At 40.5% G+C, this 243,793-nt stretch overlaps 1 protein-coding gene across 4 annotated transcripts; it reads right to left on the bottom strand.

Moving 5' to 3' along the window:
- Positions 1-3,399: 3,399 nt before the first annotated feature.
- On the bottom strand, positions 3,400-207,279 carry eps8l2 (EPS8 signaling adaptor L2). 4 transcript variants are annotated; one of them, XM_072272430.1, is made up of 20 exons: positions 206,961-207,279; positions 119,799-119,845; positions 84,071-84,135; positions 83,671-83,832; positions 81,992-82,141; positions 80,745-80,824; positions 79,634-79,764; positions 79,319-79,401; positions 53,093-53,219; positions 52,521-52,609; positions 49,291-49,365; positions 48,276-48,424; positions 40,712-40,889; positions 39,117-39,250; positions 28,061-28,172; positions 21,564-21,695; positions 18,635-18,782; positions 10,708-10,894; positions 8,258-8,390; positions 3,400-3,825 (listed from the first exon to the last, which is right to left on the bottom strand). In XM_072272430.1, exons 2-20 carry the CDS (start codon positions 119,839-119,841, stop codon positions 3,754-3,756), a joined length of 2,250 nt encoding a protein of 749 aa, XP_072128531.1. In that variant the 5' UTR covers positions 119,842-119,845; positions 206,961-207,279; the 3' UTR covers positions 3,400-3,753. The 4 variants fall into 4 exon arrangements, with proteins under 4 accessions (XP_072128531.1, XP_072128530.1, XP_072128533.1 ...); XM_072272429.1 differs by having other exon boundaries at positions 79,319-79,404; positions 206,961-207,278; XM_072272432.1 differs by having other exon boundaries at positions 39,216-39,250; positions 79,319-79,404; positions 206,961-207,278.
- Positions 207,280-243,793: the final 36,514 nt, after the last annotated feature.

The raw sequence follows: 243,793 nt of genomic DNA, 5'->3' as shown, positions 1-243,793 counted from the left end.
GAATGAAAGTAATGCCTGTGACAGATGGAGACCAAGAGAAAATGAATGATGTAAATAGACATCTAATAATGGCAGCTATTTTGTCCACAGGAGGTATTCCTAGACTTAAAAAAAAGCCAGAGAGGGAAACGTATGTTCAAAATGTGAGATATAGAACAATTAGTTCCTAGAAATCTCAAAGAAAGCAAATTACTAGGAAAATAACTTGTGAAAACTAATGAAATTTGTATACTTTTAAGAATGCTTGTTGTTTGCCGTAATGGTTGAAGTAATGCATAAACCAAAATTACAAAGACACCTATGTCCATTTGTTTATATCACCACAGCCAAGGTATTCATTCAGAAGAAAATGACATGATTTTAAAATTTTTACACCTTTATTCATGTTACAATAAAGAGATATTCTCATAAAATGACTAGAATGTTCTATAAATCAGCACTACTTAAAAAACATACCCAGATTCAAAAATATGCTTCTCTAACCACGCTGTAATTCTTCTGACTTCCATTATTTATCAGAAAAAATTCAACAGTTCATCTTTTACAAAGCTTCCTTTTTAAACTTTCCCTGACACAGAGTTTTTATACAATGCACAATACGTTTTCATACAGCTTGCATGTCAAGTGATGCACTTTGTTACAACACATAAAATGCCAGAAAATTAAGCAATGTAATTTTGACATGGATATGAGCTAGTCTTGATACTGTAATACATAAAGGATCCTACACACAACAGACTCGAAAATCACATAGAAATGTATTTTTGCATAAAAATAAACATTTATAGGCCAGTTTAAAATAGATTTCTTGAGCTATTTCTCTTGGGGGCTACTGCAAGTTGTCTGTTTTACGGGGACTGACAGACAGCTCATGCAGAAATATTGTTCTGGCAACATAACAATCTCTCTTTGATATGCAGCCTCTGTTTAGAGTCCTGCGTGAATCTGAGATCTTGTATGCAGTGATAATTAGAGGAGATAAGTTTCCATTATTCAAAAACTGAAACGTCATTACCTTAGGGAACGTTCTGTGCAGGATTCTGACAAAGCTCATTGCATGCAACATGCGGATATTTAGAGGATTAATTATGAGATGTCACACTGTTGCAATAAATTAATGTTCTCATTAAAATCTGTTGATATTATTGATCATTATTGACTATTACTGATCATTGTGACATCACTACATTTCTCATATTTGGAAGTAGAAAATTTAGCCACATAAGCACACAATAGGAAGGTAGCCTTTGGGGAGTTGCATTCATAGAATTGCGGGTCAGAGAATATTTCTTAACATCTGGCTCTGATTAGATTAAAAATAAACAACATGGGCCACTGGGCAGGAGGTTGGATAGAATATACATCATTTGATAATAGGGCAGACGTCCAAATTTCTGTTATTTGGCAGGGTAAACTTCATTAATGTCAGTTTATCCAACAAATCTACAGCTGTAGACTACTCAGTATTGAACAAGGACAATATTAGAAACCAAGCTTTCTTCCAGGGCATGATGAACAAATCAGGTGTGCTTTGTTCCACAGGCAGAGAGCTAGAATTAGCCATTATTTAACATTCTCATCTTGGATGACTCCCGATGTGACTTTGCCAGTGAGCCACCTGCAGTTCTTGCTCAGGACCAAATTCCCTTTGTAATTTCACCAATGACTCACTCTGGCAAAAAAAAATCAACTGAGTGCAGAAGCCCTAAGATGAAACCACCTTGGTCTCAAGGACGTCGTGGTAGATAACACAGTGTTACATGATGTTACACTACTGATGTCTGTAGTCCACAGTAGCACTTGGTTGCAGTGACAGGGTGACTTTGATAAGTGTAACAATGTGAGTAGGGGTTAGCATGGCAGTAAATCAAAGCAGGTATCAATACATACCATCATCAGCAAGTTTTCCCAGCACAGCTCCAGAAGATTGAAACAATGAACACCAACAGATCCTTGCATATTATAGAGGATGTCTGTCATGTGCATTGTGTATTGATGAGCCTCATTACAGGACCACCAAATAATATCCTCGCATGACCTCTGTAAGACCATGTTTCCCCATTCTCCACAGTCAGCCATCCCAGATCATTCCTTCTTTTGGGTCTGGGCAGGCCTCTGAAGCTGGCTGAACTTGGGCAAGAGCTTCTGATGGTTATGTGTCAAGGTTATGGGGGTGGACTCAAAGAGAATGAGAGGAGCCTTCCAGAAGCCAGACCAAAGCCATTCGGGAAACCATGAAACTGAGCACCAAACTTTCAAAATCCATTTAAGATTGGGAAACAGGAAAACCACAAAGCTTTTAAAGTTGTAACTGAAAGGATGAGTGATGCCAATTTCATGATGGTTGAATTTGGATCTTGAATTGCAAGTTTGGGTATCTTTCCATTATCAGTCCTGCATAATTGTAAATAGCACCTGTTGGTTGTGGATCCACTATTAATGCTTTTGTTGTTGCCTCTTGGATATGTTGGCTTTACATCTTCAGCAAGTACCAGAAGGATATTGGCTGGATTTTGGACTAATGTCAATAAATAATGCCTGTTCAATATCAGCCTTGAATTCGTATTTTGTGGGTATATGAGCAAATGAGTTTGTGTCATGACTGCATGGGTACCTGTTGTTTCTAGACACACAGACAGCCTTGCAAGTAAGTTACGTGTAGAGGTCTCATGGTTATGAGAAGACTTACAATTATCAACAATAGTTTTTAAATCCTGAAAAAAACAACTAAACAATATGCTTATTGTTGTTTACATAAATGAAAAAAAAGCTTACTTTAACCTATTCATTTTAGTGTTATCTTCAAATGGAGAAAATCTTGTGCATTAGTTGAGGAAAATCACATTAATAACATAATAACTAGAAATAAATGTTAGTGTTATAACAGACAGAATTGTAATCATTATATGATATTCCATCTCTATGTTATCTGGGTTGTTTGCACAATTAAATCATTCTGTCCAAAACTATACCATTATTTTTTTTTGAAGAGGACATTTTGCTCCTTGAGTCCATGTAGGCCTCAGAAGATTTCCATCAATCCCAGTCCCTCATATTATTTCTATGTAAGTTATTCCCCCTAACATTCCCGTCGACTCCCTTCTGATTCTCCTGCTGCACCCATTATAGGGTCAGTTACAACAGACGATTAATCTGCCAGCCAGCATGTGTTTGGGATATAGGAGAAAGCTGGAGTAGTCGGGGGAGATCTCAGGCAGTTACAGGGAGAAATCACATACAGACAGTATCCAAGAAGTGGAATGACCCAGGGTTGCAGGAGCTGTGTGGCAGCAATGCTTTCAGTCACCCTATCACAAGATAAATGTAGCAAGAACACAGTCAGCATCAATGCTGCCCAGTAAAGATCTCAGGTGTATCTGTAAGTACAGGAGCCATCTGTAGGGTTACCATTTTATTGTTTCACAATTACTCTGCAAATTACATCTATTCTGTGTTCTCTTGGCTTCAGGTTTTGGCAACATTGGTCCATAAATATTACAATAGCTACATATGCACATACATAGGGAGAGAGGAAGAAATTTTGATATTCATATAGAATGCGTATTAATACTTTATGCCAACTATATAACTGCCTGAAAGCCATGCAAATTCTGAATATTAATTTACTTTAGAAATAACAGGAGTAAGACACAAAATGATTAGTGCTTATTATTAATTCTGTAGAAGAGACTAACCCTTCTCTAGTCATACATTGTTTTACTGTCCAATTGTTAAACAAATGGCTGTAAAATTCTAGCTATTGGAATCAATCCGTTCTTGTCTTCGTTTCATAATTTCTTCCAGCTCTGTATCACCGCGATGCTTCTGTGAATTAGAATGTAAGATGATATCAGCTTTATGACTTCTCTTACAATAAAATGTTTATGTGAAATTTTTCTAATGATTATGTACTGCTACATAACAAGTCATTGGAAACCTTTCAGGTGTTGTTTGGACCTTTGTCACCTTTAGGACAGCAGTGGAATAAACGGAAACAGTTTAGAAAAACATACCTCTCTTCATAACAATTGTGGAATAAAAAGAAAGTTGAAAATAAATACAAACAACAGGAATTCTGCAGATGCTGGAAATTCAAGCAACACACATAAAAGTTGCTGGTGAACGCAGCAGGCCAGGCAGCATCTCTAGGAAGAGGTGCAGTCGACGTTTCAGTCTGAAATCCTTCGTCAGGACTAACTGAAGGAAGAGTGAGTAAGGGATTTGAAAGTTGGAGGGGGAGGGGGAGATCCAAAATGATAGGAGAAGACAGGAGGGGTAGGGATGGAGCCAAGAGCTGGACAGGTGATAGGCAAAAGGGATACGAGGGGATCATGGGACAGGAGGTCTGGGAAGAAAGACCAGGCCGGGGGGGGGGGGGACCCAGAGGATGGGCAAGGGGTATATTCAGAGGGACAGAAGGAGAAAAAGGAGAATGAGAGAAAGAATGTGTGTATAAAAATAAGTAACAGATGGGGTACGAGGGGGAGGTGGGGCATTAGCGGAAGTTAGAGAAGTCGATGTTCATGCCATCAGGTTGGAGGCTACCCAGACGGAATATAAGGTGTTGTTCCTCCAACCTGAGTGTGGCTTCATCTTTACAGTAGAGGAGGCCACGCCATCAGGTTGGAGGCTACCCAGATGGAATATAAGGTGTTGTTCCTCCAACCTGAGTGTGTAGAGGAGGCCTCCTCTACTGTAAAGATGAAGCCACACTCAGGTTGGAGGAACAACACCTTATATTCCGTCTGGGTAGCCTCCAACCTGATGGCATGAACATCGACTTCTCTAACTTCCGCTAATGCCCCACCTCCCCCTCGTACCCCATCTGTTACTTATTTTTATACACACATTCTTTCTCTCTCTCCTTTTTCTCCCTCTGTCCCTCTGAATATACCCCTTGCCCATCCTCTGGGTCCCCCCCCCTTGTCTTTCTTCCCAGACCTCCTGTCCCATGATCTTCTTGTATCCCTTTTGCCTACCACCTGTTCAGCTCTTGGCTACATCCCTCCCCCTCCTGTCTTCTCCTATCATTTTGGATCTCCCCCTCCCCCTCCAACTTTCAAATCCCTTACTCAGTCTTCCTTCAGTTAGTCCTGACGAAGGGTCTCGGCCTGAAACGTCGACTGCACCTCTTCCTAGAGATGCTGCCTGGCCTGCTGCGTTCACCAGCAACTTTTATGTGTGTTGCTTGAAAATAAATATATCTTTTTGATAGGCACAAATACCTTGTCTACTTATGGGATTAAGTATTTCTTTCAATTAGGAAACAGAACAGGGTAAAGTTGTGGTGGGAAATTGATGGTTTTACACTAAAAGGCTAATTGGCCACTGAAACTTGCTCCCAGTGTGTAAGAAAATGGTAGAATCTGGACAGATGGTTAGATGCAAGGAGAATGAGGTTAACGTGTGATGAGTATAAATGAGTGGTTGAAAGCCAACGTGGACTCAATGGGTCAAAGGGCCTGCTTTTGAACTGTACCTCTCTAACATTAATTAATTGCACAATATCGATTATTTAGAGTGAAAAATGTAAACTTCACTTTTATTTTCTCATGAGACGTTGCCAGCTATTATTACCCATATTCTCCATGCCAGATTGCAGATACTGGAACCTGGAGTAATAAGCAAACTGCAGGAGGAATTCAGATGCTCGTGCAGCATCTGTGGGAGGAAACAAATGGCTGCCATTTCAGGTCATGACCTTGCATCAGGGCTCAGTTCTCAAATCAGGGTCTCAATAGGAAACGTCAACAATACCACGGCTGTTTGACCCACTCAGTGGCTCTGGAGTCTCTCTCTGCGCTATATACATTATGTATAGGTATGTAAGAACTTTCAAGACTTAAAGATTGTTTCCAATCCTTAAGAAGCTTGTTATGATTAAAAAGATATCAGATTCAGATTTATTATCACTCACTGAGACAATGTGAAATTTGTTGAATTGTGGCAGCAGTACAGTGCAAAGATATAGTTACTATAAATTACAAGTAATAGAATTAATGCATAAATAGCAAAGTAGTATTCACATATAACACAGATGCCATAAAGTTTTGCCATATAACAATAAAGAAAAATTAATGACTTGAAGTATATGACAGAAAATTACAGAACTTTGCGCAGTTTAATAACAGGGATCTGCAATAAACGAGTTCCAGTAACTGCTGGAACAGGATAATCAAGTAATATAACAACATCATCAAGTATTACAGGTTGAACATCCCTCATCTGAAATGCTTCATGCCAGAAGTGTTTCAGATCTGAGATTTTTTCAGATTTTGGAATATTTGCATCTATATAATGAGATGCCTTGGGGATGGAACCCAAGTTTAAACATGAAATCTATTTACATTACATTTACAGCTTAGGTACAGCTAGTGTAAAGCTCACAGAGAGAACAGTCTGCAGTTGGAGCACAGTCTGACTTAATGGAGCTGGGTCCTCCACAGACAGTCGAGGTTGAATGACCGTCCCTGACCACGTCTATTATAGGGTTCCAGTGCTGCAGTTGGTTTCATACCCACCATCGATTTCAAGCAACCACCCGTTCCACAGCAACTACAATGGGAGGGGGTTGGTTGCATATAATATTTTTTTTTATCATTTTTGTGTATGAAACGATTACCTTAAATTTTCAGTTCATCGAGATAGATGTTTGCTTGTTTCATGATAAGCATACCATTAAGCAGCATATTTTCACTCTGACTCTGATGAATCCACTCTTTCAATACATGATTGAGATCTTAGTTTTTCACTTTATGCGGTGTTTTTGTATTTTCATTAACTTTTGCTCAGTATATGTAAGGTCACTTCTCAGAACTGTCTCAGGTGTACAGAGACCAGTGTATTGCCTGGGATCCTTCCCAGTGCCTTGTGGAATTTTTCATTTATGACATCATGGCAGCGTTCAAAAAAATTTGGATTTCAGAAGCTTTGTGGATTTTGGAATTTCAGGTAAGGGGTACTCAACCTGCTTCAACGTTCTTAACCTGCTTCAACGTTCTTAACATTAGACCATCAATTAGACCGTAATATATTTAGTTGTTATTTAATGTGCGATTACAAAATAATTGAGGTAATTATAGTTTTCATTGCATCAGTATACATTAACATACTGTATGAATTCTAATATTTATGTAAATAGTGCAACAAATTAAAGATGCTGTCTTTGAGAATGTTGGGAATGATTGACTAATAAGGGGATAGACAGTTGAGAAAGGGGAAGTGAGAGGTAGAAGAAGGGGCTTGAGGAGAGAAAAAAGATGAGAAACAAAGGTGAGGGGTGTGGAGGAGAGGGATGGAGAGCAGAAACAAAGAAACAAGCAGAAGCAAAGCAACAGAGAGATTAAGTACTGCTCCAAGTCAATATCTGGATATTTGAAATGAATCAAACTAAGCTCATTTAAAGGACTGACTCTGTTTCAGAGTGCTGTGGCCTAGTTGGGGCCTTCCATCTGCATCTTTATCTGTTTATTTACTTGTTTCTAATCTCTCTCCCTCTCACTCCACTTCTCAACCATCCACCTTCTCTCTTTCTTCTTCCATTTTCTACATTCTCTGCCCTTTACATACTCTTCCACTTCTTTACATCTTCAACTCATCTTTCTCTTTAATTTCCCCTTCTTTTTCTTATCTTATCTCTCTCCTGTTCCTATTCTTTCCTTTCTTTCACCCCACTTCTCTTCCCTTCACTCTTTTTTCCTTCCCCTGCCCTCTCCCCTGCCTTTCTTTCCCAACAGTCCCCCTTCCTCTTCCTTCTTGCCATTGCTTTCCCTCTCTTCCTCCTTGCCTCTTACTCTCCCCTTTCCAGAGCAAGGGTTAGAGCTGAGACTTGTTACCTCCAGTCTTGGCTGTTAACTACTCAATCTTAGACAATTCTGGGTGCACTTCCACACCGCATTTCAATACAGGATGTCAGGGTAGTGGGACTTGGGCCTTACAGAGGACCTTACAGAGTCTGGCCTCAGGATAGAGATTCTCAGCAGCATCCAATTTCAAGGAGGTAGGAAGTGCATGGCAGTGAAATTCAGAATGGTATACTAACATACAAAGTTTGTAAAATCAATAAAGTTTTATCTGAAATCCCCAAGATTACAAATTTAAGTAAAGGTTGTGAGAAATATCGGCAGGTCTAAATCCTGCCTTCTAAGTACTGAGCAGGTATAGAGACAGAAGAAAATTCAGTGTTGTGCACCTTCTGCTGAGTTAAAAAATAATATAAGCAAATTAAATTAGTGGAAAGTGTTGTATAGTTTCTTACATCAAGTTCAGCCTTTTGTACTTGGATTAGACTGTACACACGAGCACCTTCCTCTCCACACACCGACTTCAGTTCTTCTTTATTAAGGGAAAATATTTGGGCTCCTGTCAGTATACCCAAACTAGTTATTGTCCTGTGGGAAAAAAAAATGTTAAACATTTATTGATCAGCACACTTTTCTTCAGCTGTGAAACCCATATCTGTAAGTAGTACACACCAAGGCGAAGAAAGAGCAGGGGAGAAAAAGATTGGCTTTATTTGTCACATGTACATTTTGCATCAATGACCAACACAGACAGAGGATAGTGCTGGGGGCAGCCCACAAATGTGTCACATTTCCGGCACCAACATAGCACGCGCACTCACGGACCCTAACCCTAATTGTATGCCTTTGGAATGTGGGAGGAAACCGGAGCACTTGGTACAAATCTTCGCGATCACGGAGATAATGTACAAACTCCTTAAAGACTGACAGGAATTGAACTGTGATGAGTAATCGCTGGCACTGTAAAGTGATTGCATTAACTGCAGCTCACGAATGATGACTCACATTCTATCACAATACATAAACAAGTCATACGAGTTTCATTCTGTTGCTCTGCATTATACAAGGGCTGAAGATGCTGAAATTGTTATCTGAAACAACATGGGAAGGCGGGCCCTTCTTCTCCTAAATTGGTTTTATTTTTGACAATTTATTTGCTGCTTTTTTTTTGCAATCTGGTAATCTAAACTGTATTTCTGGCCTTAGAGACAAATTGTATTTTCCTCAAATGTTACAAACTATTTAAATAAAAGTAAGTTTTCTTACCAGGTCAATTTATTTAATTGGGAATCAAGCTCTTGAATATTTCAAGAACTTGTAAACTCAAATGTTTTACAAATATATTGAGTTTGTGTTGATTTCATGATTTTAATTCTTTATGTGGTTTATGGTGAAATAACAATTAGTGAAAAAAAACTTTTTCAACAGACTTCTGATTAAATGCCAAGCCAAAATATTCACAAGTATGCTTAACAATTATGATTCAGGAATCTGAAAATAACTATTGCTGCCTACCATTTACATAAAGCATCTATTGTAACCCTCAGATAAACAAAAGCCTCTGTTAAATAATAGGTATCAACTTCCTGGTGCTTCAGGAAGGTAGCCAACATAACTAATGACCCCCCCCCCCCACCTTGGTCATTCTCTCTTCTCACCCCTCCCATTGAACAAAAGTAAAAAACTTGAGAGCACATAGCACCAGGCTGAAAGATTGCTTCTAGCCCACTGTTAGACTATCAAATGGACCTTTCAAACTCTAAAACATGAACTCTTAATTTCCCTATCTACCTTGTAAAGGACCTTGAACTTTTTTGTCTACTTGCACTGTACTTTATTTGTAACTGTGACACTATATACTGCATTCTGTTTTGACTTTTCCTACCTCAATTACTTAGTTCGGAAAGATCTGTCTGTGTGACGCATGAGCAAAAGCATTTCCTTGTATCTCTGTACATGTGACAACAATAAACCTATTTAATTAAAGTCACGGAACAAAACTTCTTGTAAAAAGCTGTGGGGTCACTTGCTTTTCAGCCACTGGGGGCGAGGTCTCTGAGCCGTCGGGCTCTGCCGGAGACAGCGCACTGTAGTTGTGGTCATCTGAAGATTTCAATTGGACTGTGGAGCCTGGACTATATAGATATATATTTATCTGGTTGTGTTTTTACTAATATTCAATATGTGCCTGTATATGCAAATACTAGTCCTCTAAGCCGCGGTATCACAGTGGGTATCGGGCGTCCGAACAAGGACTGGGTCTCAAAGCCGCGGTATTGCCTGGCGGGTATCAGGCATCGGGGCTGGTTGAGAGGTGATCTTGGTGGGCTGGGAACTCTGGACTATATACATGCATATTCTGTGTCACTATATTTTACTGATATTCCATATGGGTTTGCTGACTTCTAAATGTGAAGACTAGGCATCAAGCCGTGGTATTGCGGTGGGGGGGGGGGGTGCTGGGACTCTTTTATTCTGTAAATGTGTTCTTGAGTGTGACTGTTGGTAATGTGTTTTAGCACCTTGACCCAGCAGTAATGCTGTCTCGTTTGGCAGTACTCATGAGTATTCCTGTATAGTTGAATGACAATTTATCTTGATTTGAATTGAAAACCATTTGTAGCAGAACCACCCAGTGCAGAAAGCTGTAAAATGTCCGGTGGCATGATGTTCAGGAACAAAATTGGATCTTACTTTTTAGGTGAACATATCTAACCATTTTCAATTTTATGCGACTATCTCTCATCCACTTACAGATGCTGAATATTAGCATGACGTGGACATTTTCTCTGCAACAAAGCTGGTGATGCGTGGAGGAAAGTTCAAACTCAATGAACCAAAAATAAGTATCCCTGTCAATTTTGTTCATTCGTTTAGGATATACAACTCTGTGGATATTACTCACGGTTTACTGAAGCCTTTCACTTCCAACCAGGATTTAACATCTTCATTGCTGGATTCATAACCGAGAGGTATCTGAATCGCCGACTGCTTTGGGACCTGGAAATTCCGTGTGCCTGGCTTTGTCTTGCTGTGTGCGGTTATTAGATGTCGGAGTTCATCATTCACTTCATCCATCTGAGTCATTATTTCTGTTTAAGAAAAAAAAAGTCAACACATTAGTTGATAAATATCTTTTTTAATAGGAATAGGTTTTAAGATGCCACTGCTTCAGCCTTAAAATTGCCTGTAATACGGTAACTTGCCCTCATCTGTGGTACTTGAAAATTTTGACATTGTGTGCCCCTGGACAGTTTTAGGTTGCGCAAAATCAGAGGTTTCTCTGCTGATCAAACAGTTGAAGTGCATCTCCATTGGTTTTACTGTTCAGGAGTTTTATTTTGTTCAGTACCTTGTACAAATAATAAATGTTGGTGTCAGTTCAATGCAGGTTGCAGGAATATATGAGACAGAATTAGTCAGGCTTAGAAACAAAGGATGAGGGTTATATAATGTGTTTGACTTACAGATATGTTCCAAAGCATTTCGCAGATGCATATTCAAAATGAATAAACTCAGCCAAAAGAGGCAAGTTGTTGAAAGCTTGACCAAGAGGTGTCTTTTAAAAGAAGAAAGTTAATATGAATAGAAAGAGAATTCCAGATAGTGTGGAAGAGATGAATAAGTGCAAGGCCACGGATAGTGAGTGAAGGAAGTGAGGAATTCAAATGAGATCAGAACAAAGCCATGCAGAAAGATTGGGATATTGTAATAGAAAGGCAAAAGAATTGTTGATGATCAGAGAAGCAGGATCATATCTTCCAGCATAGAAGATAATTTACTATCAGATCATAAGACATAGGAGCAGAATTAGGCCGTTAAATCTGCTCTGCCATTCCATTATGGCTGATCCCAGGTCCCACTCCACCCCACACACCTGCCTTCTCGCCATATCCTTTGATGCCCTGACTGATCAAGAAATGATCAACTTCCGCCTTAAATATACCCACGGACTTGGCATCCACTGCAGTCTGTGGCAGAGCATTCCACAGATTCACTACTCTGGCAAAAAAATATTTTTCCTTACCTCTGTTCTAAAAGGCCATTTAAAGATCGGTTGTTCAAGGGATAGAATCAGAATCAGAATCAGGTTTAATATCACAGGCATATGTTGTGAAATTTGTTGCTTTTTGGTAGCAGTACATTGCAATACATAATTTAAAAAACTATAAATTGCAATAAGAATATAAATTACAATAAGGACTCTGCAGAGAGTGGTGCGGACAGCCCAGCGCATCTGTAGATGTGAACTTCCCACTATTCAGGACATTACAAAGACAGGTGTGTAAAAAGGGCCCGAAGGATCACTGAGGACCCAAGTCACCCCAATCACAAACTGTTCCAGCTGCTACCATCTGGGAAACGGTACCGCAGTATAAAAGCCAGGATCAACAGGCTCTGGGACAGCTTCTTCCACCAGGCCATCAGACTAATTAATTCATGCTGACACAACTATATTTCTATGTTATACTGACTGTCCTGTTGTACATACTATTTATTATAAATTACTATAAATTGCACATTTAGACGGAGACGTAACAAAGATTTTTACCCCTCATGTATATGAAAGATGTAAGTATTTCAATTCAATTCAAGAATTAGATATATTAAAAATTAGATTAAATAAGTATTACAAAAAGGGAGGAAAACATAGTGTTCATGGGTTCATTGTCTATTCAGAAATCCATTGGTGGAGGGGAAGAAGCTGTCGCTGAAAAGTTGAGTGTGTGTCTTCAGGCTCCAGTACCTCCTGCTTGATGGTGACACAAAGAGGGCAAGACCTGGCTGATGGTTTTCCTTAATGATGGATGCTGCCTTTTTGAGGCATCACCTTTTGAAGCTACCCATGATGGGGCTGGCTGAACTTGCAACTATCTGCAGCTTTTTCCAATCCAGTAGCCACTCCATACCAGAAGGTGATGCGACCACTTAGAATGCTCTCCATGGTACATCTGAGGAAATTTGCAAATGTCTTTTGTGACATACCAAGTCTCCTCAAACTCCAAATGAAATACAGCCACCGTCATGCCTTCTTTGTAATTGCATCAATATGTTGGGCTCAGGATAGATCCTCGGAGATTTAGACACACAGGAACTTGAAACTGCTGATCCCTCAATGAGGACTGTTGTATGTTTTCTCGACTTCGCTTTCCTGAAGATCACAATCAATTCCTTGGTCCTACTGATGTTGAGTGCAGGGCTGTTGTTGCTACACCACTCAACCAGCTGATCTACCTTGCTCCAGTATGTTACCATCTTTACCATCTGGAATTCTGGCAACAATAGTTGTGTCATTGCCAAATTTATAGATAGGTTGGGGTAGTGTTACAGTAAATATTGATGTTTGATAGCATAGACTCAGTGTTCCAAAGGGCCTCTTTCCATCCTATGCTTCTCTACAACTCGATGACTTCTAAATGTTGAATTCCCGCCCAATCAACCTGCACACAAACTTTGCAGCTCCCTGCCGTCATCTCATTCCTCACAACTTAATTGGAAAATCTGCCAACTCCATAGCTATTCAGGATGCTGTTTATTGACTATAGCTCAGTGTTTAATACCAGCATTCCTACAATTCTGATAAAAACGCTCCAGAACCTGGGCCTCTGTACCTCTCTCTGCAACTGGACCCTCGACTTCCTAACTGGAAGACCATAACTGGTGTGGATTGGAAATAGCATCTCTGCTTCGCTGACACTCAACACTGGCACACCTCAGGGGTGTGTGCTTAGCCTATTACTCTACTCACTCTACACCCATGACTGTGTGCCAAGGCACAGGGCAAACACCATCTATAAATTTGCTGAAAATACAAACTATGTTAGCAGAATCTCAGTTGGTGATGAGAGGGTGTACAGGAGCAAGATATACCAGCTAGCTGAGTGGTGTTGCCGCAACAACCGTGAACTAAATGTCAGTAGGACCAAAGAACTGAATGTAGACTTCAGAAAGGGTAAGATGAGGGACACACATCAATCTTCAAAGAGAGATCAGAATTGGATAGAATGAGCAATTTCCAGAGTGTCAGTATCTGAGGACCTAACCTGGAGCTAACACATCAATGCTGCTAGAAAAAAGGCAAGACAGCAGCTATATTTCACTTAGAGTTTGAGGAGGTTTTGTACGTCAACAACAACGTTCGCAAATTTCTACTGATGTACCATGATGAGCATTCTAACTGGCTGCATCACCATTCGGTATGGGGGTGGGGTGGGGGAGGAGGGCCAGGGAACTTAAAATCATTGGAAAAATTCAGAGCGTGAGAAGTGAAACAAATATAGGTGGGAAGGGATTGAACGGGGGGGGGGATAAAACAGTGTCAAGGTATGCAGAAATGAGTTCGGTGGGGCAGGAGCAAGCTGAGACAATGGGTCTACCTAGACAGGCAGGTTTGTGGATCTTTAAAGTTCCCTGGCCCCCACCACCTTATTTTCACCATGATTGTCCACTCACTATGCACCTCCATCCCCCACCAGGAAGGTCTCAAAGCTCTCCGCTTCTTTTTGGATTCCAGACCTAACTAGTTCCCCTCTACCACCACTCTCTTCCGTCTAGCGGAATTAGTCTTTACTCTGAATAATTTCTCCTTTGGCTCCTCCCAATTCCTCCAAACCAAAGGTGTAGCCATGGGCACCTGTATGGGTCCCAGCTATGCCTGCCTTTTTGTTGGCTTTGTGGAACAATCCATGTTCCAAGCCTATACTGGTATCCGTCCTCCACTTTTCCTTCGCTACATCGACGACTGCATTGGCGCTGCTTCCTGCATGCATGCTGAGCTCGTTGACTTCATTAACTTTGCCTCCAACTTTCACCCTGCCCTCAAATTAACCTGGTCCATTTCTGACACCTCCCTCCCCTTTCTTGATCTTTCTGTCTCTATCTCTGGAGACAGCTTATCTACTGATGTCTACTATAAGCCTACTGACTCTCACAGCTATCTGGACTATTCCTCTTCTCACCCTATCTCTTGCAAAAATGCCATCCCCTTCTCGCAATTCCTCCGTCTCCACCGCAACTGCTCTCAGGATGAGGCTTTCCATCGCAGGATGAAGGAGATGTCCTCCTTTTTTAAAGAAAGGGGCTTCCCTTCCTCTACCATCAACTCTGCTCTCAAATGTACTGTCCCATTTCACATACATCTGCTCTCACCCCATCCTCCCGCCACTCTACTAGGGATAGGGTTCTCCTTGTCCTCACCTACCACCCCACCAGCCTCCAGGTCCCACATATAATTCTCCGTAACTTCCGCCACCTCCAATGGGATCCCACCACCAAGCACATCTCCCCCTCACCCCATGCGACTCCTTTGTCCATTCGCCCCCACTGATCTCCCTCCCGGCACTTACCCTTGTAAGCAGAACGAGTGCTACACATGCCCTTACACTTCCTCCCTCACCACCATTCAGGGCCCCAGACAGTCCTTCCAGGTGAGGCGATACTTCACCTGTAAGTCCGCTGGGGTGATATACTGCATCCGGTGCTCCCGGTGTGGCCTTCTATATATTGGTGAGACCCAACGCAGAGTGGGAGAGCGTTTTGCTGAACACCTACACTCTGTCCATCAGAGGAAGCAGGATCTCCCAGTGGCCACACATTTTAATTCCACATCCCATTCCCATTCTGACATGTCTATCCACGGCCTCCTCTACTGTAAAGATGAAGCCACACTCAGGTTGGAGGAACAACATCTTATATTCCATCTGGGTAGCCTCCAAACTGATGGCATGAACATTGATTACTCTAACTTCTGTTAATGCCCCGCCTTCCCTTCTTACCCCATCCCTTATTTATTTTTTTATTATTTCCCTCCCCTTTTTTCTCTCCCTCTGTCCCTCTCACTTTCACTCCTTGCCTGCTCTTCATCTTCCTCTGGGCTCCCCTCCCCCATTCTTTCTCCCTAGGCCTCCCGTCCCATGATCCTCCTCCTACTCCAGCTCTGTATCCCTTTTGCCAATCAACTTTCCAGTTCTTAGCTTCATCCCTCCCCCTCCTGTCTTCTCCTATCATTTCGGATCTCCCCCTCCCCCTTTCAAATCTCTTACTATCTCTTTTTACAGTTAGTCCTGACGAAGGGTATCGGCCCGAAACGTCGACTGTACTTCTTCCTGTTGATGCTGCCTGGCCTGCTGTGTTCCACCAGCATTTTGTGTGTGTTGCAGGACAGACAAAGGTGTGTCAGTTTATATTATTTACTTGGATTTACTGAAGGCCTTTGACAGGATAGTACATACAAGGCTACTAAACAAGATAAGAACCCATGGTATTAAGGGAAAGATACTAGCATGGACAGAAAATTGGCTGTCTGGCAGGAGCCAAAAAGTGGGAATAAATGGGGCCTTTTCTAGTGGGCTGCTGGTGACTAGTGGTGCTCCAAAGGGGTCAGTGTTGGGATAGCTTCTTTTCACGTCATATGTCAATAATTTGGACGATGAAATTGATGGCCTCATAACAAACATTGCAGACAAATCTCAAACAATAACAAGGTGGCCTACAGAGAAGAAGTCATCTCTCTGACACAGTGGTGTCAAGAAAACAACCTCTCCCTCAATGTTGCAAAAACAAAGGAGCTGGTTGTGGATTACAGGAGGAATGGAAACAGGCTAACCCCTATTGACATCAATGGATCTGGGGTTGAGAGGGCAAACAGCTTTAAGTTCCTCAGCATCCACATCACCGAGGACCTCACATGGTCTGTACACACCATCTGTATGGTGAAAAAGGCACAACGGCGCCTCTTTCACCTCGGATGGTTGAGAAAATTTGATATGGACCCCCAAATCCCAAGAACTTTCTACAGGGGCACAATTGAGAGCATTCTGACTGGCTGCATCACTGCCTGGTATTGGAACTGTACCTCCCTTAATCGCAGGACTCTGCAGAGAGTGTTGTGGGCAGCCCAGCGCATCTGTAGTTGTGAACTTCCCATGATTCAGGACATTTACAAGGGCCGGTGTGAAAAGAGGGCCCCAAGGATCATTGGGGACCCGAGTCACCCCAACCACTATCTATTCCAGCTGCTACCATCTGGGAAACGGTACCGGAGCATAAAAGCCAGGACCAACAGGCTCCGGGACAGCTTCTTCCACAAGGCCATCAGACTGATTAACTCATGCTGATTTGAGTGTACTCTGTATTAAATTTACTGTTCTATTTATTATAAATTATTATAAATTACTATGATTACACTTTGCACATTTAGGCAGAGACGTAATGTAAAGATTTTTACTCCACATGTACGTTTGTATGTGAAGGATGTCAATTCAACACGAAAATAGGTGGAGGAGCAAGTAGTGTTGAGGAAGAAGTGAGTTTGCAGAAGGGCTTAGACAGATTAGGAGAATGGGCAAAAAAGTGACATATGGAATATATTGTAGGGAATGGTATGGTCATGCATTATGGTATTTTCAAAACCGGGAGAAAATTCAAAAATCAGATGTGTGAAGGGACTTTGGGGTTCTCATGCAGGAATTCCTAAAGGTTAACTTGCAGGTTGAGCTGGTGTTAAGGAAGGCAAATGCAATGTTAGCATTCATATGAACATAAGAAATAAGATCAGGAGTCGGCCATCTGGCCCGTGGAACCTGCTCCGCCATTCAATAAGATCATGGCTGATCTGGCCATGGACTCACCTCCACCTACCTGCCTTTTCCCCACAGCCCTTAATTCCCCTACTATGCAAAAATCTATCTAACCTTGTCTTGAATATATTTATTAAGGTAGCCTCCACTGCTTAATTTTGAGAGGATTAGAATATACTTATCTATTGAATGGTGAAAGACCTTGATAGAGTGGATATAGAGAGGATGTTTCATGTGGTGGGAGAGTAAACCAGAGGACACAGCCTCAGAATAGTGAGGCGTCCTTTTAGAATGGAGATGAGGAGGAATTTCTTTTGCCAGAGGGTGGTGAATCTGGAATTCTTTGCCACAGGTAACTGCGGAGGTCACGTCTTTATGTATATTTAAGGCAGAGATTGATATATTTTTGATTAGTCAGAGCATGAAGGGATACGGGGAGAAGGCAGGAGATTGGAGTTGAGAGGAAAATTGGATTAGCCATGATAAAATGGTGGAGCAGACTCAATGGGCCAAATGGCCTAATTCTGCTCATGTAAAAACGGAAATATGATGCTGAGGCTTTATAACGCATTGGTCAGACCACACAGTGTACTGTGAGCAATTTTGGGCCCTTTATCTAAGAAACAATGTTATGGCATTGGAAAGGGTCAGAGGAGGTTCAAGAGAATAAAAGGGTTAATGTATGAGGAGTACTTGAAAGCTCTGGGCATGTATGTACTGGAGTTTAGAAGTATGAGGGAGAATGTCATTGAAATCTATTGAATATTGAAAGGCCTAGATAGAGTGGATGTAGAGAGGATTCTCCTATAGCGGGGGTATCTGGGACCGGAGGGCAGAGCCTTGGAATACAAAGATGTTACTTTAGAACCCAGATGAGGAGGAATTTCTTTAGCCAGAGGGTGGTGACTCTATGGAATTCATTCCCACATACAGCTATGGAGGCCAATCTTTGGGTATACTTAAAGCGGAGGCTGATAAATTCTTGCTTTTTAAGGACGTTGCGGGTTTTGCAGAAATGAAAGAGAATGGAGTTAAGAGGGATAATAGATCAGCCATGATTGAATGATGGAGCAGACTCAATGGACTGAATGGCCTAATTCTGCTCATGAGTCTTGTGGTCATATTATAAGACTCAAGAAAGTGACTTCCCTTTATGAAAGAATAATTTATAATAAAACGTTCTTTCACACTGTTTCCCACTAGACAACAGTTTTAAACAGAGTTTAAGTGGAGTTTGATTTTGACCTCACTTACGTTCCTTATCCCTTCCAAAAGGCCTGCTGGCCATTCCTGGTAGCTCATGACTTCCATGCCTCATGTGACCAGGGGTGACATAATGTCCAGTTGAAGCACCAGGCCCTATTCCTCGGGCATTCATCTCTCCTTTGTACCGATGACCTCCCTAAAGTAAGTAATTTGATGAAGTATTAGTTAGTTTCATTAAGTTATACAGTAGCATTACAACGAGGCAGTGCTCTTATTAAGTACAGGATGTTCAACTTCCTCTGCAAAGCAATGGTTAAAGAAAAAAAACAAAAGGATATCTGCTCCTCCACAATGGGGAGCCAATTACTTCTAAATTGAATCAAAAGACACACAATGTGTAGCAAAGCAGCCAGGATGGAAAATGTGGGCTGCACAGTAAAGAACAGTAAACATTTTATTGCAGCCTCAAGTTGAAAGCAATAAATAAAAACTCTAAAATTGTATGCAAGTAACCACCATGGATAGGATTGAAGTGCATGCAGGCAATGGTTTATAACCAATAAAAAGACCACATGAGCTTCCAACATCTTCATTTAGGAGCATTGCACAATGATGAATGTTGAGAGGGGTTTGAGAACTACACCTGGATGCATTAACCTGTCCTTTCTCCTCCACCTGAAATCTCTTCTCCACCCCATTCTTACCCTGTCTTGTTCTTCCATGCAGTTCCAAAAACTTTCTGCCCCAGTCTGATTTTAGTTCCTTCCTCTGACCTCTTGTCCTCTTCCACATTTGTCACTAAGAAAGACACTGATAAAAAAATCAGTGTTTTGGGACACAGGTGAAGCAACAACAATGGATGTACTGTGTTGTATTAAATTTTGTAAAATATTGGATGAAAACCTGAATCAGTTCTAGGTGATAATTTAACTCTTTGTGAGCTCATAGAATGTAGTATCTGTGCAAGTTAAACACTGTCAGTATGTTAATGTCTATTGTTTGCTGATAGCAGCTGGATTGTTTCTTAGTCTCAAGCACCATTAACATGAGGATGTTTATTAATGACTAAATGTCTGTTGGTCCCTTTGAGAGCTAGGTTGAGGGATACTTTTAGTGTCTGTCAAATTAGCTTGATAGATTATTTTTTGGATTTGAGCTTATCACTTATACATAATATTAATGTTCTTTTGTAAAGGAATGTTAAATCCAAAACATCGGTGGACTGATGGACAAAGAGTGACCATTAAAGTGTCTAATTGATTTATAAGGACATGCTGAACACTATTAATGAACACATGTGCTGTTTAAATGAAAGAAACCAGGCTGAGTTAATGGCATGAGAACAAAGCCTCCAGTCCCATGATCCTCTCATATCCCTTTTGCCAATCAACTTTCCAGCTCTTAGCTCCATCCCCCTCCCCCTCCTGTCTTCTCCTATCATTTCTGATCTCCCCCTCCCCCTCCCACTTTCAAATCTCTTGCTATCTCTTCTTTCAGTTAGTCCTGATGAAGGGTCTCGGCCCAAAACGGCGGCTGTACCTCTTCCTATAGATGCTGCCTGGCCTGCTGCATTCACCAGCAATTTTTACGTGTGTTCTTAATCAAAGAGTTTGTCTGTCTCTTTGTGTCTGTTTACACTTGTGGAACTCCTATTTATTGGGGTATCTTTCTCTTGGTTCTTTGGGACTTCACTCCCTAGACCAAGGACTCACGATTGGTGCGAGGATCCTGGGTGATTTCACAAGTGAGCTGGAATTTGGAGTTCCCCCGACAACAGCAACGATCAAGTGATGACTAAGAATCACAAGCCCTGAAATCCTTGTGGAAATCTTTGTGATTTACTATATTTTTTAATGTGGTTTATTTGTGTTTTCTATTTTTATGATAACAAATTAGACTTAAGTTACTTTGCTGTGCATGTGCGCTTATCCTGGACACTCAAATAGTTTGGGTATGATCAGCCCAGCCGATTACAGTACTTTGGCAGGTTTGGTGGTTTGGTGGTGGTGATGATGTTGGTTGGTGTTGAGACTGTGGTCAGATGTGGTGTGTTTTCAGCTTGGCTTGTGTTTCTCTCCCACCATCCTAAGCTTTCCAGCTGATCTTCTCAACTGTCAGCAATAATTTCCTGTTGTAAGGTTCATAATGAGGGTCAAAGTACTCAGCAGTGGACCTTGAGGTGAATGGTCCCAGGTTCGAATCCGGCCAGCCCCTCACACACATTCCATTCATGCTGGGTTGAGCGTTGAGCTAGTAAATTGCCCTTGTAAAAAAACTGACAAATGTTTAAGAAATGGCAAAAATGCCACCCAATGCACCACAAGGCACAAAAAAGGAACAACAAAGTACTTACTAGGGGAATCATCCTGAAAAACGGATTCATTCCCACTCTATATCAACTCGAATTCTGCCAAATTCCTTTTCCTATCTATCTCACCATACAATGTCCAAAAAGAAACCTTATAAGTATTAACTAAACAAAGATTGACATGGTAAGTTGAACCCTGCTTAAATGCATCATCCTCAATTATCTGGGCCACAGTCTAACTTAACAGACAAATATTCACTAACCAACTCTACCATTTCCCTTCGGATTGAAGTGAATTGTCTCACCAGAAATATTCAGTATTCGAGGAAATTTGAAGAAATATTATATAAACATAATATGAACACAGTAGCACTGGCTACAAGGAACAGCTCAAACATTATTTCCCTCCACTGCCTGTAAGGAGTTTGTACGTTCTCCCCGTGACCACATGGGTTTCCCCCGGCTGCTCTGGTTTCCTCCCTCAGTCCTACTGGTTGGTAGGTTAATTGGTCATTGTAAATTGTCCGGTGATTAGGGTAGGATTAAATTGGTGGATTGGTGGATTGGTGCGGCTCGAAGGTCCGGAAGGGACTATTCCGCGCTGTATCTCAATCAATAAATAAACTAACATTTGGCATTTAGACTTTACTTTTGTACAACGTCACTCACCGCATTGTAAGAATTTTCAGAATGGCTTGGAATATCTTCCAAATTCACAGGATTGAGCATATTAAAGGGCACATATCCAACCTCATCAAGTTTGCTCTTCAGCTTCCACCATTGCTTGTTTTCCTCGACCACCTTCAGAGAGAGAGAGAATGGAGATCAATTTTAGATTAGTTTAGATTTTTCCAATTTCTGGAATTTCTTTTCTAATTGCTTTCCCTGCCTGTTCAGAGTGGTTCGGTTTGCTACAAGCCACATTAGTGGGGAACCTAGAATGGGAACCATGATCCTGACTGAATGGGAGTGTAGTGAAGGGAGAGTGAGACTGAAGTCTATGAACTAGTCATAAAATCCAAGGAAACCTTGAACAAAGCAATGGTCAGAAATGCAATAAGAGCAGATCAAATAAAGGGGTTTTGCATGGATATTTGTTTTATCAGAGGTCCAAGGAGAGAAAATGGAGAGTAAAGTCTCATGGTGGTCAAAACTGTTGTCCCATTTCTTCAACATTGGACCAATGAGGACAATGTCTGCTGGGAATGTTAATTCAAAAGGGATGTGTATCCACTCTTAGAGGTGTTAATAATCATATTTAGGAGAATTGAAAAATGAAACAAAACAGATGGGGAGAACTTTTCTGATGCATGACTTATAGCTGGAATGAATAGTTTGAAAAGAGGAAGCAGATGTAATCACAATAGTCAGAAGGAAACTGGAAATATGTTTGAAAATAGAATCTTCTAGGGTTCCAAGGATAGAAAGTGGAGTAAAATTAAAATAGAAAGTGCCTCAAAGAGTTGGAACAATCAAATAGTGATAGATCTTCATATTCCAAGTCCATAAATACACGTGGGTAGTGGCCCCATATGTCACTACTACAGGGCATGACGACCCTGCCTTACACGAGTCCCGGGCTCAGCTGGCTCTGGCTGACAATACCCGGTATAGGCCCCTACCCAGGGTTATGGATCCCACTGCCTTGTGGGTATGTTCGGGAGAAGAGAAGGCTAAGGAGTAAACCCTACACAAATCCGGAGTGGAGCCCCTAAGGCGGTTGGATGACGTATCACGTCACCGCCCGGCAGCTCCCACAGCCAAGCTGATGCCAAATGCACTGCTTCGCATTCCTTTGGACCACATCTGCGAGGCCGAGAGGGCGATCTTGATGTCTGGGCAGCTCAAGATCTCCATATTCATCGCCTAGGTCTGTCCCCTGGAACTGGGTGCATCCATTGTCTACTTAGACAGACGGAGCCATGAAATACATAAATGGACTACAAATTAGAAACTATATTTTGAAAATTTATCATAATATCTAGAGGTTGGAGGTGGAATATTGATTTCAAAACTTGATTTTAAATTTAAACCTTTCCAGCAATGTTTTAAGTTAAAACAATTGCTTTCAGCCCTGCAATTGGAATAAAATCAGGACAGTGACACCTAGTGGTCAGAGGACTTGGTGGCAGTAGACTAAAGTAACACCCACTTAACATTGCAATATCATCAACGGTGCAGTAAAAGAAAATCCTTTTTTACAGCAGTATCTTTGGGGTGTAGCAATTATTATTTGGAAATAATGACATTTGATCTTGAACGTATATAGTTTTGCAGGTCACTCTTTCAACGCACTTTTAAAAGAAATCTTGTGTTCTACCTATCCTTATTATTGCAGAATAGGTATACATTCTTTGACAGTCTGTCATGGGTTGGAACACATCACCAATTTAAAAAAAAATTGTACTAAAGTAGATTTTTTTGTACATCGTTAAAAAAGGGGTAAAATTGGTCTGCCTGTGATTAAAAGCACATGGACAGCAAAAGGGCAGCACATTTTCTAAAACACCTCTTCAGCGAGGGAGGAGAAGATGATGGCGCGACACAGCTTGCAGCGGCCACTCCAGTGGTGATGTCTGTTATCTGTCAAGTAGGGTGCTGTGCACAATCCTGATTTGATGGAGACAGACGTGAGAGCAAGGAGGAACATCTGGTGAAACTTCTGAAATGCCTGTTTCGCGGCTGCTGCTACTGTGTGATCCAGGATCTCCGGAGGGGAAGGCCCCGGGTCTTCGGCTTTGCTTGTTGCTCGGTGGTTGGGGCGGGGTTGAAGCATTGGCAGAGATGGTGCTTGGTGCTCAGTGCCGGAGGGCTGGTCAGAGGCTTGAAGTTTTCAGAGGGACTCAGAGTCAGCTGCGGTGGGGTGCTTCCAGGGTGCTGCATTGGCAAGTTTCTGGTGCTTCTGTCTGCGTGAGATGATGGGGCTAGCGGGACTTGAAACTTTTTTTTACCGTGCCCATGGTCTGCTCTTTATCAAATTACGGCATTGTTTTGCACTGTTGTAACTATGTTATAATTATGTGGTTTTGTCAGTTTTAGTCTTGGTTTGCCCTGTGTTTCTGTGATAACTTTCTGGAGGAACATTGTATCATTTTTCAGTGCATGCACTTCTAAATGACAATAAACGAGGACTGAGTGTCCTCATAATCTAATCTGTAGAGTTGACTGTCAAGTTGATGAGCCTCCTCTGAAGCTGATTTTACTAACATTGAGAGACTAATTTTGCCCCTTTAATGAGGTACAAAAATCTACTGGGATACAAGGTTGATTTTTCTAATAATGAATCTATGTAGGGATTTCCTCCATCACCAAAGCACTTCGGAACACCAAGACCACTAAGTTTGTCTGAAAGGAACTAACCAGCAAAAACTGTCTATGAGATTTCATGGTCTCTTTATCAGTTAAATGTTTTCACTGTATAGGAATAAGCCTTCTATTAAAAAATACAGTTTTGTGTTTGTCTCAGCTGGAACTTTTGCCACCATCATAGAGCCACATCCACGACCCAGACAGCATACTTTATACTTATACTTTATTGTCGCCAGACAATTGATACTAGAACGTACAATCATCATAGTGATATTTGATTCTGCGCTTCCTGCTCCCTGGATTACAAATCAATAGTAAATATTAAAAATTTAAATTATAAATCTTAAATAGAAAATAGAAAAATGGAAAGTAAAGTAGTGCAAAAAAAACCAAGATACAGGTCCGGATATTTGGAGGGTACGGCCCAGATCCGGGTCAGGATCCGTTCAGCAGTCTTATCACAGTTGGAAAGAAGCTGTTCCCAAATCTGGCCGTATGAGTCTTCAAGCTCCAATATGCCAATTTCTAAGCTTCTAAATTCTGAACTTACAAGTTTTTGAACATTGAGTAAAGGAGATGACTCATAAAGGAACAAACAACCCCATAAACAGAAGAGATAAACAGCAAACTGGGTAAGGGTGGAAATGGAGGAAGAAACAATAGAGGGTTGCATCTGAAAAAACATCATACAGGGAAGGGAAGAGGGAGGAGAGGAAGTGAAAGAAATGGATAGAAGATGGGAAAGTGAAATGATTGGAACCTGGCATGGGATAGGTAAGGGAATGGTAGATGAAATGAAGGAGTAATAGAAGGAATCAGGGAAAGGTAGGAGAGCTGTGAACCGTACTAGGGAGTGGTGAACTAGTTAGAATGCAGGCTGTAACAGAAAAATGATAATATTTGCATTTCTCTGCAGATCAATTTTCAAACTTTAGTATTTGCTGAGCCATGTTAGGATTAATTGAACGGTTCCCAGTTTCTATCTGGGAACCATTTTGAGAAAGCACACATGGTTGATTCTGGACCAGAGCACACTCTGATCTTTTGGTGACAGATGAGAAATCTTGGTGCTGTTGTGACCAAAGGAGACATGCCTAACCTTGTCTGTGTAGGCCAATAACAATCTGATCAACACCATTTACTGGCAGCACTCCCAGAAAGAACAGAGGCTCCTTCTCAGTAATCTTATGATTATAACCTTGTAATTGTTACCTCTTTTCAAGAATGTAAACACAGATTAAAGATAAGGCAGCAGACTAGCAGCTTTGATAAATGTAAAAACAAGGCCTGAATGAAATAATTAACAGTTCTACACAACACCAAATTAAAATGGAATATTTAGTAAACTGGCTTGATTTCCTGATTATAGGAAACTCAAGGAGAGGTGAGGTGAAGTATCAAAGATTATGGAGTAGGTAAACAGAGCTCCAACAATTGAATAAACACACCATATATTCTAGTAGTGCGTGTCTCAAAGACCAGATTTTTTACATTGAGTTGGCTGAACTTTCAAAGAGATTTTTCACGGTGCTCAACAGAAGTATATTCTAGTTAAAAGCAAGGACAGTAAGGGTGGGGAGCCAGAATAACTAAGGAAATAAAGGAAGGCATCAAACTAAAAGCTTGCATACAAAGTCGCCAAGAGTAGCGAGAAACTAGAAGATTGGGAAAACTTTAAAAAGCAACAAAGAACCACTAAGTGAGCAATAAAGAAAGGGAAGCTAGATTATGAAAATAAACTAGCACAAACTATAAAAATAGATAGTAAAAGTTATAATTATATAAAGCAGAAAAGGGTGGCTAAGGTGAACATGGGTCACTTGGAGGTTGAGAAGGGGGAATTGATATTGGTAATGAAGAAATGGCAGAGGCTTTGAATGACTATTTTGTGACGGTCTTCATGGTGGAGGACACTTCTAACATGCCAAAGAGAGATGCTATGGATGCGATGGGAGGTGAGGACCTCGATGTAATAGCTATCACTAAAGAGGTAGTGTGAGCAAACATGGGGCTGAAGATAGATAAGTCTCCGGGCCCTGCTGGAATGCATCCCATGGTACTAAAAGAAATGGCAGAAGTTATTTTGTAGGCTTTGGTGATAATTTACCAAAATTCACTGGACTCTGGGCATGTCCTAGTGGATTAGAAGATGGCGAATATCATGCCACTGTTCAAAAAAGGATGTAGGCAAAAGGCAGGTAACTATAGGCCAGTTAGTTTAACATCTGTAGTTGGGAAAATGCTTGAATCTATCATTAAAGAAGAAATAGTGAGGCATCTGGAAAGAAATGGATCCATCAGGCAGACACAGCATGGATTCAGCAAAGACAGGTCCTGTTTGATAAGCTTACTGGAATCTTTGAGAATATAACAAGTGCAGTGGATAGAGGGGAACAGATGAACGTTATTTACTTGGATTTCCAGAAGGCATTCAATAAGTTGCAGCATAAAAGGCTTATCAATAAGATAAAGATGCATAGAGTTGAGGGTGACATATTAGCATGGATAGAGGATTGGTTAACTAATAGAAAGCAGAGTGAATGGATATTTGGATGTTGCACTGGTTGGCAATCAGTGGTGAGTGGTGTGCCACAGCAGTCCGTGTTGGGCCTGCGACTGTTCACCATATATATTAATGATCTGGAAGAGGGGACGGAATGTAGTGTATCTAAGGTTGCCGATGATACTAAATTGAGTGGAAAAGCAAATTGTGCAGAAGATATGGAGAGTCTGCAGAGAGATATAGATAGGTTAAGTGAATGGGCAAGGGTCTGGCAGATGGAGTACAATGTTGGTAAATGTGAGGTCATCGACTTTGGAAGGAAGAATGAAAGAGTAGATAATTATTAAACTGGTAAAAAATTGCAGCATGCTGCTGTGCAGAGGGACTTGGGAGTGTTTGTGCATGAATCACAAAAGGTTGGTTTGCGGGTGCAGCAGGCTATCAAGATGGCAAAAGGAATGTTGGCCTTCATTGCTAGAGGGATTGTATTTAAGAGCAGGGAGGTTATGCTGCAACTATACAGGGTACTGGTGAGGCCGCATCTGGAGTACTGCATGCAGTTCTGGTCTCCTTACTTGAGGAAGGATATACTGGCTTTGAAGGTGGTGCAGAGGAGGTTCACCAAGTTAATTCGGATTGGTAAGGGTGTTAGACTACAAGGAGAGATAGGACTGGGACTTTACTCACTGGAATTCAGAAGAATGAGAGGAGATCTTATGGAAACATATCAAATTATGAAAGGGATAGATAAGATAGAGACAGGAAAGTTGTTTCCACTGGTAGGTGAGACTAGAACTAGGGGACATAGCCTCAGGATTCAAGGAGTAGATTTAGGGTGGAGATGAGGAAGAACTGCTTTTCACCAAGAGTGGTTAATCTATGGAATCCTCTGCCAGATGAAGTAGTGGAGGCTACCTCAGTAAATATATTTAAGACAAGGTTGGATAGATTTTTGCATAGTGGGGGAATTAAGGGTTATGGGTAAAAGGCAGATAGGTGGAGATGAGACCATGGCTAGGTCAGCCATGATCTTATTGAATGGCAGAGCAGGCTCGACGGGCCAGATGGCCTACTCCTGCTCCTATTTTTTATGCTCTTATGTTCTTAACTCAGCAGATGGGATGAACAATTGGTCCCAGTAGCTGTAAACCAGGAAAATTACTCCTAGGTGCTTTCTCCTGATGACTTTCACATATTAAATGGCCAAGTGGATAAGGTACAAGATAGTTTTCAGTTGGAATGCAACACAACAAGAGTCATAAATGTTTCCCTTGATTAGACGCAAAAAATAATTTAAGTTTTGTTAAAATACATGCATACATCTGAAAATAACATATAGGGAATACTTTCTCACCTCCAATATTTCATCCTTTAGGACAGAGAGTTCACTGGCATTCCTTGCGACAAAGTCATACATTATCTGAACATATTTCTTCAGTTGTGGAACTCCTTGTGCCTCATAATTTCTAGAGGGGAAAAAGTAACAAACAATTCTGGTCATTGCACAAGAAATTCAATTGTAGCCATGCAGTCATTATAGCAAAAGGGAATTGCAATGTAGACGACCTGGAGGTATCTTTCTGACTGTGCTGGAAACACCTGTTGACTTTATAGAACATAATGGCCCACAATGTTGTGCCGACCCTCAAACCCTGCCTCCCATATAAGCCCCCACCTTAGATTCCTCCATATACCTGTCCAGTAGTCTCTTAAACTTCACTAGTGTATCTGCCTCCACCACTGACTCAGGCAGTGCATTCCAAACACAAACCACTCTCTGAGTAAAAAAACCTTCCTCTAATATCCTCCTTGAACTTCTCACCCCTTACCTTAAAGCCATGTCCTCTTGTATTGAGCAGTGGCGCCCTGGGGAAGAGGCGCTGGCCGTCGACTCTATCTATTCCTCTTATTATCTTGTACACCTCTATCATGTCTCCTCTCATCCTCCTTCTCTCCAAAGAGTAAAGCCCTAGCTCCTTTAATCTCTGATCATAATGCATACTTTCTAAACCAGGCAGCATCCTGGTAAATCTCCTCTGTACCCTTTCCAATGCTTCCACATCCTTCCTATAGTGAGGCGACCAGAACTGGACACAGTACTCCAAGTGTGGCCTAACCAGAGTTTTATAGAGCTGCATCATTACATCACGACTCTTAAACTCTATCCCTCGACTTATGAAAGCTAACACTCCATAAGCTTTCTTAACTACCCGATCCACCTGTGAGGCAACTTTCAGGGATCTGTGGACATGTACCCCGAGATCCCTCTGCTCCTCCACACTACCAGGTATCCTGCCATTTACTTTGTACTCTGCCTTGGAGTTTGTCCTTCCAAAGTGTACCACCTCACACTTCTCTGGGTTGAACTCCATCTGCCACTTCTCAGCCCACTTCTGCATCCTGTCAATGTCTCTCTGCAATCTTTGACAATCCTCTACACTATCTACAACACCACCAACCTTTGTGTCATCTGCAAACTTGCCAACTCACCCTTCTACCCCCACATCCAGGTCGTTAATAAAAATCACAAAAAGTAGAGGTCCCAGAACAGATCCTTGTGGGACACCACTAGTCACAATCCTCCAATCTGAATGTACTCCCTCCACCACCACCCTCTGCCTTCTGCAGGCAAGCCAATTCTGAATCCACCTGGCCAAACTTCCCTGGATCCCATGCCTTCTAACTTTCTGAATAAACCTACCATGTGGAACCTTGTCAAATGCCTTACTAAAATCCATATAGATCACATCCACTATACTACCCTCATCTATATGCCTGGTCACCTCCTCAAAGAACTCTATCAGGCTTGTTAGACATGATCTGCCCTTCACAAAGCCATGCTGACTGTCCCTGATCAGACCATGATTCTCTAAATGCCTATAGATCCTATCTCTAAGAATCCTTTCCAACAGCTTTCCCACCACAGACGTAAGACTCACTGGTCTATAATTACCCGGACTATTCCTACTACCTTTTTTGAACAAGGGAACAACATTCACCTCCCTCCAATCCTCCGGTACCATTCCCGTGGACAACGAGGACATAAAGATCCTAGCCAGAGGCTCAGCAATCTCTTCTCTCGCCTCGGGGAGCAGCCTGGGGAATATTCCATCAGGCCCCGGGGACTTATCTATCCTAATGTATTTTAACAACTCCAACACAACACCTCCTCTCCCTTAATATCAATGTGCTGCAGAACATCAACCTCACTCATATTGTCCTCACCATCATCAAGTTCCCTCTCATTGGTGAATACTGAAGAGAAGTATACATTGAGGACCTCGCTCACTTCCACAGCCTCCAGGCACATCTTCCCAACCTTTATCTCTAATCAGTCCTACCTTCACTCCTGTCATCCTTTTGTTCTTCACATAATTGAAGAATGCCTTGGGGTTTTCCTTTACCCTACTCGCCAAGGCCTTCTCATGCCCCCTTCATGCTCTTCTCAGCCCCTTCTTAAGCTCCTTTCTTGCTTCCCTATATTCCTCAATAGACCCATCTGATCCTTGCTTCCTAAACCTCATGTATGCTGCCTTCTTCCACCTGACTAGATTTTCCACCTCACTTGTCACCCATGGTTCCTTCACCCTACCATTCTTTATCTTCCTCACCGAGACAAATTTATCCCTTACATCCTGCAAGAGATCTCTAAACATCAACCACATGTCCATAGTACATTTCCCTGCAAAAACATCATCCCAATTCACACCCGCAAGTTCTAACCTTTGAGCCTCATAATTTGCCTTTCCCCAATTAAAAATTTTCCTGTCCTCTTTGATTCTATCCTTTTCCATGATAATTATAAAGGCCAGGGAGCAGTGGTCACTGTCCCCCAGATGCTCACCCACTGAGAGATCTGTGACCTGACCCAGTTCATTACCTAGTACTAGATCTAGTATGGCATTCCCCCTGGTCGGCCTGTCCACATACTGTGACAGGAATCCATCCTGGACACACTTAACAAACTCTGCCCCATCTAAACCCTTGGAACTAATCAGGTGCCAATCAATATTAGGGAAGTTAAAGTCACCCATAATAACAACCCTGTTATTTTTGCATCTTTCCAAAATCTGCCTCCCAATCTGCTCCTCTGTATCTCTGCTGCTACCAGGGGACCTATAGAATACCCCCAGTAGAGTAACTGCTCCCTTTCTGTTCCTGACTTCCACCCATATTGACTCAAAAGAGGATCCTGCTACATTACCCACCCTTTCTGTAGCTGTAATAGTATCCCTGACCAGTAATGCCACCCCTCCTCCCCTTTTTCCGCCCTCTCTATCCCTTTTAAAGCACTGAAATCCAGGAATATTGAGAATCCATTCCTGCCCTGGTGCCAGCCAAGTCTCTGTAATGGCCACTACATCATAATTCCATGTATGTATCCAAGCTCTCAGTTCATCACCTTTGTTCCTGATGCTTCCTGCATTGAGATACACACATTTCAGCCCTTCTACATTACTGTCTTTACACCATTTATTCTGCTTCTCTTTCCTCAAAGCCTCTCTGTATGTTAGATCTGGCTTTACTCCATGCACTTCTTTCACTGCTCTATCGCTCTGGGTCCCATCCCCCTCGCAAATTAGTTTAAACCTTCCCGAACCATGCTAGCAAACCTACCTGCAAGGATATTTCTCCCCCTTGAGTTCAGGTGCAACCCATCCAATCTGTACAGGTCCCACCTTCCCCAGAAGAGATCCCAATGATCTAAAAATCTAAAACCTTGCTCCCTGCACCAACTCCTCAGCCACGCATTCAACTGCCATCTCCTCCAATTCTTACCGTCACTGTCACGTAGCACTGGCGGCAATCCTGAGAACGTTACCCTTGAGGTCCTGTTCTTCAGCCTTCTGCCTAATTCCCAAAACTCACACTTCAGGACCTCATCCCTCTTCCTGCCTATGTCGTTGGTCCCAACATGTATCACGACTTCTGGTTGCTTTCCCTCTCGTACCAGGATGTCGTGCACTCGGTCAGAGACATCCCGGACCCTGGCACCCGGGAGGCAACAAACCATGCGGGTGTCCTTCTCACGTCCTCAAAATCTCCTGTCTGCTCCCCTGACTATAGAGTCTCCAATGACAACAGCTCTCCTCTTCTCCGTCCCATCCTTCTGCACCACAGTGCCGGAGGCCCTGCCACCGTGGCTCACACCTGCTTGGTCGTCCCCGCCAACAGTATCCAGGACTGTAAACTTATTATTCAGGTAAATGGCTACAGGGGTGCTCTGCACTACCTGTCTGCTCACCTTCGCTTTCCCCCCTCTGACTGTCACCCAACGACCTGCTTCCGACAGCCTAGGTGTGACTACCTCTCTGTAGCTCTCATCAATGACTGCCTCATTCTCCCTTATGAGTTGAAGGTCATCCAGCTCCTGCTCCAGATTCCTTACACAGTCTTCCAGATCGCCCAGCCATATGCACTTCTGGCAGATGTGACTCTGCGGGAGAGGGGCGTTCCCCCAAGACTGCCACATCTCACATAAGAGGCACATCACCGTCTCAGGAGACATTGTAAAAACTAACTGCAAGCTAGCTTGTCCTCCACCTCTTCTCGTCAAAGCCTCAAAGCTCCACTCCTTCACTGGCCCACTCACGCTCTGGCCACTTTCCACTGGCCGCTTTGCTTGAGCTATCCCTCTGTTTATCTGTTTGAGCTTTTCAAAATGTTTGGTCACCTGACCTCGACTGCCCAATCAGCTGCTTTCTGCTGAGTCTGAGCTATTCAAATCTTGATTGTCTAATCAACGGCTTTCTGCTGATCTATTCAAATCTTGATTGACTTGATTGCATAGACCAACTGCCAAAGCTGCCAGAATCTTTCGAGTCAAAGCCTCAAAGCTCCACTCCTTCACTGGCCCACTCACGCTCTGGCCGCTTTCCTATTATCTATTATTCTGCCTGATATTATTTTCAACAACAGTGATAGACAACAAATTATGTAAAAATTTAGTTGCAATATTCAGACATTTCCTCATATGTGCCCTGTGATTTCTTTCTGTTTCTTCCCTGCTGCTGCGTTTTGAGGCAAGCCTCCATCAGGGTACATGAACTGCAGATTATTGCAAGGAGACGAAATAAGTAATGTCCAGAGAAAGAAATATTCTCATGAGTGTAGATTTTTGCCAATCAAAATATCTTAGGAAGCAACCAGTAATGGAAACATTCCAAATAACCATGGTGAAAGAAACGTCCTCCCACTCTTGAATTCAAACATACTTTTACCATGCTTATGCTTAACCTTTGTGTAATTTTGAATAAATTTGCTTAATTTAAATATATGCTTTTCAGGGATTCCGGTGACATATTTTCAAATTAATGTTGTTATGTGAGTTCTTTAATCTAATAACATCTTACATGAATCACCTTTCTGTTTGACTTATGAACTCTTATCTCAGACTTCTACATGTGATACTTTGCTACAATTGTAATTATTGAAAAAAAGAGTTAAATAAACAAGCAAGCATCAAATTAGCAAGTAATTTTTTTTTATCTGATAAGCTACCTGAGTCAAATTTCTAGTTATGTGTACTATTTTATACCATCCTGTATTGACTAAAATGAGGATTGACACATAGTCAAATGCAATAGAATTTTCCTGCTGTGATCTTCAGATGTGTCATTCATCAGTAATACTACTCACAGATTAATGTTCCTTATAAGAACATATCACCTGTGTGTAAGGTCATTATCCTGATAATGCACCAATGAAGCTTTATAATTTCAAAACAAAAAAAACCAGAGAACTTCAATGCACTTTTCCATAAAGTAGTCTTGTAATTTTATCTATTACCAAAAGAATGAAATGTGACTGCTGCACTTTGCTCCAGATTTCTATTTCTTAATTATAGTGTAAATACAAATATTATTATGAGTACAATTATCATATATTTGATCCATTGCACTCCTTTCCCTTCCCCTCATAGTAAATCACCAAACTCAGGTCCTTGTGGGTCACAACTCCTTTTGCAACTGGATCCCTGACTTCCAGGCCAACAAACCACAATCAATAAGAATAGGAAGCAACACCTCCACAACAATTATTCTGAACACTGGTGCACCACAAGATTATGCCCTCAATTCCCTACTCCCTGTACACTCATGACTGGATGGCAGATTCTGCTCTAATGCCATCTGCAAATTTGCAGATGATACCACTGTAGTGAGCCTGTCATGGTCCGGATCGGGTTCCCTTTAAATTTACTTTGTTTGTGTTACGATCCGGACCGTTGTCTCCCTGTTTCCCTTTGGTTCCCTGTTTTCCCGTGTCCCTCGGGCTTGGTGATTAGAGGCAATTTACTCTCGGCTGAACTGGCAGTTTATAAGTCTCCGGCTTTCAGCCATTCGGCAGAGAGAGATACAAAGTCACCGAAGGTAGTGCGAGCCAATATCATCTGGCCGCAGCTAACTCAGTTTCTTGCCGGAGCAAGCCTAGTCTCCTCCTGAAGCAAGTGCCAGCAAGCCGCCTTCCCTTGCCAGAGCGTGTCGGTCAAAGTTAACCTGCCGGGGTGAGTCAAGAGCTCGCCGCAGCTCGGAGCATACTTGTGCCCAGTTATAGTACTGTCCATCGTTGTGTGGTCTCCGTATCCATGTCCTGCATCTAAAAGGGCCGGCCCTGTACCCTGGAAGGGTCCTGACCCTGTGTCAAGAAGAGTCCCGACTCCGTCCTGTGTCTGTGGAGGATTCCCGGCTCGATGTTCTAAGTCCTGTGTCTGAGTCTGTCCAATGAATAAGAAGAGACCCTGGCTCCAGAGGTGTCAAGTACTGAGTCCTGGCTCTGGAGGTTTCAAGTACCGAGTCCTGGCTCAGACCTTTAGTCCCAGCCTAGTCCAGGGCCTGAGTTCTTGTCCATTATGCTATTCCCGCTTCTGCCTTGCTCTCCTCGTAACGAGCAATAAACTCAATTTAGTTAACCTCACAAGACGTGTTTGTGTCTTGCATTTGGGTCCACCCCCGCTCCCAGCGCCCCCTTGTGACAGAGCCATTTCCCAAACACTGATGATTCTGAGGGCAGGAAGGAAATACAGAGGTCAGTAAAATAGTGTCATGTTTACAGGTCTTGTCTGCATCAATGGTGCTGAGACTGAGAGTGTTGAGAGATTCAAGTTCCGAGGAAAGAACATCACCAATAACCGATCCTGTTCTAAACCATGTCAACGTCACGGCCAAGCAAGTTCACCAAAGCCTTTACTTCCTCAGGAGACTAAAGAAATTTGACAAGTTCCCTGATAATCTTACCAAGTTTTATTAATACATTATAGAAAGAATCTTATCTGGATGCATCATGGCTTGGTAAGACAACTGGTCTGCACATGGCCACAACAAACTGCAGAGAGCTGTAGACACAGCTGTGCACATCACAGAAACCAGCCTCCCCTCCATGAACTTCTTCCTGCCTCAGTAAAGTATCTAGCATAATCCAAGAGCCACCCACCCTGCACATTCTCTCTTCTCCCCTCTTCCATTGGGCAGGAGATACAACATCCTGAGAGCACGTACTATCAGGCTCGAGGACAGCTTGATCCTGCTGTTCTAATACTATTAGATGGTTCCCTAATGTGATAAGATGAATTATTGACCTCACAATCTACCCCATTATGATCTTGCATCTTATATTTTCCCTGCACTGCACTTTCTCTGTAGCTGTTACACTTCACTCTGCATTGTTATTGTTTTACCTTGTTCTATCTCAGTGCACAGTGTAATGATTTAATCTGTATGAACAGTCTGCAAGAGACAAGTTTTTCACTGTCTCTTACATGTGACAATAATAAACTGATACCAGTAATTCATAACTTTTTAACATAACTGTTGACAAACAATTTGATTTAGATGAAATAACTAAGTGTCGGTGCTGACCACCGTGTGATTAGATGAAATGAGCATATGCGCTTTACAAATCAACCCAAAAATGATGGCAGTCTCTTGCTGAGAGCGGTTCTCAGTTGCTTGTGATTTAGTGAGATATCCCATGCTGAGCCAAAATCCTGTTTGTTCTTGACATACAATTTAGCAATTGTGATCAAGGATCCTGTGCGATTTTCGATTCTGATGCTCACACTAACTTAATTCAACATAGATCTGATCTACACAGCTTACTGCTAGTCAGGAACAGCCCAGTTATCACATTAAAAATATTTTGACTGAATCAATAACAACCAAATTAATGTTTCATTTCAATCAGCATATTACTTAAGTTCATTATCTGATCATTGCACAGGTATTTCAGAGCTGTGGACAATTGTTTTTTAGCTGCAGGAAAGCAGTAACATGCAAAGCACCAACAATAAATGCTGCTGAATTATCCAAGCCCAGCCACCATTAAATATACAGCAAATTATAATCTTACTGTAAAAAAACAGACATCATTTTTTTGGGCAAACTGACAAAGCAAAAATTACATTTGCCAATATGAGAGTAGCATATTTCCAATGGGATCCATCCAGACTGGTAGATTGTTTTTGTGTGAGATATGGTGACTTCCTCACTTCGTCTCCTTTTGATTATGCATGGTGTAATGGCAGTTTGTATGAACTGTCACCAAGAGGGTGTCTCACTAACTGCTATAAGTTTCTGCCATTTCTGTTCAGTCACAAATGACTTGATTGCCTTTGACACAACTATATTGTATATTGATGTTAAAGAGTCATCGAACAACGGTTCACAGAAAAGGGCCACCAAATCAGTGCTGACCATCAAGCACTCACTTTTAAATTAATCCTATCCTGAACCTTTTTATTTTTCTCCATATTTCCATCAAAACCTTCAGATTCCACCAATCACTTGAACACTAGGTGCAACTTATGTTGGGCAATAAATCCATCAGCTTGCATGCTTTTGGGGCATGGGAGAAAACTAGAGCACCCAGACAAAACCATATGGTCACAGACAGAATGTGTGGACTCCACGCTGACAGTACCAGAGGTCAAGACTGAACTGCATTGTTGGCCTGTGATGCAGAGCTCTGCTAGCTACATCACTGAACTGAGCTTCAGTACTTTGTGCAGGGATCTACAGATCTGAGGAGAAGCAGACCAGCAATAACACATTCTTTTTCAGGCAGTTCCTTGGAATTGAGTATGACCTGGGGGGCCCACACCTGATTTCTGGGTGCTGAAGTGGTTGATGAAGCCAATGTAGGATCTACTGATTACCACAATAGAAACGAAAGGGTGGACAGATGGATCATTTGGGAACCTCACACTTCTCTCACCATTTACTCTGGGCTTTTGGCACAGGTTCTCATGAATCATTTGGGGATGACATATGTTTTCTAGAAGGCTTCGAGAAGATCCTTGAATCATTTCTGTCCCTTTATTATCTTGTGCTGTGTTAAAGTGTCTATTATGGGAGGCTGATGTCAGGCATTTTCACAATGTGGCCTCATCAATAGTGCTTGGTGGGTTTCATTAGCGTGTATTTGCTGTAGATATTTGTCCAGACACTAGAGGGGATGCTGATGTTGGCTTGTTAATCCTGTCAGTGGATTTGGAGTTTTCTGTGGAGACAGTATTATTGATATCTCTGCAGTGTCTGAAATGCCTGTTGTACCTTGTCAAACATCCAGAAGTAAACAGAAAAACAACACTTCCTGCTGTCAGGTAGACTATGAGCAATGTGTTGGTCATGATATTCATGCACCATTTTCCTTGGAAGGCCAAAGGCTATGCTGGCTTAATTAAATGAAGATACAGAAAAAAGTCAAAATAGAAAATATGGATAAATGTCTGCTTATGAAAGTCCAGATCACTCCCTGGATAGGTTTGACTAGCTGCAGGTTTAAAATGGCAGCTGAACTTGACTTTATCTTTGGTTTCTCAGTGATCAACCATATTCCAGAGCAAGTAAACCATTTATAACCTAATAAACTTCAGGAAACTGAGAACAGGATTCAATAAATGTTGACTGATTCTTTCTTTCTTTGTTTATTCCAAATAGTTCAGAATTCACATGTAATTCGATTCAGAAGTGAAAATAATTGCAAACATGCAATCTCCAAGCAGAGCTCTCTACCTTTTGCGTTTACTGGTACAAGGCCAGTAATTATAGGCCAATAGGTGGCAGTAAAAGATCTCTACGCTTCTAGTTCCTGCTACTGCCATCCTTGGAAAAGCAAGTCATTGCTGGCAGGGAACTCTCACCATTCATCTTACCACAAAGGCCATAAGCTACTGCCACCAGCAAGATTTCAATGAAAGAGTATATGAAGAAAAACACAATGTCCTATTTCCAATTGATATAGATGCTCAACAAAGGACTGCTGTCTGCTTCAGTAATATTTTATATTTTGATTCCCAAAGGACATTGTGACTCTGTCCAAATCATGGCCAGTTAACGTCTAGGTGTCATGAATGGGGCAGGGTCAGGTCCCTTTCTGGAATGGAATGATATAAACTGATAAATTTTATTCTGTTGCATATCAATGATGCTATGAAAGATGTTACAGAATATCACCTGCGCTTTACCATTGGTTCCTCAGTGCATGGTGCATGTTAACACTCAGGCAGTCACTACGGAACTCAGTACCACCCAATGGATGTCGGACCATGACCGATCTCTACAAATCACAGACCACTCATACAGACACAGACTCTCACCATAAATCTGACGTCCAATTCACTAAAATTAACAGGGAATCTTTCTGAATTGGTTTCTGCCTTTGTACTTTGGTTAAGGTAGTAAAACCTTTCATCTCTTGATGGGTCTCCCTTGGGATCTCTACCGTTATCATCCCACCCGTCAGCTGATGCCAGCTGGTGGTGTAGGGGCATCCGCACCGGACTTCAAGGTGCGTGGTCTCCAGTTCAAATCCGGCCAGGTCCTTGTACACTTTCCATCCGTGCTGGGTTGAGCATCGAGCTGGCCATTTGGCCTCATAAAAATACAAACAAAAATGCGAGAGGAATGGCAAGGTTGCCACCCGATGTGCATGGAAAGGATCAACAACGACAGCCTTAGCTGCTGTTGATTCACCCTCCCTGATGCAAGAACTCAATGTTGAGGTGCTGATTCCTTTCCTTACTAATATGTCAACTTAAAATAAAAACAGAAATTTAATGCACCATCCCAGAACCCTTGCCGTGTTTTAGTCCCCAGTCACTTCAGGATTACAAATATTCCCTTCTTATTTAGAACTGAACTCTGTAGGACCAAGACCCTCTACCCTACATTAATGAGTGAGAGTGCAGCAGATATTTAAATTCAATTATGTCAATATATTCATAATTTAAAATAAGCAGAATTCAACTGGAAATAGAAGATTTGAGACTGGAAAGCTGTAATACAGGACAATGGATCACAGAGTTTTCACTTACAGCTTTGCTGTGAAATTTTAATGCAATTAATACTATACCCAGCAGAAGGAAGGGGAATAAGCATTGTACCATTTCTCCACAGCATGTTAATACCAGTTACCTATCTACTGGCTGACTAGCACTCTGCTTATAAGCTTCTGATGCGATATTCTGGTCACCAATCAGGCCTCTTTTGAAGGACGTGTTACCATATTCGTACCCATTCCGTGGAGGGAAGCAGGGCGCCACTGCTTGCTGGAAGACAAAAGTAGCAGAACAATGTTAAGAATACTGTATTTGCCTGCATAAATACTGTATTTGCCTGTTTCCATGCTGTAATTGTTATATGTTATATTTATGTTATATGTTATAAAAGTGACAGTAACTCAAATAACCACACATTACAACAGAGATGTGCAGAAGAACACCTTTGAATGCACAGGTCGATTCTTAAAGTGGATGGACTACAGCAGCAGAAGGCCGTGAACATACACTCAATGGCCACTTTATTAAGTACAGAATGTACCTTAAGGAAGGATGGAGAGCAAGGTGTCTCCCAGTGGAGGTTGGTTGTAGGGGATTCATAGCCCGTTCTTTAGTTAGAGCCTTCAGCATTTTGGACATCGAGGGAGAGAGGAAGAGGCGAGCCATCTGCAGTACCACCGATGCAGCAGAGAGGGCCTCAAGATGGCTGTGGCTCAAAAGAGGGGAGCCATGGAGTCATAAGTAGCTAGCCATCTGGACACAAGCTGGGGTCTGATCAGCCCCGGCTGGGTCACCTGGAGGAGGTTGTATGATGTTGAAAGACCCGAAACACCCAATGATTCCAGGAACATCACTGAAGATGTGTCCAGAAGCATCAATAGATGTATGTACACAGGCAGCATGGTGTTACTTTTGTGTTGCTTGTGCAAAAATCCTAAAACTAAAATTACATATCAGAAATATTTCTTTTGGGTTCTTTTTCTTTGTTGCCTCAAGCTATGGAAAAAGTAAGTAAAGGCTCTGAAGTGTTGGAAACATTAAGTAAATATCCATATGAAAAAGACAAAATCTTGAACTCAAATCAAAATTCAACTCAACGATGCTGTCTTGGTTTTGACAAAGAATGACAAGTTCATGCAAAAAGATGAACAAACAGATATTTTATCACCTATAAGGTGCTCAACTATTAGAAACAACTAGACTCAGTCAATAGAGGCTTAAGAGACTGCAGATGCGGAAAATCTGGAGTAATGCACAAAGAGCTGAAGGAACTCAATGGATCAGGCAAAAAAGGTCAGCTAACATTTCAGATCAAGAGGGGAGGTAGCCATATAAAAAAGTGGACAGAATGTGTGGAGCAAGACCTGTAAGGTGATAGGTGGACCGAAGTGAGGGAAGGGGAAGATGGGGAAGATTGGGAATGATGTAAGAAGCTGGGTGGGGCCACCAAATGCACTTTGAGTAAAATGAATAATAAGTTAGTATTAAGTTTTCTTGCAGATTCATTCTGGGAAGTTTATTCAATTCTTTCTGAAAATTGATGAATCCAAATTTGGATTTCCACAGTCATTGTTGTAAATATACAGAACCTGGAGGCTGAACAATAACATTTAATACATGCAAATAAGAAACTAGTTTCGTATTAAACAAATTTATCTGGTATTGTTGTAAGTAAGTACACTGTAAAACACTGCAATACACACAAAGAGTTAACTAGGAATATTACCCCACCTCCATTGAAGCTCGCCTTACTTCCTCCTGTCTGCGTGGTGTATCTGTTGTGGCCTCTGTTCCCTGATGTGCATCTAGTTCCCAAGGTACTCCACGGAAATTTTCTAGAGGTGGCTCCCAGCCATTTCTAAACTTTGGCACATATGGGGGAACATGGTGGTCCCTTGGCCAATCAGCTCTGAATGAAAGGGAACATGACCTTTGATTATTAGATCCTGAACAGGCAGTATACTTGTCTTTAAATGACACACTTGTCTTTAAATTCACCACAGAAATATTTCAACCATTTTCATTCTTACATCTGCATCAAAATAAGTAATACTAGTATTAATGGCAGATACATTGTAAACCGTCAAGATACAAAAGAAACAACACTCAAGGTACTCTTGGTTACTCTGTCACTATACCTCGAAAAATAATTTTGAAATTTTTACTTTCACACCGCAGAAGGTTTCAAAGTACTTCACTGTCAATAAATTACTTTTGAAGTGTCAGTAATATTATTTGACAATAGGTGGCTGCAAGTTTGTATCCAGCACAGTATCACCAAGATTCACAGTGTAGAATTTTTACCTTCAAACTGTTTTCACACAGCTAATCTCACACTTACTGAGCTGATTTGCATTGTGGGTTTCTATCCACAGATAGCACAGGTTATATCAAACTTAGGAGAGGAGGCAGGCTCATATTTGTGAGGCAGCTGCTTTGCTATCAGTACCAATACCTCCTTCAGTTTCTCTAATCCACATATTCAGACATACAATATATTTCTATTGTCTATATCTTTATTTGTCCTGTACATTATACTTGACACTTCTCGTCATATTTTCATAAATTGCTTCTAGAATCAATTTCTTCTCTATTTAGTGCACTTTACAAGTTTTATCTCTGCATTTTTATATATATAATACAAATGAAGCAAATGCAATTTAGTGATTCACAGGAGTTCTGGGTGAAATACTGAAACCAACAACAGGTGAGAAATGATATCGGCAGCCACGGGTGAACTATGCCCTTTTTCTCACAATAAACCTATTTTGATGTTTCAGCCTGAGAACAAAGTGCTGTATTACAGGCATTGCTCTGCAGAGGGTACTACTGCACTGATTTTTATGAACATATAAGTGCCAAGGTGAAGCATATATGATGGAAATCTAAAACAGAGTAGCAAATATTGAATATATTACAGAAATCAATCTCAGTGAGAGGAACAGATAATGTTTCTGTTGTGATGTAGTTGTTTATCTGGTGTAATTTTACCATTTTGCTATTAAAGAACTTTAACACTCCAGCATCAGATGTACAGATGTGAGTATACCCTCAGGTTTGCTTGTCTTAAGGCATTAAGTAATATAATATCACTTTAGGTTTACATAACATTTCATATATTATTTATTCTGGTTATGTAAAATTTGAGAACAACTCTGATTACTGAAGTACTAGTATACGATTTCCTGCAAGCATCTAACTGACAACATGGCTGGTATACTTTATGCATAAATGCACAAGCTTTTGCAGGAAATAGTTCACGAGTACTTCAATAACTAAAGTGTCTGAAGATTAAAACTGCAGATGCTGGAAATCTGGAAATGCTGGCCATGCACGTCTGTAGGGAAAGAAACATGGGCTTCAAATCAAAAACCCTTCATAAAAAGTGGAGAAAGATCTGGGGGAAGTGACTTCAACCTGAATTATTAACTCACTTTCTCTTTCTGCATGTCCTACTGAGCATTTCCAGCAGTTTCCTGGTCTTTTTAGTTTTGTTGAATTGACTGTCCTATTTTGAACTGAATTATTTTACGCCCTGTATGTCACTACTACAGGGCGTGACGACCCTGCCTTACACGAGTCCCAGGCTCAGCTGGCTCCGGCTGACAGTGTCCGGTATGGGCCTCTATCCACTGCCTTGTGAGTATCTTCGGGAGAAGAGAAGGCTAAGGAGTAAACCCTACACAAATCCGGAGTGGAGCGCCTAAGGTGGTTGGATGATGTATCACGTCACATCCCGGCAGCTCCTGCAGCCAAGCTGATGCCAAATGTACAGCTTCACATTCCTTTGGGCCACACCCGCGAGGCCGAGCGAGGGATCTTGATGTCTGGGCAGCCCAGGATCTCCATATTCATCGCCCAGGTCTGCGCCCCGGAACGGGCTCATCCATCGTCTACTTAGACAGATGGAGCCATGAAGTGAATTTTGAACGGAACCACTCGGGTCATATGCTGAGTTGGTTATGCCCTTCTGGCCAACAACAGATGAGCTGCAGTTGATTATTGATACAAGCGGAGATGAGACAAAAGTTTACGGTTCTTACGTCTAATTAGTAACATTGTTCGAGGTATAGTGATGAGGTGGAGACAGGGGTAGGGTGAAACATAGACTTTGCTCAAGCAGAAAGCTGCAATTTCCATTACTGATATAATGGAAACATTCCTTAAATGGAGGAAATACCAGCCACAGTCATGGAATGGATAACCTGGTGAGTCACAGAATTTCATACCTTATCAGATCACTGGTGGATTGACCCTGGAATGGTTGTGAGTTTTTATAGGGTTCAGTTGGTGGCACAGAGCAAAAAGAGAAATGGGATGTTATCCCAGTGGAAAAGGTATCAGAGGCCATATTACAGATGGTTTCAATAGGTCCGGGGTCATTAAGCATCCTCCTGTTTGTAGGTTCTGCTAAAATTGTGGCTTTGACACCAGACATCTGGCCGAAAGTATTTCCCCACTGATATATAATCATTTGTTTAGATTCATTTAGATGGGACCTGCTCCATCTACAGCTGATTATCCATCAACTCCAATCCTGGAGTCCTTCCTACACTTTGTAGGACCAGAAGTTTGAAGATTCCATGATTAGCTAACGCTACATTGCCTATCAACATATACTTCTAATTCTCCATCCCAGACTCTCTATAAAGCATATTGTCTGGATCTAAAGTTCAGAATCTAAAGCATTGACAGATTCATAAACACAAGAGACACAAGAGACTCTACACATGTTGGAAATCTGAAGCAACACACATAAAATGCTGGAGGAACTAAGCAAATCAGGCAGCATCTATGGAAGGAAATAAGCACTCAACATTTTGGGTCAAGACTCCTTATCAAGACTGGACAGAAATAGGGCTAAAACTGGAGAGAGAGGGGAAGAAGTATAGAGGGACAGGGGAGAAATAACCGGAAGTTAGAGAAGTCGATGTACATGCCATCAGGTTGGATGCTACCTAGATGGAATATCAGGTGTTGTTCCTCCAGCCTGAGTTTGGCCTCAACAGGACAGAAGGGGAGACCATGGTCAGACATGTCAGAATGGAAATATAATTGAAATGGGAAGGCACTAGGAGATCCTAGCTTTTGCAGTGGACAGAACAAATGTGCTCAATAAAGTGAGCATTGCCTCACTTGGAAGGACTCCTTGGGGCCCTGAATGTGGTGAGACATCAGGTCCCACTTGCAGGAATAAGTGCCAGAAGCAAAATTAATGTGGAGGGACAAGTAGACAAAGGAGTCACATAGAAAGCGATCGCAATGCGAAGTGGAGAGCGGGGGGAGGGAAAGATCTGCTTAGTGGTAGGATCCCATTGGAGCTGGTGGAAGTTTTGGAGAGTAATGTGCTGGATAGGGAGACCAATGGGTTGCTAGCTAAAGATAAGGAGAAACCTATCCTTGTTATGATGATGGAAGGATGGGGTGAGGGCAGATGTGCGGGAAATGGAGGTAAGGGCAGCATCGATGATGGTGGAAGGGAAATCCCACTCTTTAAAAAGAAGAAGGCATTTCAAATGTTCTAAAATGGAAAGTCTCACCCTGAGAACAGATGTGGTGGAAGTGGAGGAGCTGAGCGAAGGGAATAGCATTTTTAAAACTGACGAGGTGGGAAGAGGTATAGTTAGAGTCAGTAGGTTTGTGAAAGATGACAATGGGTAGTCTGTCTCCAGAAACGTCACCCTCTGCTGATTGAGGCAGATTTATTTTGGCATGGGCATGGAGCAAGATATAGGGGATGGGACCCTGACAGAAACAAAACTGTAGCCATCCATTCGGAAGTATTATATGCGCCATTGAATTTAGCTGAAAGTTCAGTCATAAAAAGTTGTGTAAATTCTTTATTGTTTTTCTGGAGCCCACATTCAAGTGGTAGCTAGGTGAAGCAATTCTGCAATGTTACTTGCTCAGTCAGCCTGTGTGCTGAAGCAAGAATAGTCCCAGTACTGAACTGCATTCACACAGTAAACCTGGTTTAAACATTTATAAACAATATGCCTTAACAGCAGTTTTTGCAGAAAGCTGCATGTTGCATTCTATTTTTAGGTTAAAAATCAGTCTTAATTTATCTCTCAAATTATAAGTTTCCAAACTGATACCTTTGGATTATGGATTTATGAGAAGAGGTTTATTTTGAAATAGCAATATTGAATATTTGTCACTGCCTCATGGAAGCTGTTAATGTCTGCAAATAAGTCCCTAGAAATGTGTTATTACTCACAGGGTTTGTCAATTGCCAATTTCTGCAAATAAGATGGATATTTTCCCTGGGAAGAACAAGAAGTTATTGTGTTTCTCAGGGATGTATTAATTTGTTAATTGGATCAGCACAAAGAAACATGAAAGAAACCTTGTTAATGTTGAAAGCTCACAAACATGAAAAGATTTGCAGATGCAGGAAATCCAAGCAACACACACAAAATGCTGAAGGAACTCAATAGGCCAGGCAGCATCTATGGAAAACAGTATAGTCAATGTTTCAGGCCGAGACCGTTTCAGTCCTGATGAAGGGTCTTGGCCCAAATCGTCAACTGTTTACTCTTTTCCATAAATGCTGCCTGGCCTGCTGAGTTCCTCCAGCATTTTGTGTGTGTCATGTTGAAAAGGTATCTGTTAAATTTGCTTATCAGAGTGTAGTGAGGATCACAGATTAGACCACAGACAGCAGTAGTGCTAATGCCATTACAGGAGGAAATCATTTGCCAAACTGCAAAACGGAATCTCATTCATTGTGTTTTCTGGATGTGTAATATCTACTATAACAGTAATCCAGGCATAGAGAGCAGGTCACAGGGAATTGTAAAAATATTTCCGTTATGGTAGTAGGGGATTTCAACATCCCCAGTGTCAGTGTGAAAGGTTTAGGAGGTGGAATTTTTAAAGTGCACCCAAGATAATCTTGTTAGAGAGGGGAGGTACTGTATTCATTCTTTGGGAATGTAGCCAGGCATGTGGAAAGCACATGAGGGAGAGAGTGTTTTGGAGATGTTGACTATAACTATGTAAGGTTTAAGTTTGCTGTGGAAAAAGACAAGGATTGGAAGGTAAGGTTCTAAACTTGGGTAAGATTGATTTCACTTTGTTAAGGCTGGACTTTGTAAAGGTAAACCAGCAGCAGCTCTTGTGGCTAAGTCCATATGTGAACAGTGGGAATCATTAAGAGTAAAGTTAAGAAATAAAAGACAGGGACAACAAGTTCAACAAGTGCAATATATCTCAGTAAAGAGCAGACTGGAGAGATAAAATAAATGGTAGCCTATGGCCAGTTTAGAAAACTGAAAGCAGCAGAACCTCTAAAAGGAATATAGAATATATTTCAAGATAATATAGTACTCCCTACACATTCTGTACTCCAGGGGGCAAAGAGGAGGCACCAAATAGCTGTGGTAAGGTTAAAGGAAGTCTGAAATTATTTTATCAATATATTAAGGAGAAGAAGGTAACAGGGAAAGACTAGGCCCCATTAGGAACCACTGAGCCAGTTGTATACGGAGGATGGAGGACATAGTTGAGGTGTTAAGTCAAAATTTCTTATCCATATTCACCATGGAGAAGGATATTTTAGTTGGAGAATTCATGGAAAGGTATAATGAAATTCTAGGACAAATAACCATCTAAGATTGGGTAGTATTAAATGTCTTAGTGTATCCCGAGCTGCTATGAGAGGTAATGGGTGCTATGAGTGGTAATAGTCTGGGTACAAATTTTTAAATCTTTTCTAAGGTATCAGATGACAGTGGTCCAGCAAGTATGGTACCTTTAAGGATAGAAGCATGACAGGAATAAGCCTAGTAGCTCCAGGCTGGTTAGCCTATTGGTGATGATAGACAAATTATTGAAAAAGCTTTTAAGAATGGGATTAAGGCAGTGATCGATCAGGGGTAATCAGCATGTCTTTATTAAGCAGAATTCTGGTCTGATTAATTTGATTCAATTCTTTGCGGAGGTGATTAAATATATTGAATTAGCCAGTGCAGTTGAAATAATCTACATGGACTTCACAAATGTCTTAGATGAAGTCCCACATAAGAGGCTGGTCCAAAAGGTAAGGATGCACGAGATTGAGGAAAATTTGACAAATTGGATATGAAGCTGGCTTGGTGATAGAAGAGAAAGGTGAGGATTCTTTTGTGAGACTGTAAGCCTGTGACCAGTAGAATACCAGAGGGATCAGTGGGGGGCCCTTTGCTATTTGATCTAAACATTAACATTCTGGGTGTGAATGTGTGTAGAGATATGATTAGCAAGTTTACAGGTAACAGAAAAAAATGGTGCTGTTCTTGACAGTGTCTTGATGACTATAATATGATAATGATGATGAGTAAGTAAAATACTCAGCGGAAGAACAAATGGGAAAAAATGTGGAATGTTTCATTTTGAGAGACCTAATGAGGCTAAGATATATACAGTGAATGTTAGGATATTAGGGAGCACTGAGGAATAGAAGGATCATAGTACCTGTGGCCAAGCATGTCACCCTGAAGGCAGCAGCACAGGTAGATACCATGGTGCAAAAGGGATGTGGGATGTTGGTTTCATTTGGTGGGGCACGGAATATGAGATGAGCAAGGGCCTTCTGTTCCATATAAACATTACATAAACATCTGTTAAACTGCAACCAGAGCGGCTTGTGGCTTGTACCTGCTGGAGAAGAATGTGGAAGATCTAACTAAAATCAATCAAATATCAAAAGATTAGATAGAATGGAAGTGGAGAGGATGTTTCCAGAAGTGGGGGTCTAAGCACAGCCTCATAATACAGGGACGGACCTTTAGAACATAGAGGAGGAGGAATTTCTTTTGAAAGGGGGTGGTGAATCTGTGAAATTCATTGTCTCAGATGGCTGTTTTGGCCAAATCGTTGGGTATATTTAAAATGGAGCTTGTTAAGTTCTTGATTAGTAATAGCATTAATGGTCATGGGGAAAAGACAGGAGAATGGGGTTGACCAGGATAATAAATAACAGACCTAATTCTGCTCCCATGTGTTATAGTCTTATGTCTTACGACATTCTTCTCTGTCTACCACACCAGAAGAAAAAGGTTATGGCACTGGATAGGAGCAGAAGAAATTCCCCAGGATATTGCCTGGGACATGCAGTTCAGCAATGTGGAGAGACTGAATAGGATGGTTGTGTTGGTGATGCCAATAGAGAGATCTCTAAACCAACATACTGCTTGACCAATCCTGCAGAAGACACACCATACAATAAAGACTGTTATCTACCCAGTGGAGTCATGACCTTTTCTTTCCTGCAGCCAGCTTCCTACAAAAAAATGGATTCTTGTTCCCTCACCTGGACCTGGTCCATGCCTCTCCCAGCGCCTCCCAGAGGGAGATTTCTTTCGGAGTTAGGTGTCCCCTTAGAAACTCAGTAGCATCCTTGGAAAGCAGAGGGCTTATGATAGTTCTGGCAACTTCTGGCCCTCCGGTGCCATTAATTACCTTACCAAAAAAAGCACACCATGAGAATCAAATGCCAAACAGATGAGAACCATTTCTTTGCATACACATTGCCTTATTTGTTTCTAAGCCAGTCAGATTGCAAGGGCTGCAAGGCTGTCTACAGGTGATCTTGTGGGTTTAGGTGAAATACACTTGATTTTGGCCACACGCAGTGCTAGGAAGGCACTGGCGTCCATCTCATCCAGCCCTTCATACCTCTCATTCCACTTGATAGGTCCCCTGAGGCTCAGGACATTCAGTGGTGTCTTTTAAAAATAAAAGTAACATAAAAGTGAAAGCACGTAGCCCCTGAAATAACTTAAGGTCCATCCTACCCCATGTGAGCCGGTTGAGTACCTGCTCCTGACTATCCTGCATAAAAATGAGAGGTGTACAGTCTGGCTTCACTGTTTTTTAAACTGACGGAGGAGTTGGATACAAAGGCAGGGTAAAACAGTACCCACTCCTGTCTTTCAAAACAGTCCAGATTTCTTGAGGAAACTATAGATAATATCTATGTATCTACTTCTGTTTGAAGACGGGAGAAAATTTAAACACAATGGATGATTGATTCCTGGCCAGAGACCTACTCTGAAGAATTAGGTTTTAACTGATCCAAAATCCAGGCTTGAACGAGAGGCAATACAGAAGTATGAATACATGCAAAGTAACCCTTTCTACATTTTTATATCAAGAACATGAATTGAAGAAGACTTTGGAGCAAGAATATTTTCTAACAGATATCAAATAGATAATCCCCTTCCAAATAATTGACATCCCTTCCACCACCTCCTTCATCTCGCACCCCCCCCACCTCATCCATTCCATTAACAACTGTTCATCAATAGAAAAAAAAACAGGTTTACCACTTCAAGTGGCCCAAACAGGAAATGAAGCAACTCCGCTGCATTTGGATTTTGGATATGCCTTTTCAGTTTAGCCTGTAATAAGAACAGAACCCATCAGTGGCTGCAAATACAGAGTTATAGAGCAGAATCGGGCCCTTCAGCCCAAGTAGTCCATGCTGAACCATTGTTCTGCCTAGTCCCATGGGCACATGGGCCATAGCTCAGCTCTGCATGCCCCTCCATGGGAAAAATATTCTGCAGAAGTTGGCAATTAGGAAAGACCACAATTCCACTGTTCTTGAGACCTTCATAAGATGGCAGAAATATTAGAGAAACATAGAAACATGGAAAATAGCTGCAGGAGTAGGCCATCTGGCCCTTCAAGCCTGCACCACCATTCAGTATGATCATGGCTGATCATCCAACTCAGAACCCTGTACCTGCCTTCTCTCCATACCCCCGATCCCTTTAGCCACAAGGGCCATACCTAACTCCCTCTTAAATATAGCTAATGAACTGGCCTCAACTGTTTCCTGTGGCAGAGAATTCCACAGATTCACCACTCTCTGTTTGAAGAAGTTTTTCCTCATCTCGGTCCTAAAAGGCTTCCCCTTTATCCTCAAACTGTGACTCCTCGTTCTGGACTTCCCCAACATCGGGAACAATCTTCCTGCATCTAGCCTGTCCAGTCCCTTTAGGATTTTACACGTTTCAATAAGATCCCTCCTCAATCTTCTAAATTCCAGGGAGTATAAGCCTAGTCGATCCAGTCTTTCATCATATGAAAGTCCTGCCATCCCAGGAATCAATCTGGGTGAACCTTCTTTGTACTCCCTCTATGGCAAGAATGACTTTCCTCAGATTAGGGGGCCAAATCTGCACACAATACTCCAGGTGTGGTCTCATCAAGGCCTTGTACAAATGCAGTAGTACCTCCCTGCTCCTGTACTCGAATCCTCTTGCTATGAATGCCAGCATACCATTCGCCTTTTTGGCCGCCTGCTGTACCTGCATGCCCACTTTCAATGACTGGCCCAATTAGGTTAATTTCCTTCTACACAGGCAACAGCTCCACCCTGAATGTCTTGTTGAATCAGAACAGGGATCTTAGCTCAGTGGCCTTGCAGAATATAAGGTGCTTAATCTAATTGTATGGATTTTATTCCTTCTGTCTGCGGGGGTATTAAACCCAATTCTAAGTATAAAATGAAGGGCTAATAACAATTACTTCATTAGATTGCTGCACCTTACTGACCATTTTGATCTGTACATTGCTATTTGTCTCATCTCAGTGAAGCAGGTAGAAGCAAGAGGTATAATTCAGTTTCATTTTAATAGATGGAAGGATATGAAAAAATCAAATCAACAAAGACTTTGACCCCTAGGGATCCACAGCATTCCCCAGCTGAAACGGAAACGTGCCGGGGAAGATGCTTTAAATACAATGAACAGAGGGATGTAGAACATCTGGAAATTTTGTAAGATTTCACAACAGGAAGCACGTGGAATGCCTGAGAAATGGTCAAAGTGTGAAAGTACTTCAATTTATGGCAATGTTGTGGACTTTGTGGGGAGAACAATATCTGTCACAGTTGGTTCGTTTAATACACACCTTCACAAAAAAAAAATATGTGATTTCGAACATACCTGAAAACAAATTACATGTTCTCTGGAAATATAAATTTTCCTTTAAATAGATTCATAGAAACATACAGTACAGAAACAGGTCCTTTGGCCCAAATGTTCCATGCTATTAATAGTTCCCTTCTATGCTAAACTCATTTGCTGATGTTTGACCCATATCCCTCGAAACCTTCCCTATCCATGTATCGTCTTTTGGTAAGATGGTGGTTCATTTGGATGCAGCGGCCTCTTCAGAGCCAACCAAAGGAGTTACTGTTATTTATAAATGTCTTTTTTTTTCAATCACAAGACATAAAGAACTTCAAGTACTGCAGGTCTATCCCATCAGTGAGTTGATCACTGGGGATGAGCTGGAGGAGCTGGACAATACAGGCCACGTTGCTGCCTGCAACGGAGAGGAGTTAGAGTTGGTGCATGAAGGCAGTGTCTAGTCTAACAGTGAGTGATTGCCTTAGTCATTTTTCTTCTGATCGCTGGACCCTGCTGGACTTTGGTGATGTAGAATACTGCATGTCCGGTACCTGGTGTATTGGTGGGACTGATGGCGGGGGAGCTGCGTGGCCTCGGTCATAGTGTGAACTAGGCCCCGTGCCAGGGTGTTGCCTATTGCAACTGCCCAGGAAAGTTGATGCCGGAGGTGCTCTGGTGCGGCATCGATGCTGGTGTCAATGTTCGCTCAGTGGAAAACAAGTTGGATTGCAGTCTTGCTGACAACATCCATGGATCAGGGACTTTGGCTTTTTTGTCTGTGACTATGTTTACCTTATATGGGCTATATGTACCTTGTGATGTGTGTGACTGTTGGTACTATGTTTTACACCTTGGATCCAGAGAAACGCTGTTTAATTTAGATGTACTCATGAGTATTCATGTGTGGTTGAACTGCCTGTTAATACACCCGCTTCAACTGCTTCCCCCGGCAGCACATTCCATACACTGACCACCCCACCCTGTGAGTTAAGAACTTGTCTCTCAGGTTCGTATTAAATGTCTCCCCTCTCAGCATAAAGCTTACCCCCTATTACTTGATCCTTCAATCCTGGGAAGAAGCCTCTGAACATTCACCTTATCTATGTCCATCATAATTTTATACACCTCTAATATGCCAACCCTCATTTTCCTGCTCTTCAATGAAGAAATTCCCAACCTGCTCAACTTCTCTTCATAAGTCAGTCCTTTGAGTCTTGGCAACATCTTTGTAAATCTCCTTTGTACTCTTTCCAGCTTAATGGCATCTTTCCTATAGTAGGGTGATGAAAACTGAACACAATATTTCAGAGCGGTCTCACTGATATCTTGTACATCACAATTACTTTACGCAGTGCCCTGACTGATGAAGTCCAGCATGCCAAATGCCTTCTTCACCACTTTGTTTACCATTCCTCTAATCAATTAAATTTTCCAGGGCTCTACCATGCTCTGTGAATTTCCTACCCTCTGTGTCTTCCCAAAATGCTATCCCTTGTACTTATTAGAATTAAACTCCATTTGCCATGACTTGATTGCCTATTTGATTGGGACATGATTTTCTACCCTCAAAACCACACTTGAGGTCCTTAATCAACCCCTTCTAGTGGTTTAAAATCATCAAGATGAATTCTTACCAGCAAATTCAATGTTAGCTTGATCTTTTGAAAACAGTCGGTAAACTCTGCTGGTAGTGGTGGCTTTGCCCTTAGAGTAAGCATGCCCTCTGCACAATGGACAGGGAGAAAGAACATATTATAACAAAATCCACTTATTTCTTAAATATAAACAGAAGAGATTCTGCAGATGCAGGAAATCCAGAATAGTATACGCAAAATACTGGAGGAACTCAATGGATCAAAGTCCTGATGAAGGGTCTCGGCCTGAAACGTCGACAGTTTATTCCTTTCCATAGATGCTTCCTGAACTGCTGAGTTTCTGCACCATTTTGTGTGTATTTCTTAAGCAATCTTAACACATGTCCTTTCCCTAGGCAATATAGTCACAGCATGTTTTCCACGTTTTGTGCTTGATGAGGTATAAGTAGCAGAAAAAGCGTAAGGCAGTAGTGTAAAAGAGAGTAAGTGCCAAAGTAAAGGGATGAACAGACATGCAAAGAGATAAAAAGGGAAAAGTAAAAGTGTGAGGCAAGAAAGCAGGAAAAGGAAATGAGTGAACATAAGGAAGAAAGGAGAGGGGTGTTTCCTACCGGCTGGCGCCTTTTTTTTGCTCTTTTTGGATTTCTTCCTCTGGTTCAGTTGAGTGAAGGCCTCAGCAGCCTTCTGAAGCTTGGCTACAAAAAACTCAATGTCATCCAGTGTGTAGTTTAGAATTTGCTGTAGGAGGAGAAAAAGAACAATCAGAGTTTGAAATAATGGCACAATTTGTAAAGCATAATAAAATGAGAGTCCATTTCATTTTCCAGGAAGTCCAACATCTGAATAGAGTCTCATATCAATATAGAGGATAAAAATGAAATATGTTTTCAAACCATAAGCGTATAAAGGTTGGGTTCATGTGATGTTTCATTCCAGTGTGTTCAATTCAACCGCATCCCAGTGAATTATCATCTATCATGCATTGTCTTTGATTCAAGATTCAACATTGAAGATTATTTATTGCCATTGTTCAGTATGTGAGTGCAAAGAAAAACAAAATGATTGTTAATCCTGATCCAATGCAGCATAAAAAAGTCATGCATAAAGAATGCAATAAAAAAACAAAAAAAGTTATAAATATAAAAGTAATCCGATAAAACACAATGTACAAGTAACTGAGTGTGAGCTTCCATACGTAGACTGGTTATATGTACATAAAGTGACACTAGGTGCAAGTGTACTTGCACATAAGGTGACTGACAGAAGATGATAGTGACAAAGTGGCTCTTGGGAGGAGGAATTCTTCTGGGGTGCTGTATGAAAATACAGAAGGACAGTGACTGTGTCAGTGTAGGAATGAGGTGTGGAGTGTGAGCATACAGTGACAGGACATGGGGTTACGAATGGTCCCGAGGGGCTGTGGCTCCACACCTTACGTTAGTTGTCAAAGGAGTGCAGGAAGAGAAGTGTTTTCTTTGTGGGATCCTTGAGATATCCAACAGTGATCTTTCTGCAGCAAGATTTCTGATAACAGAGTGATATCGTTGAAGGTGATAGCCCAGATGATGCAGGCATATTTGCAACCTCTTGCTTGGATGGTGATAACAAGTGCTGTGTTAGAAGGTCTTGGAATCGGAATCGGAATCCGAATCAGGTTTATTATCACTGACAGATATCATGAAATCTGTTGCTTTGCTGCAGCAGTACAGCGGAAGACATAAAATATTTTCTAAGTTACAGTAAAATTTAAATAAATAAATGATGCAAAGAGTAATAGTGTGGTAGAGTTTATGGGTTCATGGACCATTCAGAAATCTGATGGCTGAGAGGAAAAAGCTGTTCCTAAAATGGTGACTGTAGGTCCTTAGGCTACTGTACCTTGTGATACTATACGACTGATGCTAGTATTAGAATAGGACATGTCATGGGTGGTGAGGATCCTTAAAGCCTTTCTCCCAGCTAAATTGGACCCTTTCCAGCTCACTTATTGCTCAAATTGATCCACTGACGATACAATAACCTCTGCCCTCCACTCTGTCCTGTCCTACCTGGAAAATGGGCTCCCACAGGCCAGACTGCAGTTTATAGACTTTAGGTCTGCACTTAACACCATCGTACTCTGAAAGCTGGTGGGAGGACTGTCCTCACTGAGTCTCAACACCTCTGTCTGTAACTGGATACTGGACTTCTTAACAGAAAGACAACAGTCAGTCCATATGGGCAACAACATCTCTAGGCCCATTACACTGAGCACTGGTGCTCCCCCAGGGCTGGATGCTCAGCCTGCTGCTGTTCATATTGCTGATGCATGACTGTGTCATAGGATTCAGCTCAAACTATGCCATCAAGTTTGCAGATGACACAACAGTGGCTGGGATCATCAACAATAATGATGAGACGGAGTACAGAGAGGAAGTGGAGCTGCTGGTGAAATGATGTGGGAAGAACAGCCTAAGTCTGAACATGGAGAAACCAAGGAAATCAGTGAACTTCAGGAAGATGCAGGTGAACCATCCCCTCTGGGAATACATGTCTCCTCCTTAGAGAGAGTTAGATGCACCAAGTTCCTGGGAACTCACATCACGGATGATCTCTCCTGGTTCCTTAATATCACCTGAACAAGAAATCACAGCAGTGTCTCCACTTCCTAACGAGATTGAGACAAGTGAAGCTCCTCCCCATCCTCCCTGATCTGAACTTCATTCTACAGGAGTAACAGGAGTACCATTGAGAGTGTTCTGACAAGTTGCATCTCCATCTGGTCTGGGAGTAGTCGAAGACTGTGAGAACGGCCGAGAGGATCATAGGGGTTTCTCTTATATCTACTGGGGGCATTTATCAGTAGCGCTGCATACGCAGAGCCCCTAAGATTATTAAGAATCCCACCCGTCCATCTAGCGTCTTCTTTGACTTTCTAGCATCAGACAGGAGACTCCAATACATAAACACAGACAGGATGGGAAACTGTTTCTTCCCTTGGGCCATTAGACTTCTGAACTCCCTGTTGCATCACACTCAAAGTATCACAGCTTACTCTGTTCTGTACCTTACAATACTTAATTTATGAACTTTAGATTGTTATTTATGCATGATTCATCTGTAAATTTTATCCTTACTTTCATAAGTTATTGTGTATTATGTGTGTTTTGTGTACTACTATACTTTACACTCTGGTTCAGAGAAATGTCTCATTTAACAATATACATGTACAGTATATAGTTAAATGACAATAATCTTATCTTGACTTGACCTGACTTAATGATGGATCTCACTTTATGAGGCACTGCCTGTGTTCTTGACAAAACAGAGTGCTCATTGCGATATGACTGTATTGTAAGCATTTTGCCTGGAGCAAACCCCATTCCTTTCCGGTTAAGGTATTCCTACAATTTTGCTAGGAGGGGATTACAGGATTTACAGTATATTCAGCAGCAATTGGAATTAGAATTTGAATTGGTTCATTTACTGAGGTACAGCAAAAGGCTTGTCCTGCATACTGTTCCGACAGATCCCATTATTGAGATGCATTGAGATAGGAAAGGAAAGATACGTTGCATCTGGAGTTTCTCCAGTTAGCAGATGATTTCCCTCCACGCCTCTCTGATGTAGTGGGGAACCACGTACAAGGCAAGTTGCAGCAGTGGTTTACCATTGCCTTGAGATAGTACAAACAAACAACAGCAGGATGCAGGATAAAGTGCAACAACTACAGAGGAGGTGCAGTGCAGGTAAACAATAAAGTCCAAGGTCATAGCGAGGTAGTTTGTGAGGGTAACAGCCCATTGTATTATACTAGGGAATGATTCAATAATCTTATGATAACAGGGTAGAAGCTGTCCTTGAACCTGGTGATGTGCTTTCAGACTTCTGTACCTTCTGCCCAATGGAAGAAGGGAAAAGAGAGAATATCCGGGGTAGGTTGTGTCTTCGATTATGTTCGTTGCTTTACTGAGGTAGCAGGAAGTATAGACAGAGTCCATAGTGGGGAGGCTGGTTTCCATGATGTGCTGAGTTGCATCCACAAGTCTCTGCAGGTCCTTGCAGTCAAGAAAGAGCAATTGACATCACACACCATTAAGCACTCAGATAGGGTGCTTTCTGTGGTGCCTCAATAAAAAATTGGTAGGGGTCGACAGGGACATGCCAAATTTTTCAGCCTCTTGAGGAAATAGAGGCTTTGCTGAGCTTTCTTGTCCATGGCATCTATGTGGTTGGGCCAGGGCAGGCTACTTAGTATTGTACACTCCTAGAAACTTGAAGTTTTCAACCCTCTTAACTTCAACATCGTTGATGGAAACAGGAACATGTTCACCTTCTCCCTTCCTGAAGTCAATTTCCAGCCATTCTGTTTTGCCTGACATATGGTTATATGGTTATTGAGCGAAAGTTTGTTGTCATGACACCAGGTTATTAAGTTTTCAATCTCCTACCTGTACTCTGACTCAGCATGATTTGAGATATAGCCCACTAAGGTGATATCATCAGCCATCTTGTAGATGGAATTAGAGCAGAATCTGGCAATGCAGTCACGAGTGTACAGGGATTAGAGTAGGGGGCTGATGATACAACCTTCTGAAGCACAAGTGTTGATAATAATCACAGCAGTGGGGTTGCTGCCTATCCTTACCAACTGTGGACTGCTGGTCAAGAAGTTGAGGATGCAGTTCCAGAGGGAGGTGTTGACCTCTAGGGTCAATAAGGGACTGGTTAATCCCTCACTAATAAAGCTGTTGACTGTTTGGTGTCCCTGCAGTCAGTTGAACTTCACAAGGGGTTGGCACCAGTAGCTCTTGTCTGCACTGTTTAAAGCCAGTTAGCAACCCATGAATTGGCATTGTGAAAATCATGCTGATCAAAGGGAGATGAAAATTAGCACAGTATGAGCAAGTTCTGAGTTCCTGCTTTTCCAACATTACCTCAGTCTTGGAAGGGCAAAAAAGAACCTTCTATTTCTGTTGGGAACCTGGTGGGGGGAGGGAGGGCTCTAGTCTAACACTGCCTAACAGGAAGTCAAGAAGTAAGAGATAACCCAATACCAACTTTGCAGGTGTCTTTTGGCTTAGAGCGGAGTCTATACTTTAGTATGTGATAGTTGCAGACAACTCCATTGGCATACTCGTAGAGTTAACCATTGGGCAGTGGCTAAGAGTGAAATTCACATGCATCACTGCAGCAGAAACAAAATCCGCTCAAGGTCTGTGAGGGGTGTAGAAACTGAGATCTTACCTTGCTTCCCATTAAGTTTGTGCAAAACACCTTGCAAGGTGTCACAGCAATGAAAAAATTTTGCCCTTCAAATGAGAAAACTGAGGTATCACCCAGAGGAAGTGACAGTGGCTTCACTTAACATAAATCTGCTGTTCCTTCTCAGGGAGATGGGCCTGGTGATTCCATTGCTGCCACTTCACCTCTCACCTTGCTCTTACTTGTTAGTCAACCACCAGTCAAATCTGCTGCTACTCAGGCAGAGCTTGTGCATCTGGCCTATCACCCCCTACCATCATAGTTCAGGACTATCTACAGACTACCCAGAGGTGAATGGTTTCCAATAGACAGCACCAGCCACATGCGCAGTGCCACACAGAAAGAAAGACATTAACAGGATGCACAAAAGCAAGTTATTGAGATTTCTATGCAATTTGACATGATTTGGTGATGAAATTTAGTTTGGAGAGTTCACTTTGTGTGGGTTTTTGTTTTTGCCTGATGGTCAAACAGATGCTGGGATGGTGTGCACCAGGGACAGGTAAGAGCTACATGCTCTGTGCGGAAGTCGTCACCTCAGAGCAAAGTTATTTAGCACCTTGATAACTTCAGTAAGTTTACATCAAAAGCACACCAAATGTTTGTAATTCATTGTCACAACCTATTGATGATTTTTTAAAGTAGTTCTGCTGGGTATTTCTCCTTGCTGCTAAATGAATGTTGAACTGTACTGGATTACAAGAAGGCATAAATTGGCTGCCAATATGGACTAAGTGGATCAAATATTCTTTGCAAAATGATTGTCTTCATGAACTTTTGACCAAGTAAACTGCACCAATTCTAGGCCCTTGCTATCTAGAACCTTGAATGGGTGTCGCATTGGAAAAGATCCAACAACTGCATCAGTCAAAAGGAGAGAGAAGGAAATAAATATTGTTCAAAATTTTTTAATATTACATAAATATTACCACCCACATTGGACTGTGTGGAATCCTCTGTCTTATGCTTGGCAGTCTCCCAATGCTGGCAAGCCAAAGTTTGGCAGTTCATGCTTGGGTTATCAAAACCCATACCTCACAATATGTTTATTCCTTTTGATGACTGTAACATTATCCTTTCCTCTTTCAAAAGTGCTTGATTGTAATTCATCACTTGTTGATAAAACTAAATTTGTATCAGCACACTATTCTGTCATATTAACTTCTTCAATTTCAGAGGCTGAGAACAATATGGTGACAATTCCACAGGGCACAGTTGGAACCTTGTGCCACGTGGCACAGATTGAATTTCATCCCACATAGCACAATTAGAGCTGCTGTCAAGTATGAGCCGTTAGGCAATTAACCTTTCATGGGACAGTGCTCTACTGGGGAAATTTTGGAATCAATAGAATTAATAGATGAATTAATTTATTACTAAGATAACCATAATATATATTACCTCTGTATCTAAATTATGCATCAACTTTGTGTATAAATTACAATATGTATTCATTAATATTAAAAATAGAAATAAATACAGTAGTATGGTCAAGAAGCACAGCATGATGATAACTGCTGGGAAAGATTATAGAGTCATAGAGTCAGAAGATACTGCAGCACAGAAACAGGCCCTTTGGCCCATCTAGTCCATGCCAAACTATTAATAGGCCTAGACCTACACCCGGACCATAGCCCTCCATATACCTCCCACCATGTACCTATCCAAATTCCTCTTAAGTATTGAATCCACCACTTCTGCTGGCAGCTCGTCACTGTTCTCGCTAAGCTTTGTGAGGGCGCGGCCAACTGAAATGCTCCTGCGCACATAGCTTTTGCTGCCATGCAGCCGGAATTGGATCCAGCTAGAAAAAGTTTATAAAATGTGAAAGGTTTTTCTAAACCTGCCTTTCTCAACCTTTTTGCCCTGGAGGGACCCTTGGAATAATTTCCAGGTCTCAGGGAACCCCAGCGTAACAATTATTACAGTATATCTACAGCTCACAGTATCTTAGCATGATCAGTAATTTGTAGAATCCAGAAAGAATTGTCAATGCTCTTTTGAATAGAGAATGAAGTTTTAGCCAACCTTTCTTGAAAAAATAACAGGTAGTTAGGCTTAGCTTATTTTTCTTGAAATTAATCTCTTTCTTTCCCTTACATAAAATTTAAAAACTATAAGGGAAACATAATCAATTTCAGTTAAATAACTGGCTTATGCTGAAATGGGATTTAGTTTTTCTAAAGGTAGGCTCGGTAGATTTAATTTAAATAAAGGTTGTAAACTTATTTTAATTAATGCTATTTAAAACATGAAAAATTATTGACAATGTTGAATAGTAAAATTACTAAAAATCGTAGGCCAAAGCAAAATGAATTAAAATATTGCTTAAGACACAATTTTATACAAGACTTTGAAAAAACATTTTCTTACTAAGTGACATGATCAGGCTCAAATATAGGCCTATCATGTGAAACCCGTGCTTGTCTTTTGCTGCACAAATACTCAGTTCTGGATCAAACTTGAGAAAAGCACACACAGATTTCACTTTCAACTGAAATGAGATGATTTCTATCCTTGCTCTTGATGCTTGTTGAACAAGAAAAAGCTTGTTCACCATTTAAGAAGTTGAAAACTGCAGCAAAATGTTAGCTGCTTTCCTATGAATGACAGCACTTGTCCGGGACAGGTCAGTAAATCTCATATTGAATGAACAAACAGACTGCATCTCACAAAGTTCTTCCTTTTCTCTCAAATCAAATTCTCAGGCTGAGCAGAAGATTCAGAGAAAGGGAGGAAAATACTGTTCAATTTTGTTCTGCAATTCTTCCAGGTGGTTTTCAATAAGACTTGAGACTTTCCTCTATCCTTCCTCGCTCTCAAACCCAAGCAGTAATGAAAACATTTCAAGATTTCCTTTTGCAGCATGATTTTTCCAAAGACTCGGTTTCCTTTTAAATCCAGGAATCTTGTCACTTGAAGTCAAAACATTTTCTTCAGGGTCTTGCAGAGACTTGTTCCACTGGTTCATATGATGTAAAATGTCTGTTAAGTAGGCTAGTTTCTGCAGCCATTCTCCATCTTCAAAGCACTCAGCAAAATCTAGCCTACTTTTTTCTCGAAAGTACTCCTGAAATTCACATTTCAGCTCAAACACCCTGTTGAGAACTCTTCCTCTGCTAAGTCACCGGATTTCTGTACGTTGCATGGATTGGTGTGCTCTTTGTCCAGGTTTTCGCACAGTTTTTTAAAGATCCTCGAGTGAACAGCCCAAGTTGGCCGAGTCCACTCAATGCTTGGAAAACACACTTCACGCTCCTCATCAGCCTGCCGTACTCCCCTCCGTGCAATACAGCACTCAGCAATTATCAACGGGCTCCCCTATCTTGCATCAGAAACTGAGAATGCTCTCAACCAAATAAGGCCAGTCCTACTGCGCACTGCAATACTGAGCTGAGAGACCTCTAACGAGACTGCTAATGGGGCTGCTCAGTCACTGCCCACCACTGTGAGTGCTAGCATTGCACGAAGTTAAAAAAATTGTGTTTTTTTTAAATCACGATTTCTTGCGGAACCAGGGTTCAGAAACCCTGATCTAAGCCTTTCCTATCCATGTACCCATAGTTGTTCTTTTCCGCAACTTGTGGCGCATTAAGCGGCAACGTTGCCGTTTCTTTAGCATTTTAATCGATTTTTTACGAGGCCAAGTAACTAACTCAACGCTCAACCCAGCACAGATGGAAAGTGTGCAAGGAGCCAGTCGGATTTGAACCTGGAATCACTTGCCTTGAAGTCCGGTGTGGATGCCACTACGCCACGGGCCGGCGTACGTACTTATCTAGATGGCTTTTAACTGTTGCAAATATGCCAACCCCAACCACTATTTCTGCAGCTCATTCCAAATATGTGTCACCCTTTGCACGAAGAAGCTGTCTCAGATGGTCCTTTTAAATCTCTCACCTATGATCTTAAGCCTATGCCTTCTTGTTTTTAGCCCCCCGCCCCCTCCCGGGAAAAAAGACTATATGCTTTCTCCCTGTTTATGCCTCTAATGATCTTATATACCTCTGTCAGGTTAGCCTTCTTCCAGGGAATAAGTCCTTACCTACATAAGCTTTCCTTGTAACTCAGGTCCCCAATCCAGGCAATTTTTTCTGCAGTTTTTCAAGTTTAAAAATAGCTTTCTTATAGTATGGTGACCAAATCTGGACATAATCCTCCAGTTGTGGCCTCACCAGTGATTTCATAACTTTGGAAGGTGCAGATAAAGCAAGCATAACCAGGAGCAATTGCAGTCAAGTGAAACCTTTGAAGTGAGACCACCAGAGACACCTCTGCTTACTACAGACAGATGGGCTGGGATGACTGGCAGTGTGTACTCAAGCCAACTGAGTGAGGTACCTGTAGAGAGACTTTTACAGAAATGTGTTCCTAAAGCATCACTTCCCCTTACACAACAGGGGCCCAAGACAGACGAAATAACAGAAGGATGTGAAACATACCCAACAATGAAGGTTCTATTGTCTTTACTAATTTAAAAATATCATTAGCTGTCCGCTCAAAGTTTTGATTGATTTTTAACACTTCTATTGTCCTTACTATCTTCAAAATATCATTGGCAGTCTGCTTGAAGTTTCGATTGACTTTTGACACCTCTATTGTCCTTACTAGTTTCAAGGTGTCATTGTCATCTACTCAAAGGCTATGTCCACACTAGACCGGGTAATTGTGAAAACGCCGGTTTCGCATAAAAACAACAGGCTTCCACACTAGGCATTTTTAAAAATACCTCTATCCACATTAAAACGGGTATTTGGGCGAATCTCCTCCTACTGGGTATGCGCAGGACGTATCTACAGAAAACAACCGAAGAGGAAACGGTTTACTTGGTGCGCATTTGTCCAGTTACAGACTAGAAAAACTTAAAAGGAAATTGCCAAACGAAAGACTTGGTGCGCGTTTGTCCAGAAACATTTCCTACAGCCATAGTCTCTTCACCGATGAAAGGGACGACAGCTACAACTAAATGCAATAAGGCTTGTTACTAGGCAAAAGTGAAATTTGCTGTTACCTCATTTGTTTGCCTTTACTTTTGCCATGTCTTTGTGTATTATTTTGCTGTATTTAACATGTGCAATAGAACGAGTTACTGGGCAAAAGTGACAATTGCATCTATTGAATGTTTGCACAAGCAATACATTAATAAAGCACCTTGTTAACTGTATGAAACATGTCTGCATCAGTGTTATCTTGTATTTCCATACAGTGTTACATTAGGCTGTTACACATCTATTGTCAGATATTGTTGTGGTTTGGAGGTTGTGTTCAAGAAAACAATGAAATGCCGCGCTGCCACCACCATTTGTTCTGACACGTCATGACAGCGGTTTTAAAAATAGTCGGTTACCCCACGCACACTACGCCAGATATTAGGCGTTTTCATACTTATTCACTCTGGAGAGCGTTTCTGAAAATCTCAATTTTCGGGGGAGGAAAACACAGTTTCAGTGTGGACGGAGGGTCAAAACGAAAAGAAAAAGCTTCGGTTACGGATTTATCCAGTCTAGTGTGGACATAGCCAAAATCTCGATTAGCATTTATCATCTCTATTGTCATTACTAACTTCAAGACATCATCAGCTATCTGCTTGAAGTTTCGATTAACTTTAGCACCTTTATTGTGAATGGCGATTGATCTTGAGAGTACATGTACAATTGACAATGATCAATATCCATGATTGATAAGCCAATTCAGCCTGCTGCGTTCACCAGCAATTTTTATGTGTGTTGCTTGAAATTCCAGCATCTGCAGATTTCCTCATGTGGGTGACAGGGCCCATGCTGTTCTCTTTGTACGCAAGTAAAAATAAAAAGTATGCTTGAGTCATAAGAGTGCATGTGTTCTGGGCTCAGTTATTTTATTATCAGTGACAACAGTTATTTTGATACAACTGCAGCATGAGTTGCTGACTCCTACATTCAATGTGCTGACTGGTGAAGGCCACCAGCGTGCCAAATACCTTCTCCAGCACCATATCTACATGTGATACAGTACAATCTTAAACAAAAGATCTCAGCACTCTACAGAAACTGGTACTGCTATGGCTCTCTGTTTCATAACGCTCGCTGGTATCCTATCATTCATTGTTAGCTGGTTTGATCTGCGATATTAATTTATGGTGTCATACTTATAATGTACTGTGCTGCTGCATAAACCTGTTTTGCGTGACATTCATATTCTATGAATGCCTATGCATGCCTATGGCTATCATCACTGACGTATGTTGTGAAATTCATTGTTTTATGGCAGCAGTACAATGCAAAAATTCTCTAATTTACAGTAAATAAATAACGAGTGCTAAAGAGCAATAGCGAGGTCATGTTCATGAGTTCATGGACTATTTAGAAATGTGTTGACTAAGAGGATGACACTCTACTGAAAGCACTGAGTGTGGGTTTTCAGGATCCTGCACCTCCAGTCGCATGACCACCCCCCACCCACCCACCCAGGTAGCAGCAAAGAGAACAAGGGGTTTTCTATTGGCCTAATCTTTGGAAGTGCAGATTGCTGAGAGCAGTCTTTTTAATGAACATGTATTCCAGTGCCAATTAATTGAGTGGACCACTTGGCTACTCATCATAAACTTCGCACAATTTTCAACTCATTGCAATCAGGCAACAAAAAGCATAATTTTCCTATTACCACCATTTTGCATATCTCAAGGTTTGTATATGAAAATGCAGCTGCTGAGTGCAGTTTTACCAATCTCTGGTGAGTGCTGATATCTTCTTGCCAGGATCTTAGGTACCTCCATTCCAGGTGCGCGGCATCGAAAACGGTAGTGGCATTAAGGTTGGAAAGTGAGGAAGCTTGGGAGGTGTTGCAATTTTAATTCATGTGTGCATATTTGAAAATATGTGCTTGCATGTTCAACATCTCCTAGAATTGTTTTGTTTTATGGCCTTAACATTGAAAGGTCTCCATGATAAGTTTTAAACTGTTCCACCTTTTTAATCCCTGATAACAAGTCACATATTGATTCATTGCATGAAAGTGTATCTGAATGTTTGCTGGATAGTCTTTCAAAATTATCTGCCACTTGGGTTCCATGCCAATCATTGTTAGTTGAGATGGGAAGCTTTTTATAGCCTACACTTTTCTGTGTCAGATATTCTTATTTCAGTATAGATACATTTGTTTTGTTATCACGTTATTGATTTTTAACAGATTTTATGGCTGTGAATGTTTTATCTATTCATAATCTCAGATGATGTTTTTTAAAAAGGTGTATGTTCCTAACCTATTAGAAGTGCCAATATTTATAGAGTGTATAAAATGTGTTTTGTTTCCTTAGTTTGTTAATTTGCTTTACATTCAGTGCCAGGAGGAATGTCCGATGATTTTGATGCAGACATGGTGAAATTTTATTTCAATCAACCAATTATCGGAGAGGTGAATAAAAGATGGCCCTGAAGTAGAAACTCAGCTATAGGGTTTGGTTTTAAATCAGTGGAGTTTGTTAATGTGTTTAGTTTAGCTGCAGTTAAGAAATTGCTTTTGATTTGTGTAACGAAATTTGAAATCAGTACTACAGTTATTACTAATTTGGACATTCATTAAAGCACAGTTGAATTCAATTACTGCAATACTGAGAGGAGGCAGGGATTTTGTCAAATACAAAGGAAAAGTAGATCAATGAACATACAATGTATCCACTCAACATGACAAACTAAGAACAGATAAAATAAGAAAGATAAGAAGGGATGAAATATCAATCAGTTATAGAGTACATGGAGAAAGTCTCTTTAAAGTGCTTAATTCTTTCAATATTGCACAAAACTGTTTGAAATTTCATTCCTTTTTATTGTTCTTGTACAAAGAAATGAGGGTTTGGTCAATGTAACAACTATTTTCTCTTTGGTTTTACTGAATTTAATTTTTTGTCATTTATCTGTTTTGTTTTTGTCTCCCCACTCACTGAGTGACACCTTTCTGCTCTTTTATTGGGGGTGGGGGGAGAGGGGGGAGAGAGAGAGAGGGAGAGAGAGGAGAGACAGGGGAGGGAGGGAGGGAGAGAGAGGGAGAGAGGAGAGACAGGGGAGGGAGGGAGGGGGAGAGAGAGAGAGAGGGAGGGAGAGGAGAGACAGGGGAGGGAGGGATGGAGAGAGAGAGCCTGTGGCATGTCAAATTGTCAGGTGAATGATTAGTCTTTGTTTTACTGCAGATTATAGTCTCTCTTGGGGGCTTTGCTATTGCTTGGTTGGTGGTTGATGGCTGCAAATACCTTTTGCTGAAATAAGTATGGGGAGGGTTGATGCTTTGCTGGTGCTTGTGCATGGGAGGGGGAGAAGGGGGGCTTTGGGGTTCTAATGTTCTTATTATCACTTATTTGTTTTTACTATCATTAATCTTTTCTGTTTTTCATGGATGTCTGTGAGGAGAAAGAATTTCAGATGGTATATTGTACACATTCTCTGATATTAAATGGAACTATTGAAACCCATGATGAAAGGAATCATCATCTATTAGGTTTTTCACAAACATTTGCTCTCCATCTCTCTGTATCTCCCGAACTGTCTCCTATGTTTTCTTAATTACAGATGGTGGCTCTAAATTAATTGCAGAAAAAATAAGTACCTGAACTCCACAATGGTTATGAGTAATTCTGATTAATATTGTGAGTTACATGAAACACCTATATCTTGATTATGAGATTTCCATATTTTACAAAGTGATAACTGGTGAATAATTTGAACTGGGGAGGAGCAACAAATATTATTTTCATTCTTTGGGTTAACAATCATATTAGTGTGCAATTTTTAATCCTTACGATAGATTTTACACAAGTCTTAGAAGTATATACAGTCTATGGAGGATTATTAATTAAATAAACCATAACTTGAAGTGATGGCAATGTGAAAAGTCTGCAGAGAAGTTTACCTACAGCTCTTGTTTATGCCTTGTAATGTTAAATGGATATTCTTTTAAAAATGTCAAAGTTATTCCCTGAGTTCTATGCAGAGCAATGCTGGAATTCTGTTTACTTCTGTTCTTTTGGCAGGTGATAATGACCTCTGACTGCAAGAAGAGCAAAAGATCCATAATCTTTAAGAATTTGAAAACTTGCCTGCAATTATCAGGCACAGAGACATAGTCATAGGCAATATGGTTGCAGGCCATTCAACCCAACAATCTTGGTGCCCACCCAGCTTGTCCCAATTGCCTGTGTTCTGCCCACATGTACCTGTACAAATAGTTCTGAAATGATATTATTGCACCAGCCTCAACAACTGCTTCTGGCAGCTCTTTCCATATGCTCACCACTATCTACATGAAAAATTTGCCCCTCAGTTCCCTTTTAAATTTTGCATCTCTCATCCTAAATCTATGTCCCCTGGATTTCGTTTCTCTTACCCGAGGGACAAGATTGTTTCCATCCATCTTATCTTTGCCTCTGATAAAATTAAACATTTTTATAAGTTTGTTCTTCATTCTCCTATATTTCAAAGAATAAAGACCTCACCTGGCCACACTGTCCCTATGACTCAGCCCCTCTAGTCCTGGCAACATCCTTGAAAATCTTTTCTGCACGCTTTCCAATTTAACCACATCTTTCATATAACTGTGTGAGCAAACCTGCATGAAGAACTCCAAGTGTGACCTTACCAATGAGTTACACAATGAGTTATTCCCATCTGCTGTCCTCCACGCCCTGACTGACTGATGCATTGTCCCCACTCTATCTACCTGTGACATCACTTTCAACAAAATATGTACTTGTACTCCTAAGTCCTTCTGTTTCATTACACTCTGTAGTTTCCTACCATAAGTCCTATGTTGCTTTGGTTACCTCACAATTATTTGTATTGAAAACTATTTGCCACTCCTCAGCCCACTTCACAAATTAATCTAGATCATCTTGTAATCTATAATAAACTTCTTCACTGTGAACAAGCTCTCCTAATTTTCTGTCATCTGCAAACTTACTGATCAAACCTTGTACATTTCCATCCAAATTTTTTATATAAACAATTAAATGACTAGGGTCCTAATACTGACCCCTGAGCATATCACTGGTCATCAGACTCCATTTTGAGAAACAACATTCAACCATGTTCTGCTTCCTACAAATGAGTCAACTTTGAATCCACCTAACTAGCTCTGCCTAGATTCCATGGGACCTAACCTTCCAGACGAGTCTATCATACGGGACCTTGTTGAAGGCCTTGCTAAAGTCCAAATAGAAAACATCCACTCCGCACTCTCACCTACCTTTATTGGTTACCTCTTCAAAAAACTCTCATGGTTTGTTAACCATGACTTCCTGCATAAAGCCATGCTGACTCCTCCTAATTAGATTCTGTCTATCTAAATGCTTGTAGATCCTGCCCCTCAGAGCTACTTCTGGTAACTTCCCCACCACGATGTCAGCCTCATGGACCTGTAGTTTCCTGGCTTGTCCTTGTCCACTTTTTAAATAACAGAACAACATTAGTAACCTTTGTCTTCAGGAACATTACTAGGGGCTAATGATGAAGCAAATATCTCTATGAGGGCCTCCACAATTTCCTGTCTAGTCTCTCACAAAATCCAAGGATGCACTTGGTTAGGCCCTGGGGTTTTATCCACCCTAATGGACTGTAAGGTTACAAATTGCTCTTCCTTGGTAATATAAATATCCTTTAAAACACCTCCACATGTTTCCCATAGCTCTTGAGCAACCATGATTTTCTGTTCAATAAATATTCATTAAAAATCCCACCCAACTTTTGTGGCTCAAGAATTAGACAGCCCTGCAGATCTTGAATGGGACCTACTCTCTCCCTATCAATCCTTTTACTCTTTATATAGTTGGAGAACCTCTTGGGATATTTCTTAACCTTACCTGCCATTTCCCTCTCATAGCCTTTCTTTGCCCTCCTGATTTCCCTCTTAAGAGGGTAGGACCCTCTATAGTGTAGTGACAAGATAGCATAGCGTAGCACTGAAGACCCGTGCTAATATTATCTCCTGCCTGAGGAGTGATTTGGATCTGATCCAGTTTGCCTACTGACACAAAAGGTCAACAGCACGCTGGTTCTCCATTCAGCTCTGGAACATCTGGATAGTGAAGATGCATACATCAGGATGCTCTTCATTAACTACAGCTCAGCATTTAATATCATCATTCCTTCAAACCTAATCAAAAAGCTCCAAGACTTAGGTGTCAGTACCTTCTTGTGTAATTGGATCCTTGACTTCCTCACTTGCAGACCCCAGTCAGTACAGATTGGCAACAACATCTCCCGCACAATCACCATCAGCATAGGTGCACCACAAGGTTGTGTGCTTATCTCTGCTCTCCTCACTTTATGACTTACAGTATGACTATTGATTTATGACTGTGCTTATGACTGTGGGGCTAAGTACAGCTAAAACTCCAGATTTAAGTTTGCTGATGACAGCACTGTTGTTGGCTGGTGAGGAATCGGCATATAGGAGGAAGATTGAAAACCTGGTTGAGTGGTTCCGCAACAAACTCTCACTCAACATCAGTAAAACCAAAGAGATAATCGCTGACTGCAGGTGGAAAAAATGGGGGTCCACGAGCCAGTGCTCATTAGGAGATCGGAGGTGGAGAGGGTCAGCAACTTTAAATTCCTGGGTGTTACCATATCAGAAGATCTGTCCTGGGTACAGCACATCAATGGCATTATGAAGAACGCACAGCAGCGCCTCTACTTTCTCAGAAGATGGTGCAGATTTGGCATGTCATCTAAATCTTTGACAAACTTGTATAGATGTACAGTAGAGAGTATCCTGACTGGTCCAAGAATGGAAAAACCTACAAAAAGTGGTGCTTATAGCCCAGTTCATTACAGAAAAAGTCCTCCCCACCATTTTGAACATCTACAAAGAATGCTGTCACAAGAGAGCAGCACCCATTATCTAGGGCAACCACCATCCAGTCCATGTTCTCTTCCTGCTGCCACCATCAGGAAGAAGATACAGCAGCCTTAGATCCCATATCACCAAGTTCAGGAACAGTTATTAACCTTCAATCATTAGGTTCCTGAACCAGCATGGACATCTTCTTTCACCACAACGCTGAACACAGCCTATGGACTCGCATTCAAGGACTCTTCAACTCATGTTCTCAGTATTATTTATTTATTTATTTATTTACTACTAACTATTTTTTTGTATTTGCACAGTTTGTCAGTCTTTGTGTATAGTTTTTCATTGATTCTATTGTACTCCTTTGTTCTACTGTGAATGACTGCAAGAAAAAGGATGTCAGAAGATGGTGATGTATACTTTCATCAAAGTTGCTGGTGAACGCAGCAGGCCAGGCAGTATCTCTAGGAAGAGGTGCAGTCGACGTTTCAGGCCGAGACCCTTCGTCAGGTCAGACTTCGTCAGAGTCCTGACGAAGGGTCTCGGCCTGAAACGTCGACTGCACCTCTTCCTAGAGATACTGCCTGGCCTGCTGCGTTCACCAGCAACTTTGATGTGTGTTGCTTGAATTTCCAGCATCTGCAGAATTCCTGTTGTTTATGTATACTTTCATGTTGACTTGCATGTAATTTCTTTGTTTCATGGTTATCTGGAGAAGACAAATTTCAAGTTGTATATGGATACATACTTTGATAATAAATGATCCTTTGAACCTTTGTGCACGTAACTTGATAAATTTACTTTGAATTTTAGCATAGTGCCAATTTAGATTTAAATCTGTGTGTGACATCCTTGAATTAATTAGTTTAACAATCACAATGGGTGACAAAAATGCTTTCTAAAGATATTACTGCATGGGAATAAAGCTATAGCTGAAGTAATTCTAGAAATACTAATGAGGAATAAGGTTTGACCTAGATACCAGTAATTTCAAACACATAGTATGTAATTTGTAACTTGGAATAAAGGGCTAAGGATTATTCATTTGCACTTGCTGCTTAAGGCACCTAATGTACCGAATAAAGTCATAATTAAATGCAATTCCAATCATAATCTCTGGAAAATGAATAAACATGGAGAAATAGGGACATGCAAGAAAACAGTCTGAGGAGTGGACAGAATTAAAGTGTTGACCTCAGGAGAAACATTGAAGGAGATAGTAACTGTAGGGTCTGAACATAAGAATGTACTGTTCCACATGTATTGGTTTAAGTGGACATCTATGTATATATATGACTTAAATATCTTAATGTCCTAACCATTGACTTTATAGAATAATATTTCAATAGATTGCTATGATAACTGTAGAATGTATTTATGTATATAGCCAATATACAGTAAGTACTATCAACAATGGCAATACTGTATGTGATACCTTAGTATTAACACAGATTATGGTTAAGAATTATAGTAAGGCAGCCTGGTTTCAATCCGGACCAGTAGTACTGTCTGTGTGGGGATTGCACATTTTCCCTGTTTCCTTCCACACCACCAAGGGTATGCTCTTTGGTAGTTTGATTGGCCATTGTTAATAACTCCAACTGTGATTGATTGGAGGAGAATCAGCATAAAGTGATTCCTGGAATGAAAGGGTTTTCATACAAGGAATGTTTACTCTGGGTCAGTACGCTCTGGAACATAGAAGGATAAGGTGGGAGAAGGGATCTCACTGAAATCTTTTGAATGTTGAAAGGCCTAGACAGAGCAGAAGTGGAAAGAATATTTCACATGGTGGGAGAGTCTAGGACAAGAGGGCACAGCCTCAGAATAGAGAGACATCCACATAAAACAGAGATGCAGAAAAATTTCTTTAGCCAGAAGGTGGTGAATTTGTGGAATTTATTACTACAGGTGGCTGTGGAGGCCAGGTCGTTTGGTGTATATAAGGCGGAGGTTCTTGATGGATACAGCATCAAAGGTTATAGGAAGAAGGCTGGGGAGTGGGGCTGAGGGGGGTACAAAAGAGGATCTGCCATGTTTGAATAGCAGAGCAGACTTGATGGGCCAAATGGCCTAGTCCTGCTCCTATATCTTATGGTCTTAAGTCAAATAGGGATAGGATGTATATAGTTCACAGGAGGGCACTAAGGAATGTGGATGAACAAAGTGGTTTTGAGGTTCATGTCTATATCTGATTGACAGTGGTAGAGCAGGTAGATATGGTGGTGAAGTAGGGGATTGGTATGCTTTGATAGGTAAGAGCATAGAACATACAAGTTAGAAGACAAGAGAATGGATTCTGCAATTTGATACAAAAAAAAACTGCTGGAGGAACTCAATGGGTCAGGTAACATTTGTCAAGTCAGAGGAATGGCCAATGTTTCAGGCTGAGAATGGGAGTATAGTAGGGAGATAGCCATTATAAAGAGATGAGAAAGAGCGGTGAGACAGGGGCTAGCAAGCGATAAGTGGAATCAGGTGACAAGACAGATCAGCCTAGGTTGGTGTGTGTAAGGCTTGAGTTAGGAGATAGAAACAGGTGGGTGATGTGTAGAGACAGATAAGGAGAGAGAAAAAGAAGAGAGATGGAGTCAGATGGGGAGGAGAAGGTTGAGATAAAGATAGAGGCTAGAAAGTGATGTGGAGACACGTGAGATTTCAAATGTTGAAATCTGATAAGTGTGGGAGGAGAGAAGTGGAAAAAAACAGAGGTAGAGATGATGAGCAGATGGCAAGTTAAGTGTGCAATAGGCAGATAGAACTCGGTGATTGTGGCTAAGGGCAGTGGGAGAACCTGGATGGATCAGAAGGAGAGAAAAAGCACAGTTGGTCTGGGTTACCTGAAGTTGGAAAAATCAATGTCCGTATCACTGGGTTGTAGACTACCCAGACAGAATATAAGGCATTGTTCTTCTAGATTGCTCTTGTCCTCATCCTGGCAGTGGTCAATGATGAAGACAGATAGATTTGGTGTGGGAATAGAAAGGGGAGTTGAAATGGCATGCAAAGTGCCCAAGAGCAGGGTGAGCTGTCTCAAAGATCAAAACTCAGTGGCATTCACATCTACTTTAAGGAGAAGTTTTGAGAGGTTGATCGTGGTTAGAATCAACTGCTGTAGAAGCAAGGAACTGAACCCACTGCAATTTGCCCATCACATCAGTAGGTCAGAAAAGACACTATCTAACAAGAGTAAGAAATCCTCTACAATTATATCTTTAGGCATGAATAAAAGAATTTAAAATTTACTGTGCTGTGGATGTCTATATGGCAGTTGTATTATATAATACACTGTGTACGTATGTATATAATGACGAGAGAGCAATATGTTACATACTTGAGTTGAAATGCATTCTATATTGAGTTGGAGTTTATAGCTAAGCAGAGAGGAGTGTGGTGTATTTAATATTTGAGTAATATTGCAAATATATTGTTTGATTAAACATTCTTTGTTTACATAATTCATTATGAGTTATATGTAAGACATACATAAATGGAATTTGTCATTATGCCATCATGTCATATGTGAGCACCTCACTAAAGAAAAAAAAAATAAGTAGACTATTTATCCTGAGCTCCTGTGTTTCTCCTTCGATTAGATACTAGAGTTACAAAATGTAACTGAATTTATTGTGGACTTCAGGAAGGGGAAGTTGAGGGAACACATACCAGTCCACATTGAGGGATCAGAATTGGAAAGGATGAGCAGCTTAAATTTCCTAGGTGTCAACACCTCTGAGGATATATCCTGGGCCCAACACATTGGTTCAATTACAAAGAAGGAATGGCAGCAGCTATATTTCATTAGGAGTTTGAGGAGAATTGGTATGTCACCAAAGACTTGCAAATTTCCACAGATGTACCATGCAAAGGATTCTAACTGGTGGCATCATCACCGGGTATGATGGGGGCACTGGATTGGAAAAAGCTGCTGAAATTTGTAAACTCAGCCGGCTCCATTATTGGCACCAGCCTCCCCAGCATCTGGGACACCTTCAAAAGGCAATGCCTCAAAAAGGTGGCATCCATTATTAAGACCATAAGACCGTGAGATATAGGAGCAGAATTAGGCCATTTGGCCCATCGAGTCTGCTCCACCATTTCATCATGGCTAATCTGCTTTCATGTCAGCCCAAACCTCTTGCCTTCTCTCCATACCCCTCCATGCCCTGACTAATCAATATTTTATCATTCTTTGCCTTAAACATACCCAATGACTTGGCTTAAATAGCCACCTGTGGCAATGAATTCCAAAGATTCACTGGCTAAAGAAATTCCTCTTCAACTCCATTCCAAAAGGATGTCCCTCTAGTCTGAGGCTGTGTCCTCTGGTCATAGACTCTTCCACTATAGGAAACACGCTCTCCAAATCTACTCTATTAAGGCCTTTCAACATTTGATAGGTTTCAGTGAGATCCCCCTCATTCTTTTGAATTCCAGTGAGTACAAGCACAGAGCCATCAAATGCTCCTCATATGATGATCCTTTTAATCCCAGAATCATTTTTGTGAACCTTCTTTGAACCCTTTCCAATGTCAGCACATCTTTTCTTAGATAAGGGGCACGATTGCTCACAATATTCCAAATGAGGCCTCACCAGTGCCTTAAAATTGCATCCTTGCATTTATATTCTAATCCTTTCACAATGCATTTGCTTTCCTCACCACTGACTCAACTTTCAAAATACATATAGGGAATCATGCACGAAAATTCCTGAGTCCTTTTGTGCCTCTGAAGTTTTAATTTTCTCTCAATTTAGAAAATGATCCACACTTTTATTTCTTCTACCAAAGTACATGGCCATACACTTCCCAACACAGTATTCCATCTGTCACTTCTTTGCCCATTCTCCTAATCTGTTAAAGTCCTTCTATAGCCTTGTTGCTTCCTCAACATGACCTGCTCCTCCACCTACCTTTGTGTCGTCTGCAAACTTGGACACATTAAGGGCCCCCATCACCCCGGACATTTTCTCTCCTCATTGCTACCATCAAGAAGGAGATACAGGAACCTGAAGCCACACAGCCTCAGTTGACACTCAACATTTCAGTAACAGCTGCTTCCTTTCCACTATCAGATTTCTGAATGGACAATGAACACATGAACACTACCTCAGTACATATTTTTCCCTCTTTTTTTGCACTACTTATTTAATTTAACTTTCTTTTTCTATATACTTATTGTAATTTACAGTTGTTTTATTATTATTGCAATGTTCTGCTGCTGCAAAATAACACATTTCATGACATGTGCCAGTAATTTTAAAGCTGATTCTGGTTCAAACAGAGCTGTCCATGGCTGCAGACCACAGAATGGTTGCCTAGTCTACACTTGGTTTGGCTGATGTAGAAGACACCACATCGAGAGCACTAAATGAGACTGGAGTGGCTGTAGGTGAACCCTTGCCTGAACTGGAAGTCTTTTTAGGTCTCTGGGTGGTGGTGAAGCAGGATGCGTATGGACAAGTGTTGCATTACCTTTGGTTGAAGGGGAAGGTGCCAGTTGTCAGGGAAGGGTGGATGGATAAGTGAACAAAGTAGAGATTTTCTGTTGCAACTTGTACAAAATGTTAGACGGCATTTGGAGTACTGTATGCTGGACAGAGTGCAGATGAGATACAGCAGGATGTTTCCTGTATTAGCTGACTTTAGTTACCGAGAAAGACAGGATAGTTTGGAGAAAAGGTGGTTAGTAATAACCTGTAGTTATTTAAAATTATTAGGAGCATACATAGAATAGATGTAAATCTTTTTTCTCCATGGAGGACAAGGAGTTTAGGTGGGAAGAAGGAATTTTTTTAAGAATTTGAAGGAAAAGTTTTTTATTTACACACAGGGAATGGTCAACATCCAGAATTCTCTCTCTCTGTGGGGCCAGATAAAATTATTATGCTTAAGAGACATTTAGACATGCACTTTAATAGGCAAGGCATAGAAGTATACAGATCTAATGTATGAAAATAGGATTAATTTAGATAGGCACCAAGTTTGACAAGGGTTCAATGGGGTGGGCTGAAAGGCCCATTTCTGAGCTCTACAATTAAATCTGTAGACTCTATGGCACTCTATGCCAAATGATGCCATATGTGTTGTGGTGATCTGTCACTGGGCTTCACATGGATTGAGCTGGTGAGGCATAGTCTAGGACTGAGGTCCTTCATCAGCCCAATTCAACCTTACAGACCACATTAATCTGGCCATTGGTTTAGGAAGAAACATATCAGTATTTGGAGAATGTGGAAAGTCAAAGAGACCTGTCTTCAGTGCTTGTCCCTGCAAGGATATGGAATGGTGCCTTCAGTTTCCTCCGCCACCAACATCATTAAGCTAATCTGCTCAGGTCCTTCAGCAGAGAAATCAATCAAGTTTGAAAATATGATTTCCATTAGCAAGTCCATTCTCATTCTCATGTATTAACTTGTGCTATCCAAATGCCAATTCATTTTGTCCCTCATTATTATCCCAATGAGACTACCATGAACCAACATTCAGGTATCTGGCCTTTAAATACAGTGTTCATTCCTTCCCAACTTCAGAAAACAGAGATATAGTTTTTGCAATTAACTCTTCTAGTAGTGTTGCTGTATCTAAAAAGGATTGTAAAATAATCACTGTGTTCACTAGCCCAATGTCCCTTACTAATACATTGCTTTTCTGCTTTTGATTTGAAAACCTTTTTAAACACCTCTGCTTTGTCTATACAATACTTCCCCTTCTATGTTGCAACCTTTGTTTTTTTGAAAATAGACATAAATTTTTCAGTCAGTGCATCATCATTGACATCTCTCTATATAGTTAATTTCCCCCTTTGACCTTATTAAAAAAAACTACTGGGTTCCATTCTACGTTATCAGCTAATTTATGCTGTTTTATTTTATTGTGTTTCTTAAAGGTATTTTCTGTACCTCATGTATTGGTTTGACATCTTTTTTTATATATTACGTTATTTTGCCAAAGGCACATTGTACAGTTAATTTTAATTAAGCATTTGATGAACACTAACTTGACTCCCTTTCTTGCCACTGTAGGATGTGTCTTCCCTGTATGTGAACCATCTCCATCCTTAAGGCTTCCTGTTGTTCATTTACTGTTTTGCTGACTAATATTTGATTCTGGCACAATTTCAAGTTTATTTTCATCTGACTGTATGTATATGAAATAGCTTTCCTCTGAACCACAGTGAATCCATAAAACATACATCGCACACAGCACCGAAATATTACCATAATTAAGTAAATAAAATATAAATAAAAGTATACAGCACGGGTAAACAGCTCAGTGGTGGCAGGGTATTCATTAGTCACACAGTCTGAGGGAAAAAGACTTCTGGTAAGATGGCGATGCGTGTGAATGCAGCAGCCTCTTGGGGGCCAACCCCAGGTGTTTTTTCCTTTGTAAAATTTGTTTTTTACGAATCAAAGACAATTCTACTCCAAGAGCATTGGGTACTGCAGGCCTAGTCCATCAGTGAGCTGCTCATTGATTGGAGTAGCTGGACTGGTGTCGGTGGTGGAGCCGGCCGAGATACCGAAGGGGTCAGCTGAGGTGCCGAAGAAGCTGGTGGGTGTATCGGAGGAGCCAGTCAGGATATCGGAGGAGCCCGTTGGGATATCGTAGGAGCTGGTTTGGGTTCGGAGGAGCTGACCTGGCTGCGGACGGCTACTCGGAAGCATCGCAGTATAACTGTAGGAGATTGTCTCAAACATTTCACTTGCAATCTCAAGACTCCATTGGACAGTGATAATGTAAGTTGCCGCAGGCCTGTTACCCCTGTCTGTTGGAGGGACAGTTGGCATGGGAGCTGTCTAGCCTTAGTTGTAGCAAGAATTGGGCCTCAAGCTTCGGGCTTGCCTGCTGCTGCAGGCAGTTGAGAAACACAGAAGCACTAAGGCGTGGTTGTGTTTGGCTGGGGCCTGGCCTCACCCATTGGTGCTGACCTCCCATGTTTGAGCAGTGGAATGACAGGCTGGATAACATGCGCCTGTACGCTGCCGAGAGACTGTACCATCGACTGTTGGACATTGACACTCAGGGTGTTGGACTATATATGTCTTTTTTTTGAGTGAGTATGCTTCTATGTTCAATATTTTGAATGATATTACTCACTATTGTTGAATGTTTGCTTGTTATTTTGAATGTTTTGTACCTTTGTTCCAGAGGAAAGCTGTCTTGTTCCTCTGTATGGTTTGCATGGTAATTAAACTTGTTTTGATTTGATTGATTTGATTGATTTGATTTTACCCAGTCTGGCAGTCCTAGTCCTGATGGTTTTGAACCTCTTGCCTGATGGCAGTGCATCAAGGTGGTATGGATCCTGAACAATGCTTTTGGCTCTTCGTCTGCAATGCTTCAGGTAAATATCACAAATAGTGGGGGAGGGAGACCCCAATAATCCTCTCAACAGTTTTTGCTATCTCTGTAGGGTCTTGTGGACTGATTCCTTGCATCTTCTATACCACACAATGATGCAGCCAGACAGGACGCTCTCCATGGCGCTCCAGTAGAAAATTGTGAGAAAAGGGGGCAGGCAACCTTGCCTACCTCAATCTCCTCAGAAAGTGTAGACATGATGTGCCTTCTTGAGTAGTGAGGAAGTGGTATGGATTCTGGTTAGATCATCCATTATGTGCATACGAGGAACTTTGTGCTCTTCACTCTCTCCACAGCAGAGCTATTGATGTGCAATGGAGAGTGATCGACCTGTGCCTTCCTGAAGTCTAAAATCATCTTTTTTGCCTTGTCCATGCTGAGACAAAGGTAGCTGTTCTTGCATTATTTCACAAGCCTCTCTACCTCCTCTCTTATTGTTGACTCATCATTGCTGCTAATGAAGCCAGCCACTGTTTTATTGTCAGAGAACTTGATGATGCGGGTTGAGCTGGATCTGACAGTGCCGTTGTGAGTCAGAAACGTGAATAGTGTAGGCTCAGCAGCCACCCATGGGGGGCACCAGTGCTCAGCATGTTCAAGCTTGTGACGTTGTTACCAACTCAGACTGACTGGCATCTTTCCATTAAGAAGTCCAAGGTCCAGTTAGAGAGAGGTGTGTTGAGTCCCAACAAGGACTGTTTACCCACCAGCCCCTGATGGATGATCACGTTAGACACCGAACTGATGTCAATGAACAATATCCTGGCGCACGAGGCATCATTTTCTAGGTGGGGCAGGATGGAGCAGAGGGCTGAAGTTATGGCATCATCAGTGGACTGGTTTGAGTGGTAGGTGAACATGAAAGGATCTAATGCAGTTGGAAGGTGAGAAATATTCTGGATAATATCCTTTATCATTGAAATTAGGCCTTCCTTGGATAAGAGTTTTTAGACAAATTTTCTTGTGCTTTTACATGCTTCTTCAAAACCTAATATTATGTACACTGTCCTGCAAACGCTTTCCACCAAAACATATTAGGCTTACTCTAATTCATTCTCCAAATGAGAGTTAATACCACACTGACGAACTTAAAACACAAAGTTCAGCTAAGTGCTCTGGTACACATTTCAATAACGTTTCCCCTTTAACTCTTGTGTCATTAGTTTGCCAGTTTATGCTGGGATACACTTTCCTGTGATTTGCATGCAGATTCAATTTTCTATTCTCTTTCCATTATTTAGTGCGGAATGATTTTTCCAACATCATCATCTTTCAATAACTTCCAAAACCTTAGCAATCAGATAAATAAATTCAACCTCATTGTCAGAAATCTACAACAATTAGCACTATTAATATCCAATATGCTCAACTGAGGGTAAATATTTTGAGAAAGAATTCCAAGCCACTTACCACATCTTTCTCAATCCTTTGAGCGGTGACTTCATGTGGTTCCTCATGTTCCTGCTGAGTGAGTTTTCTCCGGTTGTGATCCACTGCTGGAAAACAATCCAGAGTTAGTCACCACACAGACAGAATTTTCTTCACCAAAAGAAAGGAAATGACTTACTTATTTCTACTTCTAAATTGTACAATGGAACCAAATTATAAAGAACAATGTTGAATACAGGGATCAGCATGCTTATCAGGAGCTCTCTCCTAATATCTTTTGCAGAAACATTTCAGACTACATTTGGTAACACCAGCTGATTTCTTCAGTTGTTTTACCTTGGTCATTGTGTGTTGTCAGGGCAGCAGCACGACTTTTGTTCACACCAGGGGGATAGGCAGGTGGAGCAGTATTAGGGGGCAAGGGGATTATTGTCTCCCGCTGTTTCTTCATTTTCTCTTGGTTCACCCTGGTGAGAAAGACATGGTTATGAAGGACTAGTTGGAACTCACGATGTACTGAAAGGAAAATGCACCTTACCTCACAATTCTTTGACTTCAGTAAGAAAGAAGATAGTTTTACTTGGGTTGAATTCATTATAAGCGGGAGTGACAGAAACAGATTTAAACAAATTGAATGCGAATAGAACACAAAGAAACAGCTTTGAAAAAAAGAGGAAGCTTTTGTGTGGTGTTGTACTTGTGGATTGTGTCAGAGATATCAGTTCATATGCTGGTCACTGGCTGCCAAATTCCTAACTCTGATTCATGTGGTCAGGTACAGAGAAAAGATCTGCTACTGCCCCACTGGGAGGGGAGGGCAATTGACAAACAAGCCACTGTTTACTATCCCTCTGCTATATTTGCCCAGAGTAGGAAAGTAGAAGGAAGTTAAAGCCATAATGGATTTGTTCCTCAAGGGTCCATTGATGTGTTAGCTTTGTGAAACTATATTTATTTAACCCAATATAAAATGTGCTCTGTCAATATTTTATGACAGGAACAGTGTTTGTCAAGAGTCCAAATTCTGTTGATGAAAAATCCCAATAAGACCATGTTTACAATAATCAAATTTTCCATGTTTCAGTTTTATATAAGATTACCAGGTATAAATCAGCTTTTGTGAATAATATGATAGTCTTGGCAACATTAGTTATTTGTGAACACGCTGATTCTCAGTATGTCAGTTCTAATTATAGTTATCTTGCACAAACTTCTTTTTGCTAGATGAAGTTAAAGCAATTGGTTAAATGACTTTAAGGAAGAAATTTATTGAGATTATAGATTGTGGTGTATGTTGAAAACTATTCTTATAAGGATTGCAATGATGGAATCTCAAGGCAGACCTGAATCATGATTTCAAAACAGCAAGGGATTAACAAAGCTACGGCCAACATTATGTTCACTCTGTGATTACACAATACAAAGCGGAAACTGATGTTGTATTTACTTCAGGGTCTGTGGTCGGATTTTCTGTCCACCTTTGCGATCAGAGATTGCACTCTCTATGTCTGCTTCAATCATCTCAGCCTGCAACAGGAAAGGGGTAAGAATGTCACAATGCAATTCAGTGTGCAGTAGACACACCCAAGCACATTCCTAAGAAAGAAGCCTGATGGTATACTTTGCCATAATTCACCTGCACTAATTCTGAGATTACTGATCACAATGCGGGTCTGCAAGGAGGTGCTAAATGGAGGAGGCTGAATTTTAGCCACAGGCGATGTGTAAATTGGACAGGAAACCAGCAAGCAGTTTCCCTGTAATTACAGGCAGCCAGTTGTCTGCAGCTGTGTCAGGGCTCTCAGAGAGATGCTTTTCACTCCTGTTCCTTCGGTTTTCCCAATTGGGAATTGTATCGGGGCTCAGCAGACGGAACTGAGCATTGGAGAAAAATAACTTTGCAAGTAAAACCTTTTACACAAGTATTGCTATCTAGGTAAGATTAAAAATGTCTGCAATAGATAACACATGCCTAACAATGTTTGGCTGTTATGGTGTGGAACAGAGGTACCTTCAGAATATTAACATGTCCTGGCATACATGCATCATGTTTTCATTAATATTTGCCAATTTGAACAAAATAAAATATGAGCCAAGAAATTTTGACACTGCAGAGCAGTGGAGACTTCCATCTGCTACCCTGTTAGAATACTGAACTAACGGAAAACTGTGGGCTCCACTGATTAGAATTATTTATTGCTATGTTGGCTGCCAATTAAACTTGCAACCTGCTAATGCCTTGACCGGGACCCTGAGTTTACTGCAGAGGAATGAAATAAATTTGATTTTGTTGTTTGGGAGTTCTGCATTTTTATTCACATTTTGGGAATGGGATTCTATAACTACACATGTATAATTAGGGAAATTGGTGACTGAATAATTAAGCTTAGGTTTTTACCTCTCTGAATTACCCAAATGCATTTCTCTATAGCAAATAATTTTAACAATTATGGTTATTACCATCACACAGTCATTCTTACAATCAACTTAATTTGCATCAAAATATATTTAAATAACACTATTGGAAAAATATTTACACCAGAAGCAAGTTTCATTAATGACATGAATAAAATCTTCGTATAAACAAAATGAAGTTGTAATTTACATATCCAGACGCTCCCTCAATCATCAATGAAATCCTATAACCAGAGTCTTCAGGATCATATTTTGACAAATTTCAATACAATTACTCACCCCAACCTCATCACAGTTGAAGAAATGAATGTCAGGTTTGTGCTGATCTGAGTCTTGACAAATTAACAGTAAAACAGATTGGTACTTGGACTGGTTGTGTATATTTTGGCAGTGATGCACGGTGTTTAGTGGAAAGTTCTCCAATTCATCCTATTGAAATCAAAATAAAATTTAATCAAGTAGGAACAAAACACTAAACTATATCTTAACAAAAACAGCCAGAACTAATACCTGAGTAAAAAGATGACAAGAAGATAAAACTGAGCAGCAAATGGGACAGATTGGATACCAAGGCTAACACTACTTGCTTAAAGACATTCTTACTAACATTGGTGTAGTTAACTAGTAAAGCATTGGAAAATGCACACCAAGTTACGTGCTACATGGTGTGTGAGTTCATGCTTGCTATTATTAGTCGAGACATTGAGTCCAAAAGTCAGGAGGTTATGTTGCAACTTTATAAAACCATGATTAGGCCACATCTGGAGTATTGCCCCCAGTTCAGGCACCATTTTAGAAAGGATGTTGAGGCTTTGGAGAGGGTGCAGAAGCGATTCACCAGGCCACTGCCTGCTTTATAGAGCATGTACTGTCACAAGAGGCTGGATATACTTGGGTTGTTTTCTCTGGAGCTTTGAAGGTTAAGGGGAGATCTGATGGAGGTTTATAAGGTTATGAGAGGCATTTGACAGAGTGGACAGAGTGTATCTGTTTTCCAGAGTTGAAATGTCTAATACCAGAGGTCATGCATTTCGGGTGAGTGGGTTAATTTCAAGGGGGATGTGAGAGTTAAGTTTTTTACCCAGAGAGCTTGGATTGCACTGCCTGGTATGGTGGTAGAGGCAAATACATTAGAGGCCTTTAAGAGATGTTTGGATAGGCACATGGATATAAGGAAGATGGAGGGATATGGGCATGGTGTAGGTAGGAGGGATTAGTGTTTGGGTGTTTTTGATCTGCTTTTTAGCTGGCTCGGCACAACACTGTGGGCCGGAGGGCCTGTTCCTGTGCTGTACTCTTCTTTGTTCTATGTTCCATAATTGAAGTGAATATGATATACTTAGAGAGAAATCAGCAATAGCTATAAGCTAAACTATCCCGTGTAGGAGCCAAAGCACATCACCTCCTCCTCTTCTGACTTTGGGTAGGCTATGGTTGTATTGACAAGATAGCTTTCCACCAATCGACTTATTGAACTATTTTTCATATGTGATTCTTAAAGAGGAGCATCAGTTGGCACTACAGGAAAGGGAAACATCAGAAATAACCAACCAGCCTCTAATTAGGAGGGAACTTGGTGGGTGCGGAGAGAAGATCTGCAGATATGGACCTGCATTTATTATCGTGTCACATTGAGCATGGGTGTCCCAGAATTCTATATGAAATAAAGAAAGAGAGCTGTTCTTTGTAGCAGTGAACAGCCAAGTCCAAGGTAGTCTTATTTAAACGCAAACAACAGGAATTCTGCAGATGCTGGAAATTCAAGCAACACACATCAAAGTTGCTGGTGAACGCAGCAGGCCAGGCAGCATCTGTAGGAAGAGGTGCAGTCGATGTTTCAGGCCGAGACCCTTCGTCAGGACTAACTGAAATGTTGACTGCACCTCTTCCTACAGATGCTGCCTGGCCTGCTGCGTTCACCAGCAACTTTGATGTGTGTTGCTCCAAGGTAGTCTTACCTGACTGTCACAGTCCAGCAATCTAATGGAATTGTTATTCACTTGTAGCAGCATCTCCTGAGTCCACACCTTTCCCTTTATGTCCAGCTGCACAAGTTTCTTGATGCCATCTTCTACTGTCACAACCGACTCACTCTTGTCCATGGCAAATGTGGCAAGATGCTGACGGCAACAACAAATAACAGAAGTAAAGAGATTTATCTTCACCACCACTCCTGACAAGAGCGCAATAACTTCTGTTATTCAATTTTTAAGTATGTAAATTAGGAATACATGCCATAAATAGTGCATTCCCTGAAAAAGTAGGGACTTACATGATGAACTGTAAGTCTCATTAACCAAACCAAATACAGCCCAGCTCAAACTTCTAACCACACGTAACTGTTCTTAAAAGCATTACCTCCACATGGTATTGTGAAGTTTCTTGCATGATGACATTGGAATTGGAATATTTCTTTCTTTGCTCTGTAACAGATAAAAAGAACTAATCAAAATACTGGACCTGCATTAATGATACTTTGAAAACCACTTTTTTTGAGGGAACATTTGAAACTTTGTTTTATCAAAGGAAAGCAATTAACAGCATGAGAGCTAAACAAGTTTTTATGTTAGACTACGAGAAGGGGTACTTCTCTCAATCTATATACAATATCTACTTTTCTTAATTTGTGAAAAGAGTATCAACCGCATTGTTACCAAAGTTTGGCTCACAGAAAATTTCTCAGTGACACACATATCATGGCACCACAGTGAGAAATTCTTGCTGCTCATGCTAGAAATAGACATCCCAGTTCAACAGTCCTGTTGTCTGTAACTTAGAGATAATGTAGAATTTACTTCTAATAGTATAGAAGGAGGCCATTCAGCATATTGAGTTACTGCTGGCTCTGAAGAGAACAATCCCATCAGTCATATTCCTCCCTCCTTATTTCCTTCAAGATCTGTGCCTTATGTTCTCTTGTGCGCCCATTAACTCCCCTTTGATTTTTTTTTTGCCAGCTCTTCCACCGATGGGTAACTTACAGCAGCTTCTGAACCTAGCAGCATTTCTTTGGGAAGGGGCACCACCACTAGGTTTTCCATCAGAATCCCAGCAGAATCCAAGATCCACTTTTGGCGATGAGAATAAGAAAGATGTTTTTTTTTAAAGTTGGGTTAAAAATGGAAAAGGAAGTCAGCACGTAACCTCGTGGATCTTGCAATAAGAAAAAGAAATGGCAAGATAAAGCCTGAAACCAAAAAGAAGAGTACGTTCTCAACATCAGGTCTGTAAATGCAAGCTCTATCTAGAGGAGAAGGGAATCCAGTCAATGTGCTTCTAAACTCAAAGAAGTCTGCAGGTACTAGAAATATAAAGCAACACACACAAAAATCTGGAGGAACTCAGCAGAATTTAAGGAACTGAATAAACAGTCGATGTTTCAGGCCAAGACCCTTCTTCAGATGTGTTTCTAGCTGTACTGCAGCATTCATTCCCAAAGCTACACCAGTAGATCACACTGGACAACAAAGATTTTGCTTCCTGAATATTTTTGAATGTAGCTTATGGATTTCAGGCTGCTGATCATGAAAATCAGTGAAATTTCACTACTTTTAATTGAAATCATCTATATTTGTTATTTCAATTCATAATTCAAGTCAATTAAACTGTTGCCCACAATGTAAGCTGAAAAGTTTTCTATATTGTCCATGCATGCCTGGATATGTTTAGGCAGGATGGATGCAGCATGGCTGGACAGATTTTAGAAAAGGCTATAAAAGCATCGCAAACACATTGTTCTATGCATTGTGTTTACATGTATATCAGTTTGTGATCACACTGGTGTGCATGAGCTACGCACATAGCATATTGTGTGTACTCATTATAAAAAAGTAATTTCAGGATTATTTGCAATAGCAAAATGTCTCACCGATGTTGTCACAGCAGCAATACTTTTGGTTATATTTGTGGTGAGTATATGCTTAAATTTCAAAGATGGAACATGACTCCTCTTATTAAAAAACCCTATGAGCTCTACTTTGGGTGTAAAGCTGGCAAAGCCCGGGTTCCTCACATTTTTTACACAACATGTGCTGTTGATCTTAGAGTATGGCTCGAGGGACTTCCGGTAGAGCTCATGGAGTGAAGTCGTGTTCTTGACTCGCTCCATTACCTCTGAGTTTTTTTTTTATGATCAACTATATTTTAGCTAACCATTAAGGCATCGACTTTTACAATACTTTGAAACAAACTGGGTTCTTCGATAATCAGATGTTTTTAAGGTCTGTTATGTCTAAGAATGGAAAAAATGGGAAAGACGGCAAACCTCCGGTTAGACCGAAAGGTACCGATCTTCCTCCGACTGAACCACCGGTGACTTTGAAAGCTATATCGGATCTAATTCAAAGGGAAATTTTAACCTCTATTACGGAACTGATTTGTTTGGAAATTTCAACTAATTTCCAGAAAATTGCTGATTCAATCGATAAAATACAATTATCTATTACGGAACATCAGTCAGCTATATCTAATCTTCAAAAATCCACGCAACAAAATGAACTCAAGATGGGGAAAATTGAAGAAACAATTACTATAATGAAGAAACAACTTGACTTTCTGACCTTTAAAAACTCTGACTTAGAATCCAGAATGCGACGGCAGAATCTTCGAATGATTGGTGTGCGTGAAGCTGTGGAATCTGACAACCCTATGAAGTTTTTTTCTCAACTTTTAAAAGATGCATTTCCTACTGTATTTCCTGACCAACCACCATTATTGGATCGTGTTCACAGAGTTCCATCATACTCGTCTAAGTCAGATAAACCTGGACATGTCATCTTACGTTTTCATTACTTTCAAGACAAGGAGAAACTGTTTCGATTCATTCGATCTAAAGGTTACATTGATTTTTCGGATCTTAATTTCCGATTCGTGGAGGATTTCAGTAAACCAATTCGGGATCAATGGGTTCGTTACAGATCTGTGATGTCGGAACTCTACAAGATGGATTTAAAAACAGCGCTGCTTTACCCAGCACGTCTAAGGATTCGTACGTTGGATGGAGCCCTCCGTTTTTTTGAATCTCCATCGGATGCCCAGAGTTATCTGGATCAATTTTCACCTTCAACATCTTAATCGTAATTTTTAACTATCTCCGTTTGATCGGAGGTTGTGAATCTGTCGGCCTTAATTTTTTTTTGCCTTATATGGGCAGAAAAGTTTATTTTTGATTCATTAATATGGTTGCTAAACTTTCTTTCTATCTGTGTCATTCCTTTCTTCTTCCCAAGGCATTCTGGGTGTTTATATCCTCAGCGTCATTCTACATATTTCCTTTGAGGCCTTAAATTTTGTAGTTTTTAAATTTACTTTTTTTGTAGGTTTTTATAACTAGTTTATGTTAATAATTTCATTTCTTTTTTTTGTTTACTCATAGGGTCTGGGGTTTGTTGTGGTTTTTTTTATATTTTCTGGCTTTTTCTCTGTTATATTAAGTGTTTGTTTTAATTGATTTACTTTTTTTATTCTTTTACTGTTTTATAATTTGCTGATCTTTTTTATATTTACACTTTTTTTTAGTGAGAGTCTATCGGAAGTCATGGGGGTAGTTTTAGTGCTTGCTTCTTTCTGGCTGGTCTGTTTTAGATCTAGCCTTGGGGTCATGGGGTGGGGGGTGGTGGGAGGGGCTTCACGTTTTAGTTTTTTTCTTCTTGGGCTATTTACACTATTGAAGTATTGGTTGCGTTCTCCTTCCCGGTATCTCTTGCTTGTTCTGTTCCCTTTCCGGGTTCGTGGGTCGAGCCTATTGTCAATCCTCCTTTTTGCGGGTTGACTTTAGGGTTTATGGAGTCTATTATTAATTTTGTCTCCTGGAATATTAATGGTCTTAACCATCCTATTAAAAGGAAAAAAGTTCTTAAAGTGTTCCGGAGACTTAAAGCACAAATTCTATTTTTACAAGAGACCCATGTGTGGAGGGGGGACAGACTACGTTTCTTTTAAATTCTGGAAGGAACAACAGTTTCATTCGAACTCTAACGCTAAGATTCGAGGCGTCTCTATTTTTATAGACCCCTCAGTAACTTTTATACAACATGATATTATCTCTGATCCAAATGGTAGACTTCTACTGGTTAGTGGTTTACTATTTAATGAAAAGGTAGTTTTGGTTAATGTTTATGCTCCCAATATGGATTGTCCGGAATTTTATAAATCATTATTCAATCAGTTCCCGAATTTGAATGAGTTTTCATTGATCTGGGGCGGAGATTTTAATACCTGTTTATCTCCGGCTTTGGACCGTTCGGCTCCTCTACGGACCTTACCTAATAAATCTGCAACTTTGATTAATTCATTCCTCTCTGATTCTGGGTCGACGGACATTTGACGTTTTTTGCATCCTCAGGAAAAAGATTTTTCTTTTTTTTCACATGTTCACCATTCCTATTCAATAATTGATTATTTCTTTATTGACTCTCGTCTTATTTCTTCAGTGATTAAATGTGATTATGACTCTATAACCATTTCGGATCATGCTCCACTTAAGCTTTCTATTAAAATTCAGGCCAATACACAAAATAATAGACAATGGCGTTTTAATTCATTGTTGCTTCAGGACTCGGATTTTGTTAACTTTATGAATGAACAGATTGATCTTTTTTTTTACAATCAACTACACAGAGGATATTTCTGTGAACATTCTTTGGGATACTTTTAAAGCTTATATTCGTGGTCAGATTATCTCGTATTCTGCTGCTTTGAGGAAGAAGCTGAAGCAGGAGGAGTTGGTAATTGTGGACAAGATTAAGGAAATTGATAAGAAATATGTTACAGCTCCCTCTGAGGAGTTATATAAACAAAGAATTGAACTTCAAATGGAACACAGTTTATTACTTTCGTCCTCGATTGTAAACCAATTAAAGAAAACAAGAAGTGAATTTTATGTACACAGTGATAAAATTGGCAAACTGTTGGCTAACCAATTGAAATCTAATTATACTAAGTCTCAAATTAATCAGATTGATAATCAAAATGATCGACTGATACTTGATCATGCGGGGATTAATCAAACCTTTTTTGATTTTTATTCTTCCTTATATCAATCAGAGTCCTCTCGAGACTCTAAATATATGAATGATTTTTTAGATAACCTAGAATTCCCTGAGATTTCACAGGATATGTCTTCTATGCTAGATACTCCCATTACCACTGATGAGATTAAGAATGTTATTTCCTCTATGAACCTAGGGAAAGCTCCTGGCCCTGATGGGTTTACCGCAGAATTTTATAGATGTTTTTCATCTTCATTAATCCCGTGGTTCTGTAGGGTTTTCGAGGCTTCATTAAAACTGGGTAAACTTCCCGAATCTTTCAATAAAGCGTCAATCTCTCTAATATTAAAGAAGGATAAAGATCCTGCTCAATGTGCATCTTATAGACCAATATCTTTATTAAATGTTGATTCTAAAATTTTTTCTAAATTATTAGCCAACAGATTAGAAAAAGTACTTCCTTTTATTATTTCGGAAGACCAAAGGGGTTTTATTAAAGGTCGTTACTCTTTCTATAACATACGTACACTGTTAAATATTGTTTATACCCCCTCACAAAATGTTCCTGAGTGTGTTATCTCTTTAGATGCTGAGAAAGCTTTTGATAGAGTAGAATGGCCTTACTTATTTAAGGTGCTTGAAATGTTTAATTTTAGCTCGAAATTTATATCCTGGATCAAACTGTTATATCATTCTCCTGTAGCCTCGGTCTGTACTAACTCTTTAAGCTCACCTTTTTTCCCTCTTTTTCGAGGTACTCGATAAGGCTGTCCTCTTAGTCCTTTATTATTTGATATTGCATTAGAACCTCTTGCAATTGCCATTCGAGAATCTCCAAATATTACTGGGATAACTCGGGGCTTAAAGTCCCATAAAATATCACTCTATGCTGATGACTTACTTTTATATATTTCTAATCCTCAAAAATCCATCCCTGCTGTTTTAGATTTATTAGCACAATTTAGTCTTTTCTCAGGTTATAAATTAAATCTTAGTAAGAGTGAACTTTTCCCGATCAATAAACAACTTTCCTTATATCACAACTTTCCGTTTAAATTGATTAATAATTATTTTCCATATCTTGGGATTAAAGTTACTTGTAAACACAAAGATTTATTTAAGATTAATTTTTTACCCTTAATTGAACATATTACTCAACTTTCATCTAAATGGTTTCCATTATATTTAACTTTGATTGGTCGTATTAATGCAGTTAAGATGTTTTTTTTGCCAAAATTTTTATATATATTTCAGGCATTACCGATTTTTGTTTAAAATCTTTTTTTGATAAAGTTGACTCAAAAATTTCTTCATTTATTTGGCAAAATAAAAACCCGAGATTGGGTAAAATACATTTACAGAAAGCTAAGAGAGATGGAGGTTTAGCATTACCTAACTTTAGATTCTACTATTGGGCAATTAATATTCGACATATGAAATTTTGGTTACTTGACCAGGATATACTATCCATTCCTAAATGGGTAGTACTGGAATTACAATCTGCTCAGGGCTATACACTTGGCTCTATTTTAGGTTCCTCTCTTCCTTTTGATTTGAAACGCCTCAAACAGGTCTCTAACCCGATAGTTAAATATACCTTACGTATTTGGATTCGATTCAGAAGATTTTTTGATCTTAACCAATTTGGGCTAGTGATTCCTATTTTAGGTAACATATCTTTTCCTCCCTCTTTCACGGATCGTGCTTTTCAAATTTGGAAGACTAAGGGTATTTCACGGTTTTTGGATTTATTTTTAGATGGTTCCCTTATGTCTTTTGAACAATTATCTAATAAATATAATTTATCAAGAATACATTTTTTTAGATATCTACAAGTTAGGAATTTCCTAAGTACTATACTTTCTTCCTTTCCAATGCTTCCTCCTACATATATTTTAGATACTATAATTAACCTTAATCCATGTCAGAAAGGTGCATCGGTTATGATTTATAATATTATTATGAAACTTAGGAAAGCTCCATTTGATAAGATTAGGGTAGATTGGGAACAGGAATTGGGCTCTATCATTTCCGTGGATGACTGGGGGCAGATTTTACAATTAGTTGATACTTCCTCTATCTGTGCTAAACACTCCCTAATTCAATTTAAAGTTGTTCATAGAGCACATACGTCCAAAGATAAATTAGCTCGTTTTTATTCTCATATTAATCCTTTTTGTGATAGATGTCCGGGGCAGATAGCCTCTCTAACTCATATGTTTTGGTCTTGTCCTACTCTGGAAACTTTTTGGAGAGACATTTTTAATATTATCTCAAAGGTATTGAATATAGATGTTTCTCCTCACCCTATTACTGCTATCTTTGGATTACCTAAAACTTCCAGTAATCTTTCTCCTTCAGCCCGTAGAATGATTGCATTTCTTACTTTAATGGCGAAAAGATGTATCTTACAACATCGGAAAGAGCTTAATGCTCCATCTACCTTTTTTTGGTTTTCTCAGACAATACTATGCTTGAATTTGGAGAAAATTAGAAGCAATCTTTATGATTCCTCACTTAAATTTGAACAGACCTGGAGATCTTTTATTCAATATTTTCATTTAATGCAATTTTTTTTCTTCCTCTTTTTGCTCCATATTTATATTCCCTTCTTGTTTTTTTCTACTGTTTTTAATGGAGGTCGGGTTTGAGGACATGATTTTAAGTCTTTTAACTCTACTTGTTTCCAAGTTAGCCTATTGCTTTGCCTTGCGTTTAGTTTAGTTGCACGGTGGGTTTTTTTTTGGGGTTTTTTTTTCCTTTTTCTATTGAGATATATATATATATAAAAATTAGTATACTATTAAGTTAGCTTATTATTTTATGTTTAAATTACATTGTTTGTATCATTTCTTTTCTGTTTTAATATCTCTTGTAATTTTATTATATTCTAACAGTGTATTAGTGCCTATATGGCTTACCTTTTGTATACTTATTTAATAAAAAGATTTAAAAAGAAAGAAAGAGTATGGCTCAGAGGTAATTGGAAGTCAATGCCGTTTGCTGTTCCGATGATATGATGAGAGCAGAAGGATCATTTGAAAGACTGCTACTTCTGTCTGACCAGTGTGTCTGGTTTCTCTGCTCAAAACAAGAAATCCATTGAACACCCCAATCTCCCTTCAGCCATGCATGACGATAGTCTTCCAGTACCAAAGCCACCAGAGACATGGAGTCTGGAGGAGGCAGATGAAGGTGCCATGATACATGAGCCAGGAATGGAAAACAACACTGATATTGATACAGATTTTGAACCCTTCATGTCAACTGAGCCTCATCTGATAACCTAATCTGTGTTAAATGACGTAGTCAAAGGCAAAAGCAGAATTACTGGGTTCAAGAGTGCAAGAATGGAATCTGCTGTCATCAGGCACAAAATCTTCTGTGAGGATGTCGATATTTGAGACAGATGTTTCCCAGAATAATTCCAAAATTTAGGACGGCATTTTTGTTGGTCCACAAATCAAACAATGACAGACAATTCAAAGAACTTCTAGTGGGACTGGAGAAAATTGCATGGAAGGTATTCAAGGAAGTTTTTGAAAATTTTATTGGCAACTACAGAGCACCAAACCACAAGCAGCTGGTTGACAACATGCTTCAGGCATACAACACCATGAAATGCAACATGTCACTGAAGATCCATTTTCTGCATTCCCGTTTAGACGACTTCTCTGCAAATCTTGGTGCTGCCAGTGATGAGCATGGTGAAAGGTTTCACTAGAAAATTGTGGTCATGGAAAAATGGTATCAGGGCAACTGGAATCCATCAATGCTGGCTGATTATCATTGGGCACGTAAATGAGAAGCCTCAGACATGCAGTACAAATGAAAATCATCTACAAAACATTTTAAGCTTAATCGATCTATTGCAAAATGTCAGCACTGTTATGCAATAAGTGCATTATAGTCAATAAAAATTAATATCTTGTTTCTACAAATTTCTATGTGATATGAGTAGTCTAAAACTACATTTGTGTTTGGCTTCAAGCACTCAATCATAAGCACAAGAAAATTTGGAGGAAGCAAAACTTTCAAAATAAATTGCTGTCCAGTTTTATTAATACAAGATAAAAGCAAGGCACACTGCAAATCTTAAAGTAATAGATCATGGTGAAAGTAAAATTGTGAACAAGCTAGAGGCTTGCAGTTGCAATGCCATTTTGGCAGGAAGAGAATATAAATGATGGTTCAAGTAAAAGCAATAGTGTGTAAGGGAACATGAGTAACAATTCCTACCCTACGTGGAGAGGGTGAACATATTTGCTGTGGCCAAATATATTGTGGAGGGGGAATACATGGGTGTTGAAAGAAGGAATGGAAGAACGCAATATTATTGATGGAAATCTTCTCCCATGTGAATACACACTCATTACATTAGCTGCTCCAAAGAAGTATATACTCTTGATCTCCCAATTTACCTCATTGTAACTTTGTACCTTATTTGTCTACTTGCGCTGCACTTTCTCTGTAACTGTAACACTCTATTCTGCATTCAGTTGTACCTTTAACAACCTTGATGTACTTATATTTGGAACAATCTGTATAGAAGGCTCACAGACAAAAGCTTTTTACTGCATTTCAGTACATGTGACAGGAAGAAATCAGTTGAGAATTACAAGATATAAGTGCTTTGCTTGTGTATACAACTTTGAAATTGTACTTCAGCCCACAACTATATGTGATGACCAAGAGCTATATATTCAGCTCATGCAGTGAACTGCAGTCATTTTCAAAGAAGGGTCATTAACCTGAACATCCTGTAGTCAGTATTTTCCTTTCTTTATGCATGTTATCAAAAACTGGGAGAAAAAGACAAGTGACTATATCATTGCACTCAAGCACTTTCTGTCATGGTCCGGATCGGGGTCCCTTTAAATTTAGCTTGTTTATGTTACGATCCGGACTGTTGATTCCCTGTTTTCCCGTGTCCCTCGACTTTGGTGATTAGAGGCAATTAACACTCGGTTGAACCGGTAGTTTATAATCTCCGGCTTTCAGCCATTCGGTGCGGGAGCGTCTGCAAAGTCACCAAGGTACGGCGTGTCAATGTCATCTGGCCGGAGCAAGCCTACTCTCCGCCCGAAGCGAGTGCCGGTAATTCGCCTTTCCTCACCGGAGCAACCCTGTCAAGTTACCCCGCTAAAGCGAGCCTGCAAAGTTTCCTCACCGAAGTGGGTCTGTCAGTTAATCCGCCGGAGGGAATCAAGAACCGCTGTCTACTGTTCCCGGGCCGAATCGAGAGCTCACCACTACCCAGAGGCTCCAAGTCAAGTCCTGGCTCCGGGCGGCATTCAAGTACCATGTCAAGTCCTGGCCCTGGCGGCGTTCAAGTACCATGTCAAGTCCTGGCCCTGGCGGCGTTCAAGTACCATGTCAAGTCCTGTCCCTGGCAGCTTCCCAGTTCTGAGTCACGTCCTGGCCCTGGCGGTCTGTGATTCCTGTCCTACCCCCTTGTCTGAATCCCTTCTCTGCCCCTCTCACCTTTAGCCCTCGTCTGCAGCCCCCGCCTGCATTTCGGTCTAGTTCCATCACCGGAGCTAGATAGGTACTGTCTGGTGTTCATTCGTGTTGGTCTTGTCTTGTCCTGTCCTCGCCTCCGTGGGGTAAGTCAGGCTGTCTTGCCGTTGCCCCACGGAGGGTCATGAGTCCCGGCCCTATGTCCTATACCCAAGGAGGGGTCCCAGCTCTCTGTTCTGTGTGTGAGTCTCGGCCCTATGTCCTGTACCCAAGGAGGGGTCCTGGCTCTGTGTTCTGTTTATGTGTCTATGATTCCATGTACCTGCTCTCCCGAGACCGAGGCTCTGTTTTCCATGTCCCTCCTCTCCCTAGCCCATGTCATGTCCATGCTTGGTTCTGGGGTCTGAGCCCGAGGCAAGATCCAGGTACTGGGTCCTTGCCCAGTCTTGGGCTCGGAGTCCATATCCTAGCATCTTCATGTCTCCTCTAGTTCTGGGAGCCGATTCTGAGACCAAGCCCAGACCCTTGGTCCCAGCCCAGTCGTAGTCCTGAGTCCTTATCCAGTTTGCTATTTCCTACTCCTGCCTTGCTCTCCTGGTACTGAACAATAAACTAAATCTAAGTAACCTCACAAGATGTGTCTTGCATTTGGGTCCACCCTTGCTCCCAATGCCCTGCCATTGTGACATTTTCAAGTTATTGTTATTTTGATCTTGCATTCAGATAGAGATTTGAGAGTGATCTAAGAGGCAGAAAAGCTTTATGGAGATACAGGAGCTTCAGCAGATGCAGAAAATCTTGAGCAACACATACAAAATGCTGGAGAAAGTTAGCAGGTCATAATATGTGGATACGAGTTCAGAATCCTGCCGAAGGGTTTCGGCTCAAAACATCGACTGTATTTTTTTCCACAGATGCTGCCCGCCTGTTGAGTTCCTCCAGCATTGATAGTGATAAAGCCCTTTGCAAGTGCTAATGGTGAGAAACACTTTGGACTCTTCTTCCATCTTCATCCTTAGGTAGGCCTCAGCTAAGTCCACTTTGCTCAAGTGATTTCCTCCAGAAACATTTGCAAAGATATATTCTATCCTGGGTAGAGGGTATTGATCTATTTACATTTCTGGTTTGATGGAGACCTTAAAATCACTACAGATCCTGACAGATCCATCCTTCTTGGCAACTGGGACCACTGGCCTTGAATCCTTTCAGACTGCATGCTATCCAGTTTACTGGCTACTTCATCACAGCTGGTATAAGAAATCAGACAGGCTTTGTAAACCTTGGGTATGGTATTTTCATTTAACACTATTTTACTCATGATATCTTCCAAGAGGACCACAATCTTGATATGGTTTGGAGGCTTGTGTGCCTCAATGACCTGGAGACTATGCTGCCTGGAGTCAGAACCTTATGCTTTGGCCCTTGGTAGGGTCACCCATGCAAAACAGGTCAAAGGGTAGAGGCCAGCTTAAGAGTTCCTCCACATTCAAGGGTTCAACTCAGGGCTAACAACCCTGACTGATCAAACAAAACTGTTACAGAAAAGGCAATGAAGAATCCTTCTACATCTGAGTGTGATGGTATTCCTGAGTCTCTTGTGGGATTTGCATGACTGACATAAGTGAAAATCAAACTACTGACACGATGAAGGATGCCTGATCACCACCAGGGAAGGAGGACCTTCATTACTGTCCTAAATGCCAGCAGCATAATGGGCAGTAAAGAGACTCTTGATGTGTTTGAATTTTCCAATGCCATCCTTGAACAATGCTATGATGTCATCCAGCACCTTTCTTAATTCGCTTGCAGTTGACTCTATGGCAGGAGATGTGGCATGCAAATGGTGGTTGGATCTCCAATCAAGTTGTTATTGTCTCAGCCAATCACAGCTGTACAATGCTACCCCTCCTGTTTTTGTCCATATAAGCCCAATGTGGCTGGTTGGCTGTTGTATTTCACTGTTATGAATATTGTGCTCCAGGTGTTTTCTTTTCTCCAGTATAAGTTCTTAGTTGGACAGCTGCAGGCTTCCATTTAATACCTTTGAAATGCCTCTCAAATGCATTTTGTGGAATGACTGAAATAACCGAGCCAGTGTCCAATTCCATTTTAATTAGTTTGCTGTCCATTTCTGGTGTAAGCCATATTGTTTATCTCTTGTTATTTTTCACATTGTAAATCGTAACGTTACCCAATCATCTCATTCTCATCATTACCAGACGTTTCATCAACAGCATGCAGTTTATTGCTCTTTTTGAAACTGCAACTTAACTTTTTATCTTCTTCCTCTGCCCTGTGTGGTCCATTTATTTTTGTCTGCCTGACGTGCTCTTTGTATGTATCCTACTTTGTTGCATTTTCTGCAATTTTCTCCTTTAAACTTGCATTGGTCTGGTGTATGTGAGCTTCTGCCACAATGGTAACACAATTTGCTTGGCCAGGCAGGTTAGTGTTTAGATGTTACAATTTTCTTTGTGATCACTTTCATTCCTGATTGCAACTCATTTGCATCTCTTTCATTCCTGATTGCAACTCATTTGAATCTCTGTCTGCTGTTGCCATTAATACAGCAAGCTCAACTGCTCTTTTAGATGTGAATTGTGCTTCAAATAAGATCCATTTTTGAATGCTTTCTTGTAAGGTTCCCCAAACCAAACAATCTCTCAGTGCATCATTAAGCCCATGAACCTAACTGACAATGCTCAGACAAATTCTCAATTCAGCTATAAATGTTGAAATGGTCTCCCTTTCTTTTTTTTCTGCTAATTCTAAAACATCCTGCAATCAGCAATATTTTCTGCTCTAAATGTTCCTGCATCATGCTCATCATATCAGCAAAGCTCGTTTTGTCTGGTTTGGTTGGAGCCTGGAATTGTGACATTGTAGCCATTAGTGAGACTAGGCTTCAGGAGGAGTGGGACTGGCAGCTCAATATTCCAGGGTTCCAGTGTTTTAGGTGTGATAGAGTGGGTGGGATTAAGGGAGGAGGGCTGGCATTACTACTCAGGGGAAATATCATGGGAATGCTCTGTCAGGACAGACCGGAGAACTCATCTTGTGAGGTATTATGGGTGAAACTGAGAAATAAGAAAGGTATGATCACATTAATGGGGCTATATCAAAGACAACCCAACAGTCCTAGGGATTTAGAGGAACAAATTGGTGGAGAGATTGCAGACTGTTGCAAGAAACACAAGGTTGTTATAGTAACTTTCCACATATTGACTGTGAATCCCATATTGTTAAAGGACTAGATGGAATAGAGTTTGTCAAACCTGTTCAGGAAAGTTTCCTTCATCAGTACATAGAAGTCCCAATGAGAAAGTGTGTGATACTGGATCTGCTATTAGGGAAACAAGACAGAGTAGGAGACAGAAATTTATGTAGGGGAACACTTTGCATCTAGTGAATAAAATGCCACTAGTTTCAAAGTAAGTATGCAAAAGGATAGGTCTGGTCCATGGAATGAGATTTTAAATTGGAGAAAGGTCAATTATCAGTAATGACCTAGCAAATGTAGATTGTTTTAGACAGTTTTCTGGCAAAGGTGTACTTGGTAAGTGGGAGACATTCACAAACAAAATTTTGAGAGTACAAAACTTAATTGTGCCTGTTAAAATAAAATGTAAAGACAACAAGTGTAGTGAGCCCTAGTTTTCAAGAGATACTTAGGTCCTGGTTAACAGAAAAAAGGAGATGCATAACAGATATAGACAGCTAGGAACAAATGAGGTGCTATGGAGTACAAGAAATGCAAGAGAACACTTAAGGAAGAAATCAGGCGGATGAAAAGAAGGCATGAAGTTGCTCTTGGGATTCTACAGATAGGTTAAGAGCAAAAGGATTGCAAGTGACAAAAATAGTCCTCTGGAATATCAGAATGTTAACCCATGTGTGGAGCCAAAACACATGGGGGAGATCTCAAATATTTTCATTTATATTTAATCAGGAGACAGACACAGAGTCTATCGAAATGAGGCAAAGAGACATCAACTTCATGGACACTGTACAGATTGCAGAGGAGGAGGTGTTTGCTTTCCTGAGGTAAACCAGGGTGGATAAATCCCCAAGGCTTGACAAGGTGTTCCCTCAGACCCTATGGGAGGTAAGTGCAGAAATCGCCAGGACCCTAGCAGAGGTACTTAAATCAGCCTTAGCGACCAGAGAGGTACTAGAGGATTGGAGAATAGCCAATGTTGTTCTGCTGTTTATAAAAGGCTCTAAACATAAACTATCAAATTATAGGCCAGCGGGCCAGACATCAGTTCTGGGAAAGTTATTGGTAGGTATCCTAAGGGACCGAATATATAAGTATTTGGAGAGACATGGACTGCTTAAGAATAGTCAGCATGGCTTTGTGCACAGTAGGTCATGTCTAAGCAATCTTGTAAAGTTTGAGCAAGTTACCAGGAAATAATGAAGGCAAGGTAGTGGATGTTGTCTACGTGGATTTTAGCAAGGCACTTGACAAAGTCCCACATGGGAGGTTTGTCAAGAAGGTTCTGTCGCTCGGTATTCAAGATAAGGTAGTAAATTGGATTAGACATTGCCTTTATAAGAGAAGCTAGAGAGTGGTAGTAGTTGTTGCCTTTCTGACTGGATGCCTGTGACTCGTGGTGTGCCTCAGGGATGATTGCCTGGTTCATTGTTGTTTGTCATCTATATCAATGATCTGGATGATAATGTGGTTAACTGGATCCGGAAATTTGTGGATGACACCAAGACTGGGGGTGTAGTGGACAGCAAGGAAGGCTAGCATGGCTTGTTTGCAAAGGATCTGCATCAGCTGGAAAAATGGGTTGAAAAATGGAAGATGGAATTTAATGCAGACAAATGCGAAGTTTTACACTTTGCTTGGACCAACCAGGGTAGGCCTTACACAATGAATGGTAGGGCACTGAGGATTGTGGTAGGGTAAAGGGATCTGGAAATACAGGTCCAAAATTATTTGAAAGTGCTGTCACAGGTAGATAGGGTCTTTTGGCACGTTAGCTTTCATAAATCAATGTATTGAGTACAGAAGATGGGATGTTATTTTGAAGTTGCATAAGATGTTGGTGAGGCCTAATTTGGAGTATTGTGTGCAGCTTTGGTCACCTACCTACAGGAAAGATGTACAACAAGACTGAAAGAGTACAGAGAAAATTTAAAAAGGATGTTGTCAGGTCTGGAGAACCTGAGTTAGAAGGAAAGATTGAATACGTTAGGACTGTATTCCTTAGAATGTAGAAGATTGAGAGGAGATTTGATGAAGGTATACAAAATTATGAGGCAAGTAGATAGTCCAAGTGCCAGCAGCTTTCCCCACTGAGGTTGGTTGGGACGACAACCAGAGGTCATGGGCTAAGGGAGAAAGGTGAAAAGTTTAAGGGGAACTTGAGAGGAAACTTCTTCACTCAGAGGGTTGTGAGAGTATGGGATGATTTGCCAGCACAAGTGATGCATGCAAGCTCAATTTCAATGTTTAAATGAAGTTTAGATAGGTACTGTACATGGATGGTTGGGATATGGTTCCAGTGCAGGTCAATGGGAGTAGGCAGCTTAAATGGTTTTGGCATGGACTAGATGGGCCAAAGGGCCTGTTTCAGTGTTGTTCTCTATGTCTCTATGACAGATATATACTTTGATAATAAATTTACTTTGAACTTACGACTTTGAACTTTAAGTTGAAATCTTTATTGTTGTTGACTCATTGAACAGAAATATTTAATTCTAGTTTACCTTATAAGAATTTTGAACTCCTTTATCAGATCTCCTCATTGTTAGAAGCATGAGCTGCTTTGTCTCTCGTTAGTGGCATTTTTTCTTACCTCAAACTACATAAGTAAATTCAGCATCCATGGTATTTATACCTCACCTATAGTAAGGCAATTAAAATGGAACACAAAATATTCTATTCACAGCCTAACCAGTTTTGTGTAAGATTATATTAATTGTTAATATGGTTTGCTACAGCCTACCAGAGCTTGAATGATTATCAGTGCTCTAAGCAAAGGTATTTTTGCTAAATTTTTTTCCTGTGTTAGATAAAATAAATGGGATGATTTTGCCATCTCTTCTGGCCTTTCAGGTGATTATGTTAATGAAAGGATGAGGGAAGGGTTATATTTGCCAGCGTCATGTTTACCAGTATACCACAAACACTTATAAAGCAGTCAGTGTATTCCAGACACAAAATAAGTCACACGTTTAGGCTTTGTGATCTATTAGCTTTAGCTTGGCCCTCATTATGCTCACGTTGCACATAATGCATCTGTATTTACCATATTCAATAGCACCTGAAACCTGACCCAAATACGCACACAGCGGCACGTCCAGTAGCTTACCAATGCAACATTAGAAAAGACCGAGCCTTAAAAATGTTGTTCATTTGGGAAGCTTAAGAATGCAGGGGGTTTAAGATGTACTAATGAGGAGTGACGGCAGCAAGGTAGGGAAGACTGGGTAATCAGTGTAAGATCAGTTAAAAAATTGCAAATTTTAAATGGGAAACCATAGAACCATAGAAAAACTACAGAAAGGCAGGCTTGCTGTTCAGTACACAAAATAATGAACCTTAATCAACAGCACAGTCACCTTGAGGCCTACACGAGAAAGCAAAGCAACATTACTGAAACCATACATTATACACCCTGGTGATCTCACCATTATCACAAGAAACCTTTGTAGCATCGATGAATATAAAGCAAACAAAACTTCTCCAAGATATTAGACTCTTCCCTATATCTGAAGAGCACAGTTGACAATTTACACTCTGTTTGTGTTAATCTTTCACCTCCTGAGAGCCAGCTTAAAGCAACCATGCTCTCCTCTGGTTAATAAAGCAATGGACTGGAATTCCCACTGCAAGAAATATAAACAGCGAAATGGCACTTTATGCATGAGCCCTGTTTTTCCAAGGGCCATTGAATCCTGGCTTGCTATCATGCACCTCCTGCCACAGAATGTACTCATTCTAAATGCCAGGCACATTGTTTTCCTGTGTGCTAGGCACTTGTTAGAAAATGAATGCTGCATGTCTGTGCAACTGATACCTTACTATTCCATTTCAAAGGGATGGCTTTTATCACATACACTATCTGATTAATGCTGGAAATGGTTGCAACTACAGGATTGAAGTCCATCCTTTGTTGGGTGGGCATGGATCAATATCTAAGGCTCTTTTGCTTATCCTTCTTTGGGGTGAGGGGGTGGATAGACACAGGCATCTATGACAACATTGTGCTACTCCGATGTCCCATTAGGAATCATTGATAGGTTGGAGATGTTATCTTCTATCAGAGCCTGTCGAACTTTTTTACAGATCCTAAATGTCTTTGGGCTTCAGAGAAAAATAAAAATAATTGAATTGATTTAAATGACTGAAAAATTAAATAATTTTATTTTATTTTAAAAAATGAAACTAATTAAAACACAAAGAAATAATTAAAACTATGAAAATAAAACAAAATGCAGGAAAGTAATCAATGTCTCTTATTTACCCCTTCTCAACTATTTCACTAGTGCTGGGGATTCCCATTCAACTGACTGAGGGCTCTAACTCTACCCTGAGACTGGCTGGCTGTGCAGCACCAGAGAAGTAGGTACTGCATGATGCTGGGGAAACCCAGCACTACTACATGTCGACTTCAGTGACCAGCAATTCCGTGTCGACTTCAGTGACCGAACAGAATGAAGAATGCTTTTGTATGTGTCACCCAGTTGATGCAATGTTTATACCCAGTCCAGGTATGCTTTGTACATATTAACCTATGAGTAGTGAACATTGCTATTTCCCTAATGATACGTCACTTGGGATCACAGGTCAGATTTTAAAAGCCATTATATTATTGTGAAATCTCAATGGATTCTTCCTAACAGCCATCACTGCACGCTATATGATGCTAGAGAAACGGCAAAAATATTGAACACTACTACTCCTAAGAGAAGGCTTGTGCTGCTTTCAATAAGAAGCATACTGTCTCCACTTGTCTCAAGGTGAGCTAAATCCCAAAAGATTCCTTCCTTCCCACTTCCAGAAGCATATAATGAATATTAATTAGCTGCAGAAGATCAGCAGAGACTGTTCCAAACATTTAGTTTGGAATCCCTGTCTGATTTCTGAACCTTCTGAGGCAGGGGTCAATTTACTTATGTAATATCCTCATTGGTATCCAGTGAACAATAATAATCTGAACAAATGATTACAGTGGCAGGCAGTGAGTTACCTCACTTTCTAATCAGTCATAATTACAATTTCTCTCCACATGTCCTGCTGAAACTTGAAGTCACATGCAAGTACATAATACCCACAGCAGCACTGCTCACACCTCTGACTCAATTCACTGACACAGACGGCGAAAAGATCTGAGGGCATACATTGAAATCTGAGCCTGGCACGGAAAGCAGCAATATCCAACCATCACTGGCTTTCTCCCAGACCTGCCTGCACGAGGTTGGGGCTCCAGTGAGAACTATTTCGAAAGGTACGAACTTGAGTGCGCGAAGTGGTATCATGGGACTAATCCACAATACAATTAAAACATAATTTATACCAGTTTGCAGCTTTTTATAGTGTTCAGATAAAATGCAGAGTAAGTATATGCCCTACACATTCTTCTCCTTTGACTTATCTACTTTCCGAGTGTCCATTCAAATTAGAATACCTTTAGTTCACTGCCAGTATCTGGTTACCTTTCAAATATACTAAACTTAGCCACAAGTATTGCTTTGATTAACAATGAAAAGTAACACAGGCAGCAACAACTTCCCCTGTATTCAAGGTATTGACTTGCTGAACCTGATTAAAATAGCTTCAAGGCTGTCAATTCTATAATAATGCTTACCTCCATATATAACATGGGGGAATGAATTGGCAGTCATTCATGTGTTACTGAACTTGCCAAAATCTAAAGAGAGTGATCATTCTTCCAGCTATGTTAGCAATAATGTTGATCCTTTCCAGTGTCAGTACTGATGCCGGTGAAACAACTCTGGGTATTACAGTAAGAGTAGTTCTGAGAAACTACTACCTAATACCTGAGCTACGCACAGTTTACCGTCTCAAGGTATAGACATTGCTGACATTGAGTCCATTCCACCAAATAAAGATGCCTGATTACCTCGCAAACATGAGGAAATCTGCAGATGCTGGAATTCAAGCAACACACATAAAAATTGCTGGTGAACGCAGCGGGCCAGGCAGCATCTGTAGGAAGAGGAACAGTCGACGTTTCGGGCTGAGACCCTTTGTCAGGACTAACTGAAAGAAGAGATAGTAAGAGATTTGAAAGTGGGAGGGGGAGGGGGAGATCCAAAATGATAGGAGAAGACAGGAGGGGGAGGGATGGAGCCAAGAGCTGGACAGTTGATTGGCAAAAGGGATAGGAGAGGATCATTTGACACGAGGCCTAGGGAGAAAGAAAATGGGGAGGGGGGAAGCCAAGAGGATGGGCTAGGGGTATAGTGAGAAGGACAGAGGGAGAAAAAGGAGAGACAGAAAAAGAATGTGTGTATATAAATAAATAAAAAAAATAACAGATGGGGTACAAGGGGGAGGTGGGGCATTAGCAGAAGTTTACCTCGTTGGCTTTATTGTGCAGCCATTAGGCCAGCTGTTGTCCAGCTCTGCATTGACATGGTGAGGGTGGAAATTCAAATAACTGTCACCAACAAAACCAACCATACTGGAGATCAACACAGACAAATTTACAACTGAAATAACAAAGCCAAAACTGAAACCAAATTAATGTTCAGGGAGAATATATAGAGCATTTGTTTTCAAATTGGCTGTGACTGAGAAGTGGAAATGTGCGATTGTTTTAACAAGGCCTTAATGATGGTTTCGAACCTGCTGACAACTATAAAGGATGCACGTCTCAGTTTATAAAGTATGGAGGAGCTCAGTGGGCCAGGTGGCATCTGTGAAAGGAAATAGACAGTCAATATTTCAGGTCAAGACCTTTCATATAACTCAGTTTCTCCAACAGTTTGCTTTTTTTCAGCTCCAAATTCCAACATCAGTAGTCTCATGTGGTGCCAGCCTACACTGATGATTCTCCATGGTTCTGAGAAATTGCTGCAGGGACAGAGGTGTCTGCCTTTAGGAATGAACTATTAAACCAAAAATCAATCTACTTAGTCAGCTGGACATAAGAAACCTTGAGGAAGGTAAGTAATTCTTCATTCTCTACCTGCTCTCTACCACTAGCATTCATTTGAAGATCTCGTTGTACTATTGTTTATGAGAGGTTAGGCACTCAGCCCTGCCTGCTTGGAGCGTGGGCCCTTAAACATATCTTTATCCTTTACATGGTACACTTTGAACTTTATTGGCAGTAAAATGTTTTGTACGTTGTGAAAGTGGCTACCTAAATGCATTTTTTAATTATTCCGAAACTAGATACTCAAAAAGCAGAGCGGCAAAGGAGGCTCATATTTAGTAGTATTGTCGGGTTTTAAAAAGGGATCTAGTTGCTTCATTACTTCATTGATATCTGAGCTGTTGTCTTTCTTTTGTCTTCATTCAATTTTCAGTATTGGCTGCAAATGTACCAACTGTCAAAGCATTAATTTCAAGCTTAGCAAAATAGATCTGTGTGACTTAAATGCTCAATTTAGGAGTAGATAGATGGTTAACACATCCAGCCAATGACTAGTCATTTATATTAATGCACCTCAAAGTTATTAGGATAATAAACACTCCCTTTAATATTTTAAAGGAATTCCACATTACACTGTGCACAGAAGGGTAAGAGATCAGTGAAGAATAGTATGTGTATAGACCAATGGGTCAGTTACTTAATTTACAAATATAAAAAATAAGTTAAGTCTGCATACACTTGCATGATTGGTTTTAGATTTTTACTTAACTTGCTACTGTATTGGAAGACATTTGAAAGAACAATAATTAGTTCTTTGTCATTGACCTCTCCACAGATGCAGAATGACCTGCTGTGTATTTCTAACACTTCCTGTTTCTGTTAAGGCCTGTTCTAGAAACCAGCCTCATATTATTAAAATATAGGTCAGCGTATAAGAGACACTGAGAGCAGCACTTTAAATACTGTGTCTTTAAATCTCTGTTGAAGTTCAGAAAGTTAACTTCTTCCACCTCCACTTTTCCCCAGTATCTCTGTGGTACTGCATCACTAGCCTCTTACAAACTGCCAATTTTCATCAGCTTCAGAGGGATACCTTCAGCTGGCCAAGCTTTTGATCACCTATCTAGATATGTGGTTGCTTGTCAAACATAGATTCTTAATGCGCTCTGGAAATTTTACCATGTAAAAGGTTCCATATAATCTTGAAATTATTAGTTTTGTATTATCATGCATTTATAACATTAATTATTGGCTTTATTGAAGATATTAACATTAAAAGGGGAACTTTTAGTGCAGAAACTGAGAGGCTATGTATTCTAATGTGTGAAACTAGAACAAAGGACTATGACAGTTTTAGTGTGGGCCACTACTACAACACTAAATCACTACTGCACATTATACCCCTTCACAGACTGCCAAAGGGATGTATGAAAATTCTCTGTTTTGGCATTTGCAGGGAGTAGAGAGAAGAACACCAGTCAGAAGCCCCATCAGGACCCTATCTAGTGTGGTGAGTTTGGGTTGGGGAAGGGTGATTCCTTTATAAGTTAGGCGATCATGGGAAGAGGACTGTTGGCAGAGAGGCTCCTTCAAATTGTTGGAGTTAGTTTATTTCAGCGCAGCAATGTGAAAGCACATTTGTTAGAGGAAAGATCATTCATTGCGGAGAATTTATGATTTAGCCTTGCTCCCTAGGCCTGAGTCGATGTAGTAGTAGTATGATTTAGCCTCCAATGCTTAAAGATCTTTACTTTCTCCAGGGTAATGTGAAATTACCATTAATAAATTTAGAGCCCTCTTAATGGTATTGATTTAAACATTTTTGTGGAAACACTTCTGGTTCTGTGACTCAGTGAAAATATTGAGAAAGGCTATTCCACACATTGTACATCTTAACCCCAAATTCACCAAGTATATCCTATTATAGACAATCACATATCAATAGCTCACTTCTGCTCATTAAGCCGTACATTCCTGTCATTATGTACAACTACATTTAAAATAGTGCCAATATTTTCACTTGCACTTTCCTGCTGAATATCTGTTTTCTTTGTTAATTGTTTCCTGCATGAACTAAGGTTTTCTGAACTTGATGTGAATGTGGGGAGAATGAAACATGGGGTTAACGAGGAAATGTGTAAATTGGTGGATGACAGTCAGAACAGACTCAATGGGCTGAAAGACCTTTGCTGTATCTCTTTATAAGCCTCCTATGACTGGTTCTTAAATCTTTCTTTAAGCATTTCAAACCCGTAACCAGCCTCTCTGAATTGCGTGGCATACACTGAAGGGATGGACATGAACATGAGTAGGCTCCTGTGCTGAAACAGCCTTCAATAGGTTCTTCTCAAACTATGGGTAAGTAAAAGGCTGTGCAGTATTTAGTAACTTATATTCTGTTTTATTAGTAATTCATTGACCTCAGAAGAGACAGATGTTGATGAGCATGGTAAAGTATGTGGTCTACTGAGACAAGTGTTTCATGTTTCGATGAATAAATGAATCATTGTCTCTGAAATATATCAACATTTATTCACAGGAAAGAGTTCAGAGGGAGGCCCACTGGAACACATTAAATTATCTTCCAGGAGAAGAGGAATTTCCAGTGGCAATTGGAATGTATCTGCTGTTCAATGCCACAGAAATTGCTGTCAAACATAGCACAAAACAGCATGCGTAAGAAATCAATAATAAGCCCATGAAGTTGTCTTGTTATTTATCCACAACCCTGATGGGAACCTTCAGGTACTGAATTCCTTCAGCATCCAAATGAGGAGGTACTTGGTTGGGCAATTTTCTCTGCTGTCTGCTAAAATAAAGGCAACTTTCATTGTGGGTCCTCTGTTAACCAGATACCACTTTCCAACATTTCCACTCTGAACTCTACTACCTTTCCACTTTACAATCCATCATTTTGATGAAGGTCTTGATAACTTATAATTTGTTTCAACCCCCATTTTAATGCCTTGAAATCTATTTTCTTGGGATCGGGGTTCAGTCATAATAGAATGGCAGAGCAGACGTGATGGGCTGCATGGCCTAATTCTGCTCCTATGTCTTAGGATCTTATGGTCCTCTATAACCCCTCAGAGTGCATGCTGATCATCAACCACCCATACGCATATGGTTAATCTTACATTAATCTCAGTTTCTATTCTTCCCACATTCCCATCAGCTCTCCCCAGGTTTAATGACTCACCTACACTTAGGGACAATTTACAGTAGCTAATTAACCTACCAACTACCAGCAAAGATCACACTGGTCAAGATGGCACCTGTGTACAAAGCTCCTTCAGTCGATGTCTTCGGATAGATCATGAAACCATATATTTCCACTTTTTTAGAAGTCTTTTACATTTGCTTTTTGTCGAGAGTGTGATTCTGGAACGTTGGTGCCTGTGATTTGCAGTTTGGAGATCGTTTGAGTGTTTCAATACTCTGCAGTCACCGAGGGGATTCCAGGAAGCAACTGCAGCGTGGGGAATCCTCACGGTGAAAAGGCAGTGAGCTGATGTTGACTCCACATCACTGATTAAAGCTTCCATTGTTCACTGATTAAAGCCACGAGTGAGATTGAAATGCCTCCTGCTTGCATTTTTATTGCTGGGGGATCGCTCTGCTGCTGGAGAGGGGAGACTGCCTTTTTAATCACTGGTGAGATTGCTTTACTACAGAGAGGGGGAAAGTTGCCCAGGTTTTCTGCATTTTGGATATGGACCTTTTTTTCAGTCTTATGGTTTTTTTGTATTCTGTGTTTTTCACCCAATTTTTCTTGTTTTTTTTGTATGTGGGGGAAGGGGATTTGGGGGTTGATGTACCTGTTCCATTTTGTTAGTTTTTTTTGTGCAGGGAGGAGAAATTTGGGAGTTGATGATCATGCTGCTGACCTTTTCTTTTTTTGGTTTCATGGCTATCTGGAGAAGAAGAATTTCAGAGTTGTATTGTTTGATAATAAATGAACCTTTGAACCTTGGAACTTACATGTCTTCAGGATGACGGAAGGAAACCCACACAGTCACAGGGAAACTGTGTAAATACTGTACAAGGTTGTGCCCAAGGCCAGATTTGAACGCAGGTCAAGTAGCAGCTCTACTGGTTGTACAGCAGCCTTGAACTCCAGTTCAAGGGATATTGCTGGAGGAAGTGACAAGAGAAGAACAAACATAGCTCAGGATAAGTTATCCATTGTGCTAAGCTGCAACATATGATCACTTGCTTGTCAAGTATCAAATGCACCAGGTGACAGACCGAAGAGGGCAGCGTGCAGAGCTAACTGTCTCCAGTTGCTCTTCCATTAGGGTGTGGGGTGCGTTTATATCCAGACAACCTACATCTGCAGCCAACTCTGGGATTCCTCCAGGCTAATTAGATAATTGTGATTAGCATTCCCTTCCTGAGACCAAAAAAAAAGTCAATGCCAGTTCTTATGAAAGATATGAGAAGACATGTGTTACCTAAAACAGCAGATTCTATGCTCCACTAGAGAAGGACAAACCAACTGAACTTTGTTCTTTGAACTGTTAAGTTCCCCTACGTGACTGGATCCTGCTAATTGCTTACTGTATACTTCAGGTTGTTACTTTAGTTGTGTAAATGTGACCCAATTACACAAATAACACCGTTCCCTAATGTAGACTGGGGTTAAAATCATGGAATTATAGTTCCGGTAAGGTGAAATTCACCAATTCAAGACAGGACTGGGAATATCAGAATATAGACTTAAACAGGCACCAACCATACTAACACAAAGGGACTAATATTATGGTTGCTGCTTGATGACTGAGAATATTGATGAACAAGTTCTGTTGGGAACATTTTGCCCCTTCATTCTCAAGTGCCATTTATTTTTCCAGTGCTACATTTCAACCAGCTTTGAAACTTGATCACATGTTTATCTAACCAAATGGCTGTGCGTGCCTCACATAAACAAACACTTCTTGGATTGAATTTCTCAAATTAATTATCCATGTGGCCCATTCCTGCCTTAAATTACTGTGCTGACATTAGCAGTTGCTGACATTCCCAGCCATACATTATACATATGTGTATTCCAGGGTATGGTATATTGGAGGACAGAGTGATACCATAGTTCCTACTTAATATAAGCAACTAAAGGAGAATTCTTACTGACATAATTTTTCAGATTACCATGTATAAATAGGTAGAATCTGGGGAAAGTGCCAAATAGGGCAGCACAGTAACGAAGTGGTCAGCACAATGCTTTACAGTACAAGTGACCCAGGTTCAATTCCCACCGGGCATGTAAGGAGTTTGTACATTCTCCCCATGACCGCATAGGTTTCCTCCAGGTGCTCCAGTTTCCTCCCACATTCCAAAGACATATGGTTGGTAGGTTAATTGGTCATTGTAAATTGTCCCAGTTAGGATTAAATTGGGGGATTGATAGATTGATACTTTATTGATCCCAAAGGAAATTATAGTGTCACAGTAGCATTACAAGTGCACAGAGCTAAATATTAGAAGGAGAAGTAGAATGAATAAAAATTGTCACCGCAAGCAGTCCAACAAGAGGGGATCATTATTTCCCCAGCTATAGGTTGATTCATTATAGAGCCTGATGGCCGAGAGTAAGAATGACCTCTTATAACGTTCCTTGGAGCAGTGTAGTTGTGTTGGTCTATTACTAAAAGTGCTCCTCTGTCCAGCCAAGGCGGCAGGTAAAAGGTGAGAAACATTGTCCAGGATTTTTCATAGGGTCCTTTGTTTGACCACAGCCTCCAGTTTGTCCAATTTGATCCCTACAACAGAGCCAGCCTTTCTAATCAGTTTATTGAGCCTGTTGACATCACCTGTGTTGATGCCATTGCCCCAGCACACCACCACATAGAGGACAATACTGGTGACAACAGACTGGTAGAATATGTGTAAGGGGTTTCTTCTTTTATGTTACTGCGAAGGCTAACAAAATGGCTTCTTTGTTATGTTATAATTAAAATGGCTTTTCTTGTAATAATAACTGCTATGTAAGGAGTTTTTTTTCTCTCTCTCTCTCTCTCCCTCTCTCCCCCCCCTTGCTTGGGTTATATTATTGATAAGAGAGAGAACGAACCAATTGGGATAGATGTTATTCTTTCTTGTGTGTCAATAAGCTATTGTTTTTCGCAGGCTTTGGGGCAGAAGGCACGATGGGGACAGGGAGAGGAGATGCAATGCTGTAAGCTGGGCGACGGAACGGACCCCAAGCGGGAGTCCGAGGCCCAGGGTCTTCGGCGATGAGGGGAGACAAAGACGGACTCGTGTGGAGCGTCTGGTCGACCACCGTGATTGGTCCCAGAGGGCAGGTTGAGAGGGTTGGAGGGATCGAATGGTGGAAAGGAGACTCCGTTACTTGAGCTCCAACTGTTGTGCATGAAGTGGTTGAACTTTGATAAGTTTGACGCCTTTTACTTTCCTTTTATATTTTATCTCTATTAATTACATAGTTCCAGTAAGTTCTATAAAGTGTAATCATTTAATCGCATATGGTGTATTGTCTGTTATTTGGCGTGGTGGGGTACATCACGCAGCATCCACACAAACTTGATTACCCGGTTTGGTGGGCAATCAAGGGGTAATCAAAGCTTACCAGGGGTCTACACATGTGAAGGAGAGGCCTGCATACTCTAAAGGACCTTAGTCTCCTCGCTCTCTGTGTTGGTGCTTCACTCAAGTCTGTCATCCAGGTGAACCCCAAAGTACTTGTAGGTCCTCACCCCATCACATCCATGCTGTTTTATAGGTACATCTAGCAATAACTTTAATTATAATGGTTCCTACAAACGGAAATGAAATTAATATATCATTCACTTGAATGAATCTCAAAGCAAAACACAGCAGGAGCAGGAAATAAAAAATAAAAATTGAAAACCCTGGAAGTAGCATGTTAGGCAGCATTTGTGGCAACATAGAAAGAGTCCAACAGAAGCAGAACCACAGTTAAAAAAAAGTTGATATTTCAGGACAATGATCTTTTATCAGAACATGATAATAGCTTATTAATCAAATTTTGTGATATTTGTTAACAGATAATATTCACCAAAGCATAAAGGTAACATTGTTTCTCTTCCACCAGCACTTTCAAATGGTTGGTATTCAGTACAGACTGTTGAGACTGTCTTACCATCTCAATTTCTAAATTATAACAATTATCATTTTCTCAATCAGCTGTCCTACACATTGATTCTAGAAATGGTTTTAGCTGAAAGATAATGATTTATTAATAACACTTACCATTTCCCTGATAAAATCAGCGTCTCATTTTATATCATTTCCATTAAATTCATTAATTATAGCAAGTAAGAGTTTAAGTATCAATTTAGTGGCATATTTATTATTAATGAGCAAGCTCTTTGGCCCAGAAAGTGAACTAAAATTATAAACACATTTTTACAGGATATGAAATGTTGGATATTTAAAAAATAATAATTTATATAGTTCCAAAACATATGGCTTTTACGTTTTTTAAAATCACCTTTTCTCTGCAAATGATTATTTCATTCCCTTTTTTATTTCTCTTTCTGTATCTGATTTGATATTGATTTCATCATGCTAATTCACTCGGCACCTCTGGGGTTCCTCTTTTCCATTTGCAATGTTTAATTTTCATTGGTTTTGGTGATGTATCACTTAGCAAAGTCCTGGATGCCCTGTTGCACCTTGTTATTTTGATCATCTGTTGCATCAAAAATAGGAATGTTTAAATATTAGCCCTAACTCAAAGACAATCTGTTTCAAAAATTGCAGCATTTTAAAAGTAATACATTGCTAAGATGTGCCAACATTCAAAGCAGACATTAAATTGAGATCCTGTCTGGCCGTTGAGATCTTGACTATCCTCACACGCCCTGACTATTTCACTTGATTCATCTGTAATTGGATAGGATTTATAACTGGATTTGTAATTTGTATTTGTACTGCAATTGGCTAATTGAAGAATATTCTTTTATCCCAACCTTATTAAAAATCAAAACATAAATTGGAATTTGCAAGGTGGATAAAACAATGAGTTTAAACAAATTCTTGTGACTGACAAGATTCTGTCAAGTTACGTTCCAAATTACGAAAAATGCAATTAGAATTTTAATAATTTAAGTCTTCCACTTTGAAATTATGAAAACTAGCTTTCAATTTTAAGTGAATCATCAACACTATAATACTTTATACTTTATTGTCGCCAAACAATTGATACTAGAACATACAATCATCACAGCGATATTTGATTCTGTGCTTCCCACTCGCTGGATTACAAATTGATAGTAAATATTAAAAATCTATATTATAAATCATAAATAGAAAATAGTAAAATGGCGAGCAAGGTAGTGCAAAAAAACTGAGAGGCAGGTCCGGATATTTGGAAGGTACGGCCCAGATCTAGGTCAGGATCCGTTCAGCAGTCTTATCACAGTTGGAAGGAAGCTGTTCCCAAATTAAGTTACTCCTTATGGGAAAGAAGAGCTCACGTGAAAGAGGCCATGTTTCTTCAGACTTCGTTATCACTGGCAAATGCAGTTGCATGAATTTTCAGAACATTAACCCGTGGCTATTAAAATTTTATCAAACTTTCAGCATCACAGGCAAATGAGAAGACTCATTAAACATGCATGGATTCTTTTGATGGTTTTAGCCAATGCAGAGTGGGGAAGGAGACACAAGAGACTGCAGATACTGGAATCTGGAACACAGCAAACAAGAAGCTGGAGCAACTCAGAGGTTTGCGGAGGAAGATGAACAGTTGGTACTTTAGGTCAAGGCACTTCATCTGGACTGAAGGATAGAGAGTTGATAGCAAGTTTGAAGAAGGGAAGGAGTGGAACAAGAGCTGGTGGTTGACAAGTGGATTCAAGTGAGGAAGGGTGACTGGGAGATGCAGGATGGAAGAGTGGAAATAGTGACAAGGGCTAAGAAGTGATAGTGGAGGTGATGGAGCACTGAAGATAATGGGCTTTGATACATGTGGAAGGTGGAGCATTGACCAAGTAAAGGAAGTAGGGCAGGCAGATTGGAAGTGAGGAAGAGGACCCAATGAATGGAGTGTGTAGACAAAGGGCAGATGAAGTGAGTGGAAGGGAGAAGGAAATAGGGTAATGAGGGACTTGAGTGAGTGTAGGAGGAACTGGGTAGATCAGAAGGAGATAGAATAGGGACAAAAAGGAACAGTTGAACTGAAATTGGAGAATTCAATGTTCATGCCTTGGAGGTGTAGGTTAACCAAGAAGGATAAGATATATTGTCCCCCTAGTTTGTGTTTAATCTCACTGTGGCAGTATAGGAAGCTGAACCCAGTCGTATTGGGATGGGAATGGGGAGGAGAATTAAAATAATTGGTAACCCGTAGTTTCTGAAGGTCATGGCAGACAGAGCACAGTTGCTTGGCAAAACAGTTGCACTTGGCCTCACGGATGTAGAGGAGGCCACCTCGAGAGCACTGGATACAATAACAACATTTGTAGTGTGCAAATCTTTTTCTTTTAGCACAACAACTTTCCCTAGCATTAACTATTGGCTGATAACTTACCCATGCGCACTGATTTGTTGCTCTCTCTGCAACGTTAAATTTACAAGTTAACTTCACCTCCAACTGCTTGCCTTTATTTATTTGTTACATATTTGTATAGATACAACCATACTGGAGGCAGCACATGTGAGTGAATGTCTGTCTCATCTGGACTGGATGTTTGGGATTCTGGAGGTACAAGAACTAGTTCTGTCCTACACCCCCCAACAGTTACAGGAATGGAGGAGGGATAGGTGTGTGATATGAGTGAACCAGAGAGTCATGGGGAGAGTGATCCCAGTGGAAAGAGAAAGGGAAGATGAGGCTGGTAGTGGGTTCAGAAGTTTTGAAGAATAATGTGGTGGAAGTACAGGCTGGTTGGATGAAAAATGAGTATCCGGAACCCTATCTCTGTTCTGACTGGAAGGAGATTGGCTCTCCCCATTGCCTGTAGCTGGCAAGTCTGAAGCCAGGGCTTCTAGCGCTAGACCTGCTGGGATCCATCTTCAAAGGCAGAGGTTCCAATTTTAGTATATGTTCTGCCGAAGCGAGCCATCCTGTATCTACCCACAAGAAACAGGTAGAACAAACTTTTGTCAGCCATCCTGCCTCTTGGGGAAATGACCTTATGGTTGGGGTGGGGGGGAAAGCAGACAAAGGTATATGGAAGATGGGCACAAAAGTAATTACTTGAAATTCCTAGACAATATGACATGGTTGGATTTATGAATTTTGTTTGTAATGCTTTCATTTCTGCACTCTGACCATATAATCATGGTGAGGAGGGAAATGACAGAGGTACATCAAGCCCTCTGATGGGACTGAGGTTGTGTTACTGGCATCACAGTAAGATGATGGCCTGGCCAGAAAACCACACTTTGCTTCACGTTCCTCTGGTTTTGTGTTATGACTGGTGGCAAGATATTTATGCAGCTTCCAGCAGATCATCAGAAATCTCAGCACCTGTTTGGAGGGCTACAGTTAGGTTCCTCCAGAGAATGAAGGTCGGGTGTCACTCCAACACAGTTTCTCCAGTTGTCTCTTCAACAAATCTCCTCCCCAAGATCGGGGCAGAAGAATTGCTCCTTTAGTAGGGCCAACTCTTTCAATTGCCAACTTTACTCTCCTGCCTCTACCCATTAAGCCATTCCCTTCTAGCTGCCTCGTGTCACCTCTGCTCATTTCCCTCATTCTCCTTGCCAATCTGATCATGGCTTTGCAAAGTGAATGCATCCTTGCCTGGCTTGTGAATGTTTGTAATCTGGAACAGAAAGATTGCACAAAACCTATAACATACATTACATAGTCACAAACCTCACACTATTGTTTAATTAATAAGGGAAAACTTTAATTATTGTACCATTGGAATTATATACAATTTTAACATAAAAACAGGTCTTACAATCTGTCAAAAAAAATAGGGCCCAGATTAAATCCAACAAGAAATGTTGATTTGAATGGTAAATATGTGGACCTCACTGCTACGTGGAGTCTCTGAGGCAACTTTATTGGTTGCGTTTTAAGGGAATTTGGACAAGTAACTGAAATAGAAGAGCACTGAAGAATACTTTGATCAGTTGAAATGATGCAAGCTGGGAAGAAATACTTGCATAAATGTTCTAATCTATGCCATGTTACCAATCTAAAATCAATCGTAGAACGCTTCTGAATACACCAATATTAAATGGTGCCTTCAACACAAGCACTTCAACAAGCATTGTCAACTAATATTCAACAATGAATAACACAGGGTAATGAGAAGGTGGATGGCTAAAAGATTGAATATGGGGCATATTTTAAAGAGGATGCTAAAGAAAGAAAGATAAATTGCAGATGTTAAGAGAGGAGCTCCAGGATATAGGACATAGCTGCCAAAGATGGGGCAATTAAATATGAAGATGATGAAAAGGGAAAACCCGGAAGAAAGTCAAAAAAAATGAAACTGGGACATGTGATATTAGATAAGTATTTATACAAAATCCCTTAATCCTTTATTTTTCAGAAATGAACAACTTTACTAAAATAGCTTTCTAAAAATAATACCTTCAATAATTACTACTTTTGACTTTGGGTAATTCAATCAAGTGTTGCTCCTGATTTGCAGAGATCAAACAATTCCTTCTACAATACATGTCACTAAACAACACGTTTTGTCTGGCTCTATGTATTGATCTTGCAGATGAATTTTTGCTGTCAATAAAAAAGACAAATAAGACAACCCTAAAGAGAGAAAGTCACCTGTTAGATAGTGCAAATATCAAACTTAACTTTTAGTTTGCTCTGTGGGCCATGGATATTGGTTAATTGAAAATGTCAACAAATGGAAACGGATATTAAAACTGTTGTCTGATCTACTAAATAAATGAATTCTGAAAAGTGGAGTTTCTGTTTCTCAATGTAGGATTGTATTGAATGAGGAGAACACAGTGATATACTTCAATGATTCAAAGTACATTCATTATGAAATTACGTATGCCATGTACAGTCTTGAGACTTCAATTCCCACAGACAGCCTTGAAACAAAGAAAAACCATGGAACCTGTTTAAAGAAAAACATCAAACACCTACACGCAAAAAAAAGAACAAATCATGCAAACGGCAAAAAATAAGCAAGGAACTCAGAATACAAAACACCAAATCACAAAGACTTTGAAAGAGTCCAGGCATATTCAGTTCAGCTCAGTTCAGTTCAATCTTGAGCTGCTTCTCTCACTACCTGTCAGCTGCAGCACTTGTTCACCCTGATCAAAACACACAAAACAGCAGCAAAAAAAGGAGTGACCAGAAACCAGAAACACATTATAACATGATGAGACAGTGTCCAATCCCCATTCTGTATTGATTAAACCTTGCCCAAGGCCCATGGATTCCAGCACTATCCTTTGCCAACTTTGTGCAAGAGGGAGAGAGAGCATTTGTACATAGGCACCTTCCTCTGGGAGCAGTCAGTAAGAGGGACAACGAGAGACCACCCACACGCAGATCGATGGTGCTGAACAGCTACCTGCCTTCTGCTCCTGTCCTCATTGATTTCAATCTTCTTTGACACTTTAATTAGCAGGATCATCAAGAAATGGAGTTGTGCCCCATCGCCAGGCTTCTTCATTCGAAATTTCGCCAAACTCTCTCGGAAACAGCAAAGCACCAGATTGCTTAAAACACACCAACAAAATGTAGATCACAGGCTCAAACAGAAGCACAACCACATTTGAAAGAACAAAAAATTCAAGTAAATGAAGTGAAAGAAGTAGTTTTGTGAACTGTCTGAAGGAAGTCACCTTTGGTCACGTTTCTTGCTGGTGCCATCTTCTTCCAGAAATCATCTTCCTCCGGTTTTGTGTTACATCTGGTTTATGCATAAACCATGGACAAATGGAACTATTGTGGAGTCTGTGTGTGAAATTTCTGAAATTTCACTTTTCTGAAAGATGCATCATCAGTCCAAAGGAGGGACTCCAAACCTGGGGTCTATGAACCCTTGGTTAATGGCAGGGTCCATAGTATAAAAAAAGTTGGGAACCCCAGTCAAAAGTGATGATTATTGCTTCCTGAATACTTCAAAATCTCAGACTTTTGATAGTAACTTTGCTAGAGTTATCAAGCAATGATGGGCAGAAACAAGAACAGAACAATACTATTGACATTATTTTAGCACCATTTATGAAATGGCTGTATTTCAGCTACAGGGCAGTGCAGAAATGTTAATATAGGTTTAGTACTAAGTGTCCAGTTGATGCAAAGTTCAATAAGAGGGGCTTAAGTTCAATAAGTAGCTCTGGCTACTGAACAGAGGTTATAACGTCATTCTCTTGTCTCAGAACTTGAGCTGCCTCACCAAATATTCTGGATCCAGATCTAATCAGTCAAGGAAGTAGCATTTCCTGAGACTTAATTCCTTTTGAAAGATTTATAAACATTTATTCATTGTGGAGTTGGCAAAGTGCAGCCATCGTGCATATTTAGATCTTCCCTCATTCCTCATCAATTATTTGCACCTCAATGAATTCAGTATGCCAAACATTTTGAAATAATAATACTGGGCTCCTTACAGATAACTTATGCTGCATAAGATTGGTACGTGCCACCATGTAATTCGTCCAAAGTCAAACTGTATGTTCACATCTACTGGGTACAGGCTTTGATACAGCAATTAGTTCATTCATATGAAACAGCGAACAAACGGTATTGCACGGTAAAATATATATTTCTTTATCCGCCCAGATCTATAATAATGATCCACTATATTGTTCCTCGAATGGACCATTTCAGACTGCAACCTTGATCTAGGCCAATGCCTGTTGTTCAGAACAAAACTTAACAGAACACAAAATACTTCGCAGCTTTTGAATTTAAACTCCAATGAGATGGCAGGTTGATTCCAACTTAAAGGAAGTAGTTCACCAAAATACAATCTGTGATTTGGTTGCTCCAAATCCCACAGTTATTCCAACAATGGTACTTGATAACAGAAAGATATTGAGACATTTAAAAAATGCTTTTTTTGTTGGTCAGTTGAAAATTCAATGTTTCTGACTGCCCAATAGGCATATTTTAACTCTTGGGGTGAGTCTGGCTGCCAGGCAAGAAGGTAGTGCATTGCTTGTGGCAGAGATAGACAGTGGCATTGAAATGGAACTGGAGCTAGCAAGCTAGGAAAACTGAGACTAGCAAAAGGACTTGACTACATATTGAGCTGAGATCAGCTCAAAAAGTAAATTAATTTCTGATTCATGAACTTTGTTCCAAAGTACAACACTGAGTAATGTGGTAGGTCATGAGGTAGGTTTGGTGATGCTTGTAAAACTAGAGCAGATTACAGGAAACAATGATCCTCAGTAACCTTAATTACATGGTTATCATTTTCAAAATATCACCCACTGTAACAAGTGTTTTCCTTATAACAAATTTGATATTCGTTGCCAGGAAATGTTTGCAGCATTTGTCATTTAGTAATAGCAACAAGCCCTGTCAGGTTGGAAGTTCTAGAACTCTGTTATCTGTTGTATGCAATCATTCTGTTATCAGGTGTACAGCTTCCTCAAACTAAAGAAGGATAGAGCTTTGGGTGGAAATCTCACACCTGCTGAACATTTGTCTGTCTTTTCACTGAAGCTGTTGCTTAACTGTTGCATTATAAAATAAATGTCATGCTTTGCTCTCCCTGAAGGACTGTTCTAGATTTATTTAATTTAGATTCTTACAAGTAGATTTAAATCTCTGTCATAAAATTAGAAAGGGCAGTTTGAATTTGTTTGCAAGAAGGAATGCATAATCTTTCTGCCTGCAGTTTTAAAAGTGACATTAATATATTTCAAAATATTACGTTGTTTTAAATTCTGAATTAAATACTGAGGAATGTCAGTCATGGTATTAAGATCTTGGACTCTAGAACTGCTAGGCTAGTTTTTGTGCTAATATGTCATTCAGTTACTAAATGCAATTATGTTTAATTATTAACCCTTAAATCAAATCTATGTTTAAATTTGAATGAGCACAATTGCATTAAATAACAAATGCAGTATAATATAATTTTTTTTATGCATGAGGAATGGAAGTTTGTATAAATGAAAATGAAACACATCTTGATATGATTCATCCTTTGTGTCATGCAGGTGCAGGTGTGATAGAGTTGTATGGCCTTCAATGGACCTGATTACGAAAATAGAGCACAATGCCATGGTGTACTATAACGTGACCAAATGAGATTTTATGTCATCTTTAACAAGCGTCCCATGATATTTCCCAAGTATACTATCAAACAAACTGAAACAAACCACATAAAGATTATATTGGGGCAGATGATTAAAAGCTTGGCCAGAGAACCAAATTTTCAGGACTGTATTAAAAGAGGATGGATAAGAATAGAATTACAAAGAAGTTCAGGAAGGGAATTCTAGGGTTTAGGTCCTTACCCCCTGAGGAATGAAGGAAAGAGAATTAGAGGTAAAAAGGGTGGTGCAACTTAACTTTAGTATGATCACAAGACTGGATTACAAGGTGCACAAATCTTAAAGAGCTGTACAACCGGAAGAGAAAGTTCTCTCAGGAGAATTGCAACTCACCATATAGAGCTTTTGCACTCAACCTGCCTTCAGCTGCCGACATCCTGCTGCAAAACAGATAACAAAAAAAGGGTCATTTGCAACATTACCTCAACATCTATCTCTGTTCAAGATATTGAGCACAATAGTGTTGGATATGACTCTGTACGTCTGCCAATTTCAATAAGGTACATGCAGTGTGCAACATGTGACGTGCTCAAATGATGGCTCCACCTTCAATTTCCAATCTATATTTGGTTAGCCGAATGTTGCCGGAGTGCTAGGCTTTGCACAAACAACCCTGAGCTTGGAAAGGAGATCATATCCAACTACACTTTGTAAAGGGCACATGTGGTCAGTCTGGTGTTCAGCATTATGTTTTACTCTCTCATTACTCACACGGGTTAGCAGGTAGCAATCTTGGTCTGAATACTCAAGCCATTCCTGGCCAGTGACTTACACACTTTCAGTACCATTTGTATTTACAACTTGTTACAGTTGCTGCTTCTTATCTAGAGATATTGTTATAGGTAACCACAGCCCTGTTACTGAAACTGATGCAACAACACAAGAAAATAAGGGTGGGAGAGGCCTTTTAAGTCTGCGTCATCATTTAATACCTTCATCTTTGGTGCATTTTTTCATAACTCTCCATCCTTGATCTACTGAATAGTAATCCATCTCCAGTTTAAATGGTTTTAATGATCCAAATTTCAGTACCTTCCAGGGCAGAGATTTTGAGAGACTCACTACCCTCCTGGGCAAAGAAATTCTACTTATCTCAGTTTCAATAATCAGCCTTTCATCTTTAGCTATGCCCCTTGTTTGAGACTCACCTGTTAGTAAAAATATCCTGTCATTAATCCTGTCAACACCATTAGGATCTTATATTTTACAATATGATCACCCATCATTCTCCGAAACTTATTGAATACAGAACCAAGCTATTTCGCCTCTCTTGATAGGAGCTCTCTCTCATCCTAGGAACTGGCCTGGTGAATCACCTTTGCATTGCCTCTAATATTACTCCATCTTTTATTTGCATTGTGAACCAAAAATATGCAGTTTTCCAGGGGAGATATCACTAATATCCTGTAGAATGCAACAAATTAGAGGAAGAGTTTTTTACTCAGAGAGTGGTTGGTGCGTGGAATGCACTGCCTGAGTCAGTGGTGGAGGCAGATACACTCATGAAGTTTAAGAGACTGCTAGACAGATATATGGAGGAATTTAAGGTGGTGGTGGGGTTATATGGGAGGCAGGGTTTGAGGATCGGCACAACTTTGTGGGCCGAAGGGCCTGTAATTTGCTGTACTGTTCTATGTTCTATAAATTCACCAACCCCCCCCCCCATTTTTAATATCCAACACCTTTGCAACGAAGGCCAAAATGCTGTTTGTTTGCCTTCCTAACTACCCGTTGAACTTGCTTGACAGCTTGTGATGAATTCACTGGATCGCACGATCCCTCTCCATTCTATCTCTCTTCATTTAGATGATCTGCCTTTTGATTTCCTTTAGCTATGTTCATGGCCTCATACTTCCCTACATTCTATTCCATTTGCCAGTCTTTTGTCCACTGAGTCTGCTGTTTCTTTAGATATTCATTCAACAATATAAAAGAGGCATTTATTCTGAGTACATGGATAAAATAAAATTAACGGGATATTTATCTGTTGAAGAAACACTATAGGTGTTTACCCATATACATCTCTCTCATATTGTATAAACACATTTCCTGGACAATGGTGTGCTGTGTACAGTGGTAGAAACATGCATACTACAAAGAATAATGGGACAGAACATGTGAACCATGAGGGGGCTGAGATGACACCTTCATGATGGGAGGGAATAGACTGCAAGAGGTTGCCTCTAATTACAAGCCTTCACAATAGGGTTTTGCTTAATAGTCAAGAGTTATCTGATATTACTCCATACCTGCCAGAGTATAAATACAGAAGAAGAAAGGGGGTAAATACTAATAGTTTGTATCTATTGTTCTACATCTTAATTTTGAGTATTGTCAACATTTTTCCCCTGTATTTATCATTTATAGACGTGATGAAGCACAAGAACCAGTGGTAGTAAAAAAAGGATAACATTTTGTAATCAGACCTTAGGAAATGGGAAAAAAAAAGATTTGGAGAAGATTCATAAACTGTAACCTCATGACAAACCTCAGTGTTTCCTGGTAACAAATACAGCAAAGGATATTTAGAAGCAGGACCTCAAAGGCTACAACCTCATGACAAACCTCAGCATTTCACAGTAACAGAGCAAATGAACATGTGGCTTCAGAGGTGGTGCAAGACAGAGTGCTTTAGATTACTGAGACATTGTATAGTTTGTGGGGCTGCGGGGTCTATAAGAACTGGGTAGCTTGCACATCAGGGGGACCAGAGCCAATATCCTCTCTGGACATTTTGGTAGGGCTGTAGGGTTGCTGGAGAGGTTGGAGATGTTTAGATTTGTTTGGCAGATGTGGGTGTGAATCTTCGAGGGAATGCAGGAAAGAAAAGCAGTGAGGGAAATGAACAGAGGGAGCAATTGCAAGCAGCAAAGAGAATCAAAGTAAATAAATATGTTAAAAGGGCAAGATTAAAAGGTACTGTGTCTCAATGCATGCAGCATTCACCATAGAGCAGATATATAAATAACAGAGATAAAAGTAAATGGGTATGATCTAATTGCCAATGAGAAAATGTGCTTGTTGTGTTAACTAGAATTGGGAGCTAAATATTCAAGGTTATTTGTCATTCAGGATGTATTGGCTAAAAAGGGAAAATATATAGGTAGTCCTTTTATTAATGGAAGAAATTTGTTCAGTTGTGGCAAAGGATCTTGGTTTAGCAGATCATGGCATAAAACTAGAACTGGGATGAAGCTTAAAAAAAAAGAGACTTTAGTGGGGATTACATAGAACATACCAAATAGTGTGCAGTTTTGGGTATAAATCAAGAAACTATTAACAGGGTAATACAGTAAATATGGAGGCCTGTAATCTTCATAAAGACTGGACAAGTTAAATTAGAGGCAATAAGCTGAAAGTCAATATTCATGGAATGTAAATAAGTTGGCTTTCTACATTAGAAAATGTCTATATTAGATCTAGTCTTGTATAAGGAGAAAGGGTTCATTAATAATCTTTTTGTAAAGAGGACTTCAGGGAAGAGTAATCAGAATGTGGTAGAGTTTTACATTGAGTTTGAAATATGTTCTAGTTCAATCCAAGAATAGGGACTTTCAACACCAAACAACTTAAAACTAAGTAAACTTTGGAAGTGTGAGGGACACATAGGATTAGACAACTCCTGTATATTAAAAGATATGTGGGCAGGTTATGGACAGCACTTAAAACAATAGGAAATGATTTGCAAATAAATTTATTCCTTTAAGGCACAAAACCGACAGAAGAAATCATTCATGGATAACTGAAAAAATAAAATCAAATTAATTCAAAAGAAGAGACTAATAAAGTTGCTAGAAATAACAGTGAACTTGTGGATTGGGAACATTTTATAACTCAGCAAAGAAGTTCCAAGAAATAGCTGAAGGGAAAGTAAAATATGAGTAAACTAGTGAGAAACATGAAGAAGGGACTATAGGTAAAGTTAAAAAGCTTTTATGGGTATGTACGAAGATGTAGGAGCAGAATTAGGTATTGGGCCCATTGAGCCTGCTCCAGCATTCGATTGTGATTGCTTTATTTTCCCTCTCAAAACTATTCACCTGTCTTCTCCCCATAACTTTGTCACACTTACTAATTAGGTACCTATCAATACCCACTTTCAATATAGGTAATGACTTGATAACCACAGTTGCCCATAGCAATGAATTCCACAGATTCACCAACAGATTCATCTGGCTAAAGAAAATTCCTCCTATTTTGAGACTGTGCCTTCCTGTCCTAGATCCTCCCATGATTGGAAACATTTTCTGTATGTTGTATCATCTAGGACTTTCAATATTTGTTAGCTTTCAATGAGATAATTCTCCAACGAGTACAGGTCCAGAGCCATCAAATGCTTAATCCTCTTGTACTGGGATTATTCTCATAAACCCATCAGGACACTCTCCAATGCCAGCATATCCTTTCTTCGATAAGGAGTCAACAATTGCTCACAATCTTTAAATGCAGTCCAACCAATGCCTTATAAAGTCTCAGTATTACATCCTTGCTCTTATATTCTAGTTCTCTTGAAATGACTGCTAACATTGCATTTGCATTCCTTATCATCGTCTCAACCTGTGAGTTAACTTTTAGAGAATCCTGCACTAGGAACTTCAAGTTCCTTTGAAATGCTGATTTCTGAATTTTCTACTCATTTAGAAAATAGTCTATGCCTTTATTCCTTCTACTAAAGTGTATGGTCATTCACATCCCTAAAGTGTGTTCCATCTGCTGCTTTTCTGCTAATTCTTCCAATCTGTCTAAGTCCTTCTGCAAACTATTTCCTCAATACTACTTGCCTCTCCTGCAAACTTGGCCACAAAACCATCTACTCCATCACCAGGATCATTAACATGTCACGTGAGAAGTAAAAGACCCAACACCAACCCTGCAGAGCACCAGTAGGCACCAGCAGCCAACCAGAAAAGGCTCCCTTTATTTGCACTCTTTGCCTTCATCCAGTCAGCTAAACTCCTGTTTACAATAGCATCTTTCCCATAAAACCATGGGCTATTATCTACTTTAACAGTCTCAGGTGCAGCGCCGTGTCAAAGGTCATCTGAAATTCCAAGTAAACAGCATCAACTGTCTCTCCTTTGTCCATCCTGCCTGTTACTTCCTCAAAGAATTCGACAGATTTGTTTGGGCGAGATTTCCCCTTAAAAAAACTGTGCAGACTTCGGCATATTTTATCATGTGCGTACAAGTACCCCGATACCTCCTCCTTAATAATGGACTCTAATATGTTGCCAATCACTAGTGGACCTTGAAAGATTACTACTAATGCCTCCCCAATAATCTGTCCAGCTACCTCTTTCAGAACCCTGGGTCCAGGCAACTTCTCTACTTTCAGAGATTTCAGCTTCCCAAGCACCTTCTCCTCAGTAATAGTGGCTATACTCACATCTGCCTCCTGACACTCGGATTTCTGGCATGCTGCTGGTATCTTCAACAGTGAAGACTGACATAAAATACTGATTCAGTTCATTTGCAATTTCTTTGTTCCCCATTACTACCTCTGGAGTATCATTTTCCAGTTGTCTGATGTCTACTCTTGCATTTCTTTTACTCTTTAAAAAATAAACTTTTGGTATCCTCGTTTATATTATTGGCTAGCTTACATTGATTAGAGCATTAGAAATTTTTTACAAGAACAGACCATTCGGCCCAACAAAGCTTGCTAAACTCCTGTTCACATATTGTGTTGAAATAACTATCAAGTTTAGATTTGAAAGTCTCTAAGGTACTATTCTCAACTACACAACTAGGTAGTTTGTTCCATGTGTCCACAACTTACAGTATAAAGAAATGCTTCCTGATGTTAGTCTGAAATCTCCCCTTAACCAGTCTCCACCTATGGCCCCATGTCCTTGATGTTGGATTAATTTTGAAGCAGCAGCTGGCATCCACTTTACTTACACTCTGAATGATTTTAAACACTGCTATCATGTCTCCTCTCATTTTATGTCTACTAAGGCTAAAAAGATTTGATTCTTTCTATCTTTCTTTATAGCTTATACCCTGCAGACCTGGAATGAGTCTAGTCACCCTTCTCTGGACTCTCCCTAGTACCTTCACATCCCTCACACAAAATGGAGACCAAAATTGTACACAATTTTCAAGGTGTGGCCTTACAAGTGCATTATACAGCTTAAGGAGAACGTTTCTTGTCTTGAACTCAACTGAATACCTTATATAGCCCAACATTCTATTAGCTTTCTTAATTGCTTCTGTGCATTGTCTAGATTTTGGTAATGATGGGTCTACCAGGACGCACAAATCCTTCTCATTGAGTACACTTTCTAACTCAAGACCCCTCATTTTATATTTGTATCAAGTATTTCTATTTCCTATATGTAATTTTTTTACGTTACTTACATTAAATTTCACCGGCCATTTATCTACCCACATCTGGATTCTGCTGCCGGAACGTTATCAGCCCATCCCCTAATTTTGTCATTGGCAAACTTTACTAGTTATTTGTTACCTGCTTTTCCAAATCAGTAACATAAATTAAGAACAGCAGTGGCTTCAAAACTAATCCCTGCGGTACCCCACTTCAAGGTGTGAAAATGAACCTCTCACCATAACTCGCTGTCTTCAACTTTTGAGCCAATTCTGCACTTATTTACACACCTTACTCTGAATCCCTACTAATTTGACTATTAACCTCTTGTGGGGTACATTGTCAAAAGCCTTCTGAAGATCCAAGTAAATTATGCTGGCTTTCTCTAACATGCCTGTTCTTATCAGCTGCTTTTCCATCTCAAACTTTATTATTGTTTCCATTATCTTGTCTGCAACACACATTAAGCTTATTGGTCTATAGTTACAGGGTCATTGCAGTCACCCTTCTTATGTACTGGGACAACGTTAGCCCATTTCCAGTCCTTAGGGATTTCACCAGTCTTCACTGACTTTTGAATGCGGCTGGAAAGCAAGGATCCGACCAGTGGAAGTAGGCTGCAGAGGATTTGTAGCCACATCAACCTCAAGGCTACTCTGGGAGTTGGGAGTGCGAGGGAAACACACTGACAAGCAGTCAAAGACCTCTCCAGAGCTGCTGAAAAAGGGTAGTCAGTGGCTCTGGATGAAGAGAAAGGATTCTATCTAGGAACCCAAGTGAGTGAAAGGCATCTAGGGGGTGAGCCCGGGATGCCGGGATTCATTGCTGAACCCTCCGGAGGTGTTGTGGGCCTATCAGTGAAACACTGAGGAAAGAGGGCGCCCACTTGTTAACCCAGAAGATGCCACCACTCACTGGGCCACCCCACAGAGTCTAGGCAGCATGTCTCAGGAGTGCAAATAAGGGATATTAACATCTAGTCCTACATAACACACCTGAAAAACACATGTTTGGTTGTTGTATATATAATCACAGAGCTCTCCAAGTACCCTCGGATATATGCTGTCTGGCCCTGGAGATTTATTTACTTGTAGTTTTTCCAGCTAAAGCAGGACCTCATTTTCTAAGATCTATAAGTAACCTAAAACAATATTATTTTTCTCTATACTTACTGGCATGTCGCTAACATCTTCACAGGTGAACACTTCAGCAAAATATGAGTTAAGAGTATCTGCTATGTCCTTCTCTGCATAATTAAACACCCCACTATTATTCCTAATACACTGAACTTCCTGCTTGACTTTTCCTTTCCTACTAAAGTATTGAAAAAACTGTCTTGGGGTCAATCTTAGCATTATCAGCAATATCCTTCTTAAACTGCCCTTTGCCAATCCAAATTTCCCTCCTAACTCTTTTTTTCTGTGCTCCTTATATAGCTGTCTTTTCTTCAATAATTTTTATGTATGTCTTTATTTATCCATATAGTTGATTTATTGTTTTATTGCTTCTCTCAACCATAGGTATGAACGTTTCGTGCACTGCATGTATTACCTCTTTATATCGACCTCAGCTGACTCAATGTCAAGCAGTTCCTTCCAGCTTACCCTCTGAAATCTTGGCTGCATCTGCACAAACTTTGCCTTTCTGAAATTCAATTTAATGGCTTTGGTTTTTACTGATATTCTCTACCAAAAAACTTCGAGACTATAAATGTTATGATCACTTGTTCCCAAAGGCTCAACAACTTCTGTACTCAAAATTCTATCCCAGTTGTTACGGAATATTAAAGCTAGACAGGCCACCCCTCTTGCTGGTGCATTAACATACTGGGTCAAAAAACAATCATTCAATAACTCAATGAATTCAGTTTCCTGGAATCCATTAACCTCTGGGTTCTCCCATTCAATATTTGGGAAATTAAAGTTACCCGTAACTATAACATCACCCTCAGAACTAATATTCTGATAGGCTTGTTTATTAAAATCACTATCAGATGTTATTCCTTTCCTTATAGCTTTCAATTCTCACCCAGATATCCTCAATAAGTCTTGATTTATCTCTTATCATAAGCAGCCTCACATTTAAAACCTGTCTTATGTATATGATTCCTCCTCCACCTTTATGATCTTGCCTACATCTTTCCTCAGTAAAGTATATCCTTTAACATTATATTTATCACCATCCTTTGAGATCAGCCAGGTTTCTGTTATGGCTATTATCTCATATCTGTATGCTCTTGCATATAATTCCAGCTCATTTATTTTATTCTTAATACTTCTTGCATTTATACAGGCCGACCTTAGTCTATTACTGATGTTTTTCATCCTATTCCAACCCATTTATATATTTTTGAAGCCTACAATTGGTTTATATCCTAATATGTTATTCTCCACTAAGGTGTTTAAACAGTTGAGCCTGGACTCTTCCAAGTTCCCTGACCCCAATCCCTTTCCCTAGTTTACACAGTCCTTAACTAACTGAAGCATATGCCTGCCCAGCACATTGGTGCCCCTCCGGTTCAAATGGAACCTGTCCCAGTGGTACAGATTCCACCTGCCCCAAAAGGAGCCTCAATGTCCCATAAACTATGCCCCTCTAAGCTACACCATGATTTGAGCCACATGTTAAATCTTCTAATCTCCTTCATCTCACCTGGACTGGCACGTGGCATGGCAGAATTTGTGAGAAGACCACCTTGTCATATTTCATCTTTTTTCCCCTTTGGGCTTTTTTAGTTGCCTTCTATGCTGTTGGCTTTAAAAATCTTCAAATCTTCTAGCTTCCCCCTGATTGTTGCAATACTATATGCCCTCTCTTTAGCTTTTATGATGTCCTTAACTGTCCTTGTCAGCCACAGTTGCCTCATCCTTTCTTTAGGATGCTTCTTCTTCATTATTATCAACCAATCCTGTGTCTTCCAAATTACTCTCAGGAACTCCGGCCTTTGCTGCTCCACCATCATCCCTGCCAGTTACCCTTCCAAACTCCTTTGCCCAGATTCTCTCTCATGCCTCTGTAGTTACCTTTACTCAACAGTAATGCTGATAGATCTGATTTTAGCTCCTCCCACTCAAAATGCAGGGTGAATTCTATCATTTATGACCACTGCCTCCCAAGAGTTACCTTACCTTAAACTCCCTAATCAAATCTGGTTCATTAATCAACATGCAATCCAGAATTTCCTTTTCCCTCGTGATCCTGGCCAAAAGCTATCTCGTAGACATTCTATAAATTCCTGTTCTTGGTATTCATAGTCATACTTTATTGATCCCGGGGGAAATTGGTTTTCGTTACAGTTGCACCATAAATAATTAAATAGTAATAAAACCATAAATAGTTAAATAGTAATATGTAAATTATGCCAGAAAATAAGTCCAGGACCAGCCTATTGGTTCAGGGTGTCTGACCCTCCAAGGGAAGAGTTGTAAAGTTTGATGGCCACAGGCAGGAATGACTTCCTATGACGTTCTGTGTTGCATCTCGGTGGAATGAGTCTCTGGCTGAATGTACTCCTGTGCCCACGCAGTACATTATATAGTGGATGGGAGACATTGTCCAAGATGGCATGCAACTTGGACAGCATCCTCTTTTCAGACACCACAGTCAGAGAGTCCAGTTCTGTCCCCACAACATCACTGGCCTTACGAATGAGTTTGTTGATTCTGTTGGTGTCTGCTACTCTCAGCCTGCTGCCCCAGCACACAACAGCAAACATGATAGCACTGGCCACCACAGACTCGTAGAACATCCGCAGCATCGTCCGGCAGATGTTAAAGGACCCCAGTCTCCTCAAGAAATACAGACGGCTCTGACCCTTCTCGTAGACAGCCTCAGTGTTCTTTGACCAGTCCAGTTTATTGTCAGTTCATATCCCCAGGTATTTGTAATCCTCCACCATGTCCACACTGACCCCCTGGATGGAAACAGGGGTCATCGGTACCTTAGCTCTCCTCAGGTCTACCACCAGCTCCTTAGTCTGCAACGTGACTTTCCCAATCAACCTGTATAGTGAAATTTCCTATGACTATCATAAAAAGATGCTGAAGAAGATGGCACCAGCAAACAACACAACCAAAGACGACGTCCTTCAGACAGTTCATGAAACTACTTCTTTGCTTTTTTAAAAAAAATGATTGTTTTATTGTTGGAACCTATGATGGTGTGTTTTCGGGCTGACTGTGCGATCTGGTACTTCGCTGCCTCCGAGGGAGTTCAGTGAGATTTCGAGCAGGGTGTGTGGCCTGGAGGCAAGAAGCCTGAAGAACCCATGATTGACTCCATTTCTCGCCGATCTCACTGATTAACGTGTTGAGCAAGATTGAAATCAACGCGGATGAGAGCAGAAGGCGAGCCAATGTTCAGTGCTGCCTGCCTACGTTTGACTGGTCTCTCTCTCTCTCCCTCTCACTTGTTGCTGCTGGAGGAAGGTGCCTGCATTTGACTGGTCTCTCTCTCCCTCTTGCTCAATGATGCCGGAGGATGGTGCAGGAGTCTTGGGTCTTGGGCAAAGTTTAATTGTTGCGTTTTGTCGATTGGACTCTTTAGTTCATGTTATGATGTATTTCTGGTTACTCCTTTTTTTATTGCTATTTTGTGTGGTCTTGAATTGGGAGATTGGCACTGTGGTCTGCAGTTAATGAAGAACACAGTGCTGAATTGAACTGAACTGAACTAAACTCCTAGACTGTTTCAATGACTCTGTGGTTTGATGTTTTGTATTGTGTTTCTCACTCATTTTTTTGCCATTTGCAAGATACTTTCTTTTATTGCACGTTCGGTGTTCAATGTTTTCTTTGAACAGGTTTCATGCTGTTTCTTCATTTCATGGCTGTCTGTGGGAAGACAAATCTCAGGGTGTATCCTGCATACATACATACTTTGATAGTACTTTGAATCTTTGAATGTTGCCTTTTTCACATGCCTTTTCTTTCTTTTTCAATCTTTTTATTAATTTCATAGAATGAAAACATAACGAGCAAAAATACAAGTAGTAGGAGATACATTGTTACATTTAAAATGAGTAATTGTAAAACCAAATAGTAAAAGTTAACAAAGCTCCCAATTGTGCAGAATAATAAAGAATAATACAAAGCAAAAAAAAACTGAAGAAAAATCATGAAAAAGAAAAGAAAAAGAAAAAAAAACAAACCCCACCCCCAAAAAAACTAAACTAAACAGAATTAGTCAACTAAACTAAAATACTTGGGCAATACTACCAACTTGAAAATGGGAAAAAAGAAAACCATAGTGTCGACGACTTCATTCCTCTCAACCAACAGTACAGAGAAATAAAACAAGTTTGGAAATGGTCAAATTACATCAAATGAAAATGCTGAATGAATGGCCTCCAAGTTTTTTCAAATCTAATGGAAGGGTAATAAACTGCACTTCTAATTTTTTCCAATTTCAAACATACCATAGTTTGTGAAAACCAATGAAATACTGTAGGAGGGTTAATCTCTTTCCAATTCAGCAAAATTGATCTTCTAGCCATTAGAGTAAGAAATGCAATCATCCTACGTGCTGAAGAGGTTAGATAATTTGAATCTATCATTGGTAATCCAAAGATAGCAGTAATTGGATGAGGTTGTAAGTCTATATTCAAAACCATTGAAATCATGTCAAAAATATCTTTCCAGCATTTTTCCAACAAAGGACATGACCAAAACATGTGAGTTAAAGAAGCTATCTCAGAATGACATCTATCACATATAGGATTTATATAAGAATAATAACGAGATAGTTTATCTTTAGACATATGAGCCCTGTGTACTACTTTAAACTGTATCAACACAGGTTTAGCACATATAGAGGATTTTTTCCCATTTCTCCCTCGGTATAATAATGTTAAGTTCACTTTCCCAGTCAGCTTTAATTTTATTGGAAACATCAGGACATAAATTCATAATTATATTATATATAATTACTACAACACTTTTCTGAGAGAGATTTAAATCTAAATTTTTTTCCAAAGTGTCCATTGGATATGGGTGTGGAAAATTATGAGAAACAGTAATTAAAAAGTTTCTAATCTGTAGGTATCTAAAAAAGTGAGATCTGGGTAAGTTATATTTATTAGAAAGTTGATCAAAAGACATGAAACAATTATCCAAAAATAGATCATGAAAACGTATTATACCTTTGGTTTTCCAAAGTAAGCTTGATCCATAGTGAAAGGTTGAAAAAGGAAATTAGATATAATAGGACTTGCTAAAATAAATTGATTAAACCCAAAAAATCTTCGAAATTGAAACCATATACGTAAAGTATGCTTAACTATTGGATTATTTATTTGTTTATACAATTTGGAAGAAGTAAAAGGAAGCGAAGTTCCTAAAACCGAACCCAAGGAAAACCCTTGTAATGAATTACATTCAAGATTTACCCACTGTGGATTTAAAGATACATCCAAATCTCATAACCAAAATTTTAAATATCGAATATTAATTGTCCAATAATAGAATCTGAAATTTGGGAGGGCAAGCCCCCCCTCCGTTTTAGGTTTCTGTAAATACCTTTTACCTAACCTAGGGTTTTTATTCTGCCATATATATGAGGAAATTTTTGAGTCTACATTATCGAAAAAAGATTTTCACATTGTAATTTTTAACCCACATCCTGGCTACTGTTCAGAATCCTGTATATAACTCCCTTCAGATTTTTATTTTAATCCTTGCAATTTCTGAACTCTGCTTACAAGGATTCTAAATTTTTGATGCTATGTCCCTTCTTTCTCAGGATTTGATTTCATTTTTATTTACAAACAGAGCCACCCCACCTCCTGTGCCTACCTGCCTGTCATTTCAATACAAGGTTAATCTCCCTGCTATGATCTTCTTTCAACCATGACTCTGTGATGCTCACAACATCAGACCTGTCAACTTCCACTGTGCTACAAGATCCTTTACCCTATTTCATAAGCCGCATGAAGTAAAACCCATTAAATCCTGTGCTCACCACTCTTCTTTTCAATTTTACCTCAATGTTGGCTGAAGTTAAGTTCTTATCCCTTCCTAAATGTTGTCATTTTCTTTATTCTTGAGACTTCCATAACCTCTCCTGCTCTCTCCTTCTCTTTATTTCATCCTTTCTTTCCCAAGCTGCTAAACCCATCCCTTACTATTTAGTTTAAAGCCCTATCCACAGCCCTAGTTATGTGATTTGCCAGGACCCTGGTGCCTGCATGGTTCAGGTGGAGATCCATCCTATCAAAACAGCTCCCTCCCCCCCCCCCCCCCGCCAATATAGGTGCCGATGACACACAAACCAAAACCCTCTTTTCCCACACCAATCTTTGAGCCATGCATTTAATTCTGATCTTATTAACCCTGTGCCAGTGTGCATGTGGCTCAGGTAACATCCCAGAGATTATTATCTTTCTGTTTCTGCATTTTAATTTACTACCTAATTGCTCAAATTCTCCTCAGCATAACCCCTTTCCTCGTTCTTCCAACATCATTGGTACTCACAATGACCAAGACAACTGGATCTTCTCCCCCTTACATCAAATTTCTCTGCGAGCCAAGTGAGATGTCCCGAACACAAGCACCTGGGAGACAACAACTGTCTTTGGACTTTTGATCCTTGCAACAGAGAATTGCATCTATTCCATAACAACACTATCCACAATCTCTCCCCCTAATAAGGAAGAAAAGCAAGAATAAATGTGTCTTTTAAAGACAGTGCTGGGGAGTTTATATGAATGAATAAGGAAATACCAGAGAAATAAATAAATTCTTTATATCTACTGCCACAACAGGTGACACAAAAGAACAGCCATAAATACTGTAAAATCAAAGTTTATGAAGGATGACTCAGGATTAGCATTAAAAGTAAGTAATAGAGAAGTTGGTGTGATTAAAAGCTAACAGGTCTCAAGGAATCAATGAACTACATATCAGAATGCTGAAAGAAGTGTTCAACAGATGCTTTGGTTATCAGCTTTCAAAATTTTACACAGCTGGAATTGTCCTTGCAGAATAGAGGGCAACAAAGGGGTCTCCACTATCTGACCAAAAAAGGAAGGGGAAAGCAGTGGGTGTGCCATGGTAGCATCATGATTAGTGCAACACTATTACAGCTCGGATGTAGGAGTTTGGAGTTCAGTTCCAGTGTCCTCTGTATGCAAGTTTGTATGTTCCTTCTTGTGTGCCTGTGGGTTTACCCCAGGTGCCCAGGTTTCCTCCCACAGTCAAAAAATATACTGATTAGTAGGTTAACTGGTCATCGTAAATTGCCCCGTGACTAGGCTAGGGGTAAATCTATGAGTTGCTGGGAATCCGTAAAGAAGCTGTAATAACAGAAGATCTGGAAAGGAATGATGGGAGTAGCAGAATTAGCATAGATTTAGAATCAGAATCAGAATTAACATCTGGTTTGCTATCACTAACATACATTGCAAAATCTGTTGTTTTGTGGCAATGGTAGAGTGCAACACGTAAAATGTTACTATAATTTACACTATATAGATAAATAGTGCAAACACAGAGTAGTGAGATTGTATTCAAGAGTTCATGGACCATTTAGAAATCTGATGGCAGAGGGTAAGAAGCTGTCCTGAAAACATTGAGTTTGGGTCTTAAGGCTCCTATACCTCGTCCATGGTTGTAGAAATGAGAAGAGGGCATGTCTTAGACAGTGAGGCCCTTAATGATTAATGTCATCTTTATGAGGCTTTGGCTTTTGAAGATTATGAAAGCAAGATCATGCTTGACGAATCTTCTGGAGTTCTTTGAGGATGTGACTGGTTGAAAAGATAAAGAGGAGTTAGTAGGTATAGTACATTTTGCTTTGCATAAGATATATGTTGAAATCCTATGCAGGAGGTAGGTCACATGGAACTGTGAATAATGTACTGGTACTGTTTCAGAATTTGGTAACAGACAGAAAAAAAAGAACAAAGAATGGGAATAGACTGGTCTTTCTCATCTTATCAGAAGTCAATGCATAACTCTTGGTTATTTTCAAACACTATCAATATTTTGTCAAAGGCATCTATTATTATACAGTATATCCAAGTTTAATGATTACTCAACACTGGGTGGGATGCTGAGTAAACAGGAGGATTTAAAATGCTTCAAAGGGTTATTGGCAAATTAAATTTATATGTAAAGACAGGGCAGGGATGGAGTAAGGAAGGATGTTGACTATATACACAAACCATTGAAAGCTGATAAAAGCAAATTGTTTGCTGTGCTTTATTATAAGAAAATTTGAGTAGAGGAGTAAAGAGGATTTACTGCAATTATTGAAGATCTTGCTGAGAATGCACCTGGAGTGTGTGTACAGTTCTGCTCTCCTTACTAAAAATAAATCTCACCATGGAGGAAGTATTACAACAGTTTGCTAAGCAGATTCTAGAGATGTCAAGGAATGAATAGAAATTGTAAAGACTAGATCAGTATTCCCTAGAGGTTAAAAATATAACTTGATTTCTTTGGAAGTCACAGAACTTTCACAAGGCTCAACAAGGTGCATGCAAGGAGGATGTTTCCTGAATTATTGAATCTGGAATCCGGCAAAAGATTGTGCCTTATAGTTTATTTTCTCCAATTGAGTAAAAGATAGCTGAATGGACCTGCAGCTTAAGTTACACACATCAAAGTTGCTGGTGAACGCAGCAGGCCAGGCAGCATCTCTAGGAAGATGTACAGTCGATGTTTTGGGTCGAGACCCTTCGTCAGGACTAACTGAAGGAAGAGCTAGTAAGAGATTTGAAAGTGGGAGGGGGAGGGGGAGATCCAAAATGATAGGAGAAGACAGGAGGGGGAGGGATGGAGCCAAGAGCTGGACAGTTGATTGGCAAAAGGGATATGAAAGGATCATGGGACAGGAAGCCCAGAGAGAAGGAAAAGGGGGAGGGAGGGAAAACCCAGAGGATGGGCAAGGGGTATAGTCAGAGGGACAGAGGAAGAAAAAGGAGAGAGAGAGAAAGAATGTGTGTATATAAATAAATAACGGATGGGGTACGAGGGGGAGGTGGGGCATTAGCGGAAGTTAGAGAAGTCAATGTTCATGCCATCAGGTTGGAGGCTACCCAGACGGAATATAAGGTGTTGTTCCTCCAACCTGAGTGTGGCTTCATCTTTACAGTAGGGGAGGCTGTGGATAGACATGTCAGAATGGGAATGGGATGTGGAATTAAAATGTGTGGCCACTGGGAGATCCTGCTTTCTCTGGCAGACAGAGCATAGGTGTTCAGCAAAACGATCTCCCAGTCTGCATCGTGTTTCGCCAATATATAGACACATCGGGAGCACTGGATGCAGTATATCACCCCAGCCGACTCACAGGTGAAGTGTCGCCTCACCTGGAAGGCCTGTCTGGGGCCCTGAATGGTGGTAAAGGAGGAAGTGTAAGGTCTTCTCCTATCATTTTGGATCTCCCCCTCCCCCTCCCACTTTCAAATCTCTTACTAGCTCTTCCTTCAGTTAGTCCTGACGGAGGGTCTCAGCCCAAAACGTCGACTGTACCTCTTCCTAGAGATGCTGCCTGGCCTGCTGCGTTCACCAGCAACTTTGATGTGTGTTGCTTGAATTTCCAGCATCTGCAGAATTCCTCGTGTCTGCAGCTTAAGTTAATTGTTTTCTCCACCAAACTTTTTTACAGTTATTCATTCCATTCTAGAATTATCTGTTTTGAAACTGTAGCATTAGGCATTTTTGCTGGACTATATACTGTCTGACACACTTCAGGATATGAATTTATTCTCAAAATTTTTATGTAAAACAAAAAGCTAAATTGGTATTATTTAACAATTGTCCCAGCATTTTTATTCAACAAATGTCATACTAATCATAAGCTGATGGATTGTTAGAAAAAGCCATGAATCTTAATCAGGCAAGAAATATTATGGGGAGTGCAGGGAATATTTGTATACAAGTTACTCCTCTTTCTTCCTTTAATTAAAATCTCTCAAATACTCCTATGCTAATGTAAATGTTAGTTTGTACTATATGTTCCATCTCAATGAGATTGTTGTTATGATGTCCTCCTCCCTCTAAATTCCTTTAATAATGGATTTATTGGGTGGGTTATGTTTTTACAGGACACCATTAATCATTTTTTTATGCTAGCTGACTTCATGAAATCATCTAATAGCATGAATGATGTCAGGTATTCATTGTGGGAGGCTTTTGAACATGTCTTTGGAATGGTAATAAAATCTGATAGCCTGAATCACCATCAGAGTTTTTTCTTGAAGTACTGAAAGTTGTAAATAGTTTTCAGATCCATACGTAAATATGTAAAAATTTGACCTTCCTTCTAAGATACCCCATCAGCCCAAGTTTTACCACTATCTACAAGGAATACATTTAGGTAAATGTGACTTTAATAATTCTCAAATTTTTTGTGACTAGCAGAACAAAGCAACCCTACCTGACTAGCACCCAATGCATCCCTTAAACATTTATTCCCTTCACTCATTTAGGGCTACTCTGACAGTATCTTCCAAATCCTCAAGTTCTTCCGCCCAGAAGGGCAGGAGCAGTAGGTATTTTGGAACACTACCAAGTTCCTCATCAACCATCCAGTCTTAGAAACTTATACCATTCTGTCAGTACTGCTGGATATATAACCTGGTACACCCTCTCCAATAACGCCAGGTTATTCTTCAACTACAGATCTCTAATGGGCAGGAGCAGTGGCACAAGAAAGTAGCATCCATCATCAAGGACTCCCCACCATCCAAGCTATACTCTTTTCCATCGCTACCCATCGGGAAGGAGGTACACAAGTCCGAGGTTCCACCCCACCAGGCTCAACCATCAACCCGTCAACCATTAGGCACTTGAACCAGCATGGACAACTTCACTCACCTCATCACTGAACTGATTCCACAACCTATGGACTCATGTTCTCAATATTATTGGTGTTATTATTATTTGTTTTTCTGTATTTGCAATTTGTCATATTTTGCTTATTGGTTGCTTGTCTGTGTGTAGTTTTTCATTAATTCTGTTGTATTCCTTTGTATCTATAATGAATGCACACAAGATAGAATGCCATATACACTCTGCAATGTCGAATTGAGGAAGGTTCACTTTCTTTGGAATAATATAGACAATTGGCATTTCCATTTTAACAGCAAAAGTAGTGAAAGTCTAAATAAATCAAAGTTGTGCATCTTCTTATCGTAACTTTAATGTGATATGATTCATCACTAAAGGAGCATATTTGACCAGAACAATGTGACAATTTCATTTTCACCAGATAAGAATGATATTGCTAATCATTTGTCACTCATCATTTTTCCGTTGTGAATTTAAACTCAGCAACAATTGTTTTATATTTAGAAAGTTGAACATAGAACATTACAGGAAAAATTCCTGCAACCCATTATTTTATACCATAAGATATAGGAGCAGAATTAGGGCATTCAGCCCATTGAGTCAGGTCTGGCATTTCATCAAGATGAATCCATTTCCCTCTCAGGCTCAATCTCCTGCCTTCTCCTGGAATCCCTTCATGCCCTGATTAACCAAGTTAATAATAATAACAATTATCAATCTTTGCCTTAAATATACCTGATGACTTGACTTCTACAGCTGCCTCTGGCAATGAATTCCATAGATTCAACACTCTAGCTGAAGAAATCCCTCCTCATCTCTGTTCTAAATGGATGTCCCTCTATTCTGAGGCTGTATCCTCTGGTCTTATTCTCCCTAGTATAGACAGTGCTAAACCAACTAATGGCACTTACTTGCATTTGGTCCATATCTCTCTATTCCCTACCTATTCATGACCCTGTCCAAATACCTCAAGCAATACTATCATATCTGTTTCCAATACACCCTCTGCCAGCCAGCAACTTTCAGGCACTGAATGCCATCTGTATAAAAACATGCCTTGTAAATTTCCTTTAAACTTCCCCCTCCCACCTTAAAGATATCTTCTTTTAGTACATGTCATTTGACCCTACAAAAATAAAAGACTCAACCCTATCTATGCCTCTCGTGATTTTAAATACTTCTATCAAGTTTCTCTTCAAAAAAATCCAGAAAAAAACAATCCAGATTTGTCTATCATCTGTTTATAGCTGCTGCTAATCCATGCAACTCACTGGTGAACATTTTCTGCACTTTTTCCAAAGCCTCCACATCCTACCTGTAATGTGATGTCAAGAACTCCAGGCAATACTGAAAATGTAGCCTAACCAAAGTTTTATACAGTTGCAACATGACTTTCCTACTTCTATCCTCAAAATCTCTGACTTATATACTCAAAACCACAAGTGTTGAAGGCAAATATGCCATACACCTTCTTTGTTACCTTATGTATGGGGTTGCTACTTTCAGGGAGCCATGGACTTGCATCCAAAGATCATTCTGATCATCAGTGCTGCTCAGGATTCTGCCATTGATATATACTTTCCTTTTATATTTGGCCTCACCATGTGCAACAATTCACATTGGTCCAAATTAAACTCCATCTGCCATAGCTTTCAACCAACCAGCTCTTGAAAAAAGCCTGTACAAAACGTGTCCAAATAAAAAAAATAAAAATAAACCATAATCACTAACTCAGTTTAGCAAAATTATAACCACTTCGCACGAAAATGGACTTTGTTTTTTTCTGTTTTTATTGTGAACTTGTAAAAATAGTCTCTAATTTATGTTTTCCTTGTGAATATTTACCAAATGCTATATGCGTGTGATGCTGCTGTAAGTTTTTCATTACACTTGTGCTTACAGTTACTTGTGCATGTGACAATGCCTCAACTTTTTTGACTTCCACTTTCACCAATTTCTAATTATATAGCCTGATGAATCCTTTGACTACTTTCCTCATTCTGCACAATTCTGCCAATTTTCTTATCATTTGCAAACTTACTAATCAGCACACTGATATTTTTGTCCAAGTTATATATAATCACAAACTACAGTGGTCACAGACCTCCATTCAGAATAACACCCTTCCCCTCTACTCTCTGTCTTCTGATGAAGCCAATTTTGAATCCAATATGCTAAGTTACCATGGAACCTATGTGGCTTAATCTTATGGATCAGCCTATCATAAGGGGCATTGTCAAAAGCTTTATAAAAGTCTATATGTACTCTACAACATCCACAGTCTTAATCTCAGCCATCTTTGTCATCTCCTTAAATGGAACTCAACCATGTTTGCAAGACAAACTCCCTCTCCCCAGTAAGTTTATTATTTGCCAGATATGGGTAGATCCTAAAAGTCTAATTCAGTAATTTCCCTACCGCTGATGTAAGGCTTGCCACCCTATAATCTCCTAGTTAAACTGATGTAAGGCTCACAAGTATATAATTTATTGGTTATCTAAATTTGTGTAATTTTAGGCCATTACTTTTGGCAATGAAAGCTTATTTTAATCCCGTGTATCTGGTTCGGAGTAAAGGGACCGTGCCCCTCTACAACCTGATGTAGATCCTAAAAAAGGTACTCAATGGTATTTCCTCTTCCCTTATATACCTTTACAGTAGGCTAGGATTGAATTACCACCCATTGTGTTTAAGCACTATTTGGGGATTAAATAAATGATAATAAAATAAAAATCCTCATTCTGTGGTGATGTACCTTTAGTTGAGGTGGTAGATTAACGTAACTTTAACGCAGCTAATGCCTACAAGGAGAAAAAGTGTATCTCACCAATGTCATTACATTTCTATAGTGGCAATATTATTATTAGTATATCATTTGATTAGCATTGCTACAGCTCCAATATACTTGAGCCTGTATTCTTTGGAATTTATAAAAATGAGGGGTGACCTAATTAAAACCTATTGAATGCTAAAAGACCTTGACAGAGTGAATGTGGAAGGGATTTATTCAAAGTAGAGAGGCGTCCCTTTAGAACGGAGATGAGGAGGAATTTCTTTGGCCAGAGAGTGGTGAATCTGTGGAATTCATTGCCACAGGCAGTTGTGGAGACCAGGTATTTATGCATATTTAGGGCAGAGATTGCTAGATTCTTGATTGGTCAGGGCGTGAAGGGATACGGGCGGGGGGGTGGTTGGTGGGGAAGGTAGGAGATTGCGGCTGAGAGGAAAAATGGATCAGTCATGATGAAATGACGGAGCAGACTCAATGGGCCAATTGGCCTCATTCTGCTCCTATACCTTATGGTCTTATATACTGAAAGCCAAATATAACATTAGTGCACTGTGACTATGGTAGTCATATTCTGTTTCTATTATCTTTTAGAGCCTTCGTTATTTTTACATAGTGAATATGAGAAAGGTTAATGGAACACTTCATACTGTTTTCTAAACAGGTGCCACGCGATCTCTCACTCCCAGAGAAAGTAAGTTGGGAATTGTTACAACCTCGGCCCTCAGGAAGTGACACTAAGGGCTAAGGCTACGGCAGGAATTACAGGCAAAATATATTTAGTAAACTAAAGTTAGGGTAAAGGGAAAAAGGGTGGAGTGGTGTGGTAGTGCTGGCTGCAGAGTGGAGGGAGAGAGTGGGGTGGGGTCCTGACGAAGGGTCTCGGCCTGAAACATCGACTGTACCTCTTCCTAGAGATGCTGCCTGGCCTGCTGCGTTCACCAGCAACTTTGATGAGTGTTGCTTGAATTTCCAGCATCTGCAGAATTCCTGTTGTTTGGGGTGGGAGTGGCCTTGTTTTTAAGCAGTCTCCAGCAGGTACCAGCAATGGAAGGGGAATTGCTGTACCAGGAAACTGCAAGGCAGGTTATAGAGGAAACACAGGCCGGGAAATTTACAGGACATAACAGAATCAACGTAACCTCGCACTCAAAATGTAGCAAGTCTGGCAGCAAGCCATCAATACTCACAGGAGTATCAAACTAGTTAAACCCTTAGCCCTCGAGCAGAACTCAGCATTGAGTTCCGGCAACTCAGCCACAATTGACATGTGTCAGAAATATCAGCCTCTTCTCTCAAATGCAACAGTGGAAATAATCTCTAAATGTTTTAAACTACTTTTTCTGTTAATATTGAAAGGTTCAAATTAATAAGCCTAATAATTGAAAATATATTAGAGTGGAAACTTACTTTGCTAATGAAAACTGGTAGGTACAAATTGTGGTTTGGCAGAACATGAAATATTTTCCTCTTTCCACTCAAAACTAATTATTAATCAGTTGCTTTTAAAGTGAATTTTCAAAAATGAAGGAAGTACTGAAGGAAATTCTTATACTACACAGTGTTACTAACACAATATACTACCTCTCTGTGCTATGCTTCCACCTGAAAATGTTCTCTTTACCAAAATTCACAGTACTCCTCACTCAAATCAAAGTTCAAAAGTTCAAAGTAAATTAATTATCAATTTACATATATGTCACCATATAGTACCCTGAGATTCATTTTCTTGTGGACATTCACAGAAAATGCAAAGACACACAATAGAATCAACAAAAAAACTGCACACAAGATGGAAAAGCAACAAAAGATAATAAACTGTGCTATTTGACCAGAATGTCTATCACAAACAAGCCTTGTTCTGAGCAAGTACATCTTCTCATAGGTTGCATCTGAGAAGAATATCTCCCAATTTTAACTTTTAGCCTTTTCATGTTGAACTTAATTCTATTGATATTCTGATTGAGATTAGTGAACTGACCATAGACAAATACATAATTTTTGACCAAAGTATCCAAACTTTTGTCACTAGTGCAGAATGTGATGATAAAAATTAGACAGACATTGTTGGCGGTTGATTTGTACATAAATTAAAGATTGTGCCCATGTGAGACATCTACTTATTAATCAATAGAACCTTTCTAATTTTATTCTGAAGCTTATAAAATAGAGTCATTTATTAACTTTCAAACTTAGAGAAATAAATGGTCCTTTATAAAATGTCTTTTTTTAAATGAGCAAAGATTTTTTATGAACAATAATTAATAAGCAGTTATTTTACATACCAGTACAAGGCTATCTGGTCAGTTGTGTTTATTAAACAATGCCTCAGTGAATTTTGGACTGCCCCAAACACTAAAACAGATTATGAGCATAAAGTTATATGTGATGTCAGGCTTGAGGTGCAAATTAGGTTAAAAGGTTCAAAGGTACTTTGTTCCTTCTACAAATTCCATCTTAAAAATTGATTAAATCTTAAGTTTGGAAAGGGGAAAGGTTACACGTGATCACATTAATCACTCAGATTGTACCCGCCTTGCATGCCTTGGGTGATAGGTTAAAAACAAGCTTCCGTCTACTTTCCATGCTAAAAACGATTCCACAATGCTATTTTCAAGGTATAAATATTAAAGACATAGGCTTTAGAAAAATTACCAACGATGTGATTCAATTTACCAGAATACAATTTTTCTTATTACTGGGGCTTGACGAATTGGAATAGAAAGTTCACCCAACTTAACTTTGAAATCAAATGGATCTTGATGAACAACAACTTTGTTCCTAACAACAAACAATGCAATTGCATGGCTCCGTACAAAAAATGAACAATGCCACATTATACAGAATGAATCAGACAATCAGAACAATTATCTACAATTGAGCAACACTGCATACACCATGGGATCAACCTTTTGAGATTACTGTTCCTTATTAATGACAAGCAAAATGGAACCGTTTCTTGTATTTTATGTAGTCACATAATGCCACTGACTTTATAATGCTTTGTGCCCCTCCTCTGCTCTATGACTTTCTGAAATTCAAGTGGGTAGATTCTGATGTATTCAAGAATGAGCTATACTTATATGCTTCTGTAAGATCTCATTTTGGCACGATTAGTTCGTTAATTTGAACAGCAGATATTGTCCTTATGGAGGCAGCGGACATTTAGAACACAGCAACAACAGCTTCTGGAGGAGCTGGTAGTGCAAGGAATAGTGGATTCACTGATCAGCCTGTTCTATCTCACACAGTTATGTGCCTGCCTAACGACAATGTAAATGATCAGTCAGAAGTTTGGCTTCAGTTGAATGATAACATTTTAAAGGACCTTAGCGCTCCATTTAACTTTTTTTTTGTTTCTGGGAGAAATGTTCTCTTGCACTTTATCACTAAGATAAAACTGTTTGCCCAAAGCCAAACATAGTATGCTGACAATTGTTAAGCTTCAAGTCCCTGATATAGTGTTTTGGCTAGCACCCAACGATATTTTTTCTCAGTCCAGTGGGAATATGTATCCACGGAAGGGCAGATTTTAGTAAACATCTCTGCTTGCTTTGAAAAGGGGCTGAGACTCTCCTAAAGTAGGTTATAAGTCTCAAGGCACATCAGTGCCTCTGGTGGAAAGCCAAAGTGTGATCTATTGACAGGAAGCAATGACGGCTGAAGTTACAAAATCAAGGGAGGAAGCTGTTCCTGAAACACTGAGTGTGTGTCTCCAGGCTTCTGTACCTCCTCCTTGATGGTAGCAATGAGAAGAGGACATGTCTTAGATGATGGGGGTTCTTAACGATGCGCCACCTTTTTTGACTTTGCCTGTTGAAGGTGTCCTGAATGCTGGGGAAGCTGGTGCTGATGATGGCTCTGACTGAGTTTACAATTTTTTTCAGCTTTTTCTGATCCTGTTCAGCTGCCGCCCCCACCCCATCTCTCCATATCAGATATGTGATACAAACAATTAGAATGCTCTCCACAGTATATCTATAGAAACATGCGAGTGTCTTTGGTGATGTACCAATTCGTCTCAAACTCCAAATGAAATATAGCCACTGTCATGCCTTCTTTGTAATTCCATCAAAATGTGGGGGCCAGGATATGTACTCAGAGATACTGACATACAGATATTCCACTTTTGATCCCTCCATAAGGACTGGTGTGGGCTCCCTTGAGTTCCCTTTCTTGGTTCGCAATCAATAGCTTTGTCTTATTGACACTGAGTACAAGGTTGTTGCTGTGACACCACTCAACCAGCTGATTTATCTCATTCCTGTACACTTCCTCATCGCCGTCTGAAATTTCACCATCAATAGTTGTGTCATTAGCTGTGCCTAGCCACATAGTCATAGGTGTAGAGAGAATAGAGCACTGGACGCATCCTTGAGATGCACCAGTGTTGATTGTCAGTGAGGAGTAGTTATTATTTCTGACCTGTTGAGGAAGTCAGGGATCCAGGTGTAGAGGGAAGTACAGAGGCCCAGGTTTTGGAGCTTATTGATTAGACCTGAGGTTATAATTCTGTTGCATGCTGAGTTGTAATCAATAAACAGCAGCCTGATGTAGGCACTATTGTCCAAGTGACCCAAGGCCAGGTGGAGAGCCAGTGAGTTTGTATCCACTGTAGACTTATTGTGAAATTAGGCACATTGTAATGGGTCTAAAGTCTCCATTAGGCTGGAGATGACTCTAGCTGGCTTAAGTCTTTCAAAACACGTCATCACTGTTGATTAGAGTGCACTGATCAAGTTGTTGAGGCAGCTCACCCTGCTCTTGTTGGGTATTAGTATGATTGTCACCCTTCTGAAGCAGGTGGGAGATTTCAACTGCGACAGTGGGAGACTGAAGATGTCTTTGGACACTCCCACCAGTTGGTTGGCACAGGTTTTCAAAGCCCTATCAGGTACACCATCAGGGCCAGATGCCCTGTGAAGGTTATCCTGACGTAGCCCTCAGAGACAGATCACACAGTCACCAGAAGACGCAGAGATTCACAAAGGTGTAGTTTTATTCTCCCTTTCAAAGCGTGCAAAAAAGTTGTCAAGCTCAACTATTGAAGGTGTTGAAGCATCACAGGCATTCATGTTGTTAAATTTCAATTTGTAGAAAATATTGGCTACAAACTCTGCCAGAGCTGCCACGAATCTTATTCTGTCTCAAACCTCAATTGGAATGGATTTTTGCCCTTACAATAGCTTTCCGTAGGTCGTATCTGGACTATGAATAGTCAATAACTTTTGTCCAGTAGCACATACATCCACTGTGATGAGGTGCTCCAAGAGGTTGGTTATGAAGTATAAGTACTGTACTCCTGACTGAGGAATGACCTGGATCTGCTCCAATTTGCCTTCTGTCACAAAAGATCAACAGTATTGACTCTTCTCTCAGCTCTAGAACACCCAGACAATGAAAATACATATGTCAGGATGCTCTTTGTTGACTAGAGATCAACATTCAACCCTATCAAAACTTATCACTAAGCTTCAAAATCTTGTCTTCAATACCTTCCTGTGCAATTGGATCCTCGATTTCCTTCCTGGCTGATTCCAGTCAGTATGGCTTGGCAACAACACCCCCTTCGCAACTGCCATCAGCACAGGTGCACCACAAGGCTGTGTGCTCAGCCCATTATTTATGCCTGTGATTATGAGGTTAAGTACAGCTGTAATACTGATTTTAAGTTTGCTGATGACACCACTGTTGTTCGCTAAATCAAAGGTGGCGATGAATCAGCATATAGGAGGGAGACTGAAAATCTAGTGCCACGACAACAAACTCTCACGCAACATCAGCAAGATCAAAGAACTGATTATTGACTCAAGAAGGAAGAAGCCAGAAGTTCAAGAGCCAGTCTTCATTAGGGGATTGGATGTGGAGAGTGTCAGTAACTTCAAATTTCTTGGCATTATCATATCAGGGTATATTTTCCTGGGACTAGCATTTATGTGTCATCACAAAGAAAGCATGATAATGCCTCTACTTTCTTAGATGTTGGTGTAATTTCAGCATATCACCAAAAACTTTGACAAACTTCTTTAGATGCACAGTGGAGAGTATCCTAACTGGTTGCATCATGGCCTGGTATAGAAACACCAACTCCCAGGAATGGAAACATCTACAGAAAGTGATTGATACAATGGGACCATTACAGGGAAAGCCTTCCCCACTATTGAGCACATTTACATGGAGCACTGCCACAAGACTCACTTTCAAGGACTCTTTCAATTCGTGTTCTTTGTATTATAATTTTTCTTATTATTATTTGCACAATTTGTCTTTTGCACATTGGTTGTTTGTATAGTTTCTTGCTAATTTTGTTATATTTCTTTATTTTCCTTTGAATGCCTGCAAGGAAATGAATCTCAATATAGCCTATGGTAACATATATGTACTTTGATAATAAATTTTTACTTTGACTTTACTTTGTCTTTGACCCAATTCCTGCATCATCAACGAGTCTGGAAATGGAGCACGTAATCTAAGTTAAGTGGATGTGCACACCAAATTGCCTCCTCAACTTCACACCAGGAATGGCTAGTGAGAGTAATCTCTTTCATTGGAATGGTGGGGATGGGGGGGGGGGGGGAGTTCATTGTCTTTTTTAAGAAGTTAAGCATTTTACTTTATTTTCTGTGAATACAGACTACTTTTTACATTTTAAATCATTTCCCTTATTGTCAATAGAAGCTTAGAAATATCCTTCACATGTGGCTTGGATAACATAGCATCCCTCCCCCTCTTGTCTTCCTATAGATACTGCCTGGCCTGCTGTGTTCTACCAGCATTGTGTGTGTGTTGCATCAGTTACAAACACTTAGTAGAAAAGAGGTAAAATCCATGAATTAATTTTTGAGATGTTTTTATGTTAGTTTTTGGAATCTTTAAAAGATTCTGATTACATAGTACTGTTTTTTACACCACTGTGAGATAGAAAAATCGACTATTTGCAGAATAAACATTATAAAAGATCCACCAGCCAAATGAATCAGACACCATTACAGATCCATATTCACTATGCATTCTCAGAGGTACCAACATACAAATCAACCTTGCAGGAAATACAGCTTTACTCAGGTACAGCTTTAAAGACTGGCTCTTACAAGTATGCACGTTCAAACTTTAGCTCAAATTTCTCTCGTTCATTCTGAACAAGAGTGGCTCGCTGGATTTCAAATTTAAGGACATTCTTCCTAGAGTTCGGATTCACAAATTGACTCCAAGACAGGATCACGATCACAGGCTGGTTTAACTAGATTACACGTTTATAAAAAATAGGAGCTGGATTAGATGATATAACTTCTTGATCCTCTTCTACTATTTAATGAGATAATAGTTATTTTACATTTACTCCACTCTCCCACACTTTTCCCATATTTCTTCATTAGCACCCCAGAGTCTCCCAATCTCATTATTGAATATACTCATCAATTAAACATCCACAGGGGTGGGTAAGTTTGGGGTAAAAATTACTGAAGCTGAAAATTGTCTTTAGCGTGTTCCAAATGCTGACAGGGAAGAAAAAAAATTCCACCATACATGGGAGTTGTGTCATGTTATTAAACACCTAATTCTGCAACATGACAGGAAAACCAAATATGTTTACTTGAAGTGCAATTGGTTGCTGTTTGAGATAGATTTAAAAGAATGAGGCAGCAGATGAGGCAAATTTGGAAACCATATGGATGCACGAGGAAGTGTGAGTGGTTGGATGAAATAACTATACTTTTGATTGTGTCAAATTGATGCTAATTATGCACAGGCCAAACTTTCAGGTGGGTGGCTGTGGTGTATTAAATATTTGTGAATACTTTTACTGGAGAAATGGCTTACTTATTAATGAGTGTAATTTTCTTATTTTAGGTGTGGTGCACTGACGTAACCACATAGCATTTTCTTGGCTACCAAAATAAAACACGTTAAAGGGCAGGTCAATCCTGCATTATTCTCTACCTCTTTGAATATAGTCCAGACAACACAAAAGTATCCGTCACTGTGAAGGCTATGCTGCAGCGTTGGCATTGACTTAAGAAACCATGTAGCCAGGTGATAGAGACACTGAAATTGTGATGCCAGATTGTACATTGTCCATAATCTTAAATCCCACCCACCTTCCCTCAACATGAGGGAGCAATGTCGATAGGAATCTGGACGCATGGGGCTCTGCATTATGTTCTGTTGCTCTGACTTATGTAGTGCCACATCAGGCATTGTTACGTTACAAGTGTATTGGCATTTTTATTTTGTATATCTATTGTTCTTCTACAAAGTGCAAGTGGCACATTATGAACATTGTGTAAATAAAGACCATTCTTTAGGATTTGTTCTCCTTGTTGATATTAAAAGTTATTTATTTTCCAATGAGGAATGGGTTTACTGAAGTAAATCTGTGAAGGGGAGAGTAAATCCTGGTATTGTGAACAACACAGTTATATCACCGACGCACCCAAGTTGCATCTTGATTTGGGCTCTTTTGGCGGTGAAAAAGGATTAGGCAAGTCTGTGATACCATTTTGGTTCATTAAATAACAACGCCTCCCATGTCCTATTGAAGGCAATATTCTGGAAACATTGTAGTTCTATTGGAGAATCATGGCAGACCATAAACTCCTATCACCAAGCCATCAATATATAGGCTTAAGTTCAGAAAACCTTTCGGTCAGATTGCTCTAACTTTCCTCAAACAGTCTGAATGTCAAAAGCTAATGGCACAAAACTTGGTCTGCCACAGCATCAGTCTCCAATAGAAATACAGTTGAACATCCCACCACCATGCTTCCGGGTTACGGCCTCGAATGGAACATGGGAGATGTTTTTAATTAATGCACTCGACATGGCATCATAGCCTTGCCAAACCGTGAATGCAGAGAGTGGCTGTTGATGATTGTAAGCTGCTACCCTCAATATGGACTGAAAACTGCATGGCTAGTCTGGATATCACCAAATGGATGCCAAGTACTATGATTAATAAATAAGTAATTTGTCAATCACTCCTTTTCTGGTAAACGATCATTGCAAACAATAGCCTGCAACGTCCCTTTGACTTGGGAGGCAATTCGATGTGGCAGAGCCAAGGCGAAGAGAGGCAGTGGGGCCATCGCTGAGAGTGAGGACAAACTGGAGGTTCCATTCATTTAAATGCTGGGCTTTTAAATCAATGAAGTGGTGAGGTCCAGGCCTCGGAGCATATTGAAGGGACCGAACCCGATGTTTGGACGATGATTCAGGCACTGGGCCAGATTGGAAAGGTCAGAATGTCAAGGCTCGAGTTGAGAGACGTGCTGGTTCGGTTCGGTGCTCGGCTCTGCACTGAACTAAGGGTCTGCGGGTGGACGTTCTTTGTGGATTTCAATTCAGAATGTTATTTGCTTGCATTTATTGTTTGCCTGATTTGTTTCTGTTCCCCTCTGCACGTTGAGTGCTTGAAGGTCTTTCTTTAATGGGTTTTTGGTTTATTTGCTTTGTGGCTGCCTGTTAGGAGACAAGGTTGTACCTTGATAATAAATGTACTTTGAACTTTGAAGTAGCCCTCTATTCTCCACTTCGGCGCTTTTTCATTGACACAACTGGACTCCTGGACCACTAGAACCAATATGTTTGTCCCAGATTTTCATATCTATTGATCCAACAAACAGTGTCCTTTTTTGATTTCCTTGATTTTCTTTTTGCTCTTTTTGCTTTTCAGCCAATATCACTTCAGCTATTTACATCCCTTCTGTTCTCAGGGTAAACATGTCCATGGATGTGATCTGCCCTTCATGTTGCACCTTTCTTTTCAAATGCTCCCCGTATTTTCTGTATAGAATCCGTGGTAGATTTGTCAGTGGAGGTGTGTTGGAGTATCAGTGAGGCTCTCACTGTACAAGGATTACAGCATTGCCAAACTAATGAGTCTGAGAGTCATGTGAAGGAGGAGGTAACCGGTAATTGACAGGCATGAATAGCGAAGATGTTCATTGTTTACTTTGGCACACTCTACATCTACATTAAAACCCAATTGGAAATGCCTCCTCCAACTATAAATTCAAAACACAATGCCGGAAATCCACAAAGTCTGAATGAGAGAAAAGATGGGACAACATTTTAGAAAGGGAACCTTTCTTAGAATTGTACCTGAATTACTATCATGTAGAATTAATTAGCCCTGGTATCATCTTTTACCTCACTTAATTGCATGAGTTAAATTGATAACATGGTTTACTATCATTACATAAGAGTATATCAAGATACAGTGAAAAAAGTTTGTTCTGCATGGCATCCACACAGATCATCTCAGTGCAACAATACATTGAGGTAAAACAATAACAGAATCAGAATAGAGTGAGATAATTACAAGGAAATGTGGAGTGCAGGCAGACAAAACAATGCAAGTCTATAACGAGTTAAGATTGTGAGCTCGGGCATCCATCTGATCATACCAGGGGACTGACTGTACAATGGTCGTATGAAAGTGGGGTAGACATTGTTTCCAGGCTTTTGTATCTTCTGCCTGATGGGAGGGAGGGAGAAGAGAGTATGTCTGGGGTGGATGGGATCTTTGATGATGTCAGCCGCTTTACCTAGGCAGCGAGAAGTATAGACAGAGTCCATAAAGAGGAGACTGCATTCTGCATTTATTGAACTGTATGCACAACTTTCTGCAGTTTTTTAAATTTGCAGTTTATTGTTGACATAATAAGAAAACTGCAATGTGGTTGGGATGCTCTTGGTATTGTTGGTATTTTCTTACCGTGGTGAAAAAATATTTTATTTTCTGTGCACTTGTCAATGCTTAGATGGTTTGATAGGCATGATAACAATGCCAATAACTTTTCTCTGTAACCATTGGCACTAAAAGGAACATTGTTGTGAAAGACATGCACTATAGTATTAACATGTTATTTAAGTTTCCTTTGTGTTCTTTTTAACTGACCTGTAACAATGATGCTATTGTGTTTGTAGCAAGATTAAGAAATTGTTATGACTTGTAAAATATTGAAGTGTGAAGTTTCTGTATCGACTAAATGATTAACTTGATCTGGAAATGTGGCTGAGCTGGTTACGGAATACACTGATAATATAGCTCACTAGTCAATCTCATGAATCATCATGAAACACAGGAGAGAATATCCACCTGTATGTGAAATGTAGGGGAACCAGTTTTTCAAGTGAGATGCACACATCTCTGGAGAAGTATTTACTGTTCGTGCCAACATTTTTGTAACATTATTAAACAGTGGAGTTTGAATTCTTCCAATTTTGCTAACATTTTAAAACTCACTTTGAATTAGTTTAATAGAAATAGTGATGAAATATAAACTCTTGTGTGATGTGGAACCAGTCCCATTTTACATCTATTCATGACCAGTACACACAGCTGTGACCTGTGACTTTCATTTTAACCTTGTGATTGTCACTGATAATTTGCTAAGATACTCAATATTGCAGATTCTTCATCCAAAGCTTTAAGCTCAATAGAGCAAAGATAAAGAAAAACGTTTAAAGTGGCCACTCCCCTCTGAGGTAGAGAGTATGTTACTGAATCTATTAATTGTCAGATAACAAACAAACTTTCAATGTGTTCCTTCAGTACTGACAAGATAATTATTTTGAAATCTATATTTTCCACGGCATAGCAACAAGTCAAGGGCCACAGTATGAGTTAGTATCAAGAAACACAGAAGCAACTGGCACAGACAATGGAATAAAAAACAAGAGATTTGCAGGTGGTGAAAATCCAGAGCAACACACACAAAATTCTGGAGGAACTCAGCAGGTCAGACAACATCTATGGAAATGAATAAACAGTCGACGTTTCGGGTCAAGACACTTCATTAAGAGTGAAAAGGAATGCCAGAATGCCAGAATAAAAGGGGTGAGAGAGTGGAAGGAGGAAAAGATAGAAGTTGATAGGTGAAGCCAGGTGGGTTGGGGAGGGGCAATGAAGTGAAAGGCTGGGAGGCAATAGGTGGGAAAGTTAAAAGCTGGATAAGAAGGAATCTGATGGGAGAGGAGAGTGGACCATGGGAGGATGGGAAAGAGGAAGGGCACCAGGGGGAGGTGATAGGTAGGCAGGCGAGGAGAAGAATTAAGAGGCCAGAGTGGGGATGAGAAGAAGAGGGAAGGGGGAGGGAAAAATTACCGAAGGAGAATTCGATGTTGTAGCCATAACAATATTCCACCAGGAGGCCATACAAGTAGACAGGGATGTAAGCAAAGCATATGGTAGGGCATTGAGTATAACAGTAAGGAAATCGTGTTGCAAATTTATAACACTTTGGTTAAGCAGCACACGGAGTATTGTGTGCAGTTCTGGTCTTCCAATAAAGGAAAGTCATGGTGGGTTTGTAAGGGTACAGAAGAGTTTGAAATGCATGCTGCCTAAGGAGAGGTTAGATCAACTACTGTATGTGACAAATTCACCCTTCAGATCATCTTCAAGCACATTCCCAAAGAACAAGAGAATTCAGACTTAAAATCAGATATTTTAAGATAAAAGTTGATGAAGGTCAGTTAACTGATAAACCTTGCCCACTGATAGTGAAACGCAAACACGAGGAAATCTGCAGATGCTGGAAATTCAAGCAACACACATCAAAGTTGCTGGTGAATGCAGCAGGCCAGGCAGCATCTCTAAGAAGAGGTACAGTTGACGTTTCGGGCTGAGACCCTTTGCCAGGACTAACTGAAAGAAGAGCTAGTAAGAGATTTGAAAGTGGGAGGGGGAGGGGGAGATCCAAAATGATAGGAGAAAACAGGAGGGGGAGGGATAGAGCCAGGAGCTGGACAGGTGATTGGCAAAAGGGATACGAGAGGATCATAGGACAGGAGGCCAAGGGAGAAACAAAAGGGGGAGGGGGGAAAACCCAGAGGATGGGCAAGGGGTATAGTCAGAGGGACAGAGGGAGAAAAAGGAGAGAGAGAGAAAAAGAATGCATGTATATTAATAAATAACGGATGAGGTACACGGGGGAGGTGGGGCATTAGCGGAAGTTTGAGAAGTCAATATTCATGCAATCAGGTTGGAGGCTACCCAGATGGAATATAAGGTGTTGTTCCTCCAACCTGATTGTGGCTTCATCTTTACAGTAGAGGAGGCCGTGGATAGACATATCAGAATGGGAATGGGACGTGGAATTAAAATGTGTGGCCTCTGGGAGATCCTGCTTTCTCTGGCGGACAGAGCGTAGGTGTTCAGCGAAATGATCTCCCAGTCTGCGTCGGGTCTCGCCAATATATAGATGGCCACATCGGGAGCACCGGAGGCAGTATATCACCCCAGTCGACTCACAGGTGAAGTGTCGCCTCACCTGGAAAGACTGTCTGGGGCTTTGAGTGGTGGTAAGGGAGAAAGTGTAAGGGCATGTGTAGCACTCCCCACCGATCTCCCTCCTAGCACTTATCCTTGTAAGTGGAACAAGTGCTACACGTGCCCTTACACTTCCTCCCTTACCACCAAGCTTCCTTCAAGCTTCAATCACTTTAAATGTTGATTTACATTGTAATTTTGATAATGCACATTTAGATTCTGGCTTCATCTTCAATTGTGACTGCCACACTCTTCACCTTAACCTTAACTTTAAATTGTACACTATCAATGAATTTCAAATGACATGCAAGAACTTTAGAAATTCATCCCTAGGTGGTAGGGGTAAGTGATCTCCATAGTTGTTTCAACATGACTGTGACGAGAGGCCTAGGTGAGGATGGTAAGGATCCTGCTGCTGGAGTATCCGAGACTAGAATTGAGAGACGAGTTCAAGACTGAGATGAGAACAGGTTTCCTAACTTATACTAGAAGAGAACCGTATGAGACGAGTCAAGAATCCAGACGAGGCAAATATCCTAAACATAATCGCGTTCTAACCAAAGTTGAGCTTTAAATATTCAAATCTTGGTGCCAAAACATGGCTGCCAATTACTGGAGCTGACTAGACCCTTTACAGGTACTGCACGAGTAACCTTACTCTGGAGAATCAGAGTGTCTAAACCTCGGAGGTTGGTCAGGTGTGTACTGTAACAACGGCATACTCTTGCTTTAAATTTCATTCCATTGCAGTATTACCATACATCCTGACAGGCTTACATTCCAATACCATGTTCAGTACCTGTAGCTTGTGTGAAAATTTGCATTTTATGAATTGCTTTCACATGCTTCATCTCTTTTCTCTTCACAATCTGTTCAAACGTGTTCAATTTTCAGGGTAGCTGGTTAGCTATCTATTTAAAGAATTTATAGGCCATTATAGGAGCGTTTGTTGACTCTTGGACTGTATTCATTAGAGTATAGAAGAATGAGAGGGGATCTCATAGAAACATTTTGAATGTTGAAAGGGTTGGACAGAGTAGATGTGGAAAAGTTGTTTCCCTTGGTGGGTGAGTCCAGGACAAGAGGCCATAGTCTTAGAATTAGAGGGTACCCAGTTAAAACAGAGATGAGGAGAATTTTTTTTAGCCAGAGGGTCGTGGATTTATGGAATTCGTTGCCACATACAGCTGTGGAGGCCCGATCATTGAGGGTGTTCAAGGAGGAGATTGACAGGTATCTAGTTAGTCAGGGTATCAAGGGATATGGGGAAAAAGCTGGAAATTGGAACTAGATGGGTGAATAGTTTAGCTGAGGAGCAGAGTCGATGGATTGAATGGCCTACTTCTGCTCCTTTGTCTTGTGATCTTGTGATTATCTTTTATAATTCTTTTAAGGGACCTTTGGTCCAATTTAATAACTCACTGAAAGCATGCATGCCTTCCAAACATTGAGTGTAAGAGAAAGGAAGTCAAATTGCAGTTAAGTAAAACTTTGGTGAGGCTGCACTTGAAATATTGTGTCGATTTATGGTCACCTTATTGCATGAAGGATATGGAGGCTTTGGAAGGGGTTCAGGAGAGGCCTATTACAATACTGCCTGGATAAGAGTGGAAGAGTTAAAAGGAAAAGTTGGGTTGTTTACCCTGGAGCATCCAAAACTGAGAGGACACCTGATGGAAGTATATAAAATTAGTGAGGCATGGATAGCGTAGACAGTCAGAATCTTTTTCCAAGGGCAGAAATGTAAATGTAAGAGCTCACGTATTGAGCTCTTGTTTTGAGATTGAAGTGAGCAAGTCTACCCCCCACCCTCATTCTAACCAATTTTTACAGGAGCAGAGGATTTTTACAAAGGATTGTAAGGACTGTTTGAGAGGATCATTGGGGTCTCTCTTCTGAGATATTTATCAGGAGCGCTGTGGGCGCATGGCCCTTAGCATTGTCAATGTTCCTTCCTATGTGTTCAACAATCTCTATGACACCCTGCCGTCAGGAGGAACAGCATCAGGACAAGGACTGATAGGACAGGAAACAGCTTCTTTCCCCTGGCTATGAGACTGCTGAGCTCCCTGCCACCACCCAGTAGCGTTATACAGTTTATTTTTTAACTCATGTTGCAAATGCTCCCTTATTACTTGTTCACTTATTTGTGATAATGTTACTCTCTGTGTTGTGCACCTTGGTCCAAAGAAATACTTTTTAGTGGTGTACATGTATATGGTTTAATGAAAATGAACATGAACTTTAACTTGAATTTGAACATTGGACAACGAACCAATGAACTCGCCCTCAGTAATTCATTTCTTCCCTTTTTGCACTACTTATTTAATTTAATTTTCTTTTTTATATATACTTATTGTAATTTATAGATTTAATTATATGTATTCCAATGTACTGCTGCCACAAAACAGCAAGTTTCTTGGTATACTGTGAGCCAGTGATGTTAAACCTGATACTAATTCTCCCCTATGGGCACCATCAGGAGAGAAGATGTTTGAACATGGATGTCGTTCTACATGGTCTACAAGAACAATGTGATGAGATCAGCTTTGCACTCGAGAGAGGTGAAAAGAGGATAGAAGTATTTAGTGGATAACTTTCCCCTACATTTACAGGGATCCCCCCTACTCCTGGCTTCTATGACCTAAACTTCCAGTGACATTTTTGAGTATATATGCAACCTATCCCGAGTTTATTGCCCTCAGTGTGTCAGCATTGGTACTCCTTACTGTACTGGCACTTCAAAGTTCACACTTTGCCTTATACAAAACAAAAAAAAAATTCTCATAAACGAGTTTAAACATTAAGCCCAGAGTCAGAGAGTAATACAGGATGGAAGTGTAGCCTTCAACCCAACTGGTTCAGGCTGACTACAGCATCCACTCTGCTCCTCCCAGTTACCTGTACAGTCTATAACCCTCCAAGCTTCTCCCCATCAAGTACCTATCCAAATGCCTCTTAAATATTCCAGTCGTACCTGCCTTGACCACTTTCTGTGGCTGCTCATGCCAGGTACTCAATGTGTAAAGAAGTTGCTTCTGAGGTCTCTTGTAAACCTTTCCCCTCACACCTTGTATCTGTGCCCTCTGGCTTTGGACTCCTCAGGCCTAGGGAAATTATCATTCATCTTAACCATACCCTTCATGATTTTATAACCTTCTGAGGTAACCCCTCATACTCCTGTTCTCCAAAGAAATAAAGATCCAACGTGACCATCCTCTCCCTATAACTCTGGTTTTCTAGTCTAAGTGGCATTCTTGTAAATCTCTTCTGCACCCTTCGCAGCTTGACAATGTCTTTCCTAGTACAAGGCACCCACACTATACACAGTGCTCTAAGTGTGCCCTCGTTAATGACATATAACAGCTACATACCGTGGTAAACCATGTATATATGTTGTAACTCTGTTACCTGTCTGGACACACCCCTCTGCTGACTGCCCCTGTGGCTCCTCCCACAGAGTCCTGTATAAAGGTGTTCGCCTTGCCCCTCCCCCTCAGTCCGGGGGCAGACACTCACTGTGGAGGTCGTATTGTACAGCGAATAAAAGCCTTTCAGTATTTTACCAAACCTCAGTCTTTTGGAGTAATTGAAGGTGCTTCACATACTGAAACTCTTCCTAATCTCAACGGTAAACTCAAGGCAGGTTCAATTATAACAGACAGTCATTATGACAAAAATTAGACTGCCCTTTCAAACAAGTGTGTTATATGACCAAAAAAAATTATAGCATTTATACCATTTCCTTCATTTACAATAACATTGTTCAACTCCAGAGTAAAAATAAAATTGATATATAAATAATTAATTTATGTATTATTCTCCCTCTGTAATATACATACAAACACACAGACAGCAGATAAACATAGAAACATAGAAAACCTGCAGCACAATACAGAACCTTCAGCCCACGATGCTGTGCAGAACATGTACTTACTTTAGAAATTACATGATGTTATGTCATGCTTAAATTTAGAGAAGATCTGTTGTTCAATTTCTGATTCTAATCAAGACTTTCAAACATTGTGCAGAGCTTTTTGAACTATTTTCAAAATCTTTGATTAGTGTTAAAGTCCAGATGTTGACTAATAACTTAAATCACTACGTGATAAGGATTGTTTTCCATCTTTCTTTCTTTACCAAACAGCTTCGATCTTGATAGGGGGTTTAGATTTTCTCTATAATAAAACTATTACATTTAAATATTACAATTTAATTTAATTTACGTGTTTGATTATGAATATGGGGTACTGCAATTTTAAGTGTGTCTTAAATATAATGTATTCGGTACTATTCTATCTTTTTTTTATTCATAATATGTCTTCATGTACTCTGTATTATTCTATGTGGAAATTATTAAAAATATTGAAACAGGAATTACCTAGGGTTATCCATAGCCCTCCACCTGTGGCATCTGGTCCATAACCCCTCTGGCAAAGAAAATGGCCTCCTGCTATACAATCTGCTCAAACTATTAAAATATACTTCTATCAAGTCTGGATTAAATTTTCTCTTCATCAAAGATAACTGCCCCAAACTCTCTAACCTATCCTTGTAACTGCTGTCCTTTTTCTCAGGAAACAATCTTGTAAATTTTTCTGCATTCTTCTTGAATGGCTTTACATCCTCCCTATAAGGTGAGGACTGGAAGATGGCAGCAAGTAGCATTAATTATTATCCCTCCACACAGGTCTTCATGCAGGGTACAAAAAGGATGGGTCCAATATCCTAGCAGGCAGGTTTAATAGAGCTGTTTGGGAGGGTTTAAACTAATTTGGTAGGGGGATGGGAACTGGAGTGATAGAGCTGAGGAAGTGGAAAACAGAAATAAATCAAAGATAGTGTGCAACAGAGATGATAGAAAGGACAGGCAGGAGATGAGGCATAATCACAGCCAATGGGATGAGTTACAGGGCAATAGAGCCATGGTGCAGTTAAAACAGAAAGCAACAAATACTGGACTGAAAATGTTATATTTGAATGCACGCAGCATAAGAAATAAAATGGATGAACTTGAAATTCAGCTACAGATTGGCAAGTATGACGTTGTGGTCATCTCTGAAACTTGGCTAAAGGATAGCTGCCATTGGGAGCTGAACATCCAAGGATATACGGTGTATCGAAAAGATAGGTTAGTAAGCAGAGGGGGCGATGTGGCTCCGGGCTTAAGAAATAATATTAAATTAATGGAAAGGGATGACATAAAATCGGAAGGTGTAGAGTTAAGAAACGGCAAGGGTTAAAGGACTCTAATAGCAGTTGTATACAGGCCTCCAAACAGCAGCCGTGATGTGGATTACAAATTACAGCAGGAGATAGAAAAGGCATGTCAGAAGGGAAATGTCATGACAATCGTTTGGGATTTTAACATGAAAGTGTATCGGGAAAACCAGGCAAGTACTGGACTTCAAGAGAGAGAATCTGCAGAATGTCTAAGGGATGGTGTATTTTGCATCAGTCTTCACAGTGGAAGACATCTGCAGTACACCGGAAATTCAGGAGTGTCAGGGAAGTGAAGTATGTGCAGTGAAGATTATGACTGAGAAGGTGCTCAGGAAGCTTAATGGTCTGAGGGTGGATAAATCTCCTGGACCTGATGGAATGCACTCTCAGGTTCTGAAGGAGGTAGCTGGAGAAATTACGGAGGCATGAAAAATGATCTTTCGAGAATCGATAGCTTCTAGCATTGTACTGAATGACTGGAAAATTGAAAATATTACTCCGCTATTTAAGAAGGGTGGGAGGCAGCAGAAAGGAAGCTATAGACCTGTTAGCCTGACATCAGTGGTTGGGAAGTTGTTGAAATCGATTGTTAGGGACGAGATTATGGAATACCTAGAGGCACATGACAAGATAGGCAAAAGCCAGCATGGTTTCCTCAAAGGAAAATCCTGCCTGACTAACCTACTGCAACTTTTTGAGGAAATTACAAGCATGGTAGACAAAGGAGTTGCAATAGACATAGTGTACTTGGATTTTCAGAAGACCTTTGACAAGGTGCCACAAATGAGGCTGCTTAGCAAGATAAGATCCCATGGAATTACAGGGAAGTTACTAGCATAGGTGGAGCATTGGCTGATTGGCAGAAAACAGAGAATCAGAATAAAGGGATCTTATTCTGGCTGGCTGCCGGTTACCAGTAGAGTTCCACAGGGGTTGGTATTGGGACTGCTGCTTTTTACGATGTATGCCAATGATTTGGACTATGGGATTAATGGATTTGTGGCTAAATTTGCTGATGATAGAAAGATAGGTGGAGGAGTGGGTAGTGTTGAGGAAACAGAAAGCCTGCAGAGAGACTTAGATAGTTTAGGGGAATGGGCAAAGAAGTGGAAAATGAAGTACAATGTTGGAAAGTGCATGGTCATGCACTTTGGTGGGAGAAATAAATGGGCAGACTATTATTTAGATGGGGAGAGAATTCAAAATGCAGAGGTGCAAAGAGACTTGGGAGTCCTTGTGCAGGATACCCTAAAAGTTAACCTCCAGGTTGAATTGATGGTGAAGAAGGCAATTGCATTGTTGGCATTCCTTTCTAGAGTGATAGAATATAAGAGCAGGGATGTGATGTTGAGGCTGTAAAAGGCACGCGTGAGACCACACTTGTAGTATTGTGTGCAGTTTTGGGCTCCTTATTTTAGAAACGATATACTGACATTGGAGACAGTTCAGAGAAGATTCATGAGGTTGATTCCAGGAATGAAAGGGTGACTGTATGCAGAACTTCTGGCAGCTCTTGGGCTGTATTCCCTGGACTTCAGGAGAACGAGAGAGGATCTCATAGAAACATTTCAAATGTTAAAAGGCCTGAACAGATTAGATATGGCAAAGTCATTTCCCATGGTAGGGGATTCTAGACAAGAGGGCACAAGTTCAGGACTGAAGGACGTCTATTTAGAACAGAGATGCGGAAAAATTACTTTAGTCAGAGGATGGTAAATCTGAGGAATTTGTTGCCATGTGTGGCTGTGGAGGCCAAGTCTTTGGGTGCATTTAAGGCAGAGATAGATAGGTTCTTGATTAGCCAGGGCATTAAAGGGTATGGGGAGAAGGCAGGGGAGTGGGGATGACTGGAAGAATTGGATCAGCCCATGATTGAATGGTGGAGCAGACTCGATGGGATGAATAGCCTACTTCTGCTCTTATATCTTATGGTCTTATAGAGTCTCAACCAAAATGGGATCAGATGATGCACCACCCACATCGATGCTGTATGAGCCACTGAGTTCCTCCAGCAGTTCGTTTTTTGCTGCTCCAGTTCAAAGTTTATTGCTCACTTTTAGGTGGGTACTGTCATAAACCTATTTTGCTTTCTTTACAATTCCTAACCTTGAACTTTGAGTCTGCTTGCAGATCATTCAAGGAAAAATTAATATGAAACATTTTTTGGGATACTTCTAAACCACTATTAGATATAATTTAAGCATTTATCATAATGGTTTCTTTTGTTTTTTTGAGATGCCAGGAATTCCACAAAGAAAGCAGGTGCCTAGCTAGAGAAATGTAAAATATATAAACCATCAACATATTCTGCTCACCTAAACCAAATAATAAAATATTGTCATGTGGAGAATATCGGACATAATCTCTGTTAATAAATAACTTCTCATCTTATGAGCTCTTACACAACTGAATTATCATAATGCAGTTATAAAAATAATTAAATAAAGCATCTGAAGATTCCCTTGTGTTTGCATAAATAAATTAAGTACTTTCTTTACCTAAATTACCAGTGATTAGTAACTTAAGAATTGGAAAATACTTCCACTGTTCATGGGGGGGGGGGGCATCTGTGATGAAATGACTCCTCATTAACTGCAGCAAATTTTTAGAAGGATGGACATCATATTTGCAATTCAGACTGAGGGTACTGAAATCTTGGAGTCTTCTAGGGTAGGCAATGCTTAGAAATGACTGGTAAAGGTGTTGGAAATAGAGAGAGACCAATGTGTTATTGTGGTCTATTAGTAGCCAATATTATAGGGAATGAACAACCTGGCCTCTCACAAAAAGGTAAGAACGAAATAACAATAACTAGTGTTCTCCAGATAAAGATTAGATTAGGGAAGAACTAGAGCTCAACACTAAGTTATAAGGACAATAATTGGAGGTCATATGTGGAGCACAAGTGTCTGAGCTGTAGGGCTAGACACAGCTAGTCATTCACATTTGTATGTATTTTTAATGGCATTTGGCAATATGATACATTCAGCTTTTAGTACAGGCTTATATACGATCTGTTTCATTGCCAGCAGAACAACAAAGGACATTCTCTAACCCTTTTATTTTGCCTTGGAAGTCACATTGAGTAAAATAAAGGAAAGACACAAAAACATGCAGGTGTAAATCAGCCTCTAGCGTAAAACCAGAAGGAAGACATACAACTCTATACATTACCTAGAAAACACATCCCATCATTACAAAGGGGTTTTGGAACGCATTGAAAAGTTAAGCACAGATAAATATCTTTGTTTTACTTTATTTTAAATTAATTTTTATGTTTTGGGTATTATTAAGTAAATCCATTTTTTTATTTCTTAAATGTTTGATAGGGCTGAAGTGCCAAAAGGGCATCAGGATAATTTTGGAGTAGGACCTCAGGATCTACCACTTAGAGGCTAGTGGTCACTTATGAACTCCTCTTTACAGGATTGCTGTGGCAGTCACGAGTAGCAAGGCTGCATGGGGGTTACTAAAGGCTGTGGCCAGGTTGTGCATGACCTGATGCACTGTGATTGCTCAATGATTTGCTTGATCAGTTTACTAGATCACCTAAGCTTTTCTACTTAATATCAGTTAATTTATCTTTCACTCACATACTGTGGATGCACTAAAATCTTGTGTGAACAGTTTTTCCCCAACAGAAAATTTAAAAAAATATATACAATGTCTCTCCTTACTCAATGTGACTTTCAAGGCAAAATAAAAGGGTTAGAAAATGTCCTTTGTTGTTCTGGTGGCAATGAAACAGATTGTCTACAAGCCTGTACTAAAAGCTGAATGTATCAGATTGCTTAATGCCATTAAAATACATGCAAGTATGAGTGATTGACAGAAAAGATTGTTTTTTCACAAACATATACCCCCAGTTAAACCATATTGATAGTGCAAGGATGCTTCTATTAACTAAATGCTATCCGCACCACTTTCACTCTTTCTGGCAGACTCATCAATCATCCCATTTAGGTGCGCTGTACTATAGGGACTTGTAGCTCAGAGGAAGCCATTCAGCTGGATTTGTCTATGCCACTCTGTTGCAAAAGCAAAAGGACTTTGCTCCAAGTCCCTGGCTTTTATCTGTAATCTTCTAAGCTCCTCATCATCAAAAAAAAAATCAACATAAATCTCTTTTAATATTTATTAACTAAGCTTCTACCATCATTTCAGTGTAGATTCCACATCTTGAGAGCATGAGTTTAAATAAAAATCTCTACACAATCTTTTTTCCAAATTCTCAGTGAATCTATAGTTTTTATTATAAACCCACTTGCCATCATAGAGACATTTTTTCATTTCAGCTTTTCAGGAGTCTAGTAATCACACTGCCACCATTCTTATAAATGACATCCTTGATTCTTGGAAACATCCTGGTAAACCTCCTCTAAAGCTATTTTAAACCCTGTCCATTTTTCTTGAGCTGTGGTGTGCAGTTTTGACTAAAATACTCTAGCTGAGGTCTATGTAAACACAGCCTGAATTCTGCTTTTATATTCTATCTTTCCAGTAACCCAGTTAATTTTATTGTTTTAAACAACTTCATCACTTTGCTCTGCCACATTAAGGATATTTGAACGTGGAGTGCAAGGTCCAACTGCTTATCAGATAATCAAGATTCCATCTGTCATATTTTTATTAGTCAAACACCCACTGTGTTTACCCATTTTAGTAATATTTGTAAATCTGTTGCAGTTTTCTACAACTGGTTTAAATGGAGGAAACCTTCTCTAGTGGGAGACCAGTAGGCGATAATTCAAAGGTTTCCTTCTCCATTTTGAGGACTGTATACCATTGTCTTACCCCTTCTAGAGGATCTTTCCTGTCAGTGAGACAGGAAGTACATAGGAATTGTGATAGAGATGTCTGGCACAGTTACTGTAAGGTATAATTCTGTGAATATGGATATATCAGGCTGTAGGCTGCTTAGTATATGTGGAGCTTTCCCAGCTTAATTACAAGTACTCAGATGTCTGTAAGAAGGAACTCTAGATCCTTTGGGCCAGGAAACTAATTCTCGAAATGGAGACTTGGGCACTTTCCAATGGGCTAACATTTTTGATACTGTCCGTGTCAGAGTCATACAACATGGAGACAGGAACTTCAGTCAAACTTGTTCATGCCGACTGTGCTGCCAAGCATGCAAGACCCATTTGCCCATGTTTGTCCCATAGTCTTCGAAACTTCTCCTATCCATGTACCTACCTACATGGCTTTTAAATGTTGTTAATCGGCCCATCTCAATCACTATTTTTGGCATCTCATTCCAAAATTGTACTATCCTTTGTGTGGAGTGGCTGTCCCTGTTGTCACATTTAAGTCGTCCACTTCTGATCTTAAACATATGCTCTCTGGATTTTAGAATACCCTTCCTGTGGTAAAGTTGTACTTTCAGCTATCTATGTTTCTGATGATCTTATATACCTTCATCAGGTCACCCCTTGATCTCCTACACGCCAAGAAAGAATGTCCCAGTCAATGCAACCTATCCTTGTAAATCAGTCTCCCAAATCTAGGCAACATCTTGATAAACATTTTCTGTACTCTTTCTAGTTTTGCCAAAACCTCTGTAAGGGCCTCCACAATTTCTAATCCAGCTTCTCACAAGGTCTAAGAATGCTCCTGGTCAGGCCCGGCCCACAGATGTATCCATCTTAATACACTTTTGGGCCTCTTAATTCTCCTTCTTTCTGATCCATACAGTGTATGGTCCAAGACAACACCATTCAGTTCCCTACTGCCTTAGCTTGTATCCTTTTCTCCTCTGTAAACATTGAAGAAAAATACTAATTAAAAATCTCTCTGTTTCTTTCGGTTCCACACATAGATGGCCATGATGATACTTAAGGGGACCTATTGTCTCCTTAGCCATCTTTCAATCTTTAATATATGTAAAGAATTTCTTGGAATTTTGTTTCACCTTGCCTTCCAGATCCTTTTCATATCCTGTTTTAGCCCTCCTAACTTCTCTCTAAAGTGCACTCCTACACTTCTCAGAGTCATCAAGAGATTCACTAATTCCTAATTGTTTAAGCACCATATGCCTCCATCCTTTACTGAAACAGAGCCTCAATATCTCTTACAAGCCAAGGTTGCCAGAACCGGCTAGCTTTGCGCCTTCATTCCAACAGGATCATGCAGGCCCTGATCTCTGGATATCACACCTTTAAAGTCCTACCACTTGGCAGACATCCCTTTCCCTGCGAACTATCTCATCCAATTAAGATGCAAAATGCTGCATAATGGCTCTAAAATTTGCTCTGCCCAATTCAACATCTTAACCTGTGAACCAGTTGTATACTGTGCACGACTTCCCTCTTTGCTTTTAGAGTAAGTAGCCCACCCACTCCATTTCTGATGGTAAATGTAAAAGGATTCATTTCTACATGGCTTTGCTGTACCCTTTCATTCAATATGTAGATTTCTAACTTTTTATATGTCTGAGTACAAAAATGTTCTAAATTTAATTTAATATTGTCTCCAGCCTTTTCCCATAATTTCCTTCTTGTGTACTTTCCATAATCTTTCCAATTATTAACTGAATCTCAGTCCTGATTTTTGATGCAACACTGTTTCCTTCATCATCATTTTGAAGATTTAAATTCATTATAATCTCGCCTGTTCTAGTTAGGAAATCATCTGTCCCTTATTCTTAACAGTACATTTTCTCTCTTCTGTACGCAATTGATTAAATTCTCCCAATGTTACTTACCATGAATAGTGAAATCAAAACCAGGTGCTGGAAAATTGAAATAAAATGTAAAATGCTAGGAATACTTAACAGGTCAGACAGCTTCTGTGGAGAGAGAAATGACGTTAAAGCTACAGCAGATCATTGTCTGGACATTAACTCTGTTTCTTTATCCATAGAGGCTGCCTGACCTGCAGAGTATTTCCAGCATTTTCTGCCTTTACCACTCATTACACTATTCTGACCTTTGCTGACAAATTTGCTTAACGTTGTTGGACCTTCAATTAAAAATAAATCCAAGTAACATAACAGTTTCTTCTCAAGCCTGTTGCAACATGATTTTTAAGCAATATCTCCACAATCTTTCCCATCCCCTCTAAGTGAATCTCCCCTCTACACCCAGGTGCCCGAATCCTCATCCTACCTATTTCAGAATGCTTAGTATTCAGGGACATTATGACCTCATTGTCTGGCTTGCTTAGCCATACCTTAGTATTGGCAACCAAATCATAACTTAATGAATTGACCTCGGCTGTTGGATAGAGGCACAGAATAACATAAATTACAGACACCAACAATGCCGTATCCTTTCTACTGAATACACTGCACAAATAAACAAATACTCTGTATAGTGTTCTAGGGTCATTGCATGTATTAGTAAATACAATAGACATTTTACTTTCTTAAAAGAAATAATATTAGCTGTCAACCTACTTTCGCTGAATGTATTGATAGTAACAAGCAGTAATCAGTTTGAAGTCACAAGGTGCAGCTGGCTCCTCAGTGTGTATATGTATATAACTATATTTGTTCAAAAATATTTGAGCTGGAGCCTGGGCCAACCTCATGACTACTCAGACCTGTGGACAGTATATTAGTGGATATCAAGGAACAGGATAATACCACACATATTGAGACACATAAAAGTTAAGACTTACGTCTTTCCTTTCGTTATTTCCCCACCAAACATGCATCTGCATTTTATTTATGGCTTTGCTCAACTACCACCTGTGAAAATTATTTTATGGGTATAAACTGCATTATCCCCTCAAAACAGGCATTTTAATTTTATTTGGACATCTAAGTTTGCGGCTAAATTATTATACTATGATTTATCCTTTCAATGTGATTCCTTCCTCCTGGGAATCTCCTCACTGACTATCGACACTAGTGTGTCTCAAGGCTGTGTGCTTAGTAACTTGTTCTATGCCCTATACACAACGACTGTCTGGCTAAACACAGCCCTAAAGCCATCTTCTATTTCTTCTGTTTTTCTGATGACAGTCCTGTTGTTGTACGAGCCATAGGTGGTAATAAATCAGCTTATCACAGTGATGCGGGTCTCCTGGTTGAGTGCATACTGCAAAAACAACCTATCACTCATTGTCAACAAAACTAAAGAGCTGATTCTTGACTTCAGGAAGGGGAAGGAGGGTGAACATATTAGGGGGTGGGATGTGGAGTGGGTGTTGTGGAGAAAGTCAGCAGTTTTAAATTCTTGGGCGTTAATACTGTAAATCAAATTATCTGCCGTAGGCCCAGTACATACATGCAATCACAAGGAAAGCATGTTGGTATCTTTACATTTTAGGAGATTAAGCATGTTTGGCTTGTCACCAAACACTAACAAACTTCTACAGATGTGCTGTTGATAGGATCCTGACTTGTTGCATCACAGTCTGGTATGGCAATTCAACTGCACAGGAATGCTTGAACTTGCAGATTAGTGGATTTTGCCCAATATATTGCTGGTATTCACAGGAGGAACTGCCTTAAGAAGAACAGGTTCCCCCACCATCTAGGCCATGCTTTTTGCAGCTACATTGGGCAGGAGGTACAGAAACCTGAAGTCCCTCATACCTTGGGTCAAGAACTACTTCCATTCAGCCACTCAGTTCTTGAACTAATCAACAAAACCATAATCACTAGAGTTCAGCAACATTCTAACCACTTTGACTACTTTGCACTAAAATTGACTTGTTTTGTTATCATTATGTTTTGTTGTAAAATTGTGTATAAAGATATTCGGCCATAAAAACATGGGAGCAGAATTGGGCTATTTGGCCCATCAAGTCTGCTCTGCCATTCCATCACGGCTGATTTATTATCTCTCTCAACCCTCTTCTTCTTCCTTCTCCATGTAATCTTTGACACACGACGAACCAAGAACATATCAACCACTACTTTAAATATACACAATCACTTGACCTCCAGAGTCATCTGTGGCAGTGAATTCCACAGACTGAACACCCTCTGGCTAAAGGAATTTCTCCTTATCTCTGTTCTAAAGGGATACCCCTCCATTCCGAGACAGTGCCTTTTGATCCTAGACTCCCTCACCATACATAGCTAACATCCATTCTATCTAGGCCTTTCAATACTCAATAGGTTTCAATGAGATCCCCACTCATCTAAACTCCAGTGAGTACAGGCATAGAGCCATCAAACACTTCAACACAATGTTAAACTTTTCATTTCCAGAATTATTCTTGTGAACCTCCTTTGGACCCTCCCCAATGGCAGCACAGCTTTTCTTAGATAAGGAGCTCAAACCTGCTCACAATACTCCAAGAACAGTTTGACCAACACTTTAAGAAACCTCTGAATGACCTCCTTGCTTTTGTATTCTAGTTTTATCTACAGACTTGACCACAAAGCCATCAATGCCATCATCCAAATCATTGACATATAACGTGAACAGAAGCGTCCCAACACTGACCCTTATGGAAAACGACTAGTCACCGGCCGCTAACCAGAAAAGGTCCGCTTTGTGTTTAGAGTGCTTTGAGTGGTTTGTACTGGATCATATAAAATCCCACCTTCCAGTGACTTTGGACCCATTCCAGTTCACCTACTGCTCCAACTGGTCCACTGATGATGCCATAGTGTTTTCCCTTTCCAACTAGAAAATGATGCCTTGCACGCCAGGATGTTGTTCATCGACTTCAGCTTGGTGTTTAACATGATCACCTCTTAGAGGCTGGTTTCTAAACTGTCCTCCTTGGGTCTCAACACCCCTCTCTGTGACTGGATCTTGGATTTCTTGATGGAAAGACCACAATCAGTCTGAGTCGGCAGGACAATCTCAAGTATCAAGTTCACTGATGATACTGAAGTGGTTGGGCTCTTTTAGTAACAATGATGAGTTAGCAATGCAAGAGGAGGTAGAGGGGCTTGTCAAATGGAGCGGGGACACCAATCAGAGTCTGAATGTGGACATGACAAAAGAGATGAATTTGAACTTCAGAAAGGCACAGGTTGACCAGTTTCCATTGCATATCTATGGCTCCGCCCTAAAGAAAGTGAAGAGCACAAGGTTCCTTGGTGCTTATGTAATGGGCAGTCTACGCTGGACCCACAACACCTCCTCACTGGTCAAGAAGGCACAGCAGCATCTACACTTACTGAGAAGATTGAGGTGAGCAAAGCTCCCCACTCCCATTCTAACAACTTTCTATAGCAGCACCATCGTGAGTGCCCTGTGGAGTATGGGAGCTACAAGGCATTGGACCACAAGACCCTACAGAGGATGGTAAAAACCACCGAGAGGATCATCAGGGTCTCCCTCCCCCCACTATTTGTGACATTTATTGAGAGTGTTGCAGACGAAGGACCCAAAACATTGTGGAGAATCCCTACCACCCATCCCACAATCTCATTGACCCTCTACTGTCAGGAAGGAGATACAGGAGAGGAGCATCAGAACTAGGACTGTCAGACCAGGTAACAGCCTCTTCGCCCAGGCTGTGAGACTAATGAACATCCTGCCACCACTGAGGTCTTGTCAATAGGACAGCGAGCTGTTCACTGATTACCTGTGCTTTGCTTTACTACATGCATTTTGAAATATATTTTATTTACTTATTTATACTTTAATATTTTGATTTATGTGTTGTGTGTGATATAGGTTGTGTGGGTGTACCATGGTCCAGAGAAACGTTGTTTCATTTTGTTGAATATATATACAGTCAGATGACAATAAACTTTATTTATTTCCACTCTTTGCCTACTGCCAGCCAGTCATCTTCTAACGATACTAGCATTTTTCCTGTCATACTGTTGATTCTAATCTTATTCAGCAACCTCATGTGCAGCACTTTCTACAATTTATAGTTAATTTATGTTTATCTTGTATATGCTACTTGAATGATGCTATGTCCCTGTGATGTTAATCTTTCAGACTAGCCTACCATGAGGGTCCCTGTCAAAAACTTTTCTAAAGTTCCTATAGACAATATCCACTGACCTACCCTCAACTACCCTCTTGGTTACCTTCTCAGAGCTCCATGAGATTTGCCAGACATGAGCACCCACACAGGAAGCTATGCTGTCTATCCTAAATGTTAGTAAATCCTCTTCTTCAAAAATCCCCTCCTGCAATTTACTCACCACCAACGTCAGACTCCCAAACTGTATTTTTCTTGCTTGCTTTTACTAAATCTTTTAAACAAAGGTACCATATTAATCCCTTCCAGTCCTCTGGCACCTTACTTGCAGCCAGAGACAAAGCAAAAATCTCTGTAATGACCTCCACAATTTCTATTGTAGCTTCCCACGATGTCCAGGAATGCACCAGGTCAGGCCTAGAGGGAAAGATCCACCTTAATGCACTTTCAGGCCTTCTAAACACCCTCCTTGCTGATCAATATATGGTCCAAGATAACACTATCTCCTTAGCTTGCATCCTTTCCTCGCCCATAAACACTGAAGTGAAATATTGATTAAAAATCTCTCAATTTCCTTTGTTTCCACAGTTACAGTAGATGGTCATGACAAACTTTAAGGGGACCTATTGTCTCCCTAACCACCCTTTTAATATACTTGCAGATTTTATAAGATAATATACTTGCACAAGGCTTAGGCTACTAAAATGTTACATCTGGTCAATCTTACTGTATGCTTCCGAAACGTGGACTATAACACCAGAACTCCAAAGGAACTTAGAAGCAACAGAGATGTGGTTTCTTAGAAGAATGCTGAAAATATCATACAGAGTCAGTCAGTCAGTGGGTGCCGTCCCAAATCCAGGGTTGTTGGCTATGCACCTCCATCTTCTTCGATCTTGCGCTCTTTTTCTGGCCTCAGCGTAACCCAACCCAGTCCATTGCCTCACATTATCATACCAAGTGGTTCGCTGCCTTCCTCTTTCCCTCTTTCCTTCTATCATCCCTTCCAATAACAATTTCTGCAGTCCACCACCTCTTAACAAGTGCCCGGCATATTCCAGCTTCCTTTTCTGCACATTCTTCAGCAACTCCTTTTCTCTCCTCGCTCTCTTCAACACTTCCATATTACTGGCCTTCATCACCCATCTAATTTTCTGCATTCTCCTTAAACACCACATTTCAAATGCCTCCAGTCGTCATTGCGCTTCCTTGCATAAGGTCCACGATTCGACTCCATACAACAGACTGCTCCAGACGTAGCATTTCCAAATTCAACAACGCAGCCCAAAGTCTAACCTCTTGCCACACAGCACGTCACTCAGGCTCCAGAATGTTGATCTTGCAATCTCAATTCTTCATCTAATTTCTGTATCACATTTCCCATCCTCTGTGACCATCTGTCCCAAGTACACAAACTTCTTAACTTGCTCTATGCCTACGTCAGTAACCTTGATACTGATTTTGGGGACTTCTTTCTTCCGCGATACTACCATCATCTTCGTCTTTGCAGCATTTATTTTCATTCCGGGTGGGAGGAGAAGATAGCAGCACGACGCAGCACGCACAGCTCTCCAGTGAAATGATATCGTATCTGTTAAGTAGGGGTCGTGGACAATTCTGATTTGATGGAGACAGACGTGAAAGCACAGAGGAACATCTGGAGAAATTTCTGAAATGCCAATTCGCTGCCGCTGTTACCGTGCAATCGAGAATCTTCCGGAGGGAAGGCCCCAAAGTCCCCGGCTTTGCCTGCTGCTGGCGACCGAGGCTGAGGTCGAAGCGCTCGGATAGAGATGGTGCTCGGTACTCGGTGTCGGAGGGCTGATTGGAGGCTCGAAGTTTTCGTACGACTCAGAGTTGGACTGTGGTCTGGCATGGCAGGGAGAGTTTTCTTTCTTCTCCCGTCTGCGTGAGATGTGGGACATTCGAGAGACTTTGAACTTTTTTTACAGTGCCATGGCCTGTCCTTCATCAAGTTATGGTATTGTTGCACTGCTGTACCTATATATTATAATTATGTGATTTTTGTTACTTTTTCAGTCTTGGTCTATCCTGTGTTTCTGTGATATCACACCAGAGGAATATTGTATAATTTCTTAATGCATGCATTACTAAATGACAATAAAAGAGGACTGCGTGTCCTCATAATCTAATCTAAAAAAAAATTGTGTTCTTTCAGCATTTATCTTATCTACTATTCTGAGTAACTCCTCCTCAGTCTTGGCTAACAACACTAAATCATCTGCATACCTCAAATTGTTCACCATCACTCCAACAACTTGGACACCAGCTTCATCGTTCAACACCCTGAAGATTACCTCTGAGTAAATGTTAAATGATAAAGGGGAGATAATGCAGCCCTGGTAAGCCCCTGTTTGGATCTCAACTTCTGTTGAATTCCCACCACTAGTTCTTATTACTGCCTTCTGATGCCAGTACAGACTAGCAATCAGTCGAACATCTTTCCCTTCCAGCCCCAATGAGTTCAGGCAATTAACCAGCTGTTCATGATTGACTCGGTCAAAAGCTTTTTCATAATCCAGGAAGCACATATAAATGTCTTTTTTTTTCTAGACCTCGTTCCACAATCATTCGCAAATTGAAAATCCCTTCACAGGTATCCTTACCCGGTACAAGTCCGCTCTGGCACTCGTTAATTTCATTAAGAACTGTCCTGGATGATGGATCACATTCTGAAGCTCATGGAAGAGAGAAGGAAGCACAAAAAGGACACACCTAAGTACAGGAAATTGGACCAATAAATAAGAACAGAATGTGCAAAAGCTAAAGAACAATGGTTTATCAATCGGTGTGAAAAGATATAACATGGACATGTTATATCATTCAAGGGATATACACAGGGAGATTGCAGAGATGACAAACAGGAACAAGAAACAATCAAGGACTGGCATTATTCATAGAAAATAGGTGCAGGAGTAGGCCATTCGGCCCTTCGAGCCTGCACCACCATTCAGTATGATCATGGCTGATCATCCAACTCAGAACCCTGTACCAGCCTTCCCTCCATACTCCCTGATCCCTTCAGCCACCAGGGCCATATCTAACTCACTCTTAAATATAGCCAATGAACTGGCCTCAACTGTTTCCTGTGGCAAAGAATTCCACAGATTCACCACTCTCTGTGTGAAGAAGTTTTTCCTAATCTCGGTCCTAAAAAGCTTCCCTTTTATCCTCAAACTGTGACCCCTCGTTCTGGACTTCCCCAACATCAGGAACAATCTTCCTGCATCTAGCCTGTCCAATCTCTTTAGGATTTTATACGTTTCAATAAGATCCCCCCTCAATCTTCTAAATTCCAACGAGTATAAGCCTAGTTGGTCCAGTCTTTCATCATATGAAAGTCTTGCCATCCCGGGAATCAATCGGGTGAACCTTCTTTGTACTCCCTCTATGACAAGAATGTCTTTCCTCAGATTAGGGGACCAAAACTGCACACAATACTCCAGGTGTGGTCTCACCAAGGCCTTGTACAACTGCAGTAGTACCTCCCTGCTCCTGTACTCGAATCCTCTTGCTATGAATGCCAGCATACCATTCACCTTTTTCACCGCCTGCTGTATCTGCATGCCCACTTTCAATGACTGGTGTATAAGGACCCCCAGGTCTCGTTGCACCTCCCCTTTTCCTAATCAGCCACCATTCAGATAATGGTGATTTAGATAATAACACCATTCAAGACAAGGACGGGAACATACTCTTTGAGAATGACAAGGTGGAAACTAGATGGATAGAATATATTAGGGAATTGTACTGTGATGCTAGAAATGATCAAGTGAGTGAGAAGAACATGGAAGGTCTGGAAATTTTGGTAGCAGAAGTAAGAGCAGCCATTGGAAAGTTAAAAACTGGTAAAGCTTGTGATGTAGGTGGTATTACAGCCGAAATGTTGAAATGCCTTGGTGACTTGGAGGTTGAAGAGATCACGAGGCTTTGCAACACAATCTACTCAAAAGGGAAGTGGCCAACAGATTTTGTGGTGTCAGAGTTTGTCGCGATCCCAAAGAGAAGTAAGAGCACGAAATTCTCAGACTTTAGAACTATAAGTCTTATAAGTCATGCCTCCCAGATCTTGTTATTGATACTTCTAAGCAGAATAAAAAGGACAGTTCTTAATCATATAGAGATAGGGTAACTAATGAGACAGTACTCCAACATGCCCATACAAAAAGATCTTCAATGAGAACATTAAATGAGAGGAAACTTAAATTCCTGGGCCATGTCATCAGAAAGGGAGAAATAGAATGCCTTACATTACAAGACCGTATGCCTGGGAAACGCGGAAGAGGAAGGCAAAGAAGAAAATATATGGACACTGTGAAAGAACTAACAGATCTAAATGTGCGAGTTATCATTGACGCTGTGTGGGGTGTGGGATTGTTTGATGTGGAAAGTCATGACCGCCCAAGCGTGTAACACGCAAGACACAGGAAGAAGAAGATACTTGCAGAATGTCTTGGAATTCTGCTTCACCTTTCTTGACAGATTCTTCTCATAAACAAGAGAAAATCTGCAGATGCTGGAAATCCGAGCAATACACACAAAATGCTGAAGGATCTCAGCAGGCTAGGCAGCATCTACGGAAAAAAGTACAGTCGATGTTTTGGGCCAAAACCCTTCAGCAGGACTGGGATCCTTCTCATATCCTATATTTGCTCTCCCAACTTCCTAAAATAATACTTCCACTGAATGTAGTGGTAGAAACAAGCAGTAATCAGTTTGAAGTCACAAGGTGCAGCTGGCTCCTCCGTGTGTATATGTATATACGTGACTATATTTGTTCAAAAATACTTGAGCTGGAGCCTGGGCCAACCTGATGACTACCCAGACCTGAGGACAGTACATCAGTGGATATCAAAGAATGAGGATAACACAACACATATTGAGGCACATATCAGTTAACACTGAAGTCTTTGCTTTTGTTATTTTCCCCTCAAACATGCATCTGTATTTTATTTTGACATCTCTAACTTTACTGCAGTTAATATACCTGCTTTCCCAGTGTATATGATGAATAAACTCTTCCCCGGCTTCCAGTTGGATAAAGGTATCGATTTTAACCAATGTTTCAATGACAAACTCTGCCAACCTCATCAGCGATGATGCCTGGGCATGTCTAGCCCGGTGCTATTTATATGACCATCATACATCCCTCCTGATTGGTTAGTCCTCATCCAGTCAGGTTTCTGCTGTTCCACCTTGTTTCCAAACAAGTTCCAGTTCTTACTTAGATCGAGACCTTTGGCTTTGTAAAAATTATTTTCCTCTAGTTTTGTTTCAATGGCTTCCTTCACCAGGTGTTCCCAAAAGACATTGGCGCGACACAGTAGTTTTGCACCATCAAAGTCAATCCTATGACCATCAAGAATGCAATGTGACACTACTGCCGATTTCTCCAGGTAACCCAAACGGATACAGTCCCTGTGCTCCTTAACGCAGGTTTCCACCATGCGTCCTGTCTGGCTGATAGACACTGCTCCACATTCACAGGGAATCCTGTAAACGCCAAGTGTCCTGAGTCCCAGGTAATCTTTGACACCTTTGCCTCCCAACATAAAGTGGCTCCTACTTTGATTAACCATGCAAAAACCATTTCAGACCCAAAGTCTCCTTGCGGAAATAACACGACTACAAACTACGTTCCTTCAGAATGGCTGTAGGGAAGCTCAAATCACAGCTTACATGTGTCAAAGATGACCTGGGGCTCAGGACGGCTGGAGTTTACAAGATTCCCTGTGAGTGCAGAGCAGCGTATATTGGCCAGATTGCACCCATGGTGGAAACCCACATCATGGAGCAAAGGAGGTGTATCTGTTTACATTACCTGGAGAAATCAGTGGTACCAAAACATTGCATTCACAATGGCCCTAGGATTGACTTTGATGGCACAAAACTATTGTGCCACACCAAAGGCTTTTGGGACTGCCTGGTGAAGGAAGCCATTGAAATAAAACTAGAGGAAAAGAATTTTAACAAGGTCTCACTCAAAGTAAGAACTGGAATTTGATTTGAAACAAGGTAGGACAGTGGAAGCCTGATTGGATAAGGTCTAACCAATCAGGAGGGTCGTATGATGGGGTTATAAATACCACTAGACTAGACATGCCCAGTCATCATCCCTGATGAAGATGGCAAAGTTTGTCATCGAAACATTGGTTAAAATCGATGCCTGTACCTGGTCAGAAGCTCGAAAAGAGCTTATTCATACTATGACTTTACTCTTCTGCTCCTTTCAAAGTGATCCCCTCTCAGTGGCAAATTAATTTAAACCTGCCTTATCCTCTCACAAGAATATTATTTATGGCTTTCACAAAGTCATTCAGAGCCTCTCCAACCAGAAGCCTGGGATGAACTATGAGATCCACAGTCTGCTGACGGCCAGATCAAAGGCATTCAAGTCTGGTGATCAAGAAAGTTACAAGAGGTCCAGGTATGATCTCCAGAAAGCCATCTCATGTGAGAAGTGGCACTTCTGAACTAAACTTGAATCAAGGCTTAGAATCAAAACTTGATAGTTGTGGCAGGGTTTGACTGCTATCTCCTCTTATAAAGTAAAATCAAGCGGCATAGGCAGCTCATTTCCAGATGTGCTCGAAGCCTTCTATGTTCACTTTGCCTGTTAAAACGTGCAGGAACCATCATACACTCCTGCAACCCCTGATGATCCTGTGATTTCTGTCCCTGAAGCCGACGGGAGAGCATCCTTCAGGAGGATGAATCCATGAAAAGTATCCTGCCTCGATGGAGCACCTGGCCAAGTACTAAACATCTGTGCTGATCAGCTGGCTGGAGTGTTCACTGACATGTTAACCACTTGCTTCAGCAGTCTTAGGTAACTTCCTGCTTCAAGCAAACTTCATGTATACCGGTGCCTAAAAAGAACGTGGTAACCTGCCTCAATAACTATCATCCAGTAGCTCTTACATGAACAGTGATGAAGTTTTTTGAGAGGTTGGGGATGAAACATTCCAACTCCTGCCTGAGAAGTGACATGGATCTGCACCAACTTGCCTTGTGGTGGAACAGGTCCTTAGCAGATGCTATCTCATTGGCTTTTCTCTCAACCTTGGAACATCTGGACAGCAAAGATGCATGCATTGGGATGCTCTTTATCAACTACATTGGTATTTAATACTATCATCCCCACAAAAATAATCAATAAGCTTCAAGACCTTGGCCTCAATACATCCTTGTCCAATTGGATCCTCGATTTCTTCACATGCAGACCCTGTCAGTTCAGTTGGCTACAACCTCTCCTCCACAATTACCATCAACACAGATGCACTACAAGGCTGTGTGCTTAGCCCCCTGCTCTACACACCTATACACTTATAACTGTGTGGCTAAACACAGCCCCAGTGCCTTACTCAAGTTTGCTGATCATAACATTGTTGCAGGCAAATCAAAGGCGGTGACAAATCAACACATAGGAGGGAGATTAAAAATCTGGCTGAGTGGTGCAACAATAACTACAACAGCAACCTTTTACTCAGCAAGACCAAGGAGAGGTTTATTGACTTGAGAAGGAGCAAGAAAGCAGAGGTCCATGAGCCAGTCCTCACTGAAGGATCAGAAATTGGGAGGGGGGGTGCTGTCAGCAACTTTAAATTCCTTGGTGTTATCATTTCAGATGAACAGTCCTGGACCCAGCACGGCAGCATCTCTACTGCCTTAGGAGTTTGTGAAGATTCCATCTGACATCTAAAACATCGGCAAACTTCTGCGCGGCCACATCTCTGCCTGCACTTTGACACTGATTTTGTTTGCACCTTGGGATTTGTTACTCAATTACTATCACTGTGTGCACAGTACTGGGTTTGTGATTGGATCCCTGCTCCAATGTCCTGACAGTGTGACAGTGGAAAAGTGTGTATGTAACTGGAGGAAATAGCAGAGGTACTTAATGAATACTTTGCTTCCGTATTCACTATGCAAAGGAATCTTGGCGATTGTAGGGATGACTTACAGTGGATTGAAAAGCTTGAGCATATAGACAATAAGAAAGAGGATGCACTGGAGCTTTTGGAAAGCATCAGGTTGGACAAGTCTCTGGGACCAGATGAGATGTACCCCAGGCTACTGTGGGAGGTGAGGGAGGAGATTGCTGAGCCTTTGGCAATGATCTTTGCATGCGGATAGGAGAGGTTCCAGAGGATTGGAGGGTTACAGATGTTGTTCCCTTATTCAAGAAAAGGAGTAGAGATAGCCCAGGAATTTATAGACCAGTGAGTCTTACTTCAGTGGTTGGTAAGTTGATGGAGAAGATCCTGAGAGGCAGGATTTATGAACATTTGGAGAAGTATAATATGATTAGGAATAGTCAGCATAGCTTTGTCAAAGACATCTCGTGCCTTACGAGGCTGATTGATTTTTTTGAGTATGTGACTAAACATGTTGATGAAGATAGAGCAGCAGCTATAGTGTGTATGGATTTCAGCAAGGCATTTGATAAGGTACCCCATGCAAAGCTTATTGAGAAAGTAAGGAGGCATGGGATCTAAGGTGACCTTGTTTTGTGGACCTAGAATTGACTTGCCCACAGAAGGGAAAGAGTGGTTGTAGATTGATAATATTCTGCATGGAGGCTGGTTATCAGTGGTGTGCCTCCGGAATCTACTCTGGGACCCCTTCTCTTTGTGATTTTTATTTCTATAAATGACCTGGATAAGGAAGTAGAGGGATGGGTTAGTAAATTTGCTGAAGACACAATGGTTGGGGGTGTTGTGGTTAGTGTGGAGGGCTGTCAGAGGTTACAGTGGGACATTGATAGGATGCAAAACTGAGCTGAGAAGTGGCAGATGGAGTTCAACCCAGATAAGTGTGAGATGGTTCATTTTGATAGGTCAAATATTATGGCAGAATATAGTATTAATTGTAAGACTCTTGGCAGTGTGGAGGATCATCAGAGTCCATAGGACACTCAAAGCTGCTGCGTAGGTTGACTTCATGGTTAAGAAGGCATACGGTACATTGCCCTTCATCAACCATGGGATTGAGTTCAAGAGCCGAGAGGTAATGTTACAGCTATATAGGACCCTGGTCAGACCTCACTTGGAGTACTGTGCTCAGCAGCACTGGCACTCCACAGGGGACTGTCTTGTCTCCCTTTTTCTTCACCATTTACACCTCGGACTTCAACTACAGCACAGAGTCTTGTCATCTTCAGAAGTTTTTGGATGATTCTGCCATAGTTGGATGCATCAGCAAGGGTGATGAGGCTGAGTACAGGGTTACGGTAGGAAACTTTGTCACATGGTGTGAGCAGAATTGTCTGCAGCTTAATGTGAAAAAGACTAAGGAGCTGGTGGTAGACCTGAGGAGAGCTAAGGTACCAGCGACCCCTGTTTCCATCCAGGGGGTCAGTGTGGACATGGTGGAGGATTACAAATACCTGGGGATACGAATTGACAATAAACTGGACTGGTCGAAGAACACTGAGGCTGTCTACAAGAAGGGTCAGAGCTGTCTCTATTTCCTGAGGAGACTGAGGTCCTTTAACATCTGCCGGACAATGCTGAGGATGCTCTACGAGTCTGTGGTGGCCAGTGCTATCATGTTTGCTGTTGTGTACTGGGGCAGCAGGCTGAGGGTGGCAGATACCAACAGAATCAACAAACTCATTTGTAAGGCCAGTGATGTTGTGGGGATGGAACTGGACTCTCTCACAGTGGTGTCTGAAAAGAGGATGCTATCTAAGTTGTATGCCATCTTGGACAATGTCTCCCATCCACTACATAATGTACTGGGTGGGCACAGGAGTACATTCAGCCAGAGACTCATTCCACCGAGATGCAGCACAGAGCGTCATAGGAAGTCATTCCTGCCTGTGGCCATCAAACTTTACAACTCCTCCCTTGGAGGGTCAGACACCCTGAACCAATAGGCTGGTCCTGGACTTATTTCATAATTTACTGGCATAATTACATATTATTATTTAACTATTTATGGTTCTATTACTATTTATTATTTACGGAGCAACTGTAATGAAAATCAATTTCCCCCTGGGATCAGTAAAGTATGACTATGACTATTCTGGTCACTTCACTGGAGGAAGGATGTGGCAACTATAGAAATGGTGCAGAGGAGATTTACAGGGATGTTGCCTGGATTGGGAAGCATACCTTTTGTGAACTTGGCCTTTCCTCCTTGGTGCGACAGAGGATAAAAGGTGACCTGATAGAGGTTTATAGGATGATGAGAGGCATTGATCGTGTGGATAGTCAAAGGCTTTTTCCCAGGGCCGAAATGGCTGACATGAGGGGGCACAGTTTTAAGGTGCTTGGAAGTAGGTACAGAGGAGATGTCAGGGGTAAGTTTTTTTTTAAAAAAACTCAGAGTGATGAGTGCATGGAATAGGCTGCCGACGACAGTGGTGGAGGCGGATATGATACGGTCTATTAGGGGATTCCTGGATAGGTACATGGAGCTCAGAGAAATAGAGGGCTATGGGTAACTCTAGGTAATTTCTAAAGTACATGTTCGGCACAGAATTGTGGGCCAAAGGGCCTGTATTGTGCTGTAGGTTTTCTATGTTTCTACAGTTGGAGAGCATGGTGGAGTATATTGACTGGCTGCATCACAGCCTTGTATGGAAACATAAATGCCCTTGAACAGAAGATCCTAAACTGGATTAAGATCCATTACTAAGATTAATGGATACAGTCCAGTTCATCACGGGTAAAGCATTCTTTCTCACCCACCCCCCCAACCATGAGATGTTGCAGGAAAGCAGCATCCATCATCAGGGGCCCCCACCACACATGTCATGCTCTCTTCTTGCTGATGGCATCAGGAAGAAGGTACAGGACTCTCACTGACAGGTTGAGGAACAGTTATAATCCCTCAACCTCTTGAACCAAAGGAGATAGTGTCACTCAACTTCACTTTCCGCATTATTGAATTTTTCCCACTACCTATGGACTCGCTTTCGAGGCCTCTTCATCTCATGCTCTCGATATTTATTACTTCTATATTTATCATTATTATTTTGAACTTTGTACAACTTACATAAACAAAAACACTGCTTAATAAAAACAAATATTTACATGAATCAAACGTTACTGAAATAGTAAATATACACCCTTCTTAACTATAATCGCCAACTCAGTGTAGACTGCATGTCAACTTACAGAGTGCATATAAAAAGTATTCACTCCTTTGGAAATCTTCATGTTTTATTGTTTTACAACATTGAATCACAGTAGATATAATTTGGCTTTTTTGACACTGATCAACAAAAAAGACTCTTCTGTGCCAAAGTGAAAACAGATCTCTACAAAGTGATCTAAATTAATTACAAATATAAAACACAAAAAAATTGATTGCATTAGTATTCACCCCCTTTAATATGATACACCATATCATCACTGGTGCAGTCAGTTGGTTTCAGAAGTGACATGATTAATGAAATGGAGATTATCGTGTACAGCCAAGATATTTCAATTGATCGTAGTAAAAATACACCTGTATCTGGAAGGTGCAGTTGCTGGTGAGTCAGTACCCTGGCAGAAACTACACCATGGAGACAAAAGAACACTCCTAGCCACTCTGTGAAAAGGTTACTGAAAAACACAAGTCAGGAAATGGATACAAGAAAATTTCCAAATCACTGAATCTTCCTTGGAGTACAGTTGGGTCATTCATCAAGGAATGGAAAGAATATAGCACAGCTGTAAATCTACCTTGAGCAGGCCATCCTTAAAAACTGAGTGACTGGGCGAGAAGGAGATTAGTGAGGGAGGCCACCAAGAGACCTAAGATAACTCTGGAGCAGTTATAAGCTTCAATAGCTGAGATGGGAGAGACTGCACATTCAACTGTTGCCCAGGTGCTTCACCAGTCACAGCTTTATGGGAGATTGGAAAAGAGAAAGCCACTGTTGGAAAAAAAAACTCACAGGAAATCTTGGCTAGAGCTTGCCTTAAGGCATGTAGGAGACACTGAAGTCAGCTGGAACAACATTCTATGATCTGATGGAACCAAAATTGAGATTTTTGTCCATCAGACTAAATGCTATGTTTGGCATAAGCCAAACACTGCACATCTTCAAAAACACACCATCCCAAATATGAGGCATGGTGGTGGCTGCATCATGCTGTGGGGATGCTTCACTGCAGCAGGCCCTGGAAGGCTTGTGAAGGTAGAAGGTGAAATGAATGCAGCAAAATACTGGGAAGTACTGGAAGAAAATCTGATGCAGTCTGCAAGAGGACTGCGACTTGGGAGAAGATTTGTTTTCCAGCAAGACAATGACTCCAAGCATAAAGCCAAATCTATACAGGAATGGCTTAAAAACAACAAAGTTAATGTCCTTGAGTGGCCAAGTCAAAGTCCAGACCTCAATCCAGTTGAGAATTTGTGGCTCGACTTGAAAAGGGTTGTTCATCCACAATCCCCATGCAATCTGACAAAGCTTGAGCAGTTTTGTAAAGAATAGGGAAATATTGCAGTGTCCAGATGTGCAAAGCTCATAGAGACCTATCCACACAGACTCAAGGCTGTAATTGCTGCCAAAGGTGTATCTACTAAATACTGACTTGAAGGGGGTGAGTAAATATGTAATCAATTATTTTATTTTTAATAATTGTAATACATTTAGAACAATTTGTAAAAATTTGTTTTCACTTTCACGAGTCTTTTCTACTGATCAGTGTCAAAGAAGCCAAGTTAAATCCACTGTGATTCAATGTTGTAGAGCAATAAAACATGAGAATTTTCTAGGGAGGTGAATATTTTTATAGGCACTGTATATATGTCGATCTTCCCAATTGGTAGTAATGGGTTCAATGGGTAGAGCACCATAGCTAGGTTTGGCAGGAACCTGTTATAGCAGTTGACAATTCCTATAATGGATCACAAATGTGAGCTGTCCTGTGGCCTTGGGGCATCCACCACTGCTTGAATTGCCTCAGCACACTTGTATAACTTTGTGCATCAATGGTATGACCACAGTAAGTGATGCTTGGTTTAAAGAATTCACACATTGCATCGTGCTCTGAGCCCATAATCTACTAAATGTTTTACAACTCTCTTGAAATTTTGGAGGTGCTCCTTGTCATCCTTACCGGTAACAATTATGCAATTCAGGTAACACCAAGTATCTGGACACCCTTGCTGCACCTGGTCCGTAACTGTCTCCCAGAGTGCAGGTGCAGATGCTCCTACAAAAATAAGCCTATTAGAGCAATAAAGCCCTTTGTGAATACTTACGATGAAAAAAAAAATTGGATTCTTCTTCCACCTCCATCTGAAGGTAGGCCTGAGCTGAGTCCACTTTACTGAAAACCCTCCCTTCAGAAAGGTTTATAAAGATATCGTCTATCCTGAGCAAAGTCTATTGATCAACTCTCAGTACCCGGTTTGATGATGAACTTAAAATCATCACAGATCCTCACAGATCCATCCTTTTTGGCTGCTGGGACCACTGGTGTTGCCCATGGTGAGCTCCACTCAAAGAAAGAAAGAATTTCTTCAGCCTCCATGCAATCTAGCTCACTGGCTTCTTTATCATCGATGGTATAAGGAGCTGGATGGGCTTTGTACGATGTGGGTGTGGTGTTTTCACTTAACATTATTTTACCCTTGATATGCTCGAGTTTTCCAATGCCATCCTTGAACACTGTTTTGGCATCAGCCAGTACCTTTCTTAATTTGCTCTCACTTGACTCTGTTGCAGGGGATATTGCCTGCAAATTGTGAACGGACCTCCAATCAACTTGTAGTCACCCATGATGCCACAATGCTGGCCCTCCTTTTTATTTCAGCTACATATCAGCCCAATGTGGCTTGTAGTTTGTTGTATTTCACTGTTACAAATGTCTTTCCCACAGGAGTGATCTTTTTTCCAGTGATAGGTTCTTTTTTGGATAACTGCAGACTTCAGTTTAGTATCTTTGAGATGTCATTCAAAGTTAATTTGTAGAATGACTGAAACAGTTGTGTCAGTGTCCTATTCCATTTTATTTAATTTGTCATTCACTTCTGGTGTGAGCCATATAGCTTGTCTTAGTTTCCATATTGTAAGCCTCAGGGCTTCCCAGCCTTGTGTCTCTTTCATCATAATCAGATTTCTCAACAACAGCATGCAATTCAGTACTCTTTTTGAAACTGCACCTTAACTGTTTATCTTTTTCTCTTTCCTGTGCAGTCCATTTAATATTGTCTGCCCGACATGCTCTTTGCATGTGTCCTACTTTGTTGCATTTTCTGCAAGTTTCACCCTTAAACTTGCATTGGCCTGGTGTCTACGCTCCCCAGCCACAATTGTAACACATCGTCTTCCGCCATGTAGACCTCCATCTAGAGCTGCTGTAATTCTGTTCACTTTCATTTTCATTCTTGACTGCAACTCAATTGCGTCTCAGTCTGCTGTTTCCATTATTACAGGTGCTCTCAAATTATGTTTCTATATTCTGTGTTTTTGTTACCATTTTCACCTTTTTTGCACAAGGAGGGTGGTTTGATGTTTATTTTGTGAATGGGTTCCATGGTGTTCTCTGTTTTGTGGCTGACTGTGGGGAGGATGAAGCTGAAGGTTGTACGCTACTTACATATTTTGATAATAAATGTACTTTCAATCTTTGAATATGGGATGAATGCCTATCCTGGGTTAAATCTGGGTATATTGCTACAGTATGGTGAGGAGCGGCATTAACTTAACCTGGCAGAGTTTTGTCATATCATATGTTAATTGGCAGGCTTTAAAAAATACATGCATCAAGGTATTCCAAGAATACAAGTCAAAAAGCTGATAGCAAAATTTGCCGAAGAGGTGAAGTTGAGATTGCTTTGAGAAGCCTGCACCAATGTGTACACAAGGGAAGTTTCTCCATATTTTCATATAAACAATCTGTTTATTGTAAGATTAATAACTTCATTAAACCAACAAGAAGAAAGAAAATGTTAAGTAGAAGCATTGGTCAGTTGATATCAATAATGTATAAAACAATGAGAAGAAACAGTAGACTCTTTGGGAGATTATGTGTAAGTATGTTACATGGCAATTGAAATGAACCCTTTGCAAGACAAAGAGGGGACGAGAGAACAACTGATAGTGATCTAAGACACAGTTATGCCTTATTCAATAAGGAGACAACTGCATGAATAGTATGAGCTGAGTGTGCTTTTTAAAATTAAAAACTATATGACAAATGATAACAGCTAGAAGAAATTATCCTCCAAATAGTTATTAAGGCGGCAAAAAGAATTTGGAAAATTCCAGAATTGTTTCAGTCAAAATGGAATGTCAGTGATAGAAACCTGCAAAAATCCAGTGTGAGATTTAAAATCTAGAAAATGCCCGTGATGAAACTGGGACACAAAAAGGAATTTAAAACTGATGCAAATTCTAGCCATAAATTACTGGCTAAGGTGAGTGAGACAAAGTGACAATTAATACTGTTAAAATCAGAACTGGTTTATGTTAGAAACATTGATGTCATGCACCATGGCAGCTCCACTTTCACATTGACTGGAGATTATTTAGTCCTTATTTATATAATGAATATGGAGTGTGGGGAGCCTACTCTTTTTTATTCCTTTCCTGCTGATACATAGTTTTTGATTACTCCCACTTCATATCAACATACATTCAGTTGTTACCTCCTGAGGTACCTCCTGCATCTAACCTGGCGGCCACTGAGCGTACGCTCATGGTCCTCTGCTGCTGTTTGAACTATTGGTGCATTCGGAGATACTCTTCTGCATGCAACTATTATGATCATTTAAAATACTGTCATCTTTCTGTCAGCTTAAACCACATAGACCACATTTCTTTCCCATTCTGACGTTTGGTCTGAACAACAACTGAACCTCTTGACCATGTCTGCCTGCTTTTGTGCCTTGAGTTGCTGCCTTAGAATTACCTGAGTAGATTCTACAGCTGGAAGCCAGGGAACAGAAGTGTGATGGGTGAGTGGAATCTGATACAAGGTAAGATACTGGCTATAATTTTTTTTTTGCCTAAAAGTGAGGGATGATTGCAGGCTAGTTTGAAGTACGTTTATTATATTAAAAAAATTGGTATTGAAATCCAAAGATATAGCAGCTATCAACCTCTATGAGAAGTGCCCTTTTAATCACAGATAGGTTTTGAAGCATTGTCTGAACCTATTTTACTTCTTGGTGTGAAGACCAAAAGATATTGGGATAGATTTTAATATGAAAAGATGAATAGATGAGAGGCAGTAGTTTGGGGGTAATTGGAGAATGGGGGAATGTGATTTTTTTTGAAATATTGGATCCTCATTCTCACCCTGTCTCCAAGTACTCACCTTCTGGATTTTAGGGAGACAAGACAAGCCCAAGCTACTCCTTTTAAATCAGAGCAATTTTTGGCTGTGGCATCAACTGCAAAGCCACATGTTTTGGAATTCCCTCCAGAAGCCTTCCTGTCTCTCCTTCTTCCTTAGGGATGCTTAACAAAGCCTTTCTGTGTCTCATTGCCAAAGTTTGTTTGAAATTGCTCCTCTACAATGCACTGGAAATGTTTTTTGCTTGAATATAAGTGGTTATTTGTCTACTGTATTTATACATTCTCAAAAGACAGCCAGGAAAGCAGATGCCTTGGAATGTGGGCTTGGTGATATAATTCTAGACATATTTGTATGTGGTCGTTATTAATATATAGTGCCAGAGTGGTGGTGGGGGAGGGGGAGTGCATTCGTGAAAACAGTTTCAGCTCAGCCTGAAATCTAATGGTATTACTGCTAGTCTGCTTCTAATCCGCAATCAACCAACTCACCCTGCATCCTTGTACTGACACACACACACACACACAAAAATCACTCATGGAAGTTTTTGATTCTGCCAAACCAAAAGGATTTAAGGACATTAATAAAAGTTTAACCTGAAAAAATAGTGAGAACTATATTATTTTCTGAAATATGAGAAATTAACTTCTAATAATTGTTATACTGCTACTTTAGTGGTGAATCTGTTTGGCAGTGAAATCTTCTGACAATGAGTAGTCCCTTGAGTCCACTCTATTTCAATTAGGTCACTGATGACTTGCATTTCAATAGCTTAGTTAAATGATCCAGAGATCTGGGTTCCTGGAGGTACTCATTGTTTGAGCAATTGTCCTCTGAAGCATTATAGATCATATAACAATGGGAATAAAATCAATACATTAAATGAACTAAAGATGATTGCTCACTTGCTGGGCACAGTTTCAGTTTACCAAGGTATCAGATGAGTTGAAGATATGCTAGAACACATGTCATCAGGTTCATCCAGACAAGCATAAAATCAAAACAATGTTTAGTTACAACCACCCACCAACATTAACAGGTTTGGCTGTTCTGAAATAAACTCTTACCATCACGTTATGAATAAAACAGGAAAACTGAGAGGGATCTTATTTTCCTGATGTTTATTTACACCCTTGATTCTTTGTATTGCTATAACCCTTTCACCATCCTCTTCCAGTCATTAGTATAGCATTGCATCACATGGAAACAGACTGCTCAACCAACTGAGTTCACACTGGATATGAAGAACCAAATCACATTCATCCCATAAATATGAAAAAAGTCCGCAGGTGCTGGAAATTCAGCACACACAAAATGCAGAGGAGCTCAGGAGGTCAGGCAGCATCTTCTTCTTCTTCTTCTTCTTCATGTGCCTTGCGCGTTACACACTTTGGCGATCATGGCTCACCACATCAAACGATCCCTCGCAGCGTCAATGATATCTCGCACACTTAGATCTGTTAGTTCTTTCACAGTGTCCATATATTTTCTTCTTTGCCTTCCTCTTCTGCATTTCCCAGGCATACGGCCTTGTAATGCAAGGCATTCTATTTCTCCCTTTCTGATGACATGGCCCAGGAATTTAAGTTTCCTCTCATTTAATGTTCTCATTAAAGATCTTTTTGTATGGGCATGTTGGAGTACTGTCTCATTAGTTACCCTATCTCTATATGATATTTCCAGCATTCTTCTAAGAAACCACATTTCTGTTGCATCTAAGTGCCTTTCGAGTTCTGGTGTTATAGTCCATGTTTCGGAAGCATACAGTAAGATTGACCAGATGTAATATTTTAGTAGCCTAAGCCTTGTTGTCATAGAAATGTGTCTGTTGGTAAAATGGGTTTCATTTTTTGGAAGTTGGTTTTGGCAATGACAATTCTTCTTTTTATTTCTACTTTACTTCTAGCATCTTGTGATATAAAGCTACCAAGATAATTAAAGCTGGTCTTTTGTTCAATATCTTGGTTACCGATGTACAATTGGCAGTTGAGAGTATCCTGCTGGTTTGATATTACCATACATTTGTTGTGTTTTTTTTTTAAAAAAAAGAGTTGATGCTTAGACCAAAATCTGCACTTGTTTGTACTGCTTTGTCCAGGAGACTTTGTAGGTCTTCTGAAGCACTTGCTATTAGGGTGGTATCATCTGCATATCTTATATTGTTGATGTTAACACCATCAATTTTTATCCCATCTAGGTCTTCTATTCCTCTGAGAATCATTTCACTATAGATATTAAACAATTCCGGTGAGGCAACGCATCCCTGTCTAACTCCTCTTTGAATTTTAGTCCAACTAAAAATTTTAGTCCAGCTTATATTATCATCAATTTTTACCACCACCGTTTGGTTCCAATATAAATTTGAAGCAGCTGTTGGTCTCTTTCATCAATATTTTGTTTAGTGAGAATTTGAAATAATTTTTCATGTTGCACTTTGTCGGATGCTTTACTGAAATCAATAAATCATAAAAAGACGTCATTTTGATATTCAATTGCCCTTTCTGAAAGCATTCGTAGTATGCAAATTGTGTTCCTAGTTCCTCTATCCTCAATAAACCCATATTGCAGGTTTAGAAGTTTCGGGCCTTAACTTGTTTTTAATTCGACTCAGAACAATTGTCAACAAAATCTTTATTATGTGACTCATAAGGCTGATTGTTCTATAATTTTCACGGTCAATAGTTCCAGAAATTTTTGGCAGTTATAAATACTGACTTCAAGAGATCATCAGGCAATACACCAGATTCATATATGCCATTAAACAGTTCAAAAAGAATATTTATGCCCAGATCTTCTAGGGCTTGTATCATTTCCACTGAAATTTCATCAGGTTCAGTGGCTTTACCATGTTTCATGCTTTTCATTGCTTTAGTTATTTCTTCTTTGGTAATAGGGTGGCCAGAATTAGGGTGTTTAATATCTGGGGGTTCCCCTCCATTATCTTCAAACAGATGCTCTATATACTGAATCCACCTCTCACATACTTTATCTGGATCTGTTAGTATGGATCCATCTGCTGATCTTATGCATCCTGTAGAGGAGGTTTTCTTAATTCCAGTAATTTCCTTAACTTTCTTGTGCACTTCGTTGCTGTTGTTAATATGGCCTTCTACTGTACTTCATTGCATTTATGGAAATGAATAAACAGTTGACATTTCAGGCTAAGAGCACTGAGAGGAAGAGGGAAAATACCAGAATACAAAGGTGGGGGGGGGGGAAAGAGGAGAGAAAGGCTGGCTAAAAGTGATAGGTGAAGCCAAGTGGGTGGGAAAGGTCAAGGGCTGGAGAGGGAGGATTCTGATAGGAGATGTGTGTGGACCATAGGAGAAAGGAAAGGAGATGTGATAGGCAGGTGAGAAGAGGTAAAAGATCAGAGTGAGGATTAGAGGAGGGGGGGGGATTTTTTTTTTTACCAGAAGGAGAAATCGATATTTATGCCAACAGATTGGAGGCTACCCAGATGAAATACATTTCCATACAGTTCCCTCAAATGCTGTCACTTACCTATGTACTAAGAGCAATTTACAACAGCCAGTTATCCTACCAACCCACACGTCTTTGGGATGTGGAAGGAAACATGTGCATCAGTTGGAAGCTCACATGGTCACAGGGAGAACATGCGAAGTCCATACACAGTTATTTTACGTTGATGCCAAGACTCAAATACCACCGTCACAGAGGTGCTGATGCATGTTATCCACTACATATACTTATTTGAACATTATTTGAGGATGTAATTGAATGGAATACTTCTAAAGAGGAATTTTTGGGTCATTCACCGTTATGAGAGGAACTGACCGAATGTGCTAGAGCTGTCTAATGTAAAAACAACTAAATGTCATAAACACTTTGTTCACAAATGGAAAGATTATACTGTAATGTTATCTGGGTGTCATAGATGACAGTTTTAAAGTGCATAAGATGCTCTCCTCATTGTTTATGGCATCATTTAGCTCAATTCTTTCCACAGTTTGGAACCACACCCTGAAACTGCGATTGTTTACTTGAGGTTTGTTACCATAGTAACAAGTGATCACAATCTAATGCCTTGAATTGTACTCCTGTCCTACAATGCTTCAAACTACTTGTACAAACAATTCATTCTTGTACAAATATTGGTTGCTCTTATGACCAAAGCAGTAAAGCCACCACAATAGCTTCTTTTTGTTGTGCAGTTGACAGCTAATCCCTAGAGTATTTTACCTTCCATTAAATGAACTTAGCTAAATGGATATGTCGTTTCATCAGCAGAAGAGACATGAAGCAGATAACATAATTCTATAATAAAAAACAGAAAATGCTGCAAACAGCCAGCAGATCAGACAGAATTGGGAGTGAGAGGAACAATTACCTTTTCATAAACATTGCTAGTTTTCCTTTCCACAGATGCTACTAAACTTGTTAGGTTTTTTCAATAATTTTACGTTTTGTTTCTGATTTCTACGATTTGACAAGGTTCGTTGAAGGCTCATTCAAAAGATTAAGGTGCATGGGATCCAAAGTGAATTGGCCATTTAGACTCAGAATTGGTTTGCCCATACAGGGTAGAGTATAGTGGCCAATGGGATTTATTCTGACTGGAGGACTGTGACTAATGCTCTGCAGAGATCTGGGCTGGCACATTTGCTGCTTGTGATATATATATATATATATATATATAAATAAATGACCGGGATGAAAATGTATATGGGTGGGTTAGTAAGTTTGCAGGTGATGTAAAGACTTTTTGGTGTTATGGATAGAGTAGAAGACCGCCAAAGTGTACAGCAGGATTTAGATCAGTTGCAGATATAGGCAGAGAAATAGCAGAAGGAGTTTAACCCATTACTTAAGTGCAAAGTATTGCCCTTTGACAGATTAAAAGTAAAGGGACTGTATGTTGTTAGGTTTGAACAAATTTGGTATTACTTTAGGGGAGGATTTAGAACAATACAAGCTTTTCTACCCATGGTGTTGTGCCGATCAATTATCCTACTCTAAGACCAATCTAACTTTGCCCTCTTACATAGCTCTCCATCTTTCTATCATGCATGTGTCTATCAAAAGGTCACTTAATTATTCCTAATATATCTACTTTTACTATCACCCCCCCCAAGTGCATTTCATGTGATCACCGGCCATTGCATAAAAAAGTCTACCTCTGACATCTCCTCTATACTTTCCTCCAGTCATCTTAACAACTTGCCCTCTTGTATTAGCCATTGCCACCCTAGGAAAGGTGCTGGCTGCCTACTCTATCTATGCCTCTTATTATCTTATACACCTCCATCAAGTCACCTCTCATCCTCCTTGCTCCAAAGAAAAAAATACCAAGTTTGCTCTACTTTTTATGGATTGAGCTCCTAGAAGGCTCTTTAAATGAATCCATATGGATGGAAATTAGAGACAAAAAGTGTGTTGTCACTTTACTGAGGACATATTACAGACCTCTCAACAGTCCAAAGGAGAAAGATAAATTAGAAAGAGATGCAAGAAAAAAAGTTATTATTTTGTGTGATCTCCATTTCTCAAATATTAACTGGGATTGCCTTAGCATTAAAAGGTTAGCAAGAGGTGGAGGTGAGTCCAGTTGAGATTTTGGATGCAGTATGAAGATAGATCAACAAGGGAAAGAGCATTACTGAATATTATTTTTGGGCATGCGGCTGGTCAAGTGGAAAGAGTGCCAGTCGGGGATTGTTTTGGAGATTTTAGAGGTCCTGGCAAAGAAGGATTTGGAGCATCTACATTTTCATATCAAAAAAACATTCAATGGAAGAATAGTAAAAGTTTGAAGCCAACGTGTTCCCACAAGAGTAAAAGCCAAGGGTAACAAGTATGAGGAACCCTGGATGTTGAAAGTTACTAGAGATTGAATAAAGAGAAATGGAAGGGTATAACAGGTATAAGAAAATAGTAAGGAGGGAGAACCGTCAAGATTATAAGATGTTTAAGGAGATGCTTCAGAAGGAAATAAGGATGCAAAATCACTGGCAGACAGGATTAAGGTAAATCTGAAGGCACTATTCAAGAGTACCAACAATGCAAAAGAACAGCCAGGGAAGAAAGAGAAGCTCTTCAAGACTGGACAATCTGTGCATGGGACCAGAAGGTCTATACAAGATCTTAAATAAATACTTTTCATTGGGGATGTAGTGGACAGTGAGGAAGGCTATCAGTGGAATCAAGATCAATAGGAAAAAATGGACTGTAAAAAGGCAGATGGATTTTTATGCAGACAAGTGTAACGAGTTACATTTTGGGAGAACAAACCAGGGTAGGACTTAGACGGTGAGGGGTAGAGCACTGAGGTGTGTGGTAGAACAAAGGGATCTGGGAATACTGATCCATAATTCCTTGAAAGTCACGTCACAGGAAGATAGTGTTAAAAAGAGAGCTTTTGGCTTATTGGCCTTCATTAATCAATGTATTGAGTACAGGATATGGGAGGTTATGTTGAAGTTGCACAAGATGTTGGTGAGGCCTAATTCAGAGTATCGTGAACAAGAAGAAATCTACAGATGCTGGAAATCTGAGCAACACACACAAAGTGCTGGAAGAACTCAGCAGACCAGGCAGCATCTATAAAAAGGAGTACATAGTCAATGATTTGGTCCTGGAACCTTCATCGGGACTGATGAAGGATCCCAGCCCAAATCATCAACTGATTTCACTTTTCCCTAGATACTTCCTGGCCTGCTGAGTTCCTTCAGCATTTTCTGTGTGTTGCTTGGAGTATTGTGTGTGGTTTTGGTCAGATAGCTACAGGAAAAGCATTGAAAGAGTGCAGAAAAAATTCACAAGGCTGTTTCTGGAATGTGAAGACCTGAGTTACAGGAAAAGGTTGACTAGGTTTGGACTTCGTTCCCTGCAGCATTGGAGAATGAAGGGAGACTTGACAGAGGTGTCCAAAATTATGATGGGTATAGATAGGGTAAATGTAGGCAGGCTTTTTCCACTGAGGTTAGAACTAGAGGTCATATTTTAAAGGTGAAAGGTGAAATGTTTAAGGGGAATATGAGGGGGAACTCAAGGGCCAGAAGGGCTTATTCCACGCTGTATCTCAATAAATAAATAAATAAGCATTTGAATTGCTTGTAGATCAAGTGCAAGGAGATAAGATTAATACGGAAGGGTATCCAGTGGTCAGCATGGACAAACAGGGCCCAGTGGTCTGTTTCCATGCTGTCTGATTCCATATCTTTCCAGATTCTTGAACAGAGGTGTAATTCATTAAAATCCCAAACAACATTAGGAAGATCCACTGCAGATCTACTTTGGGTTTTCCAAAGTAGAAGATTAATATAAGATTATCTTTGAGCAGGATTTGCAACTGCGATTGACAGGAATGGAAACAAGCAAGTTGAAGCAAGATATTAATTTGTCATATAGTATGTCAAAATAGGTTGAGCTGGGTCCTTCTGGGAATATCATAGATGTGAGGCATGTGATACCTATGGACTCCAGTGTGGCCGTGACAATGGAATTTTCACTCTTGGCTGGGCCCCAAAGCCAACTGTCCCAACTGCAGGAATTAAAACTGAAGTTTATGAAAGCAGTGAATCTCAATTTAATAATCTTTGCTGCTTTGAATGAATAAATAAGGGGTGACCACCACCACCACCACCACCTACTTTACACACTGAAGCGTAGTGTGTTTCCTGTGATAAAAGGATAGAACAGGATGATGAAATTGAATTCAAAGCCTTTCTATCTCAGGAGGAGTCATTTTTTATAGAATATATAGAGGTTTATAATGCCTCACCAAGCATTCATGTCTTTTAGATATATTATCACTGGCAATATAGGTTCATGGAGTCATAGAAAACTGCAGCAGAGAAACAGGCCTTTCAGTCCAACTAGTCAATGTTGAACCATTTAAGCTGCCTAGTACAATCACCCTGCACATGGACCATAGCTCTCCACACTCCTCCCATCCATGTACCTATCCAACTTCTCTTAAACATTGAAATTGAGCTCAAATGTACCACTTGCATTGGCAGCTCATTCTACACTCTCATGACTCTAAGTGAAGAAGTTTCCCCTGATGTTTCCCTTAAATTTTTCACTGTTCACCCTTAATCCATGACCTCTAGTGGTAGTCCCACCCAACCTCAGTGGAAAAAGCCTGCTTCCATTTATCCTATCTATTCACCTCATACTTTGTATACCTCTACCAAATCTCCTCTCAATCTTCTATGCTCCAAAGAATAAAGACCTAACCTATTCAATCTTTCCTTATAACTCAGGTATTCTAGTCTCGGCAACATGCTTGTAAATTTTCTCTGTACTCTTTCAAACTTATTTACATCTTTCCTGTAGGTGGATGACCAAAATTGCACGCACTACTCCAAATTAGGCCTCACCAGCATCTTATATAATTTAAACATAACACACCATCTCCTGTACTCAAGACTTTGATTTCTGAATGCCAATATGTCAAAAGCTTTCTTTATGACCCTATCTACCTGTGCCTCCACTTTCTAGAATTATGGATCTGTATTCACAGATCCCTTTGTTCTAAGGCACTCCTCAGTGCCCTACCAATTACTGTGTAAGACCTATCCTAGTTGGTCCTACCACAGTGCACCACCTCACACTTGTCTGTATGAAATCCCATCTGCCATTTTTCAGCCCATTTTTCCAGCTACCACTGCAATCTTCCTCACTGTCCATTACACTCCAAACTTGGTGTCATCAACAAATTTGCTGATCCAGCTAACCACACTGCCATCCTGATTATTGATATAGATGATAAACAACAATGGACCCAGCACCGATCCCTGCAGCATTCCACTAGTCACAGGCCTCCAGTCAGAGAGGCAACTATCTACTACCATTCTCAGACACCTCCCACAAAGCGAATGTCTAATCCAATGTACAACCTTATCTTGAATGCCAAGCCACTGAACCTTCCTGACCAACCTCCCATGTGAGACCTTGTCAAATGCCTCGCTAAAATCTATGTAGGTAGCATGCACTGCCTTGCCTTCATCAACTTTCCTGGTAGCTTCCTCGAAAAACTCTGTAAGATTGGTTTGCACCTACCATGCACAAAAAGTGTTGACGATCTCTAATCAGTCCCTGTCTCATATCTGGTCACAAAGAATACCTTGCAATAACTTTCCCACTGCTGATGTTAGGCTATAATCTCCTTGTTTATTTTTAGAGTCTTTCTTAAACAGTGGAACAAAATTAACTATCTTCCAATCCCCCAGTACCTCATCTGTTGTTAAGGATGATTTAAATATCTCTGCCAGGGACCCTGCAATTATTGAACTTGCCTCTTACAGGGTCCAAGGGAATAACGCGTCAGGCCCTGGGGATTTATCCATCTTAATTTGCCTCAAGACAACTAGCACCTGTTCCTCTGTAATCCACATAGTGTCCATGACCTCATTGCTGCTTTGCCTCACTTCTATAGATGCTGTGTCCATCTCCCGAGTAAACACAGATGCATAAAGTCTGTTTAAGATATACCTCATCTCTTTTGACTCTACACATAGATTACTGCTGTAATCTTCCAGAGGACCAATTTTGTCCCTTGCAATCATTTTCTTCCTAATATAACTGTAGAATCCCTTAGGATTCTCTTTCACATTGTCTGCTAGTGCAACCTCATTTCTTCTTTTAACCCTCCTGATTCCTTTCTTCAGTGTTCACTTGCATTTCTTATACCTGATTACTACCTCATTTGTTCCTATCTGCCTATTCCTGCTATGCACCTCCCTTTTTTTCTTAACTAGGTTGTCAATATCACTTAAAAACCAAAGCTCCAGACACTTGTTATCTTTACCTTTTATTCTGACAGGGATATACAAGCGTTGTACTCTTAAAATTTCACCTTTCAAGGTCTTCCACTTAACAAGTGCCCTTTTGCCAGAAAACAGCCTATCCCAATCCATACTGGTCAGATCCTTTCTGATACCATCAAAACTGACCTTTCTTCAATTTACAATCTCAACCCATAGACTGACCAATCTTTTCCATATTTACTTTGAAACTAATGGCATTATGATCATTAGATTCAAAATGTTTCCATACACAAACTTCTGTCACCTGCCCTGTCTCATTTCCTAATAGCAGATCAAGTATTTCACTTCTATGTTCTGATTAAGGAAACTTTCCTGAACACATTTGACAAACCCTATCCCATCTAGTCTTTTTATAGGGTGAGGTTCCCAGTCAACATGTGGAAAGTTAAAATCACCTACTATAACAGCCTTATGTTTCTTGCAACAGTCTCCAATCTCTCTACAAATTTGTTCCTTTAAATTTTGCGGACTGTTGGGCAGTCCTTAAGATAGCCCCAATAACGTGGTAAAAATTTACTTATTTCTCTGTTCCACCCATTAAACCTCACTAGATGAGTTCTGTAGTCTGTCCTGACATTTTCCCTGACTAGAAACACTACCCCTTCCCCTTTAATCTCTCCTGCTCTCTCTGTTTATAATAATGGAACCTAGGAATATTGAACCACCAGCCCCACCCCTAATGCAACCAAGTCTCACTAATGGCTACAATAACATAATACTATATGCTGATCCATGCCCTGAGCTCATCTGCCTTTCCTACAATTCTTCTTCCATTGAGATATTTGCAGCCCAGAATATTAGTTGCACCATGCTCAACCTTTTGATTCCTAGCTTCTCTGAGGTTTTAACAATAAATGTCTCCACGACCACTCCACTATCTGTTATGGAATTTTGGTTCCTATCCCCTTGCAACTCTTATTTAAACTCCCCCATGCAACATTAGTAAACCTTCCAACAAGGATATTAGTCTCCCTCCAGTTCAGGTTTAATTCATCTCTTCTGCACAGGTCCCACCTTCCCCAGAAATGAGCTCAATGATCCAAAAATCTGACATCTTTCCTCTTACACCAATTCCTTAGCCATGTGTTAAACTGTATGATCATTCTATTTCTGGCCTCACTAGCACATGGCACAGGTGGGAATCCTGAGATCAGGATTGAAGGTCCTGTCCTTCAATTTAGCAACAATCTCTCCGAACTTACTCTGCAGAAGCTCATCACTCATCTTACCTATGTCATTGGTAACTACATGGACCATGACATCTGGCTGCTCTCTCTCCCACTTAAAAATGATGAGGTCTTGATCTAAGATGTCTTGGACCCTGGCACCTGGGAGGGAATATGCTAGCTAGCAATCTCATTCTCATCCACAGAACCCCCTTTCTGTTTCCCTAAATAATGGATCCCCTATCAGCACAACTCTCCTCCCCCCTTTTTGATAGGTCAGGGCATGAAAGGATATGGGGAGAAAGCAGGAAATTCGGCTGTGAGGAAAATTGGATCAGCCAAGATGAAATGGTGGAGCAGACTCGATGGGCCAAATGGCCAAATGCTGCTCCTATATCTTATGGTCAATGTGCAAAAGATAACAAATTATGCAAATATAAAAAGTAAAACAAAATAATAATAATAATAATAGATTAAATAAATTATATTGGGAACATGAGTTGTAGAGCTCTTGAAAGTCAGTCCATAGGTTGTGGAATTAGTTCAGTGTTGGGGTGAGTGAAGTTATTCACTTTGGTTCAGTCACCTGATGGCTGAGGGTTACTGTTTCTGCACCTAGTGGTGTGGGACCCAAAGCTCTAATACCTCCTTCCTGATGGCAACAGTGAGACGAGAGGATGGTCTGGATGGTGGCAGTTGTTTAACATTTATCCCTGATTCAGAAAGAATGCATCAATGCAATAAAATACATTCTCTTCAGAATATGGCGAGTGATTCATTAAATAAGTTATCTGTGTCATGAAAATATGGAACAAGAGCTAGATGTTGTTATTATGCCATTTATTGTGCTTTTTAAAATTGGGAAATCAACATCTGAAGTTTACTTTAGGCATATATAAGAATTAAAGCACTTTCTCCCTCAACACTATCAGGAAGACAAGGCCCACAATACTCAATTCCTGTAAAGTTTTCTCCTGAAATGTTAAGAAAGAGATTATGTTTAATTGCTTTTGTACTAGATAGAGTGATCTTTCAGTTGTTAATTCAATTAAAGCACAGATTATTCATGTCATACTATTTTGTGGTTGTGTCCATAAATCTAGCCATTGAAACATAATAGAGAAAAATATCCGGAACCTGAAGAAAGAACCTCACCACAGAGTCAAAAGAGATTTTGTTGGAAATCTTGCACAACACACACAAAGTACTGGAGGACCTCAGGCAGCATAGATGAAGGGAAGGAAGCAGTCAACATTTCAGGCCAAGACCCTTCATCAATTCTGAGATATCAAAATCCTTTTGAGAAATGTAGCCCACATCGTTACCGAGAGAAAATGTTTTTTTTTGACAATTTTTCTATAATAAACTGCAGATATCAGTATATCATTTTTACAAAAAAAAAAGCTCAACCACTTTGCATAGTCCAGATATCTTAATTTAAAGACATACTCTAATGAGAATATTGTGTTCATTGTGTTGATGCTTAATTGTGGCTATATGTGTAACCTGATTGATAATTATTCTAAGTTCTTTTGTAGTATAATTGATACAAGTAGATTTCTGAGCCTATCCTTCCACAAGTCCCCAAATCATTAGAAACATTTTATGTAGTAATTATCTTTTGGCATTTCTATGCCAGTGCTTTGAGCAACTAGACTGCTTTGTTCTTATTAACACTACAGCAATGACCTCACTACATAAACTACATGGTGTATTGGATAAGCATGAGGTCTTGAAAGAGGCAACATTAATGCAACTTTTTTTTTCTCTAATTATCTGACTCCAATGGATGAGCAAATGTAGCAAGTGAAAAGCACAGGGTTTCTATTTCAATGAGACTATGCCCAAAGCTCTGCAGAAATGTATAAGGATGGATATTGAGACTCCTATGTTGAAGTTTAAAATATTCCCTTTCACAAACATTTTCTATTTATAAATTAAGCACATTTTGATACTATTAAATATTTTGATGAATATTCATGGAGTGGACTGTTTGAGTGGAGGAAGAAGAGATGGTGAAATGCTGTAACCATGTCCACTCAACAATATATTATCTCTTCCTTCATCAGTAATGTATCAGAATACCAGGTGCAGGCCTGGAATTTGCTTATTTTCTCGGTGATGGCATAGATTTCCCCAGCACTCCAGCTTCCTTGCACGTCCCAAAGGTGTGCTTGTCAATAGGTTAGCTGGCTACTGTAAATTTCTCCTTGAAAAGTCGGGAGGTCAGAGAATCAAGAGAAGTTGCTGTTAATGTTGATGTGAGGGTGGGTATTTTATAGGGGGAGGGGAATAGTATTGCTCCAAGAGCCAGTATAGACTCATTGGGACAAATGACTTCCTATATTATCAACTGGAAATGCAAAAATAAGTATCAGCCATTTGATATCCTGCAATAAACACTGCATCTTTCTCGCCAAATACACATGAGCAAAAGGAGTATCCAGTGAGGTTTGGATAGTAGTAATAAATTAGAAAGAAAAAATATTTTTTTCATTCTCCTGTTATTCTGTTCTGTGAAATTAGACTGACCATAATAAATGATCCTAACTAACACCTTTATATCCCCTTTCATTACCCTCCTCCCTAATAGCTGTGAATTGGAAATGCATTATTCCACCTGCAGCAAATTCAAGAGATGAGATTAACCTAAACCAAAAATCAGTAGGACACAGCTTCGGCCCCATTCCCTCCAACCGTCTGTACTTTACCTGTGAGCATTTGGTCCTACTGGATCAATAACTGTTTGAGGCATTTAATAAAAGTAACATTCAGAGGAAGCTCTTCTAGTTGACCATTTCATCTAGCTGCTGGTTATAACTTCACTGTGAGTGGACAGTTCATTGTGAATGGTTTACAATGCATGTGTCTCAATCTCCATCCTTATCCATTTTTACAGAGCTCTGGGCAAAGCCCCATTGAAATGGAAACCTGGGCTTTTCACTTGCTGCATTGTGGATCTGTTATCAACAAAGGACAGAATGGGGTTAAAATCACTATGATCTTATTAATTGGTAAGAAAGACTTGAGGGGCCTGTCTTGCTTCACTTTCAGGCAGGCATTGAGAGGGTGGCTTTATCGTTTCAGTGGCCATTTGAATGACTGGCTCAAAGAGGCACAGCAGACTCACAAAATATCAGAACATTGCTACCTTTGCTTGATTTTTAAGCAGCTCATGATGATACTCTAGTGGTGGTCGCAGCTTAAAGCTGGGTTAGGGAAATGGACATGGCACTATCAGCACATCATGAGTGCAATCAATGGCACATTGCACCATTAAGCTACCTGCAGATTCCACATCACCTTGCTGCTCTGGGCCAAGTGGGAAGGAGGGGAATTCTACCTTACTGCAGTGGGGAGTAGTTTGTGACCTCCTGATGACAGTTGTATGGTGTGGACTGTGAAGTGTTTCAATGTGCCTGTGCTGTAAAAAAAAATGACAAGGTTGCAGAAATTAACAGCCACTAATACTGTTACAGCTAATAACAATACAGTGTTACATACCATTACACACAATAGTAACTGTTACACATGTCCAGCATTACAGCTGCAGTTTTACCTCTTAGAATCTACTTAGAAGTGAATTTCACTGTGAGACAACTATTACTATTTAGGACAACAAGCAATCTTTTGTAAGCGCTCAGTGAGTCAAGCAGAAAAAGAATCTTTGCCCATATACTTTCTTCAGAGCCCAATTCAATGCCTTCTCCCAGTCTTTGGCAGCTTCCTTTGGTCTCCAGGCTAACTCCTCATCCTTCCTATATTGCTACACCGCTAATGGAATTGTTGCCATGGTGTCTTTGTCAGGTTTGAACAGCATTCACTTCCTTCTGCAATTAATATAAACTATCAAATTAACACAAATTATCTTAACTGGTACAAGGTCTAGCAAAAGATGCAACCCAGGGCAAGAACAGGGTAAAGAAAGGATAATTCAAGGCATGACCTCTCCCCTCTAAATTGTTACACATACTAAAAATGCTTGAGTATGAACATGTATAAAGTATATGTTTACTATGCCTCTCCAAAAGGGTGAGATTTAAATTGCTGTGCAGACTCTTGTCTTATTCCCTGAAGAATTTCCTGAAGCAGAGAAGAATGAACCCTCAAGCTAGTGATGATCCTTTCTTGCAGAAAAGCGAGGATGTGGCTTCCCTCGATTAAATCCTGAAGCCTCTGTGTAAGCCAGACACATTCAGTTAGCTCCATTCTAAAAGTCTATTGTTCCAAAGGTGGGATTAAGTTAGAGTTACACAATTTAAGATGCCGTAATTGCGTAATTATCGTCTGCTTGGTAGCAAAGCAGTCAATGTAATACTATCACAGTGCCAACAATCTGTGTTCAATTCCACTGCTCTCTATAAGGAGTTTGTATGCCTCCCCCATGACCATGTGGCTTTCCTCTGGGTGCTCTGATTTCCTTCCACATTCTAAGTAGTTAGTAGGTTAATTGGCCACATGGTGTAATTGGACAGTGTGACCTCATTGGGCCAGAAGGACCTGTTATTATGCTGTATCTCTAAATAAAAGTATAAAATGATCTGCCCTCCATTGAATGCTTCTGGCATGTGCACTTACCATAACCCATCACGACATGGTAATGGTGAGTATTGTACAATAAATTAATACAACTGTGTCCAAACAAGAAACAATGTGCAGCTCAATTTCATGCCCAATGTTTTTTCCCACTCTATATCCACTGGAAGTGATACAAAGATAAGAGAAAGCTCATTTGTACTGTCGGCATTTGCTAATAGGATTACGGCTGTCAACTGTCTGGTTTTAATTAACAGATAGATTTTCAAATGATGCAAGATCAACAATGGACAAAATTTTTAAAAAAGCATCTCTTTAAATGAATTTTTTTTTAACATATAAAATTCTGGGGTCTTCTGCCATATTCATGGTTGACAAACAGCAGCTCAGAACTCTTCCACAAGCTTTCTCCAATCCATACATAGTCTATGTCTGATTTTGGGCTCAGCCTATGGTATGACGCCTTTTGTCATCCTGTCCAGGTAATTCTATTTGTTCCAGGGAATCATTTCTACTTGATTTTTAACCAATATAAAGTTGAGAATGAACTGCAATCTTTCACCAATAACACTGGCTCATTTTCATGACATTAGCATGAGACCATTTTTTATGTTCCTGGTGCATCAGTCAAGGAATGGTCCAAGGCTACATTTTTTCCCACTGAATTCCAAAAATAAGATAGTGCTGAACTGGTGAATATCAGGTTAGCACATGGAGCAATTTTATGCACATTTCTAGGTGTCTTAATACACATTAGGAAATTTGTTTTCTCATTTTTCAGTTGTATTTCCCTTCTCTGCAGCAGATCTGTTTTGTATGAAACAACACTCAAATGTCTGTGCTGCAAATGCAAAATTTGTCTGCAATCTCCCTCCGAACAATGCCAATCCTTAACTACTGAAAGAAGAAATGTGTTTTGCTATCTCCCTGCTTCCCTTGAAAGGCCAATGTTCAAATTGGATACTTTGTTCTTGCTGAGATCTCTGACCTTGGCTACATTGTGTATGGAGGCTAAGGTTACAATCACACTTAGTTTCCTGGACTGCAGAGAACTACTGATCTCATTCATGCCACAGATTCCTACAGGAGACAAGGACTGGAAATTCCATTAAATGTTCATTCAGTTTATAGAAGCAGGCAGAATAGACACATGCAGTTGCCTGCACTACAGGCTTCCTGAAAGCCCAGGTACTCAGAGACTCATTTTGTTTCCTTACAGGTGATGTCCTGCCAGGATTAGCTGTAGACTTGGAGGGTCTCTGTGACCACTGTTGTGCCCTAGCCTAGTCAGCTCTCTGTAGCCTACAGTATCACACTCCCACCTCCTCTCATCTCTGCAGCACCTGTCCAATTTTCTACAGTAACTAAAAGAGTATGGTATGTATTTTAAGAGCTGCCTGCAAAGATTGTACATAATGTGTCAGTTGCAAGAGAACTGTGAGAATCTACAACCTAACAATGAAACAGCACAGAAACCAAGATGAACATAAGAAAGTAGAAGCAGGCGTAGAACACCAAGTTCCACAAGTCAGCCCCACCATTCAATATGATCATGGCTGATCTATGTTGGCCTCTGCTCCTCCTCTACTCCTCAGATATTAATCTCCACTATAAATATTACTAATGATCTAACCACCATCACCTCTAGGAGAGAGAATTCCAGAGGTTCATTACTCTCTTAATGAAGAAATATCTACACACTTCAATTTTAAATGACTAGTCCATTATCTTGTAACTAATTCCTGAGATTCCCATACTAGAAAAAATATTTACTCTATCAAGCCCCATTAGTATCCTGTAAACTTGGATAAGATCACCCCTCATTCTTCTAAACTCAAGGAGTACTACAGACCTACACTATTTAGCCCTTCTGCATAGGACAACCTTCTCATCCCAGGAAGTAGCCTGGTGAATCACCATTAGAACTCCTCCAGTGCAAGTATATCATTTTTTAATAAGGGGACCAAAATTATGTGCAGAACTCAAGACGTAGCCTCACCAACACACTGTACAATTGTAACAAAACCTACCCACTTTTAACATCATCTCCCTTGTAATAAAAAGCCAAAGTGCCATTTGCCTTCTCAACTAACTACTGACAACTTTTTACAATTCATGTACTAGAACACCTAGGTACACCTATACTTTATTCATTTATAATTTCTCCCCTTTAGGCAATCATCTGCCTTTTGATTACTCTTACCAAAGTGCATGACCTTGTACTTTACCACATTATTCAACATTTGACAGATTTTCATCCAATCCCATTGCAGAATCACAATGTCACTATCACAACACACCCTTCCATCCATTTTCAATATTAGCATCAATCTCAGTTCAATATTAGAAGGAAAACAGACAATTCTCTTTTATGAACCTTATATGTGAAGCTCTCCATCTGTATGAGACTTTCACACAATGTTGATGTCTTCCAGAACAGCATTTTAATGCCAAAAAAATTGTATTGGTGGATTTTGAGACCCAAGTCTGAATGCTTATAGCAACACCCTATGATATCAGTGGCTTCCTGGGGGTACTTGAGATTGATTTAAGGGCATTCAGAACATCAGAATGGCACAGTTGTTCATAAAACCACTTTCTCACAGCTCCAGCCATCTGGGTTCAATCCTGATTTCCAGTGCTCTCTGCGTGGAGCTTTTATATTCTCCCTGTGACTGCATGGGTTTCCTCTATGTTCCTTCATATCCTAAACACGTGCAGGTCACTAAGTTAATTGGCTGCTGTAAGTTGTCCCAAGTAGGTACTGTAGGTGAGTGATAGAATCCAGTAGACATTGATGGGAATGTGTGTAGAATAAAAGGGATTGTTGGAGGATTAGCTTCATGGATGTTTGGTGGTTATCATGGATTCAGTGGGCTGAAGGGCCTGTTTCTATGCCTAATGACTTCTGATTCCCATCTTATTTTCTCCAACTGGAATGCTTGCTGGCTGTCCAGAAAAGATGGCTCTCTGCTTTTCCCATGATCCCTGACAACTAGAAGATTCGTTCAAGTTTTAATGTGATGAGACAAATTAATAACTATTTTTATTTTTCGCCCTTTGCACAAAACACTAACATTCCTCTCCTGACTAGTTTCCATGAACAAGCTTCAATGCTAATCAGCACCAGTTCATTACCAGTCTTAGGAAATCTTCAATCAATAAGGAGGGAAAAGTGAAAGAGCCAAAGTCATCCAGCATGAAAACAGCCCCTCCAGCCCACCGAGCCTGCAGCAGTCATCCAGCACCCATTTATATTCATCACATTTTATTCTCTCCATGGAGGTAAAAGTAATTATAATTCAATGGAACACTGATATATCATTGAGATGAAGGGATATTTCTGAAAGTAAAAAATTGCAAATATAGCTTAGTTAAAGCTGTGAAATTCATACTGTTTATACAGTGAAGTATTCTCATAGCCAGAACATACTCTTTGGTATTACTAATAAAAATATATGACTGGCATTCAGAAATATACATGACGAGATCTAAGGTGGGGCAGAGCATAAATACTACTGGTGTGAAGAAACTACCTTTTCTGCCTTTGGTTCACCTCAAAGATATAAACATTTTAAGATAACAGCGCACGATACTATAGGAAAGGACAAAGAAATGTACTATACATACTGAAAACCTGAAACAAAAGACACAAAGCTGGAAGTACTCTGCAGGCAGTATCTGCGAAGAGGGAAAAATCCATTGACCTAAAATACTGAGTATTTTCGGTACTTTCTGTTCCTTTGATGCCTCAGTACTACAATATAGGACAATTTTCAAAAGTATTTTTGTTAACACAGGCAAACCTCAAATATAAATGGGATTTATGATCTGGTGAATTAGTAGTGAAGTTAGGTCTAAAGGTTAATAATTCTAAGATTACCACATTAAAGAAATCGTTACATGAACCTACAACTAAAATTCCTTGTGATATTGCTGGTGTTGAAGTTCACTGGAGTTGCAGAGGTGTCCTTAAGCATTTATCATGAGGCATGCTATCATCATGGGCAAAGTTCAACTAAGCCCAAGGCCTAAGACATCAGGTACAACTGACTGGCCATTACATACATTTCTTTGTGCTACACAGCAATGAGTAGTTCATGAAAGATAGCATCATGTTAAGTTCACGACGGGGGCTGGGTACAAAGGTGGTAGGAAGAGGCAGCAGGGGCAATACAGATGAGAGGGGACGTGTTCAGGGATTGGATCAAGACCGAGATCTGTGATGTGAAGGCTGGATGTGGAAAAGGCCTCGGTTCCAAAGTTGGTGATAAATGTTGGGCTTGGCTGGTGGGTGGAATTTTGGTGTCTGTAATCATGAAGACGTGGTGGTGGTGGGGGGGGGGGAAAGAACTGGTGGGCAGATGGTTCACAAAGAAGAGGAGCTAAGTAAGGAACTGTATCTGAATAAGGTTTCCAGAAGAGGGCTTGGCACTTGCTCAGGAAGCAGCACTCCTACAAGATGGGAGCTTTGAGAGTGCCAATAGCAGGGGCATTTCTGAACAATGGCCATATTTTACAGGCATTGCTCTGAAGGGATGTTACATGGGAAATGATATCATTCTACTGGCACACATATTTTGTGAACAGGGTTTCCAGGCAAGTATAGTTCAACGTATGAATGCATTACAATTGTGTTCTAATTTGGAAATAATTACAGAGCATTAAAATATATACGTATATACTCTGATTTCCAGACATAATGAATTCCAATTCCAAAAGACAGTTTAACCTAATTTCAAATTGGACCTAGTTTCAAATTTGTACAAACTCTCTGGATACATGATATAATTGAAATAGACAGATCATCTTAAATGCCATGGGGAAGGGGGTATTATGTCTAATTTATAATGCAAGAGGATTTAAAATGGCCTAATCACAATGGGTAACTTGATGGTGAAATTATAGAACTACAAAGAGTTTTTTTTAAAACAGTGTCTCCTTCCTCTGCTCTGGCAATATTACCACCCTTGCACATCAAACAACCCCCTTCTGTCTTTTATCCAATGAACTCTCAGAGTACTGGGTGGCCTGAGCAACAGTTCCCTTTACTATAAACACATTTTACTAAGTAGCACACTCACACTAATAAAAATCATCAGACATCATTTATTCCTAGCCACATTCAAATCATGCTTCGTAACATGTAAACACATGTGCCCCCTTCAGACAACACAATGAAGGTCAACGCAGGTATATTATCGCTGTCAGTATTCACAGCTGAACAGTGAACATCCATATCTAAGTAACTGATTAGAAAACCCTCCAAAGAAATAATTCTCACTCTATGATGAAAAGACATTTTAATGAGCCCCTATCCTACAGAATCAGTCTTGGAATTAATTACATGGATTCTTTTGACAGCATGATTAGAAACGCAGGCAGTTCAGAACTTAGTATGCCATCTTACTTAGCCAGCCATTTAAAATTACGTATAATAATTGATATAAAGCAGAAAAACTGTCAATTGACTTACCAATAAACAAGCCACGAGAAGCACTTTCACTCAAACTTTTCAGCCATTAAACCTGCTTCTACTTTTACCTGGAGGTGAAGAATCAATGCTTTATTTCCTCCCACCACCCTGTCAGTTGAACTTTGCTCCTGTAGATTCAGTCTTGCAATACCAATGCGACCGATTTTATCTGCGTCACTCTGCCTCTCCAGTTTCAGATTCACTTATTGCTCGAACAACCTATACCAGCATACCACCTGCTTGCTTGCAGGCTGTCTCTGTTCAGTGGGCTGCATGCGGCAGAGGAGTGTTAACAAGAAGAGGCCAAACTCGCACTAGATACCAGCTCTACAGGTGGGAGGGACTTAAAGCAGTCAAGCAGGTTACGTTGGAAACCAGCACAGCTGTTATTTAAATGCCACGGACACATTGTCTATCAGCTGTTATTTCAATTAACCAAATACTCTATTGCTATTTTCTTTTATAATCCAATCCAGTATATGCCTCAATAATTAAGCAGGTATCAAGTCTTGAAAATCTGTAGTGTTTCTCATTTGGAAGAACTCACAGCTCAGAACTCGGAGGGGTTATAGAGATGAAGGATAGAAGATAAAGGAGGAATTATAAAGGCAAAACCAAAGAATTTTTTGAAGAAACTATGAAAAGAAGATAAAGGATTCAGCATAATAGGGAAGGGCAGTGAAGAAGTAGGTGGAAAGTGAAAAGGAGCTACATTTGGAAAAGCAGTGAAAATGCACCCCAGATGGCCAGTTATAGATCAAGCCATTCATGAGCGTGAGAAACTACAAATATTAGCACTGCTTCATATTGATTGGGAAACAAACATGCATAAACATAAAAGTACTGTATTAGGAAGTGATATGTGTGCAGCTATTGTAGCATTGGTGTGTCGTTGCTTTAAATAAACTCCAGATACTACCTGGAGAGTCAGAATAGGAGCCAACTTTTTGCTGAACAATTAAAAAACTAACACAGGTGTTTATACTGCACAAATAATTATGATGTTAAGTCACTTGCACAATTGACTCATTTACAGGTAAATAAGTTGCACTGTTTTATTGCTAATATGTATTTCAGCTATTAATATTAATTATAGGTCTAGATTATTAACCTGCTTTCTCAGATATTTAGAGCTTCTTAATTGGTGTTGTGGGTGTTCCCTGATCTGAATAGTGCCTGTCATCCTGACTCAACTCATCACTTTGGTAATTAGGATGAGAGTCTAAAAGTTGTTTCTGTTTGAACTGTTGTCCCTTCACTCTGCCCTCCAACTGGACTCCATGTTCAATTCCGCATTCCTACACTGTTTAATTATTTTGTCTGCACTGAAACCTCCATTTTGTCGCCTCTCCTGCAAAATTATGGCACTGTTGCACTCACAATGTCACTGGATTGCATTAAAAACTCCTGTGTTTAATTCTCCCCCAATTTCACAGTATCCTGCTGTCCTCTAACTGCCATTACCTGAACAACTGAAATTAATATGCACACTGACTTTGACCCAGAGGTCATTAAAGATTTTAATCTCCCAGCCAGTCACCTTCTCTGGCTGGTTGTACGTTTTTAACATCATATCAATTTCTACAGCGAACAATTATATGGGAGAGACCATGAAGATTATAAATTAAGTTTGGTCTCTACCAAGCCAGCTGATTGCACGCGGTACCGGGAACTGGATATCTGGGTTAAATGAAAATCTGGTCCCTCAGTCAGAAAGTCCCAGGTTCATTCACAGTCTAGTCTTTCAGATGTGATATTAGATGTTTTGAAGAAGGTTTGAGAACTTTTAAAAAAAAATCATTTTAATTGATTAATTAATTTACAAATACAGCATGGAATTGGCCCTTCCAGCCCTTCAAGCTGCTTCACCCTGTGGCCCCCAATTTAACTGTAGCCTAGTATGGGACAATTTACAATGACCAAATAACCTAGTAACCAGCACGTCTTTGGACTAAGGAGGAAACCCAAGGATCTGGAGAAAACCTAGGCATTCCGCAGGGAGGACATACAGATTCCTCACAGATGACATCTGAATTAAACTCCAAACCCCAAAATCCCAGACTGTAGTAGCATCACTCTAATTGCCACACTACCATCTTTATTGCTTATCCAGCATCATCAATCGTTCTTAAATAGCTATTGCTGGAAGCTTGCTGTGTGCAAAATGGCAGCATTGTTTCCAACATTTACCAGAGTAAATACACTTCAAAAAATGATTATTGATTGTAGACCATTTTGGGATATGCTCAGAGGGTGTTATATTACTGCAAAGATATGAGATAGTCTGCAGATGCTGGAAATCCAAAGCAACATATGCAAAATTCTGGAGGAACTCAGCAGGTCAGGCAGCATCTATGGAAATAAACAGCCAATGTTTTCTTTGTAACTGAAAAAAATTGTCCTTAGTACAATTTCTGCACTATGGAAGGAAAATCAATCAATATTCTCATGGTTGAGCACAGTCTCAACGTGAGTTTGTTTGAATACCAGCTGAGCACTGTTACACCTGCCAATGCCTGCTGTGAAGAATAGTGCATTAATGTCAGTTAATAAGTATACAACATTTGAAACCATTTATCATTTATCTCAAGACAAGAGGGAGGATTATTGCCATGGTGGGGTTGGAATGGAAAGCTGCGCATCATTAACCTTTTTAAGTTCATCGGCAATACAACTTCAAACAACTAAAATGAGTTGAAAAGGGAGAGCAACCATGGAAATTAATAATTGGGTCTCTGTGGTAGTCAGGCTTTTAATTTTACACAAGGGAATTTATGCTTTTAAACGGAAGGTCTCTGAGCATAAAATTGCTGATTTACTTTGCTTTCCTTTCCTTGGCACTCAGTTGTGTCATAGTGAGATTAAAACATTTTGAGTATTTTTAATACATTCATGAGCTGTGTTACCACTGGCAAAGACAGGATTTATTGAACAATAAATCTTCTTGAACAAAATTCCATGCTAGGCCATTTTATGGGGCAGTTAAGGATCAACCATATTGCAAGATGTTTGGTGTATATAAGGGAAAAAATATAAGGGAAAAAATGTGCAATTACTGATGTCCATTTTTTATTCCAGTTTTAATCATGTGGCTGAATTTTGGGTGCAGTCATTCATTGATTCTTTTGTGTTTCTTGGATTTACTGTGTACGCCTGTAAGAAAATGAATCTCTGCGTTGTATATGTTGACATATATGTACTTTGATAATAAAATTACATACTTTGAATTTTAGTGCCCAGTTGTCATGGTTGTAAACTGACCCTATACATTGACCAAGGCCAATGGATTGTTAGTCCACTAAAATCATGACTTTGCCACACAAGCACACCCATCTCTATTTTCCTATTGTTTCTATGGCAAGAATTGCTTCCTAATTTCTCTTCTAAAGAAATTCTACTTCTAATTTTAAGGCAACGATCCCAGCAGAGAAATTCCAATTCATAATTTTGAGAAAAAGAAGTGCTGAACACTGGAATAACCTGAAGGGGAGTGATGTTACACACACTTCTGAGAATGGAAAACTTTACTCTGACCTTTGGTGCCATTTTCACTTACATTAGCTCCTTTTGCCTGGTTAGCTGTCTACACAATGCAATGAGCAATAGTGCAAGCCCAAAATCAACGCTAGCATAATTTTCAGTCTGATTGGCCTGATAGATCAAAGTTCTTATGCTTGTTCCCCTGAAACTGCTATTTAATCCATCAACATGCCAAGTACATTCTTTCACCTCATTAACATTTCTGACCTCGTGTGACCTCAGTTACATGGTCACAAGTATGCCTGAACTGCTTTGTCTATGGAAACAAAGGTCACAGCTTCTCTCTGTCGCTGAGCCTCAAGACTATTCTGAACTCCTGCTGCTTATTGGTAAAGAATGCCATCAAATCAGTAGAAAGATGTGACATAGGATCGGAAGATGTTGAATCCTTGTGGGTTGAGTTAAGAAACTGCAAGGGTAAAAGGACCCTGATGGCAGTTATATACTGGCTGGGAGTGGCTGGGAGGTGGACCACAGATTACAACAGAAAATAAAAAAGGTGTGTCAAAAGGGCAATGAAATGACAGTCATGGGAGATTTTAATATGCAAGTCGATTGGGAAAATCAGGTTAGTAATAGAGCTCAAGACGGTGAGTTCGATGAATGCCTAAGAGATGGCTTTTTAGGGCAGTATGTTGTTGAGCCTGCTAGGGGATCAGCTATCAGTTGGATTGGGTGTTATGTAATGAACCGAAGATGAATAGAGAGCTTAATGTAAAAGAACCCTTAGGAACCAGTGATCACAATATGATTGAGTTCAACCTGAAATTTGATAGGGAGAAAGTAAAGTCTGATGTAGCAGTATTTCAGTGGAGTAAAGGAAATTACAGTGGTATGACAGAGGAGTTGGCCAAAGTAAATTGGAAGGAGCTGCTGGCAGGGATGTCAGCAGAGCAACAATGGTGTGTGTTTCTGGGGAAAATGGGGAAGGTGCAGGACATATGTATTCCAAAAATGAAGAAATACTCAAATGATAAGATAGTACAACTATGGCTGGCGAGGGAAGTCAAACTATTGTAAAAGCAAAAGACAGCGCATAAAACAAAGCAAAAATTAGTGGGAAGATAGATGATTGGGAAGCTTTTAAAAACCTATAGACAGTAAACAAAAGAACAATAAGAAGGGAAAAGATAAAATATGAAAGCAAGCTAGCAAATAATATCAAAGTGCATAGTAAAAGTTTTTTCAAGTATGTTAAAAATAAAAGAGAAGCGGGAGTGGATATAGGTCCGCTAGAAAATGAAGCAGGAGAAATAATAAAGGGGAAAGAGAAGATGGCTGATGAACTAAATGAGTATTTTGCATCAGTCTTCACTGTGGAAGACACTAGCAGTGTGCCTGATGTTGTAGTGTGTGAAGGAAGATAAATGGGTGCAGTTACTGTTACAGGGGAGAAGGTACTCAAAAAGCTAAAAGACTTAAAAGTACATAAGTCACCCAGGCCAGATGAACTGCACCCTAGGGTTCTGAAAGAGGTAACATTAGAGATTATGGCAGCATTAGAAATTGATCTTTCAAAAATCATTGGACTCTGGCATGGTGCCAAAGGACTGGAAAATTGCAAATGTCACTCCACTCTAAGAAAGGAGGTAGGCAGCAGAAAGGAGATTATAGTCCAGTTAGCCTGACCTCAGTGGTTGGGAAGATGTTAAGAGTCAATTGTTAGGACATGGTGATGGAGTACTTGCTTACACAGGACAAGATAGGGCAAAGTCAGTATGGTTTTCTTAAGGGAAAATCCTGCCTGACAAACCTGTTGGAATTCATTGAGGAGATTACAAGTGGGATAGATAAAGGGGATGCAGTGAATGTTGTATATTTTCGACTTTCAGAAGGCCTTTGACAAGGTGTCACACAGGTACCTCTTGACTCTACCAAGTTACAGGGAAGTTACTTACATGGTTAGAGCATTGGCTGATTGGAAGAAGGCAGCGAGTAGGAATAAAAAGTTCTTTGTCTAGTTGGCTGCCAGTGACTAGTGGTGTTCTGCAGGGGTCAGTGTTGGGACCACTTCTTTTTATAAATGATTTAGATGATGATACAGTATACGCAAACATGACAAAATCAGCAGATTCTGGAAATTCAAGCAACGCACATAAAAAATGCTGGTGAATGCAGCAGGCCAGGCAGCATCTATAGGAAGAGGTACAGTCCATGTTTCGGGTCGATAACTGCCTGGCCTGCTGCGTTCACCAGCATTTTTTGCGTGTGTTGTTAGATAATGATATAGATGGCTTTATTGCCAAGTTTGGGGATGATCTGAAGATTGGTTGAGGGGCTGGTAGTGTTGAGGAAACAGGTAAAATGTAGAAAGAATTAGACAGTTTAGGAGAACGGGCAAGAAAGTGGCAAATCAATTATAATGTTGGAAAATCCATGGTCATGCACTTTGGTAGTAGAAATAAATGTGCGGACTATTTTCTAAACGGGGAGAAAATCCAGGAATCTGAGATGCAGAGGGACTTGGGAGTCCTTGTGCAGAGCACCCTAAAGGTTAACTTGTGGGTTGAGTCAGTGGTGAGGAAGGCAAACGCAATGTTAGCATTGACTTCAAGAGTTCTAGAATACAAGAGCAGGGATGTGTCCTGCTGAGGCTTTATAAGGCACTGGTGAGGCCTCACCATGACCATTGTGTACAGTTTTGGGCTCCTCAACTTAGAAGAGATGTGCTGGCATTGGAGGGGGTCCAAAGGAAGTTCAAAAGGATGATTCCAGGAATGAAAGTGTTATCATATGAGGAACGTTTGTTGGCTCTGGGTCCATACTCGCTGGAATTTAGAAACGGGGGAGATCTCATTGAAACCTTTTGAATGTTGAAAGGCCTAGACAGAGTAGATGTGGAAAGGATGTTTCCCATGGTGCGAGAGTCTAGGACAAGAGGGCACATCCTCAGGATAGAGGGGCACCCTTTCAAAAGAGAGATGCAGAAAAATGTCTTTAGCCGGAGGGTGGTGAATTTGTGGAATGTGTTGCCATGTGCAGCTGTGGAGGCCAGGTTGTTGGGTGTATTTAAGGCAGAGATTGATAGGTTCTTGATTTGACATGGGATCAAAGGTTATGGGGAGAAGGCCGGGAGATGGTGTTGAGGAAGAGAAAAAAAATCAGCATTGAGTTAATGGCAGAATGGACTCGATGTGTCAAATGGCCTAATTCTGCTCCTATGCCTTATGGTCTTGTGGTCTGTTTCTGGCACATCATAGTTTTCAGTAGAGTCACACAGCACAGAAACAGACCCTTTCATGGTCTGAGTCTGTGACGACCACCAATTATCCATTCCCCGATTCCGTCTCCAATACATAAGGGCAATTTACAGGGGCTAATTAACCAGCTTATTTTTGGGATGTGGGAGGAAAGTAGAGCACACAGAGGAAACCCTTGGTTTTAAAGGGAGAATATGCAGAGACCACACAAACACATGCGCACATGCACTGTTGTGCTATGATAAATAAACCACACTCCACACAGATAGCACTTGAGGTCAGGATTTAACCCAAGTCTCTGGCACTGTGAGGCAGCTGTTCTGCCAGGCATACCAGTGTGCTGCCATCTGTGTCACTACTGCATTGAATAGAACAGCCATACTGTGCTTAACAAGAGAAGGAAGGATTTTCTTTCTTACTCTTTAGCCCACAGAACAGCAGAGCAAGTATGAATTTACTAGAATTAATATACTGTACTTGCTTCATATTATGGGTACATTCCTAACAATCTCAAGCTCTGAATAATAATCATAATCAGAATCAGGTTTAATATCACTATTTAATCAATCAGCATGCCAAGTACATTCATGAAGTCTTGAAATTTGTTGTTTTGCGGAAGCAGTACATTGCAATACATAATCCTGAAAAAAACTATAAATTACAATAAGCAGCATATATAAAATTATTAAAAGGGAAGAGCTAAAGATGGTGCCAGAGGGTGACTTCTTTCAGTCCACCTGTGAAACGGCTTAAAATTCTTCTCCCCATTGCCTTTTCTTTCCTTTTCAAGGTGGCTGGGGTCCTGTCGGAGTCTAAGATCTAGAATTGCACTCAAACTGCGTTCCTTCACAGTGGTGGGCTCCTGCTCTTGGAGCTGGCTGTGCGGCCTAGTGTTTTTAATATCTCCAGGAGCAGCCTGGACGATGGGCCCCTTTGAGGTGTGGCCCTGCAGCCCTGTGGACTAACTGATTCCACGCTGGAGTCACTGACTGAAGCGTTGTGGGAGAACGGAACATCGGGGCAGCAGTGTACGCTGCTGTCGAAATAAGTGATGCTATAGACTGTAACGTCGAATTAGCGAGCTGTTGATCTCCCTCTCGCTGTGGCAGGAGCGATACTTCGCTCTCCCTTGTTTGGGGAGAGACGGAGAGAGCCTGTGGCATGTCGAACTGTTGGGGTGAACAGTAGTTTTTGATGGACTTTAAATCATGGTCTCTGCTATTTTTGGCATGGCAGATGGTGGGGGGGGGGAGGGGATGGTTTGATGCTTTTGCAGCTGATCGTGTGTGAGGGGGGGCTTTGGGGTTCCAACATTTTCCTGTCATTCATTCTTTGGGGTTTTTGTTTCTTGGATGTCTGCGTGAATTAAGAATATTTGGTTGTATACTGTTTACATTCTCTGATATTAAATGGAACCTCTGAAGTTAAATATCTAGTGCTACAAGAGAGCAAAAAAGGAAAAAAAATGAAGTAGTGTACATAGGTTCATTGTTCATTCATAAAAATGATGAGGGAGAACAAGAAACTGTTCGTAAACCAGTGAATGTGTGTCTTCAGGATCCTGTATCTCCACTTTAATGGTAGCAATGAGAAGAGCGCATTCACTGGATCATGGGAGTCCTTAGTAATCGATACCGCCTTTTTGTGGAATTGCCTTTTGAAAATGTTCTCAGTGCTGGGGAGGCTAATGCCCATAATGGAGCTGACTGAGCTTGCAACTTTCTGCAGTTTTTTTTCCGACCCTGTGCAATGGTCGCACCATATCAGATGGTGGTGTAACGATTTAGTATGCTCTCCACCGCACATCTGCAGAAATTTGCGAGAGCCTAGTCGTAGGCCCGAAGGCTGCCCGTGCATCTGGCAGGTACTGTTCTTCACCACATGTTCTGATACACTTGAATTTTTGGGAACACTCTCCCACCAATCTTCCTTCCCAGCTTGTTGCCTTCTTCCTGCTGGCCCATTGCAGTTTACATAGCCTCATCTTCACCCATTCAATATTTGCTCACTTAAACTCAGTACGGCTATCAGCAGTTACTCTGGGGATAGGGGCACTAGCAAGGCAACAGTTCACATCCCATGCCATGCTGGAGGATTGTCAGAATAATCTGGCAAGTCTGTCAGTCCCTTTGATCGACCTACAGGAGGGTTTGAGGTGGTCTCTAGTTAAATGGGTGAAAGGACCACATCCTGGTGGCCACTCCTCCTGGTCTGTCCTTTCGATCTTGCCGAACCACTGAAAGGGCCCAGGTCATTTGTGTTCACTCCACAATGGTGTGGCTGCCTTCAGACTCTGCGTGGGAATTTTTTTTTCTCAGTCTGCCTTGCCATCGCTCAGATCCCTTCCCATCTATTTCCCCAATATCTTATCAATATAACTAGTCATCTACTTCCCAGAATCAGCCTTCATTACAAAGTACCATTATCATTATTCTTTAATACTTTATCCCTGGTTTGCTGACATGTTCTCTGTGTCTTCTGCATTCATTTTCTTACTCCTTTTCAGCCACAGGCCTACCTCCATTAGGCTTGGATATATGTAACACAGTTGGCTGGTGTTCATCACCTAGATTCTCTGTAATGATATTGTTACTGCGTAGACTTCATCCTTTGTTCTGTCTGTGAGGGCAGCACAAAGGTGAGTCATACAGTTTAACCTGATTCTAGAGTTTCCACTGGCTGGCTGCCTCATCGGGTTTGTACACAAAAAGAAGTGTAATCTGTCAGAAGCACTGTTGTGTCTGTGCACAATTACGTACGTATTAATGAAAAGCACACACGTGGGGGGTGGCTTTAACTGGTGTATTCACATTGTAATGAGAGAGAGAAATAGAACAATGTGCATGCATGGACAACAGCGCATGCACAGACAACAGATCAATACGTAGTGCTAAGGGGGTGTCATTGCTCTAAAAGAAATAGATCCATATATTACACCTCCTCCCCCTTTAGATTAATGCAATATAAATCTATAAATGTGCAAAACATTCAACTTCCCTTTCAAAAACCCATATTCCAAATAAGCATGCTTTCGCAATAACAGTCCATAACTTAACTTCACAGATGTAAATGTTCAGTCTTTTGGGTAGTGGTCCGTTTCTTTCAGGATAGCGCCTCTGGAGCAGTGGAGTGGCATTGGGTTTGGTAAGTGTCTTGTCTAAGACAATGTTCTTGGTTTCCCATGTCACGTTTCTGTCAGTGACATGATCAACACTGAGAGGCAAGTCTGATGACTGTAATGTGTCTGTCTTGTTGAATGCAGTCGACTCAGGTATGTTCTTCGATTGAGCATTAAGTATCTGGTCCACATGACGTCCCCATGTCTGATCTCCAAAATTTTCTGTGCACATCAGTGGTCCAGTTCTTGTAGCTATCCTACCAGGTGTCCACCTGTCTTCTCAGTAATCATGCGCTAGGACTTCCTGTCCACTCTTGAAGCTCCTTGCTGTTTCACTTGGCAACTAGCTGAATTGTTTATTCTGTATTTCCCACCAAAGGTCTCTGTGGCATCTCAGCTTCCTGCTCATGAACAGCAAAGCAGGTGTTTGATTTGCCATTACATGAACAGAGTTACGATACAGAAAAAGGAAGTTGTCCACTTTGCGCTGTAGAGAAATGTTCTCCTTGTCCATTGCTTTAATGCACTTTTTGAAGGTTTTGATAAATCTTTCAGCTAACCCATTCGTTGCTGGGTGATGAGTAGCAGACTTGAAATATCGGATGCCATTTTTCTTTATGAATAGTCGGAATTCTTCTGACGTGTATTGTGGTCCGTTGTCACTCACAATTTATTCGGGCAAGCTGTTTCTGGTGAAGATAGTCCTCAGAGTGAGACAATCTTTGCTGATGTGGTTGTCTTCATTGGTATAATCTCTGGCCACTTCAAATGAGCATTCTTAGCAATCAGAAAGATTGTCCATGAACGGCTCAGCAAAATCAATATGTACTCTTTGCCATGGTGACAGTGGCCACTCCCATGGGTGTGTGAGAGGTTTCTTCTTTTATGTTACTACGAAGGCTAACAAAATGGCTTCTTTGTTATGTTATAATGAAAATGGCTTTTCTGTGATAATAACTGCAATGTAAGGAGTTCTCTCTCTCTCTCTGCTTGTATGGGTTATATCATTGATAAGAGAAGGAACAAACCAATTGGGATAGATGTTATTCTTTCTTGTGTGTCTGTATACTATTGTTTTTCATGGACTTTGGAACAGAAGGTGGATGGGGACAGAGAGAGCAGATGTGATGCTGTAAGCTGGGCGACAAGACAGACCCCGAGTGGGAGTCCATGGCCCAGGATTTTTGAGAGGAGACGGAGACAGACTTGTGTGGAGCATCTGGTCGACCACCGTGGTTGGTCCCAGGTGGCGGCTCGAGGACGTCAGAGGGGATCGAATGGTGGAAAGAAGACTCCGGTGACTTGATCTCCAACTGTTGTGCACGAAGTGGTTGAACTTTGATTAGTTTGGCGCCTTTTACTTTCCTTTTATATTTTACCTCTATTAATTACATAGTTCCAGTAAGATCTATAAACTGTAATCCTTTAATCGTATATGGTGTATTGTCTGTTATTTGGCGTGGTGGGGTACATCACACAGCATCCACACAAACTTGATTACCCAGTTTGGCAGGGCTGAAGGCTGCTCTCCCTAGATGAAAGCGAGCTGAGCGAGCCTGAGGCTTACCAGGGGGCTACATCTGGGGGCTTGTCCGGGATTTGATTCAGTGGGGTGCTGTGTTATTGCCCTGTTAAAATCAGTGTTGCTGTGTCTCTGTGGGATTGAGGTTAGTAATGTGTGTCTCTGTGGGATTGCTGGTTATTACTGCATGCGTGTTGTGTGGGGTGGCTGTTGGTACCCCAGAGGTCTTTGTTTGAGTTCAGACTAGCGCTGACGAGTTGGTGGTGGGATTGCCAGTGTCTATTGGTGCCACCTGGGGCCGTGGGCCATCCATACTGTTAGGAGAGAGAAGAAAGAGTGGTCTGATTCGGAGGTAGTGTCTGTGAATAAATGTTCCAGCTATGGCAGGCTCCACCTGGTTTTTGGGATAATGTGCACCCTTAAAGAGGCGGAGGCGTATGAGATGTGGGCGGAACGGATCTCTCAGTTGTTAGATGAGTGGCTGTGCTCGGTTGAGGGAGAGTGACAGGGATTGGTTGAAAGTTTGAGTAGGCGGGCTGTTGACGGTGTTAGAACTGTCAGATTCAATTACCCCATAGTGACAGCTGCCGGTTATCTGAAAGCGGGGAAAATGCATCTGGTTCGACTGGAAGTAAAATGCAGCGCCTGGGGGGCTTTCCATATCTGTGTCAGGAGATTGGGGAACAGCTTTCAGTGTATCTTCTCTGGCTAGGGGGGCAGCTAAATTGCTTGCAGTGCCAGGGGGATCATTTAAGGGGATCAGCCCCTTCCTCAGTTGTTCAGCTGATCAGAGAGGTGTCGGGAAATTTAGCAGAGGCCCAGTGGGGGAATGCTTGGGGTCTCTGAGGGAGCACATTCCCAGAAATGTTCCAAGGAACTTCCGAAGGGAAACGACCCTATTCCTGAAGGCTTAGAGGGGCCACGCCCTGTGTGTCATTACGGATAGATGGATGCTATGCTAAAGAAATCCTCGACACCGGGGCACAGATCAAGTTGTTGTACAATTTGTTTTACAACCGGTTTCTGAAGCATTTACCCTTGACAACATTAAGGGCACTGGAGATTTGGGGTACCAGTGCCAGTGATTATCCAGAAAATGATTATTGGTCAGTAAAACTGGAGTTCATAGGAGCATTGTCTGTGCATCCAGTGTTTCGAGCTGCTTGTGAGGATGTGTTGTTACGTACCCGGTAACTGGGTTGCCAAACCAGCAGAAATGGAACGCTCGTTGGAGTCTGTGATTACTAGGAACTAATAAAGTTTTATTAAAAAAATAAGTAATACAGTACACTAATCGTAAGGATATAAATGAAACAAGTTAGCAATGACAATACACACATATACACAGAACTACGGTGGTAGGAATCAAACAAGCTCTATCGCAGTCTTGGGGTAAAATGATCAGTCTTAAGTGAAGCAGAGTTCAGTTCAGTTTACTGCAGTTCGAAGTAGTTGCTCTTGTTGTACCATTGGAGAGAGAGAGGGAGAGAGAGAGAGTGGGAGATGCAATTGGTTTCAGGCAGACCTTTTGATGTCTTCGCAGTTGGTTTCGGGCAGACCTCTTGATGTCTTTGCAGTAGGTTTCGGGCAGACCTTTTGATGTCTTCTAATCCCGCTGTGGTCACCGACTGTGACCCCTCCATTCCGGATATGATCGTTCTTCTGCGGTGAACCCGGCACCCAGGCAAGGGTGGACACACACCCCAGGTTCCCACCGATCGTACCTTTACACCCTGTGAGCCTCTGATCAGTTCCCGTGAACCAGTCCTCCAAACTCCCACCACTTGTGGGGGCACACTGCTCTTTGCAGGGTCTCGTAGCTTGTTTCGTGCCTTAGCAAACCTGCTCTTTTTATCCCCCCACTGGGGTATCACCTGTCCATCAAACTTCAAACAGTTCAGGTTCAAAGCAACCGGTCTGTCAATATCTGAATTGTGTTTCTTTCCTGTTAATCCCTCTCTTCTCTCTTATTAGCATTTTGAATGTTTCTCCATTGTCTTTCATTATCTCTCTCATTAGCATCTTCCGTCCGTTACCTCTGCTGGGCATCACACATGACACCCCCACCCTTAAAAGGAATTTTACCGGGGTAAAAATTATGGGCATGAATGCACATTATAAGATACACACTAATATACAGGTAGTCATCAGCTATTCGGTTAATACAGAGAACTTTATTTTTAACACCTTGACAGACAATCAGCAATCACATTGTCAGTTCCTTTTATATGTTTTATCTTAATATCAAATTCCTGTAAGACCAGGCTCCAACTTAGTAAGCGTTTGCTTTTATCCTTCATTGTGGCCAAAAACACTAATGGATTGTGATCAGTGTAAATTATCAGTGGTTTCCGTGCCGGACAAATATAAACCTCAAAATGTTGTAATGCTAGTACGATTGCCAGTAATTCCTTCTCCACAGTGGGATAATTTCTCTGATGGACATTAAACTTCTTAGAAAAATAAGCACTGGGTATTCAATTCCCTCCTTGTCAGTCTGCAACAGCACCGCCCCTGCCGCTTCGTTGCTAGCATCTGTTGCTAGGGAGAAGGGTTTTGAAAAGTCAGGCGCACTCAATACAGGGTGGTGACACAGAATCGCCTTCAGACTCTCGAAGGCTTGTTGACAAAGATTGTTCCACACAAACTTCGCATTCTTCAGCAAGAGCTTAGTAAGAGGGAGGGTAATATCCGCAAATTTTTTGCAGAACTTTCGATAGTACCCCACCATCCCCAAGAACCTTCTCAGGGCTATCTTGTCTGTTGGGATGGGAACTTCAGAGATAGCCTGCACCTTAGCCTGCATCGGTGCCAGCTGCCCCGTCCTACCACATACCCCAGATAAGTGACCTTAGCGTGGCCGAACTCACTTTTCGCGAGGTTCACTGTCAGGTTGGCTTCAGACAGCCGTTTAAACAGCTCCTCTATTGCCACAATATGCTCCTCCCACGTGTCACTCCAGACCACTAAATCGTCAATATACGCTTTCGCGTTCTTTAACCTTTTTATCACTGAATTAATCATCCTATGGGGGTGTTGCTTCCTAGGCTGACCTGATGTGACAACAACACCATGTACCCTCTCTTTGCATCGCCTCGGGTCATCCGGACATACATCTGCATGCTGGTTAATTAGCTTTATCAGTGGCTCGCTCTGTTCAGGGGTTAAGTGAGAGACCTTATCAGCAAAGTTGGCTAAAACAATAGAGTTCTCCAATCTGGTCGGCACTATACTTATCTTTTCAAGATGGGTTTTCCCCTTATCATTTGGCACCCCAACCTCATTAATTTTTGTGATAACACCAACTAGACCTGCTTTCTGATCGTGGTAAGCTTTTAACATATTAATAGGCTCTAACTGGGTGGGCTCACGTCTACAATACTCAGTAATATCCTTCCTCATGTTTGGCCAGTAAAACTCTTTCATAATTCTATCGACTGTTTTCCTCACCCCAAAATGTCCTCCGAGGGGTATTTTGTGGGCCTGGTTAAAAATCTCGTCTCTATAAGTTTTCGGCACTACCACCTGGTGTACAACCCCCCACTCCTCATCTGCGGGCACGGTACTTGGTCTCCACTTCCTCATCAGTACTCCCTCCTTCACATAATAGCCCACTGGCTCCCTTTTTAATTCTGCTTCGGAGAGAGCTGTCTCCGTCGAAACCATCAGCTCCTCGTCTCGTTCCTGTTCCTGTATAAATTCCTTCCTCGCTAATGATAAATCTACCTCAACTCCCTCACTTCCTTCCGCTCCACTATGCTCCTTCTTCTCACTTTCTAACCCCTCCTGGTACAAGGCTGGTAAAAACGTCTCAGCTAAATCTACATTCGCTTCGGCAGCCTTTCTGGATATGCGCCAAGTTACTGCGCGAACAGGATAAACCTGTGAGTCCATAGGCATGTCCTCAGTCCTGGCAGGCTTGCTTGTCAGCTTTACTGCTGGGTACAGATCTCCCCCTGCAAGGTCATTACTGAATAAGACCTCCCCGTCTTCCATTGGTAATTCAGGCCTCACCCCTATCGTGACCGGTCCGGAGACCAAGTCACTTTTTAGGTGTATCTGGTGCAAAGGTACTGCTTCAGTCCCTTTCCCAATGCCTTTTATCACACTGACTTCCCCAGTCTTGGTCTCTGAACTAATGTCTAACACCCTCCTTAAAATCAATGACTGAAAAGCCCCAGTGTCTCTCCAGATCCGTACTGGAACTGGGTTTGACCCCTCCTTCACCGACACCAATCCGGCCGAAATAAACTTCTTGCGCCCTTCCTGAACTCTATCAGACCTCTTCTCCCCTAGCGGTTTGTTTGCCGGCTCAATACAGCCAGTCGGAGTCGTCGTTTTCCCTTTCCCTGTCTCGTACTTTGGGGCAAAACACCTGGATGCAATGTGACTGGCTTTCCCACAATTATAACATACGACCCCAGGAGACTTCCTACCAAACTGCTTCCTTTCTTCCTTATCCTTCTCACTAGTCCCTGGCTTACTTTCTGGCTTTTCCGGCGGACTTTCTCCACCCTCTCGACTACCCTTCTGGTAGCTCTTACTCGGGGTAAACTTTGCTTTGTGTATTAACGCGTACTCATCCGCTAACTTAGTAGTTGCGGCTAAGGTTTCTGCCTCTTTCTCATCTAGATAGGGCCTCATAGCTTCAGGGACACAACTTTTAAATTGCTCGATCAGTATTAGCTGTAGCAGTCTGTCATAATTTCAAGTGACCCCTTTCGAGGTGCACCAACGCTCACAATACATCTGCATCTCACGGGCAAACTCTAAATACGTGCGGCCCCACTGCTTCCTCACATTCCGGAACCTTTGCCGGTATGCCTCTGGGACCAACTCATAGATGCTGAGTATAGACACTTTCACTACATCATACCTCTGGGCATCTTCTGCTGATAATGTCGAGTAAGCTTGTTGAGCCTTCCCTTTCAGCACGCTCTGAAGCAAAACAGCCCACTTATCCCTCGGCCAGTCCTGACTTGCAGTGACTTTTTCAAAATATAGAAAGTACCAATCAACATCGGCCTCCTCAAATGGGGGACCCAATCTAAACTCCTGGGTCGTCCTGAACCCTCCACCTTGGTTCGGCATTTGGCCCCTCTCTAGCGTGATCCTTAACTTCTCCAGCTCAAACTCTCTTTCCTTCTCTCTCTCTTCTCATTCTAACTGCTTTATTCTTTCCTCCCATTCTAACTGCTTCTCTTCTAATTCTAGCTGCTTTATTCTCTCCTCTCGTTCTAACTGGTTCTCTTTTCATTCTAGCTGCTTTACTCGGAACTCGTGCTCGAGTCTTAATTTTTCCATCTGCAGCTGCACTGCTTCTCCACCAGGTTTGCCCATAGATACCACCTCCAGCTCCCCGTGGGGAAACACACCTTTAGGTACATAATGCTCAATGATAGCTCTGTGCATCTTCGTTCTCCTCATTGTTGGCTTCCCCTTAAAAAGATTCAACCGTTTTGCAACAGTCCCCAATTCTGATTTCCTGGCATCCTCTAATGCCTCCAAGGTTGGTGCCCCTAGAAATTCCTCAATCTCCATTTCTGCTGTTTGCCCTCTTTTTTTTACTTTCCGGAATTTTAACCCAAACAACTTACCCAGTCCCAAATTTTGGTGTTCAAAATCCTGGATGAGATCCCCACTTATGTTACGTACCCCGTAATTGGGTTGCCAAACCAGCAGAAATGGAACGCTCGTTGGAGTCTGTGATTACTAGGAACTAATAAAGTTTTATTAAAGAAATAAGTAATACAGTACACTAATCGTAAGGATATAAATGTAACAGGTTAGCAATGACAATACACATATATACACAGAACTACGGTAGTAGGAATCAAACAAGCTCTATCGCAGTCTAGGGGTAAAATGATCAGTCTTAAGTGAAGCAGAGTTCAGTTCAGTTTACTGCAGTTCGAAGTAGTTGCTGTTGTTTTACCGTTGGAGAGAGAGAGAGTGGGAGATGCAATTGGTTTCAGGAAGACCTTTTGATGTCTTCGTAGTTAGTTTTGGGCAGACCTTTTGATGTCTTCTAATCCCGCTTTGGTCACCGACTGTGACCCCTCCGTTCTGGATCCGATCATTCTTCCGTGGTGAACCTGGCAGCCAGGCAAGGGCGGACACACACCCCAGGTTCCCACTGATCATACCTTTACACCCTGTGAGCCTCCAATCGGTTCCTGCGAACCGGTCTTCCAAACTCCCACCACTTGTGGGGGCATACTGCTCTTTGCAGGGTCTCGTGGCGTGTCTTGTGCCTTAGCAAACCTGCTCTTTTTATCCCCCCGCTGGGGTATCACCTGTCCATCAAACTTCAAACAGTTCAGGTTCAAAGCAACCGGTCTGTCAATATCTGAATTGTGTTTCTTTCCTGTTAATCCCTCTCTTCTCTCTTATTAGCATTTTGAATATTTCTCCATTGTCTTTCGTTATTTCTCTCATTAGCATCATCCATCCGGTAGCTCTGCTTGGCGTCACACATGACAGTGTATAGCAGCCTCGGGCTGGTACCGAATTTAAACGAGAGCTGATTGTGGTACAGCCTGGGGGAAGTATCTGAGGGTGCGACCCTCTTAGTAGACACTCCAAAATACCACGAGGGAGGGGAGTTGACTGCTGAAGACACCTGGGTGAGAGGGAGGTCGCGGCGACTGGACCCTGTAGCAGTGGAAGACATAGGCAGCGTGTGTGTGGATTATAGGACTCTGAACAAGCGCACTGCCATTGACCAGAATATGGTCCTGAGGGCCGAAGGCGCGATGGTCTGTTTGTGTGGTGCGACGTGGTTTAATGTGCTGGAGCTGAGGAGTGGATGATGCCAGATCCCGATAAGGAGAAGATGGCCGTTATAGGTTCCCTGGGATTCTTCCGATCCGAAAAGATGCCACAGGGCATATCCGGAGCCCCTGCAACCTTCCCACGGGGCATGAGGAAGACCATGGGGGATGTAGAGGTGTTTGGAGTTTTGTTGTATGTGGATGATCGCCTCGGCTTTGGATTCGCCTTGGGGGACTATGATGTGAGGCGAATGCTGGAGCCCCAGACAACCATTGAAGAATTGGAGTTCACGCTCATCAAAGTGGAGACGGAGAAATGGAAATCCGAGCCGAAACTGCAGTCATTTACTGATGAATTAATCCAGAGAGACGAAACAATGACCAACATTCGAAAGGATCAGCAGAATCTCAAGAAATCGATCCAGAACAGATTGGAAGAAGCTGGTCGTGTAATTGCATCCCAGATGGAGATGGACATGAAGCGTGAGTCAGAACTGCTGGGACTGGGGCGGAAGTTGGAGGGGTCAGAGAAGAAGCTGACGTCTCGATTGCCGGAGGCTGAAGAGGCTGCAGATGCAGCCCAGGCTAAGTGCTTCAGTTTGGAGAAAATCAAACATCAGCTGCTGATCGAGGAAATGTGGAAGAATACAGATTCGAAGGATGATGTGCTGGATATGTGGTACATGCTGCCTTTCGCTAACTTCTTCTTGATTGAGGAAGAGACCTTTGGCCCTTCTCCCACTGAGTCAGGCATAGTGGGGAGGGCTAGCTGTGGGCAGCCTGGGTTACTGCAGGACCCTGAAGGAAAAGAAGTGGGGCCCAGGACACGGAACAGGGGGCTCCGAGTTGCAGTGGGAGCATGAGTGAGAGATTGAGAGAGGAGTTGGCAAGCAGACCCGAGGTACCCCCAGTAGTGTCGGAGCCTGAAGTGTTTAGGTGAGGGGGTATGGAGGTCTCGGAGGATTAGGAAACTCCCAGATAGGTTGGCCTATGTAGCGCCTGAGGAACAGGGTGTAAGGTCCACTGTTTGTACCTGGATTAGGTTTTTGTGTCTGCAGGAAGGGTTGGCAAGTTATTTAGAAGTCATGGGACATGACTTTATTTGGTGGGGGGAGACTGTAAAGGGTTTCTTCTTTTATGTAACTGCAAAGGCTAACAAAATGGCTTCTTTGTTATGTTATAATGAAAATAGCTTTTCTGTGATAATAACTGCAATGTAAGGAGTTCTCTCTCTCTCTCTCTCTGCTTGTTTGGGTTATATTATTGACAAGAGAGGGAACGAACCAATTGGGATAGATGTTCTTTCTTGTGTGTCTGTAAACTGAAGTTTTTCACGGGCTTTGAGTCAGAAGGTGGATGGGGACAGAGAGAGGAGACACGACACTGTAAGCTGGGCGATGAGACGGACCCCCAGCAGGAGTCCAAGGCCCAGGGTTTTCGGGAAGAGACGGAGACAGACTTGTTTGGAGCGTCTGGTCGACCACCGTGGTTGGTCCCAGGTAGCAGGTCGAGGACGTCAGAGGGGATCGAATGGTGGAAAGAAGGCTCCGTTACTTGAGCTCCAACTGTTGTGCACGAAGTGGTTGAACTTTGATTAGTTTGGTGCCTTTTACTTTCCTTTTATATTTTGTCTCTATTAATTACTTAGTTCCAGTAAGATCTATAAAGCATAATCATTTAATCGTATAAGGTGTATTGTCTGTTATTTGGTGGGGTGGGGTACATCACACAGCATCCACACAAACTTGATTATCCAGTCTGGCGGGGCCGAAGGCTGCTCTCCCTAGACGAAAGCGAGCTGTGTGAGCCTGAGGCTTACCGGGGGCTACAGGTGTAATGGTGCCTGTGGGGGTGCGTTTTGAACTTTTTGGCAAACTGCTGTGTTTGGCCTCCAGACGTCACCTTCAATTTCAATTTGCCTTTGAGAGACACTTTTTCACCTGTGTAGGTCTTTAGCATCCCTGAGTTCTTCTCTAATGGTATCTTAGAAAACAGTCTGCAGTAGTCAGCCTTTGGAATTATGGACAAAACTGACCCTGTGTTCAGCTCCATTTTCAACTTTACATCAGACACATCTATTGCGAACCAAATGATTTTGTGATCTGCTTCAGTTATACTATTCAGTTCTAGGTATGACAGTTCACCTTTGTCAGACTCTATGTTGTCTGATTCTGTTTTATATACGGTAACTTTATGCATTTGCTTAGTTTTGTTTTTGAGAGGTTTCACTCTGTTTTTGTTCGCCTTGCACATTCTCTCTATGTGACCTTCTCTGTGACTCTTTCTGTAGACGTTTTCTTTGAACCAATAGTTATTTGCATCATGGGATGATTTGCCACATCAATAGCATCTTTGGCTTTTTGCACCATTCGGGAACATTTTGTAGATTTCACATTCTAACCTTTTCTGTAGTTCTGCTGCATCCTTTGCTGCAGTCTCTAGCAACATTGCAATGGCCAATGCCCATTCTAAGGTTAGGCTTCTTTTGGATAGTAGCCTCTTTTGAGTACTTTCACTATGCATGCCAGAAACAAGTCTACCCCTTAATGCCTTAAAAAGTCCATCTCTAAAGCCACAATACTGGGAAAGTTTGCGCAGTTTTGCAATGTCTTCAGAAAGGCTTCCATCTTTTGACTGGTTCCTCCAGTAAAATCTAAATCTCTCAGCTATTGCCAGTGGTTTAGGGCTCAAATGATTTTGTAAAATTGTAACAATTTTGTCCAATGTCTTGCTTGCTGGCTTTTCAGGGGTTACCAAGTTGTGTAAGAGATTGTACATTCTTGCACCGATTAAGCTAAGAAGTGTAGGGGCTTTCTTTTGCTTGTCCACATTGTACATGTTACAATACAGTTCAACCCTCTCAATATATCATTCCTAGCTTTCATTAGCGCTATCAAATTAATCAACTGTCCTGAATGAAGCCACCGTCACACTATTTTCACTATAAATTCAGTGTGTCTTTCACTGTTACTCATGTGTTCCTTCGTTAGCATCTGTGATGGCTTTCTCATGCTGTTTAGCTCGCACTGTTTCATCCTGTCACTGTCAGTGCAGTTCATGATATTTCCTGACATACAGGTTCATACTCATCACCAATTTGTTGTGTCTGTGCCCAATTACATATCAATTAAGTAAAAGCACACACACAGGAGATGGATTTAACTGGTGCGGGGGGAGGGTGGTGTGTGTGTGTGTGTGTGTGTGTGTATGTGTGTGTGTGTTTGTGTGTGTGTGTGTGTGTGAGAGAGAGAAAAAAGAACAGAACAGAACAATGTATAGGAGTAGACCACAGCGCATGTGCAGACAACAGATCAATACGTAATGCTTGGGGGTGGTGGTCATTGCTCTAAGAGAAATAGATCTATACATTACAAACACCACTGTGGTCCTAACAACCTGGGAGCAAACCCTGTCTTTTCAGGCAGCTCACTTATCACGACTTGGTCACCCAGCTTCTTTGCCTCAGGCTCTCCGATCAGCAATGTGTTGCTGCTGTTGTTTTGTTTGGCCCCTCAATGTGTTAACCCAGTTACTTTTTTTTTAATTTTATTTTTATTTGGATAAGGAATTCACAAATATCATGTACTTTTTTCACACATATAACCTTTTCCATTTTTTTATATGTATAAAACTACAATTATTTATACATTCTTAAGTACATATTGAGATGATATAAAAGGAAAATAAACATTTAAATAGATAATTATGTACTGTGGTAAATCTAACCTATTAGGCTAAGTAATGGAATTAGTTGTTAAGAAAAATGGTAATAATAGTTTCCATATAACCCTTCTGGACCATTTCCAGTGGTCCAAAATGTTGTATATAAGCCTATGTATCAACCATTGTAGGTGTTTATATCCTAATTTGTTCATGCTTGCTCCTGCCCGCAGACATAATTATCCAATCCCTATGTACTTATTTACTTAATTTTTTCATTTTTTTTATCCCTTTCCCAAATCTTTCCCTTTACTTGTGTTAATTCTCTATCTTCCAAAAGAAAACAAAAAAAACAAACATTTAGACTAGGGGTGCTTACATTAGCAATATTACTGTGTTGATGAGAAGAGCAGTATAAATCATTAGGAGAGTCATCTAAAGTCTGCTCGCATTGGGGTTATATATTCAATCCATTTATTCCAGACTTAATAAAATTTTTCTTTTTGAGTTCTCAGGGAGTAAGTCAACTTTTCCATTTTAAATATTTTCAAGATAATTTCGTACCAATCTTCTAATGTAGGTGGTATTGGATTTAGCCATTTTCTAGTGATTGATTTCTTACTTGCCGCTAAGAGGGCCTGCAGCAACTTTATATCTTCCTTCTGTTCAAGAAACAATACATGCCCCAAATAGAGCGTCTCAAAGTTCAGAGGTATCTGGGACCTAAGTACCTTAACTAATGTTCTATGAATACCTTCCCAAAATAGACTTAATTTAGGGCAATCCCAAAAAATATGAAAATGATTTGCCTCCTTGGAGCCGCACCTTCTCCAACACATCACATTTGTATCTTTATATTTTTCCTGATATGGGGTCTTGAAATATCTTATAATGTTTTTCCAACAATGTTCTCTCCAAGTCAAAGAATTAGTCGAGGACCATTGAAAGCTGCAGATTTTCCCCCAAGCCTCCTCTGAAAGTACCAACCCCGCTTCTTTCTCCCACTTCTCTTTAATATACAGTGTATTTACATTTTTAGCATGGGAGAGTGCATTATATAACCGAGAAACTGATCTACTAGGTATTGAACTGCAAGCCGAATTCAGAATCTTGAAAAATTCTAATTCTACTGTTGATAGGTCTGTATATCTACAACTCTGGTTAACATAGTTTCGTACTTGAAGGTACCTAAAAAAGTCATTATGTTCTAGGCCATGTTTGTCCTGCAGGATTTGGAAACTTTGTAATACTCTTTTATCTATAAATGAGAGGTAGGTTGGAAGACCTTTCTTTATCCATAGCTCAAATCTTTTATCTCCTCTGTTGGGAAGGAATTCGGTATCATAAGCACACCATCTAAAGAGTTTTAACATGTTATTAATTCCACATGAATTAACCACCTTCTGCCATACTTTTAATGTAAGATTTATCCAAGCGTTTTTAAATTTTTCCAACTGGGCCATCAATCCTTTGTCAGCTATTGAGGCCTGAAGAGGAAAACTGTCAACTAATCCAAATTCTATTTCCTTCCATCTAGCCTTATATTCCCTATTACACCAATATAACAGAGGGGTTATCTGTGAGGCATAAAAATAATTTCTCAGGCAAGGAAGAACCATACCTCCTCCTTCCTTCCCTAACTGTAAGGTGTTATATCGAATTCTAGGTTTCCTTCCTTGCCAAATGAAGCGGGAAATCCATTTGTCCCATTCCCTGAATTGATTATCATCCACCTCCACAGGTAAAGTACGGAAAAGATACAATAACCGAGGAAGAATATTCATTTTTATAGTGTTTATCCTTGAATTTAAACTTAAAAAGGGGATAAGATTCCATCTATGCATATCTGCTTTTATCTCTGAGATTAATGGCCCATAATTTACCTGTGACAATGTTGAAAGATCCTTCGGCAGGGTTATTCCTAAATATTTTAAAGATTTAGCTTCCCACTTAAGATCATATGTATCCTGCAATTTTTTGAATGGTGTATAATTTAGGGACATAACCTGCGTTTTCTTTACATTTATTTTATAACCTGATATTTTCCCAAAGTCACCCAACAGTGTAAACAATCCTATAAATGATTTTTCTGGTTCAATCAGATAGACCAAAACATCATCTGCGAATAACGCCACTTTCTGTTCAATCCCTGCCACCTTGATACCTTTTACGATTTCGCTCTGTCTTATTAGTTGGGCAAGCGGTTCAATATATAGCGCAAAAAGGAGAGGAGAAATTGGGTATCCCTGTCTAGTGCCTCTCTCTAAGATGAAGGAGTCAGAGAGGTCCCCATTTATCTTAATTCAGGCTGTAGGGCTGTCATATAGAGTCTGAATTACTTTAATAAACTTTTCTTGAAAGCCGAATCTTCCTAACACTCTGTATAGGAATGCCCAACTAACCGAATCAAAAGCTTTCTCAGCGTCCAATCCTACTACCATTGTCTCTGTCTCGTTCTTATTAACCTGTTCTAATATGTGCAGAGTTCTCCTTATGTTGTCCTGTGCTTGTCTTTGTTGAATAAATCCAGTCTGGTCTAAGTGGATTAGGCCAGGTAAAAGCTTTTCCAATCTGCGCGCTAATATAGATGTAAATAGTTTGTAATCTAAATTAAGAACACTAATTGGCCGATAATTGCCACATTCTAGTTTATCTTTACCCTCTTTAGGAATAACTGAAATAATCGCTTCTCTCCAGGAAGGTGGAGTTTCTCCTCTCTGCAAGATCCAATTAAAGGTGCTAAGTAGTAATGGGGCTAACTGTGTCTTCAGGGACTTGTACCACTCTGAGGTAAACTCATCAGAACCCGGGGACTTTCCAGCCTTTAACCTAGAGATGGCCACGTTCAGTTCTTTGACAGTTACTGGTTCTAATAAACTTTCATTTTGTAAATCTGTAAGTTCAGGTAGATCTAAAAAATTCAATACACTGTCTATATAGGGCTCATTGGGGGCCCGGGGTTGGGAGTACAGCTCTTGATAATATGTTTCAAAACTCTCCTGAATTTTCCCTATTGTACTCTCCACAAGCTTCGTCTTTGGATTCTTTATTTTATGAATTGTATTGTCTGCTTGTTGTTTTCGTAATTTATATGCTAATAATCTAGCTGATTTACCTCCTACTTCATAATTCTTTTGTCTCAGGTAAAGAAAATTTCTTTGAGTTTCCAACGTATAAATATCGTCAATTTCACTTTGCAATTTCCTAATTTCCTGTTTTCGATTTGAATTACTTTTGTTGCTATCTACAACTTGAAGTTGTTTTAATTTTCCTTGAAGGTCTGCTAATTTTTGTGCATTGATTTTTTTCATGTGAGTGGTAATGGAAATAATTTTCCCTCTCAGTACAGCTTTCAATGTATCCCATAAGATTACTGGTGATGCTTCTCCCGTGTCATTAAGGTCTAGATATTCTTTGATTTCTCCCCTTAATCTCTCCATTACTTTTGGGTTATTGAGTATATGTGAGTTTAGCCTCCATAGTGTTTTCCTCATTTTCCTTTCCAGGATTAGAGACATAGAGACTGGGCTATGATCCGACAGATCAATTGTTGCAATATTACAGTTTTTTATCCTGAGTCTATCTGTATTAAAGATAAAGAAATAGTCTATCCTTGAATAGGCTGAATGAGGGAAAGAGTAATATGTATAATCTTTACTAGTAGGGTGTAATTCCCCCCAGACATCTATAATTCCCAACTCCTCCATCAATGAATTCACTTTCTGAGTCAGAGGTTTATTCTGAGTAACTATTCTTGAAGAATCTAATGTAGGATTTAATCTAATATTAAAATCCCCTCCACAAATTACTACCCCTTGAGAACTGACCATTAGGTCAAAAATGTGTCTATAAAATGATCATTCACAACCTGGAGGAGCATAAACATTCAGCAATGTTATTTCTGTACCTTCTATTCTTCCTGTGATTTTTACAAACCGTCCTTCTTTGTCTCTAGTCTCTGAAATATGTTCATAATTAAGAGTACTTGATATTAAAGTAGCTACCCCTCTTTTGTGACTCAATTTATATGATGAATAAAATACATGCTTAAAGCCCATTCTTTTTAATTTTCCATGTTCAGATTGGCTCATATGTGTTTCCTGGAGGAAAGCTATTTGTGCCCTCTCTTTTTTCAATTTAGACATAATCTTATTTCTTTTTATTGGATTCAAAACCCCATTAACATTATAGGAAATTATTTTTACCAATTCAGTTTGCATTTTTCTCTAGTAGAAAAAAAAACACTCTCCTTTTCTAACCAAATAGTAAGCAATCCCTTCTCAACATTAAACCAAGACATATAACCACACCCTAGACATTTTTGAACGTGTAACATTTGAAAATTTTTCCCGACTATGTTAACCCAGTTACAATGGTACATCACATGTCCATATAAAATCTTATTAAATTGGCCCCAGTACTTTCTTTCGCTTGAATTTCTGTCATCTTGTGTCCTTCTGTTTGCTCCCTTCGCCCTGTCATCTGCATATGCTTTCTCTTTCTGCATGCTCTTTCTGGGAAGCCTTTATTTCAATTGCTGCTACATCTGTAAGTAGCTGCACTACCTTTAACACTTCTTGACAGTGCTTTGCCCCCATCCTTGAGACTTCCTGACACAAATCACACACATTGTCCTGTGTCCCGACCCTGCTTGGGTTTGCTGCCTCTCTGTGTGCTGTTTTCTGCTCTGTGGATCACATTTGCTTGTTCTTTGTCTTGTCCATGTTATTTCTCTCCCCTGAATCTATGATAGGACGTGCTTTACTTAGTGTGTCTATCCACAGGACAGTTCCCTCATTGTTTGGTCTCACCCAAAAATCTGCAGGAAGCTGCATTCCCTCAATCTCAAGTACCTGAGGCTGACTTCTCTTTGCCTTCATTGTTTCAACCCAGCACTGGTAAGGTAAATTGCCTCTCCAGTCATTGGCAAGGATAGATCAGTTTTCAACACTGATGACCGTGTCCGCTAACATATCACATTGCCGGCTCCATAATAACTCTTTTGTGTACACCTGTGGTTGGCCACCATTGGCAACGGTGCTGCCACCAGCCGTTTGTCTGACCTGGATACTGTCCTCACCAGCTCCATGATCTGTGGCTTCTGGCCTGGTTTGGTGGATAACTCTCACACCTTCCTACCTTTACAAGTCACTGCCTTCAACTATGGCCAAATAGGCCACAGCTGTAATATATAATCTCCTATACTCTTCTACATCTATTCTGGCAATTCCTTGCTAGGTGCCCTGTTTGCTGGCACTCTGAGTAAGTTCTCTGCATTCTCATAACAGCTTCATCCACCACAGCCACTTCATGAGTTCTCTAAACCCTCTTCCTCCGGTCTATCCCACCAGTCCATGATACTACACGGTGTAGGCTGATCCCACTGCTACTTTCAAATTTAAAATTTCCTGGTGTACTGAGCTCAGGCCTTCCTTCTGCATTTTCAGGAAGACTGGATCATCCCTCCTTAGACTGTCCAGTCCTCAAAACTCCTCATAAGCTCGATATTTACGCTCTGCATAAACCACGGGGGGGGGGGGGGGCCTTATCAGTTCTGTGAACCATTGAAAATCTCCTTCCCTAGTTACATTCACATCCCCCTCCCCAGAGGTCCATGAGCCAGTTGTCATCAGAGGATCACAGGTAGAGAGGGTCCACAACTTTAACTTCCTCAGTGTTAACATTTCAGATGCATTTATAGAACTCCCATCAGGGTCTTATTACACTTGCAGTTTCTTCACTCTATCCACAAGGGTTCTACAACTTCTGAACATATGTCATTTCTTGAAGTTTTAGATTTCATTTTTGGGCAGGTGCTCCTCTGTCTACCTGCCTGTCTTTTTGATACAATGTGTATCCTTGGTCATTAAGTTCCGAACTAAGATCTTTCAGCCATGACTCAGTGAAGCCCACTACATTGTACTTGCCAAACTCTAAATGCGCTTCAAGATAATCTACCTTACAGTCTCATTACACAATACACCTACTTGTATTCCAACTGCCCCATCCTTAGCCCTATCACCCTGCTTCCCATCTCCCTGCCACATCAGGTTAAACTCTCCCTAACAGCTCTAGCAAACCTACTCACAAGGATATTGGGACTGTTTTCTGAACAGGTCATACCTTCCCCAGAAAAGATCCTAATGATCCAGAAATCTGAAACATGGCCACCTGCACAACTTCTTCAGCCACTCATTCATTACTATCATCCTGACTAGCATGTGGTACTGTGAGTAATCAACAGATTACTACTTTGGAGGTTCTGCCATACTTCATCCATCAAAATCACTTTTTAACTGTATTACCCATTGGCCTTGTTTACAATGTCAACAAGATAAACATTTTCATGTCATAATCTGAGAGGGCTACAGATTATCCTTCAGCTAATAGTTCTAAGAACTAGGTAATTTTATTTTCTGTTGTTTGTGGGGTCACATACTGTGTTTATTTATTACCTCATATTACAATAATAATAACATTGCTTCATTAAAGCATTTAACTGACTGTGGATCATTTTGAGATACTGTGAGGATCTAAAATGTGTGAGGTAAATGTTTTATATCTGTTTACTCTGGGGATAATTATAAGCAAAAGCAAAGAAGCCACTACCAATATTAATTATAATAATAATGAACAAAATTGCTTTTCCTATGTGCCATTAACATTCATGATGCCCCAGACTAAACTCAGAAAGGTTTTGAATTATATTCCGTTTCAATTAATAATTTTCAATTATTTTGAATGAATTTTTTATTATGAGGCTTTGGCATCAAGGCTAAAACTAAGAAGTTAATTTACCTTCAGGAAATATTGGATCATGATTATGAGTTAACTGTTCAGGCTGTATTTCAATTTTCTTTCTCTATACAGTATCTGTTCCCAGCAGAAGAATTTACAGCCCTTTGTCAGATCAGTCAATTTAAATTTATTCCCTGTTGAGAGACTATGCAGTTCTGGATATACTATTAATATAACTTCAAATAATTTAATGTGTAAACAGTGTTGCAATATTCATAATAAAATAAAATGATAAAATTTCATTTCATAATTCAGAATGACATATGCAAGCTTTGGCCATATTATAATTTTATAATTATTCCCATGTAAGCATTTTTGCATATATTCACACATTTATTTCATATGTCACATATGGACTCTGCAGTGGCATATAACATATTTACCACAATAATCCATAGAACTATCTTTATAACCCTGAAAGCCCAATGTGTCTGCAGCAATGAGAAAGAGCGTCCCAAATTAATTGCATCTTCCAGCTTCAGGACACAAGTCTTCAAATACAAATTTAAATGCATTTTAGGGGTAAAGAAGTTTTATGTCTTTAATTTTTTTTGGCAGCAAGTATCAGGCCATTATGAAACTTGAGATGTAAAAATATTTTCCTCATTTTCCTTCTTTTCCTTTTACCAGTTGCTTTAAATCTATGCACTGGTTTTGACATCTTTGCTAAGGGAAACAGATCCTTTCTATTCACTGTACCAAGACCCTCATTTTCTAATTCTTCAGACACAGATTCATTTATTTATTACACACATATAGAGACATACAGTGAATTACATTGTTTGCATTAACAACCAACACAACCTAAGGATGTGCTGGAAGCAGCCCGGAAGTGTTGCCACACATTCTGGGGCCAACATAGTATGCTCACATTCTGGCTACATCTACATCAATTTGCTCTGCATCCTCTCCAACACAATCATACTTTTCCTGTAACGTAAATAAAGCTATATGCAGTACTCACGTTATGGCCCAGCATACTCGATGCTTTGGCTTATGAATGAAAGCACATAATTTACTCTAGTGAATAGTAGGCTACCTTTAAGGATTTCTGGACATAAATGACAAGATTTTCTTCTCCTCTAGTCACCGTATTTTATCAGTTATTGTATATTATTTTCTCAACTGAACAAGCCACCTATATATGTACCTTTCTGTAGTCCTGTTCAACATATGGTCAATATTTGTATCATCTGCAAAGTTCTTTAATATGAACCCAATATTTGACTCACAGTTCATTGTATGATTTTATTTGGACTCTGATGATATTAAGCTGTGATGACTACCACTAACTTTACCTGCCTCTTTAAAGTCAATATCAAAGTGTCCATTGAGAGCATCCAAAATACTTCAGATCAAATAGAGACCAGTCATATGCTTGCAGATCTTGGACCCAAGATTTAAATCACCGTTTTCTTATTTGCAACTGTAACATTATGTAATCCCTGGAAGTAGACTGTTGAATACTTACTGTATCGTTATTACACACAGTGGAATACAATCACTGTCTTAACAGCTTCAATTTGTGTGGCAATTTCTGTCTCTTTAGTTTTCTAGTCTATCTGCATATTATCTTCTGCATCAATGCTGCTCTTACTTTGGTTTTTGGACCTAATACTCTCTGTCTGTCTGTCTCTCCCTTTCTCCCTCTCTCTCCCTCTCTAAATCTTTATTTCATTATACTTTAATTGTTAAGCATGATACAGCAGCAATACCATCCTTTTATTTCATTTAGGAAGGTCGACTTGACAATGAGTCTCACAACATCTGTTCTCCATCCCTTCCCCTCCTCATTTGTGTTTCTACTACACTCTCCCTTACTGCGTTTAATAATCCATCAAATCAGCATATCGGAGTGAGATTGAAAATCTGGCTGAGTGGTGCCACAACAACAACCTCTTCCTCCATGTCAACAAGACCAAGGAGTTGATTATTGACTTTAGGAGGAGGAAACCGGAGGTCCATGAGCCAATCCTCACTGGGGGATCACATGAGGAGAGGATCAGCAACTTTAAGTTCCTCTGTGTTATTATTTCAGAGGACCTGTCCTGGACCCAGCACGGAAGTGCAATTATAAACAAAGCATGGCAGTGCTACTTCCTTAGGAGTTTACAAAGATTCAGAATGACATCCAAAGCTTTGACAAACTTCTATTGATGTGTGGTGGAGAGTGTATTGACCAGCTGCATCACAGCCTGTTATAGAAACATCAATGCCATTGAACATAAAATCCTACAAAAAGTACTGGATATGGCCCAGTCCATCACGGGTAAAGCCCTCCCCAGCATTGAGCACACCTACATGGACGATTGTCGAGGAAAGTAACATCCATCATCAGGATCCCCTCCACCCAGGTCATGCTCTCTTCTTGCTGCTGCCATCAGGAAGAAGGTTCAGGAGTCTCAGGACTCACACCACCAGGTTCAGGAACAGTTATTACCCCTCTACGACTAGGTTCTTGAACCAGAGGGGATAACTTCACTCAATTACTGAAATGTTCCCACAACCTATGGACATACTTTCAAAGATTCTTCCTGTCGTGTTCTCAATGTTTATTGCTTACTTATTTATTATCATTACTATTTTTGCTTTATTTTTGTATTTTCGCAGTTTATTCTCTTTTGCACACTGGCTGTCTGCCGTGTTGGTGCTCTCTTTCATTGATTCAATTATGTTTATCGCATTTATTGAGTATGCCAGGAAGAAAATGAATTTCAGGGTGTATATGGTGATGTGTATGTACTTCAATAATAAATTTACTAGGAACTTTGATCTTTTGAACTCCTTATGATTTGATTGCTGAAACTCTAAATCCTTCTGCTCTGCATCACAACGGGCACTTTTCATTCAAACATCCATTCATTCTTCCTAGAAGCTGAAAGGCAGAAATTACTTGCCTCTCACTCCATTCTGATTTCCATGGAAAAGGCTGGTTTGTTGCAACGTGCTTGTTCTTTAGAAATGTAAGAGAATTTGTGATGGAGAAAGGCAACGTGGTTGAATATCTTTAAAATTTTTGGAGTCTCCCAAAATTACTCCAGCAGGACAACTTCAAGAAAAGTCAAGAGTGTGAACTGATCTTAGTTAGGAGATCCAGATGACTCTCCACAATTGTCCTAATAACACCAAGGGTTTTTACTTGACATAGAAACATAGAAAATCTACAGCACAATGCAGGCCCTTCAGCCCACAATGCTGTGCCGAACATGTACTTAATTTTGAAATTACCTAGGGTTACCCATAGCCCTCTATTTTCTAAGTTCCATGTACCTATCTGGGAGTATCTTCGAAGACCTTATCGTATCCACCTCCATCATCGTTGCCGGCAGGCTATTCCACTCCCTGCGTAAAAAACGTAGCCCTGATATCTCCTCTGCACCTACTTCCAAGCACCTTAAAACTGTGCCCTCTCGTGTTAGCCATTTCAGCCCTGGGAAAAAGCCTCTTGACTATCCACACGATCAATGCCTCTCATCATCTTATACACCTCTGCCAGGTCACCTCTCATCCTCCATCGCTCCAAGGAGAAAAAGCCAAGTTCACTCAACCTATTCTCACAAGGCATGCTCCCCAATCCAGGCAACATCCTTGTAAATCTCCTCTGCACCCTTTTTATAGTTTCCACATCCTTCCTGTAGTGAGGTGACCAGAAATGAGCTCAGTGCTCCAAGTGGGGTCTGACCAGGGTCCTATATAGCTGTAACATTACCTCTCGGCTCTTAAACTCAATCCCATGGTTGATGAAGGCTAATGCACTGTGTTCTTAACCACAGAGTCAACCTGCGCAGCAGTTTTGAGTGGCCTATGGACTCAGACCCCAAGATCACTCTGATCCTCCACACTGCCAAGAGTCTTACAATTAATACTATATTCTGCCATCATATTTGACCTACCAAAATGATCCACCTCACACTTTCCTGGGTTGAACACCATCTAATCCACAACACCCCCAACCTTTGTGTCATCAGCAAATTTACTAACCCATCCCTCTACTTCCTCATCCAGGTCATTTATAAAAATCACGAAGAGAAGGGGTCCCAGAACAGATCCCTGAGGCACACCACTGGTCACTGACATCCATGCAGAATATGACCCGTCTACAGCTACTCTTTGCCTTCTGTGGGCAAGCCAGTTCTAGTTCCACAAAGTGATGTTCCCTTGGATCTCATGCCTTCTTACTTTCACAATAAGCCTTACAAGGGGTAACTTATCAAATACCTTGCTGAAATCCATATACACATCTACTGTTCTACTTTCATCAGTGTGTTTAGTCACATCCTCAAAATGACCATTATGACCACTTGGCTAAAAACCTTGGAAAAGAAGGTCAGAAAATTCTAGAAAAAGAGAAGTTCTAAATAGCTTAACATTTGAAGACCAGGCGATACTTTTGGAAAAATTTTGGGTTGAAATCTTATTTCAAATTGAAGAAGCATAAGTCTCTGGGCTGAAGGACCAGATAGACTTTGCTGCTGCAAAGTCTGATGTGCAGTTTAAGCAATTCTTACAGGTTTGGCGGTCCCATCTTTCAAGCACTTGGGAAGAAGCTTCTCAAGCAGAGTAAACCCACCACTTCTGTGAGGCATCCTCCAGTATCCCAGATAAATCTGATATGGCGGACACTATTGAGATTACTGTCCATGATATTTTGGTGCTAATAAATTAAAATCTTGGTTATTTATATTTTTTGTGTGTATCGAAGCTAATTAATGCAAAATAGACTGGCACCCAGTGAAATAAATGAGAAATTGGCTAAAATATTCAAATTGTAAAGCAGCTACATTTTTCATTCAGTTCTAAGGTCACAGCTTTACAACAGTTCAATAATGAGACCTAATCAATTTCTGCAAATTTAGATTAAAAAAATTTAAAAATGTGATAAATTAAATTGGCTGAATATCCGAAAGGAGTGGGATGAAAACTTTTAAACCCATCTAAAAGGGCAGAAAGGATTTTAGTGTTACATCTCAAAAGTTTTGAAAGAAATGCAGGGGCATTCTTTGTCATATCTTGGCCCACCTTTGCCCCTCAATAAACACCCATAAATCTGTCTGTAATATTGTTTATGGAAACTTGCTGCAAACAAATTTTCACATTTCCTTTCATCGTAATGAAGGCGGAGCCTCACTGGCACAGAGTTGCTCTAAGGCTTATTAGATCATGCCAGGTGTTATGTATGTGACCTATCTTTATTCCTATTCCTCTCTTAGGCACTTACCTTTCACCAAGTTTTAAAAAGACACAATAATTAGAATGAAGGATGTTCAGGCCATCTTGTTTTCACTAGTAACTATCATCAGTACTGCACTAAAGTGTTCGTAAGGATTATGTGTTTAAGTCACTGGAGTAATACTTGAACTTAAAGGCTTCAAACTCAAGAAGTAAAATGTTTTAGCACTGAGCTAAGATTGATGTGCAAGAAAGTAAGATACTGAGAAAAAGTCTCTCAGTATGTCATTGCTGATAACACAAAACAATTTCACCTCCAATAACTGCTGCCAAGAGAGGTTACCTGCAGAGCTCAATCTCCATTAAGTATTATTGCCTGCTGGGTACAGTGTTGTTCACTATTAAGATGAAATCTTTTACTATTCTTATTATTGGTTTAATATTGGCAAATGTACTGAGGAATAATGAAAAAGCTTTTGTTTTGCATACCATCCATTCAGATCATACCATGCATAAAAACAGAATGCAAAATAGTGTGTTGCTGTTACAGAGAAAATGCTTTGCATGTAAACAAACAACATGTAAAGGCCCTTGTGATGTGAACTAAAAGATTAAGAGTTCAAGAGACAATCTCATGTTTGTATCTCTATACTGAAAAATACTGTTCACATTTTATCCATTTTAGCTCAGAAGAATGAAATACTATTCAAACTCAACTTGAATTGGAATAACTTCCAAAACTTTTTAGGTGGAGCAAGCTCATCCTCATAAATCAGAAGTAAAAACTATCCCATACATTTCATGGATTGAAGAAAAAAGACTAATGGAGCAATTTCACAGCGATTCTGGGCAGTCTTCATTATCCAGCTAATTTAGCAGTCTGGGATAGATTAGTTTTGAAGATTAGATATTAAAGCTGGGCATGTTTAGCTTGAATCAAATATGATGAAGGGAGACGAAATCAAAGATTAGTAGGGAGTGTTTCTGCTGGAAGCCAAATATGATAAATTCAAGAGTAAACAGTGGTTTACCAGTGCACCTTCCAATTTACTGCACTACATTTGCTGCTCATAATGGGAGGCTCATCTACTTTGGAAAAATCAAATGCAATTTAGTTGACCACTTTGCAGAACATAAGGCTGACCCTAACCTTCCAGTTGCCTGTCACCATCCCATTTCCAATCCAATCTCTGACATGATCCAATGAAACAGTGTAAACTCAGATTGTAAACATGTATATTACAGCCTTTCAGACTCAGCAAGAAACTGAATACATTCAGGTAATTAATTATTATAGCTTTGTTTCTCATGTTTCCAGCATTCAGTTTTATTCCTTTACTTTGGTGTAATAATTTCAGATTACATTCATCTTCTCCTAGTTGCACTTTTGCAGACATACCCTTCCTATCTTTTCTTACCCTTTACTACTCTCTCTCAGTTGGCATATTACGTCCTGTGTTACTCAATCTCTCCTGGTCTCTACTCTTTTGCAGACATTCACTTTGTACTCTGTGGGCGTATGCTCCCCACCCCTGCAATTTAGTGCTTGTTTTATCTCCAAAATCACCCAGTTCCGATGAAAGGTCAACAGCCTAAAACAATAGTGTCATAGAGTCATAGAGTTATATAGCACGGAAAAAAATCCTTTTTGTCCAGCTCATCTGTGTCGACTATGTTGCTTTACTGAACTAGTCCTACTTGCCACCATTTGGCCTTTATTCCTCCATACCTTTCCCATCCTTGTAACTATTCAAATGCTTTTTAAATCTCATAATTGTACCTGACTCTACCACTTCCTCTGACAGCTCCTTCCATATACTCGACACCTTCTGTGTCTCTGTTAACTCTGATTTTCCCTCTCTACAGGTGCTTTTCTAACCTGCAGAGTATTTTCTGCTTATATTTTAAAATTTCAACATTTGTAGTACACTACTTTGTTATAGCTTTAGTTTTCTGTATCATAAACTGAATTCTTTATTTTAATTCATTTCTCCACTGCAACAAATGTGTGCAATTGAGTTTTTTACTCACAGGTGTCTTTCCTTTAATACTTAGTAGTGCCTCTGCTTGCAGCAAGACTGCACAGGCATTTTTAGGAGTGGAAGATGCCTGTTCTGATTTATTTTAAAATAGTGTAGCCACTGAAAGATCTTGGTCCACAGGAAAATAGACCAGCTTCTGTTGCACAAGCACAGTATGTACAAATATATAGACAAATGCCAAATGGGCAAATTCCAACCACTCACATGCTCACTATACACACTCATATCGGCACCAAAATAAGATATCCCAGCAAACATCCACTTCCTTAGTCTGCCCCCTCCCCGTCCTTTCTCTCTATTCCTTTTCCCCTAACCCTACCCTCAGTTTCAATCCCACCTCTTGTAATCTTGTTCTTCATCACTACATGACCCCTGCCCCAATGTTTTCAGCTTCCTCCCTCTTCAGCCTTATTTTTCCACTCTCCATCTCCTGTTTTCTTTGCTCCTGTGGCACTCCCCCAACCACCATAATTTTTACCCTTATCCTCCCCCAGTCTACAAATGTTCCTTACTCCCTCTCATCCAGGGACGGCTATGCCAGCGCCCGTAGCACCATAGCACCCTCTACTGTCGCAACACACACAAAATGCTGGTGGAATGCAGCAGGCCAGGTAGCATCTGTAATAAGAGGCGCAGTTGTCGTTTCGGGCTGAGACCCTTCGTCAGGACTAACTGAAAGAAGAGATAGTAAGAGATTTGAAAGTGGGAGGGGGAGGGGGAGATCCGAAATGATAGGAGAAGACAGGAGGGGGAGGGATGAAGCTAAGAGTTGGAAAGGGATACAAGGCTGGAGAAGGGAGAGGATCATGGGACAGGAGGCCTAGAGAGAAAGAAAGGGGGAGGGGAGCGCCAGAGGAAGATGGAGAGCAGACAAGGAGTTATTGTGAGAGAGACAGAAAGAGAAAAAAAGAGAGAGAGAAAAAGGAAAAAAAATTTAAAAAACAATAAATAAATAAATAAATAAATAAGGGATGGGGTAAGAAGGGGAGGTGGGGCATTAACGGAATTTAG

This window comes from Mobula birostris, chromosome 11, assembly GCF_030028105.1.
Source record: "Mobula birostris isolate sMobBir1 chromosome 11, sMobBir1.hap1, whole genome shotgun sequence".
Classification (NCBI taxonomy): Eukaryota; Metazoa; Chordata; class Chondrichthyes; order Myliobatiformes; family Myliobatidae; genus Mobula; species Mobula birostris.
Note: the sequence above shows the minus strand (reverse complement) of the source record. Positions and strands in the feature narration are given on the sequence as shown.

Excerpts from the sequence above, each read along its gene's own strand:
- eps8l2 (XM_072272429.1), bottom strand. The coding sequence starts at position 119,841 with ATGTCGGCAGCTGAAGGCAGGTTGAGTGCAAAAGCTCTATATG. Across the intron at positions 84,136-119,798 it reads GAGTGCAAAAGCTCTATATG|AGCAAAGAAAGAAATATTCC; the intron begins GTGAGTTGCAAT and ends TATCTGTTACAG. Across the intron at positions 49,366-52,520 it reads AGCTAACATTGAATTTGCTG|GCTAAACTGAAAAGGCATAT; the intron begins GTAAGAATTCAT and ends TTCTTATTACAG.